The sequence below is a fragment of the Ranitomeya variabilis genome, chromosome 8 (assembly GCF_051348905.1).
Source record: "Ranitomeya variabilis isolate aRanVar5 chromosome 8, aRanVar5.hap1, whole genome shotgun sequence".
Classification (NCBI taxonomy): domain Eukaryota; kingdom Metazoa; phylum Chordata; class Amphibia; order Anura; family Dendrobatidae; genus Ranitomeya; species Ranitomeya variabilis.
The window spans coordinates 201,902,414-202,190,771 of NC_135239.1; the positions used below are offsets into that span (position 1 = coordinate 201,902,414).

The 288,358-nt window shown below is 46.5% G+C and overlaps 3 protein-coding genes and 1 long non-coding RNA gene across 5 annotated transcripts; 3 read left to right on the forward strand and 1 right to left on the reverse strand.

Moving 5' to 3' along the window:
• Positions 1-61,454: 61,454 nt before the first annotated feature.
• On the reverse strand, positions 61,455-136,477 carry SHQ1 (SHQ1, H/ACA ribonucleoprotein assembly factor). Of its 2 annotated transcripts, none has more exons than XM_077276238.1 (12): positions 136,446-136,477; positions 125,353-125,506; positions 124,901-124,965; positions 124,044-124,166; positions 111,076-111,227; positions 109,869-109,981; positions 104,991-105,103; positions 103,971-104,125; positions 101,857-101,910; positions 94,464-94,587; positions 92,234-92,354; positions 61,455-62,673 (listed from the first exon to the last, which is right to left on the reverse strand). In XM_077276238.1, exons 2-12 carry the CDS (start codon positions 125,493-125,495, stop codon positions 61,554-61,556), a joined length of 2,283 nt encoding a protein of 760 aa, XP_077132353.1. In that variant the 5' UTR covers positions 125,496-125,506; positions 136,446-136,477; the 3' UTR covers positions 61,455-61,553. The 2 variants fall into 2 exon arrangements, with proteins under 2 accessions (XP_077132353.1, XP_077132351.1); XM_077276236.1 differs by lacking the exon at positions 136,446-136,477 and adding an exon at positions 128,797-128,910.
• A 136-nt stretch (positions 136,478-136,613) lies between these two features.
• GXYLT2 (glucoside xylosyltransferase 2) lies at positions 136,614-179,966 on the forward strand. The gene is made up of 7 exons (XM_077276239.1): positions 136,614-137,103; positions 163,536-163,719; positions 165,641-165,772; positions 174,219-174,470; positions 178,835-178,958; positions 179,235-179,407; positions 179,540-179,966. Exons 1-7 carry the CDS (start codon positions 136,832-136,834, stop codon positions 179,720-179,722), a joined length of 1,320 nt encoding a protein of 439 aa, XP_077132354.1. The 5' UTR covers positions 136,614-136,831; the 3' UTR covers positions 179,723-179,966.
• An 11,929-nt stretch (positions 179,967-191,895) lies between these two features.
• PPP4R2 (protein phosphatase 4 regulatory subunit 2) lies at positions 191,896-215,678 on the forward strand. The gene is made up of 9 exons (XM_077276240.1): positions 191,896-192,495; positions 197,597-197,678; positions 200,564-200,734; positions 212,132-212,225; positions 212,386-212,423; positions 213,090-213,164; positions 213,386-213,526; positions 214,118-214,359; positions 215,264-215,678. The coding sequence occupies exons 1-9, from the start codon at positions 192,462-192,464 to the stop codon at positions 215,575-215,577; spliced, it is 1,191 nt and encodes a 396-aa protein (XP_077132355.1). The 5' UTR covers positions 191,896-192,461; the 3' UTR covers positions 215,578-215,678.
• A 22,095-nt stretch (positions 215,679-237,773) lies between these two features.
• On the forward strand, positions 237,774-241,080 carry LOC143788540 (uncharacterized). The gene is made up of 3 exons (XR_013218661.1): positions 237,774-237,960; positions 238,310-238,436; positions 240,611-241,080. It is a non-coding gene; the product is annotated as an uncharacterized LOC143788540 (long non-coding RNA).
• Positions 241,081-288,358: the final 47,278 nt, after the last annotated feature.

The following is a 288,358-nucleotide window of genomic DNA, read 5'->3' on the forward strand; positions in this document are numbered from 1 at the left end:
CTGTGTTTCCATAATCCCGGTGGCTGGATGAGCGCCAGGGTGGGCGTTCTCATCGGTGCGGGTCTCAATATTCTTCTAATACTCCCATGTGCCCATAAATTGCACTTGACCATTGTTCTTCAGGTCTGGTCTGAAGATGGCACAAGGACGGGCAATTCACCAGTCAATGGCATCTTCATACAGTGGCAAGTGGCCACCATTGAGTAACGCTTTGCAGGTTCGTGAAGAGTGTTCGGGCTCTCCACTTATCAGGCACAAGAGAATGGCGCGGCGCCTATTGAGCACGCTAAATACACAGATCAGCACTTAGAGGGATAAGCATCTTAGCTAGCGAGCTCTTGGAGGAGCCGAGCAGGTTCTGCCATAGTATTGGTTGTCTCTGTGGCAACCAGACAGGCTACCAGCGTGTGTGTCAGACACATTCTCTTCTTTCGCCTCCGTCCTTCTGCGGGTGAAATAAAAGGGGGGAAAAAAAGAAAAGGCAAAAAAAAAAGAAAAAGCTTTTTATGCCTTAATTGTGTCTCCGCATTCTGAAAGCAGGAGAGCCGGGAGCCCGAATGCTTTAACCTTGATCGGAAAAATATATTTCCAGTGCCCGATGTAATAACTTGAATATGTTAGGTGATTGGCGTCCTCCGTGCCACGCGCTGACTGGAGGCTAGCTTTTATACTGTGCCATTCATGACGGGGAGCTTTAGAAATACCTTAGTAACAGAGAAGTATGTATCCTTTGGAAAATATGTCATGTAAGGGTTAATAGGGACTTCTATGATGGCTGCCTGAAATATTCTGCGCTGTCATTTCCTAAAAACTAGCTTTAATGGTGCACATTCAGAAGCATCTAATGTCCTGGCCGCAATTGCTGCAGAGGAGTTCCTCCCTAATAACATGTACCCTGTGCTCCCCAATACAGGTGCTGGGCACATCTGAGGCCTAAATGTCCCCTTACACTGACAATGACGAGCAATTGTTTGGTCATCAGCTCCTCCTTCTGACTTCCCCAAGCACATACACAATAAGTTCAGCCAACAGTGAATATGTCCTGGATGGGAAGAGGGCCACATGCCTCTGCTAGACTCTTCTGTCCAAAACTTTTCTCCACTGAAAACAAAAAGATTGGGCATGTTGAAATCCAACAGCCCAATCCTTTTTTTCCCAAATGGGTACCAAAATGCGTAATGCGGGACACCCCCCTATGGATAAGGTGTACCATAAAAATCTGAAGGGTTTGGTCATTATTATTGCACCAAACTTTAATGAGTTGGTGAAGTTCTTCAGATAATGGGTCCAAACATGACCAAATTTTAATCCTATGCCTTATTACTGTGAGACATCTGAAGAACTTTATAGATTCATAATCACACCTTTTTTTCCACATAATGACACTTGTGAAAAATGTTTCTTTCCTGGGGAAGCCCAAAAACCAATTCATCACCAGTGCAAAGTAAGACATGTTTATGTCTTTTGGGGGGCTTCCCAGAGGTTCCAAAAATACTCCTAGGTTTCTGTAAAAGTTCAACCAACATTTATCTTATCGATCGTCATTTCAGTGAATCGCAGAGTTAGTGTACTCCACCTTACTCACTGCATTTGCCGCTGTGCTACTCCCCGTGTCAGTCAGTCTCGCTGAGTTGCCTCTTACAACATTCTCAGCACTGCTGCATGTTCCCGCTGTCCCCACCTGGCGACAGGGAGGCGCCGCCATAATATGCAGGAATTTAACCCTATTGTGTCCCGCAGAGTCTCAAGAACCACCGGTGCAGCTTCAGTTTTAGGTACCACCACCAGAGCGGTGTCAAACTCAGTTACTGTCAGTGCGGCTTCGAGGTCCAGATACTGCTGGAGAGCTGTAAGGTTCAGGTACCACCGGAGTGGTGTCAGCTCAGGTACCACCGGAGCAACTTCAGGCTCGAGTCCTCAGGTTCAGGTAACACAGGCAACAGGTACAAGTTTTGGATTAGAGACAAACACAGACTAACACTATGAAGGGCATTGTACAGGCATCTCCCTACAGGGAATACTGATACTATTGGCGGGGGGCATTTCCAAAGTGCACATGTTGCCTCTTTAGGAATCGGAGACTGAGGGCGCACACTAGGCGCGCTGCCGGGAGCCTTGTGCGGCATGCACAAGCCCAAGGAACCAGGAAGGCCCCGTTGAGTACCCGGGACAATGAGTATGTCGGCGTCCCTTCTGGAAGGATAGAATGGGAACATGCAAGAACGCCGGCATTAGCATTACAGCAGACAGGACCCTTGAATAGCAGTACCTTGAAGCAGCAGAGTTGGGCATGACGCCTGCGCGAAGACCAGCAGAGTAGAAAATCAGACATTTGGCTGTGACAGTGCCAAGTAGATATACTCCTGAAGAGCCTGCGGTAGCATGGTGCACTACAACCCGAATACACACTTTAGCTGACCTTAAAAGGCCTTGGATGATGACATAGTTGGAACCCAGCTTAGGAATAAAAGGAGCAGATCCCGGTGATGGAGCTGGGACAGGTGAGTAACAGAAGAGCTGACCATACATATTTGTTGGGTCAAGGCTTCTAGATATCAGTCCAGGGAGGTAAGAGGGGATAAAATATGAGCAGCGCCTTTGCCCGGGTACCTAATGCCAATGCCAATGAAATGTGAGGTTTTTTGCATTGGACCAGGTTGTACCATTCACAATCACATTATGTTACAACAACCTAATTTCGATGGGGAAAAAAAAAACATCTTGGCAAAGCTAATCTGCTTATCCCAAAAGCGATATTGCAGGACGTGTCCGCCGCTTTGCAAAACGCAATTGATTTTCCTAATCTTGAAGAACCATATAATGCCCTCAGTCATACGATCCTTACCTTAACTGCCTCGCTGTACGTTAACTTAAATCACCCACTACTGGCTAAGCCTAATTAAGTTACGTTGCTGTTAGCAATTTCAGTTAATTAGGTAATTAGACGAATTAGCTAATTAAGTGTGACTGCCGTTACACAAAAGCAGGTAGTACCACGCAGGTGATAAGAAAACAAAAGCGAGGGGACCGATAACGGGAGATTGTAGATCTGTTTTACTATCTGCATTGAAGGAAGGATACATAGATTTTCTACTTTATGGGCAGAATGAAGGATTAATATCCATGACCGATGCCCCAGAGCTGAAATCACACCTGCTACAGGTATTCAGCCACAGTATGGGCAGATATGCTCCTTCATGTAGGTCAAGACATCCTATTAATCATCTAGGAGACCTTCATTTGGCTGAGTGGTAGTTTTTGGAGCCTTGACCTTATATATACTGTTTTGGGTACCTGGGGTTTCCACTTTGGACAGGTTCTTCCCATGTTGTAGGTCAACTGGCAATAGCTGATCGTTAGACGTCTAGGTAGAAGGTCTACTCATATTAACATGTTGGGTGCTACATGCTCAACACCAATGGTCCTTCAAAGAAAGAACTGCTCTGCCAAAGTTGTGGGGACCTCTGCCTTCTGCCTCCATATGCCTCATGGTATTTATGGAATGGTCTTGTCGAAGAGCATACGGTACTTCTCCACTTTTGGAATCCAATCTGTAGTGCAACGTGATGTCATTTCTCCTTTTTTTTCCCCAAACCATGCCTCGTTTTGCAGGTTGTCCCATTCTCTTCCATGCTCCCACTTCCCAACCCCCTGAAGGTCCATCTCCATCTCATCAACGTCCTGCATCGGAATGGTACTTGCAGTGCCCAGAGGTTTTGCCAACTTCTTCGAGAGATCAAAAAGTTTTTAATTTTTCCAGGAGCCTCCCAGACGTTCCAGGAGAGTAGGCAAAGTGGTCCAAAGTAGATAACTCCATAAATCCAACTACCAAGTTGGCACGAACCTTGGGTCTCAGGTTTATACATCTGTACGTATCCATAGCGTGGTGCCCGTGGACTGGTATAGGCCTATACTGTACTTCTGATGTCCACCAGATCATCTCACATATTCTCACCGCAAACTTGCCTAAGGGGGTAATAAGGACACATTGCATTGATATGACTGACGCAGGACCCCCATGTTTGGGGTTTCCAGTGGTGGTCCTAGAAGTATATGCTGACGTGTGGTACTTTTGCCACGACAGAGAAGCCACCGGTTGCGAACCACGCTGTTCACTGAGCTCCGGCCATTTGCACGTTCTTACAAGTGACAGTGATCCATCACTTCAATGACCCATTTATATTGCTAATCGCTTGACACCGGTAATCTGTGAATCCATCTCTTTTGTCTCGTTCGTCAGGAAGCCGTCCTAATCCAGATGTCGATAAATGCAATTTACAGAATTGGTACCAGTTTAGTTGGCGACATGTTGGGGAGGGAAAGCTCAGGTGGGTAGTGTAACAAATCCGTATCCAAAGGTATCGACATTTTATCATTTCTTGAACATTGTTTCTTCAGGAGATTAAGTCCAGGATCATGTCGGGTTAGAAAGTTTTTTTTTTTTTTTTTCAAGCAATAGCGTCACCCTCGTTACCCTGATGCTTTTGGTGGTGTCTGGCATTGCGGATTGATGGGGTGGAGAAGCAATAACACAGGTAGACAAACTATTTTTGTCGTTGAGTTTCATGTACATTTTTGCATTGTTGGCTACTGTGTTGCACTGCCTTTTGCTGGCTGCAGAATGAGTGAACTGAGAATCCATCAGTGAGCTAGTTCTAACAGAGCTTCTTGAGGAATATTATTTTTTTTTTATGGATCCACTCTACAAGCCCCTTCAAAAACAGTTGTAATGTTTTTTCAAATTAATTTCTTAGGGTAATGTACTTTGTTCATATTATTATAGTTTTCAACGTCTTATAAAATTCTGTGTGAACACTGCCTAAGCATTCGTTTACATAAGCAGATAATTTAAACCAGGGGCCTCAAACTCGGCTGGGTATATGGGCCACACATAGAAAAAAAATGAATTTCGGGGGCCACATTCTTTGCAGGACAAAATGACATTTTAAGTGATATCATTTTTTTTTTCTATAAACCACTTGAACATTTTTTCCGTGATTTATTTTATTTTTTCTACAGTTTGTGTTGTTATGGAGGTGGCAATAACAAATGTGCATTTTTTTTAACTTTAGTTTATATACAGTGTATATATATATATATATATATATATATATATATATATATATATATATATATATATATATATATATATATATATATATATATATATACACAGTGTATGTAACATAATTTTCTTATTTTAACTTTTACAATTGTTTCCCCCAATTGGACACATACAGTAATATTGTCTTACAATTCGCACCATATAGTATTTATGGCAAACATTTTGTAGTAATGTCCGCCATCCTGGTCCTCATATTGGTGTAATGTCCCCCATCCTGGTTCTCTTCTTGTAATAATGTCCTCATCTTGTAGTAATGTCCCCCATCCTGGTCCCAATCTTTTAGCAATGTCTGCATCCTGGTCTCCATCTTGTAGTAATGTCCCCATCCTGCTCCCCATCTTGTAGTAATGTCCCCCATCCTGTTCTCCATATTGTAGTAATGTCTCCATCCTGGCCCCCATCTTTTAGCAATATCTCCATCCTGGTCCCCATCGTTTAGCAATGTCCCTATCCTGGTCCCCATCTTGTAATAATGTCCCCCATCCTGGTCCCCATCTTGTAGTAATGTCTCCATCCTGGCCCCCATCTTTTAGCAATATCTCCATCCTGGTCTCCATCTTGTAGCAATGTCCCCCCATCCTGGTCCCCATCTTGTAGTAATGTCCCCCATCCTGGTCCCCATCTTGTAGTAATGTCTCCATCCTGGCCCCCATCTTTTAGCAATATCTCCATCCTGGTCTCCATCTTGTAGCAATGTCCCCCCATCCTGGTCCTCATCTTGTAGCAATGTCCCCCCATTCTGGTCCCCATCTTGAAGCAATGTCCCCCCATCCTGGTCCCCATCTTGTAGCAATGTCCCCCCCATTCTGGTCCCCATCTTGTAGTAATGTCCCCATCCTGCTCCCCATCTTGTAGTAATGTCCCCATCCTGGTCCCCATCTTGTAGTAATGTCCGCTATCCTGGTCCCCATCTTGTAGTAATGTCCCCATCCTGGTCCCCATCTTGTAGTAATGCCCCCCATCCTGGTCCCCATCCTGTAGTAATGTCCCCATCCTGCTCCCCATCTTGTAGCAATGTCCCCATCCTGTTCTCCATCTTGTAGTAATGTCCGCTATCCTGGTCCCCATCTTGTAGTAATGTTCCCATCCTGGTCCCCATCTTGTAGTAATGCCCCCCATCCTGGTCCCCATCTTGTAGTAATGTCCCCATCCTGCCCCCCATCTTGTAGTAATGTCCCCATCTTGTAGTAATGTCCCCATCCTGTTCTCCATCTTGTAGTAATGTCCCCTATCCTGGTCCCCATCTTGTAGTAATGTCCCCCATCCTGGTCCCCATCTTGTAGTAATGTCCCCATCCTGGTCCCCATCTTGTAGTAATGTCCCCATCCTGCTCCCCATCTTGTAGTAATGTCCCCATCCTGGTTCCCATCTTGTAGTAATGTCCCCCATCCTGCTCCCCATCTTTTAGTAATGTCCCCATCCTGCTACCCATCTTGTAGTAATGTCCCCATCCTGGTCCCCATCTTGTAGTAATGTCCCCATCCTGCTCCCCATCTTGTAGTAATGTCCCCCATCCTAGTCGCCTTCTTGTAATAATGTCCCCCATCCTCGTCCCCATATTGAAGTAATGCCCTCATCCTGGTCCTCATCTTGTAGTAATGTCCCCCATCCTAGTCCCCATCCCTGGAATCTGGCTTTCTTGTCCTATGTTGTGCTGCTCTTGGATTACATAACAACCTGCTGACAGATTCTCTTGAAGTCGCTCAATCTGTTCGCATTACACAGTTCTTGTGAACGATGGGTCGTTAGCGTTAGAATCTGATGACTTATCGGCCGGTGTAAATGGGCCCTAATAGTGTGCCACTGCCTCCTATTTTAAGGGCACAATCTCTGATGGGAAACCTCAGAAGAAGGATCAGGAAGGTCAGAGCCTCTGGAAGTCTCCTACTTTCTTCCGGTTTCGGATCTTCTCCTTAAAGACTAATCATCGTGTTTTATTGGCATGTATAGATGACTCATTCCATGTAATCTATTGCGGAGCAGGTTTATATTGGCCTCCAGCCCAAATACGATGTGCGCCGACTCGTGTCATGAATGATCCACCTGCTTTAACGTCTACAGACCCAAGTGTTTGTGTGTGTGATCACTATGTCACTACTCACTATATGGCAGGACTCTGTGTTCACTGCATGGAACTATTATGAATTCACTATATGGCAGGACTATGTGTTCACTGCATGGAACTATTATGTACTCACTATATGGCAGGACTATGTGTTCACTGCATGGAACTATTAGGTATTCACTGTATGGCAGGATTATGTTTTCACTGAATCGTGCTATTATTTACTTACTAAAGGGCAGTAATATAATATATGGCAGTACTGTGCCTTACTACTATCTACCATGTCGGACAGTGCAATATGCTCACTGTATGGTAATGTGGTCTAGTCACTATATGGCAGGACTCTGTGTTCATAGTATTGCCATCTAGTGAATACAAACTAGTACCATACAAAGCGTTCACCATGTGGCACTATTATCCATGTAGGACAGTACTATGTGTTCAATGTATGGCACTATTAAGTATTCACTATTTGACAGTACTAGGTGTTCACCATGTAGCACTACTATTTACTCTGTATGGCACTACTATGTGTTGACTGCATGGTACTGTTATATAATCTTTGTATTATGTGTTCACTATATGTGTACTCTGATAATACCACAGTACTACCATACAGGGATGTTACCTACTCTGTGGCAGTATTATATACTCACTGTATGGCATTACTATGTGTTCTCTGTATGTATTCACTATATAACAGTACTAGGTTTTCACCATGTAGCACTATTATTTACTCTGTATGGCAGTACTATGTGTTGACTGCATCGGTACTGTTATATAATCCCTGTATGACAGTATTATGTGTTCACTATATGTGTACTCTGATAATTATTATTATTATTATTATTTATATAGCACCATTGATTCCATGGTGCTGTACATGAGAAGGGGTTACATCAAAATACAAATATCACTTACAGTAAACAAACTAACAGTGACGGACTGATACAGAGGGACGAGGACCCTGCCCTTGCGGACTTAAATTCTACAGGATTATGGGGAAATAATACCACAGTACTGCCATACAGGGATGTTATATACTCTGTGGCAGTATTATATACTCACTATATGATATTACTATGTGTTCACTGTATGGTACCATTAAGTATTCACTATATAACAGTGCTAGGTGTATGTTCACCGTGTAGCATTATGATTTACTCTGTATGGCAGTACTATTGCTACACTATATGTATACTATTATATACCCTAATCCCTGAGTGTCATTATTATATACTCACTATATGGCATAACTATATGATGTTATTAATTAGTCCCAGTTTGAGAAACATTTGCCAGTATAACTTTCTAAAACATAAGGCCCAAACCCCTTTTTGTCCAGTGGCCTTTACAGATACAGACCTGATCTGATGCATTCCCAGGATCACGACTGGTCCCTGTCATGCACATAGTGGCTCCGCAGAATAATTCCACGACCACAGATGAGGACAAGGACCAGTGGGAATATAATCATAACCCATTTGTCAACCTGTGGACTTTAGGACACAATGTCAGCCGCCGCGATGCTTTCAGTGGCCGGTTGCCATCTTTTGCATGGCATGACGGTTATTAATGCGTTGTTCTCACCAAGGTCGACAACAACTAGGTAGTCTTTTCAGAGTGATAAAATGGTGTTGGTTTCCCTTTAATTGGTTAATTAGTCAATCATTAGTACAGCCTCTAAACTCTGCCGTGCCAGCGTCCCTGGAGGGTGTAACTCTACGCCGTGAGCCAAGTGATCTAAGCAGAGAAAATGAACTGGTTGTGTTGGGAGAAATGCGGCTCCAAGTCTTGCTCTGGTTTCGATTACTAGAGGAGGGTGTCCCCATACTCCGAGGAGAGCGCATTGGCATGCAGGGAGCATCATCTGCCTGAATATCATATCAGCAAAAGGCTGAAGATTGATTTTTTTCCTTCCTTTTCTATTTCCTGAGGTCATTCCATATCTAGTAGAGGACCTGCAAACTTCATACCGCGAGGGAAGCTATGGTCGTTTAAAGGGACTGTCCAATTTTTAGATGGATACTGGAAGGATCAAAGTCTGTTCCACTAATGGGACCCCTAGCAATCCGTTCTCATCAGTTTTCAATTACTCTTGAGCACTTCCGCAGGGGAAGTGAAGTATTGCATGGGGAACTGTGATGAGTCCTCCAGAGTGACAGATGCTCTTTATAGCTGGTTCTTACACTGGCACATAGGGTAGAGTTCCGATTTTGAAAACAACAGGGAAAACTCTCTGCCCATGATGTGCCTATATTGGTAATAATACCATTTTAGGTGCCAACTTCCATCATAGTGCCAAAATAAAGGCTTGATCGTGTGTTGACCATCAGTGGATTCTGTAGATCTTTCCCAGCAGCAGATGGTACACCTGAATGATCAGTGTCCCATGCCATAGAAAACTTGGGGGGAAAAGTACACCCAAAGACTCAATGACCTACACTGCTGCATGGCCAATGTAGTCCTGTGTAACAACATTGCCGGCATCCCAGCATGGTTCCTCTTCCCCCACCATGCAGGGACGCCGGCATACTCACTGTCCCGGCTGCGTGGCATGGTTTCCCAACGTGCTCCCTGCTTCCTTCCTGTTCTGGGTCTTGTCGGCGTGCCTTGGCAGCACACATATAGTAAAATGCCCTAAGCCTATTGCTCAGAGACATTTAACGTAAGTGCTCACCTGGAAGATGGCTCCCAGCTAATAGCTGGGAGGCATCTTGTTTAAAAGGCACCCTCCTCAATAGGGAGGTGACATGCAACACATTCAGTGATTAGGTAGTGTAGTCTTATACCAGTGAAGTCGTGAGGTCCCCTGGTCCCAGCCCAGAACCTGAAGTCCTTGGCATTTGTGCGGCCATGCCTGAATCCGAAGTCCCTGTTTCTTGTGCGGCCATGCCTGAATCCGAAGTCCCTGCTTCTTGTGCGGCCATGCCTGAATCCGAAGTCTCTGTTTCTTGTGCGGTCAGGCCTGAATCCGAAGTCCCTGTTTCTTGTGCGGCCAGGCCTGAATCCGAAGTCCCTGTTTCTTGTGCGGCCAGGCCTGAATCCGAAGTCCCTGTTTCTTGTGCGGCCAGGCCTGAATCCGAAGTCCCTGCTTCTTGTGCGACCAGGCCTGAATCCGAAGTCCCTGCTTCTTGTGCGGCCATGCCTGAATCCGAAATCTCTGTTTCTTGTGCGGTCATGCCTGAATCCGAAGTTCCTGTTTCTTGTGCGGCCATGCCTGAATCCGAAGTCCCTGTTTCTTGTGCGGCCATGCCTGAATCCGAAGTCCCTGTTTCTTGTGCGGCCATGCCTGAATCCGAAGTCCCTGTTTCTTGTGCGGCCAGGCCTGAATCCGAAGTCCCTGCTTCTTGTGCGGCCAGGCCTGAATCCGAAGTCCCTGTTTCTTGTGCGGCCATGCCTGAATCCGAAGTCCCTGCTTCTTGTGCGGCCATGCCTGAATCCGAAGTCTCTGTTTCTTGTGCGGTCAGGCCTGAATCCGAAGTCCCTGTTTCTTGTGCGGCCAGGCCTGAATCCGAAGTCCCTGTTTCTTGTGCGGCCAGGCCTGAATCCGAAGTCCCTGTTTCTTGTGCGGCAAGGTCTGAATCCGAAGTCCCTGCTTCTTGTGCGGCCATGCCTGAATCCGAAGTCTCTGTTTCTTGTGCGGCCAGGCCTGAATCCGAAGTCTCTGTTTCTTGTGCGGCCATGCCTGAATCCGAAGTTCCTGCTTCTTGTGCGGCCATGCCTGAATCCGAAGTCCCTGCTTCTTGTGCGGCCATGCCTGAATCCGAAGTCTCTGTTTCTTGTGCGGTCAGGCCTGAATCTGAAGACCCTGTTTCTTGTGCGGCCAGGCCTGAATCCGAAGTTCCTGCTTCTTGTGCGGCCATACCTGAATCCGAAGTCCCTGCTTCTTGTGCGGCCATGCCTGAATCCGAAGTCTCTGTTTCTTGTGCGGTCAGGCCTGAATCTGAAGACCCTGTTTCTTGTGCGGCCAGGCCTGAATCCGAAGTCCCTGTTTCTTGTGCGGCCAGGCCTGAATCCGGAGTCCCTGCTTCCTGTGCGGCCATGCCTGAATCCGAAGTCTGTTTCTTGTGCGGTCAGGCCTGAATGCTTAACACCCTGGTTTTAATTTAATTCCATTGGCTGGTTTGGGTAAACTGGGGAGGTTGCCATACACATTAGATATTGGCCGTTCAGCAACACCTGTCAACCCCAACAGGAATGTTAATACAATGATATGGGGGAGATAAGAATCATCCCAATTATTTCCTGGTGAAGCTTTGGTAGTGGAACTCTGGCTCTCCTTATGGAGACCAGCTGAATTTGGCAATGTTCCATGGGAAAACATGCAAATTAGGTCTCTTCTGGAAAGAAAGAGCAATAAGCCACTTTGTGGATGGAGATACCCTGAATGTTGAACCATTCTCTGCAGATTTCCTTGACCTGGCCAGGCACCTATCCCCCAACCTGATAAGGAATAGGATTGATCATCCCATCTGACTAATTTTTTTATTTTTATGCCCCAATGCCAACCTCCAAATGAGTCTTCCAGAACACATAGACTTTAGATAGCTAGTGAAATCCACCACGTTCTGCCCAAAAATCCAATTTTTATCGGTTGGCATAGGCAACAAGACAACTAGGTTCAATGTAGAAACTGCTGTGGACCAGCGGTAATATCTTCGATATGGCATCGGATAGGCTACTGTGCTTGAACCACAAAGTTTTGTCAAGATTAAGTGATAGAGGCAATGGGGTAAAACATGACTACGGGATCAGACTACATACAGGGTTATGTGTAGTCTGTAACCATGGAGACGCATAGATCTTCAAAGGAGCTGCATACACTAAACAGTAGGAGCTTTTTTTCTATAAAAGTGGCATGCATTCTTTGCCAAAGTACTGCGTTCACGAAGACGTGAATATAAGCAGGTTCATGTCCGACACCAAGAAACAATAGGAACATTTCCAGGCCTATAAACTATGCAAAATTGTTCTGTTCACGATGAACATAATAATATGCGTTATCTCCTTTCAGCTTCTTCCAGGTGGACGGGGAATGAATACCCACTTGCTGGATGATGGGCTAGTAAAATTGCTTTCCGTCTGGCTGACAATAGAGATGAGGACGTCATTTAACCACGTACGTCTCTAGTTAAGTGTCTGTTTTTTGGCTCCTTTGTTGCACTCTCAGCGGGAGATCTCTCCAACCCTTGTTCACAACATTCCTCGGCCCTCAGGATGCGCCGCCTCGAGTCATCTTGTGTTCCGTCTGTACAATTTTGCTTTTAGAATCTGACAAAAAAAAATCCCAAAAGACTGTGGAGTCCATCACTTCTCTACTCTGTGGAGCCGGAGAATCGATCAAACGGAAGGAGAAAACTGACTCGTCGTTCTTCAGACTAAAGCTCTTATCCTATTATTTCGGCATTATATCAGGGGAAGGGCTGGAGGAGCAGGAATCCCAAGTCATGGGTGCCGATGGGAACGTGAAAAAGTCACGCAGCCTTGGCTAGGGTGTTTGGATGCAGGAGTAGGGATTTCTGCTCGGACTAATGGATGGCTTGGCTTTGACTTTAGATTGGCCAACAATATTGGATTTGTAGTCGTCCAACCATCAGGGATCTACATCAGGACTTGTGTGCGATTACTTTTCCTGCCTTCCCTTCCTCCATAGCGATCCTACAGGACTTTAGTATAGCATATGACATAGTCATTAGCGAGGTTGTCTAACTTGCTCAAACATTTTTGAAAATGGCAGTAACCCTGTCACTCTAGGACATTCAAGAAGTCTCCACCGGAGCATAGAATCCTAGAATGTTAGAGTTGGAAGAGACCTCCAGGGTCATCGTATCCAACCCCCTGCTCAATGCAGGAGTCACTAAACCATCTCAGACAGATGTCTGTCCAGCCTCTGTTTGAAGACTTCCATTGAAGGAGAACTCACTACCTCTCGTGGCAGCCTGTTCCACTCATTGGTCCCCCTCACGAAGTGAAGTGAAGACATCACCCTCACGAAACAGGAAGTGAAGACATCCCGTTCTTCGACCGCTTGACCATTGTTGCCTGTGATTGGCTGCAGCAGTCAGGTAGCTTGAAAGAGATGCCATCTGTAGTACATTTTTAGTCACTTGAAGGAGGTTGGGTCTTGTGATTGGCTGCAGTGGTCAATCCATCAATGCACATCCACTGCCATCCCATTCCACTCACATGAGCACTGCAGGAAATCCCAGATCTCAACAATCAAGCAGGGGAATTGAGTGAAAGTTGCATCCTGAGCCACTGGTTGTGGCACCACATGGCACGGACACCCGGGTAACTCTACCCCTATAGGCACGGTGATCATTATTTAAAGAAACTCAGCAACAGAACAAGGAGCGGCACAAGTGATGGATCTAAAGTTGCGTTAATCCTTTCACACAAGGGGCAAGTAACCTGATCCATTCATACGACAGATGTCACCGATCTGTAAGGGATCTGATACCCGGCAGGTGAGGTGTACGCCGCCCCCTGAGTGTGTGCTATAATAGCGGGAACTTGTAGCATCACTAAAGCTGCACCGCTCCTGTCGGCTTGGTCTGCCGGGACGGTGGAGTAGCACGTCTGAACCAAAGGGAATCGGTCACTGGCCGTTGGGTGCAGCACTGGTTTTAGGTAGTAAAATAATTTGACCAATGTTCCCTAGGAGCCCGAATAACCAAATACAGCATGTAAACCTTCACTGCCCTGAACCCCCAGAGACTATACCAATATTCCCCTCACTGCCCCAAACCACCAGGAATTCTGCCATTAATCCCTTCACTGTCCTAACCCACCGGAGAATTTACCATTGATCCTTCTTTTTTGTCCATTATCGTAACATATTAGGAAATCTACCATTTATCTGAACCTCCAGGGACTCTTCCATTGATTCCTTCACTGTCCTAGACCACCAGGGACTCTACGATATATTCCTTCCCTGTCCTGAACAGCAGGAACTCTGGCATTGATCCCATCACTGCTCTAACCCACAAAGGATGATTTCTTCATCGCCCTGAACCAAAAGAGACTCCACTATATGTCCCTTCAGTGTCCTGAAGCACCAGGAACTGCCATTGATCACTTTACTGACCTAACCCACCAGGGCCTCTCATTATATTCCATTCACTGCCCTAACCCACTAGGAACTCAACCAATGATCCCGTCACTATTCTAACCCACCAGAGACTCAACCATTGATCCCTGGACCACCAGCTAATCGGCCATTGATCCTTTCACTGATCAAGGACTCTACTTCTAATCCACTCACTGCTTTAACCCACCAAGGACCATACCCTTCAATGCCCTGAACTACAAGAAACTCGGCCATTGATCTGTTGGCTGCACGAGATCACCAGGGATGTTACAGTGAATCCTTTCACTATATAGGCATTGCCTATCCATATCATTTTTCAAAATGGCGTAGGTGAGGGGGAATCCACTTACATAATTTGTCTAAACTCGTCTGGTTGGGTATGGGAAAAGGAACAGCTTTTGTTTGATTGCATGCCTACAGAGAATCAGTGCCTAGGTCATATCCTTGGATGTACTGTCTATATAGGAGACTACCCCGCTTTCTTTCTCAGCCTTGTTTTTTGCAGATCAGCTCCATTAACTTGTAAGAAGCTGAGCTGCAATTCCAGAAAAAAACTATGGGCAGCGATTGTTTTTGGAAGAGTTTCTAACACTGAATAACCCCTTTAACAAAAAAAGGAAGGGGGACAACAGGCCGACATACAGTATATGTGGCCCTTCTCTCCATCACTATGTCTGTGGATATATAGGCACCAGGTAAGTGACCCCTCTACTGGTTTATGCGAGCCCCTAGGGTCCAGGTGGGTCGCCAGTACTCAAAGTAGACACTTTCTTCTCGAATTAGGTGGCGGGAATGTTTCAAAATAATATGTTTCTACAATTTCAAGGCCTTTTATGCGATTTTTATCAGTCGTAGCCAATATCTTACAAGTAGATCAAGTTATTCCACTGTTTGATGGGGAGAGCTTTTCTAGAATGACTTATTGGAGTATCTAATGAGTGATAATGATCCTCTTTTTTTTTTTTGGGCCATTCAGATATATTTTTTTTCAAAGCTCCGCAATGATGAAAGGGCTTGGCTACTAATGAAACTTCATAAGGAAGTAATCAAGACACAGTTTCAAAGACAGAATCCTCTTTGGAAGGTCAGGACTGTGGTAGAGTGTAAACCTCGCAGTTTGTGCCTAGAGTCTTCAGGGCGTAATAAATCTTCAAGGGGACAAAAGAAAAGAACCTGTGTTTAAAGTTTGCCAAAGATGTCCATAATCTATTGAGAGGAGAGGAAGACAAGAGGATGAGCGCGAAAGGAAGCTGAGATTCAGATTTGACGGCTTGTTATTCATCGCTGAAGACTGCGTAGAGTTTTCACATGAACACACACACAGGCTCGGACTGGCCCACCGGAGAGCAGGAGAATCCTCCGGTGGGCCCCTGTGTAGGAATGAGCTGCCAGTCTTTTATGTGAGCAGTATGTGGCACAATGCACTTGATTCACTAGGTACAGACAAAGGCAACATCTTATTGATCCAGTTTATTTCTAAAGAAATATAAAGTTATATTTGCATGTAGCTGAAAAATGTTGCCCTGGAGTTGAGGTGACTGGTGGGCCCTTGGCACTCCAGTCCGAAATATACAACTCTGTATTCGCCAACTTTTTGAAATGGTCTTGTGGCCCCCTTTGATATTGATTTAATTTGCATAACCACACCCCTTTTCTCAGGCCACACCTTCCAAATGTACGTCTAGATGCTATGGCTCAGTCCAATGGCATAGCATCAAGGCGTTATGCTCAAAAAGAGGGAAACCTTCAAAGAGGGCTCTCTTCTGGGAGACTTTGGGAGCTTTACCAAGTCTTCCAGGACTTTCTGGGAGCAGGATGATGTATGTTATATTCTTATGTGGTTTTTCAATAATACCCCATCCCTAGTGGAAGAAAAGGGGTGGCGTTCATGGGGTAAACCAGGCGATTTCCTAGGAGAAAAAAGAGAAAAAATGTTAACTGAGCTTATCACTTATGTGTTAGAGATAAGTATCTCAGGAGGCTTCAAGTGTAGGCCATCCATGGTCCGGGTGTGGTGCATGGAGTATGCACTGGTCTGAATTCCTGGTCAAATAGCTCTCAATGGCCCAAAAGAAGATGTTCTGCAGCGCCAAAGGAGGGAAGTTCTTGATAGAAGTATTGCCCCCAAGAGAAGACCCTCTGTGAACAATTCCTGGAGTACCATCCCACATGGAGGAATTTATCTTTGAAGTTTATAGCCCACTTTAGACCCCCATAAGTGTAGAAGTTAGAATTTTTTTGTTTTCACGGGAGATAATGGCCAGCTTTATAACGTTTGGTAGAACATTCCTTATTTGCTTGGGTCGATGTGCTGATGACAACTATGATTTTGATGCCGACCTTAATGATCCGATGTCTCGACGGATGAGTGTTTTGCTGTTTCATCGGCGCATTTTTACCCAGTCTGGGACCTTTAGTGCCTCTCAGTGTGGCGGTTTGGGTGTGAGAGTTGTCCAGGCTCCCATCTTGTGATATTACCATTGTGACGAGAAGACGGCCCCTCACATCTGGGTCGTGTTTAGACATGAATCAGTGGCGGGTCTTCGGCTGGGGGGCACATTTCTGACCCGTGTGATCACCGGAGGACACTGAGGGGCCCGAGTTGAGGTCCCTCTTGCGTTTTGCTACCTTGTGTTTAGCCTCACCACGGAGGCACATGTCTTGTCAGCGCTACATTCGCGCCTAATCACCTCCATGTAACTTCTGTTTGAACAAGAGCCACTTATCAGATGTCGTGTAAACATTGGTCTCTCGACCAAGTGAGTTTGGAAACAATTTATGTCAAGGGTGAAGCCGCGTTTCTCGGGTTCTGGAGAGACTTCGCTGTGAGGGAGTGGAGTGATTTTTATAGTCTTGAAGCCTCGTGGTGAAGTATGGCTTCTCAGTGCAGCTGTCAGTAATGGCCTCTTATTCACCACGGCCGACTCTTATCTGCTGTCACATGCTTTAATTATGCCACAAAGGCCCGCTCTCCTCTATTGTAAACTGCCTGAATGCATGGCGGAGGACGTGGGGCCCGGCCGAGCTGGGGCCTGGGATGGAATCCGACACTATGGAGCTGCATGCTACCACAACTAAATACATAGGAGAGAGTAATGGCCGGAGGGGGAGTCATCACCTGTGCATGGGGTAGTTGGTAGCTTATTGATGGGTGGGGGTCCGACTGCTGGGACTTGCACCGATCCGCAGATTAGGGAATGTTTATCCCCTTTTGAATTGAGCGTCAGCACGTATACTCATCTGCCACCACATTCATCTTCTACAGTAGCTTTCGGCTTTTTCCGGCAGTCTCATGGATAATGAATGTAATGTATGTACACAGTGATTCCACCAGCAGAAAAGTGAGTGCAGCTCTGGGGTATAATACAGGATGTAACTCAGGATCAGTAATGTAATGTATGTACACAGTGACTGCACCAGCAAAATAGTGAGTGCAGCTCTGGGGTATAATACAGGAGGTTACTCAGGATCAGTAATGTAATGTATGTACACAGTGACTGCACCAGCAGAATAGTGAGTGCAGCTCTGGAGTATAATACAGGATGTAACTCAGGATCTGTAATGTATGTACACAGTGACTGCACCAGCAGAATAGTGAGTGCAGCTCTGGGGTATAATACAGGATGTAACTCAGGATCAGTAATGTAATGTATGTACACAGTGACTGTACCAGCAGAATAGTGAGTGCAGCTCTGGGGTATAATACAGGATGTAACTCAGGATCAGTAATGTAATGTATGTACACAGTGACTGTACCAGCAGAATAGTGAGTGCAGCTCTGGGGTATAATACAGGATGTAACTCAGGATCAGTAATGTAATGTATGTACACAGTGACTGCACCAGCAGAATAGTGAGTGCAGCTCTGGAGTATAATACAGGATGTAACTCAGGATCAGTAATGTAATGTATTTTCACAATGACTGCACCAGCAGAATAGTGAGTGCAGCTCTGGAGTATAATACAGGATGTAACTCAGGATCAGTAATGTAATGTATTTTCACAGTGACTGCACCAGCAGAATAGTGAGTGCAACTCTGGGGTATAATACAAGATGTTACTCAGGATCAGTAATGTAATGTATGTACACAGTGACTGCACCAGCAGAATAGTGAGTGCAGCTCTGGGGTATAATACAGGATGTAACTCAGGATCAGTAATGTAATGTATGTACACAGTGAATGCACCAGCAGAATAGTGAGTGCAGCTCTGAAGTATTATTCATTTTTATTGCTTAGACACAATTACAGATGTTTTTGTGCTTTTCTCATGCTTCTTCATTGTCCTTCCCTACAGAGGTGCTTGTGTCTCCATTCCCTGTATGTAAATGACCGTGTTGTAGCTCATTGTTCTGTGTCGTCTATAACACGTGTCAGCACAATATAAATAAATGATAGACGATGGCATTAGGATGATGATAATGGAGAGCTCAGCCTCCCCCCGGGTCACGTCCCACGAGCAGCTCCTCATGGAATACGTGTGGCTGTGTTTTTCTGTGGATCTACATTTCTTCCGCTGTTGTTCTGGTCCTTTGAGAACCTGCTGGGAAATTACTGAAACATCATTATATTTTTTCACAGCTTCTAGATTAATGAGCAAAGGAAATGGAGGCTGCTGGATGCCGATATCAAGGCTACCGTAAGACATATCTGGCCCCATACAGACATCTGCGGGGTCCCGGGGGCCCTTCTTCCATCTACATCTTGTACATCTTTTTTTCCTTTTGGTTGACACTTGATGAGATAATAGAATCCTTCCGTTTTCTGCACAGTGTTCTATGGATATTGTAAACCATTTTTACTTTAAAAGAAAAAGACTCATACAATTATTACAAAACTCTTGTGATTTATTGGGTCTGTGTTGCTGGAGCTTCACTTTTGAAGAAAGTCATTTTTCCAGTGTTAAAAAAATTAAAATATCTATTTTATTTTTATTTCAGCACAGGAATTTATCTGTATGTGATAGTTATTCCATAAATTTGTAGGATTTTAGCCCCCAGGAGAGGTATGTCTAATAGAAATGGTGAGAGTCCCTCCAGAGAAATGTCGCCTTGTCGTGGCTGGTGGGACATGTAAAATTGAGTTACTTAGCACATAAATTGGCAAATTCACAAGTATATTCTATATGGCAGTAAAGCAGTTTACAATAATTCATATATTCAATGTTTGCCTATAACTTAGTGTTCTCAGTGTTGCTGTATTTTTTTAATTGTAGATTATATTAAATAGTAGTTCGATATTATAAAATTAGATATGGTAGAAAAAAACAAGAACTTGTACTATAGCACAGGAAGAGCAAATCTAAATGTTTTCTAGAACATCCCTCATTTTTCAGTTTAAGTAACACTGCGGTTTGGTGAAAAAACTGCGGCTTGGTGACACTATGGCTCGTGACGCTGCAGCTCGGTGACACTGCGGTTTGGTGACATTGTGGCTCGGTGACACTGTGGTTTGGTGACGTTGCAGCTCGGTGACACTGCAGTTTGGTGACATTGTGGCTCGGTGACACTGCGGTTTGGTGACGTTGCAGCTCGGTGTGACTGCAACTCGGTGATGCCGCAGCTCAGTGATGTTGTGGCACGGTGACACTGCGATTTGGTGACACTATGGCTCGTGACGCTGCAGCTCGGTGACACAGAGGTTTGGTGACGTTGTGGCTCGGTGACACTGCAATTTGGTGACGTTGCAGCTTGGTGACACTGCGGTTTGGTGAAGTTGCAGCTCGGTGTGACTGCAACTCAGTGACGCCGCAGCTCAGTGACGTGGCTCAGTGACACTGCGATTTGGTGATGTTGCGGCTCGGTGTCACTGCGGTTTGGTGACATTGAAACTCAGTGTCACTGTGACTCGGTGACACTGCTGCTCAGTGACACTGTGGTTTGGTGACAGTGTGGCTTGATGACACTGCGGTTTGGTGACATTGTGACTACGTGATGCCTCTGATCACTGACGCTGTGGCTCAGTAAAACTGCAGTTTGGTGACACTATGGCTTGTTGACGCTGTGGCTCGGTGATGCTGTGTTTCAGTGACTATGTGTCTCGGTGACACTGCTGTTTGGTGACACTATGGCTCGGTGACACTGCAGCTCGGCAATGCTGTGTTTCAGTAACAATGGGTCCATGTGTCGCTGCAGCTCGGTGACACTGTGGTTTTGTGATACTATGGCTCAGTGACGCTGTGGTTTGGTGACGTCGAGTCTTGGTAACGCTGCATCTCGGTGATGCTGTGTCTCAGTGATTTGGTGGCTGTATGGCTTGGTGATGCTGCGGTTTGGTGACACCAAGTCTTAGTGATGCTGCAGCTCAAGGATGCCGTGTTTCGGTGACAATGTGCCTTGGTGACACAGTGGTTCGGTGATGCTGTGGTTTGGTGACACCAAGTCTTAGTGACGCTGCAGCTCAGGGATGCTGTGTATCGGTGATAATGTGTCTAGGTGACACAGTGGTTCGGTGATGATATGTCTTGGTGACGATGTGTCTTGGTGACGATGTGTCTTGGTGACGATGTGTCTTGGTGATGCTGCGGCTGGGTGACACTGTGGTTTGGTGACGCTGCGGCTCAGTGAATACGTCTCCTTTCGGTCTTCTCCTTTCTTCTGCTTCACACGCAAGATCTGTAATTAATTAGGACTTTTTGTATCTATTCTAGGACAAGTAAGCGCTTAGTATCCTGCGGTGCTTTGAAGTCGGAGGAGCCACTCAGGATGAATAACTCCACCACCCCTTCTGTTCGGCTTTGTAGATGCCACCAGATATCACCGGAATGGACAGAAAATGTTTACTCTTCTTTGGTCTCTTCATTAATAATCCAGTTTATAAGTAAAAATTCTCATCTGTTCGTTGTAGAATATGAACGTCACGTGTCCAAGGGCTGGAAGATAAAACCGAGCAACGTGGAGAAACAGGAGTGGGTTGTGCCAAAGTGACTATCCTACAAGCGCCATCTTACACTACGACGAGGGTCAAGAACTCTGCTTTCTATCAGTGAATAGACGCATTCTACTAACGTTTTCACACAATTGTAACTTGCTTCAATGTGACAAAACTTGAGCCCTGCTGAGAAAGTAGAAGCCCGGTCAGGAGGCAGCTGTGCGTACAACACGGTGGCCCATACGACTGCTATGGCGCCCTTGGAGAGAGGGAGCCTAGTCCTGGCTGGTCCCTTTGCGGGACACTTTTCTCCTAAAGAACTACTTTGTTGGCAAGCAAAGGATGGACCATGTTCCCTTCCCACCGAGCCCTTCTGTCCAGGAGGACAAAATCAGGCAACATAATAGAGGGGCACAAAACGGCTCCCCTAATCATGACCCTTGACCAAAGATGAGCGGACCTCCCATTATTCACTGCAGGCAGATTTGCATGTATCGGCCAACAGATTTGACCCCAAAAATTAAAAAAAGGTTAATTACCTTCCGAATGCCGATTCCCCAGTGCTCCGCACCGGTCTTAGTTTTTTCTGGTGCACAATTTTGTGCAAATTGTAGGTAATTGAAGGACAAGCAGGGTTCTCTATCTGGAAGGAGATTTCATCAAAAGACCTCGCTTGGTGACTAAATACTGTATTAAAGGGATTGTTCAAATATTAAAGGGGCTAGCTATCCAGGACCCAGGGCTCTGTGTAATGCATGTACAATGGTATGGAGTTCATCAGGTGCTTTGTAATGCTTCTTTTCTCCTGTGATGGCGCTGCAGGGAAATGGAACACTTGCTATAAGGTCGTTCTTGCCTTTACAACTGATCGTTGCGATTCCCACCAGCAGGATGCCCTGTGTTCAGCTAATCCCTGGTGAACCCTCTAATGGTGGAGACGTCTAGGACTCTTTAACTAAGAAATCTTTAGGATAATAGCTCTTAACCTGTATTATCCCATATCACCTTGTGCTATAGCATATTTATCAGCAACACATGTTCCTGCCTCCATTCATTTTAATTACGCTTCCACCGGGAACTCGCAGCTCCTTAGTCACTGACAATAATGATCGCCCCCATTTAGAAGGCGCCCCACTTCCCCAGCGCGCGTCCGTGATCATTACCTCCAAAAAGAACTATAAATGTGTGATTTTTTTCCTCATTTTGCAGAAAATCCAGAGTCAGCGATTTGTACGCGGACTGGATTGTGTCCAATACTTTGGGATTTATTTCTTCTTTTAACTAAATTTATGTCCCCGGTGCCCTCCCCCCATTAGCCAGCGGCTCGATGTGTCATGCAGCTCTCGTCAGATATATTGTTTATACCCTGCTATTTGTTTCTTGGTGTTCTGCAGAAGATTAAAACGTTCATCGTCGTTTCTTTAATTTTGGAATTGCTTTTGCATCCCGGAGCTCAGTATAAGCAATTTCTAGGCAGAAAAATGTGGGGCCAAATAGGGTCATGTCAAGCATTTTTGGGCAGCTGATCGCAGGTTATGGAAATCCCATCAGGTTATTTTTGTTGTTAAATAAAATGAAAAAAAATAAGTATTCTTTATTTTTATAATATTGTTCAGCATGGAAACTATGCAAATCACGTCATTAGGGGGTATAAGTTGCTTCCAAACAGGGCTGTGGAGTCGGTAACCAAACCTCCAACTCCTCGATTTCTATGACACCAACTCCACTAAAATGGGCTCCGACTCCACAGCCCTGCCACAATCATATTCCCAAGTGCTGAGGAATATGATGGCGCTATATAAGCGAGCATAATAAATAATTCTGTACTCTGAGCCTACAGTCATACTTCAATCTGCCTCACTTTCTAGCTAGCATTCTTTTAGTATTTAGACCGCAGGATCAGACTACACAGAGTTTGTTTGTAGTCTGTTGCCATGGAGATGGATAGATCTGGATCAGTAAACACAAAGGAGGAGTTTTTTTTTTAAAGAGGACGACTGCCTCTGTAATATGAATATATTTGGGCATAAATGAGGCCACCTGACAAAATATAGGAAATGGCAAAGAAGCAGCATTCGAGGGACATAATGTAGAGGTGAAGGTTACAATTTTTTTTGTACCTTCCAAGATTTAGATCCCAAATCGCAGGGCCACTAGGTAGTGCCTAAAATGAAATAGGAACCTTCTTTTGCATTTTATGCCAACGAGAGTGTGTTGTGCTGCATGGCTTTGGCCTTGCACTATTCAAGAAGGGGGCAAATACTTTCTCTCCCCACTTCCAAAATTAAAGTTAAAGAGTATGAAAAAAACAGACCTTCAAAAATTATAGTGTATCCTTAAAAATAAACATAAGTTTGATGCCCGAAACTAATGAGCCCAGGAGTGCAGCGTCGGCAAATTTTTGCTTGTCATTACTGTTTTCATTTCTCCTTATCGGCTCCTTGGTTTTATCTACTCTGGTAGGTCATAAACAAAGATAAACTCAAGTTCCAACATAGGAAGTTCATCTGTGGCTACGGAGATAAATCGGTGTTAATGGGAGAAATATTTTTTTAGTCATTTCCGTGACATTGTATTTTCTACGTACTCATATGGTGGAGAACAGTTTATATCTAAGGAGCTTCGAGGACCAAAAATGAAACAAATGGGATTTGAGAGGTTCATTGTGGGGTTTCCTTTCATGTTGAGACTTTACTTTCACCCTACTGGCATTGAGCTTTCCTACTGGCTCTGATTGGGAAGGTTTTCCATTAATTTGACCAGAATTCCAATATTTTGCAGGTTGGTGGTTAGTAAATGATCATGCAAGGATAGATATGAGGTCATGCAAGGATAGATACGAGGAATCATTTTCACTGATCATCTTCATCTTTTTGACCAATAACAACATTTGGTCTGAAGGAATCAAAAACTTTTTTTCCAGCAAAATTTCCCAGATCAATCATTTATAATTGGACCGTTTATAATTATCATTCGGTCTACGGTCCTCTTAACCCATTACTGACTGGTTAGATTGCAATTTGAACCACCGATGGAGATATTTCCTATTCATAACGTTTATTAAATAGCCACTAACCATAACCTAAAAGTCTGATTGTTCAAGGTCTAACTGTTGGGAAGTCAATTAATCCTGAGAATTGGGGGCTCGATTCTTCTTCCCAGAAGAGAGGTGGTTGCTCTTCTATAGAAGGTTGGAAGCAGCAAGCATGGTCAGACTTGTATCGATAAGATAATTTGGCATCAAATAGGTTGGAGATGGGAATTTGGGTGGCATTCCCCAGTAAATCGGGATGTGTTTTGAAAAGAACTGTAATTTGTAAAGCAAATATTCTTATAGATTTTACTTTGGTTGTTATGGCGTACCTGTTGAGGTGGATGCCCTAAGCCATAGGTGTGGATGAGCAGCACAGACCGGAGAAGTTGGTGCAGCAAGCAACTATGTAGAAGGATAAACAGACAATCTGTGTAGTAGTACAGTTGTTGCTAGTTGGCACTTGGAACAGCAGATCCGAGAATGCAAAATGGCACTTTGGAACAGCAACAGTGAGAGTGCCAGGAAAAATGTAGCAGAACCCAGTGACTAAACAGAGCTAGGTTTGTTTTTTTAGCACATAGAGTTCAGGAATGTGGTAGCCAGCAAGGACACCAAAGTGTCTGCGCCGGACTAAAAATGACTAGAATAATGACAGAGGTGTGCACTGGGTCAACATGCTAACCCAACAAGCAGGAGAGCAGGGGGAGCTGGACTTTCGAGAAGAAGGAAGCAGAGCCCAGTGATGGAGCCGGGACAGGTGAGTAACATCGGGGGCAAAATTACCAGGCATGATAGTCACCAAAGGGTCCACTCCATCCCTAAAGTAAGTGATATTTGATCATTGGTATGGATGTTGGAGTACACAGGAGCATCAAGACGACATCTTCTGAATGATGCGACCCACTGGACTATGGCTTTGGGTTTTCAGAATACGCATCAGGTTACAAGCTAATTTGTCTTCTACAAGGCTGGTTCAACTTTGGAGAAAACTTCACAAGCTTTCTCCAAGTTCCCTTAGGCTCTTCTGGGGGGATGGTCATCAAGTTGGTGGGTCACACAGAAGTGAAAATGTCTAGACAGGTTTTTTTTGTTTCATTGACCGGATGAAGAGTTTTTTGAGGAGTGAGAAGAATAGATCAGGCTTCCCTTTGTCACATAAATCTCCTTTGTTCCTAAACTTCACAAATCACTCACACAAAACCTGCCTGTATCCTCCACTCCTAATAGTCCTCATTCAGTAAGAAGGCAGAAAACAATGACATTTCCTCTACCCAGATTTTCCTATAGATTCTTTTATAAGTAGAGGTGGAAGTCCTATATGTGAAACCTGTGCAGCTGCATCGGGACCTGATAGGCAATGGGCCCACTGTCCCCTTGGAGGCCAAGTGGCTCGTACTTTCCTGGTACATGGACCAACTGCTGTCTGTGTCTGAAAGTGGTATTGAAAACCGAGTTTGAGGGTCTTTATTTAATGGGTGCTCTGATGCAGGTCACAGAGGTCCTGTCCTAACTGGTCCCGGAATCCCATCTCACAAGCTTCACGAAGTAGCCTCACATGTGCCGCTCTTCTCAGTCAGTTCGGGAAGAGTGCTTGCATGCCTCGTTTACCTGCTCAGAACGTAGAGACGTCTGAGATGCCATAAGACACTCCGATTAATTAATTAATTGGCAGAATTGATTAAGGCGGCATTAATTAAATCAGAGAGCCAGTGCTAAGTTCAGACTGATATTTCACAGCTGACATCATTCTGCTCGCTCCTGCTGTAAATCGGTCTTGACGGGTTGTAGAGATCTACTGCAGAATGTTTAGGAACTGCATGAAATCCTCAATAAATGCGCTGCCTGTGATTGTAGAGTACACGGAGACTCAGTCATTACAGAGCGAACATACATAAGACTAATCACCAAGGACATGGTGCAGACTTTTAAGCACCACAAATTCGCAGGTAATAATAATAATCTTTATATAGCGCCAACATATTCCGCAGCACTTTACAGTTTAACAGTTTCAAACACAAGAGTCATAAGTAACAACGTTAACAATACAATAATTAAAGCAAAATGTCACGTAAAGAATGTATATTAGATAATCATAATCTCATTTTGCTGCCTTTTAGATTTTCTCTCGTGCTGCACCAGTCCTCTGGAATGCACTACCCTGGACAATGAGATTAATTCCCATTAGCCATAGTTTTAAGTGTGCTCTTTTTAGGAAGCACTATCACCTTTCCTAATGTGACTCCTAATACTGTAACTACTCTACTTTCTTCTTTTAACACTTAATCTTTCTGTCCAACAGCTATAACAGTGCCTCTACCCTGTGCCAGCCACATAATTGCTTACCCAATGAAATATTCTATCACCTGAAAAGTCCTCCACAGTGCTGCACCATCTTCCGTCTTTTCCCTCACCTCAATCTACCGTGCTACTCTGTGCCAACAATCTATGAATAACCTCCTCCACTATCTGAACCTCCCGTCTCCAGGATTCCTCTTGTGCTGCACCATTTTTCCTGAATGTACTACCCTGAACAATCGGATCCAAAACATCACATTTCCTAATCTGACTCCTATTACTACTTACTTTCCTCCTAAAACCTCATTTTTCTGTACAATTGCTACATTAGTGCCTCCATCAAGTGCCAGTCACTCAACTGGCTAGCCGTTCCCTATAGAATACAAATTAAAATTCTGTCACCCATTACATTCTCCACAGTGCTGCACCCTCTTACATATCTTCCCGTACCTCTGTCAACAACATATGAATGGGAGTAGAGAAAACTGGAAAAAGAGAGCGCAATAGGTTTCTGTCCTGATGAAGAGGTCCTGCGTGGCTTCGAAACGCGTTGACTCTGTAAGCCTATTCAATAAATCATTCAATATCTCCAGTTGGATATATTGTGGATTCATCATTGGCTGTGCATAAGTTGCACCTCCATCACATTGTCAACAACATATGAATGGGAGTAGAGAAAACAGGAAAAAGAGAGCGCAATAGGTTTCTGTCCTGATGAAGAGGTGCTGCGTGGCCTCGAAACGCGTTGACTTTGTAAAACTATTCAATAAATCATTCACTATATCCGGCTGGATATATTGTGGATTCATCATTGGCAGCGCATAAGTTGCACCTCCGTAACATTGTCAACAACATATGAATAACATCCTCCATCTGAAGGATTTCTCTTGTGCTGCACCATTGCTCTGGGATGTACTACTTTGGACAGTAATTCTCAACATCTTTTAGGGAGGACCATCACATCTCCCAATTTAACTTCAGAATTATAACTAAGTCAGCCCTCTTCCCTGCAAAGAAACTGCCTTAGCTATAAAACTGTGCCATTCACCCACGGCACCGGTCACGTGCCGGCAAAGTTTTTGATCAGTGGACATTAGATTGGTAGCAAAAATAGGCTGTTTATGGCCGGCTGGTCGTCAAATTAATCTCTACTTTTTCACATTATCTGCCTTAAATGTCTGCATACCCCTATGTGAGAGTGATATCTGCAGTTCAACCTATACATTTAGCATTTGGTTTATTCTTTTCTCTGATCCGAGAAGAGAAGTCGCGGAGGGAAGGACGATGAGATTGCTTGTGGCCGTTTCCCTACGTACGGCATTGAAATTCTCCACTCATTATTAATTTACAGCACAGATGTGTGAAAAATTTGACGCTTGTACGTTCTCCCGAGTCTATTATGTTCAGTGTGAGGAGATCATTCTCCTGGGCAGAAGGGGGAGGATGGGAACGGCCTCTCGGGTGTTGTCAGTTATGCGAAAATAAAGATGTCCAATCACTCTCTAATGGGAAGGTTAGAGCGGGGCACTTTGAAAGATGAGCGTGGGGCCTAGGGGGATTGTCTATGATAAAGTGCCGGACTAATTGGGTTGGTTTACACTTTACAATTACATCATGTGGCGAACCACTACGGCAGGAAAATTAAGCATGACTCCAGGGGAGCCTAGACCCAGCCAAAAATTAATTTATATTTGCACCAATTTATGAGAGAGAGAGAGGATCGTATCTACTATCTATGAGTGGTAAATCACTGATTTGCATAGGAAATTGGAACAGGTATTTTCCCTTTTATGTTCTAATAGTTCAATCATTTCTGAAATGACAATAAAGATAAATACAGTGCCTTGCGAAAATATTCAGGTCCCTGGAACTTTTCAACCTTTTCCCACATATCATGCTTCAAACATAAAGATACCAAATGTAAATTTTTGGTGAAGAATCAACAAGTGGAACACAATTGTGAAGTTGAATGAAATGTATTGGTTATTTTAAATTTTTGTGGAAATTCAAAAACTGAAAAGTGTGGCGTGCAATATTATCAGCCCCTTTACTTTCAGTGCATCAAACTCTCTCCAGAAGTTCATTGTGGATCTCTGAATGATCCAGTGTTGTCCTAAATGCCAAATGATGATAAATAGAATCCACCTGTGTGTAATCAAGTCTCCGTATAAATGCACCTGCTCTGTGATTGTCTCAGGGTTCTGTTTGAAGCACAGAGAGCATCATGAAGACCAAGGAACACAACAGGCAGGTCCGTGATACTGTTGTGGAGAAGTTTAAAGCAGGATTTGGATACAAAACGATTTCCAAAACTTTAAACATCCGAAGGAGCACTGTGCAAGCGATCATATTGAAATGGAAGGAGCATCATACCACTGCGAACCTACCAAGACCCGGATGTTCCTCTAAACTTTCATCTCAAACAAGGAGAAGACTGATCAGAGATGCAGCCAAGAGGCCCATGATCACTCTGGATGAACTGCAGAGATCTACAGCTGAGGTGGGACAGTCTGTCCATAGGACAACAATCAGTCGTACACTGCACAAATCTGGCCTTTATGGAAGAGTGGCAAGAAGAAAGCCATTTCTCAAAGATATCCATAAAAAGTGTCATTTAAAGTTTGCAACAAGCCACCTGGGAGACACCAAACATGTGGAAGAAGGTGCTCTGGTCAGACGAAACCAAAATCGAACTTTTTGGCAACAATGCCAAACGATATGTTTGGCGTAAAGGCAACACAGCTCATCACCTTGAACACACCATCCTCACTGTCAAACATGGTGGTGGCAGCACCATGGTTTGGGCCTGCTTTTCTTCAGCAGGGACAAGGAAGATGGTTAAAATTGATGGGAAGATGGATGGAGCCAAATACAGGACCATTCTTGAAGAAAACCTATTGGACTCTGCAAAAGACCTGAGACTGGGACGGAGATTTGTCTTTCAACAAGACAATGATCCCAAACATAAAGCAAAATCTACAATGGAATGGTTCACAAATAAACGTATCCAGGTGTTAGAATGGCCAAGTCACAGTCCAGACCTCAATCCAACCGAGAATCTGTGGAAAGAGCTGAAAACTGCTGTTCACAAACGATCTCCATGAAACCTCACTGAGCTCGAGCTGTTTGCCAAGAAAGAATGGGTGAGAATTTCAGTCTCTCGATGTACAAAACTGATAGAGACATACCCCAAGCGACTTGTAATGGCAGCAAAAGGCAGCGCAACAAAGTATTAAGTTAAAGGGGCCGAATAATATTGCACGCCCCACTTTTCAGTTTTTTAATTTCCACAAACATTTAAAATAACCAATAAATTTCATTCAACTTCACAATTGTGTTCCACTTGTTGTTGAGTCTTCACCAAAAATTTACATTTGGTATCTTTATGTTTGAAGCATGATATGTGGAAAAAGGCTGAAAAGTTCTAGGGGGCCAAATACTTTCACAAGGCACTGTACATTCTTAGAAAAATAAAAATAAAAAACACCAAAAAATAAATCTTTAAATCCAACCTCTCCCGAATACATTTACACATCTTAAATAAAAAAAATTTACAATTAAAGCTTTATGTCAAATTTTGATATAAAATTCTTAAAAAAAAATTGCATACAATTCATATACAAAAAACTTGATAAATATTTTTTACACTTTGTTAAAATCCAAACAAAATTCTTTATACAATTTTTTTTTAAAATACAGAAACTCTAGCATGTATTAGAATAGAAGAGAGGAAATAAAATAAAAAAAAATTCTAATAACTGGTTAGAATTTTGTAGATTAAAAAATATTGGACATTTTGGATTGTAGAGTTGGGCAAAAAGATTGGTAGGGCCGAGGTCCTGCAGCCACGGTAGTAATCCATGGCCGCCAGACGAGAGCCCAGTGAACTTGCCTTTCTTGGAGAATCTTCTGATTGATAAGCCCAACTTAACTTCACGCAACAATGATGTCACGTTGAGGATACTAATTAAAAGAGGCACTTGGCAGGTCGGTTGGTAGAGGGGAGGGTGCAGGTTACTGGTTTGGCAGCCATTCACTACCAACGTGGTCAACTGGATGAAGGTCTTGCGAAACGTTTCACTTAATTCTACTTCCAGTCATAACTCTTCCCTTTGGTGGTAACACATGCACACTGACGCTCTATTCTAAGTCTATGGGACTAGTAGAGATAGCATTGTAGATATCTGACTCCGCTCCATTCAGTTGGGAGACTCTTGCCCAGAGGCATAACTTGAAACATGTAGGCCCCAATGCAAAATCGCCAACATGGCGTCCATCACAGCTCTTTTAATAATATTGATATTCTCAGTCAAATGGAACTTTTACACCTCCTAGGCTCGAGGGTTTGAGGATGTAACGCTGGTGGGTGTGGATGCACGGTGCCACGGGCCACGCTTAGTTCTGAGGGGCATGACTAACTGGCTGCCTGGTATTCACTAGAGCGTCTGATGGTGAGGATAGGCTTGGCTGCCAGTGGTCACCAGATGGCACTCCTGGGCAGTCCCCAGGTCAGTAGCAGCTGACCGGAGGGCCATAGACATGGGTATGAGGTACAGGTGCATGAAGGCAAAGATGTAGTCAGACAATTCGAGGACAGGGCAGGTAGCACAGGTTCAATGTACATAGCAGCTCAGGAGAAGGGAGATCAGGATAAACGGTAAACAAGCCGGGTCAATAACAGTAGATACAGAACGAACATACAAAACAGGAACTAAAGAAAAGCTGCCTAAGTTGAGGAGAGGAGTGGAGGGTGGAGATGCTGATATATCACTTGCTGGCAGGTGAAAGGCTAGAGAAGCAGATCTCTGCAGGACAGAGTGGATGCAAATTCCTGCAGAGTTTTGCCGCGCCTCCCTATAGCTTGATGGAGGCGCACAGCAACAGGCAGAAGTGTTGCACAAAGCAACTCATAGTGATGGTCAGGTACTGGGTGTAGCAGAGCGGAACACGCAATGAGTAAGGTGGTGTTTAGAAGGCGTGCTCATCAGCAAAACAGAGGACCTAGATGCATCCACTATAGTGGATGCTCAGGCCTTCTTTCTTATGACCAGTTGATGTTCCAGAACCCCCTATGATTATGGAAGGCTCCATGTTCGGTTCTGTCAACAGCCAAGTCCTAAAACATGATCCTATAGTGGTGACATCTGATTGTATCTGATTTTTCCACTTTGAAAAAGCTGCTAAGATTTATAGAGATCAAATGTGATCAACGCTGGAATCTTGCACTGTGTTAAATTTCCCTACAGTGCCTCCGAAGGAGAATTAATGTATTACACATTTCCTACTGAAATCATTGGATGGTAAGTCATGCACACAAATGTTCTAGGTCCTTCAGAGAGGGAAACACCCTCTCAAACCATGCTCCTCTCTATGGCTAATGAGAGTCTTCCTCTACGAACCCTTAATTACCTAATAGGTTATTTGAAAGTGGGTTTTCAAAAGCAGACAGCCCCTTTAACTCCTCAAACAATGCTTCTCTGTAGTTAACATGATGGATTGATCTATATTAATTTCCCCGACTACAAACCAGGACAAGACATCTTCCGAAGAGATTAACCCATCAAATTATAAACTCAAGCATGAAAATAAGATTGTGAAGTAACATGTCTTCAAGGCCACATCTGCCGATGGGGGTCGGCATTAGGAATTAAGTGCCAGTATTTAGGATATCCTTTAAATAAAGGGGCACTTGACCGTGACAATAATTGGGATCAGCTGTGTATTTACATGGAAATTAGGAGGAGTGAAACACATTTGAATGATTTATCTAACCCTGCTGGGACACTTGCCCGGTATGTAGAAAGGAAGTTTGTTAACTCTTTCATAGCTAAAGGCCTCCAAAATCTGTTTTGAAGTTTCCATAGACATTAGGTTTTCATTGGCGCATCCTTCTAATCTTGGACATCTCGACTGATCCTCTTCTTGAGATCTGATCTCGATCCAACATGTGATTGATGGATGTAAATGTGCAGGTTAATAGGTCCACGATAATCTGCCAATCTAATGTGCATGGCCAAGTTTAGGCCAAGGAAAAAGGCACTGGAAGGGTCCCTCCAAATTTGAATGGCCTGCAGTGGATCATCCTGGGAGCATGTTACCAACAGAAGATTTTTTTACTGCATTGTTGGTCAATAACTTAATTTAACCTTGAGTTATTTTCATGTTCCTCATCAACCAGTAACATTATCAGCACCCAAAAGACTCTGGTTATAGCAGAAAATATCAATGATTTGTAATGGCTTTGATGGTCTTCACTCTCAAGAAATATTGTTTATATCCACCTTAATTGATATCAATAATCTATCCAAAACAGTTGCTTCCAACTCCTGGTCATCCAGCTGATGCAAGACTATGTCCTCCAGCCACAGAAGATCAGAACTTACTGGAAGTTGCAGTTTCGCAACGGGTAACCAAATGTTGAAGACTAGTACTTCTAAAATTATTTTTGTAGCAGTCCTTCTAATCTTGGACATTTTGAGTGTTCAATTCTTGAGATCTTATCTTACTCTAACATATGGTTGATGGACACAAATGTGCAGGTTAATAGGTCCATGATAGTCTGCCAATCTAATATGCATGGCCAAGTTAGGGACAAGACACTGGAAGTGTCCCTCCAAATTTTGATGACCTGTGGTGGATCATTCTGGGAGCATGTTCCAGACAGAATTTTTTTTACTGTATTGTTGGCCAATAACTCAATTTATTCTTGACTTCTTTTCATGTTACACACCAACCGGTAACATTAACACCCAAAATCTCTGGTAATAGCTGAAAATATCAAATGTGACCAGGCATAGCTTTGATGGTCTTCATCATCAAGAAATATTGTTTGTGTACACCTAGAAATATATAAATAATCTATCTAAAGCTGTTGCTTCCAACTCGTAGCCTTCCAGCTGATGGAAGATGACATCCCCATCCACAGAAGTTCAGAATGCAGTTTCACAACAGATAACCAAAGGTTGAAGACTACTACTCTAAAATGTTTGTTTATTTAATGAGCCTATTCCTTCCTCAATACCTGAGATAAAAAATTGGAACTACTGAGTTATGTTTGTATGCTATAAAGTACACCAAAATTAATTTCTAAAGAAGGAATATGGACAGAATTAAAAAAGCCTAAATTTAGGGCCACCTTTATTGCATAGAAGCACAAACAAAAGCGTCAATGTGAAACTTTCCCAACCTGACCAATGCAGGTTAAAAACCCAAAATCTCGAGCATTGTAATCCAAACAGCCCCAAGCCAAGCGAGAGTTCATTTGTATTACACCCCACTCTTTCAAATGTAAATTAATTCACGGTTAATCAAAGACAAAAAAACATTTACAATAGCTGGTGGGTGATGCATCCTGATTTTCCATACTTTGTTAACCTATGAGCTGTAGGGCATGACCTCTGGAGGACTAATGTTAGGTCAGGGCAATAAGGCCATGTGCCCGAGGCCAATTTTATTTTGTTCTAAACACAATGTGAAATTAATTTAATTACAATTAGAAGGGATTCTTTGGATGACATCAATGCATTTTTTAGTCTAAAGGGCAGAAGAAAATGTTTTTGTTATAAAGAAAGAAAAGTGGGGATTCTAACTTAGCTTGGTTCAAGCCATCACACCCCACTATCCAACACAGTGTTTCTCAACTCCAGTCCTCAAGACCCCGCAACAGGTCATGTTTTCAGGATTTCCTTAGTATTGCATAGGCGATGGAATTATTGCTTGAACAGGTGATGAAATTATCACCTGGGCAATACTAAGGAAATCCTGAAAACACGACCTGTTGTGGGGTCTTGAGGACTGGAGTTGAGAAACACTGATCTAACACAAGAGATACTGTTGCTTGTTGTTCATTTCATGTAGGTTTATGGGTAGCATGATCCTGAAGAAGAGCTACGCTGGATCGGAGAGACATGAATAACAACAAGACCATCAGAAAAGACTACGGTAATCTGATAAATTAAATTGTTCAACGCTCTACGTTAGGGTTCATCAAAAATTTCTGAAAAGTTTTCGAGACAAGTCTTTAAGAAATCCAAAGAAGAGGTGGTCAAGCAGGTTGGTCACCGTACTAAAGGCCTCCAAAATCTATTCTAAAGTTGGTCATAGATATTTCGTTTTTGTTGGTGTGTAACTGTGCCCAGGGTGGTAGTTGTAGGCGAGTGTCCTGAGTCCGACACGTTGCACGTTAGGAATGAATTGATGACCTACAAGGAGACTGACAACCCTCCCATATACTTTGCCTGTGAACTTACATACCCTTTTTTTTCCTAATGTAGAAGAAAAAAAAATCCCATAACTGTGGTCCCGGTACTCTGTTGATTTGTGACCTAGGATGAACCGCGGAATGAAAAGTGGCATTGTTCAGCAAAGCATCGACATGTAGATACCTGCAGAGAACAGATAGTTAGAGGAGAGTTTTGTTCATCGTTGCGATGCTGACATATAGTGTGCGTCAGAGATCCCGCCAGCTCTGATGGGATTAATGGATTTCTCTTCTTGGCTTTGCTACTAAACATGCCCCGGGCATTTCAGCCACCAAATACTTTCTTTTTTTTTTTTTTATTAATAAGAGAACTGAGCTCCAGACTGGAGAGAGAGAGATCACCGCATCTCATCGAGGGCAAAGTTAAAGAGCTGAAGTGGCCTTTAAATCGGCAGCTCTGCCAATCATTCGGAAGTCTTGGCCGCTCTCTAAACATGTTACACCTCTAGCAAGTGCCCCCTGTGGAGCCCGGCGCAGTGGGATCCTCAATTCAATTATCCGGCCCAGCTGCCCGTCAGTGCACAGGGGGGATTTTCATGAGGCCTTACCCAATCCTAAAAGCATGGACCAACAGAGGCGAAACAAATAATCATTGTCTTACACGGGCAACCTCCACGACTGCAGGGGAGCGGTAATCTGTGTGATGTTCTAAGGACTAGCTGTCTCCATTTACCGGTGTATACCCTACAAATATTAACAGTTTAGTAGTGGCTACAAATGCTCCTCTTTTTTTACTTAAATGCATGTAACTGGGGTTAAGCATATTTTTTGGCAATTGATTTTCATTAAAAAATGTGCACTTTTTTTTCCTTTTAATATCCCGTGTGTTCACTGTGAGTTAACTGAGAAGCCATCAGTAAATCCACTGACAGTGGCAGTTTGACACCCTTATATCTGTCTTTTTCTGAGCCCTTCTCAGCTGATTTATGACCACAGATCACATCAGAGATGAATGTGCAGGAAAACAAGGACCCTGCAAAAGCCAAAAGGTACAACATTTTTCATGAAACACAATTGCAAAAATAGTTTCAAAGCACCACGCCAATTTTTTTTGCATTTCAGCGCTGGAGTGGTGCTACCAAACTAAGTTCCCTGACCCCACTATTATATGCAGCAACCGCCGTCTTCTGTTCTTCCGTCACTGTTCCGGTCACACGCCGCCATCTTATGACCCAACGTCTTACTGTCCAGAAGTCAGAGGTAGCGGTCATAAGCTCTCAATGAAGGTCTATGGGAGTCTTGACTTGTGACTTCCGGATTGTTGGAGCGATCTGGTGGGACACAATCTGCTGGAGACCGAAAGAGAGGCGCCAATAAAAGATGCAGATGGCGGAGGGTAAGCAGTGGCGGATTTATCATTGGTGCAATCTGTGCGGCCACACAGGGGCCCAAGAGGTAAGGGGGCCCGTTTCTATCTCCAAAGCAGATGCAATTTTGCATTTTTAGGAGATCTTGGGCTGCAAAGGGCCCATATATTGTTCTTACACCCCTTTTCTATCTGTGTCCGCCAGTGATGATAAGTATATGACAGGGAACTTAGATTAGTAGCTCTACTCCAGCACTGCAAGAATAAAAAGAAACCGCTGGAGTGGTGCTTTACGCCCCCAAATACATGCATTTATGAAAAAAATGTAATAAAGATTGACAATCCCTTTAATGCTATATGCCAAGAGCAACAGCTCGACGCCTAATATAAAGTGTAAAAATAAAAACCACACAAAAGTTCATATCACCCTCCTTTTCCCAGAAAGTTAAAAAAAACCCTCACCGTCCAAAAAATAAATATATATAATAATACATATATATATATTATTTATTTTTTTAAATTGAACATATGTATTATTGTGAATTAATTAAATATATCTATCCCATATGTTGCAAGCCGAAATGGAAAAAAAAAATATGGAAACTTTACCTCCCTCCAAAAATGGATTCAACAGAGATCAGAAAGTCATATGGACCCCAAAATGGTGATGAAAAAAACAAGCCCTTATAAAACTATTGACGTGAAAAAAAAAAATGAAGAAAAAAATAAATTAAAAAAACAAATAAAATAAAGGTAAATGAGGAGGAAAAATCGAGATTATAGAATGGTATTGAAAAAACCCACAAGCCTTGATAAATCTACTGACTAGAAAAAAATAAATAAATAAAAAAGGTACCGTAAGCGAGGAGGAAAAATGGAAAGGATAGAATGGTAGTGATAAAAAAACACAAGAAAACTACTGAATAGAAAAATGTAAAAAAAAATAAAGTAAATGAGGAGAAAAAGGCCGACGTGTACAGGAGGTCGGGCGGATTAGTTGCTGTGAAAGAGGCCCAATAAAACTTTTTTTTTTCCCCCCTAGAAGAGATGGCACATATAGGGAGCCGCAGGGTTTACATTCCGGCCCGGGAGCCTTTGACGTTATGTGTCTGAGGCAAATATTTAGTGAAAAGTCATACATTTCCTGCAAACATGGCTGCTCCTATATCACAGCAGGGCCCCGACACAATGAAGAGCTTCTGCCGCCTGTCACGTCCTCCGACCATCAGCTCGGTGACCTCATTTCATGTCATGGCCACCACCGGGCCTAACGCTGCTCCGAGGACATTTGCTGTCGGGGAAACAAACTGCTCTGTGGGGAAATATTACAGGATTTAATACTTTTTTTTTTTCCTTGATTGCTATGAGAATATTATATCGTGCTCTCCACGGTGAGAGGCAGCTCAGCAAATCTCTGTAACGTATTATACGCCGCCATAAGCCCCGCTGGCAGGGATGATTCAGTAGTAGGGGATGAGACGGCGGCGAACAAGTAGCTTATTTAATTCATTGTTTTGATTCATTATGTGGAAATCTATAGAGGATTTGGAGGCAGATGTTGTGGTCAGAACCGCTCTTGGCAGCCCGACTCTCCTCGCTCACTCCGCTCCTTTGCCAAAAAAAACACGCGCTGCCTTATCCGAACTGACAGTCGACACCGAGATTCCCGCTTAGAGCGTCACAATCGATCATCGTCACCGTCACACCTGAAGTAACAATGGCCGCGACAAAACCCTGACAGGGGAGTCTCGTATGTGTAATGTACTGACAATCTGTCAGATGACAACGCGAAGCTGAAGAAGAAAACAATTATCTGGGCCTCGTTTATCAAAATTGTCTTTGTTGCCCATAGCAACCAATCACAGCGCAGCTTTCATTTTTTAAACAGCTTTGGTAAAATGAAAAATGAAAGCTGAGCTGTGATTGGCTGCCCTGTACTATAAAACAGTCGATAATGTATCACTGCATAATTAGGCAAAATTAATATTAGGGAGGCTGGGAAAGCTGGGGAACAGCCCATGAGGAGCTGTAACCGTGGACATATTGATCACCTTATGTGCTATGTGGGGGAATGTACTGTGGGGGCATCATACTTTTTGGGGGCACTATGGGGACATCATACTTTGCGTGGGTGGCTGTGGGACATCATACTGTAAATGATGGAATATACTTGTAAAGCACCTTGTAAAGTCCACGATACGTGCCTTGTTTCCCTCACCCTGGTCTGCTAGTCTATTCTGCTCCACGTAGGGCTTTGCAGATGGCCCAGCATGATCCCAGGTAAGCATCTGCCCAAGCCTATACAAGGCTCACCAAGGCACACACCTGTGTCTTGGTATTAAGAATTCATTGTTGCTAGACTCTTGCTTGCCATAGTAATCTTGACCTGCTCTGCTGCTGTTTGCAGTTTCCTGGAGTCTTCCACCTTCCTGTGGTTTACTGCACTCAGCTTGCCTGCGGTCTCTTGATGTCTCCCGTCTATCTGCCTATGGTCTCTTGGACATCTTCCACCTGTCTGCGTTTCCTGCAGTCTCCTGACATTTCCTCGCCTATCTGGCTGTGGTCTAATGGATGTCTTCCACTTGCCTGCAGTTGCCTGGACTCTGCCTGCCTGTGGTCTCCTAACGTCTACCGCCTACCTGCCTGCGGCCTCCTGGATGTCTTCTGCTTGCGGCGTTTCCCTGAACTCCACCTGCCTGTTGTCTCCTAACGTCTACCGCCTACCTGCCTTGGCCTCCTGGATGTGTTCTGCCTGCCTGTGGTTCCCTGCCTGGGGCCTCCTGATGTCTCTCGCTTGCCTGCGGTTTCCTGTCTGTATCCTGTGTTCCCCACCTATCTGCTATGATGTGCAAACCCCTTAGGATACTACTGAATACACATGGCAGAGCATTGCAGCCTGTAGGGCTGGCCATACGCATAAGATGGCCGTCGGCTGAATAATGCTTTGGTTAATCTTTTGGATGAGTCTCCCATACACAGGTGCCCTCTATAAGAAAACCACCGACTTATATCCGGAAGAACAATGCGACTGGCAGTCCGACATCTCTCCTCCGGCACCCCATAAACTTTAGACCCTCAGCCAATCCTGTCAATATTGGCAGGTCCAGCCAACATTAGTCTAATGTATATGGGACCATGAAGGTTCCCAGTACTGTGCTGTATTACAGGGATATTATCCCCTGAAAGTGATGTATCTGTAGGATATCCGAGGGTGTTGCCTTGTGTCTCTATATAAGGCTGCATGGAGCAACATGACGTTTCTGTTCATGAGCATTAACCATGGTTTTTCACTAAGTTCAGGACTATGAAGGTCACCTGCAAGTAGGAAGACTTCACTTATATTGTATAAGCGAAAACGTTGCAACCAACTTGTGGAAAAATATCAAGAATCTCGACCATGACTTGGCTTCCTGTGATACGTCAGTGGTCACTCTCAAAGCCGAGTTATTCTTCCTTCCTAGAGTTGCCCACAATTTTTATAATACTCATGGTGAGATCATCACCCGACGTGGTTAAGTGTCGTCTGTGAATCACAAGTTGCGTTGTTTCATGTTACATACACATTATTTAGATTATGTCTCGGTTCCTTACAGTAAATGAGACCCGTCAGACGCTCGCATTCTCAATCCGTATTGACAGATTGTGTTTTTGATCCCAAATGTTGAATGGATTGTAAATAAATTGTGGTTAACACAAAAAAAAAAAAACTTTCAAAAGGTCTTAGTGATGTACGAAGTTTTAATCAGTAGTGGTCTGGGTGCTAAAACCCCCAATCATCGCTTAACCAGAGTGGTAGAAAGCTCAGTTGAGATCTTCGACTTTTCGTTTCCAATCTCCTCTTCTTCGAGAGCAGTTTATGGACTCTATAGATTTTCTTTGACTCTCCATGTGCAATATAAAGACGGTCATATTAATTTTAAACTCAATTTTTTTTCATTTTTAGGTGTTTTAGGGGAAATTTGTCTCTAAATAAGAGACAGGAAGTTCTGCAGACTTTGCATGTTCTAGTCTAGACTTATCAAATAGTCAAAAGACAGGTGTGCGTGTACAAGGGAGAAGGGGGGATCAAAAAGTGATCACACTCAGAACATAAAGCCGGCCCTTAATCCTAAAGGTTTAACTTTCCTTAACGGGGATTAACTGTGCGACTTGGGAAAATACATGAATGAATGAAGGACAGGCTACTCTTTTGGTGGCATTACACACATCGGGATCTGTAAGTCATCACTTCTTGGCAGGGACAATTCCACCGAGTGTGTTAATGAGGCCAGGATCATGATATCACACCTTCTGCAAGTCTGTGAATTGACAGTAAGAGAGTGTGAGATTGTGCACCTGCGCTACTGAGGGAGCTCAGCTTCTAAGCATTGACCTCTCGGGTCACCCTAACCTTGACACTCAAGAAAGAAATAAAACATTCCAGCAAACATCTTTGGAAAGTTAATTGGTACGTTGAAGTCTAATTTCACTCGAAATTGAAGAAGAGCTTGGTGAGGAATGTTCAACAAATTAGCTCCTTTCCAATGATAAAATTCTTGAGGGACTGACGTTTTCTCAAGAGAGCTTCACACTGAGCCTTGGTAAGGTTCTTCAAAAATAAGTGAAGGGTTCCTTTTCCTGGAATGGTCGCCATTATTCATACTAAAGATTCTTTTAGATATTTCCATTACAAGATTGATCCGATCTCTTGGTTCTCAATGGAGAAGAGGATGTTGAATCCATTTTTAGCCAAGGTGTGGAGTCTACATCTGACGACCCCATAATTGTCTTCCACTTGGATTTCTGAATTATGGCACCCAGTTGGTGTTGTATGAAGTAATATCTGGGATGATGTGGAGTGAAGGTCAAAGTAAAGACAGAGGAGGAGGTGAAAATGTTACCAGAAGACCAAGACAAGAGTCAAAACCAGAAGACCTAACTATGATGGTGACAAGATGAGGGTAAAGTTTAAAGAGCTGAGAAAATGTGTCTCAATTCCGCTGGGTGATATTCAGAATGGGTCGGTCATGATAGATGTGAGAAATCATACACCAACTATGACGCAAGGATCAAGCCACCATTAATGGTTGTCTCAGTTGTAAAAAGATGTTGCACATCCACCACTCTCTCACCTTCATCATCATTTCTAATGCAGACATTTTCTAACATATTGGGCAATAGCCTTGCGGGAAATCTTAAGCCAGAAGCATCCACATGGTCCATTTCTTCTGTATCTCAGTCACACTTTCTAAGGACTCTTTGAAAACTTGAACTTTTTGAGAATTGACCAAAAATGTTGGATTTTGTTTTATGGTTTTTCCATTGGTATATCTATGGCCAAGTTTAGTCACATGTTAGCTCCTGTCCATGAACCTCCTGGTCTCAGGTTTCACTCCTAAAACTGTGGCTGCTCCATTATCTCTGCAGGATTTGACTAAAGGCCCCGTCTCACTTAGCGATTTACCAACGATCACGACCAGCGATATGACCTGGCCGTGATCGTTGGTAAGTCGCTGTGTGGTCGCTGGGGAGCTGTCACACAGACAGCTCTCCCCAGCGACCAACGATCAGGGGAACGAGTTCGGCATCGTTGAAACTGTCTTCGACGATGCCGAAGTCCCCCTGCAGCACCCGGGTAACCAGGGTAAACATCGGGTTACTAAGCGCAGGGCCGCGCTTAGTAACCCGATGTTTACCCTGGTTACCAAAAAAAACAAACAGTACATACTCGCCTTTCGGTGTCCGGGTCCCTTGCCGTCTGCTTCCTGCTCTGACTGACTGAGCCGCCGTACACTGAGAGCAGAGCGCAGCGGTGACGTCACTGCTGTGCTCTCACTTCTCACTGTACGGCGGCAGTCAGTGAGAGCAGGAAGCAGACGCCAAGGGACCTGACGGACATCAGAAGGCGAGTATGTACTGTTTGTTTTTTTTTACATTTACGCTGGTAACCAGGGTAAACATCGGGTTACTAAGCGCGGCCCTGCGCTTAGTAACCCGATGTTTACCCTGGTTACCAGTGAAGACATCGCTGGATCGGTGTCACACACACACCGATTCAGCGATGTCAGCGGGGCCTCAACGACCAAAAAAAGGTCCAGGCCATTCCGACACGACCAGCGATCTCGCAGCAGGGGCCTGATCGCTGGTACGTGTCACACATAGCGAGATCGCTATGGAGGTCGCTGTTGCGTCACAAAACTTGTGACTCAGCAGCGATCTCGCTAGCGATCTCGCTATGTGAGACGGGGCCTTAAGCTCTCGTTTTGTCATGTAAACAGCATACAGGTGGCTATTACTTCTCAATTTGTCTTTCTCATGTAATTCAAAGTGGTGTCGCATTTCCAAAGGTCACATCGCATGGTGACGGCAGGAAAAGAATTATCCTCTCAGGATGGCTCATTAAAGTAAATGAGATTTTCAGTATTTGCAATATGGGTGCTTCTGTTCATTAGCTTCGAACTACACGGCAAAAGGAAATTTACACATTCATCCAATGTTGTCCCCTATGAAGATTTGGTAGTTCCAGTGCTTATCCATCCCCATGTGAAGTAGATGGGGGGGTCATGGAATGTTGGTCATAGAATGTGGTGGCTCTTTCGACACTCATTACCCGTTATGGTGCCAAGTTTGGCACCCAGAACAGAAGAATCCAGGGTTTTCCCCTTGGGCAATTTGTCAACTAATCTCAAGATTAAAAAACAGGGGTAGGTACAGCTCACCGTGCTGGAAGTAAATTCATGACCGTTGAAGTTCTTTGGAGGGTGCTGATCCCACTGGTGAAGACCGCTGCAAGAAGGAATGAATTGGGGGAGGGATTTTCATCCAGCATGACCGTCTAAAAAGAGGTGAAAAACTATTTTATTTGGAAATCATTAAAAAATGGTTAAAAGCAACACCTGACACGTTTTTGGTGCAAAAAAGAGCCCTTAATCATAGGATCCCCCCCCTTCCATTCGTCCAAATCTCAATATTTTAACCACTCACTAACTAATGGGAAGGGACCAATCAGAAAAGGGACAGTTTTCACCAAAGACCCTGTGATCTAGCTCAATGACATCAAAGGTTTTCATAAACCTTAGATAACTGATAATCTGTTGGCTGAAGGAGATAACAAATACTCCTTCAGCCAACAGATATTCCTTTCTGACCCCCCAATGCACATGTATGCTCATATTCTCAGGGGAAGAGAAGAAAGAAGAAGACAGATCAGTCATGCTGACTCCAACATGCACAATCAGTCTTCCACCTGACATTTGCCTTCGGGAAGTTTTGGCCAGTTCCATCATTCGTCTATATATAGGCACCAGTTAGACGTTTGTAGTCTTGGTTCATATAACCAACCACTCTCCGATTTGTAGGATAGGACAATTTCTCACCCTCTTCACTTTTTGTAGGATGGCTCAGAGTGCCTATGCCTAAATGAGATTGGCAAAGAGAGTGACCCTCTTCCAGCAACTCTCCTTCTTGATTAATCGGTGGTTACGGAAGGATTTAAGAAAGGACCAACCTTAACTGAAGCCCAATCTCCATGGTCTTTAAAGGATCTCCATCTTTCCATGGGCTGACCTTTATTGAATATACATTCTTGAAAGGAAAGCTGATGACGTTTTGTAGCCTCATATAACCCATGAGTTAAGAGGGGGGTAACTCTACCAGAGACCCTTGTCCGCCATAGCAATTGCAAGAACCCTGTGGCACATGCAACCGTAGCTGAAAGCCGCAGTCAATTGGTGTCATCGACTTGTCTTACCGAAGACCATGACCGACACTGCCCCCTAATAAATCTCATTATTTACTTTTAGCAGACACTGTTGAAAAAAATAGTCTTCTCATTGAATTCAATCCTAAAACTCCCAAGAGACCCTTCTGTTTGTCGGCTTTCTGCCTATTCCAACACCGCGGCAGGAATCTCTAATACTAACCCAAACCTCAGTGTCCTCCATTAGGACTGTGACAGACTGGAGCAAGCGAGAACAGAATGATTGAGGACGGCTACTAATCGCAGCAATTGATATAAATTACTGTGTCAGCTGTAGGATATAGCAGTCTGTAGGATTTACACCTCATTAGCTTCCGAGTGCTAAATGAATCAAAAGGCTTCCGTAGAACATTTTTAATTAATAGTTCTTCCAACAGGATGGCACACCGAGGGAGGGCTTTTTTCCAATGTGCTGCAGTTTAACATCTGTAGGAAGAATAATTTGCTTGAGTTGCTACCAGGGATTGGGGTCAAAAGTATTTTCCCTTTATACACAGAACTGGAATGGATTATATTGGTACAGTTATTGATCCTATATACTAAACACTGTTTCCCAAGCTTCTGCTGATGCAAAAACTACAACTCCCAGCATGAATGGATGTACCGTATTAGGTGAAAATCGGCGGTGCAGATACGTAGACGACGTCTGCCATTCAATTATATGGGGAAACTAGAATGATGAAAGACTAGAATGGTGACCATGTTGGTTGTAATCTAGACCTTAGTTGGGCATTACTGTGCCATTGTGCTGTTTTTTTGCAACAATTTTTTGAAATTGGCATAAAATTGCCTCTTTTTACTGCTTTTATGGAAAATTGTGGCAAAGAAAAGCAGCGCAGTGGCATCATGTGAATATGGCCTAAAGTATTTTTTTTCTTTACATTGTAAGATGGCCGCCGGATGAGTCCTTGAGGGGAGATATGTGTCATCGCGGCTATTAGCTGCAGTGATGTGCGCTCGGAAGCATACTCCAGCACATATGGTGCCGAGTTATTTGGGCCATTCCAGGGCCGGGTTTTATGAGCAGTCATGACATGAGTGGGAATGACTGCTCACATATCCCAACCCAAGGGGCGAGGTTTGGCTGATAAATGGAGGCCGAGTGTCTGCTACAGCCCTGTTGCTAATTTTTATGAGATTAATAGGGGTTGGTTCAAGATCTTTTAAAGCCAATCCTATTATTGGTGTACATTAAAAATAGATTCCATATTGAATGCACAATTGTAGACAGATTTAGGGCCACAGGCGAGCTTCATTCTCAGAAAAGGTGGGGTTCTAGAGGTTATAGTCATATCTTAGTGATGCGAATGACCCTTTAAAGGAGACCTGATTATCAGCCGATCGGCAGTTCCAGCTTCCATGTAGTCTTACCGTGACTTTGGAAGTTTGAGAACTTTTCATAGTGCAACAAATTCGCCTTATGTATCTGATTAGCCTTTATAAGCATTAGCTGCACCAACCCTAAAGTCTATGTATTGGCCGGAGGATGTAATCTATTAGTCCCTGTTATCAGCCATTTCTGGCACTGTAGTTTTCCGCCATTTAACACTCCATTATTAATACTGATGAATATCCGTAGGCTCCTTAGTACCTTGTACTCATCACCGTGATTGATGTGAGGCCCTTGTCAGCATCTCGTCCCCGCAGACCACCGTTGTCAGATCCTTGACGTGTTTCGGATATAATACAGACATTAACTACAACCTTCATCTTCATCGTGCAAATTAGTGTCCTCGAAAAAAAAAATCCTTGGATGAAAATAAGACAGACAGGAGAATACAGAGAGATTTGTATAACGGCGTCTTCACCACCGGCAATGCGCATGAATGGGAGTTGTCAGTCAAAGTATTAGCAGACGTACAACAGTGATTTATCAGCAGGTTCTGCCAGAAACGCAGTGTGACAGCTCGGCTCAAAATACCACGGACTGGTCTGTAATCAGCTCAGGCGTCTAATAACTGTGGATAGACATGTGAAGTCAGCGCTGGAGCGAAACGGATGGTTACTGCAGCAACCGATTAGGAGGGATGTATTATAGCGTCGTATTAATTTGAAGCGTTTTGTTACAGAAGCTCAGAGTCTACGGATTGAGGTGGTACAGAGTGGCAGCGGCAAGGATGGGAGGTGATGGCGGACGGGAGAAGATGGTGGACAGGAGATGATGGCGGACGGAAGGTGATGGCGGACGGAAGGTGATGGCGGAAGGAAGATGATGGAGGACGGAAGATGATGGCGGACGGGAGGTGATGGCGAACGGGAGATTTTGGACCGGAGATGATGGCGGATGGAAGATGATGGCAGACGGGAGATGATGGCGGACGGGAGATTTTGGACCGGAGATGATGGCGGACGGGAGATGATGGCGGACGGGAGGTGATGGTGGACAGGACTTGATGGCAGACCGGAGATGAAGGCAGATGGGAGGTGATGGTGGATGGGAGATGATGGCAGACGGGAGATGATGGCGGATGGGAGATGTTGGCGGACGGGAAGTGATGACGGATGGGAGATGATGGTGGATGGGAAGTGATGACGGATGGGAGATGATGGTGGATGGGATATGATGGCAGCTGTTCCTCCTCTAGCTCTCAATTTTGGCACAACCAACTGCCCATCACATGTGCATGGGGTATCCTGACTATGATGGCAGATTTTGGGAGAAAGAAGGGTCGCCACGTTATTTTTATCTTATGCTTATCATATTCCAGAGCACTTTACAGACATCATCACTGTCCCCATTGGGGCTAACAATCTACATTTCCTAGGCTTATGTCTTTGGAGTGTGGGAGGAATCTGGAGGAAACCCACGCAAACATGAAGAGAACATACAAACTCTTTACAGATGTTGTCCTTTGAACCCAGGACCTCAGTGCTGCAAGGCTACAATGCTAATCACTGAGTGACTGTGCTGCCACCAGAGAAGTCAGACAGTGGCTTAGACCCTCTTCTGTATTAGGAATACATGCATGCTCAGCTCACCGTCCATGCATTTTTAATAGCGGTATGATATGTACGAGGATTTGGCAACACCTATCCAAAGTGTATGGCTTTTTTCTTCAGGAGCGCACTGCTTCTCTGCCTCCAGGCTTAGTGCTTGTCAGGGTGTGGCGGTGCACTCCTTAAGAATGATAGTTCAGACCAGCGGCACTATGCGCTTTATGATGAAGCTTTGCCTCTGCAGCATCGGCGAAACCCAAGGAGAATGAAGCGCTGAAGCTCGTCCGATCCAGCCAGTTTCAGAGAGGTACTTTCACACTTTTGGCCAAGGAAACCAGCCACTCAGACGTAAACTGCAGCATTAAAAGTCCCCCTCTTCCTGAGAACATTGAGGATTTTAAAAAAGAGGTAAATTATAAAGTGGCTTGTTTTTCCAAAAACTTTGTAATTTTAGCCATTAAAGAACATGAGACAACCCCATTAAGCTGTGCTCTCTACTCGCCTAAAAAAGGAATGCTCACCGTGGCGAAGTATCCATGTGTTCTCTATGGGGAGAGTGCAGTGAGCCGCTGCCAGATGGACGCCATTTAAAAAAAAATCTTCTGTCCAAGTCGTATTCCATCTCTGTAATGCAGATGGCGTGTAGCGGCGACCATGGGAAGTGGTGCAGCTTCGGCATCTCAGTTTCTAGTAGCCACTTCCGCCCTGTGAGACTCAAAGAACCGCAGGAACGCAGCCCCGGCGTCTCCAGCCATGTATTGATTAAGCTGGTGCCATAACGAGTGACCTAAATCAAACTTCTGCATTGATTGTACGTGAGCCGATGTTGACAGATGTAACGTCTCCGCTCGACGAGTCAGGATCATTTCTTATTCGGAAGAATAAAAACACTGTAATCAAAATGGATCGGTCACCAGATTTCACAGTATAAACCTCAAACAGATCATTTTTACAACCTGATGGGGCTGATGTACTGACTTTGAAAATTCATGTCAGAACGGCTGTATAGTTCTTTTTGAAAAAATTTTTTTGTCTGCCTGATATTAAAATGAGCAGACGGGAGGTGAAATAAAATTGCAAAATTCATACAACCATTCTGAAATGAATTTTTAGAGTAAATATACCAGCCTCATCTGGTCTAACCGATGTTTAATATAGTATAATATATACATATTTATTTCTCAGCATTTCACAGTAAGCAGTTCTTATTGCACAATATGGTGACAGATTCCCTTTAAAGATAAACTGTCATCAGGTCAAGTATGTCCAGTTTTTGCTTTTATTTTACTCCTGCTGCTACCCTCGTTATTCTTTTCTTTAAACCACCTGAGAGGTACAGAGATAATGGCCTTTTTATTTGGTGCTAATGTGTATTATTTTTGGCAAGTGGGCGGAGCTCACTGGGTAATAATGCAGAGCAGCTTAAAGACACGCCCCTGAGGATCCTGAGAACCACACCCCCTTCTAAAAACAATGAAAAATAGCACACTTCTCAGCAAGCACGATGGAAAATACGTGCCGATTTTACATCCAGATTTTTCCGAGAAAATGACATTAGATGCAGAAAATCCGCAGGTAAAAATGCATTCAATCCACACATGGCTGTATCAATGAAATATCAAGGCGACTCTGCCACCTGGACGAGCACGGAACCGGTCATGTACATAATTTACAGAATCCCGATTTCCATTGCGACCATCCAAAACCGGCCTTAGGAATAGATTTCGGACTCCATGGGAAGACTTGCTGGCATTTGTAGTTCTCCTTTAACTTCTCACCCGTAGCAGCTTGACGACGGTGAAGCAGAGGAAGCGGCTAAGTTTGCATTGTTAGTTTCTTCCAGGGCAAGAAATGACATAATTAATTGCTATTTAGTGCATCCACTTCAGGAAGCAACGGGGTTAATTAAGCCAAGATCTGAGATTCATGCAACATAAGCCGCGCAGCTCGTTAATGAGAACTATGGGGAGATGATGAGGGAGTGTTCTAAAGACCGCTGAAAGAGCAGTATAATATAGATTCAACGCACTAAATTGGCCTCCGGGGCAGCGCAGAACTTTGGATTGCAGCGGTGAGGTCCTCCGCCACCGCCTCTCCAGAGCCGCCATCCACCATCACTGATCTCTTAAAGGAGCAGAGAACAAGCTTGTCGCATCATTAACCTTGTGCTGAGCAAATAAATGAAGCAATTTTGTTAATCGAATCACGATCCGTTTCTCATTAGCATACATTGCACAAAATCGATCAGTCAAAGCCGGAGTATTTTACGGAAAAGAGAGACCGTAGATCCAGAGAATTGATCAACTTCAGTAATAATCATGGGATGTACTGTTCCTTTAAGGGATAAGCGGCGCCAGGGTTAAGTTACTCCGCTTCTCTCTTCTGTATGGCAAGGCTGGTTTTCTTTGCACCATTTTCATCATCCACGATTATAAAAAAAAATCAGCTTTTAAAAGCAAGTAGGTCCCCCCGCCAGTCTGTTTTGTTTTTGCATTTTTTTTTTGCTCTGCCTTCATCGATTAGGTGATGTATATCCATGTGACCACTGCAGCCAATCGCTGCACTCAGCAGTCTTGTCTATGCAAATATCACCACCAGGTCTGTGATTGACTGCAGCGGTCACACGGATGGACGTTATGGAAAACTAAACAAGCATAAGCAAAGACATCAATGTTTCCAAATCTGTGGCACGTTTTCCGCACATCATTTTTTGATACATTCTTTGGTGTCGATTTTTGCAGCGGAAACGTGACAAAGTCTCATCTTGTGGCTACATCCGATTAAAAACCATCAGAAAAGAAGGACTGAAAAGTTTCTCCTTACAAATCCCACACTTTTTAGATGTGGATTTTTCAGCCACATGTTAAAAAAAAAAAAAAAAAACCCAGCAGATGAAAAGTACCCAAAACAGGACAAAAAAAGCGCAAGTGCAACAATTCATTATTTGTTCAGTTTTTGGTGCCTTTTTTTGTATACATGGCTGAAAAATCCACATTATATTTTTTTAGATGTAGATTTATCAGCCTTGTGTCCAAAAAAAGGACCAACAACTGGATAAAAAAGGCGCAAATGTAAAAATGAATTGTTGCACTTGCGCTTTTTTTTGTCTTGTTTTGGGTACTTTTCATCCGCTGTTTTTTTTTGGACTCGCTGTCCAGTTTTCTGGTTTCCCCCACAATAAGCTGCACTATGGTTATACTGTAGCTGGTCGTTTGCTTTTTTTCCTGCAGAGGTTCTTTTTTTGCAGTGGACTGGAAGAGTCTACAGCAGTGATCGATGCAGAACTACAACTCTCAGCATGCCCTGACAGCCTGCAGCTGCCCTTACAGGCTGAGAGGTGCAGTTTTAGAGACACGGCCTATGTGTGTGACATACGGATAACTCCCGTACTTTTCCTTGGATGTTACCTCTTGGCCACTGCACCTGCTCTGACACCTGCAGGATGTAATCACTCCTCCGCACCTCTCCTATTATTTTTATCCCAGGCTGCGGCGCCCCCCGGCTGCTTGCGGAGCTGCACACTTGTAATACACATAATTAGGGAATTGGGAGGAAAATGAAGCAGATCATTGCGGGCTGGTGTTACATGATGCGAGAAGTCTGAAGATTGTGCTGGAGGATGGCGGGTTAGGGAATAGGGAAGAAACACAATCCAGCTTATTACTGAGCAGAATGTAGACCACAACCACAGCGTGAAGCACAGGAACGCGGAGGGTCTCTGCCCGGAGCAGATGGGAGCTCGCTGAATCAGACCAAGGGCTCTGGTACTCTAAGGGTATGTGTCCACGTTCAGGATTGCATCAGGATTTGGTCAGGATTTTTCATCAGTATTTGGAAGCCAAAACCAGGAGTGGGTGATAAATGCAGAAGTGGGGCATATGTTTCTGTTATACTTTTCCTCTAATTGTTCCACTCCTGGTTTTGGCTTACAAATACTGATGAAAAATCCTGACCAAATCCTGAACGTGGACACATACCCTTAAAGAGACGGTAACCCTAAGGCTGCTCCTCAACGTTACAAACGTCTGCTCATCTCAATCATTTCGAGGGTCTGTCGATAATAAAAATAATCCATCTGTCGTCCCCCATAATGGTCCGGACATGTCATATTTTAAGCCCCTTAATTGACAAAAGACAGTCTTTGGGACTAACAGCAACCAATTACAATGCGGCTTAAAGGGGATGTGACATCAGAAAATGACCGACTGCCTAAATCAGGTTTTCATAGGTTAAATGTATTTTGTGCAAAAATATTTGATTTTTATTTTTACAAATTTCCATCACTACCTACGATGATAAAAAGAAAATGAGAAATATTGAAATTTTCACGCTGGCAACCAGGTCTAATAGATCTACATACACTGTTCTGTACAGATAACTTTTCAGCAGTCTTATCATCACAGACAAGATTAAAATAACTAGTAACACCTCTGTATAAAGGAGATAACACAGGATCCACTATTCAAAATAGATGTCACAGCTCACCTCCTCCTCCTGTATAATGTCTGATAACACCTCTATATACAGTAGATAACACAGGATCCACCATTCACAATAGGTGATGTCACAGCTCACCTCCTCCTCCTGTACAATGACTGATAACACCTCTATATACAGTAGATAACACAGGATCCACCATTCACAATAGGTGATGTCACAGCTCACCTCCTCCTCCTGTACAATGACTGATAACACCTCTATATACAGTAGATAGCACAGGATCCACCATTCACAATAGGTGATGTCACAGCTCACCTCCTCCTCCTGTACAATGACTGATAGCACCTCTACATACAGTAGATAACACAGGATCCACCATTCACAATAGGTGATGTCACAGCTCACCTCCTCCTCCTGTACAATGACTGATAACACCTCTATATACAGGAGTCAGTCTATTGCTGCTAACGTCCATGCATCCAACAGGAAGTAGAATTCTTACATATTACATTACTCTTAGGGGTTAGTGTGAAAACTGCAAGCTCTTTTTATTATATAGACAAAAAACAAAAGTGCTTAAAAATAAATGTATCATAAAACCTTATTTGAAACAATTAGTTATTTTATTATGACAGATTTCCCTTAAAAGAGTCATCCAGTATTAGGAAAACCTGGCTGCTTTCTTCTACAGTTGCTTCTGGCATTACAGTTCACCGTCCTTGCACAAACTCTTTACACTCCATCCATATCAGCCCCTCTGTCCTCTCCTCTCCTATGGAGAACATTCACACTCTGTTTACAATCCTAAACTGCACAGATCCATTCAGTCCAACCATCCAACACAATAGCCACTCTCACAAATCACTTAACCATCTGCTCACTCTTTGTATCCTCCTTCTGGTTGTAGGAAATATCACTCCAAACCCCGGCCCTTCTTGTATTAGGAAGTCGAACCCCTCACCACCTACTACACTCACAAACCACTCAAATCTCATTAATATTCCCTGCATGCCTTCTGTCTCTTTTAACTGTGCCCTCTGGAATTCACACTCAGCGTGTAACAAACTCTCCTTCATCCATGACTTCTTCCTGATTCTCTTAACCTTCTGGCTCTTACAGACACCACCGCTACTGCTCTCATGTGGTGGACAACAATTCTCTCATACCCCGAGATCTGACAACAGAGCAGGTGGAGGCGTTGGTCTGCTCCTATCACCCAAATGTATCTTCTTTTGAGGTCTATGCTGTCTGAACATCCCCACCTCCCTGAGTGGCGGCTGTGTATCGTCCTCTGGGACCCTCCTGTCAGTTCCTTGATCACTTTGCCAACTAGTTTCACATTTTCTATCATGAGAGATCCCTACCCTCATCATGCCACTTACGTTTTATGTTATCTCCTCCTTTGGCATTTCACAGCTTACTAACTCTCCTATACATGAAGACAGAAATACACATGGTCTTCTCCCGGCTCTGCTCAGTGCATGATTATACTAATTCCCCTCTCTGACCACAACCATCTTTTATTCTCTACCAAGAATGGTCACCCCCACTTACCACACATATAGGAATATACGTGCCCTTAACACCCAGAAACTTATAAAGAATTTGCAGCCATCATTAGCCCCAATCTCCTCACTCTCATGTCCTGACTCTGCACTGGAATATTAGAATGAAACACTGCAAATTGTCCTGGATGAAGCTGCACCTCCTACACATAGAACAACTCTGCACAGACTACGACAACCCTGGCACACGCTGCAAACACGTTTCCTACAGCGGTGCTCCAGGAGCACTGAATGTCTGTGTTGAAAATCTAATCTGCCCGAAGATTTCATCCATTATTAGTCTATGCTTAAAACATACAACTCTGCCCTTCACCTCTCCAAACAAACCTACTTCAACACCCTCATTACCTCACTATCCAAGAATCCCATACGTCTATTTGACACTTTTAATTTTCTCCTCAATCCAAGAGTGCAGGCCCCGACCACTGATCTCAGCGCTGACAATCTGGCCAATTATTTAAAAGATGATAATTGACAATATCTGACAGAAATTTTTCTCCCAATCTCTTCATAGCATGCACTGTCCTCCCTCCTCCACTGCATCTAGCTCACTATCTTTGAATCAGTCACAGAAGTTACAAGCCCCTTGCATCTTCTCACCCTAATGCTTGACATAGTGACACTATTCCCTCACATCTCCTTCAGTCCATTTCTCCAGCTGTCACCACTCACCTAACAAAAATATTCAACCTCTCTCTTCCGGTATCTTTACCTCCTCACTTAAACACACCAGCATACATCTATTACTTACAAAAACCATCCCTAGCGAAAACTGTGCTGCTAACTATAGACCCATCTCCAATATTCTCTAAACTCCTGGAACTCTTGGTCCACTCCCATCTCATCCGCTATCTCTCAGATAACTCTCTACAATCCAGTTTCCGCTCTTTACACTCTACTGAAACTGCCCTGTCTAAAGTCCCTAATAATCTACTAAAGGTACCTTCACACGAAACGACATTATAACGATATCGCTAGCAATCCGTGACGTTGCAGCGTCCTCGCTAGCGATATCGTTTAGTTTGACACGCAGCAGCGATCAGGATCCTGCTGTGATGTCGCTGGTCGCTGAATAAAGTCCAGAACTTTATTTGGTCGTCCGATCGCTGTGTATCGTTGTGTTTGAAAGCAAAAGCAACGATACCAGCGATATTTTACACTGGTAACCAGGGTAAACATCGGGTTACTAAGCGCAGGGCCGCGCTTAGTTACCCGATGTTTACCCTGGTTACTAGCGTAAAATGTAAAAAAAACAAACAGCACATACTCACATTGCGTCCCCTGCAGTCTGCTTCCTCCTCTGACTCAGCGCCGCAAAGTGAAAGTGAAAGCAGCACAGCGGTGACGTCACCGCTCTGCTCTCACTGTACGGCGCTCAGTCAGTCAGGAAGTGGACGCAGGGGGACGTGAATGTAAGTATGTGCTGTTTGTTTTTTTTAGATTTTACGCTGGTAACCAGGGTAAACATCGGGTTACTAAGCGCGGCCCTGCGCTTAGTTACCCGATGTTTACCCTGGTTACCAGGGGACCTCGGCATAGTTGATCGCTGGAGAGCGGTCTGTGTGACAGCTCTCCAGCGACCAAACAGCGACGCTGCAGCGATCGACATCGTTGTCGCTATCGCTGCAGCGTCGCTTCGTGTGAAGGTACCTTAACAGTAAATCTAATGGTCACTAGTCCATGCTGATTCTCCTGGATCTCTGCAGCATTTCACACTGTGGGTCACCAGCTCCTCCTCTCTATGCTCTGCTCCATCGGCCTCAAGGACACCGTTCTCTCCTGGTTCTCCTCCTCTCTGGCCGCTCCTTCACTGTATCTTTTGCTGGTTCCTCCTCCTCTCACCTTCCCCTTACTGTTGGGGTTCCTCAAGGATCAGTCCTAGGCCCCCTCCTCTTTGTATACTGCCCCTATTGGACAAACAATCATTAGGTTTCCAGTACCATCTCTATGCTGATGTCACCCAATTATACATTTCTACTCCTGACATCACGCCTGCATTATTATAAGGCACCAGTGATTGTCTTACCACTGTCTCTAACATCATGTCCTCCCTATATCTGAAATTGAACCTGTCAAAAACTGAACTCATTGTGTTTCCTCCCTCCACTAACCTACCTTTGCCTGACATTGCCATCTCCGTGTGCGGTTCCACCATTACTCCCAAGCTCATGCCCGAGTCTTGGGGTCACTCTTGATTCAGATCTTTCCTTCACTCCCCTACATCTGATCACTGGCTCGCTCATGTCACCTACATCTAAAAACATTTCTAGAATTTGACCTTTTCTTACTTTCGACACTGCAAAAACTCTTACTGTTTCTCTTATTCATTCTCGTCTGGACTATTGTAACTCTCTTAATCGGCCTCCCTCTTACCAAACTCCCCCCTCCAATCTGTCCTGAATGCTGCAGCCAGGATCATATTCCTCACCATCCGCTACACCGGTGCCTCCACCCTGTGCCAGTCATTGCACTGGTTACCCATCCACTCCAGAATTCAATATAAACTTATCACTCTCACCTACAAAGCGCTCCACGGATCAGCACCACCCTACATCTCCTCCCTGTCTACCACCCTACCCGTGCTCTGTTCTGCTAATGACCTAAGATTAACATCCTCAATAATCCGAACCTCCCACTCCCATGTCCAAGACTTCTCGCGTGCTGCCCCAATTCTTTGGAATGCACTACCCAGGGGAGGGCATTCTAAGGGATGCTATACTGGAGTATCTGAAGAGGAATAACCTCATGACCCAGTATCAGCACGGGTTTACTAGGGACCGTTCATGTCAGACTAATTTGATCAGCTTCTATGAAGAGGTAAGTTCCGGACTGGACCAAGGGAGCTCAGTGGATGTAGTGTATATGGACTTTTCAAAAGCTTTTGATACGGTGCCACACAAAAGGTTGTTACATAAAATGAGAATAATGGGGATAAGGGAAAATATGTGTAAGTGGATTGAGAGCTGGCTCAGGGATAGGAAACAAAGGGTGGTTATTAATGGAGCACATTCGGACTGGGTCGCGGTTAGCAGTGGGGTACCACAGGGGTCAGTATTAGGCCCTCTTCTTTTTAACATATTTATTAATGACGTTGTAGGGGGCATTCAGAGTAGAATTTCAATATTTGCAGATGACACTAAACTCTGCAGGGTAATCAATACAGGGGAGGACAATTTTATATTACAGGATGATTTATGTAAACTAGAAGCTTGGGCTGATAAATGGCAAATGAGCTTTAATGGGGATAAATGTAAGGTCATGCACTTGGGTAGAAGTAATAAGATGTAGAACTATGGGCTTAATTCTAAAACTCTGGGCAAAACCGTCAATGAAAAAGACCTGGGTGCATGGGTGGATGACAAACTCATATTCAGTGGCCAGTGTCAGGCAGCTGCTACAAAGGCAAATAAAATAATGGGATGTATTAAAAGAGGCATAGCTGCTCATGAGGAGAACATAATTTTACCTCTATACAAGTCACTAGTTCGACCACACTTAGAATACTGTGCACAGTTCTGGTCTCCAGTGTATAAGAAAGACATAGCTGAACTGGAGCGGGTGCAGAGAAGAACGACCAAGGTTATTAGAGGACTGGGGGGTCTGCAATACCAAGATAGGTTATTACACTTGGGGCTATTTAGTTTGGAAAAACGAAGACTAAGGGGTGATCTTATGTTAATGTATAAATATATGAGGGGACAGTACAAAGACCTTTCTGATGATCTTTTTAATCATAGACCTGAGACAGGGACAAGGGGGCATCCTCAACATCTGGAGGAAAGAAGGTTTAAGCATAATAACAGACGCGGATTCTTTACTGTAAGAGCAGTGAGACTATGGAACTCTCTGCCGTATGATGTTGTAATGAGTCATTCATTACTTAAATTTAAGAGGGGACTGGATACCATCCTGGAAAAGTATAATGTTACAGGGTATATATATTAGATTCTTTGATAGGGCGTTGATCCAGGGAACTAGTCTGATTGCCGTATGTGGGGTCGGGAAGGAATTTTTTTCCCCAATGTGGAGCTTACTCTTACCACATGGTTTTTTTTTGCCTTCTTCTGGATCAACATGTTAGGGCATGTTAGGTTAGGCTATGGGTTGAACTAGATGGACTTAAAGTCTTCCTTCAACCTTAATAACTATGTTACTATGTTACCCACGACAATTCGATTAATCCCCAATACCCACAGTTTTAAGCGTGGCCTAAAAACGCATTTCTTCAGACTGGTCTACCACCTCGTAGGATCCTCGCATCATAAGATCCGTTCATATCGATGCAGCAGATCCATTGCGTCGGGAAGTCCGTGTATATAATTTTTTCATATATACTCTCTAAAATTGACGTGAAAAAAAAAACTGATTTTACCTAATACAGAGTGAAATCCCCCGGCTGGTAGAGATTGGTAACTGTTACAATAGAAATTGGGTTATTGGGAATTGCCCGTGCTGGGTGTGAGCGATTGTCTGCCATCTCCGGGAGCGGAACCCTGCGGGGTTTTACAATAACGTGCTATTTGCAGTCACAGCTGGGATTCTGCTCTTTAGAGGAGAGTGGTGTAAAGTGATATTGTTCTGCGCTGAGGGCCTGTGTGCACGGAGCCCGATCTCCACGGACAGAAACAAATCTCCCGAGAACGACGCCGGTCAATAACCTGCCGCAACAGAGAAAATGGGCATCGAAGACGACCAATTACGGCTGAAGTACCAGAAACCGATTTTATCTTTTTAATATGACCCTTGTTTGTGAATGGTGCTGGAGGAGATAAGCGGCGGCTGCGAACATCTGGCACTGCTTATCTCAAGGACACGAACCATAAAAAATGTCAGTTTTTCTTCCATTCTTTGACAGACACTTAGGAAAGATCAACAACATTAAACAGCCTTTTTGGCTGTTGTCCATTTTTCTTCTTAAAGGATCTAAATACCTTCGGAACGTTTTATTTATAAATTTTTTTAATTCTAAATATTTCGTGCAAAAAGAACAATTTTTGCAACTGGGTTTGATGAGAAATTTTGCACCGTTTGACTTTTCCAGTATCAACCGCTGCAGAATGAGTTAACTGAGAATCCATCAGTGAGCTCATTCTAGATTTCTATTTCTGAGCTCTTCTGTGCTGTTGTAGGACCACAGCAAAGTTCAGTTTGACCCTGATGTGGTCTAGGGTGATAGATTAGTACAAAGCAGTAGGGGAAAACACCGATAAAATAGTTGCACCAACTCTCACTGACGGATTCTCAGTCATTTTGCAGCCTTTAAACGCCAAACGGTGCAAACGTTTTAATGAAAACAATTAGGAAATAAAAAGTATTTGTAATGCAAAATACCTGCATTTGTGTTAAATAACATTTTTGGACGCCTTCACGGGCAATTTTTAACTTAAATGAATGAATATTAGTGTAAAAGTTTGTTTTCTTAAAATGTTTGCACTTGCACTTTTGCTTGCTGTAAAATAGGCTAACCGAGGTTACGTAAGAAATCTGGAAAGTTGAGCGGATGGAAAAAAAAAAGTGTTACAAACTGCCCATCAAAATGAGCTCACTGATGGATTCTTAGTTAACTCAATTCTACAGCCAGCAATATAAAAAAAAAAAGAAAAAGGAAACAATAAAAGCTAATGGATGCAAAATTTGACACCCCAATTACAAAAATTATTTTTGGGGGCTAAACACATATACTTAAAATAAAAAATATCCCCAATGGTGCTAAGTTCCTTGAATATATGTGATGGATATGCACAGATTTTCCCCCTTAAAAGGGTTGTTCACTAATGGTCAATTCTGTCTTAATCTTAACTTAAGGCCCGATATCAAAAAATAAATTGTATACTCGCCTCCTATTCTAGGCGGATGACGTGACAGTATTATGTGACCACTGCAGCCAATGAGCGAGTGCTGACCATCAAGAAACCTTTAGTGTTCAGATGATTGGCTGCAGCGGTCACGTAGCATAACAATGTCACGTCACCCGCCAAGGAAACACAGCGCCGGTGCGAGAGGTGACTATACGTTGTTTTTATTGTCTAAGGGGGGGGTACTGAATTAATAAAGAAGGTGTTGTCCACTTTTTAGGGTACGCCCGCCGGGGAAGTTCACGCTTGCGCAGCATGGAAGCGAGTGTAGGGAGCGGCGCATGCTCATCCCGAGATAAATGCTGTTCTTGCGCCGGCTGACATTTCGGGCATACGCGGAGGATATATTATGAATGTTAGAAAACAATGCGCCTGAAATAAATGGGAACTTTCTAGAATTGGTTACGGATAATCTTCTGACCACACAAGAGTCCGTTCTCTGCGGCGCGCAGCGTTGATCGTTCCCCTACCGCTTATCTCGTGCCGCAGCTCCGGCGCTTATCTTGCAGATGAATGGCCTGCGTGCACGACTCAAACAGCGCGAGCATTTATCTCTCTGACATGTGTGTCCCTGTTTGTTTTCTCCAGCCTTGAGACATCAGCTCAATCTTCTGACATTATTTAAGATGTGTCTGCCGGCGCGGCACCGCTTCCCCCGGATGCTTTCTAAGGTATTAATCAATTAGTTTGGTGCATTTATCTGTAAGTGCAATAAATCCGCACTAATCAATGTCCATCGCCTGCGTCGACACCGACAGAAATCTGCAGGAAGAAAAAAAAAAAAAAAAACCCTCCGGAAAAACCTGGAGAGAAGAATTAGAAAGAGCAATCGCCTTTTAATCCTATTTGTTCCCGCGCCGTCCTCCACACTTCTGGTGTCAAAGCCGATAGAAAGGAGTCAATAAAATGGATTATTTCCAGAAGGGTTTTTTACCATGGACGACTTTCTCCGACGAAGATTTCCTGCCAGAGAATCAGAGAATGGAAGAGCTAAAGAAAGCACAGTGACAGTCCGATAATCCGGCACCAGTGAGAGCGTGGCCAGGCTACATTGTGCTGGATTACTGGAGTAGCGGCTTTTCCACCCAAAGCCCACGCCGAACCATCACCGGGACAGATGCCGGAAACAAAGACGGTACCACGAAATTCACAAAAGCAGAGATTGCTGAATGTCCAGTCTCAGTGTGTGAGGGAGGATGACAGAACGACAGTGGGTGAGGGAGGATGACAGAGGGCGAGGGATGATGCCGAAGCGAGAGAGGGTGAGAGAGGACACCGGAGAGACAGAGGGAGGATGCCAGAGTGACAGTAGGTGAAGGAGGATGACAGAGGAAGGACGCCGGAGTGACAGAGGGCAAGGGAGGACGCTGGAGCGACACAGGACGAGGAAGGACGGCAGAGCGACACAGGACGAGGGAGGACGCCGGAGCGACAGAGGGCGAGGGAGGACGCCGGAGCGACAGAGGGCGAGGGAGGACGCCGGAGCGACAGAGGGCGAGGGAGGACGCAGAAGCGACAGAGGGCGAGGGAGGACGCCGGAGCGACAGAGGGCGAGGGAGGACGCCAGAGCGACACAGGGAGAGGGAGGACGCCAGAGCGACAGAGGGAGGACGCCGGAGCGACAGAGGGCGAGGGAGAATGCCGGAGCGACAGAGGGCGAGGGAGGACGCCAGAACGACAGAGGTAGGACGCCAGAGCGACAGAGGGTGAGGGAGGACGCCAGAACGACAAAGGGAGGATGCCAAAGCGACAGAGGACGCCAGAGCGACACAGGGAGAGGGAGGATGCCAGAGCGACAGAGGGAGGACGCCGGAGCGACAGAGGGCGAGGGAGGATGCCGGAGCGACAGAGGGCGAGGGAGGACGCCAGAACGACAGAGGGAGGACACCAGAGCGACAGAGGGTGAGGGAGGACGCCAGAGCGACAAAGGGAGGATGCCAAAGCGACACAGAGTGACAGAGGACGCCAGAGCGACAGAGGACGCCAGAGCAACACAGGGAGAGGGAGGACACCAGAGCGACACAGGGAGAGGGAGGACGCCAGAGCGATACAGGGTGACGGAGGACGCCAGAGCGACACAGGATGAGGGAGGACACCAGAGCGACACAGGGAGAGGGAGGATGCCAGAGCGTTAGAGGGCACCGGTGCAAGAAAGCGCAAAAGTGCAAGACAGCCCCAATGATAAGAAGAGAAAAAAAGAGCAAACAGGAGAGGGGAAAAAAAAGTGAATGAGGGAGAGAGCACTAACTAGACAGTAAAGCTACATGTACACTGAGCAGATTATCGGGAGCATTCTTATAAACACTCGTTTCACGATTATCTTGCTGTGTTCACCGGTCGCCCATGGCCCAATAAACGACCAACACACTTGTTGATTGGGTGAAAATATAATTTCAGCAGGGGGAAAAGATCATAGTTCTCGGCGGTGCATCGTCCGGTGAAAACAGAACTCACACTGCCGAGAACCATGACAGCCTGTGTGACCTGATCCATTACAGGTCACTCAGTGCACATCGTTTACTATGATCTGCCTGTGTAAACAGGTTATTACACGGCCGACAACCAGCACAAATTTAATATAGGAGGTCATATCGCGCCGCTGGTCAGTCCGTGTAAATGAATCTCAGATGGGAGAGAGAGCAAATAAGGGAGATAAAAGAACGAGAGAGAAAACGAGACAGAGAAAGAGAAATAAAAAAACAAAAGAACAAGAGAAAAAAATGATACAAAGGGAAAACAGATGAGAGAGAGAAAGAGAAGATGACAGAAAAAGAGTGAAGAAGAGTTACGTGTGTGCAGGGATGAGAGAGGGACGTCAGACATATTGCAGCGCACTTCTGTAAGCCACGAATCACACCCAGCACAGAGAACGCTGCAGTAACAGATCCGAGGCTTTTATATATTGGAAATAATGAAATATTCACAGAATAAATCCATAACGAGAACCGACCCGGAGCATCCATGGCAGTAGATTACCCCACAGGCAGCAGTTTATCATCACCCTGGTCCTCGGCTGGTTCGCCCACAATGTGGAGGCGATCAATCAACCTTGGAGCCTCCTCTACGATATCCCTGGTGTGCTGCGCCGTTTCGCTGCTTGGCACGTGCCGCTGCGCTCTACTGTCTGGTGCTTTCTGGTCCTGGGACTTGTCAGGGGTGCCGGTAGCAGAGTGGTGGTGCCTTATGGGACCATCCAGGGTGGTAGTCGCTTCTTGCAGCTGTTCCTCCGTCCACATAGGTGCTGGTAAGGAGGCAGATGTGAGGTCGGGGTCGGACTCCGAGTCCTGGAGGTCCTCAGCGCTTTCTATAACCTGTATGAGAGGTGCAGCCGGCTCCCCCCGGAGCACTGCAGACAAGTCCTCAGCACTTTCTATAACCTGTATGAGAGGGGCAGCCAGCTCCCCCCGGAGCGCCGCAGACGAGTCCTCAGCGCTTTCTATAACCTGTATGAGAGGGGCAGCCAGCTCCCCCCAGAGCGCCGCAGACGAGTCCTCAGCGCTTTCTATAACCTGTATGAGAGGGGCAGCCAGCTCCCCCCGGAGCGCCGCAGACGAGTCCTCAGCGCTTTCTATAACCTGTATGAGAGGGGCAGCCGGCTCCCCCCGGAGCGCTGCAGACGAGTCCTCAGCGCTTTCTATAACCTGTATGAGAGGGGCAGCCAGCTCCCCCCGGAGCGACGCAGACGAGTCCTCAGCGCTTTCTATAACCTGTATGAGAGGGGCAGCCAGCTCCCCCCGGAGCGACGCAGACGAGTCCTCAGCGCTTTCTATAACCTGTATGAGAGGTGCACCCGGCTCCCCCCGGAGCGCCGCAGACGAGTCCCGTAATTCCATTTCTTCGCTGCTACCGTCGCTCTCGTCCTCTGCGTCTGATGAGGAGTATTCTGTCTCTGATGAGTCAGAGCTGCTCGATGCTTCGGATGTAATGAGCGCTGCCGGCTGCCGAGGAACGTGGTCTGACGCCTGCAGCAATTTTTCTTCCTCTTGAACCAAAGTGGCAGCTTCCTCCAGCTCTTCCAGCTCCAGGCCCAGATCTGCCTTGGAGATGGTAGTTGCTTGCAGGCAATCTGATAAACCAGCCAATTTCTTAGATCTAGATCAGTAGAAGAAAATGGAAAAGAAAAAAAACAAAACAATCAAAACTAAAAAATGCAAACCACTTTTACATGAATGATTGCAATTGTTTTTTTGCTGACAGGTCGCGTTTAGTTACCAGGAATCCAAGTGCACAAAGATATAAGTGATAATTCACACTGCCTGCAGCTACCACCAGGGGGAGCAGAGGAGCTTAGTGCAGACAGCGTTATTATGGAGCTCAATGGATCATCTGTATGCAGTGAGCGCCCTCTAGTGGTGACTACAGAATGTCTGAATTTTATCATAAAAATCAAAAAAGAAGGCAGCACTCCATTATTTCCAAAAAATAGGATTTATTCAAATCCACATGTCAGTGCGACGTTTCAGCTCTATTGAGCTTTTCTCAAGCAGTGGATACAGGTTCCTTGGTGCATATATATAGTACTTAGCCATCCTTAATTACAGCCATTTGTGTTTAATTACATACAGATATATCTAATAAAGTGCATTTGTGCAAATTTGTGCGTTATATGTGTAAACAATCTGTGGGCCATGCCGTTCTTACCGCCACAGGGATCGGTTACTGATGGAGGACGCCATTAGATCTCTCGGCGTTCATAGATATCTATTGCGCATGTCTGTTGCGTCATACTGCTTGGTTGAACTGCAGGTCAAATGGCTAATCTCGGCGCATGCGCAGTAGCGCTAAATTTCGCCATTTTTCTGGAGACATAGTTACTAGAGCTATATATGAATTTTATCATAGAAATCTATGCTCTAGATTTGGAGATCTGTAACAACAAACAACAAAACTGAGCTCCAGACACCATCAAGCTATATTAAGGAAGGATTCAGTGCAGAATTTTGGATCTATTCATGTGAACCTAGCCATGCTGGGACCATCTTCTCTATAGATTTTCATGCGGCATTAGCTGACCGGCTTTCATGACATGTACAAAACATCTTTGTGCCGTTTGACAATATGCGAACTGTATCGTATGCACCGGCGAATAGTCATAGTAACAGCATTAAAATGGAAACTTATCAATCGACACTCATTACGGGCAGATTTTACTGCATCTTCTGGGCAGCACATAGTCCTGTTTAAGCACGAAGGAAATGTGCTGCCGAGAACATAGCATTCTATGCGCAAAGAACAATTGTGTTACCAATCGTCCTGTGTGCATGGAAGTGTGGTCCAACTGTCTAAACAGGCTATTAAATGACCACTGATCCGGTTGCCCGTTGCTGGTCCGGTTGCCCGTGGCCGATACGGTTGCCCGTGGATGTTCCGGTTCCGCTGAGAGTCCGGTCGCCCGCTGAGAGTCCGGTCGCCCGCGGAGAGTCCGGTCGCCCGCGGAGAGTCCGGTCGCCCGCGGAGAGTCCGGTCGCCCGCGGACAGTCCGGTCGCCCGCGGACAGTCCGGTCGCCCGCGGACAGTCCGGTTGCCTGTAGCCGATTCGTGCTGGTTTAGCATTTGGCCAGTGTAGGTGGCCTCTTCATCTTGTCCAGCTGCTGTTATAATACTGTTTTTTTTTCTTCCCTGCAATCTCCCAGCAGGTCTCTGCATCTGTAGGCGTCAATGATAATTAGCTGTGAGTATTTGGGTGTGAGCTATCAGGAGGCGACACACCCCACGCGGGTGAGAGATTCACACCCCACATCTACCCGCAAAGGCTGCAGGACGCTTCCTGCTCAGTGTAAACAGCGAGGACCACGGCCTCTGGGGCTTAGGTCACCACATCCGTCTTGTCTCAGTGTCAGGGCTTTCTGTGATAAGAAGAATGAAACGCTGAGGATTCACAGCACAAAACGCAGAAGATCAGAAGCGATCAAACTTAAAAAAAAAACGCGAGGGCCATATCGTAAAATGTAATGTTCCGCATGGACCGGTGTTTAGTCTTGCAGCTTGCAGAAATTATTAGGCCGAGTTCATAAAATCCAGAAATGACGCCCTCCTGCTTCCAATCCATAGCTCCCTGCCGTGCCGGGTGTGCAGTGACCGGCCGGCGGCCATGCAGGAGTCCGGCCCCAACCGTGCGCTCCCCTATACTGCAAGGAGAGACGTCAGCGCAGCGCAGGGACACTAAAGATGGTCAGACCCATAGCTCCAGCTAGCTTCAGAGCAGCGCTTACAAGTTCTACAGTAAAGAGCTTGTCAGCGCCGCGCTCTTTGACCAACCGCAAACTAAAAATCGCTCCATTCTTGATAACAGAGGGAATTTAGCCAACAGCATAAAATGGACAAAAAATTCACTGAGCTGCAGTGCAAAGTATGGGGGAGAAAATACAGCAACCGAGGCAGGATGCAGATTTCGCACAGGTCCTACTTTTGCAGGACCTGCACAGAGGGGTATTAGTGCCCGTTACTGATTATCGGGGACTTTTCCCCTGGATTTTCCCCAGACTTGGCGCCTCTCGGAATGTCGTTCCCGGATTGTTCGGAGCTCAGGCGCGGGATTATCAGAGTCCGGACAAGCTGATACGTCATGTCCTAAACTGCACTCTTCCCTCTCGGCGAGCGCGGGGATCTGTTTGCAGTTATAACCAGCTGGATGGATCAGCGCAATCACAGGCGGCCGCTCCTCGGGGACAGCGGAGGGGGGACGGGGTTTAATCCCTCTTCCCTCTCATTCCATTCCAGTGACATTAGTGGAAACGGAATAGAAATGAACTCAACGAGGGGAAGAAAACAAGCAGCGCGCGGCCCCCCGAGCCGACATTTACAGCGCAAATCTTTAACCTTCTCCCGGCTGGAAGAAAGACTCAAGACAGACTGGCGGAGGATCAGAGGGCGCAGCTGCTGCGCACCTCGGAGGCTGATCTATCCCACCCTTAGTCCATGCAAATTAACCCCTTTTCTGGCCACAATAAAGATCAGGGACCGATGCCCATTACTGCTCCAAAGTTCAGGATGAGCCCGATTTTCTCCCGGCCGGGACCACGATTCTAGCCATCTAGGTCAACGAAGATGAAACAAGGTGCATCAGGGGCGGTGAGGAACTCTCACTCCCCCCTAGGCCACCAGGATAGACATCCCATTATGAAACTCGCAGAACATCATATACATTTTGTATCGGGGGCTAAAATTAACTATTGCAGCAGTGTTTCATATAAAACTTTGCACCGTTGGCTATGTTGTTGCGCTGACTATTGCTGGCTGCAGAAGGAGTTAACGGAGGATCCCATCAGTGAGCTCGTTCTAATCGTCTGGCAAGAGGAGTTTTAAGACTTTTTTTTGGAGCGGATTTTTGACCGCAGTGAATTTCAGCTCAATTTTCATGCGGTCTTTAATCAGCACAGAGTCCCGAAAAAGAAAAAAAAAGATCCCAAAATAGTAAAACACCCCAAAAGCGACCCCATTCTGCGAAAGGATAAAAAAAATACCTCTTGCAATGTGTCTTTCTTCAAAAGTGATTGTTTCGTGACTTTTACGTTGCAGAAACAAAATAGCAGAGAAATCGGGTCCAGCTGTTGCTGATCAGGGCCGGCGGTACCCAAAAGCAGGGCTGGCGGGCAGCCATCGCTTACAACGCCCCCCATGGTCAGGCTGGCGTATGGAAGAGGTGGATCAGCAGCTGCCACAGATCTCAGGCCAGGGGGATACAGTGGGGGTCCCTGCCTGACATCCCGGCCTTGTGTGTAGCAGACGGACACTGGGGAGCAAATGACATTAGCGAGTTCTTGGGAGTCTAGGAAGAAACCCTCAGGAAGCCGGAAAAGGGAAAGCCAAGTGTGCCGGCGGCGGCGAAATAAATCCTTATCAAGGGCGTGGAGATCAAAAGCGATCTTTCTATCTGGCTCACGGTGTGCTAAGGGCGGGGATCAGGGTATAAAGTCAATGAGGGAATCAATATCCCCGGGATTTCCGAGTAGAGATCAGACTGCAGAGACGTGCGGGGAATCACAAGTCCCTACGGGACCTTTTCCGAGAGCAGAACATCGATACAACGAGCTGATCGGCTTCACGTGGGCAGATGAAAGCCAAAAGGAAACAATGGTCGGCGATACATTGTTTGGTTGCCGTACGGTCTGCATATTGTCAGCCAACGGCGATTATTTCACGGGGCCGCATAAATGATCCACCTAAAAATGAGCACCTTGTTCACAGATCGCTGCCATGTTTACACAGGATGAAGATCGGGTGAGAGCATTCCCAGAGACAGACGATATCGGATCCTGTAAAAGGGTCATCAGGGAATGATCATAAATCTGCTTGTGTTACATGTATTTACATATTTGATTTTTTTTTTCAATTTTCCTATATGTAAATTGAAAGTAAAATACATATACACACTAACTACTAGGCCTAATACTCAACTTCTGCTTCCCGTTCTGTAGAGATGTTTCATTCATTATCACAGAAAGGATTACAGCAGTGTGATAAATAACACCTCTATATACAGTAGATAACCCAGGATCCACCATTCACAATAGGTGATGTCACAGCTCACCTCCTCCTCCTGAACAATGACTGATAAATAACACCTCTATATACAGTAGATAACCCAGGATCCACCATTCACAATAGGTGATGTCACAGCTCACCTCCTCCTCCTGTACAATGACTGGTAACACCTCTGTATACAGCAGATAACACAGGATCCACCATTCACAATAGGTGATGTCACAGCTCACCTCCTCCTCCTGTACAATGACTGATAACACCTCTGTATACAGCAGATAACACAGGCTCCACCATTCACAATATGTGATGTCACAGCTCACCTCCTCCTCCTGTACAATGACTGATAACACCTCTATATACAGTAGATAACACAGGATCCACCATTCACAATAGGTGATGTCACAGCTCACCTCCTCTTCCTGTACAATGACTGATAACACCTCTATATACAGTAGATAACACAGGATCCACCATTCACAATAGGTGATGTCACAGCTCACCTCCTCCTCCTGTACAATGACTGATAACACCTCTATATACAGTAGATAACACAGGATCCACCATTCACAATAGGTGATGTCACAGCTCACCTCCTCCTCCTGTACAATGACTGATAACACCTCTATATATAGTAGATAACACAGGATCCACCATTCACAATAGGTGGTATCACAGCTCACGTCCTCCTCCTGTACAATGACTGATAACAGCTCTATATACAGTAGATTACACAGGATCCACCATTCACAATAGGTGATATCACAGCTCACCTCCTCCTCCTGTACAATGACTGATAACACCTCTATATACAGTAGATAACACTGGATCCACCATTCACAATAGGTGATGTCACGGCTCACCTCCTCCTCCTGTACAATAACTGATAACACCTCTATATACAGTAGATAAAGAATCCACCATTCACAATAGGTGACGTCACAGCTCACCTCCTCCTCCTCCTGCACAAAAACTGATAACACCTCTATATACAGTAGATAACACAGGATCCACCATTCACAATAGATGTCACAGCTCACCTCCTCCTCCTGTACAATGATTATTTCTGGTAGAGGGCACTTACAATAGGCACCAGTGCCAATATGTGAGTTTACAGCTAAGTGACATGGGTTGCTCTTGGTTGTGCAGGTTCCCTGGGCGATCCTGTGCCCGCTCCGTGCGGTGTACCTTTGTTCCTGGCATACAAAACTGGCGCAGGAAATGAACACTTTTTACTGCTCCTTCCTCTCCTCTCTTTTCACAACAGCCCAGATCGGCATAATAGAGGCTATTACAAATTGGCGGGTGCCATTATTGGCCATTATTTCGGCACAATTTTCTGCAGAATTTAGGAGCATGTCGCTCTGTAAATCTCCCTATCCTGGCTCCTAGAATCGGCTGCGTCCTCTGCCCGGATCCCCGGAGCTGCCGCTCGTCGTCTGTAGCTGTCGTGTTGCTGCCAGCCTCAGGATTCTGATCAGAGAATTGTTTTGTGCAGACGCTTTAATTATTGGCGTCTGTGATGTTACACAATGAAAACGCAGCATTTTGCCAATCCATGCCCTGGGACTGCCAAGCGGATGCAGAGGAGTCGAAACACAAAAAGTCTGACTGCAACATAAGCACGAAAAAAACAGGATCAGAGAGCAACGGTGCCCGGCTGCAGAGAACAGGTGTCTGCCCCGGCCTCGCGGAGGTCACGGAATATCTCAGCAACAGTGTCTTGGAGGAAACCAGTGCCAATCCTGCCGTCAAAGGAGGACAGAAACAGAAGTGCAATAATCCATTGATATAGGAAGATGCCAGGCAATAGCATACATAACATAAGCAGTGCCAAGGTGATGCCATGTATACGCCGCGATAAGGAGATTACAGGAAAGACACGGTGGGGGTGAGGCGGCTAGTGTCGCTAGCAGTAATGTGGTTGGATCAGGAACCTAGAAGAAAAAAGGGACAGCGGCCAGTTCTACAGAAGCGGAATACTGTCCCATATTACAGATACAAATCCCAGTCCTACCCTAAATCTAACGACCCAAAATAACACAAGAAGACGACCTAAGTTACGAGGACGCCTTTATGCACTATTCAGCCATAGCATTACGTCCTTCTGCGCAATATTGTGTTGGCTTCTTTGTTTCTTTGTGACACGGAGACCTGGACACCAGAAAACCTGCAAATCTGCAGGAATATGCTTTGTGATGTCCGGCACGAGACGTTGGCTGCCTCCATGGATCGGATCCATTTTACAGCACATCCTTCAGATGATCAATAGGACGGAGACTGAGATCACGGAAGTTGGAGACAAGTCATCACTTTCTCTTCATCAGACTATTCCTGCAGGGGAATTATCCTGCCAAAAGAAGGGTTGCCATTAAAGATTCTCGCCACCATGATGGGGGTACTTGGTCTCTTTATACTGGTACGTGTCTTATCCACATGATGGCAGGACACAGAATTCCCCAGAACGTTGCCTCATCATACGGCCCCTGTCAGCTCGTCTTCCTCCTATTGTGCGTCCTGGTGCCATCTCTTTCCCAGGTAAGAGAGCACGCACCTGGCCGTCCACATGATGGAAGACGGTGCCCTGGTCCCATGAATCACATTTTCTTTTCCATTTCTTCATGGCCCAGTTTTGCTTTTCACATACCAATACAAGAACTTTCAGAGTGGTGGACACAGCGGTAGAACCTTTCAGAGGGGCAGAGTGGTAGGACCTTTCAGAGGGGTGGATAGAGGGGTAGGACCTTTCACACTGGCGGACAGAGCGGTAGGACCTTTCACACTGGCAGAGCTGTGGGACCTTTCACACTGGCGGACAGAGCAGTGGGACCTTTCACACTGGCGGACAGAGCAGTGGGACCTTTCAGACAAGTGGATAGAGAGGTAGGACCTTTATGAGTGGCGGAGACAGTGGTAGGACCTTTCAGAGTGGTGGATTGACAGGTAGGACCTTTCAAAGTGGCAAACAGAGCGTTAGGAATTTCCAGAGTGGCAGACAGAGAGATATTACCTTCCCAGTGGCGGACAGAGCGGTAGGAGCTTTTACAGTGGCGGACGCAGTGATAGGAACTTTCAGAGTGGACCACAAAGTGTTAGGACTTTTCAGAGTGGTGCACAGAGTGCTAGGATCTTTCACAGTGGTGCACAGAGTGGTAGGACGTTTCAGAATGGACCACAGAGTGGTAGGACGTTTCAGAGTGGCGCACAGAGTGGTAGGACCTTTCAGAGTGGCGCACAGAGTGGTGGGACCTTTCAGAGTGGCACACAAGAGTGGTAGGACCTTTCAGAGTGGACCACAGAGTGGTGGGACCTTTCAGAGTGGACCACAGAGTGGTAGGATCTTTTACAATGGCGGATACAGTGGTAGGACCTTTCAGAGTGAACCACAGAGAGGTAGGACCTTTCAGAGTGGAGCACAGAGTAGTAGGACCTTTCAGAGAGGCACACAGAGTGGTAGGACCTTTCAGAGTACAGCACAGAGTGGTAGGACCTTTCAGAGTGACGCACAGAGTGGTAGGACCTTTCAGAGTGACGCACAGAGTGGTAGGACCTTTCAGAGTGCTAGGACCTTTCAGGATGGTTCACAGAGTGGTAGGACCTTTCAGAGTGGTGATCTAGAGCAGTCTGTGACTATTGTCTTTAGCACTTTATGCAGTGTTCTCTCCTCTGACGGGCTACCCTACTTCAATGGGTCTTGAGAGCCCCTGACCCCATCTCCGGTTCACAGCCGTCCTACCACCGTACACAGGCCACTGGACCTGCCGATTTGGAGATGCTGACCCGGTAGCCTAGCCTTCACTATTTGGCCCTTGTAGCTGCCCACTTTTCCTGCTTTCAATATATCAACGTTAAGAACCTGCTGGCCACATCCTGCCCAGTATCTCCCACCCCAGAGCCGTCATCAGAGAATCGATTCTTCCCACTTCAAATGTGAAATCGTCACCTTTGGCGTAAACGGATCTGTGCAAATGAAGGTGGAAACATCTGCCATATTTACAGAGGCTCGGTGCCAGCCACTCAGGAGACCCATGTGCCATGTGCTGAATCTTACTCTGCAAACACAGATTAATCACTCTGTAACGAGAACCTCAGCCACTTACTATTCCACGTTTTTTCTTTTTTTTTTATCACCATTTTTAGTAGCACTGCTTGCCTTCAGTGGATGAAATAATCCATTGACTCTATCCAGAACTAATTCTTCACCTGCATCCAGTCCGGACAATCTTGTAAACTTTCCTCCAGGTTGAAACCTTTTACTTGCACTGACACATTGAAGCAAACAGGACGAGGGAGGAACTTGCACTGCTGATGAGTGGTCTCACCCTAAAGGGACAAAAGGATTGGGAGGCCCCTCTAATCTATTCAGTGCCATTAGCACAGATGTCTAGCGTCCAGCACCATTGCCCCCCGATGTCTAACCTCCGGCCCCCCCGCCCTGCCATCTGCCTTTACAGAATAGGGGCTACTGGGGTAACAAGTCCGTCCATTACATTTCTTCCTCCATCATCTGTGAGTGATATTAGTGAGAAGTGGAAGGAACCGCAGCAACTCAGCCACGAAGTGGAGACCCCATAATGTTACAGAGCGGGGGGCCGAGTGCTGAGGAGCAGAGGACAGAAAAGTCACCTCCGCTCTGCTGGCTCCATACCTCCTCTGGTATAACATTAGCACAGCGCCATGACTGAGTAGCCGTATACCACCAAGCACAATGCCGAGGGTCGGATGGAGTGGTGTAAAGAGGGATTGCGGATACCGTCATCCATACAGTCTTCCTTTTGTGCCGCAGTTTTCTTCACATCACACCTTGTCCGTAATGGGTTAATCGTTCTCATAATTCTTGTATTAGATGGGTACATCCTGTTTGTGCCCACCATACGTCGTAACCCTGCAAACCGAAGACGACTTCCTGTAGCTACGGATCTTGTGTAAATCTTACAACAACAAAAAAAGGGAGAAAAAAAAAAAAAACCCGATTTCATTTCCTCTGCAGCAGCCCCTCAGTAACCTCCGAGGCGCGGCACTGACAGCGGAGCAATCAGCACATAATGTAATAGACAAGTCCCAGGAGGACGCGGCGGAGGGGCACAATCTCTCGGCTGAGTGGCTTTTAAAGAGCTTCATATCTTCTCTCCCGAGAGGATAATGATTTAATATGTCGCAAAACTTTGTGCTTCACAATCTAACAGGATTTTTTGGGATCTCTCTGATCATAGAAGAACGACCTGATGCCGTCACCCAATGATGAAAAAAAACATACAATAAAAAAGACAAACAGTAAAAACACAAAGGACTGTGCAGCGGCTCTTCTGCCTGATACGACATTGGGTGCAGAGAGAAGCTGCCGCACACCGCAGATACCTGACATTGGGAGCAGAGAGAAGCTGCCGCACACCGCAGATACCTGACATTGGGTGCAGAGAAGCTGCCGCACACCGCAGATACCTGACATTGGGTGCAGAGAGAAGCTGCCGCACACCGCAGATACCCGACATCGGGAGCAGAGAGAAGCTGCCGCACACCGCAGATACCTGACATTGGGAGCAGAGAGAAGCTGCCGCACACCGCAGATACCTGACATTGGGAGCAGAGAGAAGCTGCCGCACACCGCAGATACCTGACATTGGGTGCAGAGAAGCTGCCGCACACCGCAGATATCAGACATTGGGAGCAGAGAGAAGCTGCCGCACACCGCAGATACCTGACATTGGGAGCAGAGAGAAGCTGCCGCACACCGCAGATACCTGACATTGGGAGCAGAGAGAAGCTGCCGCACACCGCAGATACCCGACATTGGGAGCAGAGAGAAGCTGCCGCACACCGCAGATACCTGACATTGGGAGCAGAGAGAAGCTGCCGCACACCGCAGATACCTGACATTGGGTGCAGAGAAGCTGCCGCACACCGCAGATACCTGACATTGGGAGCAGAGAGAAGCTGCCGCACACCGCAGATACCTGACATTGGGTGCAGAGAAGCTGCCGAACACCGCAGATACCTGACATTGGGAGCAGAGAGAAGCTGCCGCACACCGCAGATACCCGACATTGGGAGCAGAGAGAAGCTGCCGCACACCGCAGATACCTGACATTGGAAGCAGAGAGAAGCTGCCGCACACCGCAGATACCGGACATTGGGAGCAGAGAGAAGCTGCCGCACACCGCAGATACCTGACATTGGGAGCAGAGAGAAGCTGCCGCACACCGCAGATACCTGACATTGGGAGCAGAGAGAAGCTGCCGCACACCGCAGATACCTGACATTGGGAGCAGAGAGAAGCTGCCGCACACCGCAGATACCTGACATTGGGTGCAGAGAAGCTGCCGAACACCGCAGATACCTGACATTGGGTGCAGAGAGAAGCTGCCGCACACCGCAGATACCTGACATTGGGTGCAGAGAAGCTGCCGCACACCGCAGATACCTGACATTGAGAGCAGAGAGAAGCTGCCGCACACCGCAGATACCTGACATTGAGAGCAGAGAGAAGCTGCCGCACACCGCAGATACCTGACATTGGGTGCAGAGAAGCTGCCGCACACCGCAGATACCTGACATTGGGAGCAGAGAGAAGCTGCCGCACACCGCAGATACCTGACATTGGGAGCAGAGAGAAGCTGCCGCACACCGCAGATACCTGACATTGGGAGCAGAGAGAAGCTGCCGCACACCGCAGATACCTGACATTGGGAGCAGAGAGAAGCTGCCGCACACCGCAGATACCCGACATTGGGAGCAGAGAGAAGCTGCCGCACACCGCAGATACCTGACATTGGGTGCAGAGAAGCTGCCGCACACCGCAGATACCTGACATTGGGAGCAGAGAGAAGCTGCCGCACACCGCAGATACCTGACATTGGGTGCAGAGAAGCTGCCGCACACCGCAGATACCTGACATTGGGAGCAGAGAGAAGCTGCCGCACACCGCAGATACCTGACATTGGGAGCAGAGAGAAGCTGCCGCACACCGCAGATACCCGACATTGGGAGCAGAGAGAAGCTGCCGCACACCGCAGATACCTGACATTGGAAGCAGAGAGAAGCTGCCGCACACCGCAGATACCGGACATTGGGAGCAGAGAGAAGCTGCCGCACACCGCAGATACCTGACATTGGGAGCAGAGAGAAGCTGCCGCACACCGCAGATACCTGACATTGGGTGCAGAGAAGCTGCCGAACACCGCAGATACCTGACATTGGGTGCAGAGAGAAGCTGCCGCACACCGCAGATACCTGACATTGGGTGCAGAGAAGCTGCCGCACACCGCAGATACCTGACATTGAGAGCAGAGAGAAGCTGCCGCACACCGCAGATACCTGACATTGAGAGCAGAGAGAAGCTGCCGCACACCGCAGATACCTGACATTGGGTGCAGAGAAGCTGCCGCACACCGCAGATACCTGACATTGGGAGCAGAGAGAAGCTGCCGCACACCGCAGATACCTGACATTGGGAGCAGAGAGAAGCTGCCGCACACCGCAGATACCTGACATTGGGAGCAGAGAGAAGCTGCCGCACACCGCAGATACCTGACATTGGGAGCAGAGAGAAGCTGCCGCACACCGCAGATACCCGACATTGGGAGCAGAGAGAAGCTGCCGCACACCGCAGATACCTGACATTGGGAGCAGAGAGAAGCTGCCGCACACCGCAGATATCAGACATTGGGTGCAGAGAGAAGCTGCCGCACACCGCAGATACCTGACATTGGGAGCAGAGAGAAGCTGCCGCACACCGCAGATATCAGACATTGGGGGCAGAGAGAAGCTGCCGCACACCGCAGATACCTGACATTGGGGGCAGAGAGAAGCTGCCGCACACCGCAGATACCTGACATTGGGAGCAGAGAGAAGCTGCCGCACACCGCAGATACCTGACATTGGGAGCAGAGAGAAGCTGCCGCACACCGCAGATACCCGACATTGGGAGCAGAGAGAAGCTGCCGCACACCGCAGATACCTGACATTGGGAGCAGAGAGAAGCTGCCGCACACCGCAGATACCTGACATTGGGAGCAGAGAGAAGCTGCCGCACACCGCAGATACCCGACATTGGGAGCAGAGAGAAGCTGCCGCACACCGCAGATATCAGACATTGGGAGCAGAGAGAAGCTGCCGCACACCGCAGATACCTGACATTGGGAGCAGAGAGAAGCTGCCGCACACCGCAGATACCTGACATTGGGAGCAGAGAGAAGCTGCCGCACACCGCAGATACCTGACATTGGGAGCAGAGAGAAGCTGCCGCACACCGCAGATACCTGACATTGGGAGCAGAGAGAAGCTGCCGCACACCGCAGATACCCGACATTGGGAGCAGAGAGAAGCTGCCGCACACCGCAGATACCTGACATTGGGAGCAGAGAGAAGCTGCCGCACACCGCAGATACCCGACATTGGGAGCAGAGAGAAGCTGCCGCACACCGCAGATACCTGACATTGGGAGCAGAGAGAAGCTGCCGCACACCGCAGATATCAGACATTGGGTGCAGAGAGAAGCTGCCGCACACCGCAGATACCTGACATTGGGAGCAGAGAGAAGCTGCCGCACACCGCAGATATCAGACATTGGGGGCAGAGAGAAGCTGCCGCACACCGCAGATATCAGACATTGGGTGCAGAGAGAAGCTGCCGCACACCGCAGATACCTGACATTGGGAGCAGAGAGAAGCTGCCGCACACCGCAGATACCTGACATTGGGAGCAGAGAGAAGCTGCCGCACACCGCAGATACCTGACATTGGGAGCAGAGAGAAGCTGCCGCACACCGCAGATACCTGACATTGGGAGCAGAGAGAAGCTGCCGCACACCGCAGATACCCGACATTGGGAGCAGAGAGAAGCTGCCGCACACCGCAGATACCTGACATTGGGAGCAGAGAGAAGCTGCCGCACACCGCAGATACCTGACATTGGGAGCAGAGAGAAGCTGCCGCACACCGCAGATACCCGACATTGGGAGCAGAGAGAAGCTGCCGCACACCGCAGATATCAGACATTGGGTGCAGAGAGAAGCTGCCGCACACCGCAGATACCTGACATTGGGAGCAGAGAGAAGCTGCCGCACACCGCAGATATCAGACATTGGGAGCAGAGAGAAGCTGCCGCACACCGCAGATACCCGACATTGGGAGCAGAGAGAAGCTGCCGCACACCGCAGATACCGGACATTGGGAGCAGAGAGAAGCTGCCGCACACCGCAGATACCTGACATTGGGAGCAGAGAGAAGCTGCCGCACACCGCAGATATCAGACATTGGGAGCAGAGAGAAGCTGCCGCACACCGCAGATATCAGACATTGGGTGCAGAGAGAAGCTGCCGCACACCGCAGATACCTGACATTGGGAGCAGAGAGAAGCTGCCGCACACCGCAGATATCAGACATTGGGAGCAGAGAGAAGCTGCCGCACACCGCAGATACCTGACATTGGGAGCAGAGAGAAGCTGCCGCACACCGCAGATACCTGACATTGGGAGCAGAGAGAAGCTGCCGCACACCGCAGATACCGGACATTGGGAGCAGAGAGAAGCTGCCGCACACCGCAGATACCTGACATTGGGAGCAGAGAGAAGCTGCCGCACACCGCAGATACCTGACATTGGGAGCAGAGAGAAGCTGCCGCACACCGCAGATACCTGACATTGGGAGCAGAGAGAAGCTGCCACACACCGCAGATACCTGACATTGGGAGCAGAGAGAAGCTGCCGCACACCGCAGATACCTGACATTGGGAGCAGAGAGAAGCTGCCGCACACCGCAGATACCTGACATTGGGAGCAGAGAGAAGCTGCCGCACACCGCAGATATCAGACATTGGGAGCAGAGAGAAGCGTTTTCAGAACAGGACAAATTATAATATTTTCTTCGTTATCAGTAAATTAATGCGGAGGAGGACTTTGAAGCTCCGCGGACAGCGCCCGGATTTTCCAGGGATCACGGCGGGTTATTCTATATGATACACGGGGCTGTTCGGGGAGAAACCTCGGCCATAATGGGATGCAGTTGTTCCTCGGTCGGCCATTTAATCTGTATTTAATGAGGTTAGGTGAGGACAGCGCCAGGGACATGTGCAACCAATTTGCAATTCTGAATGGTACCTTTTTACTCAGACGGAAAAATATTTTTCTTTCTTTTCTTCAAATAAAAAATAATAATCACAACCTTCTCGATAAATTACTGCAATTATTTAAAGGAAAAAAAAAATAAAGAAAAAATTAAATTAAATAAAAATAAATAAAAAAATAAAAAATGGGAAAAGTGCATTTTTGGAAAATGTAAATGAAATCAGTCAGCGACTATTCGATTTGCAAAATAAAAAACGCTAATATCTTTTTTTTATTTCTTGGCATGAAACCAGGTTAATAATTAGGGGTGAAAAATAATCCTTGAGCTATTGCTGTAATCCCTTTGAAACGCCTGGAAACCATCAGCAAGCTGGCGTTGACGGATCCGGATTAATCGCTCTCAAGTTCAGAGTGAAATTAAAGAGGGATTCCGGGACTTTAAAGGGATTGTCCGGCCATACTAAAACTGTACAGCTGCCGTACGTGGGGCGGAGTATACTCCATCGCGTGGATCCAGAACAGGCCCCTCTAATGGATCGGGAGCCATGATGTCACGCTGCTACTGTTGCAGTGATCAGGTGGCTGGAGAAACATCTGACGACGTGCTGTTTTAGTCACTTGACCGCTGCAGCCAATCACAGGCCACAGCGGTCCTGTGAGAGTATCAGTCACTTAATGGCTTTCAGCCTGACCTAAACCACTGGGACAGCTTGTGCTGGAGCCACAGGGGTGAGAATATTTCAGTTTAGCATTTTTTATCCCATCCATGGCATCAGTACAGTTTTTAGTAAGGATGGACAACCCCTTTAAAACTGGTGACCAATCCTTAGGACAGATAATATCAGATTGGTGGGGGGGCTGAGGGTCCGACCCCTGGCACTGATCAGCCGATCGCAAGCGCTCTGCTGCACCAATAATGTGTAGTGGCCGTAAACGGTACTGCAAGTGAGAACTTGCAGTTCCATTCGCGGCCACTACAAGAGTGAACGGCGCTGTGACATTTCTGCTACGCAGCGCGACTTCTAAAGATATGGTAGGTCGCCGATATGAAACTCCAGGAAAATGTCTTAAGTCAAAGAAAAATCCACAAATAGGCAAACAACATACTTGCTGATGGTTTTCAGGTATTATTTCCTACAAAAATAATAATAATAAAAAAAGTATTGCATAAAAGTTAGGAGTTCCTGCAGCGCTCCTCTCTCCGTGCACCGCCGGTGGTTACACTCTATAAGTTGTCAGTCCCCCGGGCATCATGAAGGTTAGCAGGCTCTCACCTCCAAGGTCACAGTCAGGTAATAAAGCTGCAGAAGCAATTAATGTCTATTAGAAGACAAGTCGTTAGCGCTGGCTCATTATCTTCGATTCCAGCGATGGGAGAAATTTCTAAATTACTCTGCCAGGGAGGCGTCCAAAGAAGAGCACAGGGACCCAATGATTGACCATGATCACGGGTGCCTCATACGCCCCCATTCTGCAGTGAGGTCACATTAATGTGCACATATCTTACCACTAGGTATATTTTGGGTGGCGCGTCTATGTCTTGGTTTAGAAAGCATTTTTTGTAATTTTTCTTTTTATCCCAAAAATTGAGCCAAGCTGCAGTACCGGTCACAGCCTGTAGAGAATGATGGCAATGTTTTCTTTAAAAACAAAACAAAACACAGTATTTCACAGCTTACCTCATTCCCCTTCCTTGCAAAGGTCATAGCGCATGCCCATGACTCTCTCCCATAGAAGTCAATGAATACGTCCAAATTACAGGATCCGATGGTTTATGTGGCTGCGGTGAATGCTTTTGATAGAGGATCAGGACAGATGGCCGACCTCCCAAAAATGACAATATTCCCTACAAGCAGATGAAATAATTGTTGCTGCCCGCAGTCACCACTAGGGGGAGCTCACTGTGTACAGACGTGTACAGCCCTCATTGCACTCAATAGTAAATCTATATTAACGCAGCCCTATCACCCTGAAAAAACTCACGGAAAACATACAGTAACTTGGGGGGATGATATTTAAGTCCGGGATGCACCAAACCAATATTGCATCATTCCATATAACTTTTGCCTATACTAAAGGGGCCCAATATCTATTTCCTAAAGTGCAAAAACTTGCGTAAAAATTATTTTTCATTGGGCCACAGAGAAGGCCGTACTGCCTGTATATATAATGTATCTTCAGCAGTTCTGGTTAATCTGCGCGGCCGGTAGATGATCCGAGGTGAGATCTGTAGGGGGATCGTCTCCATGCGGGGGAGCTCTGGATCATGTGTCAATCCTACATATATAGCCACCCACCGAGATCAGATCCAGGCCTGAATACCACGCCGCGTCCGTCGAGTGCTCACATACATTAAGTGCGCGGCTTCCCTGCCAAATGCACTTGTAATAAAAGCTCTTCCATAGCTCGGGACCTACGCTGCCAAATCCATCTTCCTCACACAAGCTGCGTCTTGTGTCCGCGCCAAGGTAAATATGTCTGTACGAAGTGTGAACCTCCGATTCAGGGAGACGCTGCAGGGTAATGGCCGTGGCAAAAAAAACCCAAAAAGCAAAATGTGGACAAAATACATGAATGTGAGGAGCGGTATTAAGCCGTTATAATGAACCTTGCCTTACTGGATGCTCTTCATAGCATTGGCGCACCGAGCTACCAATATAAGCTGGTGGATAGTGATGGCGTTCACTACATCTGTATGTATGGCCGAACCTGACACATCGCTCTCATCCCCTATATGTGTCCATCTAGAGATGGCCGAACCTGACACATCGCTCTCATCCCCCTATATGTGTCCATCTAGAGATGGCCGAACCTGACACCTGACACATCGCTCTCATCCCCTATATGTGTCCATCTAGAGACGGCCGAACCTGACACCGGGCAGACATCTCGCTCTCATCCCCATATATGTGTCCATCTAGAGATGGCCGAACCTGACACCGGACAGACATCTCGCTCTCATCCCCATATATGTGTCCATCTAGTGATGGCCGAACCTGACACCTGACAGACATCTCGCTCTCATCCCCATATATGTGTCCATCTAGAGATGGCCGAACCTGACACCGGACAGACATCTCGCTCTCATCCCCATATATGTGTCCATCTAGAGACGGCCGAACCTGACACCGGACAGACATCTCGCTCTCATCCCCATATATGTGTCCATCTAGTGATGGCCGAACCTGACACCGGACAGACATCTCGCTCTCATCCCCCTATATGTGTCCATCTAGAGATGGCCGAACCTGACACCGGACAGACATCTCGCTCTCATCCCCCTATATGTGTCCATCTAGAGACGGCCGAACCTGACACCGGACAGACATCTCGCTCTCATCCCCATATATGTGTCCATCTAGAGACGGCCGAACCTGACACCGGACAGACATCTCGCTCTCATCCCCATATATGTGTCCATCTAGTGATGGCCGAACCTGACACCGGACAGACATCTCGCTCTCATCCCCCTATATGTGTCCATCTAGGGATGGCCGAACCTGACACCGGACAGACATCTCGCTCTCATCCCCATATATGTGTCCATCTAGAGACGGCCGAACCTGACACCGGACAGACATCTCGCTCTCATCCCCATATATGTGTCCATCTAGAGATGGCCGAACCTGACACCGGACAGACATCTCGCTCTCATCCCCCTATATGTGTCCATCTAGGGATGGCCGAACCTGACACCGGACAGACATCTCGCTCTCATCCCCCTATATGTGTCCATCTAGAGACGGCCGAACCTGACACCGGACAGACATCTCGCTCTCATCCCCCTATATGTGTCCATCTAGTGATGGCCGAACCTGACACCGGACAGACATCTCGCTCTCATCCCCATATATGTGTCCATCTAGGGATGGCCGAACCTGACACCGGACAGACATCTCGCTCTCATCCCCATATATGTGTCCATCTAGTGATGGCCGAACCTGACACCGGACAGACATCTCGCTCTCATCCCCATATATGTGTCCATCTAGAGACGGCCGAACCTGACACCGGACAGACATCTCGCTCTCATCCCCCTATATGTGTCCATCTAGTGATGGCCGAACCTGACACCGGACAGACATCTCGCTCTCATCCCCATATATGTGTCCATCTAGGGATGGCCGAACCTGACACCGGACAGACATCTCGCTCTCATCCCCATATATGTGTCCATATAGTGATGGCCGAACCTGACACCGGACAGACATCTCGCTCTCATCCCCCTATATGTGTCCATCTAGAGACGGCCGAACCTGACACCGGACAGACATCTCGCTCTCATCCCCCTATATGTGTCCATCTAGTGATGGCCGAACCTGACACCGGACAGACATCTCGCTCTCATCCCCATATATGTGTCCATCTAGGGATGGCCGAACCTGACACCGGACAGACATCTCGCTCTCATCCCCATATATGTGTCCATATAGTGATGGCCGAACCTGACACCGGACAGACATCTCGCTCTCATCCCCATATATGTGTCCATCTAGAGACGGCCGAACCTGACACCGGACAGACATCTCGCTCTCATCCCCATATATGTGTCCATCTAGAGACGGCCGAACCTGACACCGGACAGACATCTCGCTCTCATCCCCCTATATGTGTCCATCTAGAGACGGCCGAACCTGACACCGGACAGACATCTCGCTCTCATCCCCATATATGTGTCCATCTAGAGACGGCCGAACCTGACACCGGACAGACATCTCGCTCTTATCCCCATATATGTGTCCATCTAGAGACGGCCGAACCTGACACCGGACAGACATCTCGCTCTTATCCCCATATATGTGTCCATCTAGTGATGGCCGAACCTGACACCGGACAGACATCTCGCTCTCATCCCCATATATGTGTCCATCTAGAGATGGCCGAACCTGACACCGGACAGACATCTCGCTCTCATCCCCATATATGTGTCCATCTAGTGATGGCCGAACCTGACACCGGACAGACATCTCGCTCTCATCCCCCTATATGTGTCCATCTAGGGATGGCCGAACCTGACACCGGACAGACATCTCGCTCTCATCCCCATATATGTGTCCATCTAGAGACGGCCGAACCTGACACCGGACAGACATCTCGCTCTCATCCCCATATATGTGTCCATCTAGAGATGGCCGAACCTGACACCGGACAGACATCTCGCTCTCATCCCCCTATATGTGTCCATCTAGGGATGGCCGAACCTGACACCGGACAGACATCTCGCTCTCATCCCCCTATATGTGTCCATCTAGGGATGGCCGAACCTGACACCGGACAGACATCTCGCTCTCATCCCCCTATATGTGTCCATCTAGAGACGGCCGAACCTGACACCGGACAGACATCTCGCTCTCATCCCCCTATATGTGTCCATCTAGTGATGGCCGAACCTGACACCGGACAGACATCTCGCTCTCATCCCCATATATGTGTCCATCTAGAGATGGCCGAACCTGACACCGGACAGACATCTCGCTCTCATCCCCCTATATGTGTCCATCTAGAGACGGCCGAACCTGACACCGGACAGACATCTCGCTCTCATCCCCATATATGTGTCCATCTAGAGACGGCCGAACCTGACACCGGACAGACATCTCGCTCTCATCCCCATATATGTGTCCATCTAGAGACGGCCGAACCTGACACCGGACAGACATCTCGCTCTCGTCCCCCTATATGTGTCCATCTAGAGACGGCCGAACCTGACACCTGACAGACATCTCGCTCTCGTCCCCCTATATGTGTCCATCTAGAGACGGCCGAACCTGACACCGGACAGACATCTCGCTCTCATCCCCATATATGTGTCCATCTAGAGACGGCCGAACCTGACACCGGACAGACATCTCGCTCTCATCCCCATATATGTGTCCATCTAGAGATGGCCGAACCTGACACCGGACAGACATCTCGCTCTCATCCCCTATATGTGTCCATCTAGTGATGGCCGAACCTGACACCGGACAGACATCTCGCTCTCATCCCCATATATGTGTCCATCTAGAGATGGCCGAACCTGACACCGGACAGACATCTCGCTCTCATCCCCATATATGTGTCCATCTAGAGATGGCCGAACCTGACACCGGACAGACATCTTGCTCTTATCCCCATATATGTGTCCATCTAGAGACGGCCGAACCTGACACCGGACAGACATCTCGCTCTCATCCCCATATATGTGTCCATCTAGAGATGGCCGAACCTGACACCGGACAGACATCTCGCTCTCATCCCCATATATGTGTCCATCTAGAGATGGCCGAACCTGACACCGGACAGACATCTTGCTCTTATCCCCATATATGTGTCCATCTAGAGACGGCCGAACCTGACACCGGACAGACATCTCGCTCTCATCCCCATATATGTGTCCATCTAGAGACGGCCGAACCTGACACCGGACAGACATCTCGCTCTCATCCCCATATATGTGTCCATCTAGGGATGGCCGAACCTGACACCGGACAGACATCTCGCTCTCATCCCCCTATGTGTCCATCTAGTGAAGGCCGAACCTGACACCGGACAGACATCTCGCTCTCATCCCCATATATGTGTCCATCTAGGGATGGCCGAACCTGACACCGGACAGACATCTCGCTCTCATCCCCCTATAAGTGTCCATCTAGAGATGGCCGAACCTGACACCGGACAGACATCTCGCTCTCATCCCCCTATATGTGTCCATCTAGAGACGGCCGAACCTGACACCGGACAGACATCTCGCTCTCATCCCCATATATGTGTCCATCTAGAGACGGCCGAACCTGACACCGGACAGACATCTCGCTCTCATCCCCATATATGTGTCCATCTAGAGATGGCCGAACCTGACACCGGACAGACATCTCGCTCTCATCCCCCTATATGTGTCCATCTAGTGATGGCTGAACCTGACACCGGACAGACATCTCGCTCTCATCCCCCTATATGTGTCCATCTAGTGATGGCCGAACCTGACACCGGACAGACATCTCGCTCTCATCCCCATATATGTGTCCATCTAGAGACGGCCGAACCTGACACCGGACAGACATCTCGCTCTCATCCCCATATATGTGTCCATCTAGGGATGGCCGAACCTGACACCGGACAGACAGCTCGCTCTCATCCCCCTATAAGTGTCCATCTAGAGATGGCCGAACCTGACACCGGACAGACATCTCGCTCTCATCCCCATATAAGTGTCCATCTAGAGATGGCCGAACCTGACACCGGACAGACATCTCGCTCTCATCCCCATATATGTGTCCATCTAGAGATGGCCGAACCTGACACCGGACAGACATCTCGCTCTCATCCCCCTATAAGTGTCCATCTAGAGATGGCCGAACCTGACACCGGACAGACATCTCGCTCTCATCCCTCTATGTGTGTCCATCTAGGGATGGCCGAACCTGACACCGGACAGACAGTTTACTGGGTGCAGTAGCTGTGTTCTCTCTGCTGCAGATCTAGCAGAACTTGGAATGTTGAGCCATGTATAACCCCACCCCCACCCCTGATTGGCAGCTTTCTCTGTACACTATATAGCTGCCAATCAGTGCTGGGGGTGTGGCTTGACTAGTAGACACGAGACACCTAGTCCTGTAGGGATAATCTTCTGCAAATAAAACACTGATTGTATTACAACAACAAAACACAGACTAGCAAGGGCCATATCGCTGGAATCAGGGTCTCGACTCCAACGTCATGCTGTTCTTGGTTTACATAGAAAAAAACCTGCTGAGAGATTCTCTTTAGGGAAGAATCAGACGGTCATGGAACTCGAACGAGGATCGCAACGCAATGCTTGGACTGGCCGGCGGCTCTCCCTAGCTGAGTGTGACAGCTGCATAGAAATACATGCCATTGCACTCGGGTCAGGAGAGCCAACGGCCAGTCCGAGCTTTGGGTTGCGATTCTCGTTCGAGTTATATGGCCGTCTGATTCTTCCCTCAAGTGGTGTGATCCTGACGGGGCGTCGACTTGGGTTACGAGTCTCAGAAGAAGGATTCACAAATGAAATTGTAAAAAAACTTATGGCTCTTGGAAGAAGAGGAGAAAAAAAGCCAAAACCCAAAACTGCCGGCACAGTAGAGAGGGGGATAAGACTAACTCCTAGGGGGTTTGCAGGAAGTCATAGTGATGGCTTATCCTTAGGAGAGACCCCAGCGGGACCCCCCACTGGAGAGGAGAAGGAATCCAGTAAATGGGGCAGATCTGATCTGCAGGACAAGAGAGCATTAAAGGCCACACAGCGCCACGTCAGCGAGCCTCTCTATGGCTGATAACAGAGAACACCGGAATAATGATGGATGAAAAGGAAAAATAATAAAATAAGAGATTTCACCAGAACCTGCAGAGACAGAGGTTCCGTTTAATTGCATTATCTAAAAGTAAGTGGCGGAGGCAGCGGGGTGTTCGATAAGCTCACTTAGCGGGAGGATGGAACGAAGTGATGACATTCCACTGTGACCTCGAGGGTTAAGGATGCAATTTTCCATCTGGAGGAACCTGGCTCCGGCGCGCAGGCTGCCACCACCTGCTGTTCGGCGCTGGAGGATCTGAAGAATCAATCCGCTGACAATGAAATCGCCGCCGAAGCTGCTGTTCCAGTTCAGTCATTTCCTCGAACAAATCAGCTTATCTGTATGCGTGCAGGCGATGCCGCCGAGATTTCCATACTGTATCGTCAAGGTCCTGGTACTTCTCAACAAATCGCATTCTTGCGCTCGGCGCCCGCTCTCCTCGCTAATTTACATTAAAAAAATGTGCACTTTTACAAGACAAATGCATAAAAGGCAATTCCCTAATAGATGCATTAAAGGGGAGGTGGATAAAATGATTAAGGACTAATAGTGACTGAGGAGAAGGGGCAAAGACAAAGCGGACGGATCACGGTTTGGCCATGTGTGGGCTCCTTCTCATGGTCCCAGCGGTCAGAGCCGTTCTCATGATCAGCAGGATCTGAATGGTCACACATGTCCTTGTGATTAGTGGGGATCTCTGTGGTCAGATGCAGTTTCATGATCTGCGGGAGTCCAAGCAGTAGAGTTGGTGTGATGGAGGGGATTCCAACGGTCATACCCATTCTGGTGATCTCAGTAGTCAAACCCTTTGTCATGATAAGCGATGATCCCAGTAAGATCCGTTCCCCTGATCTCAGCAGTCAGAGCCGTTCTGGAGAACCGTGCGGGTCCCAGCAGTCAAAGCCGTTCTGGAGAACCGTGCAGGTCCCAGCAGTCAGAGCCGTTCTGGAGAACCATGCGGGTCCCAGCAGTCGGAGCCGTTCTGGAGAACTGTGTGAGTCACAGCAGTCAGAGCCGTTCTGCAGAACTGTGTGAGTCCCAGCAGTCAGAGCTGTTCTGGAGAACCGTGCGGGTCCCAGCAGTCAAAGCCGTTCTGGAGAACAGTGCGGGTCCCAGCAGTCAAAGCCGTTCTGGAGAACAGTGCGGGTCCCAGCAGTCGGAGCCATTCTAGAGAACCGGGTGGGTCCCAGCAGGCAGACCCCTTGTTAAGAACTGTGCGGGTCCCAGCAGGCAGACCCCTTGTGGAGATTTGTGCGGGTCCCAGCAGTCAGAGCTGTTCTGGAGAAATGTGCGGGTCCCAGCAGTCACAGCCGTTCTGGAGAACCATGCGGATCCCAGCAGTCAGAGCCGGTCTGGAGAACTGTGTGACTCAGAGCTGTTCTGAAGAACTGTGCGAGTCAGAGCCATTCTGGAGAACCGTGCGGGTCACAGCAGTTAGACTTCTGGAGAGTCATGGGGTCCCAGTAGTCAGACCTGTTCTGGTGAATATTGCGGGTTGCAGCATTCAGATCTGTTCTGGTGATCTGCAGGGTCCAAGGAGTCAGACCTGTTCTTGTAATTAATGGGTGTCAGTGGTCAGAGCCTTACTACCATTCCCTGGAGGCTCAGTAATCAAGACACATTCCCATGATCCATGGGGGACCCAGCCGTCAGACCCGATCTCGTGAACTGTGGGGTCCCAGCCGTCAGACCCGATCTCGTGAACTGTGGGGTCCCAGCAGTCAGACCCGATCTCGTGAACTGTGGGGTCCCAGCAGTCAGACCCAATCTCGTGAACTGTGGGGTCCCAGCAGTCAGACCCAATCTCGTGAACTGTGGGGTCCCAGCAGTCAGACCCAATCTCGTGAACTGTGGGGTCCCAGCAGTCAGACCCAATCTCGTGAACTGTGGGGTCCCAGCAGTCAGACCCAATCTCGTGAACTGTGGGGTCCCAGCAGTCAGACCCAATCTCGTGAACTGTGGGGTCCCAGCAGTCAGACCCAATCTCGTGAACTGTGGGGTCCCAGCAGTCAGACCCAATCTCGTGAACTGTGGGGTCCCAGCAGTCAGACCCAATCTCGTGAACTGTGGGGTCCCAGCCGTCAGACCCAATCTCGTGAACTGTGGGGTCCCAGCAGTCAGACCCAATCTCGTGAACTGTGGGGTCCCAGCAGTCAGACCCAATCTCGTGAACTGTGGGGTCCCAGCAGTCAGACCCAATCTCGTGAACTGTGGGGTCCCAGCAGTCAGACCCAATCTCGTGAACTGTGGGGTCCCAGCAGTCAGACCCAATCTCGTGAACTGTGGGGTCCCAGCAGTCAGACCCAATCTCGTGAACTGTGGGGTCCCAGCAGTCAGACCCAATCTCGTGAACTGTGGGGTCCCAGCAGTCAGACCCAATCTCGTGAACTGTGGGGTCCCAGCAGTCAGACCCAATCTCGTGAACTGTGGGGTCCCAGCAGTCAGACCCAATCTCGTGAACTGTGGGGTCCCAGCAGTCAGACCCAATCTCGTGAACTGTGGGGTCCCAGCAGTCAGACCCAATCTCGTGAACTGTGGGGTCCCAGCAGTCAGACCCAATCTCGTGACCCTCTTCGGTAACATTATTATTTTGAGGCTTCCAGTATAAGGTCACAAATCCCTTTGCCGCCTTTCTGCTACTTTAAAGGAAAAAGCCCAGGAAAGTATTAATGTCTGGAGCCGAGATATTTACACTTCTGATTTTATAGAGCTGTTTCTGAAGTTGTAAAAAAAACCAAACTTGTAAAAAAAAAATGGCAAAAAAAAGCCTCAATTTGGAAACAGCTGCTCCTCTCGCGCTGCACACAATATATGGAGTGCGTCTGTCTGTGCACAATTGGCTTCCACAAAGCTTTTCCCCTGGAGAGAGCACGAGTGAAAAGCTGCAGTTTTGCACATGCCTGCACAACGTCTGCCAAGCAATGGTCCTAATCGACACTGAAAACATTAGCTGACAATATAGAGACGCGCGGAGATCACTCAGGAGTGGGAAAGAATCACGTTACCCATAAACAAAGACGTTTCCGCCGAGAGCAAGAGAATTAACCCCCGAGATTCCCCGACCAGGGAAAAATAGACGGAGGCACATTTCTCCCTAATCCTCCAACTCAAGATGTTCCTCGTTACCAGCGTTAACCTTCAAAATGAGGCCACCCGGCTCCAACATGAAAAGATACTGGGGACACTATGGGAACCATTATCCTCCGATCACCATGGAAGCTGCACATTAACAGTAAAAGCAGAGCAGCGCCACCTAGTGGCCAAACTATACTGAAAAAGATTGGGGAAAATAGTTACATGGAAAAAAAGATGGCACTTAAAGTGTTTCATCTTCAGGAGCACCCTGCTCCCTGGGCTCCGGGTCGTCATGCTTGTAACAACTCTGACCAGTTGTATCGTCGTACCGCTAGCCAGAGCAGCGTGGCCTCTCTGACCAGAGCAGCGTGGCCTCTCTGACCAGAGCAGCGTGCCCTCTCTGACCAGAGCAGCGTGCCCTCTCTGACCAGAGCAGCGTGCCCTCTCTGACCAGAGCAGCGTGGCCTCTCTGACCAGAGCAGCGTGCCCTCTCTGACCAGAGCAGCGTGGCCTCACTGACCAGAGCAGCGTGGCCTCTCTGACCAGAGCAGCGTGGCCTCTCTGACCAGAGCAGCGTGGCCTCTCTGACCAGAGCAGCGTGCCCTCTCTGACCAGAGCAGCGTGCCCTCTCTGACCAGAGCAGCGTGCCCTCTCTGACCAGAGCAGCGTGCCCTCTCTGACCAGAGCAGCGTGCCCTCTCTGACCAGAGCAGCGTGCCCTCTCTGACCAGAGCAGCGTGCCCTCTCTGACCAGAGCAGCGTGCCCTCTCTGACCAGAGCAGCGTGCCCTCTCTGACCAGAGCAGCGTGCCCTCTCTGACCAGAGCAGCGTGCCCTCTCTGACCAGAGCAGCGTGCCCTCTCTGACCAGAGCAGCGTGCCCTCTCTGACCAGAGCAGCGTGCCCTCTCTGACCAGAGCAGCGTGCCCTCTCTGACCAGAGCAGCGTGCCCTCTCTGACCAGAGCAGCGTGCCCTCTCTGACCAGAGCAGCGTGCCCTCTCTGACCAGAGCAGCGTGCCCTCTCTGACCAGAGCAGCGTGCCCTCTCTGACCAGAGCAGCGTGCCCTCTCTGACCAGAGCAGCGTGCCCTCTCTGACCAGAGCAGCGTGCCCTCTCTGACCAGAGCAGCGTGCCCTCTCTGACCAGAGCAGCGTGCCCTCTCTGACCAGAGCAGCGTGCCCTCTCTGACCAGAGCAGCGTGCCCTCTCTGACCAGAGCAGCGTGCCCTCTCTGACCAGAGCAGCGTGCCCTCTCTGACCAGAGCAGCGTGCCCTCTCTGACCAGAGCAGCGTGCCCTCTCTGACCAGAGCAGCGTGCCCTCTCTGACCAGAGCAGCGTGCCCTCTCTGACCAGAGCAGCGTGCCCTCTCTGACCAGAGCAGCGTGCCCTCTCTGACCAGAGCAGCGTGCCCTCTCTGACCAGAGCAGCGTGCCCTCTCTGACCAGAGCAGCGTGCCCTCTCTGACCAGAGCAGCGTGCCCTCTCTGACCAGAGCAGCGTGCCCTCTCTGACCAGAGCAGCGTGCCCTCTCTGACCAGAGCAGCGTGCCCTCTCTGACCAGAGCAGCGTGGCCTCTCTGACCAGAGCAGCGTGGCCTCTCTGACCAGAGCAGCGTGGCCTCTCTGACCAGAGCAACGTGGCCTCTCTGACCAGAGCAGCGTGCCCTCTCTGACCAGAGCAGCCTGCCCTCTCTGACCAGAGCAGCCTGCCCTCTCTGACCAGAGCAGCCTGCCCTCTCTGACCAGAGCAGCGTGCCCTCTCTGACCAGAGCAGCGTGCCCTCTCTGACCATAGGCAGTGCCTGGTATTACACCTCAGGGGTATTCCCATCTGAGTATGCGGTGGCCTAGAGCTAGGATATCTCAGCAGTTAATGGTCCCAGAGAGTGTGACTTTTGGGACCTCCACTGATTCCAATAAGGGGGCTCCAGTGCTGCTGATCGGTGCCCCTCCAGCCATCTGGCTACACACAGACCTGGCTGATTTTACTGAAAAGAAGTAGGAGGATGCAGCGCTGCCATTCCTTCATTCTCTGGATTAGAGGGGGTTCTAGAAGTCAGACCCTAGGAATCCGCCAATTACAGAGTTAAGGAAACCCCTATAACTTCACTGTACGACAAGTCTAAAAATACAGTGTCTGCCCCCCCGCGGGAGACGGTGCGGAACTGTCTAGCAGCCCCCACTCCCCATTACTGATGGGACGCGGCTATAGTCTATAGATTAGAGCATTAGTTCCACCCGGTCCTAAATATCGCATGTTGCATGCTCGTGCAGAGCCCCCCTATCCTGAGACGCTGCGCTTCCCCCCGGCTGCTCCTTATGCTGGAAACGTTTCATATTTCATCTCTCTCCGGCGTCTTCTCACAAAACAAACCCGGCTCTAGCTCCTGTCACTGTGACAGCCAGGAAAGTTAGAGCAATCTGCCATGTGTGTCTCTGGGGGCCGCGCGCTCTGCACTCCCTGATCCGCGCTGCACTGGAGCTGGCGCGCTGCACAGATGGCTGGTGCCGATATTCCCAGTCAGGGTTTTATCACACACTCCCACTCCACGGGGAGACGGGGCCGAGGGGACGCCAAGCCTGGATCCAAGGTCAATTTCACACCTAATAGCTGGGGATGAATGAACATTGTACTGCAGTGGTCTGCGACTAATGGCCACCCAGCCGGTGAAGAACTACAACCCCCAACATGCTGGGCGTTGTACTTTCAGGACAGCTGGAAAGCCTCAAGTGGCAGCAGCTGCAAGGTAGGGAGTAAATCAGAAGCTCAGATATTCCGGCAAGCCACTTCAGGTCCAAGGCTTGTTGTGAAGAGTAATCCGTCTCTAGTATCAGTGACAGTGGGACGGATTACAGCCCCCCCACCATGGCTTCACAGAAAGTAGGGGCGGCTCCCCGTGGCTCCACAGAAAGTATGGGCGGCTCCCCGTGGCTCCACAGAAAGTAGGGGCGGCTCCCCGTGGCTCCACAGAAAGTAGGGGCGGCTCCCCGTGGCTCCACAGAAAGTAGGGGCAGCTCCCCGTGGCTCCACAGAAAGTAGGGGCAGCTCCCCGTGGCTCCATAGAAAGTAGGGGCAGCTCCCCGTGGCTCCACAGAATGTAGGGAGTGGTTCCATGTGGCTTCACAGAAAGTAGGGGGAGGCTCCACAGAATGTAGGGGGGAGGGCTGCTTCACAGAAAGTAGGCTGCAGCTCCCCAGAACGTAGGAGGCTGCTCCCTGTGGCTCCACAGAACGTAGGTTGTGGCTTCCCATTGCTTCACAGAAAGCAGGGGGGAGGGCTGCTCCACAGGAAGTAGGATGCAGAACGTAGGTTGCGGCTCGTCAACTCTTTTCTGCTCTCTTGCCTTTCAAACTTTATAACACTGAGGAGAATGCTCAGTTCAGGGAAGGCATACCAATGGACAGTACTATGCTTTTCTACTCTTAATGTTTTAAAGGACAGGTACGGTTTAATGTAAATTTCCTCCCCTAAATACCAATGTATTCTTTCAAGCTAAATCAATTCACAATTCTGTGCCTATTCATTTTTTTAAATTTAGATCTGTAGATCAGTTGGAATGATTTTTGTCTTTTTTTTTCTGATACAGAGCTCCAAACCTCCAGCCCAAAGATACATTTCAAAATATAAAATGGTGTGGTCCTGCTGCCCCCACTAGGGGGCGCTCCGTGGCCGGCTGCATATAGCTACACAACGATATCTGCACGGCACTAGATACGACAGATAAAGGCTGAGTGACTTACCTGACCTTCTGAATCCAGATACAATAGTCTGTGATATAGAGGTCGTTGAGGATGTACGCAGGGTCGTTCTCTTGAAATATGGCGTGGACGTCCAGCAAACATTTTAGGACAGCAGCTTTACCTAATAAATAAATAAAAACATACATCATAAAGAAATTGTATTAGGGTCTTATATATTTGAAAAATCTTACAACATTGTGTCATTATGAAGCAAGGTGCTATTGTCTTTCACAGTGGATACCAATACTAGTCCCACCGGCTCTGTCGACAGCACACTGGCTCCGTCGACAGGACACCGGCTCCGTCGACAGGACACCGGCTCCGTCGACAGGACACCGGCTCCGTCGACAGGACACCGGCTCCGTCGACAGCACTGTGTCCTCTACTGATGGACAGATAATCTATAAATGCCGGAGATGGAAATAACCCTTTAATTGCGCCCTTTAGCTGCTCCTGAGCTCGCCGCCACCGCCGCGTGTTCCTGGCTCCGTTACCGGCAGGAGATAAAAATAACAGAGATTGTTGTCTAAACTGAAATGTCTTTTTGGCATTCCTCCGTGCTCTCGCGTTTTCACACCCTGTCTCTTGGCAGGCGACGCGCTGGGCTAAAATGATATCCAGATTGTGTTAAATAAAACACACATTTTTCTCTCTAACACAAAACCCGCAACTTCCCCACTGAGATGCAAGGAGAAACCCGCAGGACGTTTTGTGGTTTCCTGCATCCAGGAACCAGAACTAAGTGGCGCTGCCCGGACGGAGCGATGGCAGCGGGTATCGATCTGCAAAGTGAACTGTTGGACAAAGCATACACCACCTGCTACTTTAGGTCGTATTATTATTATTATTTATTATTATAGCGCCATTTATTCCATGGCGCTTTGCATGTGAATAACACCATATCTGGACATTATATGACTTGTATCCTCCATTAGTCACCAGTTTTCCCTTTATCTTTAATTTTCAATTGTCGTTTCAAAGTTCAGAAGCAGCACCAGCACAGAGTACATTTTAGAGAAGTACTGAGCAGGGTAGACGTGAATCCAGCACTGAAGTGAGAAACACTAGGAAGCAGCAACATGAATGACATACAGCAGTACTGAACAGTGTGGCTATGAATCTGGCTCTGAAGTGAGATAAATACTAAACAGCAGCAACATGGATGACACACAGATCCTACCCTCTCCTAGTGTATCCTCACACATCCACTGCAAACTGTGAGCCCTCGCGGGCAGGGTCCTCCCTCCTTATGTACCTGTCTGCCTTGTTTTTTGCTCATGTTTAATGTATTTGTCTTTATTTGCCCCGTATTCACATGTAAAGCGCCGTGGAATAAATGGCGCTACAAAAATATATAATAATATAAGCAGAAAGGAAATGTGTAGCTCTTAATCCAGCACTGGGGTGAAACAAACAGTAGAAAGCATCAATAATGATGAGATTATACAGCAATACTGAACAGTGTAGATGTGACTCCAGCTCTGAAGAGAGATACATACTTACTAGAAAGCAACAACATTGATGACATTATACAGCAATACTGAACAGTGTAGATGTGAATTCAGCTCTGAAGTGATATACTTACTAGAAAGCAGCAACATTGATGACAATATACAGCAATACTGAACAGTGTAGATGTGAATTCAGCTCTGAAGTGACATACTTACTAGAAAGCAGCAACATTGATGACATTATACAGCAATACTGAACAGTGTAGAGGTGAATTCAGCTCTGAAGTGACATAAATACTTACTAGAAAGCAGCAACACTGATATTATACAGCAATACTGAACAGTGTTGCTGTGAATCCAGCTCTTAAGTAACACTTACTAGAAAGCACCAATAAGGGTTACATTACACAGCAGTACTAAACAGTGTAACTGTGAATCCAGCAAGTAGATAAACACATACCAGGAAGTAGCAGCACGTCTGTACCTCACTCTGATCCTGCCTTCCTGTCTATAAACTTCAATAGGCAGCAGTAATCTGATCCCGCCGAAGGATCTGAGATGGGAGTACACTGTACAGAGTGAAAGTATAACGGTAGGACAGATGATTTACTTTTGGATCAGTGTGGGTCCAACTAGTGGGACCACCACCAATCCTCAAGATGGAGGCACAGTCACAGCGACAATCCCGGGTGTAGCCCTCTACCCCCGGTCATCGGGGTCTTATGAGAGACAGCGCAGACATATTGATCTATAGTCTATGGCCAGATCCAATTTCTTACCCATTTGTAGCAGCGCGCAGGTGTCCTGTACAGCCTGGGTCACCAGGCAGAAGTTTCGATAAAGTGGATAGCATAAAACCCGTCTTCCGAATGACACCAGGACATCTGTGACCAACCGGTAATTCTGTGCGAAAGAAAAGAGATGTGATGTGCAATCAGAAACGTCCATCCTTCCACATACGCTGGCGAGTCAGAGGTGCCCACTGAAGGGGAGACCCTCATCTACTAGCCATAGTGAGGGCAGCTACAAAGAGTCACGTCAATGGTAAAGCTGCAATGCCGCACTTCTCCTGCGGGGGAGCTGCAGGGAGGTGACACATCTACAAATTACACCAAAGATTGCGGCTGATCGCGGGGCTGTCGTCCTCTCCGTCTGGCCTGACTCTTAATGGGCAACCGGGTTAACAGGGTGGGTTTCTACACAGTCCACTGGTAATATGGAATAAAAAAAAAAGGAGGCAGCAAACATCCCCTTTAATGGAGCCTGCGTCATACCCTGTACCTTCACCATCCAGGTCCTCCAGCGCTCGCAATCTTATTTCTCCCTTCCGAATGCGGTATTTATAGGAGACGCGTGTGCGGAGCTGATCTTTAAAGATGATTTATGAGACCGTTTCCCAGAAATTCAGCGCTGACAAAGGGATGTGGGGGAGGATGCATAATCCGGTGGCTGAGCATCGTGCGCGGCGGCGGCGTGCGCAGCGAGCCAGAGGTGACGGCGGAGTCTTTGGAGGAGGTAATTAGCCATTGGCGGCAGCGGCGGTGGAGGATTCTGCGTAAGGATGAGCTTGTGTTTATAAGACGTCGACATTTACCGCAGATTAAAAATTAAACCAGCGCTGGCCCTGCGGAGGCTCGGCATAAATATTTCACCAGTCAGTATGGAAAAAACGGCACCCCTTCACTGCCAGATGAGGATTTCGTACTCCGCCATCTCCCGTGGCTGATGAAGGGCGCATACATGGCCTCGTTCTCAGGACAGAAGGGGGCTGCTGCGTTTTGTAAATTAGCGTCAAAAATATTTTAATGCTTGGGTTAACCCCAACCTGCCTGGCTGCGCTATATCCGTAAATCTCATAGACGTGAATGCAGAAATCTGCAGACACGAGCGGCCACCTGCTTGACCGCTGCGCCCCTCGTTCAGCGCACATTTACCCCTTTCAATATTGTATTTGTCAGTTTCTTATTTAGATCTGGAAAGCTGGGTGGAAGTACAATATGGCCACTACTGATGCACCAGGGAGGGCGAGCACCCAGCTTTCCCATCCTCCAGAATGGAAAAACTGGAGACAGAGGAAGCATCCGCTGGGTCATCCATAGGACAAGCCATATTGACTTATCCATCCGAATAACCATGAGACCACCAGATAGAACTGCACCCCCCCACCCCTTCATTACCCGCGTACTGCGAGCATTAACCCCCGAGAGACTGGCCCGCCGCCGAATACTGAACATGTGTCTGTATAATCCACTGACATCCTCTGCAATTTGAGAAGTACCGTCCTGCCGTGCCCCGTAAGTGCTGCAACCCATCTGTGCCTCCTGAAGGCCTCTTCAATAAATGATCACAGCTGCTTATCCGTGCCAAGACGCGGCTCCCGGCGTCGAGCGATTTCTACCTTTATTCCAGAAACAAAGCGATAAAACTGAAACGCCGAACTCACACAGCTCAAAACAGAGACAAAACGTGGAGGAAAGCGCAACCGAGCCGCGCAAAGGGACGGTCATAGAGCACTACTACCCCCACCATCCACACGGCAAGGTGGAGCTTACTGAAGCCAGATCTATAAGCTCCCACTGACCTCAATGTAATATCTGTATGCAGTGAGCGCCCCCTAGTGGTGGCATCTGGTGGATAAAATGGCATTACGCTGGAGTCCCCGAATCAGCGTGTGATGGGAACGATGCGCAGGAAAAAGAGGGCTACCTCAGCGTCGATGCCCACTCATAGGGTGAACACTGATCTTGTCTATAGGACAGCTGGTAGTATCAGACAATGCACAGAGCGAAGGTAGAGCATGTGCACCTGTACTCCATTCATTGTCTATAGGACAGCTGGTAGTATCAGACAATGCACAGAGTGAAGGTAGAGCCCGTGCACCTGTGCTCCATTCATTGTCTATAGGACGGCCGGCAGTATCAGACAATGCACAGAGCGAAGGTAGAGCATGTGCACCTGTACTCCATTCATTGTCTATAGGACGGCCAGCAGTATCAGACAATGCACAGAGTGAAGGTAGAGCCCGTGCACCTGTGCTCCATTCATTGTCTATAGGACGGACGGCAGTATCAGACAATGCACACAGTGATGGTAGAGCATGTGCACCTGTGCTCCATTCATTGTCTATAGGACGGCCGGCAGTATCAGACAATGCGAAGGTAGAGCATGTGCACCTGTGCTCCATTCATTGTCTATAGGACGGACGGCAGTATCAGACAATGCAGAGTGACGGTAGAGCATGTGCACCTGTGCTCCATTCATTGTCTATAGGACAGCTGGTAGTATCAGACAATGCACAGAGTGAAGGTAGAGCCCGTGCACCTGTGCTCCATTCATTGTCTATAGGACGGCCGGCAGTATCAGACAATGCACAGAGCGAAGGTAGAGCATGTGCACCTGTACTCCATTCATTGTCTATAGGACGGCCAGCAGTATCAGACAATGCACAGAGTGAAGGTAGAGCCCGTGCACCTGTGCTCCATTCATTGTCTATAGGACGGACGGCAGTATCAGACAATGCACACAGTGATGGTAGAGCATGTGCACCTGTGCTCCATTCATTGTCTATAGGACGGCCGGCAGTATCAGACAATGCGAAGGTAGAGCATGTGCACCTGTGCTCCATTCATTGTCTATAGGACGGACGGCAGTATCAGACAATGCAGAGTGACGGTAGAGCATGTGCACCTGTGCTCCATTCATTGTCTATAGGACGGCCGGCAGTATCAGACAATGCACAGAGCGAAGGTAGAGCATGTGCACCTGTGCTCCATTCATTGTCTATAGGACAGCCGGCAGTATCAGACAATGCACAGAGTGAAGGTAGAGCCCGTGCACCTGAACTCCATTCATTGTCTATAGGATGGCTGGCAATATCAGACAATGCACAGAGTGACGGTAGAGCATGTGCACCTGCGCTCCATTCATTGTCTATAGGACGGACGGCAGTATCAGACAATGCACACAGTGATGGTAGAGCATGTGCACCTGTGCTCCATTTATTGTCTATAGGACGGCCAGCAGTATCAGACAATGCACAGAGCGAAGGTAGAGCATGTGCACCTGTGCTCCATTCATTGTCTATAGGACGGCAGGCAGTATCAGACAATGCACAGAGTGAAGGTAGAGCATGTGCACCTGTGCTCCATTCATTGTCTATAGGACGGCCGGCAGTATCAGACAATGCACGGAGCGAAGGTAGAGCATGTGCACCTGTGCTCCATTCATTGTCTATAGGACAGCCGGCAGTATCAGACAATGCACAGAGTGAAGGTAGAGCCCATGCACCTATGCTCCATTCATTGTCTATAGGACAGCCGGAAGTATCAGACAATGCACATAGTGATGGTAGAGCCCGTGCACCTGCGCTCCATTCATTGTCTATAGGACGGCCGGCAGTATTAGACAATGCACAGAGTGAAGGTAGAGCCCGTGCACCTACGCTCCATTCATTGTCTATAGGACGGCCGGCAGTATTAGATAAATGCACTGAGTGAAGACAGAGCATGTGCACCTGCGCTCCATTCACTGTCTATAGGACGGCCGGTAGAATCAGACATTGCACACAGTGATGGTAGAGCCCGTGCACCTGCGCTCCATTCATTGTCCATAGGACGGCCGGCAGTATCAGACAATGCACAGAGTGAAGGTAGAGCACGTGCACCTGCGCTCCATTCATTGTCCATAGGATGGCCGAAGTATCAGACAATGCACAGAGTGAAGGTAGAGCCCGTGCACCTGAACTCCATTCATTGTCTATAGGATGGCTGGCAATATCAGACAATGCACAGAGTGACGGTAGAGCATGTGCACCTGCGCTCCATTCATTAGCTATAGGACGGCTGGCAGTATCAGACAATGCACAGAGTGAAGGTAGAGCCCGTGCACCTATGCTCCATTCATTGTCTATAGGACGGCTGGCAGTATCAGACAATGCACAGAGTGACGGTAGAGCATGTGCACCTGCACTCCATTCATTGTCTATAGGACGGCCGCAGTATCAGACAATGCAGAGAGTGAAGGTAGAGCATGTGCACCTGAGCTCCATTCACTGTCTATAGGACGGCCGGCAGTATCAGACAATGCAGAGAGTAAAGCTAGAGCACGTGTGTCCCCCGTTCCACTCATTGTCTATAGGACGGCCGTCAGTATCAGACAATGCACAGAGTGAAGGTAGAGCACCTGCGCTCCATTCATTGTCTATAGGACAGCCGGCAGTACCAGACAATGCACAGAGTGAAGGTAGAGCATGTGCAACTGCGCTCCATTCATTGTCTATAGTACGGCCGGCAGTATCAGACAATGCACAGAGTGAAGGTAGAGCCCATGCACCTGCGCTCCATTCATTGTCTATAGGACGGCCGGAAGTATCAGACAATGCACAGTGAAGGTAGAGCACGTGCACCTGCGCTCCATTCATTGTCTATAGGATGGCCGGCAGAATCATACAATGCACAGTGAAGGTAGAGCACGTGCACCTGCGCTCCATTCATTGTCTATAGGACGGCCGGAAGAATCAGACAATGCACAGTGAAGGTAGAGCACGTGCACCTGCACTCCATTCATTGTCTATAGGACGGCCGGCAGTATCAGACAATGCACAGAGTGAAGGTAGAACCCGTGCACCTGCGCGACATTCAGGACGGGGCTCTGCAGAGGATCTAGAGCCCCATGGTACCAGGATCGTGGGGGGTCCAAGAGATCAGGAAGTGATCCTGTTATATCTAATCTTGGGAATAACCCTTTAAGAAAACGAACTACAATTGTTCTTGTGGGTAGAGCGCAGATTCTTTTTTTTCTCTTCTCTCTTTCTTCCTTTAGGAAAAGAAACAGAGTGGGGATTAAATAGAAATCTAATCTGTCCCAATCTACAATGTTCCCTTTTATTCCCAGGCACGGAGCATCAAAAGGAGACAGTGCGGCGTCCTGCGCGTTCTGCATGCGGTCGCACATTGGGGGATTCCTCTGGCGAGATTTCAAAGCACAATAAGGTCTATCACATACTGCGCGAGTGTCGCTCCGGGCACAGATAAGATCGCACTTTGATAATCCCTCACCAAAGAGATGGCGCGGCGCCAGAGAGCAGAGCTGCAAGACTGGCATCAGCAGCGGCGAGGAAATGCGAGAGTGATGGCGGATGTTACACATCACGTTATTACATCCCGCCGACATTTATTAGCGCTCTTAGTAGTAACGAGGGCCCCAGCACGTGCAACAAACCAGTCCGGGCCTGGGCAGGGGACACCTCTCTTTTCACTTCACTCTGAATGTCCTAACAATAGATATAAAAAATGTTCTAAAAGGATTTGCCCCAATTAATCTTAAAAAAAAAAAATGAAGCATCTTTGCAAATTGTCTTATAAATATTGTTTTGTGTACACAGCTCCTATGCAGAATAATGTGGTCCTATGGTTATAGTCAATGTAATCTGATCCTGCAGTTATGTTAGTCCTCCATACCTAGGAGTTTTTTTTCTGTCTGAGTGTGGTCTATTCTGTACTTTGAGAAAAGAGAGCGGATGGCAGGTAGGGGGTGCGACAGTTCGGCATAGCTTTATCCCCCCCCAACGCCCGCATGACCACCCCCTTGCGCCTGCCCACCTGGACAGCCCCTGAACCTGACGCAGCATTTTATCTTAATTAATGACGCAGCATTTTATCTTAATTAACCAGACGTCTATTTTCAGCAAGTAAGGAGGAACAGACTTATCCATATGTTAACTTTTGACTTTGAATTTATGCGTTTCTTTCTGTTGGTCAAGAAAACACAGAATTTTGTTCGTATAAGACTGTAATATTGACTTGTAAGTTGAAGTTCCTTGTAACATATTGTGTTGTTATCCTGGATGATAGAGGTGCAGGATAATTGAACAATGATGTTTGCTGATATGTTGATTACACATTGTCCAGGCCAGCTAGCTTGTTGACTTGCAAATAGAGGAGTAAAAACTATGCAAATAGATTAAATAATCAAACAATGTGAGTTGAACTTGTCACCATTCTTCCCCTGTGAATGCAGGCTTAAAGGACGTTTGCTATCTATAAAAAGAGGACATATGCCTCTGTAACATTATACAGATATACAGCCATGCAGACAAGAGATCCAAAGAACCAGAGACTCTTTACAAGACAGCAGCCAAGACATCAGGGCTTCAACACGAGGGACACAGATTTGACATTCTACAGGATGCCAGCTTAGGGGACTACGGCCCCAGCTGAAAGAATACAGATATGCTCCATTGATCATCTCTGAACCATGGATACGTTTGGGGTAGTCAGGATTTGAACCCACCGGTCACCTGAGCCCCATGGATACATTTGGAGAAAGCCAGGAATGGAACCAACCGGTCACCTGGCTTCATGGAGATGTTTGGAGAAGCCAGGATGTGACTCTCCGGTCATCTGGCCATACTGGTTGTGCGGTGGCCTCCAATGTTCCTGACCTGACACATAAACAGCGAGTCCTCCAATCGTGCAGAACCTCTGGTCGCAGGAGATCTGGGAACGCTGAGTTTTTGCATCAACAGTTTTTTTGCCGCCAACTAAAGCACAAAAATAAAACAAGCCAGACCTCGATGTGACGCGGACATGTTGATATTTCGGCAGCCGGCCGCGGAGGCAGCGCCGGTGGTCACACGTCTTTCCTATTGCCGAAACGCGATATTATTATTACTGGAAGCCTTTCAAGCGGCTCAGCCTCCGTATGCCAAGATTATACGCCTGTCACATATTCGCATTAACCCCTTCCATGCCCTTTTACAATGCGGTGGAAAATAAAAGGGATGGAACAGTATTAGAAATCAGAGGTTGCCTTCCTTTCCCAGTAACAGCGCCACACTGGTCAATGGGTGGTGTATGGTACTGCAGGTGCAAATCAATGGAATGGGATGCGCTGCATTACCAGATGTATCCTACAGACTGAATCTCAGCAGGCGGAAAGCGTCTAATATGGGGGGACCCGGGTCTGGAGTGTTCCTGGATTCCTAGGATTTGGGTAGATGATAAAGTCGGATGAATCCATAAAAATACATGGAGGGGGGCAGATGCAAATGACCACACTAGGGTGATGGCGATGGAGGCCAGGGTAGATTTTGGGGATTTTCCCCCCTTTTGGAGGGTGAAAACCTTTATACCGCATTAGGCGTGACGTTTGCACAATTGGTGTGAGACTCACCTCGAACCAGGAGAGGGTCCCGCTCAGCTTCCGTACGGTCCACGCAGACTCCACCTGTGTCACAGAAAGAGCAGAGACATAGAAGACGCTCATATCTGGTGAACAGGAAACTGCTTAAATAACAATTCCATGATTTAGAGTCTTACATCACCGTGAACTACACCAGTGGTTCCTGACTTTTTTCCATTTGCAGCCTGTATTCTGTAAGCAATATAATGTATGTACACAGTGACTGCACCAGCAGAACAGTGAGTGCAGCTCTGGGGTATAATACAGGATGTAACTCAGGATCAGTAATGTAATGTATGTACACAGTGACTGCACCAGCAGAATAGTGAGTGCAGCTCTGGGGTATAATACTGGAGGTAACTCGGGATCAGTAATGTAATGTATGTACACAGTGACTGCACCAGCAGAATAGTGAGTGCAGCTCTGGGGTATAATACAGGAGGTAACTCAGGATCAGTAATGTAATGTATGTACACAGTGACTGCACCAGCAGAATAGTGAGTACAGCTCTGGGGTATAATACTGGAGGTAACTCAGGATCAGTAATGTAATGTATGTACACAGTGACTGCACCAGCAGAATAGTGAGTGCAGCTCTGGAGTATAATACAGGAGGTAACTCAGGATCAGTAATGTAATGTATGTACACAGTGACTGCACCAGCAGAATAGTGAGTGCAGCTCTGGAGTATAATACAGGATGTAACTCAGGATCAGTAATGTAATGTATGTACACAGTGACTGCACCAGCAGAATAGTGAGTGCAGCTCTGGGGTATAATACAGGCTGTAACTCAGGATCAGTAATGTAATGTATGTAGACAGTGACTGCACCAGCAGAATAGTGAGTGCAGCTCTGGAGTATAATACAGGATGTAACTCAGGATCAGTAATGTAATGTATGTACACAGTGACTGCACCAGCAGAATAGTGAGAGCAGCTCTGGAGTAAAATACAGGATGTAACTCAGGATCAGTAATGTAATGTATGTACACAGTGACTGCACCAGCAGAATAGTGAGTGCAGCTCTGGAGTATAATACAGGATGTAGCTCAGGATCAGTAATGTAATGTAATGTATGTACACAGTGACTGCACCAGCAGAATAGTGAGTGCAGCTCTGGAGTATAATACAGGATGTAACTCAGGATCAGTAATGTAATGTATGTAGACAGTGACTGCACCAGCAGAATAGTGAATGCAGCTCTGGAGTATAATACAGGATGTAACTCAGGATCAGTAATGTAATGTATGTACACAGTGACTGCACCAGCAGAATAGTGAGTGCAGCTCTGGAGTATAATACAGGATGTAGCTCAGGATCAGTAATGTAATGTATGTAGACAGTGACTGCACCAGCAGAATAGTGAGTGCAGCTCTGGGGTATAATACAGGATGGAACTCCGGATCAGTAATGTAATGTATGTACACAGTGACTGCACCAGCAGAATAGTGAGCGCAGCTCTGCAGTATAATACAGGATGTAACTCAGGATCAGTAATGTAATGTATGTACACAGTGACTGCACCAGCAGAATAGTGAGTGCAGCTCTGGAGTGTAACATAGGGTAAGTAATGTAATGTATGTTTGCAGTGATTCCTCTTTTTCTGCAGAATATATGCAACTTTCATGGACTGATGGAGGAAACTATAGACTAAGCAAAATGTGCATTTCCTTCAACTTATCCTGCAGAAAACATCTTCTCTGCCGGCAGCCAGTACATGATGTACAGAGCCGATAGAAAACATCAATATACATTATACGCGACGCAGTTTTGCTGGGAGATATTTTCCGTTACGTGCCGCCGGGCAATTCAGAAGGCAGGCGGTGATGCCAGGATGGGCGGGGAACGCTCCTCGCTATCTGCTAAATCTACTGCAAAATACTTCTAACAGCAGCCTTCAGCCTTATCCTGTGAACGAGTGGGACTCATTTTTCACCTGTCAGATTATTCCTGGCTCGTTGTCTGCGTGCCTCGCCTGTCAGGAGAGGAGGCGTGAGGCTCACAATAGAAGACTATTACAGCAGAATCCTCTTGGCAGGAGTATTCTCCAGACAGAAGACTGAGCCAGAGAGAGAGGGAAGAAGAAAAAATAAAAATCCACTTACATTTCTCTCTCCTTCGGTAACGCGGACCTCATAGCAGTAAGCCAGGAGCAGATCGATCAGGCCCAGGTACGCGAGATGCTCGGCTTTCTTCTCCAGTAGATACGATTTGTTTGTGAATTTTCGCAGCCGCTCTTTCTCTTTTTCTGTAAATATTACTGGTAGTGGAGAAACAAAAACATTAGAAAAAAAAAAGTCCAGTCAATCAGCTGCCTCACGGCTGCTCCCGGGCACCGGCGCGCCTCGTGGCCTGCTCATGGGCATTGGCACGCCTCGAGACCTGCTCATGAGCACAGGCGTGCCTCGAGACTTGCTCATGGGCATTGGCGAACCTTGAGGCCTGCTCACGGGCAGCGGCGCGCCTTGTGATATGTTCACGGACACCGGCACGCCTCGAGGCCTGCTCACGGGCACCGGCGCGCCTCGAGGCCTGCTCATGGGCATTGGCGCGCCTCGAGGCCTGCTCACGGGCAGCGGCGCGCCTCGAGGCCTGCTCACGGGCACCGGCGCGCCTCGAGGCCTGCTCACGGGCACCGGCGCGCCTCGAGGCCTGCTCATGGGCATTGGCGCGCCTCGAGGCCTGCTCACGGGCAGCGGCACGCCTCGTGGCCTGCTCACGGGCATCAGCGCGCCTCGAGGCCTGTTATCACGTCAGCAGGATGTGCTAGAGCATCCAAGTGGCATGATTTTTGTCTGGAGGATTTTTTTCCTCCTCCGGCATTGGATTACCATCCATCATTTCCCGCAGATTAAGATTTGCTGAAATAAGATATTGGTTTTCTCCCTAGAAATTGAAGGGGGCGCATTGCTGTCTCCGGCCACCTCTACAGATGACATGCTTCTCCAATAATTACACCATCACGGCCATCTCCTGCCGGCTGTAATCAGTCATTCTTATCATGGAGCAGCTGTTCTCTGAGATCACTGTTCCTTGCAGTTTCCTGAGATCACGAATATGTCCTGAACACGACTGGAAGGAGATTATACTATTATGTCTTCCCATAAAGGGGTAGATGGTCTCACCTCTGGGGTCCTGGCTGTCCGGTGATGTGCCGCTGGCTTCTTTCGCTGCCTGCACCCACCACGGTTTATACTTCAGCAGGTGCTGAACGGCGTCATCCTCAAAGAGGTCCGCTCTGAAGAAGTAAGAGGAAATAGAGAACTACTTGTTACTGCTCAGAAACATAGAGTACTTGCACCCCATGCCCAAATCAAGAAAATCACTAATACAAACAAATGATTCAGTCTCGTTAAAATCTTTATTTCAACTCTTGCCAAAGAGTCTTAAAAGGCAATAGTGATGAGCGAACGTGTTGGGATAAAGTGTTATCTGAGCATGCTCGGGTGCTAACCGAGTGACTTTGACGTGCTCAAATAATATGTTCGAGTCCTGCAGGGGCAGAAGAGCTCAGTTTATCTGTGAGCGGTATACAGACCCATAGACTCCCTATTGTGCCCGCACACCACTGACCCACCAGGAAGGCCGTATATAGACTCACTATAAAGTCTATGGCTCAGGACATCACTCAATGATAATAAAGTGGCGGACATCGGCCTCTTACTTGGTGGGGACTCCAAGACCCCCGACATTGAAAACTACTAAAGAGGGGCCCGAGCAAATCAAAGCTATTTTAAAAGTTGAGCTAACTTTTATAAGGAACTTTCCAGACAATTCAGAAACACCATGTTGTGCCTCATGCAGGGGTGCGTGACACAGGGAAGCAGTTCTGGTGTCATCAGGCCCTGTACAAGGCGTCATAAGAAATATCAGGGCTAAATGTGACGTTTTTCTGAGCAGGAACATGGGCACCAATCCAAGCAGCAAGAAATAAAGAGTTAAAGAACATGGCGAGGCACTGAGGTGAATGGCGAATTGCTCCCGGTCCTGCGCCGGCCGCAGCTGCAGAGCCGCCAGCTCCGTTACTACCAGTCCTTTCCCAGGTGCAGACCTGCTTTCATTAGCCATGCCATCTGACACCGGGCCTTTTCTCAGATTTCTGCTGCCCGCCGCCGCTCCAGACAGCTATAAAAATGACTGACAGCGAGTCCTGGAATGAGAAACCGTCACAGGTCCGGAGAATCGATTCAGCAGGGATGGAGAAAGAAAAATAAAAAAAAAGGGCAGCGGATCGTGATTATTTGATTCCCGGAGAAGAGTTTCATTTCCATTTAAAAAACTTGAGACCGAATTAAAAACTGGGTGCGGAGATTTAGACCTCCTGACTGCAGAAACAGCGCCTCTATTACCCACAGGCTGCATCTGGTATTGCACTATTCAAATAAACAGGAAAGGGCTGCAATACCGGACTCGACCTATAGCCGAGGGTGGCGCTATTCTAGATGTATACACTCTGCATGGAGGTTGGAGCGATAGCCAGCGGTCTGAACCTCTGGACCTTGATCTAGAAGACCCATGTAAAGATATCATCAGAGTAATGCACAACCCCTTTAAGGGTGCCTTTGCACTGACCCTCTATTAAAGGGCCACTGACACTGTGGTTGAGATTAAAGGGAGTGTTTTGCCAGAGAGTGACATCACTAGAAAGGGTCAGTGCACCGTGCAGAAACATTTGCAAAATGGTGACGGACTCGAAGCAGTGCAATGTATTTTTTTCGCCCCATATTTCTGCCGCTGCATTTTGTGATGGCACCCAGGAGATCTTCACTGGTGGATATTGAGTTTGGGAACTGCTAGTTGAGCAATTCCATAATCATCAAGTCGTAGGAAAGTAGAAATTTCGGGGAGGTCACAGCTTGGCGATATGCATAAGACCCTATGTTGTGATTGGCGTTGGGGCACATTGCCTTTAAATCTCCCCTCCCCTTAATAGATAAGCATCATTGCAATAAAAATAGAAAAACAAGCGGTGGTAGGAGAGCGGCCAGCTGGCTCCGGCTGACGGATGAATGAGTGATGTCAGCGGCAACTGCAGAGAATTCCTCTGTTCATCAGGAGGATTAGCCTGAGCCGGGCGGCGGGCTCGTGCAGGACCGCGGAGCTGGGCCGGAGCCCAGGATGTGATAGATGGACGGCGGGATGGAGGAACACCAATTTAGGGGATAGGACGGAGTGCTGTAGCCATAGTGACATGGTGGAAGAGAGGACCAGGATCAGCTGAAAAGATGGGAGGCGAGGAGGAGGAGGACTGGGGCAGCGACTACAGCGCCGCACACAATGTGCAGGAGGGAAGACGAGCGCATACTGATACAAAAAAGAAGACGAGAACCGCAGGGAGAACAAGGGGATGAATAAGTGACCATGTACGAACAGAAAAGAAAAAATGAGCAGACACAAGGAGGAGGCAAAGAACCGCCGACTAACCGGGAAGGTGGACAAATAGGAGAATGAGAAAAGAAGAGTAAAGTAATGAAAAGAAGGGAACGAATAAATGAGGGAGACGGGAAAAGTCAGGAGAAAAAGGACAAGAAAAGAAAAAAGGAAGGAAAGAATGGAAAGAGGAAATTAACAAAAAACTGGCGGCAAGAGGGAGAGGTGGAGTAAACGAGGGCGGCGAGGCGGGAATGTGGGGTGGTGAGGAAACGAGGGCGGTGAGGCGGGAATGTGGGGTGGTAAGGAAACGAGGGCGGCGAGCGGTGGAGCAGACGAGGGCGGCGAGCGGTGGAGCAGACGAGGGCGGCGAGCGGTGGAGCAGACGAGGGCGGCGAGCGGTGGAGCAGGCGAGGGCGGCGAGCGGTGGAGCAGGCGAGGGCGGCGAGCGGTGGAGCAGGCGAGGGCGGCGAGCGGTGGAGCAGGCGAGGGCGGCGAGCGGTGGAGCAGGCGAGGGCGGCGAGCGGTGGAGCAGGCGAGGGCGGCGAGCGGTGGAGCAGGCGAGGGCGGCGAGCGGTGGAGCAGGCGAGGGCGGCGAGCGGTGGAGCAGGCGAGGGCGGCGAGCGGTGGAGCAGGCGAGGGCGGCGAGCGGTGGAGCAGGCGAGGGCGGCGAGCGGTGGAGCAGGCGAGGGCGGCGAGCGGTGGAGCAGGCGAGGGCGGCGAGCGGTGGAGCAGGCGAGGGCGGCGAGCGGTGGAGCAGGCGAGGGCGGCGAGCGGTGGAGCAGACGAGGGCGGCGAGCGGTGGAGCAGACGAGGGCGGCGAGCGGTGGAGCAGACGAGGGCGGCGAGCGGTGGAGCAGACGAGGGCGGCGAGCGGTGGAGCAGACGAGGGCGGCGAGCGGTGGAGCAGACGAGGGCGGCGAGCGGTGGAGCAGACGAGGGCGGCGAGCGGTGGAGCAGACGAGGGCGGCGAGCGGTGGAGCAGACGAGGGCGGCGAGCGGTGGAGCAGACGAGGGCGGCGAGCGGTGGAACAGACGAGGGCGGCGAGCGGTGGAACAGACGAGGGCGGCGAGCGGTGGAACAGACGAGGGCGGCGAGCGGTGGAACAGACGAGGGCGGCGAGCGGTGGAGCAAACGAGGGCGGCGAGCGGTGGAGCAAACTAGGGCGGCGAGCGGTGGAGCAAAAGAGGGCGGGAGCGGTGGATCAAACGAGGGAGGCTAGAGGTGGAGCAAACGAGGGAGGCGAGAGGTGGAGCAAACGAGCAGGCAAGAGGTGGAGTAAATGAGGGTGGCGAGCTGTGCAGCAAACGAGCGGGTGAGAGGTGGTGCAAACGAGTGGGTGAGCCGTGGAGCAAGCGTGGGAGGTGGAGCAAACGAGCGGACGAGCCGTGGAGCAAGCGATGGTGGGGAGCCTTGGAGCAAACGAGCGGGCGAGAGGTGGAGCAAACGAGCGGGCGAGAGGTGGAGCAAACGAGCGGGCGAGAGGTGGAGCAAACGAGCGGGCGAGAGGTGGAGCAAACGAGCGGGCGAGAGGTGGAGCAAACGAGCGGGCGAGAGGTGGAGCAAACGAGCGGGCGAGAGGTGGAGCAAACGAGCGGGCGAGAGGTGGAGCAAACGAGCGGGCGAGAGGTGGAGCAAACGAGCGGGCGAGAGGTGGAGCAAACGAGCGGGCGAGAGGTGGAGCAAACGAGCGGGCGAGAGGTGGAGCAAACGAGCGGGCGAGAGGTGGAGCAAACGAGCGGGCGAGAGGTGGAGCAAACGAGCGGGCGAGAGGTGGAGCAAACGAGCGGGCGAGAGGTGGAGCAAACGAGCGGGCGAGAGGTGGAGCAAACGAGCGGGCGAGAGGTGGAGCAAACGAGCGGGCGAGAGGTGGAGCAAGCAAGGGTGGCGAGCCGTGGGGCACACAAGTGTGGCGAGTTGTGGAGCAAACGAGCGGGCGAGAGGTGGAGCAAAGGAGGGTGGGGAGAGGTGGAGGGGGGAGGAAACGGGTGAGAGCAAATTAAAGAAGGAAAACTAGTTAATGAATAAATAACTGTGCATAAAGGAAAGAGCAAGTTTGCAAATGACTGAACAAAGATGAATTAGTGAAGACAAACAAGTAAAAAAAAAAAATGAGTAAAACTGAGATGAATAAAGAATGAGTAAGCTACTGAACGAGTGAATGACAGTGAATTACATGACATCGAGCAGCGGGTGACTGCTGAATGTGTAACCTGAACGTATGTTTATTCATTTATCTGTCGTTTCACTCAATGAATGAAGCGGTCACGGTGCGGTGATGAAACTCCTGCAGATTCCCTGGGAACGTTGGCCGCTTCGCTCTTGTGATCGGCAGAAGCCCCCGAGGTCAGCCTGAATGTTACAGCATATCCTAGAGATATGGCAGGACCCTATAATAACAGCAGCACGTGGTTACACTTACGCCCACTAGGGGGCCGCCGTCTACACGGTACTTTCCCCAGATATGATCTGACACTGACTCTTCAGCCTGAAGAAGAAACGCATCAAAGCAAAAAGAGAGTAAAAAAAATAAAAAAAGATACACAGGCGCCAGATCTTACAGGATCAAACCTAAAGTGATGTCAATCCCACTGGGGCCTGTGCTGCCTCGCAGACATTAACAGGCACTTACAGGTAATGATCGGGGTCAAACTTGGCCTTTTCAGCTGCCAGACGCCGGTGCGTGCGCTCTGAGGCCGGGGTGACGTCTGGATCTCGTAAGTCAATAACATCATTCAATTCCTCCTGTAATAGCAGAGAGCAGCGTGTCATCCGGGAGCCGAACGATCCTGTACGCAGCGATGAAGAGGAGAAGAGCAGGAGCGTGTAACCGGACATCAAGATTATAAATACATAGAATATAACATGTTTTTATGGAGATCGCTGTGTATAATGATGTGCCACTTACCGTAACCCCGGTGCTTCTGTATTTGGGGGTCATCTTATACCTTAAAGAGACAACACTTTCTCTAACCAAAGACCTTCAGGTCCTCACCTTTATCCCAGCGATCAGCTGTGATCGATCGATCGGCGGCAGCACATTTCTCCTACAGTGGCCACTGCTGTTGAAGAGTGCTATTACACTGTGCCTATATACCATGGCTGAGCACAGGTCGGCAGCCTGGGGATTTCCAGGCGCTGTGAAAATACAACTCCTAACATGCCCACTCACAGCATGCTGGGCATTATAGTCCCACAACGGCTGCAGATTATAGTCATCCTCCACTTAAATAGCTGCAGCTTCTTGATGAATCGGGAGCCTTAGCATTTCCCAAGATCTCCCATTGCTGCCAGTGAACGGAAACGTTTACAGCTCATGGATGTAGGCAGTCGACGAGCCTCATAATCCTCACAGCTGAGAGTTTGCTACAATCGCATCCAAGCCGATGGCTTTTCTCTGCGCTGACACACTGTAGCAAACAATCAGGCCTTGCGAGAGATTGGGTGCCGCAGAAGCACGTGTGAAGTTTAAAAACAACTTACAAAAAAAAATTGTACACATTTTCAATTTTTGGATGCAAACAAGAAGGTTCATTCACTGACTGCAAGCAGAGATCCTGAAAATGGAGACGCAACTTGTATTAGAAAGTCAGCAAAAAGTTTTCGCTCTGACAAGAGGAGTGGGTAATACTGGAATAAAATATGAAGACAGCCGGAGCGCGAACATCCCCGAGAGGCGGAAGTTGATAGACATCAGCAATTAGGCAGCAATTAGTAAGACAGCAGCAATATTCGGTAATGAGGGGATACAGACCAGCAGATAAGGGTGGCACCGCCGCAGCTATATACTGCGCTGCCCGTATATCTCCTCTGTGCCACAGGGGCATCATACCGCACACCTGAAGCCTCCCGAACACGCCGGCACGCAGGTTCCCGAAACCATAGCCGCAATGTGAGTGGAGGGCATCGCTGGACGCTTCTTCAAAGGGCGTCTGCTCTATCTGCCAATCAAACTCTTCCTCGTCCTCTTCAGGGGCTTCACTTGCAGAACCTGAAATACAAAAGTGATTGACAACAAGTAAAAAAAATGAGTCGTACGATTCTTGCTAAAACCGTTCTTAGTTTCCAATGATTCGGACAATGCAGAATTAAAGGGATTATCCCTTTTATTTAAAAATTGACGTTTGTATTAAATCGATCAATTGTTATTACAAGCTTAAAAAGGCCGTGGAGCTTGTGCGAGCGCTGCGGCGTCTTCAGAGTTAAGGTGGCAGGCAGGCTCGTACTTAGCGATGAGGATTATATCCAGCACCGCCGCTAAGGAGAGCGCAGCACCGGAGGGAACAAAACGCCTGTGAGCGGAGACGAGCATTCAAGGGGCCGCAACACTCACACGGGTGATCCAAGAATTGGACCCACGACGATGTAACATTGATGGCCTAATGATATAATATCAATTTAAAAATGGTCAATGCCCGCTTCCCTGAGGACTATGGATAGTGAAAGGGTTAATAGGGGCTTCTCCAATGAACTAAGACAATGGAAGGGTTAATATTAGCTTTTCTAATAGGCTGGGGAAGTGGAGGATTTAATGAATGCTACTCTGGTGGACTAGGGCAGTGGAGGGGTTAATTCTGGCTTCCCTGGTGCACTAGGGTAGTAGTGGGGACAATGCCTGCTTTCCTGCTGGATTAGGGTAGTGGAGGGATCAATACCGGCTTCCCTGATCGACTAAGGTTGTCGAGGGTTTCATCAATGCTTCCCTGGAGGACTAGGGTAGTAGATGGGTTAATCTGGCTGCTGTGGTGGACTAGGGTTGTAGAGGGGTTAATCCTGGCTGCTATGGTGGACGAGGGTAGTAGAGGGGTTAATCTTGGCTGCTGTGGTGGACGAGGGTAGTAGAAGGGTTAATCTGGCTGCTGTGGTGGACGAGGGTAGTATAGGGGTTAATTCTGGCAGTTGATGTGGACCAGGGAGGTAGAGGGGTATAAGGCTGTGTGCACACGATGCGGATTTGCTGCGGATCCGCAGCGGATTTTTCCGTGCAGAAACGCTGCAGATCCGCACTGTGATGTACAGTACAATGTTTTCAATGGGGAAAAAAAAAAAGCTATGCAGATGGTGTGGAAAAATCAGTGCGGAATTGCTGCGGATTTCAAAGAAGTGCATGTCACTTCTTTTGTGCGGATCTGCAGCGTTTCTGCACCCCTCCATGATAAAAATCCGCAGTGGCAAAAATCGCAGAAAATCCGCATCAATTCCGCATAAAAACCGCACAAAATCCGCATAAAAACTGCGACTGCAGATTCTGCCAGGAGATGCGGATTTTGTGCAGAAAATTCTGCACCTCTTTTCCTACGTGTGCACATAGCCTAATACTGGCTGCTATGGTGGACGAGGGTAGTAGATGGGTTAATTCTGGCAGTTGTGGTGGACTAGGGTAGTAGAGGGGTTAATCCTGGCTGCTCTTCTGGATGAGGGTAGTAGAGGGGTTAATCCTGGCTGCTCTGGTGGACGAGGGTAGTGGAGGGGTTAATCCTGGCTGCTCTTCTGGATGAGGGTAGTGGAGGGGTTAATCCTGGCTGCTTTGGTGGACGAGGGTAGTGGAGGGGTTAATCCTGGCTGCTCTTCTGGATGAGGGTAGTAGAGGGGTTAATCCTGGCTGCACTGGTGGATGAGGGTAGTGGAGGGGTTAATTCTGGCAGTTGTGGTGGACTAAGGTAATAGAGGGGTTAATCCTGGCTGCTCTTCTGGATGGGGGTAGTGGAGGGGTTAATCCTGGCTGCTTTGGTGGACTAGGGTAGTAGAGGGGTTAATCCTGGCTGCTCTGGTGGACGAGGGTAGTGCAGGGGTTAATCATGGTTGCTCTGGTGGACGAGGGTAGCGGGGTTAATCCTGGCTGCTCTACTGGATGAGGGTAGTGGAGGGGTTAATTCTGGCTGCATTGGTGGATGAGGGTAGTGGAGGGGTTAATTCTGGCTGCTCTTCTGGATGAGGGTAGTGAAGGAGTTAATCTTGGCTGCATTGGTGGATGAGGGTAGTGGAGGGGTTAATCCTGGCTGCTCTGGTGGACGAGGGTAGTGGAGGGGTTAATTCTGGCTGCTCTTCTGGATGAGGGTAGTGGAGGGGTTAATCTTGGCTGCATTGGTGGATGAGGGTAGTGGAGGGGTTAATCCTGGCTGCTCTGGTGGACGAGGGTAGTGAAGGGGTTAATCTTGGCTGCATTGGTGGATGAGGGTAGTGGAGGGGTTAATCTTGGCTGCTCTGGTGGACGAGGGTAGTGGAGGGGTTAATCCTGGCTGCTCTGGTGGACGAGGGTAGTGGAGGGGTTAATTCTGGCTGCTCTTCTGGATGAGGGTAGTGGAGGGGTTAATCCTGGCTGCACTGGTGGACGAGGGTAGTGGAGGGGTTAATTCTGGCAGTTGTGGTGGACTAAGGTAATAGAGGGGTTAATCCTGGCTGCTCTTCTGGATGGGGGTAGTGGAGGGGTTAATCCTGGCTGCTTTGGTGGACTAGGGTAGTAGAGGGGTTAATCCTGGCTGCTCTGGTGGACGAGGGTAGTGGAGGGGTTAATCATGGTTGCTCTGGTGGACGAGGGTAGCGGGGTTAATCCTGGCTGCTCTACTGGATGAGGGTAGTGGAGGGGTTAATTCTGGCTGCATTGGTGGATGAGGGTAGTGGAGGGGTTAATCCTGGCTGCTCTGGTGGACGAGGGTAGTGAAGGGGTTAATCTTGGCTGCATTGGTGGATGAGGGTAGTGGAGGGGTTAATCTTGGCTGCTCTGGTGGACGAGGGTAGTGGAGGGGTTAATCCTGGCTGCTCTTCTGGATGAGGGTAGTGGAGGGGTTAATTCTGGCTGCTGTGGTGGACTACACTGTGTGCAGAATTATTCGGCAAGTTATATTTTGATCACATGATACTTTTTATACCTGTTGTCCTACTCCCAGCTGTTCAGGCTTGAGAGCCAACTACCAATTAAGTGAATCAGGTGATGTGCATCTCTGTAATGAGGAGGGGTCTTGTCTAATGACATCAGAACCCTATATAAGGTGTGCGTAATTATTAGGCAACTTCCTTTCCTTTGGTAAAATGGGTCAGAAAAGAGATTTGACGGCTCTGAAAAGTCCAATATTGTGAGATGTCTTGCAGAGGGATGCAGCAGTCTTGAAATTGCCAAACTTTTGAAGTGTGATCACCGAACAATCAAGCGTTTCACGGCAAATAGCCAACAGGGTCGCAAGAAGTCTGTTAGGCAAAAAAAGGGGCAAAATAACTGCCCATGAATTGAGGAAAATCACGCGTGAAGCTGCCAAGATGCCATTTGCCACCAGTTTTGCCATATTTCAGAGCTGCAACGTCACTGGAGTAACAAAAAGCGCAAGGTGTGCGATACTCAGGGACATGGCCAAGGTAAGGAAGGCTGAAAAATGACCACCTGTGACCAAGAAACAGAGAGCTCCACTCCGACTCAGACGCCAGCAATGTGGAGGTGGAGTACTGGTATGGGCTGGTATCATCAAAGATGAACTTGTGGGACCTTTTCGGGTGGAGGATGGAGTGAAGCTCAACTCCCAGACCTACTGCCAGTTTTTGGAAGACAACTTCTTCAAGCAGTGGTACAGGAAGAAGTCGGTATCGTTCAAGAAAAACATGATGTTCATGCAGGACAATGCTCCATCACATGCCTCCAACTACTCCACAGCGTGGCTGGCCAGTAAAGGTCTCAACGAAGAAAAAATAATGACATGGTCTGAACCCTATAGAGAACCTGTGGTTCCTTATAAAATGTGTGATCTACAGGGAGGGAAAACAGTCCACCTCTCGGAACAGTGTCTGGAGGCTGTGGTGGCTGCTGCACACGATGTTCATCGTAAACAGATCAACAACTGACAGAATCTATGGATGGAGGCTGCTGAGCGTCATCATATAGAAAGGGGGCTATATTGGGCACTAATTTTTTGGGGTTTTGTTTTTGCATGTCAAATGTTTATTTCTAAATTTTGTGCAGTTATATTGGTTTACCTGGTGAAAATAAACAAGTGAGATGGGAACATATTGGTTTTTATTAAGTTGCCTAATAATTCTGCTCCGTAATAGTTACCTGCACAAACAGATATCCTCCTAAGATACCAAATCTAAAAAACCCCACTCCAACTTCCAAAAATATTAAGCTTTGATATTTATGAGTCTTTTGGGTTAATTGACAACATAGTTGTTGATCAATAATAAAAATAATCCTCTAAAATACAACTTGCCTAATAATTCTGCACACAGTGTAGGGTAGTAGAGGGCTTAATCTGGCTGCTCTGGTGGACTAAGGTAGTAGAGGGGTTAATCCTGGCAGCTCTGGTGGATGAGGGTAGTGAAGGGGTTAATCTGGCTGCTCTGATGCACTAGGGTAGTAGAGGGGTTAATACTGGCTGCTCTGGCAGAAGAGGAGTTAATCCTGGCTGCTGTAGCGGACTAGGGTAGTAGAGGGGTTAATCTGGCTTCTCTGGTAGTAGAAGGGTTAATCTGGCTGCTCTGATGGACTAAGGTAGTAGAGGGGTTAATCTGGCTTCTGTGGTGGACGAGGGTAGTAAAAGGGTTAATTCTGGCTGCTGTGGCTGACTAGGGTAGTAGAAGGGTTAATCTGGTTGCTGTGGTGGACTAGGTTAGTAAAAAAGTTAATCCAGGCTGCTCTAGGGTAGAAGAGGGGTTAATCCTGGCTGCTGTGGTGGACTAGGGTAGTAGAAGGGTTAATCCTGGCTGCTCTGGTAGAAGAGGGGTTAATTTGGCTGCTCTGGTGGACTAGGGTAGTATTATTATTATTATTATTATTATTATTATTTATTTATATAGCACCATTGATTCCATGGTGCTGTACATGAGAAGGGGTTACATACAAGTTACAGATATCACTTACAGTAAACAAACTAACAATGACAGACTGATACAGAGGGGCGAGGACCCTGCCCTTGTGGGCTTACATTCTACAGGATGGTGGGGAAGGAGACAATAGGTTGGGGGTTGCGGTAGCTCCGGTGTTGGTGAGGCGGTAGCTTCGGTAGTGATGAGGAGGCAGCGGGGTCAGTGCAGGCTGTAGACTTTCCTGAAGAGATGGGTTTTCAGGTTCCGTCTGAGGGATCCGAATGTGGTTGATAGTCGGACGTGTTGGGGCAGAGAATTCCAGAGGATGGGGGACATTCGGGAGAAGTCTTGGAGGCGATTGGATGAGGAGCGAATAAGTGTGGAGGAGAGAAGGAGGTCTTGGGAGGACCGGAGATTACGTAAGGGAAGATATCGGGAGATTAGTTCAGAGATATAAGGAGGAGACAGGTTATGGATGGCTTTGTAGGTCAGTATTAAAAAAAATATTTAGAATTGAGAGTCCTCAGTGGTTGATACCTTTTAATGGCTAACTGAAAAGATGGTAACAAATTGCAAGCTTTCGAGACTACATACGTCTCTTCATCAGGCAAAGACTAAAACAAATTCTGAAGAATCACATATTTATGCACAACATAGTATAGAAAAAAAGGTAAAAGGTATCAACCACTGAGAACTCTCAATTCTAAATATTTTTCTATCTACTGGCTAACACGGTACCAACATATATTTCTTTCCTAGGTCAGTATTAGTAATTTGAACTGGATACGCTGAGGGAATGGGAGCCAGTGAAGAGATTTGCAGAGGGGGGAAGCGGAGGAGTAGCGAGGAGAGAGATGAATTAGTCGGGCAACAGAGTTAAGGATGGACTGGAGAGGTGCAAGAGTGTTAGCAGGGAGGCCGCAGAAAAGGATGTTGTAGTAGACAAGGGGGGAGATGATGAGGGCATGTACAAGCATTTTAATAGATTGACGGTTGAGGAAAGGACGGATTCTGGAGATATTTTTGAGCTGGAGGCAACAGGAGGTGGACAGAGCTTGGATGTGCAGTTTGAAGGACAGGGCAGAGTCAAAGGTTACTCTGAGGCAGCGGACTTCCGGTACGGTGGAAAGCATGATGTCATTGATTGCGATAGATAGGTCAGGTAGTAGAAGGGTTAATCCTCGCTTCTCTGGTAGAAGAGGGGTTAATCCTGGCTGATCTGGTAGAAGAGGGGTTAATCCTGGCTGCTCTTCTGGATGAGGGTAGTGGAGGGGTTAATTCTGGCTGCTCTTCTGGATGAGGGTAGTGAAGGGGTTAATCTTGGCTGCATTGGTGGATGAGGGTAGTGGAGGGGTTAATCCTGGCTGCTCTGGTGGACGAGGGTAGTGGAGGGGTTAATTCTGGCTGCTCGTCTGGATGAGGGTAGTGGAGGGGTTAATCCTGGCTGCTCTGGTGGATGAGGGTAGTGGAGGGGTTAATTCTGGCTGCTCTTCTGGATGAGGGTAGTGGAGGGGTTAATTCTGGCTGCTGTGGTGGACTACACTGTGTGCAGAATTATTAGGCAAGTTGTATTTTGATCACGTGATACTTTTTATACATGGTGTCCTACTCCCAGCTGTTCAGGCTTGAGAGCCAACTACCATTTAAGTAAATCAGGTGATGTGCATCTCTGTAATGAGGAGGGGTGTTGTCTAATGACATCAGAACCCTATATAAGGTGTGCTTAATTATTAGGCAACTTCCTTTCCTTTGGTAAAATGGGTCAGAAAAGAGATTTAACGGCTCTGAAAAGTCCAATATTGTGAGATGTCTTGCAGAGGGATGCAGCAGTGTTGAAATTGCCAAACTTTTGAAGTGTGATCACCGAACAATCAAGCGTTTCACGGCAAATAGCCAACAGGGTCGCAAGAAGCGTGTTAGGCAAAAAAAGGGGCAAAATAACTGCCCATGAATTGAGGAAAATCAAGCGTGAAGCTGCCAAGATGCCATTTGCCACCAGTTCTGCCATATTTCAGAGCTGCAACGTCACTGGAGTAACAAAAAGCGCAAGGTGTGCGATACTCAGGGACATGGCCAAGGTAAGGAAGGCTGAAAAATGACCACCTGTGACCAAGAAATAAAAGATAAAATGCCAAGACTGGGCCAAGAAATATCTTAAGACTGACTTTTCAAAGGTTTTCTGGACTGATGAAATGAGAGGGACTCTTGATGGTCCAGATGGATGGGCCAGAGGCTGGATCAGTAAAGGGCAGAGAGCTCCACTCCGACTCAGAGCCAGCAAGGTGGAGGTGGGGTACTGGTATGGGCTGGTATCATCAAAGATGAACTTGTGGGACCTTTTCGGGTTGAGGACGGAGTGAAGCTCAACTCCCAGACCTACTGCCAGTTTCTGGAAGACAACTTCTTCAAGCAGTGGTACAGGAAGAAGTCGGTATCGTTCAAGAAAAACATGATTTTCATGCCGGACAATGCTCCATCACATGCCTCCAACTACTCCACAGCGTGGCTGGCCAGTAATGGTCTCAAAGAAGAAAAAATAATGACATGGCCCCCTTGTTCACCTGATCTGAACCCCATAGAGAACCTGTGGTTCCTTATAAAATGTGAGATCTACAGGGAGGGAAAACAGTCCACCTCTCGGAACAGTGTCTGGAGGCTGTGGTGGCTGCTGCACGCAATGTTCATCGTAAACAGATCAAGCAACTGACAATCTATGGATGGAAGGCTGTTGAGGGTCATCATAAAGAAAGGTTGGCTATATTGGGCACTAATTTTTTGGGGTTTTGTTTTTGCATGTCAAATGTTTATTTCTAAATTTTGTGCAGTTATATTGGTTTACCTGGTGAAAATAAACAAGTGAGATGGGAACATATTGGTTTTTATTAAGTTGCCTAATAATTCTGCTCCGTAATAGTTACCTGCACAAACAGATATCCTCCTAAGATAGCTAAATCTAAAAAAAAAACAAAAAACACTCCAACCAAAAATATTAAGCTTTGATATTTGAGTCTTTTGGGTTAATTGACAACACAGTTGTTGATCAATAATAAAAATAATCCTCTAAAATACAACTTGCCTAATAATTCTGCACACAGTGTAGGGTAGTAGAGGGCTTAATCTGGCTGCTCTGGTGGACTAAGGTAGTAGAGGGGTTAATCCTGGCAGCTCTGGTGGATGAGGGTAGTGAAGGGGTTAATCTGGCTGCTCTGATGGACTAGGGTAGTAGAGGGGTTAATACTGGCTGCTCTGGCAGAAGAGGAGTTAATCCTGGCTGCTGTAGCGGACTAGGGTAGTAGAGGGGTTAATCTGGCTTCTCTGGTGAACGAGGGTAGTGAAGGGGTTAATCTGGCTGCTCTGATGGACTAAGATAGTAGAGGGGTTAATTTGGCTTCTGTGGTCGACGAGGGTAGTAAAAGGGTTAATTCTGGCTGCTGTGGCTGACTAGGGTAGTAGAGGGGTTAATCCTGGCTGCTGTTGCGGACTAGGGTAGTAAAAGGGTTAATCTGGCTGCTGTGGTGGACTAGGGTAGTAGAGGGGTTAATCCTGGCTGCTCTGATGGACGAGGGTAATAGAAGGGTTAATCTGGCTGCTGTGGTGGACTAGGGTAGTAGAAGGGTTAATCCTGGCTTCTCTGGTAGAAGAGGGGTTAATTTGGCTGCTCTGGTGGACTAGGGTAGTATTATTATTATTATTTATTTCTATAGCACCATTGATTCCATGGTGCTGTACATGAGAAGGGGTTACATACAAGTTACAGATATCACTTACAGTAAACAAACAATGACAGACTGATACAGAGGGGCGAGGACCCTGCCCTTGCGGGCTTACATTCTGCAGGATTATGGGGAAGGAGACAATAGGTCAGGGGTTGCAGGAGCTCCGGTGTTGGTGAGGCGGTAGCTTCAGTAGTGATGAGGAGGCAGCGGGGTCAGTGCAGGCTGTAGGCTTTCCTGAAGAGATGGGTTTTCAGGTTCCGTCTGAAGGATCCGAATGTGGTTGATAGTCGGACGTGTTGGGGCAGAGAATTCCAGAGGATGGGGGACATTCGGGAGAAGTCTTGGAGGCGATTGGATGAGGAGCGAATAAGTGTGGAGGAGAGAAGGAGGTCTTGGGAGGACCGGAGATTACGTGAGGGAAGATATTGGGAGATTAGTTCAGAGATATATGGAGGAGACAGGTTATGGATGGCTTTGTAGGTCAGTATTAAAAAAAATATTTAGAATTGAGAGTCCTCAGTGGTTGATACCTGTTAATGGCTAACTGAAAAGATGGTAACAAATTGCAAGCTTTCGAGACTACATACGTCTCTTCATCAGGCATAGACTAAAACAAATTCTGAAGAATCACATATTTATGCACAACATAGTATAGAAAAAAAGGTAAAAGGTATCAACCACTGAGGACTCTCAATTCTAAATATTTTTCTATCTACTGGCTAACACGGTACCAACATATATTTCTTTCCTAGGTCAGTATTAGTAATTTGAACTGGATACGCTGAGGGAATGGGAGCCAGTGAAGAGATTTGCAGAGGGGGGAAGCGGAGGAGTAGCGAGGAGAGAGATGAATTAGTCGGGCAGCAGAGTTAAGGACGGACTGGAGAGGTGCAAGGGTGTTAGCAGGGAGGCCACAGAAAAGGATGTTGCAGTAGTCAAGACGGGAGATGATGAGGGCATGCACAAGCATTTTAATAGATTGACGGTTGAGGAAAGGACGGATTCTGGAGATATTTTTGAGCTGGAGGCAACAGGAGGTGGACAGAGCTTGGATGTGCGGTTTGAAGGACAGGGCAGAGTCAAAGGTTACTCCGAAGCAGCGGACTTCCGGTACGGTGGAAAGCATGATGTCATTGATTGCGATAGATAGGTCAGGTAGTAGAAGGGTTAATCCTCGCTTCTCTGGTAGAAGAGGTGTTAATCCTGGCTGCTCTGGCGGATTAGAGTAGTAGAGGGGTTAATCCTGTCTTCTCCAAGAGTAGAGGGGTTAATCCTGGCTGCTCTGGTAGAAGAGGGGTTAATCCTGGCTGCTGTGGTGGACTAGGGTAGTAGAAGGGTTAATCCTGGCTGCTCTGGTAGCAGAGGGGTTAATCCTGGCTGCTGTGGCGGACGAGGGTAGTAGAAGGGTTAATCCTGGCTTCTCTGGTAGTAGAGGGGTTAATCCTGGCTGCTGTGGTAGTAGAGGGGTTAATCCTGGCTGCTGTGGTAGTAGAGGGGTTAATCTGGCTGCTGTGGTAGTAGAGGGGTTAATCTGGCTGCTGTGGTGGACTAGGGTAGTAGAGGGGTTAATCCTGGCTGCTCTGGTAGTAGAGGAGTTAATCCTGGCTGATGTGGCGGACTAGGATAGTAGAAGGGCTAATCCTGGCTGCTCTGGTAGTAGAGGGGTTAATCCTGGCTGCCCTGGTGGATGAGGGTAGTAGTGGAGGGGTTTATTCTGGATTCTCTGGTGGGCTAGCGTAGTACAAGGGTTAATCCTGGCTGCTCTGGTAGTAGAGGGGTTAATCCTGGCTGCTGTGGTGGACTAGGGTAGTAGTGGAGGGGTTTATTCTGGATTCTCTGGTGGGCTAGCGTAGTACAAGGGTTAATCCTGGCTGCTCTGGTAGTAGAGGGGTTAATCCTGGCTGCTGTGCTGGACTAGGGTAGTAGTGGAGGGGTTTATTCTGGATTCTCTGGTGGGCTAGCGTAGTACAAGGGTTAATTCTGGTTTCTAGGAGGACTAGGGTAATGGCAGGTGGGAGAGGGCAGGTAATGCCTGATTTTCTGCAGAATGAGGGTATGTTTCCACAGGGCGTATTCCTTCAATATTTGCTGTGGATTGGACGCTGCGTACAGATGTTACAGCACAGTGGAGAGGATTTTATGAAATCCCGTCTCCACTATGTGTGCACGGACGCATCCAGCGGCCCTGCGTAACCGGACATGTGGCGCGTCTTTATAGACCGCAGCATGTCTATTTATCTTGCAGAGATGCTCTGTCTCCCCAAGATAAATAACAGTCTATGTATAGGATGCGGTGATTCATTCAAGGAACACATGCGGAATCACCGCACGTACAAAAGGGGGCAGCACTTTGGGCGGAGCGGGGTATCTCCTGCGTCCAAAGCGCTGGGACTCTGGACTGTGGACACATACCCTTAGGGTAATAGAGGACTTCCCTGGTGGACTAAGAACATAGACGGGTAATGCTGGCTCAATAGTAGACGAGGGTTATGTAGGGGTTAATACTGGCATTTCCTGGTGGAGTAGGGCAATAGAGGGGTTAATATTGGCTTCTCTGGTGGTCTACGGATCTGCATTAGGGCATCTTCTGTCCTGGAGGGCTAGAGCTACCCTTGCGTTATATGAACAGCCATTAAATTGGATGCAGAGGAGATGCTGGACGGCTGCAGGAAGCATACACAAACTATTCTGCTATACCCTACATCAGCCACTTGGTGGCACTGCTGCAAACTCTGCAGGAAACAGCAATGCAATCGGTGATCCAGTGATCTGATCACAGTGGGATCCTTCATTTCTGTATTACCCCCTCACAAAGCAGCGAGGGGACATGGCAGGGACTTGTGTTCTTCAGCTCTGCTTGCTCCTGCATAAATCAGCTTTAAGGATGTCCCAGAGGTGGACTCTCCTTCCCTGGCTAAGCAAGGCAATTAATAATGTTGCTTTACCAGCACACATCCCTCCATCCCACGTAAGCCGTGCATTTCCCCAAGGATTAATGCCAGTTTGCAGTCAATAGCCGCCTCCATCCTTAACTATCCCTGGGGCCAGATAGCAGAGCGCAGACTACGGTGACTCTGGAGAAGCTCTGTATGCTCCGTGCTCCTGAATTACTCCTGCGGGATACACTTTCCCCGCGCGGGGACATCATACGAGCTCTCTGGGCAGAAAACTGCAGAGCGCCAGGAGAGCGAATATTGATCCCGGGACGTGAATTACATTGTTTATCTGCAAAACCTGTAAACTGTAAAATGTCAGAACAAGACGCGGCACCGGGGGTCTCCCCGAGTCCCAGGAAAACTGTATACAGGAGCAACTGGACAGATTACTGACACCCATTTATATCTTCAAAATAGTTGTTCCCAGCAGCTCCATCTGCCTCTCTCACAGCAGGGGCCCCAGCACCATTTTGCAGAGCTCATTTACCTGTGGGGTCCGGAGGTCCTCATCACCTCCCTCCATGATAACTTATTGATCGATGGGGGTCCCCCAACATTCCCGAGAACGTTGACCACCTCTAAATGATTTCTCTATGGGACTGTTGGAGATTGCCGAGCGGTGTACAAGGCTTTTTTTTTCCTGGCAGTCCCATAGAGAATACATGGAGAGGAGGTTTCCAGGTACGATCTCCGCTCCGTTCAGACAGGGTACTGCAGAGCCCCATTATTGGGATCACAACAGTCACACTATCAATGATCGACACTTTAATATTCTCTCATATATAGTAGGGGCTCAAAATTCCTCTTAACAGACACATCGGCTGCTGCAGATCCTCTTTTCTAGAAGGACCGAGGAGACATTCACATCATACATTGATTAATCAGAATGTGTCATTTGCACTAAAGAAGATCTGCAGCAGCTGAGGTGTGAAGCAACTTGCCCACACTATGGTAGAACACCTCCAGAGATGGAGTGTTACATGTCAGTAAGTCAGTGGTTGGCACAGAACAAACTTCTGACATAAATCGATCTCGACAAGAGGGAGAGATAAGCGGTGCCTTATATACTGCCACCTATCTCCGTATGGTCCGTTCAGATTAGAGAATGTAAGGGGAAAAAATGGCCGACATTAGAGTGTGGGGGGGTCCCCAACTCTCCTCTGACAGATGATGGGTTGAGAGGCAGTAAGGGTCCGGAGATGTAAATTTCACCACCCGATCCTTTTGGCGGTAGCGCTCTCCGATCTCACACACATACATTCAGCCGAGTGTTCCTGTGCATGGGGCGGTGTGGGAGAGATGGCGGACGTGGGAATGAGCATCGTCAGATTTACACTGGAGCCATAACTAAAGGGAAGCACTCACCCATCTCTTCAATCAAGGGTTTACACGTCCTTGCCCCCTTAGGTGCTAACAGGGACGTCAGCAGATTCAGGCCCTCAAATTGCTGTCCTGGGGTCTCTTTAGAGACTTGGAGAGTGAAAATGCCTAAAAAAAAAAGAGGCACAAATCACAGAGGTGAGCTGTAAAGAAAAGTAACCGGTCGTGAAAAAAAAAAAAAAAGACTGGGGGGAGGCGAGGGCTGTCCTGTTAATTTAAATAAGAATGGAAAGTAAGCAAAACCACACTAAAAATTTTAAAAAATTAGCAAATTTCTAACATAATTTGTGTTTTCACACCGCACCATTTGAAAGATCTTGAAAAAAGATTTAAAAAAAAAAACAAAACACACCTCTGTGGTCAGTTGCATATGGCAGTACAACCATAGACTAGAATGGACAAGATGTATTTCTCCGCCCCTCCCCCTCCTTAAAAAAAAAAAAAAAAACTTTTTTGTGTGCCCGAGAACAGGGCTCCGAGATGCCCGCTGCCCACTAATTCTTTATGGGCCTGCTGGAGCACTGTATACGACAACGGATCCATTCCAATGGGGCATTTCAGACCCAAACTCTTGGGTTGAGTGGGGGTCCGAGTGGCAAGACCGCCACCGTACCACAAGTTATCATCTATCATGTTTGCTGGGAGCACATAGGAAAATATCAGATGCACTGTAAACAGTGCGGTTTGCATTTGTAGCATTTTTTGTACATCCTTTGTGCATTTTTGTTATATGCTTTTCCCATACATGTGTCAATAAATAAAACCCACAAAGAATTTAAAAAAAACAACAAGTTTAAGGACGCCGCTAAAAAGCATATACGAAGCGTGTGATGAATTCTTACCATCATCTGCATTGTACGTGGCTTTCTGACGCCCGTCTTCCACTATCCTCCCAGGCAGCGTTAATCTAAAACCAGAAGAAAACCATGAAAAAGAAGAGAAGCCAACGGGGACCGGCCTGTCCGACTAGTCTACAGCGCAGCGTGGACCCCCGAGGGCCAGAGTGAAACATATACGGCTGGAATCGCGCAGCCGCTATCTGATACATGCTGCATGTGGATCCGGCTACATGTAACGGATGTCTGGTTCCCTTTAAGAGTCCTTTGGATAGGAAGAAATCATTGCAAATTTCAATACAAACATTTTACATGTTCATTTTTTGCACCTATTCCGCCTATTCAGTAAAATCCATAGCAAAACTGCAAAACTAACTAACTAAAATATGTTCCATCAGTGAGAACCCAGATGTGAAAAATGGATGTCTGAATGAGGCCAAAAGTGGTTTTTCTCTCACCTTAAGAAGTACGGCTTGGCATAGAACTTCAAGTCCTCTCCATCAATGTAGAGATCGAACTCAGACACTCTGGCGTAGGGAACCTTGATGGTTATAGTAAGAAAGTCTGGATCCTGCGTGATGTCAAACGCCGGAGTGATCATTGTGGATCACACTAGAAGAGAACACAAGATAGGTCACTTTGTTATATCTATTGATTTTGGACAACTAGCCACCCCACCCAACCAAAAATCAACATTCCCCAATATTAGCTCCCAGAGGATAAGAGAAAGAAAGAATCATAGAATGTTAGAGTTGGAAGGGACCTCTGGGGTCATCGTGTCCGGTCCCCTGCTCAATGCAGGAGTCACTAAACCATCATAAACAGATATCTCTTCAGCGTCTGTTTCAAGACTTTCATTGAAGGAGAACTCACCACCTCTCGTGGCAGCCTGTTCCACTCATTGATCACCCTCACCGTCAAAAAGTTTATCTAATATCTAATCTGTATCTTCTCCCTTTCAGTTTCATTCCATTGCTTCTCGTGTTTCCATGTGCAAATGAGAATAATGATGATCCCTCTACACTGTGACAGCCCTCCAGATATTTGTAGACAGCTATTAAGTCTCCTCTCGTTCTTTTTTGCAAGCTAAAACATTCCCCGATCCTTTAACCGTTCCTCGTAGCACATACTTTGCAGTCCGCTCACCATCCTGGTCGCTCTTCTCTGAACTTGCTCCACTTTTTCAATGTCTTTTTTAAAATGTGATGCCCAGAACTGGACACAGTATTCCAGATGAGGCCTGACCAAGGAGGAGTAGAGGGGGATAATTGCTTCACATAATCTAGACTCTATGCTTCTCTTACTACATCCTAGAACTGTGTTTGCCTTTTTTTTGCTGCTGCATCACATTGTTGACTCATGTGCAGTCTGTAATCTATTAGTATTCCCAAGTCTTTTTCACACGTGCTGTTGCTTAGTTCTATTCCTCCCATTCTGTAGATGTAATTTTCATTTTTCTTGCCCAGATTTAGAATCTTGCATTTCTTCCTGTTAAATACCATTCTATTAGTCGCTGCCCATTGTTCAAGCTAATCTAGATTCTTCTGAATCCTTTCACTGTCTTCTATAGTGTAAGCTATCCTTCATAGCTATGCAACGTCTGCAGATTTGATTAGTTTACCATCAGTTCCCTTATCTAGACACTTTATAAAGATGTTGAACAACACTGGCGCCAGGACAGAGCCTTGTGGTCCCCACTTGTAACACTGGGGCCAGGACAGAGCCTTGTGGTCCCCACTTGTAACACTGGGGCCAGGACAGAGCCTTGTGGTCCCCACTTGTAACACTGGGGCCAGGACAAAGCCTTGAGGTCCCCACTTGTAACACTGGGGCCAGGACAGAGCCTTGTGGTCCCCACTTGTAACACTGGGGCCAGGACAGAGCCTTGTGGTCCCCACTTGTAACACTGGGGCCAGGACAGAGCCTTGAGGTCCCCACTTGTAACACTGGGACCAGGACAGAGCCTTGTGGTCCCCACTTGTAACACTGGGGCCAGGACAGAGCCTTGTGGTCCCCACTTGTAACACTGGGGCCAGGACAGAGCCTTGTGGTCCCCACTTGTAACACTGGGGCCAGGACAGAGCCTTGAGGTCCGCACTTGTAACACTGGGGCCAGGACAGAGCCTTGAGGTCCACACTTGTAACACTGGGGCCAGGACAGAGCCTTGTGGTCCCCACTTGTAACACTGGGGCCAGGACAGAGCCTTGTGGTCCCCACTTGTAACACTGGGGCCAGGACAGAGCCTTGTGGTCCCCACTTGTAACACTGGGGCCAGGACAGAGCCTTGAGGTCCGCACTTGTAACACTGGGGCCAGGACAGAGCCTTGTGGTCCCCACTTGAAACACTGGGGCCAGGACAGAGCCTTGAGGTCCACACTTGTAACACTGGGGCCAGGACAGAGCCTTGTGGTCCCCACTTGTAACACTAGGGCCAGGACAGAGCCTTGTGGTCCCCACTTGTAACACTGGGGCCAGGACAGAGCCTTGTGGTCCCCACTTGTAACACTAGGGCCAGGACAGAGCCTTGTGGTCCCCACTTGTAACACTTGGGCCAGGACAGAGCCTTGTGGTCCCCACTTGTAACACTAGGGCCAGGACAGAGCCTTGTGGTCCCCACTTGTAACACTAGGGCCAGGACAGAGCCTTGTGGTCCCCACTTGTAACACTGGGGCCAGGACAGAGCCTTGTGGTCCCCACTTGTAACACTAGGGCCAGGACAGAGCCTTGAGGTCCCAACTTGTAACACTGGGGCCAGGACAGAGCCTTGTGGTCCCCACTTGAAACACTGGGGCCAGGACAGAGCCTTGTGGTCCCCACTTGAAACACTTCCAATTGGATGTGCAACCATTTATTACCACTCTGAGTCTTATAAGAAGGGCCCGTCCACACCACACTGTCCTATAGGATGACATTTATTCTCTTCTTACAACAGCTGAGTGTATAGGGCTCAGGGCTTCTCTATGCCCCCAGTAGGTAGATTATAAAAATAAGTGATTTTGTGTTTAACTCACCCTCACCCCATCCAGTTTTTATTCCCAATTAAAAATATATATATTTCTTCAAAAAAAGTGCTAAGAAAGTAAAATTGTTGCATGTGCGCCAAAATGGTATCAATTAATACGACTCTCACATCTCCATATAAAGAAAAAAAAAAAAAAAGATTTCAGGTCTTAGAATTAAAAAAAATAATAAATAAAGTAAATAAAAAGATTGTTTTGAAATTTTTTTTAATCACTGAATTAATAAAAAAAATTAAAACATTAACGACGCTGAAATCATCCTGCCCTGCAGTCTCATGTTACCAGGTCATTTTTACTGCACAGTAAACGCTATAAAAAGAAAAAAAAACGCAATAGCACAAAGTATATGGTCAAATGAACGGTATCGATTATAACTACAGCCTCCCCCTCCAAAAAAAAAATAAAAAAATAATAAAAATAAAAAGCAAGTGCCCTCATATGAGGGGGAAAAAAACAAATAAAAATTCTATAACTATATGATCAGCTGCAGAGGGGAGTACAGACTTTTTTGGAGGTCCAATGTTAACCCATGCGAGACAGAAAATGGCAGGTCCATACAAAACATATGATGTTGAACACATGAGACATGCTGAGACTTGTAGTTCCTCTGTTATTCCACATAGTTATCACCCAAATTTGTTCACTAGGGGGCTTCAAGTTGTGGCATTCCAACTACTGTGGAACTACAACTCCCAGCATGCAATGAATATCAATCTACGACTTCTCAGCTGGTTGTGGACTGCAACTCCCAGCATGCCCTGAGCTTCAGCCGTAAAGCCACATGTTGCACACCACCACAGCACGGTACGGTATGCTACGGCTAATAACCCACATTAGCCATAACTCCCAGCACCGGAGCTCTCCCTCCTCTCCCCGCTCACCTGCGCCACACGCTCCGCACACGCCGCGCTCCAGTTCTTACTACTTCCGGGTCTGCACGTGTTACAGAAGGAGACCAAAAGCAAAACACTGATTGGACGACTCATCCAAAGAGCCCCACCTCCTCAGGACCTCCTCACCAATGAAAGCCTAGATTAGAAATAAACGGACGGAGATTGGCTACTGACACAGTGCCTGCGGGGCGGGAAGTTCAGACATCTTGTGGTTGGCGAAAAGAAAAATGAAAGTGCCAATCAAGCGTCATGGTTGTCATAGAAACGAGAGAAAAAAAGAGCTGTGTACCATAATATAGGAAATAAAGGACAATATATAAAAGTGTATTAAATATTCTTCACTTCTTACGATCTCTGTTTGCTTTCAGTGAATAGGACCTTTGATTTTTTCACTCAGGCTCAGTACTTGTCCTGATTATGCACTAGTAAGACACAATCAGGTTTTCAGTCTTTCTTTGCGAAAAAGAATGTGCAGAGATTTTTAAAATGGCGAAAACCTGACATGTAACGAATATTACACAGCTGCACATTCCCATCAGGCCTCAATCTGCATCATGGCAGCTTTGGATTTGATGAAAGACCCCCCCATGTCAGCTATCTTTGCCTCAGGCCTCATAGATCGGTCATTTTACAATAAACGGCAATATTATAGCATTATGGTGTTCTGTATAAGCGATCGCAGGAGAACTAATAAAGAAAACTGGGAACAAAATGTTTAAATATATGAAAGTTCATATCAGCCGCCTTTTTCCAAAACATAAATAAAATCTAAACCAAAAACTACTTGTTACGTAACTATAAAACTAGTAAAATATATTATTAATATCATACAGTGAACGCCGAAACAAAAACTACAAAAATTTAAGAATCCAAAAAATGGACCTCGAAACGGTAATGACAAAAAATGCGGCTCATACTGCAACTAACGAGCCTTGATACGACTCTATCTACAATAATTAATATATATATAACTCTTAGAAGGTGAGAAGGAAAAAATGAAAGCGGAGAGGGTCCCACTGTCGCCCCATGGGCCTGCAGAAAGCTGGAGCTGGCCGGGGCACTATGGTTGAGCAGCCATAGATCTGAATGTTATGGGACATCATGGCTGTCTGAGGCTACCAGGAATGGAGTAACTATGTCTGCAGGGGCGGACATATCAGTGGTGCTACCTGTGCAGGTCCACAGGGGCCCAGGAGGTCAATGGGCCCATGTCCACCTCCCAAAAAAGATGGAATTGTGCATTGTGATGAACTATTGGTCTGCAAAGGGCCCATATATTGTTCTTGCACAGGGGCCTCCTATGCCAGTGTGTGCCTCGTAATGTAGGTTGGGGCTGTAGCTTGCACTTTTTAGGTCACCATAACTAGCAATGTTATATGGGCACTATGGTTTGCTCCTGGGCACTGTGGCTGGCAGGAAAAGGGTCATCATGGCGTGCGATGTAAGGGGGCTCCAGCAGTTGCTTACGGTGGTACCACATTTAGCAATGTTAGGGGGGCACTATGGCAAAAATGTCCCCACGACTGCAGAAATTAATATGAGTGGTCCACAATCTCTAATAGTTCTGGAAAACTACAACTCCCAGCATGCCCTGCAGCGTATGACAACATGTCATTTTATTTTCAGCCTTCAATGCAATCAAGGGGTTAACATTAAAAATATAATTTTGTTTTTTTTCACAATGCTGGCGATAAAATTTCTGCTTTTAATAACAAATTTCAAAGAAATCGGGGGATTATTTGCGTTTTACTCAGCAAAAAAAAAAAAAAAAAGCGCGATTTTCTTTCCATAAAACATGATACTTCCCCTTGAATTCCCAGGTCGTGACGCTCTGCCGTCCGTAATACGTACCATATGTAATAAAGACAACCTATCGAGGGAGGATAAATGCTCCTACTGAGCAGGGGATGTAATCCCACATTTGTGACTTTATATCCTGTGATTTGATATTTCCAAGATTCGTTTCAAACCCCCCTCTCCACCCCCCAAAATAAAAAAGGACCCCCTCTACAGTCATAAATCCACTCGAGAGCCAAATGTGGAGCGGCAGCGACGGGTCACTCCAGGTTACTTCAGCGCAGTGCGGTCATAATTCTAGCCAGACGTTACTTTCTGGGAGTAATTTAGAGCAGGCTTCATTTTGGGCCTATAATTAAAAGAAAAAAATATTCAGATCAGACACCATTTCCGGGGGAAAAAGTAACTATATCTGGTCTTCTCATGTCTATAGTCATGCAGTGAGCGGGAACGCGCCGTCTTCTTCTTGTGATTTAGTCAGCGACGGCCACACTGCCGCCACTCTGCGCGTGAAGTCATTGCAGCTGTACGACCCTTGGTTGAGCCGTCCTAAGCTATCCAGATGTTCCAAGGATTCGTGTTTCTGTTTTAAAGCCAAAGAGGCCCCTTTCTACCCCCACGTGCTGGTTTTTATCATCTTTATTTTATGAGCGTGTTTCGGATTTCACGGGTCATGTACGGGACAAGCGCGGTCTAATTCCCCCAGATATCTTTTATTTTAGGTTTTATGAAGGGTAGTTGTAATATTTATTTTTAATTTGGTGTATAATACAGTTTGGTCTGATATGGCACTTATCTAGGCACGCCATAGTACCCCTTGCTCTACTATGGGGGTATTGGGGTTGGCCTGTATGGGGTCTCTGTAGCTAATAATGTGAGTGTAAGGAGATGGACAAGTGAGAAGATGCACATAGTTAATGTCTAAGTCTACGTTCACATTTGCGGTCGGCGCCGCAGCGTTGGGCGCCGCAGCGTCGCCGCATGCGTCATGCGCCCCTATATTTAACATGGGGGCGCATGGACATGCGTTGCACTTGCGTTTTGCGCCGCATGCGTCACTGCGGCGCACGCGTCCGGGCGCAGAGGACGCAGCAAGTTGCATTTTTGCTGCGTCCAAAATCAATCAAAAAAAGGACGCATGCGGTGCAAAACGCAGCGTTGTGCATGCATTTTGCTGCGTTTTTGTTTGCGTTGTGCGTTGCGTCGCCGACGCTGCGGCGCACAACACAAATGTGAACGTAGCCTAACAGAGTGTCCGCAAGCAAACACCCCAGCTGCCGGTCAGATATGATAGGAATAAGGAAATCAGAGATAATTACATTAGCAGGAACGGAAGAGTGAAGTGCATGTTCCCTTTGGGAAGAGGCTGGAGGAGACACCAGGTCAGGTGATAGCGGTGGCGCAGTTAGTAATTATAAAAGGTCCAGAAGGGCAGTGGAGGGTAGGAACCAGTGCCTGAACCTGTAGTAGGACAGACATGTGGTGCAGTGAGGTTGGGTTATAGCCGTCATGCCAGAGACCAGACCTCAGAGGAGAATTGAGAGACCACACCCGAGAAGAACCAAGAGACAAGACCTAAGAGAAGAAGCGAGCGACCGCATCAGAGAGAAGAATAGAGAGACCAGACCTGAGAAAAGAATTTAATGACCAGATCCGAGAGAAGAACCGAGAGACCAAATCGAGAAAAGAACCAAGAGACCAAATCTGGGAGATGAACCGAGAGACTAGACCCAAGAGAAGAATCGAGTGACCAGATCCGAGAGACCAGGCCCAAGAGAAGAACCGACAGACCAGAGTCAAGAGAACTGAAAGACCAGATTGAATAGAAGAACAGAGAGACCACACCCAAGAGAAGAACCGAGAGACCAGACCCTAGAGAAGAACCAAGAGTCCAGACCCAAGAGAATGGATAGACCAGAGCCAATAGAAGAACCGAGAGACCACATCCAAGAAAAGAACTGAGAGACCAGACCCGAGAGAAGAACCGAGAGACCAGAACCGAGAGACCAGATTTGAGTGACCAGGACCAAGAGACGAGACCCAAGAGAAGAACCGAGAGACCAGAACTGAGAGACCAGACTTGAGTGACCAGGACTGAGAGACCAGACCCAAGAGAAGAACCGAGAGACCAGACCCAAGAGAAGAACCGAGAGACCAGACTCAAGTGACCAGAACCAAGAGACCAGACTCGAGAGAAGGACAGAGAGACTAGACCTGAGAGAAGAATCTAGTGACCAGGTCCAAGAGAGGAACTGAGAACAAACTCAAGAGAAGAACCGAGAGACCAGACCCGAGAGAAATGCCAAGAGACAAGATCCAAGAGAAGAACTGAGAGACTAGACCCAAGAGAAGAACCGGGAGACCAGATCCGAGAGAAGAATCAAGTGACCAGATGAGAAAGAAGAACCTAGAGATTAGACCTGAAAGAAGAACTGAGAGACCAGACCAGAGAACACCGACAGACCAAACCCAAGACGGTTGTGCCCATTTATCCCCAGTTGTTATCACTTCCCTTCCTACAGTTGTGCCCATTTATCCACAGATGTGGTCACTTCTATTCCTACGTTTGTGCCCATTTAACTTTCCTATGGTTGTGCCCACGTGGTAACTTCCCTTCCTATGGTTGTGCCCATTTATCCCCAGATGTGGTCACTTTCCTTCCCAAGACAGTGCTCCCCAACCTTAGTTTCTAGCTACTGCAAAACAACAACCCCCATCATACCTTAATAGCCCCGGGGCTGCCTAAAGTTACATGGCGACTGTAAGATAAGTCACACAATAATGCCTGCGACTGTGAGGCCATGATGGGAGTGGCAGTTTTGCAGCAGCTGGAGAGCCACATGTTGGGGAACTCTGCTCTAGGGCTACATGTCGACTCACAGATAAACATCATAAACGGCGTCTGTTTTCTCTAATACTTTCATATGTTCAGTACAATCAGTAAGATGCTGAATATGAAGATTCCTACATCCCTCAAAGCTTTAATAAGAATCAACATGGTGGAGGCGATCGTTCGTTGTCCCTATAAACAAGGCAGGTGGTGTATCCGGATTTGATATCTGAGCATTGTATTTGGTTACTCCATTACAATCAATGCTCCAAGAATGTAAATAATCTCCAAGTCATGACAAGGGATCACTTAATATTTGTTGGAGATTCAACAGCTGGGACCCCCACAGATCCTGAGAATGGGGTCTAAATGAACAATTATGAACAGCTTTTTGCAATGACTCAAAATTAGCATTGGTTCATCCTAATTACAGATTCCTTAATGTATCGTTCATAGGAATCTATGGGCCAATTCTGTATGGCTGCATTGGTTCATGTGCGGTGGCATACAGATTTTTTTTTATCATGAAGTTATACAAAAAATAATCTTCCATTGCACGTTATATCCTTCCAGCATTGCTTGTAGCACAGTATATGGTGACAAAAGGGGCTAGTAATGTGGGGGGCTCTGTGCACGTGGCCATCTCTGGGATTGTGGCAGCTAATCCCATCCTAGTACTCATCTACCAGACATGGCACTGTGTCTACAAGTCATGCCCAGCAATTGAGAGTGGTTATCTCTGCAGGGCATAGCTGACCACCCATACATATCACAGCAGTGCATGACTGGCAGTACTGCTGTCATCTTGTGCATGGCTGATCACTGATAGCGGGGGTTAATGATAACGTAGTTTATCTATGTGCAATGTATGACTCTAGGGACAAGATGTGATTGTTTGGTTGCTTTGAATGGCGGATCTAGAGATTATACACAGCTTCATAACATGCATGATTCAATTGAATAGGATCTGAGCCGCAGTGATCAGCCACTAAACACTGTGCCGTTCCATTTCTGTATACCATGTACATCCAGCTGTCACCGATCGTGCGGGTGCCAGATGTTGGAACCTTTACTGATGATCTGTCCTAAGGTAGGCAACCCCTAGGCAACCCCTTTAAGTCCTGATTTTAGCACCACTGGTGCAGACTAGGAAACTTCACTTTTGTATTCCTTCCAACACAGCGGAGCAACTCCCCCCATTCTCAGTGCAGGGTTCAATAGCTAAGTCAATCCATTTTCAATCTGTACAGCAACCATGATGGAGATGGGGGCAGGTTTAGGTAATGAACTGAGCCACCAGAGGACAAAGACAGAAGACCATTTGCAGTCTAATAGCTCATCATAATGCACAATTCCACTTGTTATGGAGGTGATAGTGGCCCACTTACCTCTCGGGTCCCTAGGTTCCACCTATGATATATCCACCACTGACATGAGCCAAGATAGATAGTCAGCCCCCTTCATCACTTGCAGAGACAGAGAAGGGGAAAGAAACTGTGCACTTGCGGATGTAAAGCAGCTGGAAGCATTGGACGGCACTGAAGTCGAACTCCCTTAATTAAATTATAATACGTTTGATTAGTTTCCACTTTACATATCAAAACAGCCTTTCATGTGGCTGCAGAACCTCTTTAAAAAGATGTGTAGCCCTTTCCTTTTCATGCATTTAGAGCTGCTGCATGCATGGAGGGACAGCTGAGGAGGCAACCATTGCTACTCCAGCAGGTATTGTGCAAAAAATGTCCCTCCTGCTTTGTCACAGAGTATTTCAATACTTAATGTCAGGGGTGTAATTATAATAGGTGCAGGGGTCAAAACTACCCCCAGGCCCTGGTGGGCTCTAAAGCTTCCCTTGGCCCACAAAGACCATTACTAGTACAGACCTGCAATAGTTTGGGTACCCATTGCATTGGGGAACACGAGCTTCAAGTTACGCCACTGCTTGATGTGGTAATGAGATGAGCTGCACGACACCTTCAAGATGTCTATACACTATAGATAAGTATTGCCCGCACCCACTGATTTTAGTTTGACCCCTATTCTATTTGTGTAAGAGTCCTAAGGTCACATGTTGGTGCAAAGAAGGTTCAGACATGTTTGGTTTTAATATGCCTGATCATTTGCTTCTGGCAGGGAAATATATGATGCCAGAGTTGGGGTCCCCTTTACTATACACATAGACACAGCGTCTCTTTCATCAGGGTGTACACCTTTAAGCAGTTTTCTAATATTCTTCATTTGAGCTACATTTTACCATTTTTGGCTAAGACATGATTTTCTGTGATGATGATAAACATCCAATTACAAAGATACACCAACATACGTCTGATTTTTGCATACGATTGCTATCTGACATGTTTTTTAACGGACAGCACTCATACCTGTGATAATGGGGCATTCACATGTCTGATTTTTTTTTTTTTTGTGAACCCCTGAAAATGGCGGAGACGCCCAATTATAATCTGAAAGTTGCTTCAAAATCGGCAATACAAGTCAAAGGGTAGTGAAAAATGCAGACCACACTCTGATTACATCACAGACTCTCAGCATGGAGACGGTGGAGTTTCTTTCTTTTCATTTCTCCCCTAATTACGTGGAAAAAAAACTGATGTCTGAATGAGGCCTAACAAAAGGACATCACTTGGCTGACCCACGGATGGCATTCACATCCTATCTTTTTTTTGACTGACCCATTTTATCAACTAAGCCAATTTTATCTGCAAATCAGATAAAAAACAAACGTCTCCTTTTTTTCTTCAATTGTTCCCCAATAAAGAACACATGTATGAACGGCTACATAGATTATAATAGGTACTTGTTTTATCTTCAGTAAATCAGCCCCACGTGTGAATGGAATAAATGGTGCTATAAAAATAAATAAATAAATAATAATAATGTAAAGTGCTGCTGAATATGTTGGCGCTATATAAATAAAAATAATAATAATTATTATTATTAATATTATTCAGGTTTCTGTCAAGAGCTAAACCAAAACTGATGACTAAGTGACCTGTATAGTGGTGTCTTTGGATGGCAATACTCTTGTTTCTCCTAGTTCGGGAGTCTCCTCTTTGGAATGTTTACAGTAGAACGTTGATACAATGTATCTTCTTGTAACAGTGCGCGTGCGCGCCCTCTGCAGGTCAGAGCAGGAACAGCAGCGCGTGTAGAATGTGTCATGGAGAACAGAGGGAGCTTGAGCTCCACACATTACGGTAGGATCCCTCCCACCTCTGTCTCCTCTGCCCCCCTCCCCCTGCCCTGACAATCGGATACGTGGTGCCTGCAGCCCCCGGAGCTCCCTGTGGAAGCTTCTCACAATGTTGCCTGCAATGCTGATCCCCAAGGGGTAAGAAGCCCCCCTCCAAATATGATCTACAAGGGAGACCCCACACTATGAGGATCCATTGCAAGCTCCTGGTCAGCTTGCTCTGCCTGGGGGGGCTTCTGATCCTATATCTCTTCTTGGGGAATACAGATGAGCCCCCTGGTAAAGGAACCCGGAGATCCAAACTTCCAGCCCCCTCTGGACACAACCTGGTGCAGCCCACCACCAGCACCACCACCACCCCTAGGCACTTCAGAGCCATAGAGGAGCACAAACCAAAAAAAGAGTCCAGGGTGAAGAAGAAGAAAAGCAACACGAAGGGGAGACCAGCTAAAACTAGGTAAGAAGTTCAGGACGCAGCTGCTGCAGAACATCTTGGCTGACGGCCTGTATTTTCTATGATGATTGACAGCTGTCGTCTCTGTAGTGAATGTGTTCTGTTTGTTTATTATTTATATATTACAAAGAATCCATTCATATTGCAAGATACTGCGCCACGTAACCCAAGAATCATTTAGAAAGGATGGGGGTACGCGGACTTTAGGTGGGGGGTTTCCTGGGTTTGGTTCTTATCTTGGTTTTATCATTTCACCTTAATCAGAATATAACAATATTTTAAATATTACAATACATTGTTCTCTTCAAGGGATTTTCCTCTTTACGCCCCTTTATGATATGTCAGTGGATACAATTGGTCGCGGTCCATGACTCCTAGCAATTCCCAGAACTTTTGTGACTGGATCCGCACCCTCTTAGCACTGGATGGCAATTTTATTTCAAGCCCGTTTCTCGCATCCCGACTTTCACAGTTTGAGTATAGACAGGCCGGGGGTCTCCTGACCCCGAACTCAGCAGCCTCATATTTGCTTTTGGGTGTCCATAATGGGCATGGCGTTCAGGGCAGTGTGCTGGGAGCCAAAAATCCCGGATATTTAGACACAGCGCTAGGACAGCAAAGTGAAACTTTGCAAAAAAAAAAGGCCAATGTTACTGGGTGTTTTAGGGAACACTATTTTGATGGCCTATCCCCTGTCAGATCAGCTCCAAATCTCTCCCACCACTAGCTGTTTGAAGGGGCCGAGTGTCAGGTCCCCATCATTGTGATCCTATGGATAGGCCATCAAAATTGTGATCCCAGAAAACTGAAAATCCCCAAAAGTTTGTTGTGCATAAATATGTGATTCTTCAGAATTTGTTTTAGTCTTTGCCTGATGAAGAGACGTATGTAGTCTCGAAAGCTTGCAATTTGTTACCATCTTTTCAGTTAGCCATTAAAAGGTATCAACCACTGAGGACTCTCAATTCTAAATATTTTTCTTAAAGTTTCTTAAATTCTTAATTTCGGGAATATTTACTGAAGTAAATAGTAGCAAAGTTGCTGTTTGCAGCCATTTCTGCGTTCAGCTACGTTTACTGTTTTCAATTCTGCTGGCATCCGGATGTAATCAGCTGACTATTGGGGTGCCGGACCCCCCATCAATCTAATATCTAAAACCCATGGGTGTAACTACAACAGGTGCAGGGGTTGAAATCGCACCCGGACCCTGGAGCCTAGGGGGCCCTAAAAGTCCCTTTGGCCTATAGAAAGACTATTGCTATTAAAGATTTAAAATATTTGGGGGCCCTGTTGGAGCTTTCGCACCGGGGCCCATGAGTTTCAAGTTACGCCACTGCTAAAACCTATCCTTGGAATAGGTCATCAATTTCATAAATCTAGACTACTCCTTTAAAGGAAAACTTCGGGCCAAGTAGAGGGGGTATTCTAGGCCAGTATATTTTATTAATACAACATTAATGAGGCTACTGGGACCCCCACTATTGCATTCTATGGTCAGTCCCACAGATGTTGAGTGGAGCAGCAGATCATGTTCTTGATCACCTTTTTATCAACGTTTGAGGCTGCGGAAAACGATGGACAAGGGTTCCCCCATTCTGGTGATTTTTTGGGGTCCCAGGGTATGGACCGCTCTAATCTTGCATCACTTCATCTAGTTGATAAATGCTTCAATCCGGAATGAATGGCAGAGCATGACACGTCCCCTCCGGCCATAACACAATGTAACAGTTTTGCGGAGTTTTCCTTTAGCTACTGTGACTTTTTCTGCATTGGGTGATATTATTGGTGGCAACGTTTTATTTCCAGGTCTCCCGGGGACTTGCAGTTTAGAGTTGAAGAGTCTCGTATCTCAGCAGTATGAGTAACATTTCGGTAATCTATGCCTCCTGACTGCCGCCAGAGCCATAAAGTGCTCTCGATGTTAAATGGCTGCATTTAGGAAGCGATTCGCTCGATCTCAGCAGTAATGTATTAGTTTATGCGTCTCAGCAGTGCCATCATTTTAATAGAAGCGCAAGGTTTAATTTGGGTGACAGTAAAAAGTTGGGTTCTGGCATAAAGTTTAGTCCGTTGTGATATTATCCATGGTGCAGAGTCAGTGCCATCCACATGTGTGCCGAGGAACCGACATGGAGGCATCTGTGCCCAGACTATCGGAGATTATAGGGTTACGGAAACTGTGCAGGATGAGCCCCAGAGCTGTAGGAAGGATGGGGAGTGAAGGGCGCAGTATCAAGCTTGAAAGTTCCCCCTGCAGTGACCCCAGCGATCCCTAGAACTGGACAGAGATCGGTAATGCGCACTGCTTCTCCATTCATTCTAATGGGAGAGCCAAAGATTGGCAAGCGCTGCGCTCAACTAATCTCAGGCGCTCTCCTTAAAGGGGTTGTCCTTCTCATATGCCACGTTGGGCCCTGATAATATAAAAAAAGCCTATACTCCCCTGCCATGTCGGCACTCGCGGTCCCGGGACTCTCGTGCGGTTGTATGACACGTGGTTCCCAGCGCCCAGTTAGTGCTGGCGTCACTGTCTCCACCTTCCGGCAAACTGAACATGAAGAGGAAGTGAGAGATCAGCTGCAGCCCATGTTCAGTTTGGCCAAAGGCGCCGATCGGGGTCACGTGTCGCAACAAAGTGGCGCCAGCACAGGAGGTGAGTGTAGGCTTTATTATTTTATCGGGGCCAAGCGTGACGTATGAGAAGGAGATGTCCAAGTAGTGGACAACTTCTTTAAGAGTAAGTGGAAAGGTAGCGCTCATATTCGACCACCGCTCCATTGAGGAGCCCCTGTTCTCAGTCAAGGAGCCTCAGCAATCGGAAACGTATTCCCTATAATTTTCAAGCTTGAGAATACCCCTTTACGTGAAACCACCCCCTGGACTCATCTGCCATGTCTGCATCTGGTCAGTACCCCTTGCTCTGTAAAGTGGGTCTCATAGATGGGGCGGTAGGCTTTAAAGAGGACCTGTCACTCGCCATAAATATGTCATTATTGTATCTGGTGTAAATGCCGCTGTTCTCCTGAATCCGATGATCTTTTTCTTTTGTTCCTGCGCCTCTCCGTTCCTGAGATATGGCCTCTTTTTGTCTTTTTGTTTTTAGCCAAGTGGGTGGGATCCTCGAGAAAAAGCTCACATAGAGGATTTTTAGTGCCATGCCCAGTTGGCTAAAAAGACTAGATTTTTATACAGGGAAGAAGAGGCCATATCTCAGGAACGGAGAGGAGCAGGAACAAAAGAAAAATATGGCCGGATTCAGGAGAACAGCGGCATTTACACCAGGGGAAGAAAATACATATTTATGGCAAAGTGACAGATCAACTTTTAAATGTGACCACACAAATCCAAATTCTGTCAGCAGAATGCTTTTTCAGTTGCCGGCTATTCCTTCTCACGTCCCTGTGTACATACACTCTGATGGGCCTCAGCAAAACAAAGTGGGGATTTCAGGGGTATCTGGGAGTGGGGCTTACTTATGTAACGTCTGTCTGGTTACATTACATTGATTTCTGTAACGTTCGCCATCTTGGTGCCAGTCATTCCCTTTTCACTGATTTCTATACTTTAGGACATAATAAGCCTCCTCTTCATTGTGTCCTAAATGATTTTATTATAGGGTGGGCAAACCGGGGGCATCCACCACCACAGTGACCTCGGAAACCCCCAACACCGACCCTGCCTGATGACGACTGTCTACCCTATATGTTATAGTGGGGTCCAAAGGTGGGATGGGGCCTCAGGGGCCTTCTCCAACCTCCGTCTTGCTCTGGGTTTTGGGCTCGGCTTCTCAGCAATTTTTGGCCCAAGTGTAGCAAAGAGCCCTTCATTTTGGCAGCTGGGATCCATACACACGAAGCCTCGGAGGAAGGGTCAGGCTGTAATTTCATTTTTTGCTCCAGGTTTATGCTGCGGTCTGTTATCCAGACTTCTCGGTTACGTAATATAGTTTTGGCCGGCGCTCTGCACTCGTTTATCAGGTTTTATTCTGTGGTTATTATAACAATGTTCTATTATAGTTCCACGTACACTCCTACTGCGGGGATCGACGGCACAAAGGTTCATTGGGGCAGAGTTGGGCAGTCGGTGCCGCCCTTTTTATCCGCGGTGTGATCATTATTTTCAGATGCTTTTTCATTTGCAAATGTAAACTGCGTATGATAATTAGGTGCTGAGAAATCTGGGTTTAAGCTCCTCTGCCTTCTCAGGGGACGCAGTCAGAAATCTTTCCTTTAAGTTTTGCTTCTGCAGATTAACTTTTTTTTTTTTGGAGGTGAATCAGCAGCTGCCAAACACATCTATTTCCACCCATCCTCACAAGGATCAGATAGTCTGAACAGGACCTGATACTTGACATAAATGTTTTTTTTTTGTTTGTTTTTTTAGCCTGTATAAATGCCGCTGTTTTCCTGAATCCGTCGACGTTCTTTTTTCTTTCCTGCGCCTCTCCTTTCCTGAGATATGGCCCCATCTTCCAATATGTAAATATAGTCTTTTTATCAAAGTGGGTGTGGTCTGAAATGCTTCTCTGTGGGCGTCGTATTGATAGCCACTCCCATTATGCTTCAAAGGCAGGATTTACATACAGTGAAGAGAGGACCATATCTCAGGAACAGAGAGGTGCAGGAATGAAAGAAAAATGGCGCCGGATTCAGGAGAACAGCGGCATTTACACCAGGTAAAAAAATTACATATTTGCAACAAGCTCAATTCAACCTGTAAGAGTTTTTTTTTTCTTCAATTCTAGACTTTAAAGAATAATGAGTGTTTATTATGCCACTGGCCTCTTGAAAACTTTTTTAAAGCGTTATTCCCACCTCTGATTTTTATCGCATTGATGGATTTAACTTCTTTAAGGTGTACTATGGTTCTGTGCACAAAGAATATCATATTATCGGCGGCATTATCATTTACACTGGATGATGTTCAGCCGAGGACAATAAATTTAACGATCCAATTACCCGATGAACGAGCTTGTTCCCAATCGGCCCATTTAATCAGGCCATATACATGATGAGATAACTGACAAGCGTCCGTTCCGCAGACCGCCGTCTCTTTCCATCCCCCACATTCACATAATGGCTCCCCACAACCGTTGTTCATGGGTTTTCCTTGGAGAAAGCCTTTGCCGTATTCCTCTTCTCTGAAAATGAAAATTCCCAATACCCGATCCTTCTCTCCCCGGACATCTTCTGCCTTGGGCTGGCCTGGAAGCCCCCATACATGTCCGGTCCCATCAGTTTCAGCCAATTCTAGCGTGCCTTGTACTGTATTATATTGTTGGCGAATCTTCAGACACTTCCGTATTTGGGATTGTAGAACCGTGTCTTATTTGTGGTTTTCTGTAGCAATTATATATCAATTCATGATGGATGTTGCAGAGTTTGGATGAAGGACTAATACTGGCGGGAGGTTAACGTCTAATAGAAGTGTTAAATGTACATTACGGCGGGCGATGCCAGCCAGCGAGGAGAAAATAAATGGGAATTTCCTGCGTTGTTACCGGTCAGATACTTTTGAGTTTCAATTATACATTGTTATTGTGCCGTCGGCGTGTGCCGTGACTCCGTAGGGTTTGGCAGGCGACACAATGCGGAATCGTTCGACGTCTCCACGTTACATTTCAGGATTTGTGAGTTCTGACGGCTTTATAAGTAAAGACGAGAAACACAAATTTTCCTGTAGAGAATTCAAAGCGCAAAAACTCCGGTGGTGATGACTGTAATGTATCAGTATTCTCAGCTTCTCGTCTTGTCAGTACGTTGCGCTCTCTGGAGTGTTGCATCAGTCGGACGCAGATTCCCCCATCTCTGATAGAATAAGTTATCTGTCCCCGTATTCAGCGGGGGTTGTTGTAGCAGCAGAAGCTGAAGATTATAGGATTGCGGCTTGTCAGTCATGGCTGACTATAGGAGATGGGCTGCTGGGAGGTGACTTTCCTATGCCGCCATTAGGGTATGTGCACATGGCAGGATTTTAGGCAGGAATTTCCTGAACAAAACCGGAGATTTTCTGCAGAAAATCCGCACGCGTTTTTCTCGCTTTTTACTCGCTTTTTTTTTTACGCTTTTCTGTGCGGATTTTTTGCGTGTTTTTTTCCGGTGCTTCCCAATGCATTAAATAGCGGGAAATCCTCGAAAAATCCGCAAAATTAATGAGCATGCTGCGTATTTTTCCGAAATGCGTTATCGCCGAAAAATACGCAGCATGTGCACAAAAATTGCGGAATGCATTCAAAATGATGGGATGCTTAACGTAAGCTTTTTTAAGCGTTTTTGCCTTGGAAAACCGCCGAAAAAACGTGCAAAAAATCCAGAATGATCCATCCACTTGTTCCCTCCAACAGACTAGAGTTGGACCCTCACCAATCTGTTATTGATTGTCTAGGAGAAGCTATCAGTTTTAACCCCTAACAGACTAATCATCAATCAGCCTAGACGAGGAGCTACAAGACTTGTCTAGAACCAGGGGTATAATTATAGGGAATGCAAATACTTCAGTCCAGGCTTGGGCACCACATAGATCTAACTGATACACTTGTAGCTGTCTTCGCTCACCACTAGAGGGAGCTTACTGTATATTAATCTGTATTCGGTGAGCTCCCCCTAGTGGTGGCCGAAGGAACCAGAATTCTACCAACTAAAGGAAAGCTGGAGATTTGAAGATCTGTATCAGGAAATTAATCAATAAAGAATTTGTGAACTAAAAACACGAAGCTGTGTAATCTCAGCTCAGCTCACATCGAGTTGGAAAAAAACATTTACTTGGCACAGAAAGTTGTTCAGATCGGATTTAATTAACTCCATGAAACAAGTTTGCAGTTTGTACTTTTGTGCATTGTTTAGCTTGGGTCTGATGTGGGGATACGTTCCCGCTGCTGCGTTTTGGATCGGATTACTGTTTTTATGTTTCCAGCTTTTTGTAATCTGAGAAATATTCCATTTGGCTTCCTGGCGGGTTCTTGGATGCAAAACCCCCAAATAAGTCATGTGACCCAAACTTGTTACGGTCATAGACACAAGGTCTCCATACATCATCAGGGGGTGGGGATGAGTCAAGTTTCTAGGAATGTATAAGAGGTCAATAATATCAATCATTAGGAATCTGACTTACAGCGCCCCCATGATCAGCTGGCTGGAAGTGGTACAGCGCCATTCATTATGTAGTGGCCTTGAGTGGTGGTGCAAGCAAATAGAAGACCACTTGCAGTACCATTCACGACCACTAAACTGTGTATGAAGCCGTGCCACTTCTGGTGCATTATGGCCCCTTCAATTAGCTAATTGGTGGGGGGAGCAAGGAATTGGCTAATGTAATATCGAGAACCTAATCTATGGATAGGTATATAGTATTAAAGTCCCTGAAAATCCCTTTAAAAATATATATTTAACCCCTTAACGACCGCCGATACGCCTTTTAACGGCGGCCGCTAAGGGTACTTAAACCACAGCGCCGTTAATTAACGGCGCTGTGGAAAAAGTGAATAGCGCCCCCCAGAGTCGGATTTTCTCTGGGGTCTCGGTTGCCGAGGGTAGCCGAGACCCCAGAGAACATGATTCGGGGGTTTTTTACCGACCCCCGAGTTGCGATCGCCGGTAATTAACCGTTTACCGGCGGTCGCAACAAAAACAAACAAACGTGATTTGCCATTTAATTTCTCTGTCCTCCGATGTGATCGCACATCGGAGGACAGAGAAATAGGGTCCCCGATGGACCCCGATAGCCCCCAATACTCACCTATCTCCCCCGGTGCTCCTCGTGGCTCCCGATGGGCGCCGCCATCTTTTTCCGGGGAAAAAATGGCGGGCGCATGCGCAGTGCGCCCGGCCCCCGGAAGATCTTTGGGGTCTCGGCTGCCGGGGGTAGCCGAGACCCCAAAGAACATGATCGGGGTTGGTTTTTACCGACCCCTGTTTTGCGATCGCCGGTAATTAACTGTTTACCGGCGACCGCAAAAAAAAAAAAGCGATCTGTAATTCTCTGTCCTCTGATGTGATCGCACATCAGAGGACAGAGAAATAGGGGGATTCGGGGAACCTATCATACTTACCGGTGTCCCTGGGTCCTCCTGCGTCTCCTCCTGCCGGCCGGCTTCTTCCTCGGGAAAGAAAATGGCGGGCGCATGCGCAGTGCGCCCGCCATCTGCTGCCATCTGCCGGCCGGCAGGAGAGACGAGTTGGGGCTAAAATTAGGGTTAGGATTAGGGTTGGGGCTAAATTTAGGGTTAGGGTTGGGGCTAAATTTAGGGCTAGGGTTAGGGTTAGGGCTAGGGTTAGGCTACTTTCACACTAGCGTTTTTTGGCTTCCGTCGCAATGCGCCGTTTTGGAGAAAAAACGCATCCTGCAAAAGTGCTTGCAGGATGCGTTTTTTCTCCATTGACTTGCATTAGCGACACATTGCGACGGATTGCCACACGTCGCATCCGTCGTGCGACGGATGCGTCATGCTTTGGCGGACCGTCGGCACAAAAAACGCTACATGTAACGTTTTTTTGTGCGACGTGTCCGCCATTTCCGACCGCGCATGCGCGGCCGGAACGCCGCCCCCGCCTCCCCGCACCTCACAATTGGGCAGCGGATGCGTTGAAAAACAGCATCCGCTGCACCCGTTGTGCGGCGCTTACAACGCTAGCGTCGGTACGTCGGCCCGACACACTGCGACGGGCCGAGTACGACGCTAGTGTGAAAGTAGCCTTAGGCTTCTTTCACACTTGCGTCGGTACGGGCCGTCGCAATGCGTCGGCCCGACGTACCGACGCACATTGTGAAAATTGTGCACAACGTGGGCAGCGGATGCAGTTTTTCAACACCCAGTCTATGTCCTGGGGAGGAGGGGGCAGAGTTACGGCCACGCATGCGTGGAAATGGCGGACGCGACGTACACAAAAAAGGTTACATTGAACTTTTTTTGTGACGACGGTCCGCCAAAACACAACGGATCCAGTGCACGATGGACGCGACGTGTGGCCATCCGTCGGCAAAACAAGTCTATGGGCAAAAAAGGCATCCTGTGGGCACATTTGCTGGATCCGTTTTTTGTCCAAAACAACGGATTGCGACGGATGCCACACGACGCAAGTGTGAAAGTAGCCTTAGGGTTAGGGTTAAATTTAGGGTTAGGGTTGGGGCTAAATTTAGGGTTAGGTTTGGGGCTAAATTTAGGGTTAGGGCTAAAGTTAGGGTTAGGGCTAGGGTTGGGGCTAAAATTAGGGTTAGGGTTGGGGCTAAAATTAGGGTTAGGGTTGTGTTATGACCCCAATGGCAGAGGGTCTCAGAAATATTTACTAAGTCTGCAAACACTAAAACCAGCTCATAGGGCAGTGGTAACTGGGCTGACCATATATCTAATCCTAGCACCACAAATAACAGCAGCCGGGGAACGCGCCTACGTTGATTCCAGACGCCTCGCGCTAGCCGGAGAACCAACCAACCCCAGAAGGGAAAAGAAAGACCTCTCTTGCCTCCAGAGAAAAGACCCCAAAAGTTGGATACAAGCCCCCAACAAATAATAACGGTGAGGTAAGAGGAAAAGACAAACGTAAGAATGAGCTAGGTATCTAGCAAAGAGAGGCCCACTAGCTAATAGCAGAATATAGTAAGATAACTTATATGGTCAGCAAAAACCCTATCAAAATTATCCACGCTGGAAATTCAAGAACCCCCGAACCGTCTAACGGCCCGGGGGGAGAACACCAGCCCCCTAGAGCTTCCAGCAAGGTCAGGAATCACATTTAGTACAAGCTGGACAAAAATGAGAGCAAGCAAATAACCCAAAAAACAAAGAAGCAGGACTTAGCTTAATTTAGCACGAACCGGGACCAGCAGATAGGAGCAAACAGAAAGGATCTGATTACAACGATGCCAGGCACTGGACTAAGGATCCAGGAAGTTTATATAGCAACACCCCTGGACTAACGGCCCAGGTGGGTGCAAACTGAGGGAAGAAACTCCCAGAGTAATATCACTAGTAACCACAAGAGGGAGCCAAAAAGTCTAATTCACAACAGTACCCCCCCCTTAAGGAGGGGTCACCGAACCCTTACCAAGACCACCAGGGCGATCAGGATGAGCAGCGTGAAAGGCACGAACTAAATCAGCCGCATGCACGTCAGAGGCAACCACCCAGGAATTATCCTCCTGACCATAGCCCTTCCACTTGACCAGATACTGAAGTCTCCGTCTGGAGAGACGAGAATCCAAGATCTTCTCCACCACGTACTCCAACTTGCCCTCAACCAACACCGGAGCAGGAGGCTCAGCAGAAGGAACCACAGGCACAACGTAGTGTCGCAACCAGGACCTATGGAACACGTTGTGAATGGCAAACGACACCGGAAGATCCAAGCGAAAGGACACTGGATTAAGGATTTACAATATCTTGTAAGGACCGATGAAGCGAGGCTTAAATTTAGGAGAGGAGACCTTCATAGGAACAAATCGAGAAGACAGCCACACCAAATCCCCAACACGAAGTCGGGGACCCACACCGCGGCGGCGGTTGGCAAAACGCTGAGCCTTCTCCTGTGACAATTTTAAGTTGTCCACCACATGATTCCAGATCTGCTGCAACCTATCCACCACAGAATCTACCCCAGGACAGTCAGAAGGCTCCACATGTCCCGAGGAAAAACGAGGATGGAAACCAGAGTTGCAGAAAAATGGCGAAACCAAAGTAGCGGAACTAGCCCGATTATTAAGGGCAAACTCAGCCAACGGCAAGAAGGTCACCCAATCATCCTGATCTGCCGAAACAAAACACCTCAAATAAGCCTCCAGAGTCTGATTAGTTCGCTCCGTTTGTCCATTAGTCTGAGGATGAAAGGCAGACGAGAACGACAAATCAATGCTCATCCTAGCACAAAAGGATCGCCAGAACCTGGAAACAAACTGGGATCCTCTGTCAGACACAATATTCTCAGGAATGCCGTGTAAGCGAACCACATTCTGAAAGAACACAGGAACCAGATCGGAAGAGGAAGGCAGCTTAGGCAAAGGCACCAAATGGACCATTTTCGAAAAGCGATCACATACCACCCAGATGACAGACATACCCTGAGACACCGGGAGATCAGAAATGAAATCCATGGAAATGTGTGTCCAAGGCCTCTTCGGGACAGGCAAGGGCAAGAGCAACCCGCTGGCACGAGAACAGCAAGGCTTAGCTCGAGCACAAGTCCCACAGGACTGCACAAATGACCGCACATCCCGTGACAAGGAAGGCCACCAAAAGGACCTAGCCACCAGATCTCTGGTGCCAAAAATTCCCGGATGACCTGCCAACACCGAGGAATGAACCTCGGAAATGACTCTGCTGGTCCACTTATCAGGAACAAACAGTCTGTCAGGTGGACAAGAGTCAGGTCTACCAGCCTGAAATCTCTGCAACACGCGTCGCAAATCAGGAGAAATGGCTGACAAAATAACTCCCTCTTTAAGAATACCAACTGGTTCTGCGACTCCAGGAGAGTCAGGCACAAAGCTCCTTGAAAGAGCATCAGCCTTCACATTCTTTGAACCTGGTAAATACGAGACCACAAAGTCAAAACGGGAGAAAAACAATGACCAGCGGGCCTGTCTAGGATTCAGGCGTTTAGCAGACTCGAGATACATCAAATTTTTGTGATCAGTCAAGACCACCACACGATGCTTAGCACCCTCGAGCCAATGACGCCACTCCTCAAATGCCCACTTCATGGCCAGCAACTCCCGATTGCCAACATCATAATTCCGCTCAGCAGGCGAAAACTTCCTAGAGAAGAAAGCACATGGTCTCATTACCGAGCAACCAGGGCCTCTCTGCGACAAAACGGCCCCTGCCCCGATCTCAGAAGCATCCACTTCAACCTGAAAGGGAAGTGAGACATCAGGCTGGCACAAAACAGGCGCCGAAGTAAACCGGCGCTTCAGCTCTTGGAAAGCTTCCACGGCTGCAGGAGCCCAGTTAGCAACATCAGAACCTTTCTTGGTCATATCCGTCAAAGGTTTAACAACGCTAGAAAAATTAGCGATAAAACGACGGTAGAAGTTAGCAAAACCCAAGAACTTCTGAAGACTCTTAACTGACGTGGGTTGAGTCCACTCATGAATAGCTCGGACCTTGACTGGGTCCATCTCCACAGCAGAAGGGGAAAAAATAAACCCCAAAAAGGGAACCTTCTGTACTCCAAAGAGACACTTTGAGCCCTTAACAAACAAAGCATTCTCACGCAAAACCTGAAACACCATCCTGACCTGCTCCACATGTGAGTCCCAATCATCAGAGAAAACCAGAATATCGTCCAGATAAACAATCATAAATTTATCCAGATACTTCCGGAAGATATCATGCATAAAGGACTGAAACACTGAGGGAGCATTAGAGAGCCCAAAAGGCATCACCAAGTACTCAAAATGACCTTCGGGCATATTAAATGCAGTCTTCCATTCATCTCCTTGCTTAATGCGCACAAGGTTGTACGCACCACGAAGATCTATCTTGGTGAACCACTTGGCACCTTTAATCCGGGCAAACAAGTCCGACAACAGAGGCAAAGGATACTGAAATTTAACAGTGATTTTATTCAGAAGCCGATAGTCAATACAAGGTCTCAAAGATCCGTCCTTCTTGGCCACAAAAAAGAATCCCGCACCAAGAGGGGAAGAGGATGGACGGATATGCCCCTTCTCCAGGGACTCCTTGATATACGAACGCATTGCGGCATGCTCAGGTACAGACAGATTAAATAATCTTCCCTTAGGAAATTTACTACCTGGAATCAAATCTATGGCGCAGTCACAGTCCCTATGAGGAGGCAGAGCACCGGATCTGGACTCGCTGAACACATCCTGATAATCAGACAAATACTCAGGAACTTCCGAAGGAGTAGAGGAAGCAATAGACACCGGCGGGGAATCAGCATGAATTCCCTGACAGCCCCAACTTGACACAGACATTGCCTTCCAATCCAAGACTGGATTGTGGGTCTGTAACCATGGCAGACCTAAAACGACCAAATCATGCATTTTATGCAGAACAAGAAAACGAATCACCTCCCGATGTTCAGGAGTCATGCACATGGTTACCTGCGTCCAAAACTGCGGTTTATTTTCCGCCAATGGCGTAGCATCAATACCTCTAAGAGGAATAGGATTTACCAACGTTCAAGAACAAAACCACAGCGCTTGGCAAATGACAGATCCATAAGACTCAGGGCAGCACCTGAATCCACAAACGCCATAACAGGGTAAGAAGACAATGAGCAAATTAAAGTCGCACACAAAATAAATTTAGGTTGCAAATTACCAATGGCGACAGGACTAACAACCCTTGTTAGGCGTTTAGAGCATGCTGATATAACATGTGTAGAATCACCACAGTAAAAACACAACCCATTCTGACGTCTATGATTTTTCCGCTCATTTCTAGTCTGAATTCTATCACATTGCATTAAATCAGGTGTTTGTTCAGACAACACCACCAGAGGATTAGCGGTTTTGCGCTCCCGCAAACGCCGGTCAATCTGAATGGCCAGCGTCATAGAATCATTCAGACTTGTAGGAAGGGGGAAACCCACCATCACATTCTTAATGGCTTCAGAAAGGCCATTTCTGAAATTTGCGGCCAGAGCACACTCATTCCACTGAGTAAGCACGGACCATTTCCGAAATTTTTGGCAATACACTTCAGCTTCATCCTGGCCCTGAGAAATAGCCAGCAAGGCTTTTTCTGCCTGAACTTCAAGATTGGGTTCCTCGTAAAGCAATCCGAGCGTCAGAAAAAACGCATCAATATTTGCCAATGCCGGATCTCCTGGCGCTAGCGAGAAAGCCCAATCCTGAGGGTCGCCCCGTAAAAAAGAAATAACAATTTTAACTTGCTGAGCTGAATCTCCAGATGAACGGGGTCTCAGAGAAAGAAACAATTTACAATTATTCTTGAAATTCCTAAACCTAAATCGGTCTCCAGAAAACAGTTCAGGAATAGGTATTTTAGGTTCAGACATAGGACTACTGGTAACAAAATCTTGTATGCCCTGCACACGAGCAGCAAGCTGGTCCACACTTGTAATCAAGGTCTGGACATTCATGTCTGCAGCAAGCACAAGCCACTCAAAGGTAAAGGGGAGAAAGAGGGAAAAAAAAAAAAAAACTCAGAATTTCCTTTCTTATTATCCCACTTCTGCAATGCATAAACATACAATGTTGGCCTGGCATACTGTTATGACCCCAATGGCAGAGGGTCTCAGAAATATTTACTAAGTCTGCAAACACTAAAACCAGCTCATAGGGCAGTGGTAACTGGGCTGACCATATATCTAATCCTAGCACCACAAATAACAGCAGCCGGGGAACGCGCCTACGTTGATTCCAGACGCCTCGCGCCAGCCGGAGAACCAACCAACCCCAGAAGGGAAAAGAAAGACCTCTCTTGCCTCCAGAGAAAAGACCCCAAAAGTTGGATACAAGCCCCCAACAAATAATAACGGTGAGGTAAGAGGAAAAGACAAACGTAAGAATGAGCTAGGTATCTAGCAAAGAGAGGCCCACTAGCTAATAGCAGAATATAGTAAGATAACTTATATGGTCAGCAAAAACCCTATCAAAAATATCCACGCTGGAAATTCAAGAACCCCCGAACCGTCTAACGGCCCGGGGGGAGAACACCAGCCCCCTAGAGCTTCCAGCAAGGTCAGGAATCACATTTAGTACAAGCTGGACAAAAATGAGAGCAAGCAAATAACCCAAAAAACAAAGAAGCAGGACTTAGCTTAATTTAGCACGAACCGGGACCAGCAGATAGGAGCAAACAGAAAGGATCTGATTACAACGATGCCAGGCACTGGACTAAGGATCCAGGAAGTTTATATAGCAACACCCCTGGACTAACGGCCCAGGTGGGTGCAAACTGAGGGAAGAAACTCCCAGAGTAATATCACTAGTAACCACAAGAGGGAGCCAAAAAGTCTAATTCACAACAGGTTGGGGCTAAAGTTAGGGTTAGGGTTGGGGCTAAAGTTAGGGTTAGAGTTGGGATTAGGGTTAGGGTTTGGATTAGGGTTGGTATTAGGGTTACGTTTGGGATTAGGGTTGGGATTAGGGTTACGTTTGGGATTAGGGTTGGGATTAGGGTTGGTATTAGGGTTACGTTTGGGATTAGGGTTTGTGATTAGGGTTACGTTTGGGATTAGGGTTGGGATTAGGGTTAGGGTTGGGATTAGGGTTAAGGTTAAGGTTGGGATTAGGGTTAAGGTTAGGGTTGGGATTAGGGTTAGGGGTGTATTGGGATTAGGGTTAGGGTTGAGATTAGGATTAGGGGTGTGTTGGATTTAGGGTTTTGATTAGGGTTATGGTTAGGGTTGAGATTAGGGCTGTTTTGGGGTTAGGGTTGTGATTATTGTTAGGGTTGTGATTAGGATTATGGATCGGGTTGAGATTAGGGTTAGGGGTGTGTTGGAGTTAGGGTTGGAGTTAGAATTGGGGGGTTTCCACTGTTTAGGTACATCAGGGGGTCTCCAAACATGACAGCCAATTTTGCGCTAAAAAAGTCAAATGGTGCTCCCTCCCTTCTGAGCTCTACCGTGCGCCCAAACAGTGGTTTACCCCCACATATGGGGCATCAGCGTACTCGGGATAAATTGGACAACAACTTATGGGGTCCAATTTCTCCTGTTACCCTTGTGAAAATAAAAACTTGGGGGCTAAAAATCTTTTTTGTGGAAAAAAAAAATATTTTTCATTTTCACTACTCTGCATTATAAACTTCTGTGAAGCACTTGAGCATTCAAAGTTCTTACCACATATCTAGATAAGTTCCTTAGGGGGTCTAGTTTCCAAAATTTGGTCACTTGTGGGGGGTTTCTACTGTTTAGGTACATCAGTGGCTCTGCAAACGCAACATAACGCCCGCAGACCATTCTATCAAAGCCTGCATTCCAAAATGGCGCTCCTTCCCTTCCGAGCTCTGCCGTGCGCCCAAACAGTGGTTTACCCCCACATATGGGGTACCAGCATACTCAGGACAAATTGGACAACAACTTTTGGGGTCCAATTTCTCTTGTTACCCTTGTGAAAATAAAAACTTGGGGGCTAAAAAAATCTTTTTTGTGGAAAAAAAAATATTTTTTATTTTCACGACTCTGCATTATAAACTTCTGTGAAGCACTTGTGTGGTGAGAACTTTGAATGCCCATCTAGATAAGTTCCATGGGGGGGTCTAGTTTCCAAAATGGGGTCACTTGTGGGGGGTTTCTACTGTTTAGGCACATCAGGGGCTCTCCAAACGCGACATGGCGTCCGATCTCAATTCCAGTCAATTTTGCATTGAAAAGTCAAATGGCGCTCCTTTGCTTCCAAGCTCAGCCATGCGCCCAAACAGTAGTTTACCCCCACATATGGGGTGTCGGCGTACTCAGGACAAATTGTACAACAACTTCTGGGGTCCATTTTCTCCTGTTAACCTTGGTAAAATAAAAATTTGGAGGCAAAAAGATCATTTTTGTAGAAAAAATGCGATATTTTTATTTTCACGGCTCTACGTTATAAACTTTTGTGAAGCACCTGGGGGTTTAAAGTGCTCACCACACATCTACATAAGTTCCTTAAGGGGTCTAGTTTCCAAAATGGTGTCACTTGTGGGGGGTTTCCACTGTTGAGGCACATCAGGGGCTCTCCAAACGTGACATGGCGTCTGATCTCAATTCCAGCCAATTCTACATTGAAAAAGTAAAACGACACTCCTTCTCTTCCAAGCTCTGCGGTGCGCATAAACAGTGGTTTACCCCCACATATGGGGTATCGACGTACTCAGGAGAAATTGCACAACAACTTTTGTGGTCTAATTTCTCCTGTTACCCTTGTGAAAATAAAAATTTGGGGGCAAAATATCATTTTTGTAGAAAAAATGTGATTTTTTTATTTTCACGGCTCTACATTATAAACTTCTGTGAAGCACTTGGGGGTTCAAAGTGCTCACAACACATCTAGATAAGTTCCTTAAGGGGTCTAGTTTCCAAAATGGTATCACTTGTGGGGGGTTTCCACTGTTTAGGCACATCAGGGGCTCTCCAAACGCGACATGGCGTCCTATCTCAATTCCAGCCAATTCTGCATTGAAAAAGTCAAACGGTGCTCCTTCACTTCCAAGCTCTGCGGTGCGCTCAAACAGTGGTTTACCTCCACATATGGGGTATCGGCGTAGTCAGGAGAAATTGCACAACAAAATTTGTGGTTAAATTTCTGTTTTTACACTTGTGAAAATTAAAAAAAATGGTTCTGAAGTAAAATGTTTGCAAAAAAAAGTTAAATGTTCATTTTTTTTTTCCACATTGTTTCAGTTCCTGTGAAGCACGTAAAGGGTTAATAAACTTATTGAATGTGGTTTTGAGCACCTTGAGGGGTGCAGTTTTTAGAATGGTGTCACACTTGGTTATTTTCTATCATATAGACCCCTCAAAATGACTTCAAAGGTGATGTGGTCCCTAAAAAAAGATGGTGTTGTAAAAATGAGAAATTGCTGGTCAACTTTTAACCCTTATAACTCCCTAACAAAAAAAAATTTTGTTTCCAAAATTGTGCTGATGTAAAGTAGACATGTGGGAAATGTTATTTATAAACTATTTTTCGTGACATATCTCTCTGATTTAAGGGCATAAAAATACAAAGTTTGAAAATTGCAAAATTTTAAAAATTTTCGCCATATTTCAATTTTTTTCATAAATAATCGCAAGTAATATCAAAGAAATGTTACCACTAACTTGAAGAACAATATGTCACAAAATAACAGTCTCAGAATCAGCGGGATCCGATAAAGCGTTCCAGAGTTATAACCTCTTAAAGTGACAGTGGTCAGAATTGTAAAAATTGGCCCGGTCATTAAGTACCAAATTGGCTCTGTCACTAAGGGGTTAAGCCTCATCTTCCTGTCTGTTACACTGCGGCTCTGCTTGTTCAGGTCGGCTCTGCTTGTTCAGGTCGGCTGCTGTGCATTATCACAAGCTTACCAGAAAGTCTGTAACATTAGCTCCTAAACCAGCATGCAGTGGAAAGATGACAGAAATCAACACTGAACCCCGATGGACCCCATTATAGTCAATGGAGTCTGTCCTGCACGGTTGATGCTGTTATTTATGGTTTTATGCTCCCATGTTGGAATCTTTAGCCTAAATTATGTGCAGTAAGCACCTTCTAGTGGTCGTTGTAAGTAGTCACAATTTTATAATTTAAAGAGATTTTCTATGATTTATATTTCCTTTACAATAGTGAGTAAATCTAAAAAAGAACGCAAAATAACCGCTAATCGCCTCTTGATGTTATCGTCGTACACCGCCGCTACTCTCGTGATCCTTTTCAGTCTCTGTTGACTTTCCTGCAGAGATCACAAGTTGGACTTGCCCATGACTGTTACTTGCTGCAGGGATCACATGTCAGACATGCACAAGACTGTTATTTGCTGCAGGGATCATATATCGGACATGCACAAGACTGTTATTTGCTGCAGGGATCACATATCGGACATGCACAAGACTGTTATTTGCTGCAGGGTTCACATGTCGGACACGCACAAGACTGTTATTTGCTGCAGGGATCACATATCGGACATGCACAAGACTGTTATTTGCTGCAGGGTTCACATGTCGGACACGCACAAGAGTGTTATTTGCTGCAGGGATCGCATATTTAGCATGCACAAGACTGTTATTTACTTCAGGGATCGCTTCTCAGACACACACAAGACTGTTATATGCTGCAGGGATCACATGGTTGCTGTTGTTTGCTGCAGGTATCGCATGTCCAACACGCGCAAGACTGTTTTCCGCATGTCACATGATCACATGTTGGGTTGGACATGCAGGTGACTACTGCAGCCAATTACAGGCATTAGCTTTCTTTTTTATATCTTGTGGCTTTTTAGGAATTTAATATTATTGATCTATGCTTTGGTTGTGTCTTATTCCCGGCACCCCTCCGATCAGCTGATTGATTGCTTCTCACTAGACTGCTACATACTTTGTATAGTGGTTGTAATTGGTACTGCAGCCTTCTTAACCAGTCCAGAAGGAGAACTTTGAAATTGACATGGTATTAAAGGGTGGAGGTTCACTTTAAAATGAGCTTTCCGCGCTCTACGCAAATTTTTGCAGTCACGTTAGATGACTCCAGATTACCGAATCATGACAGTATGCAATGTGCACGCTGTCACGATTCCTATTTATTCCCGGCGCAAGTAGGCGGTCACGTGCCAACTAGATTCTTCTCCACTTTTCTCAATGTTCTAATTTGTGTCAAGCACGGACGCCCCTGATACTATTTTATGATGCATATTTTACTTTTAACGCTTACAGACCGGAAATCCATTAAGTAACGGTCCATAAATGACGGGACGTCTAATCACCCCAGCGCGGACCGTCCCGCCATTGCCTGTCTGGCGTCCTCCTGCTCAGCGCTGAGCGGCACGACAACCGTCATTTATTAACTTTGAAGATAATTGTCGAATCCATAAAATAAAAATCGACAGCGAAGCTTTTATATCCGCGCAGGAATCAAGGGTTTACATCTCTTCAGAGGATGGCTCTTGATAAACAGCTTGTCTAAGCAGATGTGAGGCCGAGAAACTCTTTATAAAGCTGTAATTGATTGATCTGCCACAGGGAAAATGGATACAAATGCGCTTTTTGATTTTCGGATTCCCTCCCGGTAATGGCTGGAATAAAAGACGCTGCTCGCGATTGTAGTAGATGGCAGGGAGGTTTTGGGTTTTGGGGGTTTTTTTTCTATTTTTTTTTTGCAGAACTTACTGTACAGGTAAAAGTAACATCGGGCCCTCCATATATATGTAGCTGTGCCGGAGGTGGCGCTGGATGAGAGGCGTAATTAATGGGGGTTGGGGGAGCATTTTTATTTTGTCTTTTGTGATCCCTTTAAATATTCAGAAGGAAGTCTGTGGGATTCAGCCGAGTGTGCACTTTTTTATGTTTAGTTGGGAATCAGCAGCAGAACCAAAGCACTGGGCATGCTGAAATTAACATGCCCAATCCTGCTTTGCCTGGGGCGTTGTATCTAATAGAAAGGCATTGTCATCCCCAAAAATGATCCACGGTGTAAGAAGAAGCGTTGATCTCGTAAATCCTTTTAAAAAAAGTTTCCAAGTGTGCCATAAAGAGTCAATCCGATCATTAAAAATGATCAATCATCCAGTGCACAGGTGAACATTCTGATCCGGGGTGTGAACATTTGGGAACTCCATTGGGCTCTGCACCGTTCCAGTCATTCCCTATGAGAAGGCTGGAGACAGGCCAGATTGGGGATCGGTGGGATCCCTGGGGTCAGACCCCCTTACCCCAAATCCCAAGTTATCAATGACATGTCAGCTGACCTGCAGTGTAAAGCATGGCGGACTGGACTATCAGTCATGGGGGAAGCGGCCTACATTTTAATTGTTAAAAACACTTTAAAGTCAAAGGAAAGGAAGAAAGATTTAAAGAGTGTGCCAGCAACCCCAAATCTTAGAGTGGAGGATACCTGACCCAGGGGTGCAGGGGTTTCCTTGCTTGTCATTTTGTAAGCAGCCACCATGTGTGGACCCAGAAGTTCTGGACCCGGATACATCGCTGGGGACACATAAAAACCGTCAGACATGACAGCCGTCAGTGCAGCTCCGAGCGCTCTCTGCCTGGTTTCCCAGAGCAACCTGATCCCATACTCAGGATGGAGAGCGGCAATCTGCTAGGACTGACAGCTGCTCCGTTATCTGGTCCCAGATGTCATTTCCACTTGTGTGTAAAGGGACCGTAAGGGTCGTTTCAAAGAAACCGCGCATCTCTTGTCCACAGGCTGTGTCTGGTACTGCAACTTTGCGTCAAGTCAATGCTACAATATCAGAAAGCCAACGTCAAATATTCCGCCATTGCAGACAGCTGAAGTCACATGTCTCCATTACAGATGACATAAAGCACACTTGCCCCCCCATTACACCGATTACACTGCCGGCCACAGTTGTCTCCTTCCCCCATGATGCTGCCGGCCACAGTTGTCTTCTTCCCCCATGATGCTGCCGGCCACAGTTGTCTCCTTCCCCCATGATGCTGACGGCCACAGTTGTCTCCTTCCGCCATGATGCTGCCGGCCACAGTTGCCTCCTTTCCCCATGACGCTGCCGGCCACAGTTGTCTCCTTTCCCCATGATGCTGACGGCCACAGTTGTCTCCTTCCGCCATGATGCTGCCAGCCACAGTTGCCTCCTTTCCCCATGACGCTGCCGGCCACAGTTGCCTCCTTTCCCCATGACGCTGCCGGCCACAGTTGTCTCCTTCCCCCATGATGCTGACGGCCACAGTTGTCTCCTTCCGCCATGATGCTGCCAGCCACAGTTGCCTCCTTTCCCCATGACGCTGCCGGCCACAGTTGCCTCCTTTCCCCATGACGCTGCCGGCCACAGTTGTCTCCTTCCCCCATGATGCTGACGGCCACAGTTGTCTCCTTCCGCCATGATGCTGCCAGCCACAGTTGCCTCCTTTCCCCATGACGCTGCCGGCCACAGTTGTCTCCTTCCCCCATGATGCTGACGGCCACAGTTGTCTCCTTCCGCCATGATGCTGCCAGCCACAGTTGCCTCCTTTCCCCATGACGCTGCCGGCCACAGTTGTCTCCTTCCCCCATGATGCTGACGGCCACAGTTGTCTCCTTCCACCATGATGCTGCCGGCCACAGTTGCCTCCTTTCCCCATGACGCTGCCGGCCACAGTTGCCTCCTTTGTCCATGACGCTGCCGGCCACGGTTGTCTCCTTTCCCCATGACGCTGCCGGCCACGGTTGTCTCCTTCCGCCATGATGCTGCCGGCCACGGTTGTCTCCCCCATGACGCTGCCGGCCACAGTTGTCTCCTTCCCCCATGATGCTGCCGGCCACAGTTGTCTCCTTCCCCCATGATGCTGCCGGCCACAGTTGTCTCCTTCCCCCATGATGCTGCCGGCCACAGTCACCTCCTTTCCCCATGACCCTGCCGGCCACGGTTGCCCCCTTCCCCCATGACTCTGCCCATATTTTTGCTCCTTCTGTCTCCCCTTCAGGGAAGGGTGTAGATAACGGCTCCTTTAATATTATTCCTCCAGAGTCTCAGACCTTTATTTTTCGGAGACATACACTGTATCTGGGCGCAGGGATAAGAGGCCGCTCTGCAGTCAGGGTTTTTTTTACGACCGTTCATTTAATCCTTATTAATCGGTGAGATCTGAGCAGAGCAGCAGAGTTCGGGACTTTTCCTCTTTTCTCATGTAAATGGCGGAGGACTTAACAAGAAATAGCTGTTATAACAAAAGCCTCTGCCGCCGCACTCTGAACGCTCTGGACACTCTGCACACTCTGCACCACTCAGCCGAATCTGCTTTTATGACTTCCTACTGTTTGGTGTTAGATTTTTTGGTTCCTTAAAGGGCCGGTAACCTAAAATGTAAAGCGTACCGTAATAAAGTATCACTGTATTCGCAATCATCACTGCTACATCTTCATGTTACTGTGGGTTCTCAGAACTGAAGAAGACATGGGGACAGGGATTTATCCTCACGTTTGATCAGTTATCCCTTGGAAGATTTTATCAAAATTCTAAAAAGGCTGATAAGTGAGAACAATAGCTTAGCATTTAAAGGGAATCAGAAAATGACCTACTGTCTAAATCGATGCAACCAATCAGCAGCAACTGATTAACTGCAGCAGTCATGTGAGGCGCCACCTGTGGGCAGCTGCCCGGCGCGGAGCGACGCTGGTCTGGTCAACCAGACTGTTGCGTATTTTTTAATAACTTTTGTTTTTTTGTTTTTTTTTATACTTTTTGATTTTGTCCCATTTATGGATGAGCATAAAAGTATTGGACAACCCTTTTAAGAACTGCTGTGATTTGTAGTTCCTCCTCTTTTTTTTTTCTCTTCCTTTGTTGGTGTTTTGTATACGATTCCCTCTTTGGTTTCGTATGGCAGAATACTTGAAAATAAAGTATATTACTTGTGGATCGTAAATCCGGCCGCTCGGATGATGGATTTTAACGAGCGGTATTTCCCTTTTAATAATTCACGGTGTTACATTAAAAGCTGGAAGGTAAATACTAATTCACATAAATGAGCTCATTCAATATTTATGCCCCTCTGAAAGTAGAATTTAATTAAGACCTAAGCCTTCTCTGGTCTTACTGATACGCGGGATCGCTGCACAGTAGTCGCTCTCGTAAATCCGGCGGCAAAGCTTTCATTGTGACATTTTATTCATGGCTCTCGCTCGCTATTTCTCAGACTTTCATATTTTATGGAAATTGCACTTCGCAAAAAAAGATATAACTTGTGCGCTGTACCCTGAGACCGCCTGTGCCGGTGTTATTCTGCTGCGCTCAATGACGCCCCCTGCTGAGTAATGCACTTTGGATAACCTAATGGGGGGAGCAGAGTCGTGATTTCAGGCTCCAGCGTGAAATCTGCCATTTATGAGACGGGGGCAATTCCGACCTCGGCACTGCCTTGTAGAAGAAACAGGTCGGACGCCATCTTTATTAACATCCCCTGTGTGAATGGAGCCGTACTGCGCATGGGTCACCACCAGAGATGAGCAAATCCCTGATCCAGTTCTCCATTGTTGCCGGACTGGAGCCCTTCGAACCACCTCCTACCTGTCGACATTCCCAGCTCCTCTTTTAATAAGCCGGTCTGGGTCAAAATCATGTATGCGTCACAAAGCAACGATAACGTCGTCCTGAGGCTGCACATCGGAGGAGGCGCCGGGGATTCCGGCAGCCACGGTGACATGACGTGGCCGGTGTACCAGGGTCCTGCGAAACGTTTCCCAACCACCAAGTCCAGTTTCACTCATTCGATTTTGCATTCCAAGCACGGACCGTAATTTCCAGATCGGCCATGAGTCTACAAACGCAATTGTAACAACCATATATGAGACCGTTCAGTTCAGGTTTGGTGACCCGCTGCCGGTCCGGACATCGCAACCCATCCTCGGACCGTGAAAGTCTGATGTGTGAAACCGGTCTGAATGTACAATTAGATATGATGGAGCATCCTGCACAAGAAACCTCGTGGCTTCTAGGAGTTTTGGGTAGAATCTAATAGTCTAGGAGGTCTACCCGTTTTTTGGGAGACTCCTGGACAGTTGACGAACAGACAGATAGCTGAGTGGGGTCTTCATCAGTCCCATAGAGGTGGATAGAGTGGAGGTCATGCATGCGCACCATCTTTCCGCTTAGATAGGGTTCTCTGGGATTTCCATTCTCCGCTTTCGGACCCCCAGCGATCATACATTTAGCACCTATTCTATGGTGAGCTATGTATTTTGAGCTGGTTGGCAAACACTCTTCCATGGCTTCACTTAGTGGAATAAGACTTGAGGCAACAAAGAATGACCATGCATGTAAGATCCTTCTTTTCATCAACACGTGGGGCTGCCATTGAGCTCCACATCGGTCAAATATGGCTCACAGGTAGGCCTCACATATTAGTCAGTTGATCCATCAATTTTAGTAGATCTTATGTGTATGGGGGATCTTCTAGCTGTACCCTAATGGCAGATATTACGGAGAAGGAGAATGGGAGCACCACTGTGCATGCAGGGTGAGTGGCTGGGAGCACCACTGTGCACACAGGGTGAGTGGCTGGGAGCACCACTGTGCACACAGGGTGAGTGGCTGGGAGCACCACTGTGTACACAGGGTGAGTGGCTGGGAGCACCACTGTGTACACAGGGTGAGTGGCTGGGAGCACCACTGTGTACACAGGGTGAGTGGCTGGGATCACCACTGTGTACGCAGGGTGAGTGGCTGGGAGCACCACTGTGCACGCAGGGTGAGTGGCTGGGAGCACCACTGTGCACGCAGGGTGAGTGGCTGGGAGCCACACTGTGCACGCAGGGTGAGTGGCTGGGAGCACCACTGTGTACACAGGGTGAGTGGCTGGGAGCACCACTGTGTACGCAGGGTGAGTGGCTGGGAGCACCACTGTGCACGCAGGGTGAGTGGCTGGGAGCACCACTGTGCACGCAGGGTGAGTGGCTGGGAGCACCACTGTGTACGCAGGGTGAGTGGCTGGGATCACCACTGTGTACGCAGGGTGAGTGGCTGGGAGCACCACTGTGCACGCAGGGTGAGTGGCTGGGAGCACCACTGTGCACGCAGGGTGAGTGGCTGGGAGCCACACTGTGCACGCAGGGTGAGTGGCTGGGAGCACCACTGTGTACGCAGGGTGAGTGGCTGGGAGCACCACTGTGCACGCAGGGTGAGTGGCTGGGAGCACCACTGTGCACGCAGGGTGAGTGGCTGGGAGCACCACTGTGTACGCAGGGTGAGTGGCTGGGATCACCACTGTGTACGCAGGGTGAGTGGCTGGGAGCACCACTGTGCACGCAGGGTGAGTGGCTGGGAGCACCACTGTGCACGCAGGGTGAGTGGCTGGGAGCCACACTGTGCACGCAGGGTGAGTGGCTGGGAGCACCACTGTGTACACAGGGTGAGTGGCTGGGAGCACCACTGTGCACGCAGGGTGAGTGGCTGGGAGCACCACTGTGCAGGGAAAACAATTAGAAAGGGACACTGCCGTAAATTGGTGCTGCATTCCCTTTATTGTCAGGATCCGTGGAGTCCTGGTTCCTTTCCCATCTTCGAGACCAGGATTGTGCATACGTCTTCCTCGGAGCTTTGTTTTTCTGTTGGCTTCATCCTGTTCGGAGCACAATAGAGCAGTGACGAGCCTGCGCCAAGTCGGAGAGGAAGTTGTACATCTGTTGTTGTGCTTTGCCATTGAACAATACCCTGTATTTTTTTTTTTTTGCCAAGTAAAAAGTTTTTGATCTAGTGTGAGCTATTAAAGGAGAACGTAATGAGGATGGGCTGTTGTGTGCGAGGTTTCTTGGGTACCTGGTTGATAATGTCTGTATCATACTTGCCAACTTTTCCTTATCGTTGTCTGGGAGGATCGGGTTTATGGTGTGCGAAACGCGTTGCCTAAATTCTATTTTTTTTTCTTGTAAGCACAACGTTTTTCTCAGGACATAACCTATCCACCTAAAATCCTGAGGACTAGAAAACTTTACAGGAGCGCTGCCTTGCGGGACGTTTGTGTAAAACCCAGAAGAATTCCAAACTCGGCCAAAGGGTCCTGGTTATTTTTTTTTTCAGGATCCTTCTGGATGTTCCTGGGGAGATGGTGTACAGGGTGCTGTATGAAGCCATTGGTGGTACCAACGGACGGAGAGCAGATTTCTTTGCCCAGACATACACCATGATGCAACCCCAACTGGGTCACTGCAAAATCTGTGACTGGTCCCCACCACGTGGCTTCTGAAACACATTCTAACAACCCATAGACTTGGATTTTGAGTGACTTTATGCCTTAGTGACCCAATATTGAGCCCAGGGCTGGTGAAATCTGTTGCACCGAGGTTGCGGATTCTATAATAATTTTTCCTCCATCTTTCCATAGAGTGACGGAACAAAAGCAGAAAGCCGTGGCCCCTGCGGAATGGATGCACTTGGCCGTGGTGGCGTGCGGAGAGCGTGTAGAGGAGACGGTCACTATGGTGAAATCCGCCGTGCTCTTCAGTGTGAAAAAAATCCGATTCCACATATTTGCCGAAGATGCATTAAAACCGGAATTTGACCGAAAGGTAAGTAATTGAGGGAAATATGCAAGCAAAGACATCCCAGCAGAAAGACCACCCATGAGTCACATAACGGGGTCCTCTACTTCCCCACATCACTACTCTGGTCCATGGGGCCACATCTGGTTCTTTTACTTGCAGTGCCAGACACAGCCATGTGCATAAGGATGGCGCTGTTGGAGGCAATATAAGCGCTGCAGAAGTGATCGATCTGCGGGGATGTCGGGGAATTTGAGATGTGATACATTTTATGGAATTGTCCTTTTAGTTGCTGCCGCTATAACGCCGTGTAAATAGTATCTCTCTGTACGCCATTGCTCAATCGTGAAAGTCCTTTTTGTCATCTGGGATTGTAGGGGTTAATGACTTTCCAAATAAACCACATAGCCTCCAACCATAGGAGAGAACTGCTGTGACATTGCCCGACCTTGTCCATTGCTGACATTGCCCGACCTTGTCCATTGCTGACATTGCTTGACCTTGTCCATTGCTGACATTGCTTGACCTTGTCCATTGCTGACATTGCCCGACCTTGTCCATTGCTGACATTGCCCAACCTTGTCCATTGCTGACATTGCCCGACCTTGTCCATTGCTGACATTGTCCGACCTTGTCCATTGCTGACATTGTCCGACCTTGTCCATTGCTGACATTGTCCGACCTTGTCCATTGCTGACATTGCTTGACCTTGTCCATTGCTGACATTGCTTGACCTTGTCCATTGCTGACATTGCCCAACCTTGTCCATTGCTGACATTGTCCGACCTTGTCCATTGCTGACATTGCACGACCTTGTCCATTGCTGACATTGCACGACCTTGTCCATTTTTAACATTGCCCGACCTTGTCCATTGCTGACGTTGCCCGATCTTGTCCATTGCTGACGTTACCTGTCCTTGTCCATTGCTGACATTGTCCGACGTTGTCCATTGCTGACGTTGCCCGTCCTTGTCCATTGCTGACGTTGCCCGTCCTTGTCCATTGCTGACGTTGCCCGTCCTTGTCCATTGCTGACGTTGCCCGTCCTTGTCCATTGCTGACATTGCCCGACCTTGTCCATTGCTGACATTGCTTGACCTTGTCCATTGCTGACATTGCCCGACCTTGTCCATTGCTGACATTGCTTGACCTTGTCCATTGCTGACGTTGCCCGACCTTGTCCATTGCTGACGTTGCCCGACCTTGTCCATTGCTGACGTTGCCCGTCCTTGTCCATTGCTGACGTTGCCCGTCCTTGTCCATTGCTGACGTTGCCCGTCCTTGTCCATTGCTGACGTTGCCCGACCTTGTCCATTGCTGACCTTGCCCGACCTTGTCCATTGCTGACATTTCCCGACCTTGTCCATTGCTGACATTTCCCGACCTTGTCCATTGCTGACATTGCCCGACCTTGTCCATATTTAACATTGCCGAACCTTGTCCATTGCTGACATTGCCCGACCTTGCCCATTGCTGACATTGCCCGACCTTGTCCATTTTTAACATTGCCCGACCTTGTCCATTGCTGACATTGCCCGACCTTGTCCATTTTTAACATTGCCCGACCTTGTCCATTGCTGACGTTGCCCGACCTTGTCCATTGCTGACGCTGCCTGACCTTGTCAATTGCTGACATTGCAGAAGACTGAGACAACAAAAACGCAGAAAAAAATGCAGCAAAAATGCTACATGTGAACATAGCCTATGGGTGAAAAAACGCTGAAAGAAGTGACCTGCTGCCATTTGCAAAAAAAAAAAGCAGTTTTGCAAATCAATCAGGAAAAAACCCAATGTGTGTGCAAATGAGATTTCTGAAATTTCATAGGATTTGCATTAAAAAGAAGCAGCAAACAATGCAGTATGTGAACACAATCTTAAAGTTAACTTCACGAATGCCGATACATTAATGTCAATATTTGTTGTTTTTAATGTATCACTTTTCTTCTAGCTTCAGGAATGGCCACATCAGCTTTCCCGAAAATTTGACTACAAGATTTACCCCATTACATTTTCTGTTGGAAATGCTCAGGAATGGAAGAAATTATTCAAACCCTGCGCCGCTCAGCGCCTCTTCCTTCCGGTAAGTCGCCTGTGATGGGATCCAGGTTTCTTCTTGTTCTTCTGCATCTGGTCGTCCTGAGGATTATCTGCAACTTTTACTTTCTTCCTCCAGCGAGAGATTTTTTTTCTCTATTTTTTTCATGGCTTCTTAAGACTCTTTGGTCCGGCGGCGTTTATTTTTTTTCCACTTGATCTTTTCACTGTGTGATTTTTTTTTTTTTTGCTCTCTTTGAAGACCCGGTCACAAGTTTAGTCTCCCTGCCAGGAGCGCTGAGCGTGCCACGGCGTGGAATCCTGATTCTGATGCCCGGGTAGTAAGAATAGTTGGCCTATTGAAGGAGGAAAGTGTGTCCCCGTGAGAGAAACCGGGGACGAACAATGGGACCATTTAAAAGGTTGAGGTGAACGGGCAGGGTTGTGTTGGCCCTTGAACCGTGTGTTTTTCTACTTAAAGGGACAGTCACCCTAAAAAAAAATTAAAAAAAATTAATATCATAATAATTTCACAAGGCTAAACTTTTATAAAAGAAACTTATATTAAAAAGAGCAAACCAAAAATTTCCCATCTTGTCCATTTCAGCTGGCTTGGCATAGGGGGCATGGCTTGGTAAGTTTTCCGCAACAGTGATTTGATTCAGTGTCTATGAAGGAGGTGCGATGCAATTGCAAACATGACTCGGTCTGATTTTCTGACACTGCGTGATCTCGGGTTAACAAAACAACAGGCTGATTTAATTTTTTTATATTTATTAATAGTGGAGGCAGCCCAATTTTTCTCTGATACATAGATCCAAATTAACTTCATGGGCAGAACCTACTATTTTGCTGCCTGCAGCCACCACTAGAGGGAGCTCTCTGCATGCGGTGTTGACATTGAGTTGAATGCCGGCTCCCCCTAGTGGTGGCTGCAGTGACTTTTTAGAATTTTATGATTTTGCTTTTGTCTTTGTAGGGGATTTGGAGTTTTGTATCAGAAAAAAAAAAAAAACAATTGCAGACTGAATAAAGATGTATTAAGAAACTAGCGCAGAATTTTTATCCGTTTTACGGTGCTCAAGCATAGACATAGCAGACACTTCTGTGTTTCAAGGAAGTCAAACTTTGTCCGTGGGAACAATCCCTGATTGAGTCCATTAGATGTATATCATTTCACAGTTTAATCCCCTGGTGGATGGGAACGCTCCGGACCCCCTAACACCAGAGCTGTGGGGGGAGGTAGCGGCAGCACCTGTTCTTTTAGATTGACTACAAGCATCTTGGCATTAGACTTCCTGCTGGATCCTTAATACCATGCGACCCTCCGCCGTCCATTAACTCTTTACGCCCTGCAGTGAGATTAGTTTAGGAATTCTTGCCTTTTACCGTATGATGGCTGGGTGGAATTGTCCTGTAGATGTTGGGGGCATATGTGGCACATGTTGCTCAGGACAACACTGCGTTTGGTTTAATTTTGCTCAAAATTCAGTGCACATGTCCCTGGTGTCTAGTGACTTGATGCTGACACTTGTCCTTAGGTTTGGTGCCCATATCCCTGGTGTTTAGTGGCTGATCTTCACATGTGCAAGCCGAGCATCCTCCGGTTCAGTTCCCATGTCCCTGGTATGTAGTAGATGCCCACATATACAAGTGCCCTTGGTTTAGTGTCCGTGCCTCCGGTTTGATACTTACGTGTGCAGGTGTCCTCGGGATTAGTACTCTTGCCCCTTGTTCACATTTATATGCGAGCATCCTGAGGTTTGGTACCCACATCCCTGCTCTGTAGTACATTCTTTTGTAACATGTGTAAGTTTACCCAGTTTAATGACCACTTTACTGGTGTCTAGTGGCTTGATGCTGACACGTGTCTTTAGGTTTGGCGCCTCTCTCTCTGGAGGACCTGGCACACCCACCCACAGTGCCTCTCTCCGGAGGACCTGGCGTTCACACACACACAGTGCCTCTCACTCTGGAGGACCCGGCGTGCACACACACAGTGCCTCTCTCTCCAGAGGACAAAATGTGCACACACACAGTGCCTCTCGCTCCGGAGAACCAGGTGTTCACACATAGTGCCTCTCTCTCTCGAGGACCCGGTGTGCACACACACAGTGCCTCTCTCTCCAGAGGACCAGGCATTCACACACAGTGCCTCTCGCTCTGGAAGACCCAGCGTGCACACACACACAGTGCCTCTCGCTCTGGAGGACCCGGTGTGCACACATAGTGCCTCTCTCTCCGGAGGACCAGGCATTCACACACACAGTGCCTCTCTCTCCGGAGGACCAGGCGTTCACACACACAGTGCCTCTCTCTCCGGAGGACCAGGCGTTCACACACACAGTGCCTCTCTCTCCGGAGGACCAGGCATTCACACACACAGTGCCTCTCTCTCCGGAGGACCAGGCGTTCACACACACAGTGCCTCTCTCTCCGGAGGACCAGGCGTTCACACACACAGTGCCTCTCTCTCCGGAGGACCAGGCGTTCACACACACAGTGCCTCTCTCTCCGGAGGACCAGGCATTCACACACACAGTGCCTCTCTCTCCGGAGGACCAGGCGTTCACACACACAGTGCCTCTCTCTCCGGAGGACCAGGCGTTCACACACACAGTGCCTCTCTCTCCGGAGGACCAGGCATTCACACACACAGTGCCTCTCTCTCCGGAGGACCTGGCGTTCACACACACACAGTGCCTCTCACTCTGGAGGACCCGGCGTGCACACACACAGTGCCTCTCTCTCTGGAGGACAAAATGTGCACACACACACAGTGCCTCTCGCTCCGGAGGACCTGGCGCGCCCACACATAGCGCCTGTCTCCAGAGAACCTGGCGCGCCCACACACAGTGCCTCTCCCTCCAGAGGACCTGGCGTGCCCACCCACAGTGCCTTTCCCTCCAGCGGACCTGGTGCGCCCACACACAGTGCCTTTTGCTCTAGAGAACCTGGCGCTCCCACACCCAGCGCCTCTCACTGTGGAGGACCTGATGTGATCACCCACAGTGTCTTTCCCTCCAGAGGACCTGGCGCGCCCACCCACAGTGCCTTTTGCTCTGGAGAACCTGGCACTCCCACACCCAGCGCCTCTCACTGTGGAGGACCTGTTGTGATCACCCACAGTGCCTCTCGCTCTGGAGGAGCTGGTGCGCCCACACATTTTGCCTCTTGCTCTAGAGGAGCTGGTGTGATCACCCACAGTGCCTCTTGCCCTGGAGGAGCTGGTGCGCCCACACATTTTGCCTCTTGCTCTAGAGGAGCTGGTGCGCCCACACATTTTGCCTCTTACTCTAGAGGAGCTGGTGCGCCTGCGCTTTCCACAATTATTTCAATAGTAACCATGTACCACTTTATGACCCCTGTGGTGGCGCGGCAGCAGAACGGATCGTGCCCCATTGCTCCCCAGGTCACCGCTGCCCCGCTAAGTGCTCTTGTCTGTAGGGGGCAGTATCCGGCCCTGTGAATTCACCATGTAACAGGCATTAGATGCGGAAGTAGTGACTGCGCGTTCTAAAATGAAATTGCTTCTCCTTGAATGAGTGGATGTGGGGGGCGGCGCCATCCGGTGGGTGCATTAAATGTTAAGTGTTCATCTCTCACCCCGGGATTGCTGGGCGAGATCACATCTCGTGGCGAGTTACAGATAATTACGAAGCGCGTTGAAGTGATTCACGGCGCGGCGCAGCTGTTAGGTGGAGTGCGCGGAGGTTAATTGCAGTGTTTTCCCCAGCGATATTGCACCCTTTTATCTACCTTGCTTCTGAGGTACAGAAGTTCTCACTTCTCTGACTGCTAAATAGCGGGAGCCAACGCGTTTCTGCAACTATTCAATTTACCGCTCCTGGTATTTAATTATCTCCGTCACCTATTTCTGATGATAATCGGCGTCTCATGGAGCTGTGCGCCGCCCGCGTCACCGCTCGGGTCATTGCCGGGGTATCCTCCGGATGCTTTATGTCCGCTACGTGTGACAATTTGGGTTTTTTACGGAATTGCAAGAATAGCATGTGCCTAAAATATCGGCAGAATGGCTCCTGAGAGCGTTGTCCTTTACTGACACATAATGTTAGGAAATTCCGAACAAAACTTGGCTTGTGTCGCCATTTTTCAAAACCCTTAACATTTTCTTCTGTCAAATTATTATTATTTTTTTTTTTCATCATAAGCTGTAGTTTTTATTGTTTCCGTGTTTGGACACTTACGACGCCTTTTTTTATTGCATTTTTTATGGGAGATTCTTGAATTTGAAAAACAGCAATTTTAGCTTTTATTTTTTCTCTTTACAGCATTTAACTTGGGGATTATATAATTTTATATTTTGCTAAATTGAGTTTTTATACTGAAATATGCTATTTTTTTTTACATTTCTTTATTTTTTAATGGGGAAAATAAAGTGTTTTTTTTTCCATATTATTTTTTTTTGTTGTATGGTATGTTTAGAAACTTTTTCTTTATACTGAATTTTTTAGTCTTCACAGGAGACTTCAAACTGCAATTATTTGATCACTTAGACTTCAGTATTGCAGTATATAGTGAAACTCGGTCTCCTGTTGTGAAGGGTTAAACTAAGATCAAAATTAAAGCGGGCTTCATTTTGTGCTTTTCGACACCATCTTGCTGTTTTGAGATAAATTCTGTTACTAGGCTAAAGTTCATAGTTGTTGTTATGAAACCTTGATTGTTTCAACCTGAATAAGATATGAGACTGAGGGTGTATTGTTCTACGAGACCTTGACATACAGGCTGTTCCTGCATTCTTATAGGTTAAGAACTGTGAGCGTGTTCTTATGTTGATTGGTTGAAGTATAACTTGCTAAGATTATGAAAAGTGCGACACAATAAACGGGGGGTCAGAGATCTGCTCGATCCTCCCAAACAGAGACACACGTCTCCGTCTGGTCATTTTCAGTTGCCAGCAACGCTCTGTGGATCAATTTGGAAATCACTAGGTCAACCGCGAAGGGTCACTTTCAGATCCTCCGTCAACACTATGAAGTCCTGTTTGCACAGTGTGTCGCCAAAAGGGTTAAAGGAACAGTGTACCGACTGATTTCTGCTATAGCATTTGTCTGCAGCCACTACCAGGGGGAGCTCACTGCATACAGATTTTTACAGCTCTGAGCTGGCACTAACTGTATAAATCCATGTGCAGTGAGCTCCCTCTAGTGGTCGCTTTCTGCAGTTAGAATTTTATTAGGCAACCCTGAAATAAAGCTGTGGATCTGAGTCTACCGACAGAATGCAGCTTCAATATTGACCTAAAATGAGATCTTTTTTTTTTTTCAAATTGAATAAATGTTCCAAAATTTGTAAAACAATTATGTATTAATATAAAGTGTGTTCAGTTTAATGCTAAGCTGCTCTTCTGCGTTCTCATGAATATTAATAAATCTTTCAAAGGGGACACTGGGATAATTAGATTAACGCTCCAAGCCAATAAAAATTGCAGTTTGAGCAGACGCCTGTAATCGTTTCCCGGAAAGCTTATTTCTTTGGGTGCTGTACTGCACTGATATTATAGTAACATAGTAACATAGTTAGTAAGGCCGAAAAAAGACATTTGTCCATCCAGTTCAGCCTATATTCCATCATAATAAATCCCCAGATCTACGTCCTTCTACAGAACCTAATAATTGTATGATACAATATTGTTCTGCTCCAGGAAGACATCCAGGCCTCTCTTGAACCCCTCGACTGAGTTCGCCATCACCACCTCCTCAGGCAAGCAATTCCAGATTCTCACTGCCCTAACAGTAAAGAATCCTCTTCTATGTTGGTGGAAAAACCTTCTCTCCTCCAGACGCAAAGAATGCCCCCTTGTGCCCGTCACCTTCCTTGGTATAAAGAGATCCTCAGCAAGATATTTGTATTGTCCCCTTATATACTTATACATGGTTATTAGATCGCCCCTCAGTCGTCTTTTTTCTAGACTAAATAATCCTAATTTCACTAATCTCTCTGGGTATTGTAGTTCTCCCATCCCCTTTATTAATTTTGTTGCCCTCCTTTGTACTCTCTCTAGTTCCATTATATCCTTCCTGAGCACCGGTGCCCAAAACTGGACACAGTACTCCATGTGCGGTCTAACTAGGGATTTGTACAGAGGCAGTATAATGCTCTCATCATGTGTATCCAGACCTCTTTTAATGCACCCCATGATCCTGTTTGCCTTGGCAAAAAATTATGACATATTATGTTTAGTTGTTTTTTTTTCTAGGCTGTGACAACCTGTAATATCATTTGAAAATGACATAGATTTTTTTTTTTTTATTGTGTGTGTGTATATATTAATTTTATATGTGATGAATGTACTTAGAGATAAAAATCCTTTATCTAGTGATAATGAAATGACTCTGCTGATCTGTCCAAGTCTGTACAGTAAAGCTGACAATAAGCTGATAATAATTCCCAATTTAATGTTACCTGCTTAACCCAGCAGGAAGTACAGCGGCGCCTAAAAATCACAAAAATTGACAAATCTCCGGGCCCGGATGGGATACACCCCCGAGTACTGCAGGAACTAAGTACAGTCATTGATAGACCATTATTTTTAATCTTTAAAGAGTCCATAATAACAGGGTCTGTACCACAGGACTGGCGTATAGCAAATGTGGTGCCAATATTCAAAAAGGGGACAAAAACTGAACTCGGAAATTATAGGCCAGTAAGCTTAACCTCTACTGTGGGTAAAATCCTGGAGGGTATACTAAGGGATGCTATGCTGGAGTATCTGAAGAGGAATAACCTCATGACCCAGTATCAGCACGGGTTTACTAGGGACCGATCATGTCAGACTAATTTGATCAGCTTCTATGAAGAGGTAAGTTCCGGACTGGACCAAGGGAACCCAGTAGATGTAGTGTATATGGACTTTTCAAAAGCTTTTGATACGGTGCCACACAAAAGGTTGTTACATAAAATGAGAGTAATGGGGATAGGGGAAAATATGTGTAAGTGGGTTGAGAGCTGGCTCAGGGATAGGAAACAAAGGGTGGTTATTAATGGAGCACACTCGGACTGGGTCACGGTTAGTAGTGGGGTACCACAGGGGTCAGTATTGGGCCCTCTTCTTTTTAACATATTTATTAATGACCTTGTAGGGGGCATTCAGAGTAGAATTTCAATATTTGCAGATGACACTAAACTCTGCAGGGTAATCAATACAGGGGAGGACAATTTTATATTACAGGCCGATTTATGTAAACTAGAAGCTTGGGCTGATAAATGGCAAATGAGCTTTAATGGGGATAAATGTAAGGTCATGCACTTGGGTAGAAGTAATAAGATGTATAACTATGTGCTTAATTCTAAAACTCTGGGCAAAACCGTCAATGAAAAAGACCTGGGAGTATGGGTGGATGACAAACTCATATTCAGTGGCCAGTGTCAGGCAGCTGCTACAAAGGCAAATAAAATAATGGGATGCATTAAAAGAGGCATTGATGCTCATGAGGAGAACATAATTTTACCTCTATACAAGTCACTAGTTCGACCACATTTAGAATACTGTGCACAGTTCTGGTCTCCGGTGTATAAGAAAGACATAGCTGAACTAGAGCGGGTGCAGAGAAGAGCGACCAAGGTTATTAGAGGACTGGGGGGTCTGCAATACCAAGATAGGTTATTACACTTGGGGCTATTTAGTTTGGAAAAACAAGACTAAGGGGTGATCTTATTTTAATGTATAAATATATGAGGGGACAGTACAAAGACCTTTCTGATGATCTTTTTAATCATAGACCGGTGACAGGGACAAGGGGGCATCCTCTACGTCTGGAGGAAAGAAGGTTTAAGCATAATAACAGACGCGGATTCTTTACTGTAAGAGCAGTGAGACTATGGAACTCTCTGCCGTATGATGTTGTAATGAGTGATTCATTAATTAAATTTAAGAGGGGACTGGATGCCTTTCTGGAAAAGTATAATGTTACAGGGTATATACACTAGATTCCTTGATAAGGCGTTGATCCAGGGAACTAGTCTGATTGCCGTATGTGGAGTCGGGAAGGAATTTTTTTCCCCATGATGGAGTTACTCTTTGCCACATGGGTTTTTTTTGCCTTCCCCTGGATCAACATGTTAGGGCATGTTAGGTTAGGCTATGGGTTGAACTAGATGGACTTACAGTCTTCCTTCAACCTTAATAACTATGTAACTATGTAAGTGTGTTTTTCTAGTAAAAGTGAAAATAAGAATTTTGAAAGATTTAGAACATTTGTAGGGGTGAGGGAGAATGTTTTCTTTGTGTTTTTAAATCCTGAAATCTTCCCATTTTCACCTCCAGTAGAGAACACATTTATCAGATTTACTGTATAGTCTGGGACAGCTCAGCAGAGTCATTTCATTATCACAGAATTTTAGAGGGTTTTACCTCTAGGTATGTCGATCACCTGTCTATAGGGTAGTTGGTAAAATGTATGAAACATAAAGGGAGAATTCGGTTATTAATATTTTTTTTTAATAAATGTCTTTGTGTTACCGGACAGATGATCCTGCAGGACGTGGACTCCTTGCTGTACGTGGACACCGACGTTCTTTTCTTGAGGCCTCTGGACGACATCTGGGCTTTTCTCAAGCAATTCAATGACACCCAACTGGCAGCAATGGCTCCCGAGCACGAGGTGCCCAAGATCGGCTGGTACAGCCGCTTTGCCCGTCACCCATTCTACGGCACCACGGGCGTCAACTCTGGGGTCATGTTGATGAATCTGACACGTATTAGGAAGCAGCAGTTTAAGGTAAAAAAAAAAGGGTTAATAGCGCCGACTGCATAGAAAATAAATCATGGGGCTGCAATAACGCTGGATAAAATATATCTGGATGGATGAGTGAACTTAATGTGCCCGGCGGAGAGGAGAGTAGAGAACCCGCCACTTATTAATGGTCTCTACAGAGGGAGAGGGAAGACGGTCCTTCGAGGGAAGAAAGATAATGGAATGACATTTCTCATACAAGGACTGTTACTATAAAAAAGTATTTTATCAATATTAGAAAGTCTCCTTGATTCATCCATAGAGGTCATTGTTGTTGCACATGTTTCTTAAAGGGACGTGACCTTTTTGCTATATACATATACCTCTCTAGCCCTATAAGAACGGTCATCCCCTATTAAGTAAAAGAAGAACATTTATCTAGTAAGATATTTCAAGGTCACCTCTGAGATGTTAACTGCTACGTATGATGACAGCAGCACCATAAATGACCCATGGCTATGGGGGAGAGGGGTGTTGGAACAGATTTTACAGTACATTGCTTGGTCTCCTTTGCGGTTTTACCAAAATGCATTGAAGGACAGAAAAGGAGGGGGAGATAAAAGGTGATGCTCCTGAGATGCCTGCAAGTTCCTTGTCCCCATATGCCGTGATAAATATTATCAATTAGGTCTTTTTAGTATATTTCTGATTAGATTTCAGGATTTCAAGTAGATGTGTCACTTTCAGTAATACATACTGGCTGGATGTGACGTGTCCAGGACGCTGATGTCCTCACTAGCTCTCGTGTATCAGCACAGCTTCATTTCTGTACTGATTTTCCTTTGTACAGCCTGTGTTGTATCTTTCCTTACTTGCTGACAGAGTGATAAATATTATCAATTAGATCTGTTTAAAATATTTCTGATTGAGCCCCAGGATTTCAAGTGGATGTGTCATTTTCAGTAATACTTAATGGCTGGATGTGACGTGTCCAGGACGCTGATATCCTCACTAGCTCTCATGTATCGGCACAGCTTCATTTCTGTACTGATTTTCCCTTGCCCTTGTTGTATCTTTTCTTACTTGCTGACAGAATGCTGAGGAATTTGTGATTGTTTCCCCCTCTTCTGCAATCTCTGTGTTCTTTCCTTACTCTCTACAGTCTGTGATCTGTCCTCCCTGATGCTTTGGATGCTTTGCCCCCTCTACACACCTTGATCTGTTGTGTGCACACCCTTTCTTCTCCCAGTTGCTCTGTTAAGATGACCATACTTTATATGGGAACGGCTGACCCTCTAATATGTAAAGAGGTCTCCCAGCCCTCCTCAGACATCGTATGTTGGAGGAGTAAAGGATCGAGCGGTTGTACTTTAACTGATCGATCCTTTATTCTTAGGAGAATAGTCACCACCTAAAGAGTTTGGCAGCAGGTTACATCCTCGTGAACATACACGCGTGCTCGGGCGAGCTTTGCATCTATGGGCACGGTAAATCGGGAGTGTTAACTGTCGCCTCAACAGGGAGCGTTTGAGTTAAAGTCGTTTATTGTGTATGGCCAGCCTAACCCTAAGCAATGGAAGAGATAAAGCGGAAAGAGCCAAGAGCTGTCAGATCTGTGTTCAAAAGCAGCAGGACAGCCAGCTATACGAAGAAGTTACACAGACTCTACGGCAACTATCTGTCTGCAAATTTTTAATTCTGACTATTTGGAAAATTGCCTAAATTTGAATGTTAAAATCAAATTAATAATAATAAAAAAAAAAATTCAGTGACAAGGTGAGAATAAAAAATGCCGCAAGTAGATATTGCGGTTTATTTTAGCATCCATTAAGCTGCTCTTTGATAGGTTGGTCCCACATCAGTGTAAAAATAAAGGGTTCTGTAAGTGCTGCTACAATAAAACCGCGCACGGGAGCCGCCACCGTGCCTACAAGGCTGATGAATCGCTTACATGGTATCGTAAATCAAACCAATCTCCGCGGTAAGTCCTTCACTCAGCGCTACATTGACAGCCGTGTTACGGATCAGCGGGATCCTCTCTCAAGGTGAACGACAATGTTCATGTCCTTACTGATCTGAAACATGGATGTCAGCAGAGAACATTAGGGAGATGTACAGCGCCGGCTCCACTCCTGCCGCGGTTATTTACTGTAGTGCGCTGCATAATGGTTTACTGGATGCGCGGCGACTGTAGGGAGATAACCAGCGCCAATCAATCACAGGATGCCACCCTCGGCTCCGGGAAATTAAAGGAAAACCCTCATGGAATTAAGGGTAAATATTTATGACCTAATAATATTTTATCTTCTTGTGTAATTAGAGGGGTCTATAAAGGGGTTGTCCGTACCCCACAGGATAGGTGATACTTCCCTGGGCTCTAGGGGTCCGACTTCTCAGACCCTCTAAAAATGCCCCATTAGAACACAACCATTCATTACTTATGAGCTGCCAGCTCTCGGCCATGCATGTTCGGCCAGTGCTTTGACTTTGTTCACATGTTGCATTTTTGCTGTGTTTTTGTGCAAATTGAAAGCTGTTTTTTCCAGTACCCACCGAATCTAGGAGATTTCAGAAGTCTCATGCACACACTTGCTTTTCTATCTGGTTGAATTGGAAAACTGCTGCTTTTTTAAAACTGCATAGTCAATTCTTTCTGCATTTTTACTGCATTTCTTTACCCATAGAAAGCAATAGGCAAGTGCAAAAAAGCAGCAAAAACGCCGCTATCAGTTTTTGCAGCATTTTTTTGTGAAAAAACCCCTAGGTTCAGGATGCGTAATCGAGCGCCCCCGTAGAGCAGTGGGGTACTCGGTACCGGGCCCTTCGGTTCTCAAGGGGGGTGTCATGGTGGCTGACCCGGTCCGTGGCCCTAGGGACGTCCGTATTAAAAGGGGGGAAAAGTCTTTAAAGGGGAAATGTTTGTGATGCCACCTGTGGTATTCGGTCAGGGTGACCGACGCTGCTTTAAGGGGTCCTCTGGGGTGATGTGATGGCAGCTAGATGGTATATCTTCCCACAGGTGAAGTGCTTCCCAGAGTGTAGATGGTGGATGGTGAGAGGCGCAGAGAAGAACGAGGACACAAGGTTGCAGTCTCTTTACCTTTACTGAAGGCTTCAGCATCCACAGTCCAGGGTACAGACCACAGGGTAGGCAGGGTCCGGCCGGTCCGAAGGCAAATCCAGAGTCCCCCTATCCAGGTGGAAATCAGTAGCCTTCCTCTAGCGCCTGTGTGTTGTAGTGCCTCCCTGCTGAGCCTCTCATAAGGTCCTCAACTGTTGTAGATATTATGTCTCTCTCTGTCCCCCAGATGGATAGGACACACCCATATGACTGATGACCTGAGGCTTTTTACAAGGACCCTAGCACGCCCCAGCCCCCACAAGTTGCCACCGTGCCTCCTGGGTATAGGTCGGGCAGGTAACATGGAATTAGCTGTCCTGCTGGTCTCTGAAGCAAGGCATGGAGACGATTGCTCCCTCGGTGTTCCGGCTACCGGATCCTGCACCTCAGAAGGAGGCAGCCTTTTGCAGGGCAGAACTCCTTCTGGTTTCCTCTCCTTTTGCTATGACTTCATTTCTCACCCTCTCTACAATACAATTCGCTGTTCTTGTCTCTTTCTTAGGAACTGCTGCATGTGGGGCAGGCGCAGTTCCATGGCCTTCTGTCTAGGCCTCTGACAGGATCCCACCCCTGTCAGGGACCAACTACCTGAGCGGAGCTCAGATAGCAGCTCACTGGGTGAAGCCCAGCCAGCTTCTGCCTAACTTCCTATCCAGACCACCAGTTTTACCTAATTGTGAAGAGTGCCCTAATAGATAGCTCCCCTGGTGGACTGGAGTGTGAAGTGTGTTGTGTGGTTTGTGATACCTGGTAAAGAGATCTCCTTTATTGCCTTCAGACGTAACATCACTCCCCCCGGTGGAAGAATGGCATTACTGCAGTGACCAGGACCCTGGGGCGCTGCACGTAACTCATTTATTTTTGTGATTTTCCCATGTATAAACCATAATGTCTTGATATCTTCACATGAGCCTGGATGTTAGTAGTACAGTTTAATTAAATTAGTGATATGTGTGAAAGTAAACAATGCCCTACCAACTAAATGTCCTACCAATGTATTAAGTAAACAATGCCCTACCAACTCAATGCCTTATCAATGTGTAAAGTAAAGAATGCGGTCCCCCCCCCCCCAATATTGTGATCAATGGTGGTCCCCCAATGATCAGGCACTTTCCATCTATCATGTGATTTTTTTTGTGTTCTAGGAACAGCCCTTGAAGGTTTGCTCTGGGCACAAGCCTCAGGTGCCAACCGGCATAAGAGGCTGAAACACTCTGTGCTGCCTTTATCACGTCAGCCGGCTGCGCGCTTATATCTAATTATCCTATTTTTTTTCTTGTTCTCATAGAATAACATGATTCCCGCTGGCCTGACGTGGGAAGAGATGCTCCATCCGTTATATCAGAAATACAAAAACTACATCACATGGGGAGACCAAGACTTACTAAATATCATATTCTCCTTCAACCCAGGTAAAAATGACTGCAATACTGAGTAACAGTCACTGCATTGTCGCTGTTCTCCTCTGGGGAAGTGCTATCTTCACTGACTCTATGGTAGTCTAAAACTTCTTTTTGTAAGAGATTACATTTTTGTCCCTCCACGGTGCTTTATACTGCAGTTCTGCTCTTTTTTTCCAGATTATGTAAAAAAAAAAAAAAAGAGGTGGCTACATAAAACATATACCAAATTCCATTTTTTATTTTAGCAATTTTTTAATAACTTTATTTATTTTATTTTTTTTTTAGAGAATCTGTTTGTGTTTCCGTGTCAGTGGAATTATCGACCCGATCACTGCATGTACGGGAGCAACTGTAAATCTGCAGAAGAAGATGGCGTGTCTATCCTCCACGGTAACAGGGGCGTCTATCATGATGATAAGCAACCAGCGTTCAAGGCTTTCTACGAAGTGATACGTGACGTACGTGCGACGGATACTTAACAGCCGCAATCTAAAATTGTGAATATGGTAAATTTTTATATAATTTTATGACGTATAACCTAACACACATTCTTCTTTTTTTTTTTTTTTTTTCCTCCCCTCCCCCGACAGTATCCTTTTGATGGAAATCTTTTCCAGTCCATGTATTACCCCCTACAGACAAAATTCCTGGAAAGCGTCCACACGTTATGCGGTCGGATTCCGCAGGTGTTCCTCAAGCAGATAGAGAACACTATGAAGAAGGTGTACGAGAGGCGAGTGATCTTCTACGCCGGATCTCGAGTCCGGAGCTGAGGATTTTTCACTTTTGATACCATTCATTGCTTTACAAAAATTATTTAATTTTTTTTTTTTTTTTATCGGTGACATCTAATGCTATGCAAAAATGAACCTCAGCAGATCGGATGACGCGATTACGACATTTTTCAAGATATTTTGTGCATCTCAAATCCAAGAGGAACAACTATATATTTCTTAGGAAATTTTTTTTTCTAAAAATAAATATAAATTATGTAAAAAAAAAAAAAAAAAAGAAAAATCCTGGCAGATAACAAAGACTGTTGTAAACATTAGGCTTCACGATGCATCAAAAATTGGGGTGTTGCTCATAGCAGCCAATCAGAATTCATCTTCAGTCTTTTCCTCGGGGGGTGTTACCATTAGGAGCCAATCAGAATTCATCTTCTTAATTTTCATCATGGGTGTTGCCATTAGCAGCCATTCAGAATTAATTGATTTTATTTTCAGCGTGGGTATTGCCATTAGAATCCAGTCAGCATTCATTTTCAGTCTTTTCAGCATGGGTGTTGCCATTAGCAGCCAATCAGAATTCATCTTCAGTCCTTTTAGAGTGGGTGTTGCCATTAGCAGCCAATCAGAATTCATCTTCAGTCTTTTCAGCGTGGGTGTTGCCATTAGCAGCCAATCAGAATTCATTTTCAGTGTTTTCAGCGTGGGTGTTGCCATTAGCAGCCAATCAGTATTCAGCACAATTCATAAATAAAGAATGTAAGTAATCTGAATAGTTGCTATGGGCAACAGGTCTCATTCTTTTCTGTAGCATTTTTTTTATATACTCGAGGTCTAATTACCCCAGTTTTTATTTATTTTTTGTACATTTTTTTTTAGCTCTTCTCCTGTTAAAAAAAAAATGATTGTTGTATTCCCAGGAAGGGAAGAGCTTCAGTTTACCTATAACGACCAATCAAGATGGCAACTTATGGAACGACCCCATACATGGTCACAGTAGGGATCTCTCAGATGGGAATGATACGCATAATGGTGATGACTAAAAAATTAAAAATTGGGATTAATATTGTAAAATTCCTATAATCCGGCATCTAATAATTCAGATACATCTGATACTCCAGTACAGAACTGTACGATAATCTGGAGTCTCGCAATCAAGAATATAGAATAATATATCACCTCTCAGGTTTAATTGGTTTATCACTTCGTAAATGAAGTAGTTTTGCAAATTCATATAAAAAGAATCTCCTATATTATATCTACAGCTTCTATGCGAACCTATGTGTCTCTATGGTAACCGTCCACAAACACTCCGATCCTACAGTCTTACTCCCTTCACTCTATCCGCCACCAGAATCAATTAGCAGAAAGTAAGGAACAGATAAATGAAAGCATTATTGTAGGATCTGACTACACAGAGCTTGTTTGTAGTCTGTTACCATAGAGACGCATAGCTCTGCACAGCAGCTGTAGACATAAAACAAAAACTTGATTATTTTTTTTTTTTTAAATCAAGACCATCCACCAAATTTCTTCATGTTTATATTAGATGCATTAAAGGAATAAATTAAATATACAGTCAAGTTATTTTTAGGAAGACCCCTTTAAATTGTGTTCGAGAGCTTTAAATGTATTACTTTTAGGCTTTAAATTAGAAAATTAATAAAATATATATTTTATGTAAGAAAGCTGTGGAATCGTGGACACATTCTCACTCATTAACGGAACGTGTATTCTCAACCTTCCAATGTTCGTGTTGCTGCTCGGTTTAAAATAATGAGCTGCAATACCATGAGCAACCTGTGAGCTGGTGGGGGGCGTTGTTGGAATAACATAATTCTATGGGGTTTTTTTTGGTTTTTATTCATGGAAAACTCCTTTTAGGATGTGTTTTTTTGCTGTTGTTGAGTTTTGGGAGCAGAAACGGAGTGAAAACTCCAAGTTTTTGCAGAGTTTCAAGCTTTAAAGGAAAATTTTGATGAAACCTCCTTTAAAAAAATAAAAATAAACCTCTGTGTGCACATAGCCTTAGTATTTTCAATAAAATTGCCGGATGATATTTTCTTATAACGCTGAATAGTTATGTCCCTCTGTTATTCCTCCTGGAAATGTATGAATAAATTGACAAATGGGTGTAACACACACCTTTCACAATTGCAAGAATATATATATATATATATATATATATATATTTATATATATATGTGTGTATATATATATATATATATATGTATATATACATATATATATATATATATATATATATATATATATATATATATATATATATATATATATATTATTATATATATGTAAACAAATATATATATATATATTTATTTATTTTAAAAAAAAAAATTACTTTTCCAGGAGGAACAACAGAGGGATAAAAAAAAATAATAATGATGGGAAATGCAAATAATTACTAAACTATACATGTCAGGGGAGTTAAAGCGTCATTATATTGAGGGTGGATCTCATTGGAGTAATGGGGATTTACCCAAATTTTGAGCCCCCCATGGGCGGCTAAGGCAGCGGATTATTACACCCGTCCCAATGTGGCATTTTGCATAAGACAAAGGACCGTACATTGTAATTCAGTCCTCGCCGCCGGGGCTGGAAGTCTGACAGTTTCCTCACATCCAGTTTTATTGCTGCCCATCGTCTCCACTTTTTCACAGCATGCGGTAATTGATAGTGCCGCGACTACAGCGGGAAATCCAATACGTTCGCACTTAAGCGACTTTTGTGTAATGCTGATGAAGTGCGTCGCACTGGAAGGAGGCGAAGATTAAAATGTTTGTTGTCAAACAGGTTATGATTCCGTGCGGGCGCAGGAAGGAGCCTGGTATTGATTCGCGGGGAGTTGGCACGAGGCGTTGAGACGCCTACTGGTGCCATGCAGGGCGGTTTTAGGCAGTAATGTGCCCCAATCCAACAATTAAGGCTCATTATAAAGCTTCCCCATCCCCTACGAGCAAACTTATTTTTTTTTTTTTTTAGCCCAAAGTACAAAAAAAAACCCATTTAACATTTCTCATACACCTTTGATGCAGTGTGTGGTCATCGATCAGCGGAGATGAGCTCTAAAAATCGCAGTCAAACACTCTCCCGTCAGAAGGAGCTCACTGATGGACTCTTAGTTCACTCATTCTGCAGCCAGCAATAGATAGTGGAACACAGAGGCTGCGGAAAGCAAATGGTGGAAAATATTGCAATTAAGACCGATTGCAAAAATTATTTTAACTCCCAAATGTGTGCATTTAGCTAAAGGAAAAAAAATATATAAGAATATTGTCCCTGAAGGAACTGCTTCTTCCTAGTGCAGTGACACGCCCACATGCACTTACAGCCTAATTTGCATACGACTTCTATGTTCGACTTCTCATGACTGGCAAATCAGATCTCCACAATAATGGTACCATTTTTAATGGGGGAGACGTGTCTATACGGCCATACCACTACCTCCGCATGTAGAAATGAAGCCGACAGGTTCCCTTTCTTTAAAGGGATTTTCTTACAATAGACCGCCCCTTTCAGTATGGATTTGCAGTGCCGATCAGATGATCGCTGCAGGTCCGGCTTCCAACACCTCTGCCAATAAGCTGGTAATTCATTGATGCCATGAATTCTCCAGGTACAGAGCTGCATGTAGAGGACGGCTCCGCCTCCAGGGTTGTAGAGCGAGGGTCTGCTGAGACACCCCCGTCTATGACCCCCTCTAGTTGTAGAATACATGGATGCTTAATCTGGGTGGCTGATAAATGTATAATAACTGGGGTGTTCCGACCCCTGAGACGCCAAGAATGGGGGGTCCCAATGCCCCCTGTGTGAGTGAATTGCTACTGAGCATGTGCAGTACCACTACTTCATCAGCTGTCTATGAGAGTGAGACAGCAATGGAGCAACGGTCGCACATGCTCAGTAACGCTTTATTTACACAAGGGACTTGAAGCGTTACTGAGCATGTGCGACCGTTTCTCCATTGGCGGTTTACCTCCATAGATAGCTGATGACAGCAGTGGTGCTGCACATGCTCAGTAACCCTTCATTTACAACTCGGACTTAGAGCCTCTCATTCACAGAATCTGTGGGGGCGTGAAACCCCATCAATCCTTCATTTACCACCTGTCCTGGAGTTATTACAGGTGGCCATCCCCTTTAAATTAACTCTTATTTGTTTAGTTCTGAACCCCTTATAGATTCTTTTTTTTTTTTTTAGGCGATGTGCATACTTGTAACAGAACCCATATGTGCCGGAATGGGCATGAAAGGGGCAGGGTTCTGCAAAACCATGCCCAAAACTAGCAATTATATAGCATTCTGGGGGCAGGGCTTAAAGTGTAACTGTCATTTCCGGAGAACTTGCTGTAAAATGTCTGTGTCTTGTTTCCAGCCCCTTTCCATAGAATTTTCTGAGCATCAATTGTCATCTCCTATCTCAGTAATGGGGAAATCTTTATCACAGAATACATTTTACAAAGTGAAAGTTCAGTCCAGAAGGAGAAAGAAGCAGATTTCTCTGATAAGATATATCACAAAGTTTCTTATTTTCACGTGTACTATTGATTTATGAAATAAAATTTAATACGACCGTCACACTTTAAATGTTCCAAATTTGGTTGTCTTGTTGCTTCTTAGGTTTTATTATCTCTTTTGACTTCAGCCATCACCCAAATATCCATGTGGTGCACCCCACCCCCCACGGCTCCATGTTATTTCCGTCATTATGGGTAATACAACTTAGCATGTTGCCTTTTTTTTTGTTTATTTTGCATTATTACATATGTGCGTTATATTATACTGGAACTATAAAATCTGCCTTGTGACTTCCTGAGGAATCTCTGTATTGATGGTTTATGTCTCCCAAGGAGACAATGAAGAAGAAAATATGTACAGTCATCATTTACAGGCGCACGGGACGGCCGGATAGCGCACATTGCTGGCTAGTGTGTTGTTACCCAGCAGTCTGCAGCATGGCAGCTCTCCGGCTGTTGTGACCTTACCACTCCCGGGGCATGCTGGGAGATGTCCGGTCACAACAGCTGATGGCAGACCAGTGAGGTAGCATGGGGAGGCTGTTCTGTGGATAGATGGGGGCGCACAGAATGACTGCTCCCAAATTTGTGCGGGTTATTAACACTTTAAATGTCTGATTTTTTTTTTTATTTTCAAATTATTTGCTAATTTTTCCAATATCTCTCATGTGTAACATTAAGTTTGAGAATAAAGATGGTAAAACAATCCTTGATGTCGTCATCTGCTTATTTTAGGGATTGGGACAGACAGATTGGGTGGGAAAACCAAAACCCACTTTATTGTGGCTTCTCCCCCAGTGCGGAGTGGATCTGCTGAAAGGGAATTGCAGTATTACGTAGCGCCAGTTGTGCCACGTTCAGGAACTCACTTTACCATCTAAAGCCGCCGCCATTTTTTTATTGCTTTGATTTATGGGCTTAACCGCATGGTCCAGGTCTGGACCAAAATCCACGAAATGGCCAAGGGTCTCCTGCCCTGAAATTGTCAGCCTTATACATATGCCAATGAGGCTGTAGCATTCGGGTGATAAAACCCATGGCAGGTCTGTAATAATTTACTTCTCATTGCCGAGGTTACCGACCACCTCTGCAGTCTAACAGAGGTGGCTAGTTTCTAGGCAAGGAGTGCGTGTCTGCAAGATTTGCTCTGCAGCTGGCCGGACCCTTCTCCGACGTAAAGTTGACTCTGCTTGCAACAGCGAAGAGCGCTCAGTACTGATCAACGGCTCCCCTATGCCATCGTCCCGAGCTGTCAATCTTAAGGAGGCAAGAAGGCAGACGAGGGAGTGATGCTGCCCTGAAGATAGATGATGCGCCAACTCCTTTAATTCTTTGCGCAGAATTCAGCACTGGAAAGAAATTTATGAAATCTGTAGCAAATACACACAGATACATATTTTTTTTCAGCAGGTTTTGCAGCAGACATGTTGCGAAACGAATCTTCACCAAATACGCAAGGTGTGAACTTATGCTAAGGTTGAATTCGCAATCTGTTAAATTCATCCGAATGGGGTTGTGTCATAGGAATGGGCAGAACTTTCCGCAGCAAATATCCTGAAGCTACATTCACTTGTTGCCTATTTGGGGTAGATGTTTATATCGGTAGTAAAATCAGCACCTGTTCCATTCATAGTTTGTTACAGATTTAGCGCAGATCTCACCTTGTCTATTTTATAGGGTGAAATCTGCGCTAAATCTGCAGTAAGAATTGACTCACTGCAGATTTACACGCAGAAAATATCTACGTCGCTGGTGCAGAATTTCTGCACTTAAATCTGCACAGAAAATCTGGTCCGTATACGCAATGAGCGAACAACATTTCTGCATCTGAAATCTGTGCGTAATTTCCCACATTATTTTTGCATTTTTCTTGCCATAAAACCATAGATCCTAACTAGTCCGATATTTTACACGCAGCCATAGACTTTTATAGGTGCGCGTGATCGATCGTCAGATGCACCCACAGCACTGATAAAACATTGCATAGCACTCGGCTGCGTTATACGCTCATGAGAGCGAACTCTAACTCGCTCTTTTCTCTGCGCTGTACAGTCACTGATCAATAGTTCCCCCTCGGGTGGGGGGTGCCAGCATGTTTGTGCCTTGCATTTAATGAACCCATTTTTCTCCATTTTTTAAGTCTGGCCTGACCAGGATTCAAACTCCCAACCTGTAGCATTGTACTGGCACATAGAGCTACATCTTTATATACCAGTGTATTTCTACATACCTGTATTTTAGGGGTAAACCAAAAGTCACAGACTTTTTGTTGTTGTTGTTGTTCCTATAAAATTACTAAAAAAACAATGAAAAACAATTACAATAATGTCATTTTAAAATAGACTTTAAAATAAATATTCCAAATTGACAAATAACACAAACATATATTTGGTGTCCCTGTAATTGCAAAAACTTGCACAAAATAGCAATCGGAATATTTATGAAGATCAGAAAATGGTGAAAAAAAAATTTGTTGTGACAAATTTTTTTTCTCTCCATTTAAATGTAAAAAAATGTTTTTTAAAAAAATGCACTTTGCTTTTTTAAGTGTAGAATCAAACTTGTCTGTACTCTAAAAAAAAAAAAAAAAAAGTAAAAAACACTATTTCAAATCTACACCAAAAAAAGCATCAAATAAGGTGGAGAAATAATAGAAAGTGCAGCAAAAATGCAATAATCCGAGACGATTGTTATTGCGTAGTTTGGAGCAGACACCTGCAGATAAAAAGCAGCAGTGAGGATGAGGATTCACAAGTCTGCAATCACATAAAGTGACCGCAGACTTGAGCCCCAAGTGTGGACAGGCCCTTTAAGGTTATGTTCACACAGTTTTTTTTGAGGCGTTCAAAAAAAACCTCACGTGTTTCAAGCAGAAATCACATCTGGAAATGCTTCTTTTTTGGGGGGAGGGAGAATTTGTCTTTTTCTGAAGTGGTTATGACAAATTTTAGGAGTCTTTTTTTTCTTTTTCTGAAGTGATTTGAATACTGAAAATCATCTAGTAGTTTGAAGCAGATTCCATCAGGAGCCGCTTTAGAGAAGTGACCTGGACTTATTTTTCCATCAGGTATTTTTCAAAAATCTCTGGAGGGGAAAAAAACACTCCAAAAAATGCTCATAGGGACAAAAAAGTGGATTTCCTATAGAAATAAATGGAAGGAATTTTCCAAGTGTTTTTGAAGCAGTTTTTGAGATGGATTTTCTAGAGGATCTGTTAAAAAAAAAAATCCTCAAAAAAGCAGAGTTTAGACCAGCAGATGCAAAATTGACCATTTTTCATCCAGAAACAGGCAATTTTTTTTTTTCATATTTTTCTCGTTGTGCTTCTGAAAATATATCAATAGGAGCAAAACAATTTCCTATGTTAATAACTATAATAAATCTGTGAATAAGAATACGACCTACGGATAGTAAACCCATATATGATCCGTTTTTATTGTCTTATAAGGGGTTGGTCTCATCTACAAAACCGATCACAGTAGAACATGCTATTTTTTTAACATACGGACCACCGATCCATGTGTAGAATAATGTGAACTATCACATTGACTTGCGTTGGTCCGTGGTTCTGTCCTTTTACTACCAGTTTTGGGTACTGACAGCAAACGGACGCTCATCTGGATGAGCCCAAACTCTGTAGGAATGTCGGCAGCAGATCCTTTCTATCCTATAAATTTCTCTGTGCCACCTCCATGGATCGGACTTGTCATTCCAGCAATCCCACAAGTGATCGATTGGATTTACCGCAGATCTGGAGAATTTTGGGACATCACCTTGGACTCTTTATCATGTTCCTAAAAGCATTCCTGACCGACCATTATTCAGAGGAAACAGGCGCTGCCATTAGGGAATCCTGCTGCCATGGAGAGGGGGTATCTCGTCTGTACAATGCTAGGCAGGTGACCTATCACATCCACATGATGCCAGGACCAGAGGTTTGCTGGGAGACCATTGCCCCATCACCCTGCCTCCGCTGGTTTGTCTTCTTCCCATAGTGCATCCTGGTGCCATCTCTTCCCCAGGTACTCTCCACAAGGAGAAACGGTCCCCATTAAATCTCCAATCAGAGGTTTCTCTCCGAGCCAAATCATACCTCCTGCGTTGCTCTGATGAGGGGCGTACTCCCCTGAAACACGTGTCTGCAAAGTCAGTATCTGGTTTAGCTTTACTCCTAAATCATGTGGCAAGGCTCGTTCAAGGGTCGATATTGACACTTAGGATTTCTATATCCAATAGGAGTTCTTGTCCTCTTCCTCTCTGAAAAAGACATTTCCGTATTTAATTCCCCAGGCAAGGGACACACATGCACCCAGCCGCCCTCTGTTTCTTCATGGTCCAGTTCTGATGCTCGGGTTTTCCAATCTCATAAAGTGATGCCATATCTCAATGACTAGTGGAAGTCAATCTCTATCAACCCCACCTATCCAGAAAATAAAAGGGGCCCATGTACTGGTGTCCTCTTACTGCTGGGGCAGAAGATATGCAGAATTAAAAAGTCACAGATACAAACACTGGTCCGTGCTGCTGCTCTCTAGTAAGTATTTATCTCACCCTGGTGCAGTATCTACAGCTACACTGCTCAGTACTGCAATATAATGTCCTCCATGCTGCTGCTTCTGAAAGTGTGAATCGGCGTAGTTTTCCTTGTGTCACTGCAGTCTCTTCCTTGTAAACAGGAAGTGGCTGCAACCAGAGACAACAACACCCGAGTCAGGTGTAAGTATAAGGGGTTTTCCAAACTTTAATGAGTTACAAAAGCCTAAATAAAGAAGTCATGTAGCTGATTTCATAATATGCGGATGCAAAGGAAAAAAGTAAATAAATGGTGAATTTACTATGTTATCTAACCAGAAAATCCCAGGTAACATCATTAGGTGAAAGCATACAAAGAGGAGTAATAGGACATACAAAATGGCGACCACTCAAATGCAAATGTGGTGCCAATATTCAAAAAGGGGACAAAAACTGAACTTGGAAATTATAGGCCAGTAAGCTTAACCTCTACTGTGGGTAAAATCCTGGAGGGCATTCTAAGGGATGCTATACTGGAGTATCTGAAGAGGAATAACCTCATGACCCAGTATCAGCACGGGTTTACTAGAGACCGTTCCTGTCAGACTAATTTGATCAGCTTCTATGAAGCGGTAAGTTCCGGACTGGACCAAGGGAAACCTGTAGATGTAGTGTATATGGAATTTTCAAAAGCTTTTGATACGGTGCCACACAAAAGGTTGATGCATAAAATGAGAATAATGGGGATAGGGGAAAATATGTGTAAGTGGGTTGAGAGCTGGGTCAGGGATAGGAAACAAAGGATGGTTATTAATGGAGCACACTCGGACTGGGTCGCGGTTAGCAGTGGGGTACCACAGGGGTCAGTATTGGGCCCTCTTCTTTTTAACATATTTATTAATGACCTTGTAGGGGGCATTCAGAGTAGAATTTCAATATTTGCAGATAACACTAAACTCTGCAGGGTAATCAATACAGGGGAGGACAATTTTATATTACAGGATGATTTATGTAAACTAGAAGCTTGGGCTGATAAATGGTAAATGAGCTTTAATGGGGATAAATGTAAGGTCATGCACTTGGGTAGAAGTAATAAGATGTATAACTATGGGCTTAACTCTAAAACTCTGGGCAAAACCGTCAATGAAAAAGACCTGGGTGTATGGGTGGATGACAAACTCATATTCAGTGGCCAGTGTCAGGCAGCTGCTACAAAGGCAAATAAAATAATGGGATGCATTAAAAGAGGCATAGATGCTCATGAGGAGAACATAATTTTACCTCTATACAAGTCACTAGTGCGACCACACTTAGAATACTGTGCACAGTTCTGGTCTCCGGTGTATAAGAAAGACATAGCTGAACTGGAGCGGGTGCAGAGAAGAGCGACCAAGGTTATTAGAGGACTGGGGGGTCTGCAATACCAAGATAGATTATTACACTTGGGGCTATTTAGTTTGGAAAAGCGAAGACTAAGGGGTGATCTTATGTTAATGTATAAATATATGAGGGGACAGTACAAAGACCTTTCTGATGATCTTTTTAATCATAGACCGGTGACAGGGACAAGGGGGCATCCTCTACGTCTGGAGGAAAGGAGGTTTAAGCAAAATAACAGACGCAGATTCTTTACTGTAAGAGCAGTGAGACTATGGAACTCTCTGCCGTATGATGTTGTAATGAGTGATTCATTAATTAAATTTAAGAGGGGACTGGATACCTTTCTGGAAAAGTATAATGTTACAGGGTATATATATTAGATTCCTTGATAGGGTGTTGATCCAGGGAACTAGTCTGATTGCCCTATGTGGAGTCGGGAAGGAATTTTTTTCCCCAATGTGGAGCTTACTCTTTGCCACATGGGTTTTTTTTTGCCTTCCTCTGGATCAACATGTTAGGGCATGTTAGGTTAGGCTATGGGTTGAACTAGATGGACTTAAAGTCTTCCTTCAACCTTAATAACTATGTAACTATGTAACTCTAACAAAGTGCTACATAGACACCGGAGAGCAGAAGTCTCATGTCTGTGTGTGCTGTGTATGGGGGACATCATAGCAGATAGTCTCCAGAGACTAGAGACCGAGCCTGCAGTGGGGAGAGAGGCCGGTTCTGTGTGGTACCGTTAGAGCCCGGTCACAAGGCTGTATAAAGTGGACACAGACCGGGACGTAGTGCACAGACTGGCCGGCGGCTCTCCCGACCCGAGCGTGATGGCTTCATGTATTTCTATGCAGCTGTAACGCTCAGATTGGGAAAGTGCGGCCGGACCGTGCACGGCACTCTAATCTTGCTCCCATTTAGGCTATGTGCACACGTTGCGGATTTTGCTGAGGATTCGCAGCAGTTTTCCATGCGGTTTACAGTACCGTGTAAACCTATGGAAAACCAAATCCGCAGTGCACATGCTGCGGAAAATACCGCTCAGAAACGTCGTGTTGTATTTTGCGCAGCATGTCAATTCTTTGTGTGGATTCCGCAGCGGTTTACACCTGCTCCATAATAGGAATCCGCAGGTGAAATCCGCAGGAATTCGGCAGTAAATCCGCAGGTAAAATTCAGTGCGTTTTACCTGCGGATTTTTCAAAAACGGTGCGGAAAGATCGGCACACAAATCCGCAACGTGGGCACATAGCCTTATACGACCGTCTGACTACGCCATAACTCTGCCCCTGTCACTGAGTTGCAATACCAGACACAACCCGTTGGCAGGTGTGGCGCTGTTTTTTGAAAGAACGAAGCCTTTGTGTTCTACTCCTGGAAAAGCCCTTTAAGTGCAGCTAATAACGTCTGACATGTAGCAGGCAGAGAGCTTGACGTTTTGGAGATAGTGAGTACACTCTGGCTCATATTGTCAGAAACCCCTTTAATACCCTCAGATTTTACTTTTCTGGGGAGAATCATGAGGCTTAATTGACTGCAAGCAAAATTTTCTTTATTGTCCATAGCAACCAATTGCAGCTCAGCTTTCATTTTACCAGAGCACTATACAAAATGACAGGTGGGCTATTATTGGTTGGCACTATAGGAAATGAAAGCTGAGCTGTGATTGGTTGACACTCCACGAAATGAAAGCTGGACTATGATTAGTTGACAGAGTATACCAAATTAAAGCTGCGCTGTGATTGGTTGCTATGTGCAACAAAGAGTGTTCATTTCTCAAGAGTCTGCACAAAGTATCCACATAGATAGAAATGCTGAGCGTTGTCGTGCTCCCACAACCATTACCAAGATCCACTGACTGCTGTGCTGGGAGAAACAGACAGAAAAAAAACAGCATTACCAGCAGATCAATCATCCTGACGTCATTTTAAAACCCGCCAATCAGGACGGAGCCGGCCTGCAGACCCCACCAATCAGCGAGCTTTCCGGGATTCCCTCCCTCCCGTCACTTTGCTGTTACGTGCGCGCTGCCCTGTCTCCTGACGTGCTCGTGCCCGCGGCGCTCCCTGTAGAGAAGCGCGCCTCCGCCGCTTCCTCCTCCTCTGCGCGGTCCCGGTGACGTCACGAGCGCCATATTGAACGACAGTTTTTGCTCCTCGTTCCCGAAGCTGCTTCCGCCGCTGCCTTACAGACTGCTACCGGCGACCGCCCGCTGCTGATCTCGTATTCCTGTCAGGAGCAGAACAGGGGGCCCCAAACCGGGGAGAAAGGGTTGGGGTCTCCTGGTTCTGGAGGTGAAAGTGTGGCTCGGAGGCTCGGGAGGCAGCCGGTGTGCGACAACCCCTCTTCCGGCCATGGACGTCGACCGGCTCCAAGAGGCTCTAAAAGGTCAATGCTGTTCTTCAGGCTCTGACTGTGGTGGTAATGGGAGGGAGAGACTATGGGGGAGCAGGGTGTGTAATGGGGGGCAACGATAAGGCTGTCAGGATGGGGGTGAGTGCAGAGGCTACGGGGTCCGGGGGAGGTGAGTGTGGAGGCTACGGGGTCCGGGGGAGGTGAGTGCAGAGGCTACGGGGTCCGGGGGAGGTGAGTGCGGAGGCCGCGGGGTCCGGGGGAGGTGAGCGTGGAGGCTATGGGGTCCGGGGAAGGTGAGTGTAGAGGCTACGGGGTCCGGGGGAGGTGAGTGCGGAGGCTACAGGGTCCGGGGGAGGTGAGTGTGGAGGCTACGGGGTCCGGGGAGGTGAGCGTGGAGGCTATGGGGTCCGGGGGAGGTGAGTGCGGAGGCCGCGGGGTCCGGGGGAGGTGAGCGTGGAGGCTATGGGGTCCGGGGAAGGTGAGTGTAGAGGCTACGGGGTCCGGGGGAGGTGAGTGCGGAGGCTACAGGGTCCGGGGAAGGTGAGTGTGGAGGCTACGGGGTCCGGGGAGGTGAGCGTGGAGGCTATGGGGTCCGGGGGAGGTGAGTGCGGAGGCTACAGGGTCCGGGGGAGGTGAATGCGCAGGCCGCGGGGTCCGGGGGAGGTGAGCGTGGAGGCTATGGGGTCTGGGGGAGGTGAGTGTAGAGGCTACGGGGTCCGAGGGAGGTGAGCGCGGAGGCTACGGGGTCCGGGGGAGGTGAGCGCGGAGGCTACGGGGTCCGGGGGAGGTGAGCGTGGAGGCTATGGGGTCCGGGGAAGGTGAGTGTAGAGGCTACGGGGTCCGGGGGGAGGTGAGCGTGGGGGCCACGGGGTCCGGGGGAGGTGAGCGTCAAGGCTACGGGGTCCGGGGGTGGTGAGCGTCAAGGCTACGAGGTCCGGGGGAGGTGAGCGTGGGGGCCACGAGGTCTGGGGGAGGTGAGCGTCGAGGCTTTGGGGTCCGGGGGAGGTGAGCGTGGAGGCTACGAGGTCTGGGGGAGGTGAGCGTGGAGGCTATGGGGTCTGGGGGAGGTGAGCGTGGAGGCTACGAGGTCCGGGGGAGGTGAGCGTGGAGGCAAAGGGGTCCGGGGGAGGCGAGCGTGGAGGCCACGGGGTCCGGGGGAGGCGAGTATGGAGGCCACGGGATCCGGGGGAGGCGAGTATGGAGGCCACGGGATCCGGGGGAGGCGAGCTCGGAGGCCAAGGGGTCTGGGGGAGGTGAGCGCGGAGGCTACGGGGTCCGGGGGGAGGTGAGCGTGGAGGCTACGGGTGGAGGCGAGCGTGGAGGCTATGGCGTCCGGGGGGAGGCGAGCGCGGAGGCTCCGGGGGAGGTGAGCGTAGAGGCTATGGGGTCCGGGGGAGGCGAGCGTGGGGGCCACGGGATCCGGGGGAGGTGAGCGCGGAGGGTCTGGGGGGAGGCGAGCGTGGAGGCTACGAGGTCTGGGGGAGGTGAGCGTGGAGGCTATGGGGTCTGGGAGAGTTGAGCTTGGAGGCAAAGGGGTCTGGGGGAGGTGAGCGCGGAGGGTCCAGGGGAGGCGAGCGCGGAGGCCACCGGGTCTGGGGGAGGCGAGCGCGGAGGCCACGGGGTCTGGGGGAGGTGAGCGCGGAGGCTACGGGGTCCGGGGGGAGGCGAGCATGGAGGCTATAGGGGGAGGCGAGCATGGAGGCTATAGGGGGAGGCGAGCGTGGAGGCTATAGGGGGAGGTGAGCGTGGGGGCCACGGGGTCCGGGGGAGGCGAGCGGGGGGCCATGGGGTCCAGGGGAGGCAAGCGCAGAGGCCACGGGGTCTGGGGGGAGGTGAGTGCGGAGGCTACGGGATCCGGGGGAGGCGAGCGCGGAGGCCACGGGGTCTGGGGGAGGTGAGCGCGGAGGCTACGGGGTCCGGGGGAGGCGAGCGCGGAGGCTACGGTGTCCTGGGGAGGCGAGCGTGGAGGCTGCGGGGCCCAGGGTAGGTGAGCGCTGAGGCTATGGGGCCCGAGGGAGGCGAGTGCGGAGGCCGCGGGGCCCGGGGGAGACGAGCGTGTAGGCTGCAGAGGGCGGATCCATTTGAGGACGCTAAGAGGGTACTGTACCCTAGTGACTTCAAGAAGTGAGTGTGTGAAGGAGGCTTTGGTTGTAGGGACAAGAGTGCGGAGGCTGGGGGGGGGATTGAGTTTGAGGAGGGAGGTAGAGGGATGTGAATGTTTACACTACGTATGTGGGGTGGGGTGAGGTGAGTGTTGAGGTTTTGAGGGTCCTGCAAAATAAGGAGAGAACTGTGACGTGTCTGGGAGCAGCATGTGTACCAACCACGTCCAGAGGGATTGGACAGTCAGACGTTTTGTCTGTAGCAAATTTTATTTATTTTATTTTCAGGGTTGACAATCAGTGAATGTAACAAGCAAGTTATCGCCAGACGTGTCAATACAATATCCTGTTAAATTAGTCGTTTGTATTTTTTTCTTTGCTACTAGTTTCCCTCCATTCAGAACTCTGGCAATACACATTGATTTGGGCTAAACAATCGGTTGAAGAATTGTCTGAAAATTTCAGTCCTGTCTGACTTTGTCCCAGATGATAGTGCTGCTAAAATGATGATTTGGTAATAAATTCTACCGAGGCGCAGATCTGTTTGTTTTTTTGTTTTTTTTGGTAGGAAATTTTTATGTTGTAAAGGGGTTGTCCCGTGATAAGTTATCATCTTATACAAAGCATGACAGGTGATAAGTTCTAGATTGGTGGGGGTCCGACTGCTGGAAATTGGGCATTTTCATGGAGCAACAGTGTGAATGTCCGACCACCACCCCATTCATTCCATATGGGACTGCCAGAAAAAGAGTGCAGCCCCTTAGAGAATGGATGGTGCGGCTGTCGAGCATGCACAGTGCTGCTCCATTCTAACGCGGGGATGAAAGTGTCCCATTCCCAGCAGTTGGACCCCCACTGACATGTGATCCCCCTAATCAGTGGATCGGTGCTACTTTATCATCACTGGACAGCCCCTTTAATGCACAGAGGGGGCACTGGTGAGCAAAGATGGAGGATTTGTGCTGGTGAGTGCGGTTCTTTTGTCCTACCAAGGCGTATCCAGACTAGTTTTGAGTATGATGCAGGAAATTGACCCGATCTTTATTTCTGGATCTTAGGAACCTGTCTTGAAATTTGTCATTGGCTTCTGGACTTATTTGCCAACTGAAAACACTGAATTGGTTTCTGGTTTTGTCATTGTCCCATCCCGAAAAGTTTGTAGAAGTTTCCCGTTTATTTGTGCATTGTTTGGGTTGCTGCACCTCCGTGCCGTGTGAAGCCGGGTTGGCACGTCGTCATTCCGAACTTGCCCTGCTCGACTAGCTTCCTGGCCTCCTTGGCTTCGGCTTTGTTGTCGGTCTTGCCAGGGCCAGTAGGGCAATGCTCAGAGAGATTGATGCGAGGGCACAGAGCGGGGTGTGTCGGGGAGGGCGAGCAGGGTGTGATGAGAGCATGCTCTGTGTCCTGGAGACACGGGCATTATGCGAGCACTGGGATAATGGTTGTCTGCACTTTTTCCAGGGAGTCTGTCCCCAACCCCCTCCCAGCAGGACCAGCACAATCCAGCTTTTTGCCGTCACAACCTTCAGCTGTTTGTTTCATTTGTAGCTAGGGGAAAAAAAAAATAAGAATCCCTTGTGGCGTCTGGATCGCTGCAAATCGCATTTGTATATTCTGAGCTATTGGATGTTCAGGTTTGATCAATTCTTGTAAGCGAAAAAGTAGCACTCTGGCGATTTTTATTACTTAGCTACTTATCCTTATTTATTATGTGCAAAGTGCATGTGTTAAAATACTTCCCGGTGACTGGCGACACCTCGCCAGATCTGTGTAGAGCAGAAGTCACGTTCTCCATGCAAGACTCGCATCAAAAACTTACATCGCGAAAGCGACTAATGGTCCACGGTGTGGCGCAGCTAGTCAAGAGTGTGTGCACGTGGTGCAGAGGCGGCTGGGGACGAGTGATGGGGTATAATACACGCACTGTGCACACAACTGTAACTAGGGGGTAGAGTAAAAAACAAAAAATAATAAAATGGCGGCACTGCAACTTTATCGCACCCGACTGGCGTGCCACGGATCATGCCACAGATCCTGCCACTCCTAATCTGATCCATGTATGCTCCTGCGTGAAAGTATGGAAGTATAATAGGGCCACTATCGTGCCGCTGCACACCCCGTTATGTCTCTGCACAACTTATCCTCATATATTCAGGACGGGACACTGGTTTTCGTACGGATCCTACTCTGATTTTTGCATCCAGTCAGTTCAGGCTGCAGATTTCTTGCTTAGCAATGCAGATGGTAAAATCTTGGATAAATCTGCACTATTTGTAGATTTCGCTGCCGCGGATGATATATTCTACCTGTGTGATTGTGCTCTTATACGGCCCCCTGGATCCCCTCAGATAAAGGAGCAGGGACTTGCTGACCATCACCATAAATCAAATTTCTTTTTAAGTTTTGCGTAAACTTTGTGAAAACCATTTACTTCTCCCGTACTGACGCATTGAATGAAAAGTTCTCTTCCTGCTCACACCACGTCAGAGCGTTTCTGACCCCGTGTGCCCTTGTCCTGTCCAATCAATATTCACACTTGTCATTTCTTCCTGTAGATATCTCCCCTGCGGACGCTCCGCTTTTTTGCTAATGAGTCACTTGTCACTGGTGCATCTTGTGATTTTTGCATCTAGTTTCCAGCACAGGTTGTCGGTCGCCTTTCGCTGCATTAATGGTTTTCTGCTCCATTGAACCTGAGCTATAAGTTCTGCTTTGTGTCTGCTGGGCATCCATAGGGGTGTAATATGTGCTTTTATGTTTTAGGAGGATGGGTTCACACCACTTCCTGGTCCCCGCTCTGCACCCCCTGTCTGGATACCAGAAATCTACCATTCATCCCGATGATTTTAATTGATTTTAATGAAGCAAACGGAGGGGAAATATATGAAATGTTTGACCCCCGTTTGTCTCATTGAAGTCAATGGGTAAGCCCCCGATGCCGTGCAGAGCGGGACCAGCCAATAAAAAGATTAATGGGGGAAAAAAACATTAACGCTGAGTATTTTTTTTTTTGTTTTTTTTTTTTCTTTTAGATTTTGAAAAAAAAGGGAAGAAGGAAGTGTGTTCAGAACTGGATCAATTTCTGAGCCATGTGGCGAAAACCGGAGAGACCATGTAAGTGGGAATGGGAATGGTCTCCTGACCGGGAGATTTTATATATTAATTTTTATTTATACCTTCTTCTTTTTTGTGCTTTTGGTTTTTCCTCCTCCTTTTCCAAGAATCATAGCTTTTTTAATTTTTTTTTCTACCGATCGACAAGCATGTGGGGTCATAACATCATAGGCACGGCTTCATGCAGAACTTAGCAGCATCGGAATACCCCCAAGGGCATGACGCACCAAATTTTTAAGGTCTTTTTTTTGGAGCAGAAACTTTCCGAAAACCACAAGTTTTGATTTGAAGAGTTTGTGCTTCAAAAACTGAAGATAACCTGCCGTTTTTTGCTGTCTAAGGGCACGTGGAAAGAGTGGTTACCACACAACTGCAAAGTTTTATAAGCAAGAATAACAAGTCTGCAGACGAGCGTTTGTAGGGACCTTTTGTTTCCGAGATGTCGGCAATCGCCAGAGTGAGCGAAAAGCTTGTTTACCGGATGATTTATTCCAGCGTCAAAATTATTTTCTGCAGCACATCGCCTCATGTAGACTGAGGATGTGCTGCCGATTGTGATTCTGTCAATGGAGACAGAAGGATCTGCTAACCATCGTTTCCTGTCGCCATGATTGATTTGTCAGCCTGTATAAAGGGGCCAATAAATGAGCACCAAACTGCCCGTTGCTAGGCTGAAATCGGAACTATTAGCTATGTACAACATTGAAAAAGCAGCACAGAGCGAAGCAGCAGTGCGGAGTGCAGCAGTGCGGAGTACAGCAGTCAGTGATTCTTCCCAGGCAGTGGTGGAAGACAAAGCTGCACAAGGAGTCAGTCACTGTGCAGCAGATCTGGCCCCCTGCCGCTAGTCTGATGGGCCCCGGTGCAAGATCTCTACAAGAGCCCCCCACCAATCTTGATTATTTATATATGCATGCATGCCCTCTAGCCTGGTATACATGTCCCCCGTTCTGTCGATGTTCTTTAATGTATTGCAAAAAATAAAACTACATACTCGCCAAGGGTTACATAGAAGTCATGGGGCCCCATAGCAAAAGTATAATACGCTCCCTATTGTCCTCCATGTAGCGTAATGCGCAGCCCGCCGTCCTCCATGGAGCATAATGCGCAGCCCGCCGTCCTCCATGGAGCATAATGCGCAGCCCGCCGTCCTCCATGGAGCATAATGCGCAGCCCGCCATCCTCCATGGAGCATAATGCGCAGCCCGCCGTCCTCCATGGAGCATAATGTGCAGCCCGCCGTCCTCCATGGAGCATAATGCACAGCCCGTCGTCCTCCATGGAGCATAATGCGCAGCCCGCCGTCCTCCATGGAGCATAATGCGCAGCTCGCCGTCCTCCGTGGAGCATAATGCGCAGCCCGCCGTCCTCCGTGGAGCATAATGCGCAGCCCGCCGTCCTCCGTGGAGCATAATGCGCAGCCCGCCGTCCTCCGTGGAGCATAATGCGCAGCCCGCCGTCCTCCGTGGAGCATAATGCGCAGCCCGCCGTCCTCCGTGGAGCATAATGCGCAGCCCGCCGTCCTCCGTGGAGCATAATGCGCAGCCCGCCGTCCTCCGTGGAGCATAATGCGCAGCCCGCCGTCCTCCGTGGAGCATAATGCGCAGCCCGCCGTCCTCCGTGGAGCATAATGCGCAGCCCGCCGTCCTCCGTGGAGCATAATGCGCAGCCCGCCGTCCTCCGTGGAGCATAATGCGCAGCCCGCCGTCCTCCGTGGAGCATAATGCGCAGCCCGCCGTCCTCCGTGGAGCATAATGCGCAGCCCGCCGTCCTCCGTGGAGCATAATGCGCAGCCCGCCGTCCTCCGTGGAGCATAATGCGCAGCCCGCCGTCCTCCGTGGAGCATAATGCGCAGCCCGCCGTCCTCCGTGGAGCATAATGCGCAGCCCGCCGTCCTCCGTGGAGCATAATGCGCAGCCCGCCGTCCTCCGTGGAGCATAATGCGCAGCCCGCTGTCCTCTAACGTCTGCTAATAACGATGAAAACCCTGTATTGCCGCAAGTCGTCTGATTTTATAAATAAAAGTACAGACTGGATTATCGTTCGAGCAATTTGGCAAAGTTTTTTTTTTTTTTCTTTAATTAAAATTTTGCATCACTCACCACCTACGGTATTTATACTTCATGCCTGTCATATGGCATTACTCTTTACTGTAGAAAGCCACTTTTTTTTTTTTTTTGGGGGTGCAGAATCCCTGCATTTTTGAAGTCTACCAGAAAAATGACAGAAAATAATCTTGATTTGCTGTAGATCTTAACCCTTTAAGGAACCAGACACTTTCTATATTTCTCCTCCTTTCTCCAAGAGCCATAACTTTATATACAGTTAGTGTATATATTATGATGTGGTTACGATGTGCTTGCGTCAGCCGGGATGATAGGAGCTGGCACGTGCATGCTCACCGGCAGTGGTGTGATATACATGCTGCAGTTGGTGATTGATCGGAGCGTGCTCTGGTCGCTGCAGGAATATAGCACCGCCGGCTTCTCCCCGGTATGACGTGGCCTCAGTTCTTAATTAACGACCATCATGAAATTGCACGACGCAGGTCATTAAGGGGTTGAATTGCAGGTCAGTTTCCACATGGAAGAGAATGCAATGTGTAGAGGAGACTTTAAAGATCTCATTTCTTGGCCGGTTCTGTACCCTGAGATTCTTTTTGATTCTTAAGTTCATTCATTTTCATAAGGCACAATATAAGCTGCACTTTACTAGGTTGCTGTAAATGCCTTTTTTTCAGCTGTTTGTATAATTTTCTGCAAAGTTTTGTGATTGCGTTTTTTCTTTTCTTTTTTATTCACTGTGAAGTTCCACATGATTCGGTCGCGTCCTGATGCTCGAGGGCATTTTTCATTACAGGCTGCCTCTCTTTTTTCTTTTTGCAGAGTCCAGTGGCCCCAGTTTAAAGATTACTTCATGTTCAAGCTTGAAACGGTGATGGACGACTTCCGATCATCTGCACCGGAGCCCAGAGGGCCCCCCAATCCCAACGTGGAGTACATCCCCTTCGATGAGATGAAGGAAAGAATACTGAAGATTGTAACTGGTTTTAATGGGTAAGTAACGAGCCGCTGGTAACCAAGAAATAATCCAACCAGAAAACTGAGCAGCTGCAACCACAGCAAGAAAGTGATGTGGCTCCCATCATCTCATGATCTAGGGAAACAACAACTCCTAGCGTGCCCTAACTATTGTACCTGGGTCACATCAGCTACAGATCCTCTGTGCACAGCACGGGGCCCGTCCTCCATAGAGGGGCTTGTGAACATATTCATCCCCTTCCCGTGGCTTTTTAACTATATTCTTACATTACAACTTGTGCGTAAATATTTTTGTAACCAGATTTGTGTGTGATGCATCAGCACTAAAGTTGTTGAAGTGAGAAAAATATATAGGCATACATTAAATTTATCAGATTAAATAGCTAGAAATTGTCATGTGCATATGTATTCACCCCTTTTGCTATGAAGTGCCTAATATGTTTTGGTGCAAGCAATTCCCTTGTTAAGTCCCATGCGTAGTGACAGGACGTCCCGTGTGTGCAATCTACAACCCCTGGCAAAAACGATGGAATCACCGGCCTTGGAGTATGTTCATTCAGTTGTTTAATTTTGTAGAAAATAAGCAGATCACAGACATGGCACAAAACTAAAGACATTTCAAATGACAACTTTCTGGCTTTAAGAAACACTAAAAGAAATCAAGAACAAAAAATGTGGTAGTCAGTAATGGTTACTTTTTTTTTTAACCAAGCATAGGGAAAAAATTATGGAATCAGTCAATTCTGAGGAACAAATTATGGAATCATTAAAAACAAACAAAAACCACTCCAACACATCACTAGTACTTTGTTGCACCACCTCTGGCTTTTATAACAGCTTGCAGTCTCTGAGGCCTGGACTTAATGAGTGTCACACAGGACTCTTCATCAATCTGCCTCCAACTTTCTCTGATTGCTGTTGCAGATCAGCTTTGCAGGTTGGAGCCTTGTCATGGACCATTTTCTTCAACTTCCACCAAAGATTTTCAATTGGATTGAGATCTGGACTATTTGCAGGCCATGACATTGACCTTATGTGTCTTTTTTTCAAGGAATGTTTTCACAGTTTTTGCTCTATGGCAGGATGCATTATCATCTTGAAAAATTATTTCATCATCCCCAAACATCCTTTCAGTTGATGGGATAAGAAAAGTGTCCAAAATATCAACATAAACTTGTGCATTTATTGAAGCTGTAATGACAGCCATCTCCCCAGTGCCTTTACCTGACATGCAGTCCGATATCATCAGTGACTGTGGAAATTTGCATGTTCTCTTCAGGCAGTCATCTTCATAAATCTCATTGGAACGGCACCAAACAAAAGTTCCAGCATCATCACCTTGCCCAATGCAGATTTATGATTAGTCACTGAATATGACTTTCATCCAGTCATCCACAGACCACGATTGCTTTTCCTTAGCCCATCGTAACCTTGTTTTCTCCTTCGCCTCATTGGGGGACACAGACTGTGTGTGACAGTAGACCGTGCCACTAGGAGGCTGACACTAAGTGATACAGAGAAAGTTCTCTCCTCCCCTGCAGTATACACCCCCCTGCTGGCTCTCAACTCCTCCCCTGCAGTATACACCCTCCTGCTGGCTCTCAACTCCTCCCCTGCAGTATACACCCTCCTGCTGGCTCTCAGCTCCTCCCCTGCCGTGTACACCCTCCTGCTGGCTCTCAGCTCCTCCCCTGCCGTGTACACCCTCCTGCTGGCTCTCAGCTCCTCCCCTGCCGTGTACACCCTCCCGCTGGCTCTCAGCTCCTCCCCTGCCGTATACACCCTCCCGCTGGCTCTCAGCTCCTCCCCTGCCGTATACACCCTCCTGCTGGCTCTCAGCTCCTCCCCTGCAGTATACACCCTCCCGCTGGTTCTCAGCTCCTCCCCTGCAGTATACACCCTCCCGCTGGCTCTCAGCTCCTCCCCTGCAGTATACACCCTCCCGCTGGCTCCCAGCTCCTCCCCTGCAGTATACACCCTCCTGCTGGCTCTCAGATCCTCCCCTGCAGTATACACCCTCCTGCTGGCTCTCAGATCCTCCCCTGCAGTATACACCCTCCTGCTGGCTCTCAGATCCTCCCCTGCATTATACACCCTCCTGCTGGCTCTCAGCTCCTCCCCTGCAGTATACACCCTCCTGCTGGTTCTCAGCTCTTCCCCTGCAGTATACACCCTCCCGCTGGCACTCAGCTCCTCCCCTGCAGTATACACCCTCCCGCTGGCACTCAGCTCCTCCCCTGCAGTATACACCCTCCTGCAGGCTCTCAGCTCCTCCCCTGCAGTATACACCCTCCTGCAGGCTCTCAGCTCCTCCCCTGCAGTATACACCCTCCCGCTGGCTCTCAGCTCCTCCCCTGCAGTATACACCCTCCTGCTGGCTCTCAGCTCCTCCCCTGCAGTATACACCCTCCTGCTGGCTCTCAGCTCCTCCCCTGCAGTATACACCCTCCTGCTGGCTCTCAGCTCCTCCCCTGCAGTATACACCCTCCTGCTGGCTCTCAGCTCCTCCCCTGCAGTATACACCCTCCTGCTGGCTCTCAGCTCCTCCCCTGCAGTATACACCCTCCCGCTGGCTCTCGGCTCCTCCCCTGCAGTATACACCCTCCTGCTGGCTCCCAGCTCCTCCCCTGCAGTATACACCCTCCTGCTGGCTCTCAGCTCCTCCCCTGCAGTATACACCCCCCTGCTGGCTCTCAGCTAACCAGTTCTTGCTTAGTGTCTGTAGGAGGCACACGGGTCTGGGTCAGACCCCAACGTTTTTATTTTACTTTTTACTTTTCTGTAAATTTTTATTTTTTAATTAACGGAGTGAAGGGGGCGACGGATCCTTTCAAGGTTCCGATCTCCCCCGAATCATCAACAGGCGAGCACGGCGAGTATACCTCCCCGTACCTTCTCCTGCGATGTGGGAAGCCATGCCTGAGCTCACTTCAGGGGCCACGGTTCCTTCACGGTCCCGATCTCCCCACACCAGCAGCAGGCAACCACATGGAGTGTCGCCTTTATGTATCCTCTCCTGGAGCCAGGCCTATAGCCGGACAACTGGCCCTGTCCACCCAGGGGCTGAACTCCGTGGATGTACAGAGGCCCCTCTCTATGGCGTCCGAGCAGCCCCCACTGTCCCACCACTGTGAAAGCGGATGGCACAAGGAGGCGGACGGTTCCTCTCCACCTCCCTAATAAAGGGATGATGGATTGAGGTTTACACCTTTTATCCCTGCACTGTCCATGCTGCAATACCCGACCTGCAGCAGAACATTAGAGTGCGCGCGCTTTCCTCGGCGCTGAAGCCCAGTCATCCGTGGCGGCTCCATGCCGGAATGCACACCGATGGTGACTGGATCAGAGATGGGTCTCTGCAGTGGGATGTTCACATGCTGACAGGCAGCCTCAGCTTCTGTGTGGCCCACCTCCCTGAGGTAACATGCCGGCTGCAAAAATTTATCCCCTGGCTTCGGCAGATGTGCAGGCCACATCCCGGAAGCCACGCCCGCACTATGGCGCACTGAGGCGGCTCCGCCCACCTTTTCTGGCGCTTCTTCCCTGGCACGGGAGCGATCGCTTCCCTCAGCAACGCTGGTATTGCTCCCGCCGGCTGCAGAAATGGAAGTCACGAGGCTCCGCCCACATCACGTCTGTGGTCTCGCCCCCCGAATTGGCGCCTCTCGCTCTCTGCGAGACTTTACCACCTCTGCAACTCCGGGGGCATGACCAGTATTCCTGTTCTTAAAGGTACATGACCAGTATTCCCTGGTCTTAAAGGCGCATGACTAGTATTCCTGGTTTTAACGGCACATGACCAGTATTTCTTGGTCTTAAAGCAGTTGGCTAGCAGGGGCCGCACGTATTCTAGAAACGTACACGCGCCTAGAAAACGGAAGTTTCATTTCTTGATCCCTCACGAATGATTTGCTGAGAACAAGTCTCTGAATATGGATCGGATATTGCCTTGGTTCTGGACTCACCACAACTTCAGAAAAGGATGGATTCGCCTATTGATATCAACCAATCTCTGTGGAATGACGAGGACTTCGGTTCTACTCTAGATCACGCAGCGTCCCTCATGAGGAAACTAAACTCCCTCGCAGAGCATCTGCCATTCACCCGGACAGGGAGCGTCCGGATAAGCCAATATGCAAACGCGGGGTGCTCCCTCCCTAAGACGTGAGATGAGATGCCATGCCTGGTCTGATTCTTAAGGGCGACGGGTCCTTTTTAAAGGACACCGATCTCCCCACGCCATCAAAAGACAAGCACATGGAGTGTCGCCTCCGTGTATCCTCTTCTACAGCCATGCCTAACGCCGGACAACCAGCCCTGTCCACCCAGGGACTTTTAACTCTGGATGTACAGAGGTTCCTTTTTTGGCATCTGAACACCCCCTCTGCATCTCCACTATTTAGCAGATGATTCAAGAAGGCGGACGATCCCTTTCCACTTCTCTGTTAAGCGGATGGTGGATTGAGGGTCATCATTTTAACTCCGCACAGTCAAAAGACCGCGGCGATAGTAAGAGACGGTTTTTCCTCCTTCTGCATGCAGCCGCGCATTCTGCCACTTGGCATATTAACCGGGTAGAATCTCTTGTGGTATACCTACCAGTATCCCTACCCGATGGATCATCAATTAAAAATACAACCGACTGTCAGATAGTAAATCTAGTTTCTTCCGTCTTGCGGCCTCCAGTTCAGTGCTCTAGCCTCCCTTAGCCGCCGCATGTGTTGCTAGAGCAATGCTCTCTTGGTCAGAGACCTTAACTATTTTGATTTCCTATAGACCCAACCAGCAGTGGATCAGTTGTCCAGGACGGTCTAGATCTAAGGGATCTTGGTTCCAAAATGGGGACCAAAAAGTAAGACCGATCCTGAACCTCAAACTTCTACCAAGCTTGACAAGGTCCCCCTTCTTCGGATGGAGTTCCTCCGCTCAGCCATTACTTCAACGGAACAAGGGGGAGTTTCTGGCATCCACCGACATTCGGGATGCTTACCTTCACATTCCTACGTTTTTCCCTCTTCAAAATTCCTTCGCTTTCCCTTTCACGAACAGCATTTTCAAATCACGACCTTGTCCTTCGGCCTTGCTACCACACCCAGAGTGTTCGCAAGGGTTATGGGGCTGTCATGTTCCTCTTGCACCCTAGAGGCGTGGTCGTCCTGCCCTACCTGGTCGACTTTCTAGCCGCTCCTTCAGCCCGGCGCTGAGTCGTCTATATCTCTTGCTATACCCTCTTTCCTGGGCTGGCAGATAAACTTAGACACGCTTTTTCCTCATTTCCAACCCAGCAGATATCCTTTTTGAGGATGATCCTGCACACTTCCAGAAGGATGGTAAATTCTCCCTTGAGACAAGGCCGTGGCCCTTCAACAGGGAGCTCGCGCACTTGTTCACTCATCCCCTCATTCCTTTTGATTTGCTGGGAGTGTTCTGTGGAAAATTGGTGACGACAATGGAAGTGGTTTCCTTCACTCCTCTCGTTTTCTGCAGGTCAATCAGGCTTTCAGAGGGTAGTCTGAGTTCCTTCCTTATCCAGGGAAGATCCTTTCTCCCAGTTATTAGTGACTACCGATGCCAGTCCTCTCCTCCTGATCATTGTTCTGGGGATCCGAATGGTACAGCTAGTTCTACAGCAGGTCCACTGCCTTCTGGCGGGTCACCCCATCCAATTCAATCGGATAATCCCACGTCTGTGCCATATGTCAATCATCTAGCAGGTACCCACGGTCAGGCGTCATGGCCGAGGTACCTCACATTCTCTGTTGGGCCACGATCTATCATCTGGTGATCTCGGCACTACGCATCTCAGGTGTAGAACTCTGGGCGGTGGACGCCATCAGGGTCCTGCCTCATGTGAGTGGGAACTTCACCCGGAAGTCTTCCATCAGATCCGTCTTCTCTGGAGCACTCCAGATGTTGGTCGGATGGCGTCCAAACTGAACGCCAATGTACTCTTAAGTTCATGGTTCGGCCTCCAGGTCCAAAAGCCATCGCAGTGCATGCTCTGGTTCTTCCATGGTACCAGTTTCCTTCACCCCTCTTCCGCTACTTCCGAGATCTTTTCGGAAGCAGGAAGGGCCCCAGTGATCCTAGGAGATCTGCACTGACCATGTCAGGTTTTTTCTCGTTTGCTCAACTAGTATTTTTCCGTCTTGGGCTGCTATCACACTAGCGTCGGTACGGGGCCGTCGCGCTGCGTCGGCCCGACGTACCGCCGCATACTGTGAAGAAAATGCCCGACGTTGGCAGCGGAAGCAGTCTTAAGACGCTTCCGCTGCTTCATTGTAAGGTCCGGGGAGGAGGGGGCAGAGTTTCGGCCGCGCATGCGCGGTCGAAAATGGCGGTCCCGAAGCACAAAAAAAGTTACATGTAACTTTTTTTTTGTGGTGGCGGTGCGCCAAAACACGACGCAACCGTCGCACGACGGTTGCGACGTGTAGCACTGCATCACTAATAAGTCTATGGAGAAAAAACACATCCTGCAGACAACTTTTGCAGGATGCGTTTTTTTCTCCACAACGACGCATTGCAACGTGCAGTGCACGACCCTAGTGTGAAAGTAGCCATAGTGCAACAAAACTGCAAATATGGACTTCCTCGCAGGGAGTCTTCACATGTGGTTCTTCCCTATCGCATACCATTTAGATCTTTCGGACCTTAATGATCCTGGGAGTCTTACAGTAGACTCCTTTTGATCCGGACAGACTTTACTATCAGGGAACATCCCCCTTTTTCTTTCTCTGCGATCTCCTCATCCTGACAAGTTTTCAGAGCTAGCTGCTCTGTTCTTTCAGACCTTTCCCTTATTACCATAATGGCAAGGTTGTCTCCAGGCAATCCCCATTCCTTGTTACCAACCTGGTATTGTATTCCCACAGTTATGAGGGCATCGTTCTTCCCTCATCTTTCGGCACCAGTCCACATAACGGAATGGGTTCCCCATATTCTGGACGTGGTGAGTGCTCTGAGTAGGTACGTCTCGAGGACTGCGTCCTTCCGAAGGTTGGACATTTTTATTTGGGCTACCTCACTGTAAGAGGAAGGCTTCCTGACGGTTACAGAAAGGGTTTAGCCGTTTCATCGGCCATGTTAGCTTGGTGGATTTGTTACACCATCCAGGAATCCTTCCGTGTTAGATGTCAGCCTATCTCCCTGTCTATCGAGGTTTCTTGGATTCTAGGCTCCAGGCGTCGGCACTGCAAGTGTTCATCCAGTCCGCATGCATTCCTGAAGCACTATAATTCCCACACTTTCACAGATGTGAGTCTGGGCAGGCGCACTCTGCAGGCCGCGGTGGCACACTTATAAGTAGCGGTTACACAGGGCCTGAGCTGATGTTGTCCCCACCCAGGGACTGCTTTGTGACTTCCCACCGTCTGTGTCCCCTAATGAGACGTAGGAGAAATAGGGATTTTTGTGTACTCACCGTAAAATCCTTTTCTCCGAGCCAATCATTGGGGGACACAGCTCCCACCCTATTAGCTTGTGCTTGTTTTATAACTTGATATGATATATATATATATATATATATATATATATATATATCTATCATGCTATATGCTCATATGTTATTGATCTCCTACTGCTTTTGCACCGAACTAGTTAGCTGAGAGCCAGCAGGGGGGTGTATACTGCAGGGGAGGAGTTAACTTTCTTTGTATCACTTAGTGGCAGCAGCATAACACCACGGTCTGTGTCCCCCAATGATTGGCTCAGAGAAAAGGATTTTACGGTGAGTACACAAAAATCCCTATTTCCTTTAGGCGGTTTCTTACAGTTCAGTTACAGACGTTGACTCCAGTTTCCTCCCATTCATTCCTCATTTGTTTTGTTGTGCATTCCCTGTGTTGCAGACATATTGCTTTAAGTTTCTGGTCTTGACGCTTTGATGTCTTTCTTGGTCTACCAGTATGTTTGCCTTTTAACAACCTTCCAATGTTTTTATTTGGTCCAGATTTTAGACACAGCTGACTGAACAACTAACATCTTTTGCAACATTGAGTCATGATTTACCCTATTTTAAGAGTTTGATAATCCTCTCCTTTGTTTCAATTGACATCTCTCGTGTTGGAGCCATAATTCATGTCAGTCCACTTGGTGCAACAGAATAACGAGCAGATCTAATTTCATGCAGGTGTTAGTTTTGGTTATGAAAATTTTTCAGGGTGATTCCATAATTTTTTTCCTCAGAATTGAGTGATTTCATAATTTTTCCCCTATGCTTGGTTAAAAAAGTAACCATTACTGACTGCCACATTTTTTGCTCTTGATTTCTTTTTAGTGTTTATTAAAGCCAGAAAATTGCCATTTGAAATGACTTTAGTTTTTGTGCCATGACTGTGATCTGCTTTTTTTTTCTATAAAATTAAACCACTGAATGAACATCCTCCAAGGCCGTTGATTCCATAATTTTTGCCAGGGGTTGTACATGGTCTGTCGGTATATACACTTTACCTTCTCTGAAAGGCCACAGAGGCTGCAACACCATTAACAAGAGGCACCACTAACCAAACACCATGAAGACCAAGGAGAACTCATCAACTTGAGGACAAAGTTGTTAAGTGCAAGTCTGGGTTGGGTATTTAAAAATAAATCCCAATCTCTGATGATCCCCTGGAGCACCATCAAATCCATTATCATCAAATGGAAAGAACATGGTACCACAACAAACCTGCCAAGAGAGGGCCGTCCACCAAAACTTTCAGCCCGGGCAAGGAGGGCATTAAAAAGAGGCAGCACAGAGACCAAAGGTAACCCTGAAGGAGCTGCAGCGTTTCCAAGTAGAGACTGGAATATCTGTCCATATGACCACAATAAGCCGTACATGCCATAGATGTGGCCTTTATGGAAGAGTGGACAGAAAAAAGCCTTAGTTTTTGTGTGTAGGCCTGTTTTTGGGCAAAAAGACATATGGGGTCGCTATGTCTGGCTCCAAACCAACACAGCTGATCACCCCAAGAACACATCCCCACAGTGAAACATAGTGGTGGCAGCGTCATGCTGTGGGAGGTTTTTTTGGGAGCAGGGAAAGTGGTCCAAGTCAAGGGTAACATGGATGGTGCTTAATACAAGAATATTCTTGAGGAAAACCTGTCTGTCATTGATTTGAGACGGGGATGGAGGTTCTCCTGCCAAAGCATCACTCGAGTGGTTTAAGGGGAAACGTGTAATTGTTCTGGAATGGCCGAGTCACAGCCCAGACCTTAATCCAATGGAGAATCTGTGGTCAGACTTGAAAATTGATATTCACCAGAGGAAACCACATAACTTTAAGGGGCTGGAGCAGTTTTGCCTTGTGAAATGGGCAAAAATCCCAGGGGCCAGATGTGGAAATCTGAGACTTATCCAAAGCGACTTTCTGCTGTTAATGTCGCAAAAGGAGGCTCTACAAAGTACTGACCTTAAGGGGGGTGAATAGTTATGCACACTGAAGTTTTCAGTTATCTTGTCCTATTTGTGAACCAAGTGCTCACAGTTGTCGGCATGTTCTTTACATGAACTGATGCAAACGCTCAAGAAAAACCTGTGAAATTCCAGGTTGAGGTAGCAAAACACAAAAAATGCCAAGGGGGGGAATACTTTCGCAAGCCACTATATACTACACCGCACGGGGCACCTCTGCTAAATATCTTTTTTCTCAATGGAAATCTCTAATTCCTGATTTGCAAACTGAGGAATGGGAAATGATTCTTGAATCCCCAACAAAGGTGTCCCCTTCGGCTAACAATAAAATGACTCAACTATACATAATACACCAAGCATATTTAACCCCTTCACGTTTATTTAAAATGGGATGGAATAGTTCCTCGGAGTGTCTGACATGCCATATGGAAGAAGCAGACTTTATACATTTGACTTGGGGTTGTCCGGTTGTCCAGTCCTTTTGGAGTGAGGTGACCTCACTACTTACCTCTCTGGTACATATTTCTGTCCCTTTGACCCCATTAATGTGCTTGTTTGGGATACTGGAGGAAGAGACATGGGGACACCATACTCAAATATTTTTGAGAGAAACACTTTTTCTGGCAAGGAAACTGATAGCACTGCGTTGGATGGGAAACAGCCACCCATCTCTTAGGGCTTGGATTGATTTGGTGAACTCAATAATACCTTATGAGCGTACGTTATACCAAAATAGAGGTTGCCCGGGGAAATTTGGTAAGATTTGGGATATATGGAACTCCTCATACTCCACCATGTCACCAAGAGACAGATAGCCTAGCTCCACTATAATGGAAGGTAAACGTTAATTTGCATTGATTCACGCCTTGTTGTCGCTACTTCGAAATGTTATTGCAGTGGAATTGGTTTTGGCAGTAGCTCAGTGTTAAGGTACCTTCACACTGAACAACTTAACAACGATATCGCTAGCGATCCGTGACGTTGCAGCGTCCTGGATAGCGATATCGTTGTGTTTGACACGCAGCAGCGATCAGGATCCTGCTGTGATATCGCTGGTCGGAGCTAGAAGGCCAGCACCTTATTTCGTCGCTGGATCACCCGCAGACATCGCTGAGTCGGCGTGTGTGACGCCGATTCAGCGATGTCTTCACTGGTAACCAGGGTAAACATCGGGTTACTAAGCGCAGGGCCGCGCTTAGTAACCCGATATTTACCCTGGTTACCAGTGTAAATGTAAAAAAAACCAAACACTACATACTTACATTCCGGTGTCTGTCGCGTCCCCACTGTGTCAGCGCCGGCTGGCCGTAAAGCAGGGCACAGCGGTGACGTCACCGCTCTGCTTTACGGCCGGCGCTTACAGTGCAGGGAAGCAGAACGCCGGGGGAAGCGACAGACACCAGAATGTAAGTATGTAGTGTTTGGTTGTTTTTTTTTTTACATTTACACTGGTAACCAGGGTAAACATCGGGTTACTAAGCGCGGCCCTGCACTTAGTAACCCGATGTTTACCCTGGTTACCCGGGGACTTCGGCATCGTTGGTCGCTGGAGAGCTGTCTGTGTGACAGCTCTCCAGCAACCACACACCGACGCTGCAGCGATCGGCATCGTTGTCTAGATCGCTGCAGCGTCGCTAAATGTGACGGTACCTTTAGAGTTTTACTACAGGTTTTTTTTTGTTTTGTTTTTTTTTTCTAGACATACTACACTATTTTGTTTTGGAAGAACAGGCCTATGTACCAAGATGTGTATTGATAAGATTTATTGTTTACATTTATATTGGCTTGATTGCAAGCAAAAAAATGTATGTCTCTTTTTTGTTACGTTTAATAAACGAATTTAAAAAAAAAATAAATCTTTTTTTTTCAGGGACTGCACACATATATGAATACCAGCTGACATCACACTTATTTCTCCCGTCCTCCTTTTTGCGTTCTGTCTCCAGTTTTCTGCTCATCGGTCACATTTCTCTGTTTGGCCGTCATTTACATCCTTGCTTCCCCCCCTTGCAGGACGCCGTTCACTATTCAGCGGCTTTGTGAGCTGGTGACCGACCCCCGGAGGAATTACACCGGCACAGACAAGTTTCTGAGAGGAGTGGAAAAGGCAAGTTATCCAGAGCTGTGGTGGGCTGTGAGCCCCCCGGCATTATTACTTATGGAGGAACTGTACATTGCATCTCCTCATAGCTGGGAGCAAGAGCATGGTTCCTATTGTGAAGGCTGACGTATGCTCTATGCATAAAATATTTCTTTTCCTTTTACAGAACGTCATGGTTGTCAGCTGTGTGTACCCTTCTTCTGAGTAAGTACATGGGATAAAACCATAGTCCAGCCGTGCTTGTGGGGCGACGTAGTTTTACTGGGGGGCCCAAGATGCTGGAAAATCTCTGTAATATATCTGTAAAAAAATGGGTGACCTCCTTTGATTGGCGGCAGCATTATTTAAAAAGTGTTCCATAATTTTTTGATAAGTGAGACACTGACCTGTGTGACCGCAGCAATCCTGAGAATGACGGGAAGAAAGCGGCGGCACGTTGCTGTGCAGAGCTCTGTAGTCCGTACATGAAGCGGTGTTGCAGGGAAAACTAACAGCCCCAGGTTCCCCATTTATTCTCTGGGTCTGTGCAGGTCCCATGGATGTCTTGCGACAGGTCAAAATGTGACGGCTATGTAGTTTAAGAATTAACGAGCATCAACTCCATCATCTTGCACCACATCCATGACCGAGTGCAGACCATAACTCGGACTTGGTGAAATGATTTCCAGCGCACTTTAGTCCAATCCAAATACACCAGAGAGGCTCGTTGTTTCGCTCAGCAGACACTGTGGAGTTAGACGGCGATTTATTACGTAGCGTTCTGCACTCGCCTGCACTGCATTTGACGTGGGCACCTGTATAAATGTGCACACTGGGATCGTTTGCACGGTCTACTTCGAATTTCCTAAAATCTGGTTTATTTTCTTGCAGGAAAAATAACTCTACTAGCATAAACCGAATGAACGGTGTGATGTTCCCTGGAAACTCCCAGAGTTACACGGACAGGTATGTAATGAAGCACCGCTTCATTAGTTCTTCGGTCTTCACTCCTCAGCGAGAACCACGTGTCTATGGATATGCTAAAGAAACTTTTGTGTCTCCAGGAACGTCGCTGGCACTCGCCCACTATGAGCGTTTTTCTCAAAGTGCAGTCGTCTTAATAACTTGTTTCTGTGACTACTTTAACAATCTGCTTTTAAGTAAAAGAAATATATTTTGTCTTTCAGATCGAACATTAATGGTCCAGGGACCCCGAGACCACTGAGCCGGCCGAAGATATCTGTCTCAAGTCCCATGACAACTAATGGTTTGCCCGATGGCAGCGAAAACAAAGACTCAGAAGGACAAGAAAAAGACGACACTCACAGGTGATTTATCAGACTGAGCTGATAAATGTGAGCAGGTGGCCGCCTGCCTTCCTTCCTTCTCAATCGAGTGGCCGCCTGCCTTCCTTCTTGATCTGATGGCCGGCTTCCTCCCTTCTCGATCGGGTGGCCGCCTGCCTTCCTCCCTTCTCGATCAGGTGGCCGCCTGCCTTCCTCCCTTCTCGATCTGGTGGCCGCCTGCCCGCCTTCCTCCGTTCTCGATCGGGTGGCCGCCTGCCCGCCTTCCTCCGTTCTCGATCGGGTGGCCGCCTGCCCGCCTTCCTCCGTTCTCGATCGGGTGGCCGCCTGCCCGCCTTCCTCCGTTCTCGATCGGGTGACCGCCTGCCTGCCTTCCTTCTCGATCGGGTGGCCGCCTGCCCGCCTTCCTCCCTTTTCGATCGGGTGGCCGCCTGCCCACCTTTCCTTTCTTCCCCAGTATATGTTGTCTGATTAATCCGAACAGTGCAAATGCTTTGACCTAATTTTAGTGGTGGTCAACATTAGACCCCTTGTATGATTCACAAACTACCCCAAACCATCTGGACATTTTTAATCAATCAACCGTTAAATTTTGACCCTGACCTTTCTCCACAGCGATTCCCTGTCCCCTGAGGACAGCTCTCCAAGTACTGTAAAGAACAAGCATATGGAGGAAGATCCAACAGAGGAGCATGAGGTGAAGAGACTCAAGTTTGACGACGAAGACGAGGAGGAGCTGGCCGCCGAGGAGCCCTCTTCCAGCCAGTCATCTAGTGAAATGACTGACGACGCTGAAGCCGTATCCACAAGCGAAGAGACGGAGAAGGAGAGCTGTGATACAGAACTTGCTTCAGAAGGTGGGGGTCTGTCCTGTACACGTGATCTGTTGCTTTAATGTGCAAACATGCTGACTGTAGATTAGTGGCTGATCTCCATGACTTCTGCCCCGTCAGGGGGTGAGTGGGTGATGCATAGATGTGGCGGTGCTGAAAGGAAACTGTCAGTAACATGCAGACAAGTAATGTGCGCTCTCCGTATACTATACTACAAGGTTTTCTCAGTACATGTCATAGCTGCATCAATCAGCCAGGCTGCACGATTGCAAATGGTTATATAGTTCTCTGAAACGCTCCATGTCAGGAAAAATATAGTTTGTCCATGGTGCTCGCCAAATCTTCAGAGATGAGGAGGAGGTGAGCTGTGACATTACCTATTGTGAATGATGTATCCTATGTTAACCCCTCGATATACAGTAAACACAGGATCCACCATTCACAATAGATGAGATCACAGCTCACCTCCTCCTGTACAATGACAGATAACCTCTATATACAGTAGATAACACAGGATCCACCATTCACAATAGGTGATATCACAGCTCACCTCCTCCTGTACAATGACTGATAACACCTCTATATACAGTATATATTGGTCGTTGTACAGGAGGAGGTGAGCTGTGACATCTATTGTGAATCCTGTGTAATCTACTCTATATAGTGTTATGAACAATAGCCGATCTGTGAGGATGAAAAATCTTTACAGAACAGGAAATGTGAGTTTTGTATAAAGCCTGGTGGCCAGCGTGATAGTTGTAAGATTTTTAGATGGAGTATACAGTTGAAACCAGAAGTTTCCATACACTATGAATGGCCGCAGAGGTGCGTCCGTTTCGCACTCTTCCCGTTTTTCCAAGTGACTGCTTCTTCTGAACCCCTCAGGGCACATTTCTTCTTTTAATCCTTTATTTGTTCCTCAACGCAGAATCTTTAGTGACATCAAGCGAATCTGCGACCGAAGAAGTCGAGAAGGAAACCGCTGACAGCGTGTGTGTAACTGAAGACACCACGGAGGAGGAATCCCAGCAAATGGAGCAGTCGGAAGCATCCGAAGCTGTCTGCGTCTCGAGCGCTGACGAGGCGGAGAGCACAACCTCCACTAGTAAAGCTGACACAGAGTGCACTGAACCCGAGCACCCAGAAACTCTTGAAAAGACCCCCGAAATTCCTCCCGAGTCTCCCATGGATAACAGTGAGGGGGCGACGGACGTAGCAGAGGAACCTATGGAACAGGACTAACTCCACTGACACCTAGAGACACCAGTATTTTCCAGACAGTTCTGTTTTTACACTGTATACAAATTTTACTTAATAAAAGCGGACCTTTAGTTTTACAAAAAGGCAGGTTGTGAATCAAAAAAAACACACAAAAAAAATTACAAACTTTTTCTGGAGTAGAAACTGAGCTTTATTCCCCCAATGTCAGGACTGTGAATCTCTCAATCCTTAAGGTTCTGGTCACCACTGACTTGTCGATTTTGGTCATTTCAGTGGTTCTTGTATAGAATTTTTTTATTATTATTTAGAAAGATTTTTAAACTGGAAGGTTAATTTTTCCTGAGGGTTTTTTTGTTTTTGTTTTTTGTTTTTTTTTAACCTATGAAAAAAAAATCAAACGTCTCTCTCCATCGTTGAAATTAATTTCTGCTAGACTTTAATTCTGTAATTATTTTTTTTTATTATATTGAAGACTTGATAGGAATGTCATTTCCTCTCCACACTAATTCCTACGGCAGTGAATGTACAAGCGCGGAGCTTCTCCAAACGTACGTTTTTTGACTTTTTAACCAAAATGCAAGTGCACCTGACTCTTCCCGTTCATGGGGGGCATGAAGGGCGTAAGTGCGGCCTGTGGGCTCATCCGAAGAGGGCACTGTCAGGGCGTGGAGCGAGAGCCTCTGCTGTTTTTACATCGTGGGTTCACTTTTAAGTATGAATTTTAGCACTTTGAGGACCTCTAGTGTTGAGCCATTCTAGGAATATTTTGGCTTCACTTCCCATGCACTGATCTGTATCTGGCCCCATGTGTACAGAGCCTGTGTAATGGTCCCATGGGTGCGGAGCCGTATTACTGCTCTGTAAAGCGGTACCGCTCTAATATGGCAGAACTTAGACTCCATTCACATCCAGTGCTGCCTGAACCCCCTCCCCGAGACTATTTGGTTATGTTCACATGTGGCAGATTTGTCATAAAAATCCTATTTACATGTAGAAAACCAATTCAGAAATGTGACACTTTTAAGAGTTGGGTAAAAAGATTTGTAAGTTCAAGTGATGAGCGAGCGTGCTCAGATAAGTGTTATCTAAGCATGCTCGGGTGCTTACCGAGTGTCCTCAGCATGCTCAAAAAATGAGTCCCTGCGGCTGCATGTCTACCAAACGGGCAATCAATGCATGTGTTATGGCTGTCGAACAGTCGCGGGGACTCAAACATGTTTGAGCATGCCGAAGACACTTGGTTAGCACCCAAGCATGCTCAGATAACACCTTACCCCAGCACGTTCGCTCATCATTAGTAAGTACCCAAGTATGCAGAACCCTGAAAATCTACCTGTCGGCAGCTTCCCCGGCCCCGGTACGAGTCACGCCGATCAGAAGAGGCGCCGGGGGATGGTTTGCAGGGTTCATGTCCAAGTTCTTGCAAATATTTTACTCAATTCCTATAATATTCCCTAATAAGCTCTTACCCCATAATGAATCCTTGCCTGTTCCTTGGCCTTTAACCAGCAGGGGGCGTCTTATCAGGATATTGGCTCAATTTTGGATGTAAAAGGGGCATAACACACACTTATATTGGAAGGTGATGGGTTAAACAGAACCTACTTTTTACCCTCGGTAACGTATACGGCCACCTCTGCGCTGTGGACTGTAATGGCGCCAATCTCTACTTTTGGGAAGTAGAGTTTTTGTTTTTTAACATTCCAAAAAAAAAGAAGACTGGATCTGCCTTTATATTCTTTTGTTTTTTGTTTTTTTACATAATTTTTTTATTTATGATGACACACGCCTGTCTCTGTAGCGTAGATACTGGCAAACTTGATTTCCGGGATAAGAAAACACTCTTAAGGGTACGTTTCAGACGTCTGTGTATTTGAATGCAGCGAGAAGTTAAAAAAAAATTTTTATATATTTTTTAATGGACTGAACGTCTGATAATTTTTTTTTCGAGATCCTAACGATTTATAGAACTTTTTTTTTTTTTAATTTTTTTTTCTCTAAATTTCGCTTTTTTCGACAGCCGGCGATAAAGAAGAACTTGTATCGTTCAGCTTTAAAGCACAACTTCTGCTCCCAGTCCTGTCAGCGTCACGATTCCCGGCTGCTGAATTTCTATTTTTTTTATTTATTTTTTTTCCAGACCTAATTTAGCTTTTTTGATATATAGAAATTTTTTTAAACTTCAGTAGATTTTTTTTTTTTTTTTTTTTTGTAGGATGTGACGAGTGTTCACTGCCTTTTGTGGAACGTTATCCAATTGTATAATTTCTGTGTGTAAAAACCTGAATGCTTTGGGCTTTCAATACAGTATTCATATGAAGCAATAAATATTTATGTTATAAGTGACGGAGTACAATTTTTATCAAATTATATATAAGCTGATTTTTTTATTTTTATTTTTTTATTTCTATTCTGCTTTCTGTGAAGAGCTGGATAAGTTTATCAACCACTTTGGGATTTTTTTTTTTTATTATTATTTTTTACTTTGTATTTTGGGCTTAAAATCACTTTTGCAATTGAGTTTGATTAAAAATGTTGCATCATTCGACTTTTACAGGCTCTTTTGTTTCCTTATATATTTCTGGCTGCTGAAGGAGTTAACTGAGGATCTATTAGTGAGTTCATTCGTTTAATTACTCTTATGTGTCTTTCTCTGATCTCTTCTGATTTTATTAACAAGGACCACATCAAAGTTGAGCTAAATTTTGATGTATCTTTCTCTGATCCCTTCTCGGTTGATTTATAAAAGCCCTGATAGAGTGAGCTCACTGGCAGAGTCTAAGATAACTCCTGCAGACCGCAGCAATCTGAGAATCTGTCGTTGATCTCGTTCTGATGGGGCGTTTGTAACTCTCGTATGAACTTTGATGTGGTCATGAGCCCCAACATTGATGTAGTCTTTGCTCATAAATTAGCCAAGTGTTATAAATGCCCAATGAGAGTGTGCTCACTGACCGATGCTCAGATAACTCATTCTGCAATAGAAAGTGCAACACGGAGGCTGTAGAAGGCGAACGGTGCAAAATTTCTAATGATACCCAATTGCAAAAATGATTTTTAGTCCAAAATACATGCAAATAATAAAAGGTCCTTTAAAGGGGATGTAGATTGCTTGCTCAAGTGTCAGTTTCCATTCACATTTATTTTTCCTGTGGCTGAGAAATTCCCAGACTCCTGACACCTCAAGGCCCCGGCCTATGTGACTGCACAGTGTAAGGTCGTAACGTCTCGCCGCTAAGGATGGTGATCGTAGTCTAGTTGCTACCTACAAACTATAGCAATAGGACGGATGTCGGTGCGACCACTTGCCGATCATTAGTTACGATCTTGTGCCATCCCTGGTATAATAACTGCACACTAGTATATGAGCCGATATAGACGAAGGAATGGCTGGAAGATGTGCTAAGATTTCTTGCTAAACACTGCCACCTCGTGGCCAAAGTGGGGTACAAGCTACACCGAGAACATCAGGTCATCTCCAAAGAACATCTGCAGTCTGTGACTCTCCTGAGGTTGCTTGCATGCTGGGAGCTGTAGTTTTTCAATAGTTGGAAAAGTTGCAATACTGTCCCAGAGGGTTTTTAAAGAGGTTTTCTAGGCTTAGGCAAGATCAGTAAAAGAAAAAAAAAAATTGGAGCAGTATTATCAATATTAGATCTCACTCTGTGAGAATTGCCAATGTTTTAATGATCTCTATCTGATTCAGTTAATGCTATGGATTTGATTACAAGAACAGTAAAATGGACAACAAGGAAACAAACAACTTTTTCCAAGTTTTCTAGTGCTGCATCTTAGCTTGGCCCCACTAGGGGGAGCTCTGGGTTTGGAAATGTCTTTCTTGCCCAGGGTCTGGTGGCTGTGTGCTCATGGTGCCATCACTGCGCTGACACATAATGTAATGTTTGACTAACATGTTACCAAGATACATTACATTATAGGAAAGATATATAACACATCTGGATGCTAAAGAGAAATATTAGAGTTGCAGCAATTGATGCTGTGGCTGCTACGGCCGCCGGACCTCCCAACAACCATAGACAATGAGTCCTTAATAGTCACAGATTGGGGTCTCAGCAGTGAACTGCAGACGGGACGGTGACCGTGCACTCGGCAGGACTCAAACCAAACGTTTCTCCCATTTGTTGAAGAGGATCTGTCTGTCTGAGAAATTAGTTCTCATAACAGTTCTGGACTATTTCTTCACCTTCCTCTGTTAGTCCTGGAAATCATTTTGTGGTGGGTCCTTGTCCTATCAGTGCTGGACTGTGGAGGAATAACAGCGGAACGGCACAAGACCTTCATCTAGTCTTATTTCTATCTGTTCACAAGAGGATTCCATGGAGACTAAATTACCAATAAACTTAGTGTATCTATTCATCCATCCAAGTACTATATATCTGCACTGTTCATCCATCCATATCTATATTATGTTACCCACCTTTCCTGGGCTCTTCTCCCTACACCCGATCCGCTAAACGTTCTTGTTTAGAAATACAACATGTCGGCGTGCTCCCATGTGTTGCATTTCTTGGACCTATGTATGGCCTTCCAAGATACACACCTATGTCTTGTTATTGAGTCTCTTAGTTTGTTGGTGCACCATGACCTGCCTGCGTGTTCCAGTACCTCTGCTAGCTGTCTCCGGTCTCCAGGATGTCTTCAGCCTGTCTGTGACTTCCAGTGCCTCTGCTGCCCATCTGCAGTCTCCAGGACGTCTCCTGTCCGCCTGCAGCTTCCAGTACCTCTTCAACCTGTCTCTCGCGTGCTTCATCTGCCTGATGCACCGACACCTGAGGCCCATATGTCTACTGGATATTGGGCTTCTAGGATCCACCTCACCACGTGAGCCTAATACTATCTATTATCTATCTATATATTTATCCATCTATTATCTATATCCTTACAAAAATCTGTCTTCGGTCACTGGCTACACATGTTCTTGTGCCCCGCAGTCCATAAGAGTCCTTCATGCTTGTGCCCCTATTACTATGCCGTTGCCTATACGGTGGTGTACCGTCTACATGTGGCTTTTATATACAGTGTGTCTGTGATTATTGTCCCTCTTACATTCAATCAGTGATGTTATTCTACAATTTTAATGGATCACATTATTTATAACTACAATCCGGATTTCTTACAGACTTTGAAACTTTCCAAATGAAGCATTTGCAGAACGCAGATGCAGCGTTGGGCCCCAGCAGGGCCCCGGAGGATTCCACAAATGCCTCGTACCATTCCTATAGCAACATCTGCGAAAAATGTCAGCCTGGAATCTGACAAGCCTCCGATCAGCTGAATGTGGAGGTAGAAAAGAGGCCGTTCACTGGAGTCATAGGGGTCCGGACTGTTCTGCTGGAGGGTCTGCTGCACCCACTGGTTACAGAACAGGACTGCCTGGAACACTTATGTGTTAAGTGCATTTTTTGGTTACAGAAATGCACCACAAAGTGCAGCAATACAATGGCAGCATTGGCAGACCAGCGAGCGGCTCCACCGGCAGATGTTCATTGCTCTGTATGGTGAAAGTCTGCACCCAAGGCCGTGTGCAAAGAGAGATCCTCAGCGCAATTACTGAAAATAATCTCTATATAAAGACCAGCACCGATATTACCGCCATATGGTGACCATATAGTAGTAGATAGCAGTGCTGCAGAACATATAAGAGATCACAGCACAGTTATTGATGGTGACTTACCGCTGACGTTCTTTCTGGTGGAATCGTTCACTTTTCCATCTGGCCCAGACCGACATGACAACTTCATCCACCCAGGACTGTCTGCAGAGAATACAACAAAGACACATTTCACTTCTCATATTCCAGCCCCATCAACATCTATTCCCAACCTACACAAACTCCCCATCCTGCTGATACCCCAATACAGAGCCGCTGCTGCCATATGTGTCCCTATTACTGCCCCTGATACCCCAATACTGAGCTGCTGCTGCCATATGTGTCCCTATTACTGCCCCTGATACCCCAATACAGAGCCGCTGCTGCCATATGTGTCCTTATTACTGCACCTGATACCCCAATACTGAGCCACTGCTGCCGTATGTGACCCTATTACTGCCCCTGATGCCCCAATACTGAGCCGCTGCTGCCGTATGTGTCCCGATTACTGCCCCTGATACCCCAATACTGAGCCACTGCTGCCGTATGTGTCCCGATTACTGCCCCTGATACCCCAATACTGAGCCACTGCTGCCGTATGTGTCCCGATTACTGCCCCTGATACCCCAATACTGAGCCACTGCTGCCGTATGTGACCCTATTACTGCCCCTGATGCCCCAATACTGAGCCGCTGCTGCCGTATGTGTCCCGATTACTGCCCCTGATACCCCAATACTGAGCCACTGCTGCCGTATGTGTCCCGATTACTGCCCCTGATGCCCCAATACTGAGCCTCTGCTGCCGTATGTGTCCCTATTACTGCCCCTGATACCCCAATACTGAGCCACTGCTGCCGTATGTGTCCCTATTACTGCCCCTGATACCCCAATACTGAGCCGCTGCTGCCGTATGTGTCCCTATTACTGCCCCTGATACCCCAATACAGAGCCGCTGCTGCCGTATGTGTCCCTATTACTGCCCCTGATACCCCAATACTGAGCCGCTGCTGCCGTATGTGTCCCTATTACTGCACCTGATACCCCAATACTGAGCCGCTGCTGCCATATGTGTCCCTATTACTGCACCTGATACCCCAATACTGAGCCGCTGCTGCCGTATGTGTCCCTATTACTGCACCTGATAACCCAATACTGAGCCGCTGCTGCCGTATGTGTCCCTATTACTGCACCTGATACCCCGATACTGAGCCGCTGCTGCCATATGTGTCCCTATTACAGCACCTGATACCCCAATACTGAGCCACTGCTGCCGTATGTGTCCCTATTACTGCCCCTGATGCCCCAATACTGAGCCGCTGCTGCCGTATGTGTCCCTATTACTGCCCCTGATGCCCCAATACTGAGCCGCTGCTGCCATATGCGTCCCTATTACTGCCCCTGATACCCCAATACAGAGCCGCTGCTGCCATATGTGTCCCTATTACTGCCCCTGATACCCCAATACAGAGCCGCTGCTGCCGTATGTGTCCCTATTACTGCACCTGATACCCCAATACTGAGCCGCTGCTGCCATATGTGTCCCTATTACTGCACCTGATACCCCAATACTGAGCCGCTGCTGCCGTATGTGTCCCTATTACTGCACCTGATAACCCAATACTGAGCCGCTGCTGCCGTATGTGTCCCTATTACTGCACCTGATACCCCGATACTGAGCCGCTGCTGCCATATGTGTCCCTATTACAGCACCTGATACCCCAATACTGAGCCACTGCTGCCGTATGTGTCCCTATTACTGCCCCTGATGCCCCAATACTGAGCCGCTGCTGCCGTATGTGTCCCTATTACTGCCCCTGATGCCCCAATACTGAGCCACTGCTGCCGTATGTGTCCCTATTACTGCCCCTGATACCCCAATACAGAGCCGCTGCTGCCATATGTGTCCCTATTACTGCCCCTGATACCCCAATACAGAGCCGCTGCTGCCGTATGTGTCCCTATTACTGCACCTGATACCCCAATACAGAGCCGCTGCTGCCGTATGTGTCCCTATTACTGCCCCTGATGCCCCAATACTGAGCCGCTGCTGCCGTATGTGTCCCTATTACTGCCCCTGATGCCCCAATACTGAGCCGCTGCTGCCATATGCGTCCCTATTACTGCCCCTGATACCCCAATACAGAGCCGCTGCTGCCGTATGTGTCCCTATTACTGCCCCTGATACCCCAATACTGAGCCGCTGCTGTCGTATGTGTCCCTATTACTGCACCTGATACCCCAATACTGAGCCACTGCTGCCGTATGTGTCCCTATTACTGCCCCTGATACCCCAATACTGAGCCGCTGCTGCCGTATGTGTCCCTATTACTGCCCCTGATACCCCAATACAGAGCCGCTGCTGCCATATGCGTCCCTATTACTGCACCTGATACCCCAATACAGAGCCGCTGCTGCCGTATGTGTCCCTATTACTGCCCCTGATACCCCAATACTGAGCCGCTGCTGTCGTATGTGTCCCTATTACTGCACCTGATACCCCAATACTGAGCCACTGCTGCCGTATGTGTCCCTATTACTGCCCCTGATACCCCAATACTAAGCCGCTGCTGCCGTATGTGTCCCTATTACTGCCCCTGATGCCCCAATACTGAGCCGCTGCTGCCATATGTGTCCCTATTACTGCACCTGATACCCCAATACTGAGCCGCTGCTGCCGTATGTGTCCCTATTACTGCACCTGATACCCCAATACTGAGCCACTGCTGCCGTATGTGTCCCTATTACTGCCCCTGATACCCCAATACTGAGCCGCTGCTGCCGTATGTGTCCCTATTACTGCCCCTGATGCCCCAATACTGAGCCTCTGCTGCCGTATGTGTCCCTATTACTGCCCCTGATACCCCAATACTGAGCCACTGCTGCCGTATGTGTCCCTATTACTGCCCCTGATACCCCAATACTGAGCCGCTGCTGCCGTATGTGTCCCTATTACTGCCCCTGATACCCCAATACAGAGCCGCTGCTGCCGTATGTGTCCCTATTACTGCCCCTGATGCCCCAATACTGAGCCGCTGCTGCCATATGTGTCCCTATTACTGCACCTGATACCCCAATACTGAGCCGCTGCTGCCGTATGTGTCCCTATTACTGCCCCTGATACCCCAATACAGAGCCGCTGCTGCCGTATGTGTCCCTATTACTGCCCCTGATGCCCCAATACTGAGCCGCTGCTGCCATATGTGTCCCTATTACTGCACCTGATACCCCAATACTGAGCCGCTGCTGCCGTATGTGTCCCTATTACTGCACCTGATAACCCAATACTGAGCCGCTGCTGCCATATGTGTCCCTATTACTGCCCCTGATACCCCAATACAGAGCCGCTGCTGCCGTATGTGTCCCTATTACTGCACCTGATACCCCAATACAGAGCCGCTGCTGCCGTATGTGTCCCTATTACTGCACCTGATAACCCAATACTGAGCCGCTGCTGCCATATGTGTCCCTATTACTGCCCCTGATGCCCCAATACTGAGCCGCTGCTGCCGTATGTGTCCCTATTACTGCACCTGATACCCCAATACAGAGCCGCTGCTGCCATATGCGTCCCTATTACTGCCCCTGATACCCCAATACAGAGCCGCTGCTGCTGTATGTGTCCCTATTACTGCACCTGATACCCCAACACTGAGCCGCTGCTGCCGTATGTGTCCCTATTACTGCACCTGATACCCCAATACTGAGCCGCTGCTGCCGTATGTGTCCCTATTACTGCCCCTGATACCCCAATACTGAGCCGCTGCTGCAGTATGTGTCCCTATTACTGCACTTGATACCCCAATACTGAGTCGCTGCTGCCGTATGTGTCCCTATTACTGCCCCTGATGCCCCAATACTGAGCCCCTGCTGCTGTATGTGTCCCTATTACTGCCCCTGATGCCCCAATACTGAGCCACTGCTGCCGTATGTGTCCCTATTACTGCCCCTGATGCCCCAATACTGAGCCGCTGCTGCCGTATGTGTCCCTATTACTGCCCCTGATGCCCCAATACTGAGCCACTGCTGCCGTATGTGACCCTATTACTGCACCTGATACCCCAATACTGAGCCGCTGCTGCCGTATGTGTCCCTATTACTGCCCCTGATACCCCAATACTGAGCCGCTGCTGTCGTATATGTCCCTATTACTGCCCCTGATGCCCCAATACTGAGCCGCTGCTGCCGTATGTGTCCCTATTACTGCACCTGATACCCCGATACTGAGCTGCTGCTGCTGTATGTGTCCCTATTACTGCACCTGATACCCCAATACTGAGCCGCTGCTGCCATATGTGTCCCTATTACTGCACCTGATACCCCAATACTGAGCCGCTGCTGCCGTATGTGTCCCTATTACTGCCCCTGATGCCCCAATACTGAGCCGCTGCTGCCGTATGTGTCCCTATTACTGCCCCTGATACCCCAATACTGAGCCGCTGCTGCCGTATGTGTCCCTATTACTGCCCCTGATGCCCCAATACTGAGCCGCTGCTGCCGTATGTGTCCCTATTACTGCACCTGATACCCCAATACTGAGCCTCTGCTGCCGTATGTATCCCTATTACTGCATCTGATACCCCAATACTGAGCCGCTGCTGCCATGTATCCCTATTACTGCTCCTGATACCCCAATACCGAGCCGCTTTATGTGTCCCTATTACTGCACCAGCTGTGTGGTATAAAGTGGCGCTCCACTTACTGCGCCACATAGTAATACCACCACTGTGCCCCTTACAAAGTAATAATGCCTCCTTTGTGCTCTCTAGATGGTAAAATTGCCTCTTAGAAAATGTTAATGCCCTGTGCTAGTGCCCTCCACATTTTCTCCCTAGAAAAGTAATAAAACCACTTTTGCAACTTTGATGGTTATAGTACCCTGAGTGTCCCTATAACAATAATGCTTCTGAAGTGCCCACATTTAATAATTTCCTCTGAGTTCCCCTATGTACAGGTCCATTATAGTCAGTATAATGTCCCCACAGCTCCCTTATACACAGTATGATGATCCCACAGCTCCCTTATACTCAGTATGATGATCCCACAGCTTCACTATACACAGTGCTATGGTCCCACAGCTCCCCTATACACAGTATGATGATCCCACAGCTCCCTTATGCACAGTATTATGGGCCCACAGCTCCCCTATACACAGTATGATGATCCCACAGCTCCCTTATACACAGTATTATGGGCCCCCAGCTCCACTATGCACAGTGTTATGGTTACACAGCTCCCCTATGCACAGTATGATGATCCTACAGCTGCCCTATACACAACATTATGGGCACACAGCTCAGCTATACACAGTATAATGCCCCCACAGCTCCCCTCTACACAATATGATGTGTTTACAGCTCCCCTATACACAGTATGATGATCCCACAGCTCACCTATACACAGTATTATGGGCCCCCAGCTCCACTATACATAGTATGATGATCCCACAGCTCCACTATACACAGTATAATGGGCCATCACCTCCACTGTACACAGTGTTATGGTCCCACAGCTCCCCTATACACCATATGAAAATTCCACAGCACCCCTATACAAAGTATGATGATCTTACAGTTCCGTTGTACACAGTATGATGATCACACAGCTCACCTATACACAGTATGATGATCACACAGCTCCCCTATACACAGTATTATGGGTCCCCAGCTCCACTATGCACAGTGTTATGGTCCCACTGCTCCCCTATACACAATATGATGAACCCACAGCTCCTCTATACACAGTATTATGGGCCTCCAGCTCCACTGTACTCAGTTAATGCCCCCCCCCCCAACTCCCCTACACAGTATGATGGGCCTACAGCTCTGCTATACACAGTATGATGATCCCACAGCTCCCATATACACAGTATGATGATCCCACAGCTCCCCTATACAAAGTATGATGATCTTACAGTTCCGCTGTACACAGTTTGATGATCCCACAGCTCCCCATACACAGTATGATGATCGTACAGCTCCCCTATACAGAGTATTGTGGGCCCACAGCTTCCATATACACAGTATAATGCCCCCAGAGCTCCCCTATGCCCAGTATAATGGGCATGCAGCTCACCTATACATAGTATAATGTCCCTATAGCTCCATTGTACACAATATGATGTCCCACAGAGTTCCCCTATACATAGAATGATGTCCTAACTGCTCCCCCAAAACACAGTATAATGACCCCAAAAGAAGCCCCCACACTGTGTACATCAAGTGTATGGCACCATGTCTGTATAACAAATAGGGGGGTCCAATGTGCGACACTTATAAGCTATACTATGGATAGTTGATGATAAGTGTCAATCTTGGACCAATCCTGGGGGGGGCCAGATCATTCTCAATACAACGAGCTTCCACCATGTGCCACGTTCAATAACAAGCACTGATATAATGGTAACGCTTCCTAATTTGTGCCCATTCCCAGCAGGGTACCCGGCCCACGGCTGCCCCGAGGGCCGAGAACAATCCACAGCATACTGTAAAGTGCCGTTATAGGGGATGCGAGGGGTTAATCCAGTTTTGTAGTCTCATATCTGTTCTTAATGACGATTAGTCCTGTAATCCTGCAAATTCAGCAACTTATTTACACTACGTCCGTAGCCGGGATTTCAACCATCGAGCCATCATGTCAAATTGGACTGTGCCGCTTCATGGTTTTTATAGTGGATATGCTGCCTTAATGAGGAGGAGAGATCCATAAGGTTGTTACAGGGTATGTATACTTTTGCAGCCATTTTTTATTGTGCCACTGTAAGCAAAATAAAAATTGAAGCCACTTTGCAAACCATTGTTGTTAAAAATACCCTACCGTTTTGTGTATGCAGCTCTTTTGTAAAACAATGTACTAGAATTTATAGTTTATATGCTGCCTTAATGAGGAGCAATCCATAAAGTTGCTATAGGGTATGTATACCTTTGTGGTCATTTTTTTTATTGTAAAAAATAAAGCCACTTTGCAAATATTAAAAATTCCTTACAATTTCTTGTACGCAGCTCTTATGCAGATCTATGTAACAAGGCAGAGTGTTTGGGGTTTTTTTTGCACTCCCTTGCCATGCCTTTACATATATATAAAGGGGGTCAGAGAATGTGGGGTAACTCAGGACTGCAGGATCAGGATGTAGATACGGGTTTGTTTGTAGTCTGTAACCATGGAGAAGGTGTCTTTAAATTAAGAAAATTATGTCTTTTGCAAAGATTTTTTGATGTTTTATTAATGCAACTTTGCAAAAAGATTTAGTTTAAAAATTCAATTTTTTTTGCAGATCTATGTCTGAAAAAATGGATTTCTTTATTCGGTCCACTATTTCAGACAACCTTCAGCATCAGGCTGTGACTGCTAATGATCAGTCTGCATAGGAGCTGTATACACAAAACGGTAGGGGATTTTCAGTGAATACTATTTGTAACATTACTTCACTTTATATTTTGGTTGTAGAAATGCAATAAAAAGTCTACAGGCCTTATAACTACTATTTTTCAAGATTAATATTGAATTTATGATATTTTCCCCCACTCCTTGGGTATTTTTTTGGGGGGGGTTGTAATGAAATTAAAAAAACAAATGGTCAGCCATTACTAAATCTGAAAACATTATGCAACAATCCCTTTTTATTACCATAAAACATATTTGCTTGCGGCACCAAGGCAAGCAATATGATGATGTTTGGTGCCTGTGACTGGATGCTGCACGCTGCTGGTTTATGGAGACGCTCAGGACGGGGTGAGCGGCTTAAATGGCAATGAAAGGAAATTGAATTTAAGAAAATGTTTCAGGAAACACTTTAAGAGTGAAGAGATGCTCAGAAAGAACAGCGGAGGGGAAAGGAATGATCAAAACCAGAGCAATCAGACGTTTTCTTATCAAGGAGATTCTTTTCTTCAGTCTTTAATAGAAAATTAAAGACGAGGCATCATGGGAAATAATGAGCCTCTTTCCTTCCTAGGGCATCTCTCTGTCTTTCTAAATATATCTATACAATTCATGTCTATTGTTTCTCTTCCTTTCTTCTTTTCCTTTCTTCTTCCTTTCCGTTCTCCCTTTTCTTTCTTCTTTGTTCCATTACTTTCTTCCTTTCCTTACTTCCTTTATTCTTTCTTACTTTGCGTTCTTCCTTTCTTCCTCCTTTGTTCTTTCTTCTTACTTTCTTCTTTCTTCATCCTTTCTCCTTTCTTGTTCCTTTCTTACTTTTCTTTTCTTCTTTCTTCCTTTCCTCCTTTCCCTTCTTCTTTCTTCCTTACTTTCCTTTCTTTCTTTCCTTTCTTCCTTTTCTTTCTTCTTTCTTCATTTTCTCCTTTCCTTTCTTCTTTCTTCCTTTATTTTCTTCCATTCTTCTTCCTTTCCTTTCTTCATTCTTCCTGTCTTCTTTCTTTCTTCCTTTCTTCTTTCTTGTTCCTTTCCTTTCTTCTTCCTTTCTTCTTTCTTCCTTCTTTCTTCCTTTCTTTTCTTTCTTCCTTACTCTTCTATTATTCCTTTCCTCCTTTCCTTTCTTTTTTCTTCCTTTCTTTCCTTTCTTCCTTTCCTTTCTTCTTTCTTCATTTACTTTCTTCCTTTCTTCTTCCTTTCCCTTCCTTTCTTTTTTCTTCTTCATGTCTTCTTTCTTCCTCTACTTTCTTGTTCCTTTCCTTTCTTCCTTCCTTTCTTCTTCCTTTCCTTTCTTCCTTTCTTTTTACTTTCTTCCTTTCTTCTTTCTTTCTTTCCTTTCTTCTTCATGTCTTGTTTATTCCTTTCTTTTCTTCTTTCTTGTTACTTTCCTTTCTTCTTCCTTTCCTTTCTTCCTTTGTTCTTTCTTCATTTCTTCTTCCTTTCTTTTATCTTTCTTCCTTTACTTTTTTCTTTCTTGTTTCTTTCTTTTCTTTTCCGTTCTTACTCCTTTCCTTTCTTCTTCCTCCTTTCCTTTCTTCTTTTCTTTTCTTCCCTTCCTCTCTGTTCTTCTTCTCCTTTTTTCTTCCTTCCTTTCCTTCTTCCTTTTTCCTTTTCTTCTCACCTTCCTTTCTTGTCTCTTCCTCCTGTTCACCTATCTATGTGAACAAGTCCTAACGAATGTAAAGGGGTACTCACTAAAAAGCCTTATAGTACTTTTATTTAGTGCCATTTGTCTGGAAGCCAACAGGAGAGCAGAATTTTCCTTTAAAAATATAATATCTACGGAGCAATATCGAACAGTCCTCAGATTTCCCACTGATGCTGTACTAAAGGACTTGTACACAGTGTTGGATTGGATTAACAAGGGCCCACCAGTAACATTGACTCCAGGGGCCACTGTTCAGCTACATGAAAATATTGTATTACTCTCAAATTGTCTCTTCAGAGAGGAAGAGGATTAAAACTCAAATGTCTCAATGCTTCTAAATACTATCGCTCATACCGAGGTTCCACTCCTACACAGGAGTGTTGTGAATTCGGTTTGTGGGCTCCCCCGGTGGTCTGTTATGGTAGTGTCTCTTATGTGCCTTCCTCCATCTCTGATTACCTGTCGCCACCCTCTTGGGGAGTTTCCTATTTAAGGCTGCTTGGCTGTTAGTCACATGCCGGCCAACAATGTGCTAGTAGCATTCTGTTGCATTCACCTGCCTCAAGTTCCAGTTCAGCTAAGTTGAATTTTGTTTCTTGTTTTGCTATTTTTGTCCAGCTATCTGCAATGTGATTCTTCAGTGCTGGAAGCTCTTGTGGACAGAAAATTACTACTCCAGTGGCATGAGTTGTCACTGGAGTTTAAAGTATTTTCTGGATGGTGTTTTTGAATAGTGATTTTTAGGTCGACCGTGAAGTAACACTTTCCTGTCCTTCTGCTATCTAGTAAGCGGACCTCACTGTGCTAAATCTGCTGTTCATCCTACGTATGTCATTTCCTCTGAACTCACCGTCAATATCTGTGGGGGTCTACTATCATCTTTTGGGGTTCCTCACTGGAGGTAAGGCAGGCCTGTATATTCCTCTTATAGGGGTAGTTAGATCTCCGGCTGGCGCGTGGTGTCTAGGGCATCGTAGGTACATCCCCCGGCTACTGTAAGTGTTGGGTCAGGTTCAGGTCACGGTCGACCTTAGTTTCCATCACCCGAGAGCTAGTCCGTTTTGTATTCTTTTTCCCATGGTAATTGGGGTAACCATAACAGTTTGGCCGGCCTATAAAAAATCTATGTGTTAAAATATGCACTAAAGTAGGAAGGAGAAGAAAAGGTTTTTTTTTTTTTTTTCTGTGTTTGAAAGTGCACCTTAGTTTGATCATTTGTATTCCTTGCTTAAACTGCAGTCTTCAGACTTTTTTTTCTCTCCTCTCCTCTTAACCTCTGAATGCTTGGGTTACACCCATTTGAAACATGGATCCACAGAGTTTAGTTGCAGGTTTGAATAACCTTGCGACAAAAGTACAGAACCTACAAGAGTTTGTTATACGTGCTCCAATGTCTGAACCTAAGATTCCTCTGCCTGAATACTTTACCGGAGACAGATCCCGGTTTTTGAGTTTCAGAGAAAATTGCAAATTGTTTTTGTCTCTGAGATCTCACTCTGCTGGTGATCAGACTCAACAAGTTAAAATTGTTATCTCTCTACTGCGCGGCGACCCACAAAGTTGGGCATTTGCATTATCGCCAGGGGATCCTGCGTTGTTAAATGTAGATGCGTTTTTTCAGGCTTTGGGGTTGCTTTATGAAGAACCTAATTTGGAGATTTTGGCTGAGAAAGCCTTGATAGCTCTTTCCCAAGGGCAAGATGAAGCTGAGATATACTGCCAGAAATTCCGTAAATGGTCGGTGCTTACTAAATGGAATGAGTGCGCTTTAGCAGCTAATTTCAGAGAAGGTCTCTCTGATGCCGTGAAGGATGTCATGGTGGGGTTCCCTGTGCCTACAGGTCTGAATGATGCCATGAAATTGGCTATCCAGATTGATCGGCGTTTGCGGGAGCGCAAATCTGTGCACCATATGGCGGGGTCTTCTGAGGAAGAATCTGTGCACCATATGGCGGTATCTTCTGAGCAAAAACCTGTGCACCATATGGCGGTGTCTTCTGAGCAAAGACCTGTGCACCATTTGGCGGTGACCTCTGAAAAGGCATTAGAGCATATGCAATGCGATCGTGTTTTGTCTAGAGGCGAACGTCAAAATTACAGGCGCAAAAATGGATTGTGCTTCTACTGTGGAGATCCAGCTCATGTTATATCAGCATGCTCTAAACGTATAAATAAGGTTGATAAAAAGGTTGATAAATCTTTTTCTACAGGTACCTTGCAGTCAAAATTTCTTTTGTCCGTGACATTGATTTGTACCTTATCATCTGTGACTGTGAATGCTTATGTGGATTCTGGCGCCGCTCTGAGTCTCATGGATTGGTCCTTTGCCAAGCGTTGTGGGTTTGATTTGGAGCCGTTGGAAGTTTCTATTCCCCTGAAGGGTATTGATTCTACACCTTTGGCTAGCAATAAACCACAATATTGGACACAAGTGACTATGCGTCTTACCCCAGACCATCAGGAGATTATTCGTTTCCTTGTATTATATAACCTACATGATGTCTTAGTGCTTGGATTACCATGGTTACAGATTCATAATCCCGTCTTGGACTGGAAATCTATGTCTGTGTTGAGCTGGGGATGTCGGGGTATTCATGGGGATGCACCTTTGGTTCCTATTTCTTCATCTACTCCCTCTGAGATCCCAGCATTTCTGTCAGATTTTTATGATGTCTTTCAAGAGCCTAAAGTTGATTCTCTCCCTCCCCACAGAGAGTGTGACTGCGCTATTGAATTGATCCCCGGTAGTAAGTTTCCTAAGGGTCGCTTGTTTAATTTGTCTGTACCTGAACATACTGCTATGCGGGAGTATATCAGAGAATCCTTGGAAAAGGGTCATATTCGCCCCTCGTTGTCTCCACTAGGGGCAGGATTTTTCTTTGTAGGTAAAAAGGATGGTTCATTGAGACCTTGTATCGACTATCGACTTTTGAATAAGATTACAGTTAAATACCAGTACCCGTTACCTTTACTTACTGATCTGTTTGCTCGTATAAAGGGGGCTAAGTGGTTCACTAAGATCGATCTACGTGGTGCGTATAATTTGGTGCGGATTAAGCAGGGGGATGAGTGGAAGACCGCATTTAATACGCCTGAAGGCCATTTTGAGTATTTGGTAATGCCTTTCGGTCTCGCAAATGCCCCTTCCGTTTTTCAGTCCTTTATGCACGATATTTTCCGTGAATATCTGGATAAGTTTATGATTGTGTATTTGGATGATATTCTTGTTTTTTCGGAGGACTGGGAATCTCACGTTCAACAGGTCAGGAGAGTTTTTCAGGTTTTGCGAGCTAATTCTCTTTTTGTAAAGGGCTCAAAGTGTAGTTTTGGAGTTCAGAGAATTTCCTTTTTGGGATATATTTTTTCCCCTTCATCTATGGAGATGGACCCTGTCAAGGTTCAGGCTATTTGTGATTGGATGCAACCTACTTCTTTGAAGAGTCTGCAAAAGTTCTTGGGTTTTGCTAATTTCTATCGCCGATTTATAGCGGGTTTTTCTGCCATTGCTAAACCTTTGACTGATTTGACCAAAAAGGGTGCTGATGTTGCTAATTGGTCCTCTGCGGCTGTGGAGGCCTTTCAAGAGCTTAAGCGCCGCTTTTCTTCCGCCCCTGTGTTGCGCCAACCTGATGTGTTACTTCCGTTCCAGGTTGAGGTGGATGCTTCGGAGATCGGAGCAGGTGCAGTTTTGTCGCAGAAAGATCCTGACTGCTCAGTAATGAGACCATGTGCGTTTTTCTCCCGAAAGTTTTCGCCCGCTGAGCGAAATTATGATGTGGGAAATCGGGAACTTCTGGCCATGAAGTGGGCGTTTGAGGAGTGGCGTCATTGGCTTGAGGGTGCTAGACACCAGGTGGTGGTCCTCACTGACCACAAGAATCTAATTTATCTTGAGTCGGCCAGGCGTCTGAATCCTAGACAGGCGCGCTGGTCGTTGTTTTTCTCCCGATTTAACTTTGTGGTGTCATATCTGCCTGGGTCCAAGAATGTGAAGGCGGATGCCCTCTCTAGGAGTTTTGAGCCTGACTCGCCTGGTGATTCCGAACCTACCGGCATCCTGAAGGATGGGGTGATATTGTCAGCTGTCTCCCCAGACCTGCGGCGTTCTTTGCAGGAGTTTCAGGTGGATAGGCCTGATCGCTGTCCGCCTGGTAGACTGTTTGTCCCTGATGATTGGACCAGTAGAGTTATCTCGGAGGTTCATTCTTCCGCGTTGACAGGTCATCCTGGAATTTTTGGCACCAGGGATTTGGTGTCTAGGTCCTTCTGGTGGCCTTCTTTGTCTCGAGATGTGCGCATGTTTGTGCAGTCTTGTGATGTTTGTGCTCGGGCCAAGCCCTGCTGTTCTAGGGCCAGTGGGTTGTTGTTGCCCTTGCCTATTCCTAAGAGGCCTTGGACGCACATTTCTATGGACTTTATTTCTGACCTTCCGGTTTCTCGTAGGATGTCTGTCATCTGGGTGATTTGTGACCGTTTTTCCAAGATGGTTCATTTGGTACCTTTGCCCAAATTGCCCTCCTCCTCTGAGTTGGTTCCTCTATTTTTTCAGAATGTGGTGCGTTTGCATGGTATTCCTGAGAATATAGTGTCTGACAGGGGTACTCAGTTTGTGTCTAGATTTTGGCGGACGTTCTGTGCCAGGATGGGTATCGATTTGTCTTTTTCGTCTGCATTCCATCCTCAGACTAATGGCCAGACTGAGCGTACTAATCAGACCTTGGAGACTTACTTGAGGTGTTTTGTGTCCGCTGATCAGGATGATTGGCTTGACTTTTTGCCATTGGCAGAGTTTGCCCTTAACAATCGGGCTAGTTCTGCCACTTTGGTTTCTCCATTTTTTTGTAATTCAGGGTTTCACCCTCGGTTTTCGTCCGGTCAATTGGAGTCTTCGGATTGTCCTGGAGTGGATGCTGTGGTTGATAGGATGCATCAGATTTGGGGACAGGTTGTGGACAATCTGAAGTTGTCCCAGGAGAAGACTCAACAGTTCACTAATCGTCATCGGCGTATTGGTCCTCGTCTTGGTGTTGGGGACCTGGTGTGGCTGTCTTCTCGATTTGTTCCTATGAAGGTCTCGTCTCCTAAGTTTAAGCCTCGGTTTATCGGCCCTTATAGGATTCTGGAGGTTCTTAATCCTGTGTCCTTTCGTTTGGACCTCCCAGCATCTTTTAATATCCATAATGTTTTCCATCGGTCATTATTGCGGAGGTATGAGGTACCGGTTGTTCCTTCTGCTGATCCACCTGCTCCTGTGTTGGTTGAGGGTGAATTGGAGTATGTGGTGGAAAAGATCTTGGACTCCCGTGTTTCCAGACGGAGACTTCAGTATCTGGTTAAGTGGAAAGGTTATGGCCAGGAGGATAATTCTTGGGTGACAGCATCCGATGTTCATGCTCCCGATTTGGTTCGTGCATTTCATAGTGCTCATCCAGGTCGCCCTGGTGGTTCTGGTGAGGGTTCGGTGCCCCCTCCTTAAGGGGGGGGTACTGTTGTGAATTCGGTTTGTGGGCTCCCCCGGTGGTCTGTTATGGTAGTGTCTCTTATGTGCCTTCCTCCATCTCTGATTACCTGTCGCCACCCTCTTGGGGAGTTTCCTATTTAAGGCTGCTTGGCTGTTAGTCACATGCCGGCCAACAATGTGCTAGTAGCATTCTGTTGCATTCACCTGCCTCAAGTTCCAGTTCAGCTAAGTTGAATTTTGTTTCTTGTTTTGCTATTTTTGTCCAGCTATCTGCAATGTGATTCTTCAGTGCTGGAAGCTCTTGTGGACAGAAAATTACTACTCCAGTGGCATGAGTTGTCACTGGAGTTTAAAGTATTTTCTGGATGGTGTTTTTGAATAGTGATTTTTAGGTCGACCGTGAAGTAACACTTTCCTGTCCTTCTGCTATCTAGTAAGCGGACCTCACTGTGCTAAATCTGCTGTTCATCCTACGTATGTCATTTCCTCTGAACTCACCGTCAATATCTGTGGGGGTCTACTATCATCTTTTGGGGTTCCTCACTGGAGGTAAGGCAGGCCTGTATATTCCTCTTATAGGGGTAGTTAGATCTCCGGCTGGCGCGTGGTGTCTAGGGCATCGTAGGTACATCCCCCGGCTACTGTAAGTGTTGGGTCAGGTTCAGGTCACGGTCGACCTTAGTTTCCATCACCCGAGAGCTAGTCCGTTTTGTATTCTTTTTCCCATGGTAATTGGGGTAACCATAACACAGGAGCCCACCGGAGTCCGAGTCTGCTTGTATATTACTTCTATGTATGTTATCTTAATCATTATTGTTCCATTGTTATTACACTATTGCTACATTATAGTCTTAGCAAACACCCTGTAGTGAAACCTTTCGGACGACTTGTCCATAAATGTATTTACTCCAGATGTCCCTCTGTTCTTGTGCTGCCACCTCAGTCCTCGACCTCCATTACTCCGTCCTTCTTGATTCCGACTCTTGATGGACTGGGGAATATGCTTCGTGTTTGGAGACCTGGGATGTGTCACGTTGTACCTGCCCCGAGAACATCATCTTCTTATTAAAGCTTCCTGACATTTGATGTAGAGGGAAGGTCAGCAGATTGGACGGAAAGATTCACCTTCTTTTCATGGTGGCCTCACAATGACTCAGGATGTGCCGAGGAGATAATGTAATGGTCGATATTGATTTCTTCACAACTATGACATTTCTCGGCCGCCATGTATCCCATCTTCATTATTTTACAACTGACGGACCTCAATCTTGGGTCTTATCAGTCGTACACTGAGATGTTCAATTTGTGGAGTTTTCCAGTCGACACAGAGATGAGATTTACTAGTTTGTAGATTTAGTGGAAAGTAATGAAAAATGTTTTGGGGTCTATAAGAGGCCTAAAAAATATCCATGAGGCATATAGCCAAATATGCAATGACACCCACGTCTACCATGATCATCACCCAATGGAAATGTCATCAGGATGGACAGAGAGATAACATGGAGCCCTTGGCCCCCACAATTACTTCTGCCCTGATTATGGCTTTCTTATCATTCCTTCTATTACCCCTTCATGCCACCTAAAACCCAATGACCCCTAATTTTCTGACCTTCTGGGTCCCATAAGAACCACTATGTTCCTCTGTTATCTGTACCCTAGTAGGTAGGAAGGGATGAAGGATGGGAGTGCTGTGATTGCTGCTGTCCTACAACAATCACAGGGATTGGAGAAAACCCTGATCCTGGCTGTCTACTCTCCTAGACTAGCCCTGGTATTTTGATAGATTAACTCTCAGGTCCATTTACATTAGTTCTTTTTGATCATGCGGTCAAAATCAAGCAAAAAACACATGGTTTTACCACTTTTTTTTTTTAATTTTTTTTTTACTGTGGTTTTGCAAAAATGACTTATGCAAATGCACCTACACAATGCAACAAAAGCACCAAGGCTATCTTATGAGAATGCATATGATTGGAAGGATACGTAAGGGGTATTTTCCATCCTCGTAGATGGCGATTGTCAGATAGTGCTTGTAAAAACACTTTTGTAATTTACTGTATATTAAAATTTGCAGCCGTTGTCAAGATATTAACACTTTTTTCTTTTGTTTACAGCTCGTTGCTTAGGAGACCGACCACCGCTGTTATCCTCCTTGCAAGCTCTGCGCTGAAGTTAGCCGGGATTAGACAATAACAGCGCGCTCCTGCGATCCTGGCCATCTTCAAAATAGCGCCTATAAGCTCAATACAGCAGAACTTGTAACTATTGCGCACAATTTGATGTTTAGTTTACCAGTGGTGGTCGGTCACCAAGGTAATGAACTGTAATCAATAAAAAAAAAGTTAATATCTCAAGAACGGATTAAAATTTTTATAAGCAGTACATTGTAAAATTGCTCTACAAGCACTATCCGAAAGTAGCTATAGATGAAGATGAGAATAACCATTTAAGGGATTAACTAATCTAAACCAAACTAAAGACCCCAAATGTTAAACCTTGGGCTTTTATGCACTTATATTTGCTTAACAGATGGCCTAAAAGGGCAGAATCTGGACAGAGGGGAAGCGGCCATGTACTGGCCTGGGGAACTAGAACACTCGCTAATGGAGGTTGTCATTTTATTAAGTGTATGATGTTAAATCAGTCTGAATTTATTTTGCAGCTGCTTGTGTTTCCTAAGGGCACATGCATGGCCCTTTCACTCAATGCCTGACTAAAAGTGCACAGTGTTGTCAAGTATCATCTGAGACCGTCTTGATATAACATGCCACATCCTTGACACCAGGAAGGTATAGTTGCTAGCAGTTCCAGATTTGCCAGGCTATTTTACATTTACTGAGTGAGCTTAGCATGGCTGCCTTAGTGTTTTTTCACTGATTTTATTTCTATCCTCACACACAGAGCTCACTAGGCCTCTAGGCCTCAATCTGTAAAATGGTCTTGGTTGCTCATAGCAACCTATCAGAGCACAGCTTTCATTTCTGTAACTGCTTTTGAAAAATGAAAGCTGAGCTCTGATTGGTTGCTATGGGCAACCAACACCAGTTTTACAGTTTTAATAGATGAGGCCTAGTAAGCTCTGTGTACAGGATGAAGACTTATGCAAAGCTGCTGCCTCTGCCTGTTTTGGCGATCATGTTGGTGATCATGTTGGTGATCACTTGATCGCCGGGATGCCAGTAGAAGGAAGTTGCTTCCGGGTCTAACTACCGTAAATCCAACTCTCTTCTAATAGAGGCAGTTATTGCTGCTAAATGGCAGATTACCTCTGTCACTAACCATGAAAAGTAAAAATTAAGAAAAAAAAACCCAAACAAGCCATAAAAATAAATACATATAAAATTCCCCTTCCTTATCTCTGATAAAACATGCTTTCTTTGCTGATTGCTATTTTATCTCTTGCCATGACCCAAATACAGGACGGGTATACCGCCATGAGTGTTAAACCACAAGTCCGCTATGGCGTCCATGAACTGGGGGAGGCAGTGGTGAACGGGGACCGTTTTGTGTCAGGACACAGAGTTAAATACAATGGTGGAGTAGGAGTATAATGTGTGGAATGGCATTTTAGGGTCATCATACTGTGTTGTGGAACACTTTGGGGGTATCACACTGAGTTGTGTGCACACTAGGGGCATCATACTGTGTTTGGAAACTTTGTGGGGCATCATATTGTCTTCGGAGAATTGTGGGGGTCAATACTATGTTAGGAGGTTTTATTGGGGTATCATCTTGTATTGGAGGACAATGTGGGGTTATACTATGTTGGGGGCAGTATACTGTGTTTATAGAGCACTGTGGGGACATCAAGCTTTGTTAAAGGGAACTGTGAGGGCATCATACTGTGTTTGGGGCACTGTGGGGGCATCATACTGTGTTTGGGGCACTGTGAGGGCATCATACTGTGTTTGGGGCACTGTGGGGGCATCATACTTTGTTTGTGGCACTGTGGGGCATCATACCGTGCATGCAGGCACTGTGGGGGTATCTTACTATTAAGTCAGGGCATCATACTGGGGGCACTGTGAAGGCTTATTGCATGGGGGACTAACTGGTGACATATCATTGGGGCATTATACTGTAGGGGGGGCATGAAAGAGGTCTTATAGTGGATGGGAAAACGAAGGGGGTGCACTATTTTTGTGTGCGTGCCACAGTACATGTTCCCTCTTTTCCGTCTTTTAAAAATTGTGAGATATATGCTTCTGTGACTGCGCTAATGTGCCGTGACCCTGCCCTGCCCACCGAGTATTTATTTTTATGGGGGCCATTGATTTCTATGTACACCCCTGACAATTACTCTAAATTGGACATGTTAAATATCTTTATGGAAATTAAGTAAAAGATTTTTTTTTACATTAGGGTGGCCAGAAAAATGCCAAACTGTAAAAAAAGATTAAAAATTAAAAAACATTTCTAAAATCAGCAAAAAAAGCTGATAGCACAAAGGATGAGCCAGGAGAGCTCTGTGGACATAAATCATTTAATTTCTGGTTCTAGTTCCTCCCAATTATCCATTGTGTCCCTCCATAGAACTACAGAACTTCATGAGAAGTTTATCATCCCGCAGCATGGCGGTACATTACGATATCTATGAATAAAGATTGCGGCACATTCCCAGCAGGTGACGCCATTGGTGTTGTCTGATTACATTGTGACCGGTTTGATGGATGCCATGATACCACTCGCTCTGTGCATCGTTACCAGAGGTTTATGTTAATTTTATACTGGTTTATTAGTTTTTTTGGGGGCCCCCACCGCAACACACAAGGACCCTGGGGGGCCAGATCATCAAACACAGGTTGCTTCATCTACTGACATGACATTTCCACAGAAGCCAAATAGGGCCTATTACCAGACACGAGGCTGTAGGACAGCTGCGCTCATCCTTACTTACCATACCAGAAAATTAACTGGGGACCAGACATTTGTCTAATAAACTGCCCTTTTCTGCTCTCTGCAGGGTTTTCTTCTGGCTGTGAACATTCGGCTGTGGAAGAGCGATCCCGAAAATCGAGCCAGATATGCCAATAGGAAATTGCAATGTGTTATTAATATTTACTCAATGTAATTGTAGAAAATAAAATTATATAAAATATCTAAAATCAATATATAAAATTATAAAAATACAAATAAATACTTAAAAAAAAAAAAATCTAACCTAACAACGCAGATATTTTCATACAGGGATCAAAGGGATATAAAGCCTTTTTAAAAGCATGTTTTGGGCATTCCCATAAATCCTCTATCTCTGCATACCCTATAAGTAAAGGAACAACTACATTTCCATTTAAACTTCCCCCAAATTGACTTTCTCCGTATCTGTGTTTTTAGAATGTGCAATACTGACTAAAAAAACAATGTAACTTGACTTTTTGAAGTCAAGTAGGTGGAGCTCCTCGGGAGAAGAGTCACAGATGGACTTATCCAAAACTCGACCGTTCTTTCTTTATGTTGTCATCTCTTGCACATGATCCATTTTCCACCACTATCTCCTAGCTCCTGCACCCATTCATCTTGAATTAACCCGTACTAGAAGACAACTACGGTAGATTCCAACAATGCCAAATTCTTGGAAACAATCTAGGCATATTCGGGAACGTTTCAGTCTGAAAAAAGTGGGATTTAAAGTGTTATTCCCAAAATCCAAAGTTCCCTCTGACCCATAAGATAGGGGATAACTTACTGATCACTGGAACCCACAGCGATCTTGAGATTGGATCTGGATCCCGGGAATTGGGTTCTGTATAGACAATGATCAAGCATGAGCACTGCTAATCCATTCCACACGGCCCAGTTGCCAAAATCCAGAGCCCCTTTTTTTGGGATCACTGGGGGTCTTACTAGTCGGACCTACTGTACAGCGATCAGCACTTATTCCCTGTCCCACTTCCGAATTAGGGAATAAACCTTTGAGCAATCCACAGACAAAAGTGGACATTTCTTTTTGGTTTTGGGCATTCCCAATAAATTCTTGGAGTTAGGGCTAAAACTTCCTGATTTACCAACCAAAATATTAAGTGGTGCAGGATATTAGTGCCACTTGAGATGTCAATCATGTAAGATTGGGCAGGTTTAGGGCATGGCCATCCTTGACTCTTCTCCAGAGGCTCCACCTCATTGACTCCAGAAAGACGCACTTGCCAACAGTCCTGCATTTTCCAGGATGCCAGATTTTGGCAAGTATGGAAAGTTAACTTACATATGGCGGACACCTTTCGAAAGCATAAAAGATGAAGTAACAGTGGTGGTGATGGTTTGGGGGCCATCCCCTCCCCCCCCCCCCCCTCCAAATCTGACAGGTTCCCTTTAAAAGAGAACGGCATTATGAACAATGCCGATACTGAACATACAATGATTGAGGAGGCTATACGCAATTTATCACACGACATTAAAAATAAATTATCTAAAGAAAAAAAAAACAATTAAAACCGTGAAAGCAAATTGTTTGTGTCCATTAAAACCTGCTGAGACTGTCAACTGGAAATCGTGACGTTCGATGTGAAAATTAAAACGATTGATTTTATTCTGCCATGGTGGGAATATCACAGATCTAATTTGTGTTTGCATTTACTGGTCTGTATCCCCGGAGGTCACGATGTATATACCCCATATACATCCTCCAGCCGCACAACGGATTGATTTAAAGTGAAAATCCCCAAATAAATATACAGATTAATAACCCAGGAAATATGAGCGTATTCCCCGGACCCGCGCTAAATATCACCGCCACCACTAATCTGCTCCTTATATTTACTTATATGTTGTATCCCAGTACAATATGGCGCAAATTGGCTAATTAATACCTACACGATTGTGGTGGTTAATTTTGGAAATATCTTTTCTTGTCCTTTAAGGCGACGCGGAGAACCAATTTATGTCCTTAATTAAAGAAAGCATGGATGTGTATATTTATACCCCCGGTACTGGGGAATTAGGATATATGAAGGGCAATATCTACCCAAGGCTTGGAGTGATGCCCAGAAGGGCCAGGACCCCAACCACCAGCCCCTGTGCAGCTCTTGGGACCATTGCAAAATCTATAACACGACCATTTGTAATACCGGTGTATTCTTATTTGGCAGAGGGGCCCCCATAGTCACCAGGGCCCTGAATCAACTGCTAGCTCTGCACTTCTTGTAACTACAGCCATATGGATAATCACTTGGACGATATATAGCAATAGACATGTGGCCATGCTGTACTAAGGTCATTGTACAGGAGGAGGAGGAGGTGAGCTGTGACCACCTATTGTGAATGGTGGATCCTGTGTTATCTACTGTATATAGAGGTGTTATCAGTCATTGTACAGGAGGAGGTGAGCTGTGACATCACCTATTGTGAATGGTGGATCCTGTGTTATCTGCTGTATATAGAGGAGTTATCAGTCATTGTACAGGAGGAGGAGGTGAGCTGTGATATCACCTATTGTGAATGGTGGATCCTGTGTTATCTGCTGTATATAGAGGAGTTATCAGTCATTGTACAGGAGGAGGAGGTGAGCTGTGATATCACCTATTGTGAATGGTGGATCCTGTGTTATCTGCTGTATATAGAGGAGTTATCAGTCATTGTACAGGAGGAGGAGGTGAGCTGTGACATCACCTATTGTGAATGGTGGATCCTGTGTTATCTACTGTATATAGAGGTGTTATCAGTCATTGTACAGGAGGAGGAGGTGAGCTGTGACATCACCTATTGTGAATGGTGGATCCTGTGTTAGCTACTGTATATAGAGGTGTTATCAGTCATTGTACAGGAGGAGGAGGTGAGCTGTGATATCACCTATTGTGAATGGTGGATCCTGTGTTATCTACTGTATATAGAGGTGTTATCAGTCATTGTACAGGAGGAGGAGGAGGTGAGCTGTGACATCTCCTATTGTGAATGGTGGATCCTGTGTTATCTACTGTACATAGAGGTGTTATCAGTCATTGTACAGGAGGAGGTGAGCTGTGACATCACCTATTGTGAATGGTGGACCCTGTGTTATCTACTGTATATAGAGGTGTCATCAGTCATTATACAGGAGGAGGAGGTGAGTTGTGATATCATCTGTTGTAAATGATGTGTCCTGTGTTATCTATTGTATATTGAAGTGTTATTTGCCAGTACATCAAAGTTGTGACAAAACATTACTGAGATCCATTTTAAGGGTATGTGCACACGTCAGGATTTCTTGCAGAAATTTCCTGAAGAAAACCGGAAATTTTCTGCAAAAAATCCGCATTTTTTTTTTGCGTTTTTTTCGCGTTTTTTTTTTTAGCATTTTGCAAGCGAAATTAGCTTGCAGAATGCTAAAGTTATCCAAGCGATCTGTAGCATCGCTTGGAAAACTGACTGACAGGTTGGTCACACTTGTCAAACATAGTGTTTGACAAGTGTGACCAACTTTTTACTATAGATGCTGCCTATGCAGCATCAATAGTAAAAGATAGAATGTTTAAAAATAATAAAAAAAAAAAAAAAAATGGTTATACTCACCTGCAGACAGCCGATCTCCTCAGCGGCGTCCGTTCCTATAGATGGTGTGTGTGTGCAGGACCTTCGATGACGTCGCGGTCACGTGAGCGGTCACGTGAGCGGTCACATGAGCGGTCACGCGACCAATCACAAGACCGCGACGTCATCGCAGGTCCTTCACACACACCATCTATAGGAACGGAAGGGGCAGCATGCACCGCTGAGAGGCGGGAAGACTCTGGGGCCATCGAAGGTGAGTATATCATGATTTTTTATTTTAATTCTTTTTTTTTTTTACCAATTATATGGTTCCCAGTCCGTGGAGGAGAGTCTCCTCTCCTCCACCCTGGGTACCAACCGCATATAATCTGCTTACTTCCCGCATGGTGTGCACAGCCCCGTGCGGGAAGTAAGCAGATCAATGCACTCCTAGGTGTGCGGAATCCCCGCAATTCCGCAAATGTAATGAACATGTTGCTTTTTTTTCCGCGATGCGATTTTTTTGCGGAAAAAAAATGCAACATTTGCACAAGAAATGCGGAATACACTGTAAATAATAGGAGGCATATGTAAGCGTTTTTTTCACGTTTTTATCACGTTTTTATAGCGAAAAAACGCGAAAAAAAACACAAAAAATACTGAACGTGTGCATATGTCCTAAATGTAGACTGATTTCTAAATATATGTTTCCATGTGTTATTTCTCTGACACAGAGATCCAAATGTCTTGAAGTGACACTGAATTAAATTTTAATTTTCAGGTTACCTGCTATCACCACTAGGTGGAGCTCACTATAAATAACATCCAACTCAATAATAAAATTACTCCCTCTAGTGTCGGCTGCAGGAAGACAGAATTTCATCCTCTAATTCTATGGGTCTTCTTGATACATGGCCCTTTAAATATGTAGTAAAAAAAAAAAAATATTTGTCACACGTACTGACACTGTTTTCAAAACTGTAAATTTAATATAAGGTATTCCCAGAACCAATCATGGTTGTAATCATTCCTGAAAGCTCAATAGTGAGTTTTGGACCCTGAATCAGTCGGTGCGGGTTGTTTATTGGGCCCCATAGATATTACTGTTACCCCCAACCTTACAAAGATGCCGGCATCTGATGTGATGTCTATGAATGGGCAGATTCTGGCTACTCTTCTCTCATTAGATTTGGTAGGTTCAGATCATTAATGGCCGCCCCCGCTGGCTGCACTTTGTCTGTCCGGAGCTGTCATGTATTCCTGCACTTTCATGCTCACATAATAAAGCGTTTACTGTGTCTCCTGGAGGATTAGCCGCGCGCCGTCATCACAGGAAATTATTTGATCACTTCACTTCTTACAAATATTTTCTCCGATGTCACGCTGGGTTATTCAGTAAGAGCGAGGTGAGATTTTTTTTCTTTTTTTTTTTTTCACTTTAATTTTCTTTTAATCTTCCTTCCTTATGTTCGATAGTTTAATCAATGTGAGAGCGGCCGGATTTTAACGACTGCAGGAGACGCTGACCATTTTTTCACAATTTTTGTATGACGGCGTCGAAGATTTTAAAGGGATCATGAAAGGACGTGAACAAAGGACGTGAACACGTCATATGCTTACAGTCCAGGGAGAAAATGAGCATTAAGTCCCAAGGGAAGAAGGGTCTGCAATCCCCCCCCCCCCCCAAAAAAAAAAACAAAAAAAAAAAACACAAGAGATATTATTTGCATAAAGTGTAGTCCCATGAATAACATTTATTATATACAGTTGTGGCCAAAAGTATTCACACCCCTGCAATTCTGTCAGATAATACTCAGTTTCTTCCTGAAAATGATTGCAATCACAAATTCTTTGGTATTATTATCTTCATTTAATTTGTCTTAAATGAAAAAAACACAAAAGAGAATGAAGCAAAAAGCAAAACATTGATCATTTCACACAAAACTACAAAAATGGGCCAGACAAAAGTATTGGCACCCTCAGCCTAATACTTGGTTGCACAACCTTTAGCCAAAATAACTGCGACCAACCACTACCGGTAACCATCAATGAGTTTCTTACAATGCTCTGCTGGAATTTTAGACCATTCTTCTTTGGCAAGCTGCTCCAGGTCCCTGATATTTGAAGGGTGCCTTCTCCAAACTGCCATTTTTAGATCTCTCCACAGGTGTTCTATGGGATTCAGGTCTGGACTCATTGCTGGCCACCTTAGAAGTCTCCAGTGCTTTTTAAAGTGCTTTTTGAAGTGTGTTTTGGGTAATTGTCCTGCTGGAAGACCCATGACCTCTGAGGGAGACCCAGCTTTCTCTCACTGGGCCCTACATTATGCTGCAAAATTTGTTGGTAGTCTTCAGACTTCATAATGCCATGCACACGGTCAAGCAGTCCAGTGCCAGAGGCAGCAAAGCAACCCCAAAACATCAGGGAACCTCCGCCATGTTTGACTGTAGGGACCGTGTTCTTTTCTTTGAATGCCTCTTTTTTTCTCCTGTAAACTCTATGTTGATGCCTTTGCCCAAAAAGCTCTACTTTTGTCTCATCTGACCGGAGAACATTCTTCCAAAACGTTTTAGGTTTTTTCAGGTAAGTTTTGGCAAACTCCAGCATGGCTTTTTTATGTCTCGGGGTAAGAAGTGGGGTCTTCCTGGGTCTCCTACCATACAGTCCCTTTTCATTCAGACGCCGACAGATAGTATGGGTTGACACTGTTGTACCCTCGGACTGCAGGGCAGCTTGGACTTGTTTGGACGTTAGTCGAGGTTCTTTATCCAACATCCGCACAATCTTGCGTTGAAATCTCTTGTCAAATTTTCTTTTCCGTCCACATCTAGGGAGGTTAGCCACAGTGCCATGGGCTTTACACTTCTTGCTGACACTGTGCACGGTAGACACAGGAACATTCAGGTCTTTGGAGATGGACTTGTAGCCTTGAGATTGCTCATGCTTCCTCACAATTTGGTTTCTCGTCCTCAGACAGTTCTTTGGTTTTCTTTCTTTTCTCCATGCTCAATGTGGTGCACACAAGGACACAGGACAGAGGTTGAGTCAACTTTAATCCATGTCAGCTGGCTGCAAGTGTGATTTAGTTATTGCCAACACCTGTTAGGTGCCACAGGTAAGTTACAGGTGCTGCTGTAGCGCCCCCACTGCCGCAGGGCTGAGGGGTACCCGGTACCGGGCCTCTGAGTCTCTGCTCTGGGGTTGTCACGGTGGCTAGACCCGGTCCGTGACCCTGCTGAGGGGCGCACAATAAAAGGTGTAGTATGGTGCTGATGTTATGGTGCGGTGAAGTGCCGGTCGCAGTAAATAACGAGGACACCAGGTTGCAGTCTCTTTACCTCTTTACTGAAGGCTTCTGAGTCCTCAATCCGGAATACGGTTAACCAGGCTGCGCAAGTCCGGCCGGTCCGATGGCACCTCCAGAGTTCCCTTTGCAGGTGGAAATCTGTGCCTGCCTTCCTGCGCTTGTGTGTTGTGGTCCTCCCCTGCTGTGCTTACGGGATAGCACCCACAACTGTTGTGTCTGTTTCTCGTGTTCCCTCACAACTCGATTCTGATGTTCTCCCTCTACGTCCCCCTGATCTTACGGTTAGGACGCACCCGTATGACGGGGAGGCTCGGAGCTCTTCCGGGACTCCAGCGTCGCCCCACTCCTGTTGTTACCCCCCTGTGTCTTCCTGGGTCTGGGTGAGACAGCCCGCCTGTAACTGACTGTCCTGCCGTAGGTTTGAAGTTTGGCTTGGAGCTCTATACTTCCTCGGCGTTCCGGCCACCGGTTATGCGCCTCAATAGGATGTTGCCTCGTCTTACAGCACGACTCCTACTGGTATTCTCCTTGTCGCGTTGATCTCGTTTCTCACTCAGCACAATAAATCTCGCTTCTTATCCTTTCTTGGGGTACCGCCGCTATATCGTGCAGGCGCGGTCCCGTAACGTTCTCTCTGGTTGCTAGGCCTCTGTCAGGATCCCACCCCTGACAGGGACCCCTCTGAATCTTCCCCTACAACACCCTCTGCCACAAGGTGTTGCCTGGTTCCAACCCAGTCAGCTTTTTGTTCTAACTTCCTGCCTAACCCCCAGTTTTACCAGACTGTGAGGAGTGGCCTAATGAATAGTACCCTTAGCTCCCCCTGGAGGCCAGACTGTGAAATGTATTGGTGTCTGTGATACCTGGTCAGATGAACTCCTTCAGTGCCATCAGACATACCATAGCCCCCCTTAGCGGCGGAGACACAGTACTGCAACGACCAGGACTCTGGGGCGCTGCACTCCCCCCCGGTTAAATCCAGTACTCCTGGACTGGGAAGAAAACAACAGTACATGTTAGCAAAAAGACATACAATTTTGAAAATGCAAGTACAAGTAAACTTTTTAACAGAGCTTCCCTTTATGGGAGGTGAGGACACTTGAACAATACAAACATAGTTAAATACTTTAAATAACAGGCTATGAATAACTTTTCTTACCCAACCGGGTATTCTAGTAAGTGCAAAATCTGTGAACAATAATTTAACTTTGCCTTTAAGGACGTACTCCCTGAATCCACTAAAGACCTTCTTATAAGACATTATAAGGCTAATCAACTTTTATACATTCTCCTTCTTTTCGTCTGCAGGACCGCCTGTCCTAACTGCTCCAGGCCTGCTGCCTCTCCTTTCTGTACAGGACCGCCCCTTTCCGCCCTAGCCTACTGTCCTTCCACTACTATACACAGTATAGAACATATCATTTTTCTTTCAGTTCAAGATCACTGAGCCATTTCTGTATGGCTCCTAGGAGGACTCGCTAACTAACCCCGTACGGGTTCACTTCCTGTCCTCATTCTTCTATCAACATTATTAAACATTTCTGACAATTAACTAGCTTGTTACATTTAACTTTTACATATCAGCATTATTACTTCTTCTTTTAAAGCATCATCATTCCTTAAGTGCTATCAATGAACATCCCCTTTAAGAGGGGACCAAGTCTCTATGAGGTAGTGCAACTTCTCAAGTTGCAAGTCCGTATGCAGCAAGGACTCCGGTACTGCTTTCAGGAACAGTTTCTTCGCAGAGTCCTTTCTTTATGTAAAACCAGTAGAGAGCACCTTTAAGAAGGTGCAAACTATTTACAATATCAGTTTTTGAATCATTCACCGTCCATGATTCGGCAGTCCTTTGATAACTGTGCAAAAGTAGAAAACAAACAAAAACAATAGGGATCCCGGGTCAACAAAGGGATCTCTTTAAGAGTTAACCCTGGACGGGTTTTAGCAGCAAAACGGTGAAAACAATTAACTTATTTACAGTTGCAGAGTGTTAGTACAGTTACTTGAACCACTCAGGAGGCAGCACCGGCAGAGGCAACCCCTTAGGGTATTGCGCACCGCCCGGTACTGCGTAAGGGGACGTGTTGTCCCATTTGGGGGTCTGCGTACCCACTGTCTTCAGTTCTGGAGCAGCACGAGCACCACCCACCTGAAGAGGTGCCTCCTTGGCCATGAGGGTGGTTGATGTGACGATGCTGCATGTCGTGGTCTTGACCATAGTGCATGTTGGAGTGACCTCGGTGGTCCTGGCAACGATCATGGGCTGACCACAAGGGGGCACCTTTGCTACAGGGGTCAGCTTCACTGGCACCTTAATCGGGGGTGTCACAGGGTTCCGCCTCTTGCGGACATTCGGGGCAAACCACCCTTTTTCCCCAAAGTGCCTGGTGTAGCTAACTTCGTCCCCCGGGTAGAGATCCCGGTCTGGGTGGCCCTCTCTGAGATGCGACTCCACGTCCCGCCGGTTAACAAAGACTTCGGCGTATAGGCCCGGCTCCTTAATAAAGCCCCAGCCTCCGCGGAGCTTGAAGGTGGTGATGGTGCCCTGCCTGCGCGGGGCCTGGTGAGCGGCGGGGTCCTTGCGGGCCCGGTCCTTGACCGCCAAGTCTTTTTGATGGTAGGCCTCTAGCCCGGCCTGGTATGCCTTTTCCTCCTCCCTCCACTGCTGTTCCAGCTGGGTCTGGTATTCCTCCCAGCTCAGGGCCTGCACCATCTCCCCTTCCCGTGTCTTCACCCCGGGGAACCCCATGAGGTTGGATCCTGGGTTCACCCAGCGGCAGACCGTGCGTTCCGCGTGGGTCTCACACAGCAGCGTAGTTGGCGTAATCGGGGCTTTCAGGAGGTGTTCCATGCCCGTGGCCTCCTCCCATGGTAACAGGCGCTGGCGTCTATGGGTCCCAGGGAGAGGGGGTGCCGCCACGGGGCCTACTAACAAGCCCTCTGCTAGCGGGACGGGGTCGGCGGACTCACCGGCCAATGCAGGCTTCTCCTCCGCGACGGGTTCCACTGGCGGTGTCGGCGAGGGCCTCGGCAACAACTCCGGTAGCGGCACAGGATCCGATGCCAGAGGACTTCCTTCCGGCGCTACCTGGTGCGGAGCTTGGGCCTTCATGTTCAGCTGAAGAAGTTGATGGATCAAGTCTCCCATCTCAGCCTGCAAGAGGTCAGTGCTATCCGTGGAGAATTGGCTGCAGTATTCGTCCGGGTAGTTGGGGGAGACTTCTGCTTCCACCCCACATTCGGGTTCCGAGCTGCTGGCCATGGCATCCTCCACGTGAGTCGCTTCCTGGTTCTTTTCCCGCTCTCTCCTTCGTGGGCGGTTTCGTTTTCTCTGCCTCCACTCACCATTGAGAATCAGGAGGCGGATCTCGGCTGCTGACGGACACGTCCTCACGGTGCAGAAATATTTAGACTGGGCGGCCATTGTCTTTTGCGCTCTTCAGCTTGTCTACGCCCACTCCACGCCCCTCTTCTTCTCCTGCGCTCTCCTCAGCGCTATAATGGCGGCGGATTTTGGCGGCAAGTGGCGCAGCACAGTCTTTGCAATAAGTCACAGTCCAAGTATAATAAATCACAGTTCCAAGGCACACATGACCTGATTCTTCAGGCTTAAGTAGATCCTGTTCGTGACGCAAAGTTGTAGCGCCCCCACTGCCGCAGGGCCGAGGGGTACCCGGTACCGGGCCTCTGAGTCTCTGCTCTGGGGTTGTCACGGTGGCTAGACCCGGTCCGTGACCCTGCTGAGGGGCGCACAATAAAAGGTGTAGTATGGTGCTGATGTTATGGTGCGGTGAAGTGCCGGTCGCAGTAAATAACGAGGACACCAGGTTGCAGTCTCTTTACCTCTTTAATGAAGGCTTCTGAGTCCTCAATCCGGAATATGGTTAACCAGGCTGCGCAAGTCCGGCCGGTCCGATGGCACCTCCAGAGTTCCCTTTGCAGGTGGAAATCTGTGCCTGCCTTCCTGCGCTTGTGTGTTGTGGTCCTCCCCTGCTGTGCTTACTGGATAGTCCCCACAACTGTTGTGTCTGTTTCTCGTGTTCCCTCACAACTCGATTCTGATGTTCTCCCTCTACGTCCCCCTGATCTTACGGTTAGGACGCACCCGTATGACAGGGAGGCTCGGAGCTCTTCCGGGACTCCAGCGTCGCCCCACTCCTGTTGTTACCCCCCTGTGTCTTCCTGGGTCTGGGTGAGACAGCCCGCCTGTAACTGACTGTCCTGCCGTAGGTTTGAAGTTTGGCTTGGAGCTCTATACTTCCTCGGCGTTCCGGCCACCGGTTATGCGCCTCAATAGGATGTTGCCTCGTCTTACAGCACGACTCCTACTGGTATTCTCCTTGTCGCGTTGATCTCGTTTCTCACTCAGCACAATAAATCTCGCTTCTTATCCTTTCTTGGGGCACCGCCGCTATATCATGCAGGCGCGGTCCCGTAACGTTCTCTCTGGTTGCTAGGCCTCTGTCAGGATCCCACCCCTGACAGAGACCCCTCTGAATCTTCCCCCACAACACCCTCTGCCACAAGGTGTTGCCTGGTTCCAACCCAGTCAGCTTTTTGTTCTAACTTCCTGCCTAACCCCCAGTTTTACCAGACTGTGAGGAGTGGCCTAATGAATAGAACCCTTAGCTCCCCCTGGAGGCCAGACTGTGAAATGTATTGGTGTCTGTGATACCTGGTCAGATGAACTCCTTCAGTGCCATCAGACGTACCATAGCCCCCCTTAGCGGTGGAGCCACAGTACTGCAACAACCAGGACTCTGGGGCGCTGCACTGCTAATTACACTAATTAGAGAAGCATCACAGGATTTTTCGAACAGTGCCAATACTTTTGTCCACCCCCTTTTTTATGTTTGGTGTGGAATTATATCCAATTTGGCTTTAGGACAATTCTTTTTGTGTTTTTTCATTTAAGACAAATTAAATGAAGATGATAATAACAAAGAAGTTGTGTTTGCAATCATTTTCAGGAAGAAACTGAGTATTATCTGACAGAATTGTAGGGGTGTCAATACTTTTAGCCACAACTGTATGTCGGTGGGGGTCTGACTATGGAGCTTCTTGCCGGTCATAAAAATGAGGGTCCCTAGTGTGAAAGGAGCGGTAGAGTGCATGTGGCCACTTCTTCATTCACTTCTATGGGTTTATGTGAGCAGTAGTGCATGTTTGCTATCACTGCTTCCCATAGATGATGAAAGGAGCGTTGGCCGTGCATGCACAGGAGCCTTTATTAAGTATTGGTGGGTTCCTGCCAATCACAAAAATGAGGGTCCTGGGTTCCCAGTGCGAATGGAACAATAGAGCCAATGCATAACCACCAATCCATTCACTTCTATGGGTTTATGGGAGCAGTAGTGCATGTTTGCTACCACCGCTTCCCATAGACAGTGAATGGAGCGTTGGTCGCGCATGCGCAGGAGCATTTATCATGTATCGGTTTGTCCTTGCCCATCACAAAAATGAGAGTCCTGTATTCCCAGTGTGAACAAAACAATAGAGCACATGCATAACCACTGCTCCATTCACTTCTATGGGTTTATGGGAGCAGTAGTGTATGTTTGCTACCACCGCTTCCTATGGACAGTTGGTCACGCATGAGCACTAGCGTTTATTAAGTATCAGTGGGTTCCTGCTGATCACAAAAAGGAGGATTCTTTGTTTCCAGTATGAACAGAGCAATAGAGCACATGCATAGCCACTGCTCCATTCACTTCTATGGGTATTTGGGTGCATGTATGTGACTACGGCTTCACATAGACAATGAATGGAGTATTGGTTGCGCATGCGCAGTCCCGTGTTCCCAGTGTGACTGGAGAAGTAGAGCACATACATAACCGCTGCTCCATTCACTTCTATGGGTATATGGGAGCCATAGTGGATGAATGTAACCACCTCTTCCCCCATATAGTGAATGGAGCATGGGTTGCACATGCACAATAGCACCTCATTTATAAAAGGCAATGGGACCTCTATACTTGGAGCCTATCATAAAGTGGATAGGTGATAAATGGAGCTGGTGGGATAACCTCTTCAAGTGCTTTATGGCTATGGCAGTTGATAAGGGGGTCCATGATTCTCATTTTGCAGGGGTCATCCTCATCATACTGTTTACAGTTTGAATGGGTGGACTATTCCTGTAGAGGAGACCTATCCACTAAAATTGACTATTTCCATACCATCTGGTTACCTGGAGCCAGGAGTGTAGTTGTAGTGGGTCCAGAGGTAGAAGTGGTCCTCCGAAACCTGAAGCAGTTCAATGGTACCAGTATAAATAGTAACTGGCATGTGGAAAGCCCTGATTTTTTTCATTGGGGCCCGGGAAACCTCAGGTTTTGTCTGTCTGGAGCTTCCACAAGGGGGAGCTTACTGCATAAAAATTCATCATGCTTTTTTTTCAGGTACAAAATTCTGTGCTGATTCATTTCTCCATAGTGTCCAAACCTCTGTTCTTCTAATGTAGGACTTCAACTCTTCTGCAGAGAAATAACATCCTGGCTACCTCCAGCCACCACTAGGGGGAGCTCTGCAGCTTCCTGCATACTGTTCAATGTATAAACTGTCTGCAGTAAGCTCCTGAGCTCCCCCTAGTGGTGGACATTCACTTCGAATAAATGATTCAACTAATATTTTATTAATTATTTTTTCAATATTTTTATTTTTTTTTTTTTACAATACCTGATCATTAATAATGACAATAATCCTAGCAATGATAGTTTATAAGCCGAGTTTCAGAGCTCCAGCTTTCACAGCAAGAGTTTGTTAATTACGTCCTGAGTTGCACAATTGTTCCGTGCGCAGAAATGAGATGGGAAATACACACAGAGCAAATGTCATTAGGCACAATTAGATTCCCACTTGATAATTTACTAAAAAAAAAAATTAAAAACGTGAAAATCAACCCTAGAAAGGAAGGAGAAAAAAAAAGCAAAGTGCAAAGATAAACAAAGATATTCGTATTTTGAGGTAACCCCTTCTCATGTACAGCACCATATATATAAATAAATAATAATAATAATAATAATAAAAAATAAAAATAATAAACCAAAGCCGACAACATGCAGAAGCATCTTGTAAGCTTATTATAAGCGTTATTTACTCTCATCAGTGAGAGTGCACAATGCACTGCTGAAAATGCCATATTTTTAGGATTTTCACCCCTTTCACTGCTTCCCTGAATGTGCAGTTTGATTCCCCTCTAGTAAAGTAAAAGGAGCTGAGCTGCAATACCAGAAACAACCTGTGGACACATGGGGCGCTGCTTCAGGATGAAAGCAGCCATGTTTTTGTAATCCTGTTCAGGACCTAATGTGAGGTTGTTCTCCGTACAGCTGTGGTTTATGGACAGGAGGTGGACCGAGACCATAAAAAGATCAAAGTTCTGGGGGGCCTATAAGATCCAGCATTTAAAGAGAACCTGTTATCGGGTCCAAAGTAGCCAGGTTTTGCCCTTATTTTATTCCCGCTGCTCCACTGAGTATTCCGGTTTTTGTTTTTTGTAAATCCGCCATACAGCTCCAGAGATATAGGCCTTTTTATTTAGTGCTAATTTTCATGGTCTCTACCAAGAGGGTGTGGCTCACGGGATTCTACGGGGGCGTATCTGCATTATTACCCTGTGAGCCGCCTCCCACTTGGAAAAAATTAACACAAACTAAAAAGGCCCATATCTCTGGAACCGTATGGCGGATTTAAAAAAGAAAAAAAGCGAAATACTCATGGGAGCAGCGGGAATAAAATGACTACTACTCCCTTTTGACCTGGTAACAGATCCTCTTTAAAGGGAATGTACACCTGTTCTATATAACTTGATTTTAGGATGCCAGTTTCATTTCTTCTAGCGGATGCAAAGTAATCCAGTTAGACCCGGGTTGGCACTCTAAATACCCAGTCTGTACCAGTCAACTGTAGGAAACAAAGAGTTAAATTGAAGCTAAAATGATGAATACCCAGCACCAAGCAATAAATACACAAAGCAGCGTCACCTTTGAACCCTGAAGCCTGTGTGAAGGTCAGAGATTATACAGGCCGTAATTGTGATTTATGCCGGAACATACAGACACAGACATGCTTTGTCTCATTTCAAAGATTTTATTATTATTTTTTTTCCTTGTCGCCTTCATTAATCCAGTTCTCATACGAATCTGCTCCGTTTACGTGTGAATCTGCCATATCCTTTCATAGGGGCTCATAGCTGGAATGGTATCCCCACAACCAGACAGAATCTTTTCAGACACGTGAACCATTCAGGGGACGAGACCCTCAGTCACATTCCCCAAATTACTCTCCGCATTCAATTAAACTGATAAGACAATGGAAAATACTATTAAGATGCAACATATCACTATGATTTATCCATTGACGTGTTAGAACACGGATATTTTCTCTTAATTTACAATTGTTAAAACATAGAACGTTCTCAATAGAATCGACCCGGTCTTCATTATTTCTATCTTTGTATCTTTTCTGCTGACGGAAGCAAAAATTGAGTGCAATATAAAACTACAGTGAATAAATGCAATCGATTTCTTATACTATACTGAAGGCAATGGTTTCAATTAATCATCAATAAAAATGCAAACTTATTAAAGCATTGCCTACACCTTTTTCTCCTCTTGACTTTTATATGTATATATTTTGTCTTTGTTATATTGTAATATGGTTGCATTATCCTAATTCATATGTATTCGCGACTATTATAGAAATTGTAAATACAGATGTAGTATTCCTTACCTTGTCAGACAGGACAATACTTTATTAACATAATCAAGTAGTGAGTCATTTGATGAGTTATGGATTACTACATGTGTACAGGATCACTAATCAGTAACTAATAGTACATAAATACTGCATCAAAACCACGATCAGTACATGAATATAGAATAAGAAGCATCATTTGCACATTCATACAGCTCCAGAACCACCATTATTACATTAATTAATTCCAAGAACCACCATCAGAAGAGGAATACAGCCTTAGAATTATCGTCACTACAGGAATACAGAACTAGAACCACCATCAGTGCATGAGTACATCACCAGAAACATCATCAGCACATGAACACACCACCATAACAACAATCAGTACATGAACTCAGAACAAGAACCACAATCAGTACATGAGTACAGAACAAGAACCCCCATAAGTACATGAATAAAGAGCCACAATTTGTACATGAATACAGCATCAGAACCATTCTCAGTACATGAAATAATCACCAGATCTGTGATCAGAACAAAATTCCAGCACCAGAATCAACATCAGTACAGGTATACATCATCATAACTCCCATCAGTACATAAATAAAAAAAAACCCAGAAACATCAGTACATTAGTACAGCACTAGAGCCACAATCAATACAGGAATATATGACCAGAACCACCATCAGTGGATGAATAGGGCACCAGAACCACCATCAGTATAAGCATCATCAGAACTATCATTAGCTAATTAACAAATAATAATAATAATTTCATTTATGTAGCAATAACATATTCCGTAGCACTTTACAGGTAAGCAGGGATATGTAGAGATAACAAAGACACTTCCGTGTAGCACATAGTTCAACAATTACAGCAAGAGTGAGTGCCCTGCTCACAATCTTACAATCTATAACAACTGGTTCTATAATGAAACGCCAGAAACAACAGTACATGAATACATCACCAGGATCATCATCAGTAAAAGAATACAGCACGAGAGCTACCATCAATACAGGAATACGTGACCAGAACAATAATTGATGCATTAAATCAGAACCAGAACCACCATCAGTACATGAATACAACACCAAATCCACCACCAGTACATGGATACACCGCCAGAAACATCATCACTACATGAATATACCACAAAAAACGCCATCAATACATGAATACAGCACCAGAACCACCATCATTACATGAATATAGCACCAGACACGTCATCAATACAGCACAAGAACCACCACCAGTACATGAATACATTGCCTAGCTTAGCACATTGATCATTTGCAATGTCATGTCAGCCCCATATACATTTGTTTAGCATGAACCTAAAACGCTCAGTATGTTCTTAACAATGGTAAGGGGATACTGGGAGTTGATGCTGCCATCATCACCCTTCAAACTATACAGGAACCCCAATACTTATTAAATGCAGTCAGCATCATAAATAAACCTTTGAACCCAAGTACCAGATAGCTGAAACCTTCTCTGATTGGAGTCATTCTCATCTTTTTTGTCTCCATTTGGTCCAGATGCCATGATGAATTTTTGCTTCCTCAGCTCGTCTCTGCAGGCTTCCATCTTCTCCGGTCTTCTGCAGCACATCCCGACAGGGTGCCCCTAAAAATTGCAGTGTCATTATTATGCCTCCCTGAATAAAAATAGATTTCCATGTTGTGCCCCTAAATAACTAATTGTCCCTCACTGCAAGGGGAGGTTAAAGTCCCCAAAGGGGACTAATTAAAAATACAGAAGAAATTAACAAATACCGTACATTTAAAAACTTCTAACTATACCCCCAGAATAAAAAAAAATTATATTGCCCTCCTTTCCCTCAACTGTAAATGGCGAAATGTAAAAAAAAAAATTAATATATTTGGTAAATGTCCAAACTAAGACAATTTTTAGAAAAGTATTTATTCCATAAGGTGCAAAGATATAAAAATCAAAATGCTGCAATCCCCCCAAAAATACAGTAAAAAAACAAGAAAAATGTAGTATGTATCCCCCCCCAAAAAAAAAAAATAAAAAATACAACTTGATGTACAAAGAAAATCCCAACCACTTACACAACTTTATCAATGAGGAATTTAAAAAGTTATGGATCTCATAAAACTTTCTGTCCCTTCCCCTGTTTATGAGACATAAGTAGCATATTGTCGGAGCACGCCTTTAAAGGGTTAAGAGGACAATGAATGGAACGTTTTGGAAAAAAATAAAAACCTACAATTTCTCAGATGTCTCCATGGACTCTATTAGGATAACAGTCTCAGGTCATAACTAAGGAATCTTGTTCATTCCGTGCCAGACTCCCAGAAGTAGCAACGTCCCTGGCACAATACATTTTGACAGCTTTTATTACATCAGAACCCTGACTTTTTGAATAGAATTATCTCGCCGGGTGCATTTATCGCAGATTATTGCATTTCATTTCTGATACTGGGAATAAATGTCACTTTTTAAAGGATGACACCAGGAGGCCGAGTGTCCGTATCAGCGCTGCGGTTTCTGCATCCTTTACATTATGACGGGGGTAATAAAATGGATTATTAGAAACAGGATTATTGCAAATGGAATTTGCTGTTAATATATACAAACTAATTTCAGACCAATGCAAAAAACGTGAATGGTTCAATGTGACACAAAGCAGTATGAAGTGTATTCATTAAACTCAGGTGGATTCCAAACTTGTCTAGTGGCTACACTGGAGCAGACATACCACTGGTGCATCCTGAGCAGGGACCTAAGAGGTAAGGGGCCCCGTTACCACCTCCAAAGTAGGTGGAATGGTGGATTATCAGGAGCTATTGGACTGCAAAGGGCCCATGTATTGTATTTGCACAGATGCCCACAGATGTGTCTTCTCCTTGCATTATGGTGCTCAAACTATCGTCATAAAGCAGCCAGAATGCATGCAAATACAAATATTCTCTGTTCAGATAAATAGGGTTAACCCCTGTCCAGATAAAGAGTTCATTCAGGATCCAGATAAATAACGCCTTAGAGCTTACATTGAATAGTAATATACAGCAGCAAGGTAAAGTGTCAGCAAGCTGACTGTATAAAAATAGTCTAGTATGACATCCAGATATACAGTGAACACATACAGCATCCAGATATATAGTGCACAAATACAACTTACAGAGACATAGTGCACATATACAGCATCCATATATATAGTGCAAACATACAACATCATGATATATAGTGCACACATACAACATTCAGTTATATAGTGTACACATACAACATCCAAATATATAGTGCACACATACAGCATCCTGATATATAGTGCACACATACAACATCCTGATATATAGTGCAAACATACAACATCCTGATATATAGTGTACACATACAACATCCAAATATATAGTGCAAACATACATCCTGATATATAGTGCACACATACAACATTCAGTTATATAGTGTACACATACAGCATCCTGATATATAGTGCACACATACAACATTCAGTTATATAGTGTACACATACAGCATCCTGATATATAGTGCACATATACAACATCCTGATATATAGTGTACACATACAACATCCAAATATATAGTGCAAACATACATCCTGATATATAGTGCACACATACAACATTCAGTTATATAGTGTACACATACAGCATCCTGATATATAGTGCACACATACAACATCCTGATATATAGTGCACACATACAACATTCAGTTATATAGTGTACACATACAGCATCCTGATATATAGTGCACACATACAGCATCCTGATATATAGTGCACACATACAACATCCTGATATATAGTGCAAACATACAACATCCTGATATATAGTGTACACATACAACATCCTGATATATAGTGCAAACATACAGCATCCTGATATATAGTGCACACATACAACATCCTGATATATAGTGCACACATACAACATTCAGTTATATAGTGTACACATACAGCATCCTGATATATAGTGCAAACATACAACATCCTGATATATAGTGCACACATACAACATTCAGTTATATAGTGTACACATACAACATCCTGATATATAGTGCACACATACAACATCCTGATATATAGTGCACACATACAACATTCAGTTATATAGTGTACACATACAGCATCCTGATATATAGTGCACACATACAACATTCAGTTATATAGTGTACACATACAGCATCCTGATATATAGTGCACACATACAACATTCAGTTATATAGTGTACACATACAGCATCCTGATATATAGTGCACACATACAACATCCTGATATATAGTGCACACATACAACATTCAGTTATATAGTGTACACATACAGCATCCTGATATATAGTGCACATATACAACATCCTGATATATAGTGTACACATACAACATCCAAATATATAGTGCAAACATACATCCTGATATATAGTGCACACATACAACATTCAGTTATATAGTGTACACATACAGCATCCTGATATATAGTGCACACATACAACATCCTGATATATAGTGCACACATACAACATTCAGTTATATAGTGTACACATACAGCATCCTGATATATAGTGCAAACATACAACATCCTGATATATAGTGTACACATACAACATCCTGATATATAGTGCAAACATACAGCATCCTGATATATAGTGCACACATACAACATCCTGATATATAGTGCACACATACAACATTCAGTTATATAGTGTACACATACAGCATCCTGATATATAGTGCAAACATACAGCATCCTGATATATAGTGCACACATACAACATCCTGATATATAGTGCACACATACAACATTCAGTTATATAGTGTAAGTGCAGCGCCCCAGAGTCCTGGTCGTTGCAGTAGCATGGTTCAGCCACTAAGGGGGGCCATGCTGCGTTCGATGGCACGGAAGGAGTTCTCTGAGCAGGTATCACAGTCACCAATACATTTCACAGCTGGGCCTCCGGGGGGAGCTAAGGGTGCTATTCATTAGGCCACTCCCCACCATAGTGGGTAAACTGGGGGTCAGGCAGGAAGTTAGAGAGAGAACGCTGACGGGATTGAACGGAGCAACACCTGGTGGCAGAGGGTGTTGTGAAGGGAGAGACTGTAGGGTCTCTGCCAGGGGTGGGATCCTGGCAGAGGCTTGGCATGGAAAGAACGTAAAGGGACCGTGCCTGCTCAGCATAGCGGCGGTGCCCAAGGAAGGACTAAGAAGCGAGATAGATTGTGCTGAGTGAGAAACGAAATCAAGCGAAAGGAGATACCAGTGAGGGTTGTGCTGAAAGAGGCAGCACCTTACTGAGGCGCACTACCGGTGGCCGGAATGCCGAGGAGGTAAAGAGTTTCAAGCCATACCTCAGACCTACGGCAGGGCAGTTAGCTTGAGGCGGACTGTCTCACGCATCACCCAGGAAGGCAAAGGGGGGTACCAACAGGAGAGGGGCGCAGATAGAGTCCCGGAAGATCTCCGAGCCTCCCCGTCATACGGGTGCGTTCCTACCATAGTATCTGGAGGGACGAGGAAGATCATTGCGAATTAAGTTGTTGTGAGGGAACACGAGAAACAGACACAACAGTTGTGGGGTACTTTCCGTAAGCACAGCAGGGAAGGACTGCAACACATAGCGCTAGAAGGAAGGCACCGATTTCCACCTGCAAGGAGAGCTCTGGAAGTGCCATTGGACCGGCCGGACTTGCGCAGCCTGGTGAGCCGTATTCCGGACTGAGGACCCCGAGAGCTTCAGTAAAGAGGTAAAGAGACTGCAACCTGGTGTCCTCGTTATTTACCGCGACCTGCACCCCACAACTGCACCGCTACAACATCACTTATTGCACCGGACGTCCCCCACTGACAGACAGGGCCACGGACCGGGTCTAGCTACCGTGACAACCCCAGGACTGAGACCTAGAGGCCCGGCTCCGGGTACCCCTCGGCCCTGCGGCGGTGTGGGGGCGCTTCAACTTGGCGTCACGAACAGGATCTACTTAAGCCTGAAGAATCAGGTCATGTGTGCCTAGAGACTGTGATTTACTGTGCTTGGACTGTACTTTATTGCAAGATTGTGCTGCGCCATTGGCCGCCAGAAGTTCCCGCCAAAAGGCGCCGCCATTGCTACACCCCAGGAGAAGGAGGGTGTGTTATGGGCGGAGACTCTCAGTGTGGCGCGAGAAATGGCTACCGCCCCCTGCACTTCTGGCTGCAAAGAGATGACCTGCCCCAAAACAGAAGACAACCCCCTGAGATGCAACGGCGGGAAGCGGGTGATGGAGAAGCCCGACCTCAGAGAAATGGCGGAGTTAGGTGCATGCACTGCCAGCGATTATCAGGCGGCGATGATGAACGGCGAGTGCCTGAGCGAGGAAGAAGCAGTTCCGGCCTGCCCTTCTTCACCGGAGATGGACCGGAAGCCTGCGGATCCGACAGCGGAGTTACGTTCACCAATCCCGACCTCGGAGTTAGAGGAGGAGGAACCACAGCCAGCGGAGCCGAATCCGAGCATCCCATTGGAGGAGCCCCGGTCCGGGCTGCAGCAGATTCCAGCGTCTTTGTTAACGGACCGGAGCGGCACCGATGGAACCACATCAGGCGCAGGTATGGGCGGCGCCCCTACTCCCCTGGACGGTTCTGCTCTCCCGACCGATCCTCCCCACAACAGTAACCCCGCGTTTACAATCGACCGAGCGGTTCTCACCCCCGGTGCGTTGGGGAAGTTGTTACCACCATTGCCAACCAGGTGGGGAGAGCCCATAGAAATGGACCCAGGAGGGGTGATGTTCCGATGGGATGTTCCCTGGGTCGAGCAGGATGGGATTCCAATGGAAGGTCTCACTATTGCGATACTTACCTGGGACCAATACAAACAATGCGTGCTCCAGCATTGGGGACAGCGCACCGAAGTTGAAAGACGGGAACTGCAGAGCAAAAAAATGATCTATGATGGGACGGATGCTGTCAGGCGAGGGACGGTGGCGGCATTCCACCCAAAGAAGGGGTGGGGTTCCATTTGGGAGTCGGGTCTACCTACTGGCATCTTCGTTGCCGGCTACGATGTGGAGACCCCCTGCTGTGATCGAGAAAGTGAACCACTCCGGGAGGGGGATCAGGTGACATATACCCGCCACTGGAACACACAAGGATGGCGTGCCCGGAAAGTTCAGCGATGCGAGTCTGAGAGAATGGCACCTGCGGCCCCAACTGTGGTCAATCCAGGGCTGCCAGATCTTGTTACTGTTTCTACTGTACGCTTTGTAGCAGCTCCTGAACTTGCCGACAGAGTTAGGCTTCAAATTCAGACAGCAGGCGACCAGGTGGTCCCTGCGGAGCTTGCCGCTGGTGTCCGTGCTACAGTGGCCGGGGTTCAGGAGCCCGAGCCGCCTGAAAAAGAATAAACCTCGATACCATGAAAATGTAAATAGTTACTGTTTGTCTTTTATTCCTTTAAGTTGCTGCTAAACCCGCCCAGGGTTAATGGATCCCTCTGTTGACCCGGGATCCTCTTTGTTTGTTTTCCTTTTCTGAAGTTGTTGCACAAAAGTTATACAAACTGCAGAAATCATGGACTGTGCATGATTCGAACTTCCCTTGTAAATAGTTTGCACCTTCTTAAAGGTGCTCCCTACTGGTTTTAGCCAAAGACACTTTGCGAAGATATTTGTCCTATTTGTTTGAGCCAAAGACACTTTGCGAAGATACCTTTCCTACCGGTTCTAGTTAAAGACACTTTGCGAAGATACCATGCCGGAACCTTTGCATGGGCCGGTAGGCTGAGGAGACAAGCTATCTTAGAAAGACTTGGTCTCCTCTTAAAGGGGATGTGAGAAACTGAACTTGAGAGAGATACTGTTGCAGAACAGTAATGCCATAATGATGCCTTGAAAAGAAATGTAACTGTTTTACATGCTAAGTTATATGTGTTGAATTTGTTAAAATGTGAAATTTGAATAATGTTTTGAAGACAGGAAAGATGCAGAGAGCCCGTAGGGGTAGAAGTAGAGGTCTGCATAGTTGAAAGTAAGAGAAGTAATAATGAGGGTGAGGATAGAAGGTAAACCCTGCGTCCCCATTGAAAAGTTACTTTATTGCTAAGGACAGAGAGTGAACCCGTAGGGGTTAGAGAGTGAGTCCTTAAAGGGGCCGAGTAGAGCTGGCTCAGAGTTCTTCAACCGAAAGGAATGTTATGTCTATACTGTGTATAGTAGCGAAAGGCAGTAGGCCCTGGCTGAACAGGGCGGTCCTGTAGAAGAAAGGAGAGGCAGTAGGCCTGGTGCCGTAGGGACAGGCGGTCCTGCAGGTTCACAAGAAGGAGAATGAAAAGTTGAAATGCCTTATAATGTGATTATAGGAAGGCCTTTGATAGACTAAGAGTGTGAGTTTCTTAAAGGCAATGTTAAGTTATTATTTCAAAAATTGCACTAAATAGAATACCCGGTTGGGTAACAGAAGTTATTTATACTCTGTAAATTATAAGGTTAATTATGTTTGTAACGTTACAAGTGTCCTCACCTCCCATAAAGGGAAGCCTACTTAAGTATACTTATTGTTATTTGCACTCAACAAAATTGTATGTCTTTTTGCTAACCTGTATTGTTGTTTTTCTTCCCAGTCCCGGAGTACTGTGTTTAACCAGGGGGGAGTGCAGCGCCCCAGAGTCCTGGTCGTTGCAGTAGCATGGTTCAGCCACTAAGGGGGGCCATGCTGCGTTCGATGGCACGGAAGGAGTTCTCTGAGCAGGTATCACAGTCACCAATACATTTCACAGCTGGGCCTCCGGGGGGAGCTAAGGGTGCTATTCATTAGGCCACTCCCCACCATAGTGGGTAAACTGGGGGTCAGGCAGGAAGTTAGAGAGAGAACGCTGACGGGATTGAACGGAGCAACACCTGGTGGCAGAGGGTGTTGTGAAGGGAGAGACTGTAGGGTCTCTGCCAGGGGTGGGATCCTGGCAGAGGCTTGGCATGGAAAGAACGTAAAGGGACCGTGCCTGCTCAGCATAGCGGCGGTGCCCAAGGAAGGACTAAGAAGCGAGATAGATTGTGCTGAGTGAGAAACGAAATCAAGCGAAAGGAGATACCAGTGAGGGTTGTGCTGAAAGAGGCAGCACCTTACTGAGGCGCACTACCGGTGGCCGGAACGCCGAGGAGGTAAAGAGTTTCAAGCCATACCTCAGACCTACGGCAGGGCAGTTAGCTTGAGGCGGACTGTCTCACGCATCACCCAGGAAGGCAAAGGGGGGTACCAACAGGAGAGGGGCGCAGATAGAGTCCCGGAAGATCTCCGAGCCTCCCCGTCATACGGGTGCGTTCCTACCATAGTATCTGGAGGGACGAGGAAGATCATTGCGAATTAAGTTGTTGTGAGGGAACACGAGAAACAGACACAACAGTTGTGGGGTACTTTCCGTAAGCACAGCAGGGAACAACTGCAACACATAGCGCTAGAAGGAAGGCACCGATTTCCACCTGCAAGGAGAGCTCTGGAAGTGCCATTGGACCGGCCGGACTTGCGCAGCCTGGTGAGCCGTATTCCGGACTGAGGACCCCGAGAGCTTCAGTAAAGAGGTAAAGAGACTGCAACCTGGTGTCCTCGTTATTTACCGCGACCTGCACCCCACAACTGCACCGCTACAACATCACTTATTGCACCGGACGTCCCCCACTGACAGACAGGGCCACGGACCGGGTCTAGCTACCGTGACAACCCCAGGACTGAGACCTAGAGGCCCGGCTCCGGGTACCCCTCGGCCCTGCGGCGGTGTGGGGGCGCTTCATACACATACAGCATCCTGATATATAGTGCAAACATACAACATCCTGATATATAGTGTACACATACAACATCCAAATATATAGTGCAAACATACATCCTGATATATAGTGCACACATACAACATTCAGTTATATAGTGTACACATACAGCATCCTGATATACAGGTCCTTCTCAAAAAATTAGCATATAGTGTTAAATTTCATTATTTACCATAATGTAATGATTACAATTAAACTTTCATATACTATAGATTCATTATCCACCAACTGAAATTTGTCAGGTCTTTTATTGTTTTAATACTGATGATTTTGGCCTACAACTCCTGATAACCCAAAAAACCTGTCTCAATAAATTAGCATATCAAGAAAAGGTTCTCTAAATGACCTATTACCCTAATCTTCTGAATCAACTAATTAACTCTAAACACATGCAAAAGATACCTGAGGCTTTTAAAAACTCCCTGCCTGGTTCATTACTCAAAACCCCCATCATGGGTAAGACTAGCGACCTGACAGATGTCAAGAAGGCCATCATTGACACCCTCAAGCAAGAGGGTAAGACCCAGAAAGAAATTTCTCAACAAATAGGCTGTTCCCAGAGTGCTGTATCAAGGCACCTCAATGGTAAGTCTGTTGGAAGGAAACAATGTGGCAGAAAACGCTGTACAACGAGAAGAGGTGACCGGACCCTGAGGAAGATTGTGGAGAAGGACCGATTCCAGACCTTGGGGAACCTGAGGAAGCAGTGGACTGAGTCTGGTGTGGAAACATCCAGAGCCACCGTGCACAGGCGTGTGCAGGAAATGGGCTACAGGTGCCGCATTCCCCAGGTAAAGCCACTTTTGAACCATAAACAGCGGCAGAAGCGCCTGACCTGGGCTACAGAGAAGCAGCACTGGACTGTTGCTAAGTGGTCCCAAGTACTTTTTTCTGATGAAAGCAAATTTTGCATGTCATTCGGAAATCAAGGTGCCAGAGTCTGGAGGAAGACTGGGGAGAAGGAAATGCCAAAATGCCTGAAGTCCAGTGTCAAGTACCCACAGTCAGTGATGGTGTGGGGTGCCATGTCAGCTGCTGGTGTTGGTCCACTGTGTTTCATCAAGGGCAGGGTCAATGCAGCTAGCTATCAGGAGATTTTGGAGCACTTCATGCTTCCATCGGCTGAAATGCTTTATGGAGATGAAGATTTCATTTTTCAGCACGACCTGGCACCTGCTCACAGTGCCAAAACCACTGGTAAATGGTTTACTGACCATGGTATTACTGTGCTCAATTGGCCTGCCAACTCTCCTGACCTGAACCCCATAGAGAATCTGTGGGATATTGTGAAGAGAAAGTTGAGAGACGCAAGACCCAACACTCTGGATGAGCTTAAGGCCGCTATTGAAGCATCCTGGGCCTCCATAACATCTCAGCAGTGTCACAGGCTGATTGCCTCCATGCCACGCCGCATTGAAGCAGTCATTTCTGCCAAAGGATTCCCGACCAAGTATTGAGTGCATAACTGAACATTATTATTTGATGGTTTTTTTGTTTGGTATTAAAAAACACTTTTATTTGATTGGTCGGGTGAAATATGCTAATTTATTGAGACAGTTTTTTTGGGTTATCAGGAGTTGTATGCCAAAATCATCAGTATTAAAACAATAAAAGACCTGACAAATTTCAGTTGGTGGATAATGAATCTATAGTATATGAAAGTTTAATTGTAATCATTACATTATGGTAAATAATGAAATTTAACACTATATGCTAATTTTTTGAGAAGGACCTGTATAGTGCACACATACAACATCCTGATATATAGTGCAAACATACAACATCCTGATATATAGTGCACACATACAACATTCAGTTATATAGTGTACACATACAGCATCCTGATATATAGTGCAAACATACAACATCCTGATATATAGTGTACACATACAACATCCAAATATATAGTGCAAACATACATCCTGATATATAGTGTACACATACAGCATCCAAATATATAGTGCACATGCAGCGCCCCCACTGACGCAGGGCCGAGGGGTACCCGGTACCGGGCCTCTCAGTCTCTGCTCTGGGGTTGTCACGGCGGCTAAGCCCGGTCCGTGGCCCTGCCTGTCAGGGGGACGTACAGTGAAGGATGTGATGTGATGGTGGTATAGTGGTGCAGTGCAGTAAATAACGAGGACACCAGGTTGCAGTCTCTTTACCTCTTTACTGAAGATCTCTGGGTCCTCAGTCCGGAATCCAGTTCACCAGGCTGCGCAAGTCCGGCCGGTCCAATGGCACCTCCAGAGTTCTCTTAGCAGGTGGAAATCTGTGCCTTCCTTCTAGCGCTAGGTGTTGCGGTCCTTCCCTGCTGTGCTTACGGAAAGTCCCCACAACTGTTGTGTCCGTTTCTTAAGTTCCCTCACAACTCAATTAGATGATGTTCTGCTAATTTCCCGTTCCTCCCTGTTGTTACGGTTAGAACGGCACCCGTTTGACGGGTAGGCTCGGAGCTCTTCCGGGACCCTAGAGTCGCCCCTCTCCACAAGTTGCCCCCCAAGACTGCATAGGTGATTTAGGTGAGACAGCCCGCCTTAGACTGACTGTCCTGCCGCTATTTAGAGTATTGCTTGAAGCTGAATATTGTAATACTCCCTCGGCGTTCCGGCCGCCGGTTGTGCGCCTCAGTAGGATGTTGCCTCGGTTTTACAGCATGACCCCTACTGGTATTCTCCTCTTGCTTTGATCTCGTTTCTCACTCAGCACAATCTATCTCGCTTCCAATCCCGCCTTGGGCACCGCCGCTATACTGAGCAGGCACGGTCCCGTTACGTTCTCTCTAGTTGCCAAGCCTCTGTCAGGATCCCACTCCTGCCAGAGACCCTACCGAATCTTCTCCCGCAACACCCTCTGCCACAAGGTGTTGCCTGGCTCCGACCCAGTCAGCTTTCTCTCTAACTTCCTGCCTGACCCCCAGTTTTACCAGTATGTGAGGAGTGGCCTAATGAATAGAACCCTTAGCTCCCCCTGGAGGCCCGGCGGTGAAATGTATTGGTGTCTGTGATACCTGATCAGAGGAACTCCTTCAGTGCCATCGGACGTACCATAGCTCCCCTTAGTGGCGGAGCCACAGTACTGCAACGACCAGGACTCTGGGGCGCTGCACTCCCCCCTGGTTAAATCCAGTACTCCGGGACTGGGAAGAAAACAACAATACAAGTTAGCAAAAAGACATACAATTTTGTTGAGTGCAATAACAATAAGTATATTTAAACAGAGCTTCCCTTTATGGGAGGTGAGGACACTTGAACGTTACAAACATGGTTAAATATCATAGCAACATGCTATAAATAACTTTTCTTACCCAACCGGGTATTCTACTTAGTACAAATTCTTGAACAATAATTTAACATCGCCTTTAAGGATGTACACTCTAAATCCGCTAAAGACCTTCCTATAATCACATTATAAGGCAATTTAACTTTTACATTCTCCTTCTTTAAATCTGCAGGACCGCCTGTCCTAACGGCACCAGACCTACTGCCTCTCCTTTCTTACAGGACCGCTCCTTTCAGCCCGAGCCTTCTGTCTTTTCAACTACTATACACGGTATAGAACATAACATTACTTTCAATTTTAAGAGCACTGAGCCATCTCTATATGGCTCCTAGGAGGACTCAGGGTTTACCTTCTATCCTCATTTTCTATCAACATTATCAACATTTTCTTAAAGCATTAACTTCCATCATTACTTTCTTACTAGCAACTATGCAGGACACTACGTCTACCCCTACGGGCCCACTGCATCTTTCTTCTAACTTTCACTTTCCTTTGGGGAACATTATCAGCATTCTTTCACAATTAACTAGTTCAATACATATAACTCTTACATATCAACATTATCACTTCCTTTTCGGTCAAGACATTATTGCTATCTATCTTAAAGCAATACCATTCTGTAGATGCACAAGTAAACATCCCCTTTAAGAGGGGACCAAGTCTTTATGAGGTAGCATATCTTCTCAAGCTACCAGTCCTTACTTAGCAAAGGTTCCAGTGTGGTATCTTCACAAAGAGTCCTTTTTGAAGTAAAACCAGTAGGGAGCACCTTTAATAAGGTGCAAACTATTTACAAAAAGTTTGTATCATGCACTGTTCATGATTGCGGCAGTTCTGAAAACTTGTGCAAAAACTTAGAAAAAAAAACAAACAAAACAATAGGGATCCCGGGTCAACAAAGTGATCCCTTTAAAAGTGAACCCTGAACGGGTTTAGCAGCAAAACCGTAGAACAGTAACTATATACATACTCGTGGTATCGAGGTTTATCTTCATAGTAAATCACAGGACATCAGCCGAAAGTGGGTACCTTCCGACTGTGCAGACTTTGATCCTAGGTCAGCAGCTGATGCCGCACCAGTATCACCGGTGGATCTCCCTGGTGCGGTCAGACCACCTGAGGTCTGGACCCGAAGGCGGACTCTAGCCGCCAGCTCAGTAGCTGCAATGAGACGTACAGCGGCAATGTTGGTAAGATCCGTCACGTCTGGTTCCATCATGGTTGAAGTAGCAGATGACGTTCCCCCAAGCTCACAGCGGCGCACGTCCCGGGCATACCACCCGTATGCATTCCGATGACGGGTGTAAGTCACCGGATCCCCCCTCTGCAATGGATCACCACTCCGGCCGCAGCAGGGGGTCTTCACGTTGCAACTGGCAACGAAGACATCAGTTAGTAGCCCCAGTTCCTGTATGGAGCCCCATCCCCTCTTCGGGTGGAAGGCCAACACAGTACCCCGCCTCACCATGTCCCTGTCATCACATGCAAGAGGTGGTTGTTGCACCCTCGGTGGGTCAGTCAGCTCTGCCTCTTTTTGCCTTTTCCAATGTAGGATCAAGCATTGTTTGTATTGCTCCCAGGTAAGCACAGCAAGGGTGAATCCTTCTTCCCGAACTCCATCTGGCCCAACCCGGGGGGTGTCCCACTGGAGGGTCACCCCTTCTGGGCCCACGTCTACAGGTTCCCCCATCCTAGTCGGCAGCGGTGGTTCCAGTTTCCCCATTGCATCGGGAGGCAACACCACTAGCTCTGCCGAGAGGAGACGGCTTTTACTGGGGTGAGGGCCGTTCGCGGGAGCGGGATCGAGCAGGGGAGCAGGGGCGTCTTCCATACCTGCACCTGATGTGATTCCACCGATGTCGATCCGGTCCATTAACGAGGATGCTGGAGTCGGCTGCAGCCCGGACCGCGGCTCCTCCAATGTGGTCTCCGGATGCGGCTCCGCCCACCATGGTTCCTCCTCCGCTGGCTCTGAGGATGGGATGGGTAGACTCAGTTCCGCAGCCGGTTCCGAGGAATTCAGATCCTTCCGCTGCGGTGGACGTAGGTCCGCCTCTGGTGGATGAGGGCAAGCCGGGGTCACTCCTCCCTGGTTCAGGCACTTGCTGTTCATCATCGCTGCCTGATAGTCGGTGACAGTGCATGCACCTGGCTCCGCCATTTCTCCGGGGTCGAGCTTCTCCGTCACCCGCTTCCCGCCGTTGCAAATCAAGGGGTGGTCCTCTGCTTTGAGGCAGGTCCTCGCTTTGCAGTAAGAGGCGCAGGGGGAGGTCGCCACTTCTGGCGCCACTTTGGTAGTCTCCTCCCATGGCACGCCCTCCTTCTTCTTTGGTGTAGCAATGGCGGCGATTTTTGGCGGGAACTTCTGGCGGCAAACGGCAATACACAGTCTCTCAATAAAGCACAGTCCAAGCACAGTAAACCACAGTTCCTAGGCACACATGACCTGATTCTTCAGGCTTAAGTACATCCTGTTCGTGACGCCAAAATTCTGCAGCGCCCCCACTGACGCAGGGCTGAGGGGTACCCATTACCGGGCCTCTCAGTCTCTGCTCTGGGGTTGTCACGGCGGCTAAGCCCGGTCCGTGGCCCTGCCTGTCAGGGGGACGTACAGTGAAGGATGTGATATGATGGTGATGGTGGTATAGTGGTGCAGTGCAGTAAATAACGAGGACACCAGGTTGCAGTCTCTTTACCTCTTTACTGAAGATCTCTGGGTCCTCAGTCCGGAATCCAGTTCACCAGGCTGCGCAAGTCCGGCCGGTCCAATGGCACCTCCAGAGTTCTCTTAGCAGGTGGAAATCTGTGCCTTCCTTCTAGCGCTAGGTGTTGCGGTCCTTCCCTGCTGTGCTTACGGAAAGTCCCCACAACTGTTGTGTCCGTTTCTTAAGTTCCCTCACAACTCAATTAGATGATGTTCTGCTAATTTCCCGTTCCTCCCTGTTGTTACGGTTAGAACGGCACCCGTTTGACGGGTAGGCTCGGAGCTCTTCCGGGACCCTAGAGTCGCCCCTCTCCACAAGTTGCCCCCCAAGACTGCATAGGTGATTTAGATGAGACAGCCCACCTTTGACTGACTGTCCTGCCGCTGTTTAGAGTATTGCTTGAAGCTGAATATTGTAATACTCCCTCGGCGTTCCGGCCGCCGGTTGTGCGCCTCAGTAGGATGTTGCCTCGGTCTTACAGCACGACCCCTACTGGTATTCTCCTCTTGCTTTGATCTCGTTTCTCACTCAGCACAATCTATCTCGCTTCCAATCCCTCCTTGGGCACCGCCGCTATACTGAGCAGGCACGGTCCCGTTACGTTCTCTCTAGTTGCCAGGCCTCTGTCAGGATCCCACTCCTGCCAGAGACCCTACCGAATCTTCTCCCGCAACACCCTCTGCCACAAGGTGTTGCCTGGCTCCGACCCAGTCAGCTTTCTGTCTAACTTCCTGCCTGACCCCCAGTTTTACCAGTATGTGAGAGAGTGGCCTAATGAATAGAACCCTTAGCTCCCCCTGGAGGCCCGGCGGTGAAATGTATTGGTGTCTGTGATACCTGATCAGAGGAACTCCTTCAGTGCCATCGGACGTACCATAGCTCCCCTTAGCGGCGGAGCCACAGTACTGCAACGACCAGGACTCTGGGGCGCTGCACACACATACAACATTCAGTTATATAGTGTACATAAACAGCATTCAGTTATATAGTGTACACATACAACATCCTGATATATAGTGCACACATACAACATCCTGATATACACTCACTGGCCACTTTATTAGGTACACCTGTCCAACTTCTTGTTAACACTTAATTTCTAATCAGCCAATCACATGGCGGCAACTCAGTGCATTTAGGCATGTAGACATGGTCAAGACAATCTCCTGCAGTTCAAACCGAGCATCAGTATGGGGAAGAAAGGTGATTTGAGTGCCTTTGAACGTGGCATGGTTGTTGGTGCCAGAAGGGCTGGTCTGAGTATTTCAGAAACTGCTGATCTACTGGGATTTTCACGCACAACCATCTCTAGGGTTTACAGAGAATGGTCCGAAAAAGAAAAAAAATCCAGTGAGCGGCAGTTCTGTGGGCGGAAATGCCTTGTTGATGCCAGAGGTCAGAGGAGAATGGGCAGACTGGTTCGAGCTGATAGAAAGGCAACAGTGACTCAAATCGCCACCCGTTACAACCAAGGTAGGCCTAAGAGCATCTCTGAACGCACAGTGCGTCGAACATTGAGGCAGATGGGCTACAGCAGCAGAAGACCACACCGGGTACCACTCCTTTCAGCTAAGAACAGGAAACTGAGGCTACAATTTGTACAAGCTCATCGAAATTGGACAGTAGAAGATTGGAAAAACGTTGCTTGGTCTGATGAGTCTCGATTTCTGCTGCGACATTCGGATGGTAGGGTCAGAATTTAGCGTAAACAACATGAAAGCATGGATCCATCCTGCCTTGTATGGAGCATCTTTGGGATGTGCAGCCGACAAATCTGCGGCAACTGTGTGATGCCATCATGTCAATATGGACCAAAATCTCTGAGGAATGCTTCCAGCACCTTGTTGAATCTATGCCACGAAGAATTGAGGCAGTTCTGAAGGCAAAAGGGGTCCAACCCGTTACTAGCATGGTGTACCTAATAAAGTGGCCGGTGAGTGTATAGTGCACACATACAGCATCCAAATATATAGTGCACACATACAACATCCTGATATATAGTGCACACATACAGCATTCAGTTATATAGTGCACACATACAACATTCAAATATATAGTGCACACATACAACATCCTGATATATAGTGCACACATACAACATTCAGTTATATAGTGTACACATACAACATCAAAATATATAGTGCACAAATACAACTTACAGAGACATAGTGCACACATACAGCATTCAGATACATAGTGCACACATACAACGTTCAGTTATATAGTGCACACATACAAGATCCAGTTATATAGTGCACACATACAGCATCCAGATACATGGTACACACATACAGCATCCAGATACATGGTACACACATACAACATCCAGATACCCTGATACATAGTGCACATACATATAGCAGCGAGATGCATAGCACATAAATACTACATCTAGATACATAGTGCATACATACAACATTCACATAACCTTAACTGTGGTGCATGCAGTGTTATTTTTCCCCAAAATAACAGAAACAATAATGAAACCTGACCAATCCCATTATAGGTCAATGAGGTCCATTGCACACCAGTGGTGTTTGTCTGAGGATGGATTGGGCACTGTACTGTGGTTCTTGTTATAAATAGTTACCTCTAGTGCACAGAGATAGTTAGAACTCATAGATAGGTTATAGTTATGGTGCCCTGTTGTATGTGTCCATTATGGTGCCTGGCTTCAAAATCCAAGGACCCCATAACATTTTTATTATCTCCCTCCATGGATAGTACATGCTTAGTTTGGACCAAAAACACATAAACCTTTTTGTTTTTGGCACAGTAGAGTAACTGTATACAACATGAGATTTCAATGCCCACTGCACCTTGCCCATCAGCTGAAGTGGAGAGCAGCATAGACACATTCTCTGACGCATGACACCACACCATTTGTTGGATGACTGTTGGTCTTGAGGTGTACTGACAACTGTAGGGCTGAATTTCTACCGGCAATGGTGCTCACTAGAGACGATCAAAACGAATTGCAGGACCCTGGTTCAGTGGCTACGTCGGTAGTCCATGGCTGATGGATCAGAGCCTTGTGTGCCTCCTTCCACCACCTGGAATCCCTGGTGTCTCCTCTGATTTGTAGACCTGTTGAGAAGTCACGTGTAAATTGCACCAGGTCTACAAATCAGAAGAAGCATAGTTCTCGTCTGGAGGCCATAGAGTGGCCTGTGGACCAGGGTACTTCACGTCTTTTTGATCGTTTTTTTTGCCCACAGGTGACCCAGGCCACACTGCCCTATCAGAAGCCATATCACAGTTTATGTCTGATGGTCAATCCTCATATTTGGGGAACGGGAACTGATACCACATAATTTTAGAATTCTCACACTCGTTATGTTTTTGCATAATCCAGTAGAATCAGATCCACTAAGTGGCTTCTTCATCAACCTCCCAGCGTTGGTTGATTCCCATTTACTTGCTTGTAAATGTTCATAACTATCTCAGTCACCATAAAATTCATCTAGTAAAGGAGAAAAAGAGGGGTGAGGAGGGAGATGAAGCTGCAGCTTTCACTTATTCTTTTAAATAAACTGCATAGTAAGGAGAGAGAAAGTGGAAGATATCTACATGGCTTTGGGCAGCTCAGAAAGGTGGACGGCTTTTGAGCATCACCATTCACATCAATCCTTGTCCCCAACTGATGCTAAGAACAAGTCCTGGTCAAGGTTAGAAATTTGAGGACAGCAGAGATCTGTATTGGGAAAAATAACCTTTGGAAGGCTGCAATTTATTACCGGTGCTTCTCACAAAATTAGAATTTCAGCAAAAAGTTAATTTATTTCAGTTCTTCAATACAAAAAGTGAACCTCATATATTCTATAGATTCATTACACACAGAGTGATCTATTCCAAGTGTTTATTTATGTTAATGTTGATGATTATGGCTTACAGCCAATGAAAACCCAAAAGTAATTATCTCAGTAAATTAGAATAATTAACAAAAATCACCTGTAAAGGCTTCCTAAGAGTTTAAAAAGGTCCCTCAGTCTGTTTCAGTAGCTCCACAACAGGGCCGGACTGGGACTAAAATTCAGCCCTGGCATTTGAAGTTACACAGGCCCACTTGTCACACGGTGACTGTATAATACCTTTGTACACTTGTAGGCAGGGCCGGTTTTAGGCAAAGTGGGGCCCTAGGCAAAGTTTAAAATGGGGCCCCAAATGCTGACATATTGCACATCACACAAAAGCATTTCGGTTGTATTTACTTACATGCGCTGATCTCAGGCCGCTAAATGAGTTTGATCGACCATACTAAAGTTGTTCAACGCTTGTTTCCCGGCCTCTTTCCACCGTCTGAGACAGAATGATGGGACAGAACGATCACTAACAGATCACCATACAGTATCATGTTATCAGCATCACATATACAGTTTACGCTGGCGATGTGCTGCTGAGAACAATGATTTTTGTTCCGGCAAAAACAATCTGAATATGCAGAATTTTACTTGTTTAGTAAAATATACCCCATAGTCCTCCATATATTATAATGTGCACCATAGTCCTCCATATATTAAAATACACTGCTCAGTCCTCCACAGAGCATAATACACTCCTCATAGTGCTCCATATAGTATAATGCACCGCCATAGTCATCCATGTAGTACAATTCACTTCCCATAGTATAATGCACCCCATAGTTCTTCATATAGTATAACGTATTCCCCTTAGTCCTCAATACAGTATAATGCAGCCCACATACAGTATAATGCAGCCACCACCCTACAGAGTATAATGTAACCCCCCATAGAATATAATGCAGCCCCCCCAATAGAGTATGATGAAATCACCCCTCATAGAATATATATATAATACAGCCCCCCCCATAGAATTTAATGTAGCCCCAAATAGAATAGAATACAGCCCACCTCCCCATAGAATATAATGCAGCCCCATCAGAGTATGATGCAATCATCCCTCATAAAATCTAATACAGCCCCCCATAGAATATAATACAGCCCACCTCCCCATAATATATAATGCAGCCCCCCATAGTATAAGACAGCCTCCCCCATAGAATATAATATACCCCCATAGTATAACACAGCCTCCCCTACAGAATATAATATACCCCCGCAATAGTATATAACACAGCCACATAGTATATAACATGGCCTCCCCCATAGAATATAATATACCCCCTATAGTATATAGCAAAGCCCGCATAGTATATAGCACAACTTGCATAGTATATAGCACAGCCTGCATAATATAGCACAGCCCTCGTAGTATACAGCACAGCCCGCACAGGGGTATATAGAGCACAGCCCGCACAGGGGTATATAGAGCACAGCCCGCACAGGGGTATATAGAGCACAGCCCGCACAGGGGTATATAGAGCACAGCCCGCACAGGGGTATATAGAGCACAGCCCGCACAGGGGTATATAGAGCACAGCCCGCACAGGGGTATATAGAGCACAGCCCGCACAGGGGTATATAGAGCACAGCCCGCACAGGGGTATATAGAGCACAGCCCGCACAGGGGTATATAGAGCACAGCCCGCACAGGGGTATATAGAGCACAGCCCGCACAGGGGTATATAGAGCACAGCCCGCACAGGGGTATATAGAGCACAGCCCGCACAGGAGTATATAGAGCACAGCCCGCACAGGGGTATATAGAGCACAGCCCGCACAGGGGTATATAGAGCACAGCCCACACAGGGGTATATACAGCCCAGCCCACACAGGGGTATATACAGCCAAGCCCACACAGGGGTATATACAGCAGAGCCCACACAGTATACAGCAGAGCCCACACAGGGGTATATACAGCAGAGCCCACACAGGGGTATATACAGCAGAGCCCACACAGTATACAGCAGAGCCCACACAGGGGTATATACAGCAGAGCCCACACAGTATACAGCAGAGCCCACACAGGGGTATATACAGCAGAGCCCACACAGTATACAGCAGAGCCCACACAGGGGTATATACAGCAGAGCCCACACAGTATACAGCAGAGCTCACACAGGGGTATATACAGCAGAGCCCACACAGTATACAGCAGAGCCCACACAGTATACAGCAGAGCCCACACAGGGGTATATACAGCAGAGCCCACACAGGGGTATATACAGCAGAGCCCACACAGGGGTATATACAGCAGAGCCCACACAGGGGTATATACAGCAGAGCCCACACAGTATACAGCAGAGCCCACACAGGGGTATATACAGCAGAGCCCACACAGGGGTATATACAGCAGAGCCCACACAGTATACAGCAGAGCCCACACAGGGGTATATACAGCAGAGCCCACACAGTATACAGCAGAGCCCACACAGGGGTATATACAGCAGAGCCCACACAGTATACAGCAGAGCCCACACAGGGGTATATACAGCAGAGCCCACACAGTATACAGCAGAGCCCACACAGGGGTATATACAGCAGAGCCCACACAGAATACAGCAGAGCCCACACAGGGGTATATACAGCAGAGCCCACACAGTATACAGCAGAGCCCACACAGGGGTGTATACAGCAGAGCCCACTCAGGGGTATATACAGCAGAGTCCACATCTCGTCACCCCCCCCCCCCCGATAATGGCCCCACAGTCCAGTTAAAAAAAAAAAAACACTCTCCTCACCTTTCCTTTTGCCCGCGCTGCTCCTGGCTCCTGTCTCCTGTCTCGGCGGCTGCAGTCTGCCCGGGACACAGCAGGTGCGCGATGATATGACGTCATCGCGCACCCGCAGTGTCAGAGGCAGAGCGGGGAATGATGGGAGAGGGGGGGCATCAGGTGACGCTCTCTCCTCCATCATTGCATTGAACTATACCGGCGTCATAGACGCCGGTATAGTTAAATGCGGCGGCGGCGGCACTGGCCGGGGGGGAGGGGGAGAAACAGTGCAGTGGCCCACTACTGGCACCGGCCCTTCTGGCATTTGCCAGAAGTGCCCGATGGCCAGTCCGGCCCTGCTCCACAATCATGGGGAAGACTGCTGACTTGACAGATGACCAGAAGGCGTCACTGACACACTCCACAAGGAGGGTAAGCCACAAAAGGTCATTGCTAAAGAAGCCAGCTGTTCACAGAGTGCTGTATATTAATGGAAGGTTGAGTGGAAGGAAAAAGTGTGGTAGAAAAGGGTGCACAGGCAACCGGGATAACCGCAGCCTTGAAAGGATTGTTAAGAAAAGGCCATTCAGAAATGTGGGGGAGATTCACAAGGAGAGGACTGCTGTTGGAGTCATTGCTTCAAGAGCCTCCACACACAGACGTGTCCAGGACATGGGCTACAAGTGTCACATTCCTTGTGTCAGCCACTCATGACCAATAGACAACGCCAGAAGCGTCTTACCTGGGCCAAGGAGGAAAAGAACCGGACTGTTGTCAGTGGCCCAAGGTGTTGTTTTTAGATAAAAGTAAATGTTTCATTTCATTTGGAAATCAAGGTCCAGAGTCTGGAGGAAGAGTGGAGAGGCCACAATCCAAGCTGCTGGAGGTCTAGTGTGAAGTCTCCACAATCAGTGATGGTTCGGGGAGCCATGTCATCTGCTGGTGTAGGTCCACTGTGTTTTATCAAGACCAAAGTCAGCACAGCCGTCTACTAGCAAATTTTAGAGCACTTCATGCTTCCCTCTGCTGACAAGCTTTATGGAAATGGAAATGTCATTCTCCAGCAGGACTTGGCCCCTGTCCACACTGACAAAAGTACCAATACTTGGTGTACAAACAACAGTATCACTGTGCTTGATTGGCAGCAAACTCGCCTGACCTTAACCCCATAGAAAATCTATGGAGTATTGTCAAGAGGAAGATGAGAGACACCAGACCCAACAATGCAGACGAGCTGAAGGCTGCTATCAAAGCAACCTGGGCTTCCATAACCCCTCAGCAGTGCCACAGGCTGATCGCCTCCATGCCACGCCGCATTGATGCAGTAATTGATGCAAAAGGAGCCCGAACAAGTATTGAGTGCATTTACTGAACATACATTTCAGTAGGCCAACATTTCAGATTTTAAAATAATTTTTCAATCTGGTGTTATAAAGTATTCTAATTTACTGAGATAATGACTTTGGGGTTTTCATTGGCTGTAAGCCATAATCATCAACATTAACAGAAATAAACACATGAAATAGATCACTCTGTGTGTAATGACTCTATAGAATATATGAGATTCACTTTTTGTACTGAAGAACTGAAATAAATTAACTTTTTGATGATATTCTAATTTTGTGAGAAGCACCTGTATGTCCGCTCAGTTGTTCATCATGGAGATAAGTGGCTCCAATTGTGCCAGGCAGCTTCTTATCCACCATCTTCCACCGCCAAATGATAAGTGTGAATTTCCCCCCCTTGCCGGCGGTGCAGATGACTTTTCATTAGGGGGCCGCATCCTTTGCTATTAATAAAGATGCAGCTGCGCACACAGCACTGATCGGCGCGAGTTTGTTTAATACGTCTTTGTTCACCTGGAATATGTAATATGCGGGGGATTTGCTCCATGCATTCTCCGAGTCTTTAATTAAATGTTTTCCCAGGGGTCTCCCCTGCCGCCGTGAACAATATTTGGCCGCCGCTTGCTTTTACCATTCTGCAAACATATTGGGCTTATTGGATGGTGACTCCTCGGGGAGTAATTTGAGCCAGGAGCCAGGATACCGAGCCGAGCGCTTCCCTAAGCTATGCGCAAAAATTCTTCAGTCTCGAAGAATCAATGATTATAACACAGGTGTGTCGGGGGGGACGGGGCAGCGCACGGCCGGCCGAAGGGGACGGATCGAGACCCCGACACAAATACATAACCTATAAGATGTAACGTAACACCACGGCCGGGAACAAAGACCCCACTGATGTTATCACCGGGAATTCCTGTGTAGGTAATAACGCCAGTATACGACTACTCGGCCGAAACCACTTATAGAGCGAGGTCCAGGAAGCTGAGATCTCAGGCGCTGTTTGTTGGGAGTTGGTACAGATGGTTGGGAGGGTACAGTACAGAATTTGCATTGAGGCTTAGGAAGTTCTTGCCTGACTATCATCAGACCTACATCTTTGTTGAAAGGGTCACCTTCCGAGCAACCTAAACCACCAGTGATCATCTGCAATCTCTGTTTGCAAATGCTTCATTTTTCCACAGTGCCTCCTCAGGGCAAAATAAGTATTACACCCATAAAAATCAATGTACTGTCCGTGTGGTTTTTTTTTTGTTTTTAAAGTTTGAAGAAATATTAATAAAACAAATTTTTTGTAAAATACAAAAAAAATTAAGAAAATCATAAAACTGTGAATCAATTCCATTTTCCCCATTTCAAAAATAAATTTAAAAAATCACATTCAGTACTGACTCATCCATATAAATCAGATCTAAGAGAACATAAAATTATTCAACCCATAAGGTAAAAAGAGAAATCGATACGATTCGAATCGAATTTATATTTTTCATTTTCAGCGATTGCACCAAAAGATATGATGCAAAGCAATGAAAGTGTTGTGTGTACCCCAATATAGTGGCCATAAATAACGCTCAAAAAATAAACCCCCCGATAGAGAAAGAAAGAAGTGGCAGGTGTCAGAGAATGGTGACATAAACCACGGAAAAATATAAAAACATGAGAAAAAAAATAAAATTGGCTGCATCCTTAAGGGGTTAATGTTGCCTTCATCAATAATCTCGGTCACACATTTAATATCTGCAGCCCACCTTTACTTGTCGTAACACCGAAGTGATATGCGGCAGACCACATTCAGCTCTGCTACATCTGACATTGATCTTTAGTGGCTCGTTCGCTCATAATTAGCCCCAAATTCTTGTAGAAAACTTTTTTCATCTCTTTAATCAATGGACTTCAATATCCACATTATCTCGCGACGCAGAACATCGGCCAGACCCCGCGTCTCTGACACCTGACATCGATCCTCTGTTGCTGCAGTCTTAATCCTAATTATTTCTTTGAATGGATTAGTTGATTTTTTTTCCGGACGCGACACTGACATCTCAGGAGATAAAAGAGCCATAAGAGCGAAAATAAAACATAAAGTAAAGCTAAAACTTAATTAAATATTTCATATTGTGTGATGTAGGTCACTGTCACCCATTATATGCCCCCGACCATATACTAATTTTGCAGGTGAGGACCTGAAATGAGGCCATGCCAACGATAACAAGTCCACAGGGTGCTCAGGGTGAGGATGGCAACCACATACTAATTTTGCATCTATCAATTTAATTTGTCCGGTTTGTTTGTCAGGATTTGTAAATGACCAGTGGTTTGGTGCCCAGTCCCTGTTAAGAACTGGTTTGGTGCCCATTTTCTAGTGGCGGTAATTGATAGTGAAGGTTGTGGTCACCGGTGGTTTAATGGACAGTTCATGGTGGCAGTAATTTGGTGCCCAGTTCTTGGCAACCAGTGGTTTAGTGTTGAGTTACTGTTTATAAGTTACAGTGGGTTATATAAGTATTGAACTCGTCACCAACTTTCGAAGTAAATATGATTCTAAAGGTGCAATTGGCATGAAATTCTCACCAGATGTCGGTAACAACTCATCCAATCCACACAAGGAAAGAAATCAAACCATAGATGTCCATAAATTATGTGTAATAATGAGAAATGTCACAGGGAAAAAGTATTGAACTCTTGAAGAATGAGAGGTGCAAAAAGCCAAGGAAATTCATTACACCAGCTAAAATCTATAAGTAATTTGAAAGCAATCCTGACACTTAGTGACAAATAATATCAGATGGTTCAACTGATTGCCTATAAAAAAGTGTCTCATTACCAAGGTGCCACACAAGAAACATCTCATGATGGGTAAAATCAGTGAGCTGTCTCAAGACCTTAGCAGCCTTATTATTGCAAAATATACTAACGGCATTGGTTACATAAGAATTTCTAACCCATTGAAGGCTCCAGTGAGCACTTTTGGGCCATTATTTGGAACTGGAAAGAACATAATTTCACCATAAACCGGCCATGACCAGGTACTCCCTGCAAGATTTCAGACAGAGGAGTGGAAAGAATTATCAATAGAGCTGTCCAAGAGCCAAGGACCATCTGTGGAGAACTACAGATAGACGTGGAATGAGCAGGTACAATTGTTTCAAAGAAAACTATAAGTAATGCACTCAACCTCCATGGCCTGTATGCACGCTCACCAATCAAGACTCCATTGTTAAGCAAAAAACATTCTCAAGTTTACTCAACGACATTTAGACAAGCCTGTGAAATACTGGGAGCATATAGTCTGGTCAGACTTTTTGGATGCCATAATACACATTATGTTTGGTGGCCAAAAGGCACTGCATATCACCTCAAAAACACCATACCAACAGTGAAGTTTGGAGGTGGGAACATCATTGTGTAGGGCTGTTTTTCATCATACGGCACTGGCAAACTTCATATTATTGAAGGAAGGATGAACGAGCAAATGTATAAAGACATTCTTGATACAAATCTGCTGCCATCAGGATGATGTAGATGAAACGAGGGTGGACATTTCAGCAAGACAAAGATCCCAAACACACAGTCAAATAAACTCTCAATTGGTTTAAGAGAAAGAAAATAAAGCTGCTATAATGGCCGAGCCATCACCGGACCTGAATTCAATAGAAAAAGTATGGAAGGGACTAAAGCTCAGAGTCCATAGAAGGAGCCCACGGAAGCTTCAGGATGTGAAGAGTGTTTGTGAGGAAGAATGGGCCAAAATCACATCTGAGCAATGCCTGCGACTAGTTTCTCCATACAGGAGGCATCTTAAAGCTGTCATTACCAGCAAAGGCTTTTGCACAAAGTATTAAGTACATTTCAGTAAGTGCGCTCAATACTTTATCCTGTGTAATTTCTGATCATTACACATAACTTAATTCATGGACATCTAAGGATTGATTTCTTTACCTGTGTGGATTGGATGGGTTGTTATCAACATCTGGTGAGAATTTCATGTCAATAGCACCTATAGAGATTTACTTAGAAAATTGGTGACGTGTTCAATACTGTATTTGATGCCCAGTTCTTGGGTGCACAATTTGATGCCCGTAGTTACTGGTGACCAGTGGTTTGGTGCACAGTAATATGATGCCCAATTCTTGGAAACAGTAATTTGATGCCTAGTACCTGGAAATTGATGATTTTGGTGCTCAGTTCTCCGTGAAAAAAATGTTATGACCAATTACTGGAGAGCAGTGGTTTTGTGTCCAGATCTTGGTGACCAGCAATGTGGTGCCCAGTTTTTGGTCATAGTAATTTGGTGCCCAGTTACTTTATAGTCACAAATCCACTTTTTTTTTCCCACCATATCTATAAAATACATTGGTTTTGGCTGCTTATATTAATGCAGTAATTATTCAATACTTTTGTTAGGACTCTATCCTAAGTCCCTTTATCCAATGTTACACTATGTTACATATATAAAAGGGGAGAATTACCTTTTCAAGGTTCATGTGTCCAATCTCCTTGAACGGGAAACATTTCTTTCTCTCTCTCTTTTTTTTTTAACACTTTTCCAGCCTAATAAATGGCACATATTAGACATCTGGAAAACAAAGAGATGCTTTCCATTTATCTTTCCCTTGAGTTAAGAAGGACCCTTTACAGAATGGACCCCAGCAGCTTCCTGCATATTTTATCTATAATTTTCTGAACTAATTGCACATACTCAGTGTCTTCTGCACCAGAGAAAAGAAATCCCACCAGCTAGGAAGAAAATGAGGGTCTGCGCTGTTACACCTCCTGTCTGAGGTTCTCTGCAGCCCCCATTGCTTTGTGGCTGTAATTACACATTCATCCGCGCACTTGTCCTTTTAGCGGCGGTCCGACTGTGCTCACATAGCCCTCCGATGCTTTCATATTCTCAGCAGAACATATAGAACACATTTCAAGCTGCTTTACAGATGCTGGTATTTCAAAGGGAAATTCTGTCTTATAGATATTTATGCAGATTTTTTGCCTTTTAATTATATGAATGATAGAACTAAGGTTCTGATAATTAATTCTAACAAATAAAATGGATCTTTCATTATCAGTGATAATATACAGCATCTCAGGAAGACGCCGAGAGCTATAATAGTCCGTCAATTACAGGGAACCCCTCAGGAGAACTGAGACCCCCAAACCGCCACCAAATTGTTATTCAGGAAGAGAATAAGTTATCATTGATATTTTCGTATACTCTGGCCAATGCATTTGTTATTTCTCACCTCCAGCATATTTGTAGCCTTTGGTGCTGAAAAGCCATTCTGATGCGTCATGGACAGATGGCGTTGGTGCAGCAGAGGTGATCCAGTTGATCCAATGAGGGTTGATGTAAGAAAGGGACAAAGATAAGAAATCGATTAAACAAAGATAAATTATATGGAAAGTTCAGAGACAAAATTGGTTTAGAAGTATAACAGAGTTAAATCAGGTACATGGCAGAGCTGAGTTTGAAACAGAGTCCAAAATAAAGCTGGCACAGTAGTAAGGCAGGGTTATAGGTGACATAGCAGAGCTAGGTTTGTCACAGAGTCTAAGGCAGAGCTGGCACAATGATCATGCAGGCTTAGCCAGTGATATAGCGGAGCTTGGTTTGTCACAGAGTTCAAGGCAGAGCTGGCACGATGATCATGTAGGATTAGCCAGTGATACAGTGGAGCTTGGTTTGTCACAGAGTCCAAGGCAGAGCTGGCACAATGATAAGGGAAAGTGATAAGACAGAGTAACTCAGTGATATAGCAGAGGTAGGTTAATCAGCGTTAAAGGCAGAGCTGGCACAATGATAAGGCAAAGTTACCCAGTGATATATCAGAGCTTGGTTTGTCACAGAGTGTAAGGCAGAATTGGCAAAGTGATAAAGCAGAGTAACTCTGTGATACAGCAGTGGTAGGTTAATCAGAGCCCAAGGCACAATGATAAAGCAGGGTTACCCAGCAACATAGCAAAGATACGTTTGTCACAGAGTCCAAAACAGAGCTGGCATAGTGATAAGGTAGGGGTACTGCAAAATGTAGCAGAGCTAGGTTTGTCACAGAGACCAAGAACAAGGAGGCAATCTACAGTAGCAATGTGGACAGCAACTACCTGAATCCTGAGTTGGTGTACCGCTGTGTGAACAAGCCTGTAGAGAAAGAGCAAGTGACATCACGGGAGCGCACCAAGTCATTATAGCAACATGACATGTAGAAGAGCAGAGGGACCTGGCTAAGGAAGGAGGAGGCTGCAATGCTGGGACAGGATACAAGAGCGGTGAGGAATTGCTCCATAGTGAAGAGTATTCGCTATTTTCACATTATCTGCAAAGAGTCATGGGGGTGGTGTTGCTCCTTTAAAAAGTCACACTGGCCAATACCCTCAGCCCAGAATAGGCAGTAAAAATTAAGCCTTCAATTCATGACGTAAAATTAAATTTTATTGAATGAATTAAACCACCAGATGAACTGGCCAGCGTGACTCTTCAGCGGAGCAGCACCGCCGCCATGACTCTTTACAGATAGTTTGAATATAGTGCACACGGCTTTCACAGCTCCAGCCTACATTATTCTGCATCTGCCAGAACATATTAGAGCCAACCTAGTACCATCCTGGATTGGGGGTGGTTAGACCCTCTTTTTTTGAAGTCTTAAGGAGTTAGCTGTCTCCATAGTAGACTTCATTGGCCTTCCTGGTACATTCCTGCTATAGAAGAACCAAATGTCAGAGGATCTCATGGGGCTCCACCAACCTCAATCTCATTTTGCAAGTAGTTGGGGGCTACCTTTGAACAAACAGAAGGATGTGACTTCTAAAAACAAGAATTATTCACAGCAAAAAATATCTAAAATGAATCAATTAAAATAAAATAAAAATTAATAATCACAATAATAATATCATTCAATGTTCATTGGTGTAAATAATTCTGTAGCGACGTGGTAACCAGTTTTTAAGCAAAAAATGGGCAAATTATGTGACAAACGTAAAATAAAGACCAAGGAACACATTAACCAACAAAAATGCTAGTATTTGCCATAAGTGTCAATGGAAGATGCGGGAGGGCTGATCCTCGGGATTTGCTGTGTCAGTGACTCCAGTGTCTTGGGTCTACAGAAGTCATTCCAAGAGGCGCAATCTGTCATTGAGGTCATTAAACACCATATCAATTGCTCGACTTATACAAAAAGCGGCCTCTTTCCTCTCCTCTCTGTAGAACACGACTGAAAAGGCAAAGTGCACAGACAGGGCAACGCTGTATAACCCTGGTCGGGGGAACTGACAGGCAGAGATATTTCACCATTCGGCCACCAATGAATGGAAAGAGCAAGACCAACACCAAACTAAGACACCAAATTCCTCCGAACATGAGGAATGTGGCTCAATAGTTCCCACATAGATAAAATGCCTCCTTGATTTCCAAGTAATTTGTGAATTCTGATTCCGGCACATGTTAAGGTGTCACCATGGCAGAGACTACGATATGTCAAGCATCTTAATGGCCATTCTTTCATGTTATCTTTTCTTATTTCTATTCATTTTCGTATGGGCTTTTCCATGGGCCCAATAAAAAGTAAAGAATGAAGGCTAACATAGAAGCTCAATGACTTCTGATGGAATTCTCCCAATGTCCCAAGGGACTTCCTTGAAGAATCATTATTTATTCAAAGGTGGATAAACTTGGTGTTGAGTAACTGGCTTCTATTACTTCCATTATGAACCTCAAATCGCCCTCATATCTGAGAATAACCCTCTTAGAATCCATGAACCTTCTCGGCCAAGTCCTATAAGGTCAACTGGAGAGGTAATTTATGGCCGATGTGCATAAATGAAGTTGGCTAGTATTTGGTATCGCTGGGTCAGAAGTGATAAAAACTTATAATACCAGGCTTCCATCTGGCTGCCACCTGTAGGAAACCTTGCCGGAGAGCTTCATCAAAACATTCTGTTGTCTCCTTTTCCGTAAATTCTCATGGATGCACCAGAAGAACTGGTGAATCTGCCATATTTATATCACAGCAGTAGCACAGTCTTTTTATTGGCTCGACCCTCTTGCCACCGGACTCGGATTTAAGCTAAATTGTCACATAACGTCGTAGCCACATAACACCTATTGGTAGCCAGGCTTTGTTCTATTTTTCCTGCTTAAATTACACCTTTGGTCACTATATATAATACAAACGTGACAATGTGGCCTTTGGGTCTAAAAAGTTTGTGAACCTCCTATATGGACAAATGCAAAAATAAAGGTGCATGTTTCAAGTGGTAAAGCCAGAACCTTCGGTAACGAAGAGTGAAGGTATCTCGAATTACAAATTACAGACATTTGCCCTCTCACAGTCGGCTGGTTACCCCGCAGGTGTTCCTGCTCAGTAGGGGCTAAGATGTCTCATAATTTTACATGACAAGCCCAAGTCTTTTTTTTCTAAGACTCTCAAAAGGGGGAGAAGGGGAGGGTAAAAATGATATTTAACTGGATAGATGCATGGGGCAATGAGTTTGTCATTATGGAAATTTTAGGAATCTTCTTTATATATTGAAATTATGGCGGGTTCCATAAAATGTCTAATATTCCTGAATTTAGTTTT

What these genes read in the sequence shown, in the direction of transcription:
- SHQ1 (XM_077276238.1), bottom strand. Translation starts at nt 125,495, where the DNA reads ATGATCACTCCGGCGTTTGACATCACGCAGGATCCAGACTTTCTTACT. An exon ending in GGACAGCCAGGACCCCAGAG is followed by an intron (nt 104,126 to 104,990) that starts GTGAGACCATCT and finishes CTCCACTACCAG; the next exon opens with TAATATTTACAGAAAAAGAG. An exon ending in TTACCGAAGGAGAGAGAAAT is followed by an intron (nt 101,911 to 103,970) that starts GTAAGTGGATTT and finishes TCTGTGACACAG; the next exon opens with GTGGAGTCTGCGTGGACCGT.
- GXYLT2 (XM_077276239.1), top strand. Translation starts at nt 136,832, where the DNA reads ATGAGGATCCATTGCAAGCTCCTGGTCAGCTTGCTCTGCCTGGGGGGG. An exon ending in GGGAGACCAGCTAAAACTAG is followed by an intron (nt 137,104 to 163,535) that starts GTAAGAAGTTCA and finishes ATCTTTCCATAG; the next exon opens with AGTGACGGAACAAAAGCAGA. An exon ending in TCTACGAAGTGATACGTGAC is followed by an intron (nt 179,408 to 179,539) that starts GTACGTGCGACG and finishes CTCCCCCGACAG; the next exon opens with TATCCTTTTGATGGAAATCT.
- PPP4R2 (XM_077276240.1), top strand. Translation starts at nt 192,462, where the DNA reads ATGGACGTCGACCGGCTCCAAGAGGCTCTAAAAG. An exon ending in GCGAAAACCGGAGAGACCAT is followed by an intron (nt 197,679 to 200,563) that starts GTAAGTGGGAAT and finishes TTCTTTTTGCAG; the next exon opens with AGTCCAGTGGCCCCAGTTTA. An exon ending in TACAGAACTTGCTTCAGAAG is followed by an intron (nt 214,360 to 215,263) that starts GTGGGGGTCTGT and finishes TCCTCAACGCAG; the next exon opens with AATCTTTAGTGACATCAAGC.